The sequence below is a fragment of the Heterocephalus glaber genome, unplaced genomic scaffold (genome assembly GCF_053883595.1).
Source record: "Heterocephalus glaber isolate CG9 unplaced genomic scaffold, H.glaber_assembly_v1.0 deba00001553, whole genome shotgun sequence".
NCBI lineage: Eukaryota > Metazoa > Chordata > Mammalia > Rodentia > Bathyergidae > Heterocephalus > Heterocephalus glaber.
Window position 1 is genome coordinate 9,045,799 of NW_028258344.1, and position 288,358 is coordinate 9,334,156.

At 36.0% G+C, this 288,358-nt stretch overlaps 1 protein-coding gene and 2 pseudogenes across 10 annotated transcripts; 2 read left to right on the forward strand and 1 right to left on the reverse strand.

Moving 5' to 3' along the window:
* Positions 1 to 8,280: 8,280 nt before the first annotated feature.
* On the reverse strand, positions 8,281 to 197,908 carry Cyp7b1 (cytochrome P450 family 7 subfamily B member 1). 9 transcript variants are annotated; one of them, XM_087190397.1, is made up of 8 exons: positions 197,070 to 197,891; positions 196,772 to 196,852; positions 196,076 to 196,354; positions 36,337 to 36,473; positions 28,253 to 28,843; positions 27,587 to 27,793; positions 17,617 to 17,792; positions 8,281 to 9,868 (listed from the first exon to the last, which is right to left on the reverse strand). In XM_087190397.1, the coding sequence occupies exons 3-8, from the start codon at positions 196,156 to 196,158 to the stop codon at positions 9,581 to 9,583; spliced, it is 1,482 nt and encodes a 493-aa protein (XP_087046523.1). In that variant the 5' UTR covers positions 196,159 to 196,354; positions 196,772 to 196,852; positions 197,070 to 197,891; the 3' UTR covers positions 8,281 to 9,580. The 9 variants fall into 9 exon arrangements, with proteins under 9 accessions (XP_087046523.1, XP_087046519.1, XP_087046525.1 ...); XM_087190393.1 differs by adding an exon at positions 172,235 to 172,408 and having other exon boundaries at positions 196,076 to 197,894; XM_087190399.1 differs by adding an exon at positions 156,252 to 156,340 and having other exon boundaries at positions 196,076 to 197,893.
* A 24,648-nt stretch (positions 197,909 to 222,556) lies between these two features.
* On the forward strand, positions 222,557 to 223,991 carry LOC101702038 (rRNA-processing protein FCF1 homolog pseudogene; annotated as a pseudogene).
* Positions 223,992 to 243,857: 19,866 nt separating this feature from the next.
* LOC101721205 (small nuclear ribonucleoprotein Sm D2 pseudogene) lies at positions 243,858 to 260,557 on the forward strand (annotated as a pseudogene). The gene is made up of 3 exons (XR_015442712.1): positions 243,858 to 243,912; positions 246,700 to 246,752; positions 257,779 to 260,557. The product of XR_015442712.1 is annotated as a small nuclear ribonucleoprotein Sm D2 pseudogene (transcript).
* The last annotated feature ends 27,801 nt before the right edge of the window (positions 260,558 to 288,358 follow it).

Sequence of the window (288,358 nt, forward strand, 5' to 3'; positions counted from 1 at the left end):
AGATATTTATAAAACTTTAAACATACTTGTTAGTTCTTAGAATACGGAATCAATTATTTCATTGAAATAATTAAAAATAAAAGATAAAAGCTTTCGTTAATGTTTGAGTTATTGGTCAGGTGATAATGACATACATTTTATGTTAACTACAATGGCTAGTTCTTAGTTCTTAGAAATAAAAGTTATCTAGAAGTAAGTATCTTTTGCAAGCAAAAAATTCTGACTGGTACATGCTTTATATCCACAAAATTTAAATCTGACTCAACGATGAATCATTAGGTAGTAATACCTTTACTTGTTATTTCCATTCCTCTAGTTTCTCCTATAAGCACAAATTGCTGTAAGAGACATAAAATGCTTCATGATTCTATCTCTAAACAGTTATTTTCTGTGTAGTTTGCAATATATCATGTCTCTTCTTATAAAAATCAATATTTAGAAATCAAGAACATTATATATACTTCAAATAACTAATAAAAATATAAAATACTCCAAAAATCTAGCATAACCATCAAGTATATTTTTATCCAGCTCTATCCTAACCAATGAACATTATTACTTACATGATCCTAATTCCAGAAATTTCTGCAAGTTTTTATTTACTTTGTAAATGTCTTAGTAAAACTGAAAGCAAAGATAGTTATTTCATAGAACATCTACTTAAAGGGCAATTTACCTTAGTTGGTAAATAAATAGTGTGAACTATCTACTTCAAACACAGAGAAACACCTTCTAACAGAGGTTAGCTTCTGCTGCCTTCTCCCAGGAACACCTGGCAGCCTTCTCACAGAGTCTAAGGGGAGTTCCTATAAAATGTCAGTCATCAAGTATTTTTAGAAAAGCTAATTGTCCCAGTGAAATATGTATGTGGTTACTAAAAGATTCACATTTCATTTTCATCAACAGCATTCTGTATTATATGCTTTGTTTACAATTTGCATTTCAGTTTTATGAATGAATAGAATACTGTCCAAAAATTACTCAGCCTTTTTCATTGTCTATGGTAAAATGAAGAAAGCTGCAGAAGACAAAGTCTACATCCAGTGAAATTCTCTCTCTCCTATTTCCTGTGGCTCTTATACATCTCTTTCTGCACAGAATAATAGTGATGATTAAGACTTGTAGCTCAGCCAGATTGGCTGGCTTAAAATATACAAACTTAATGAATATTTCTTGCATCTACTTTTACTTCACACATAAACAACTAAGTTAAAACATACTGAAAAATATTCTGAATATAATAATTAATACTTCTAGGAAAAGCATAAGAAAATAAGAATATATGTATACGAGAGGAAGGGACTGAGAAGTATGAGTATTCAGGCAGCAAAATCATTTTCCAAATAATTCCTATTTGTAATCAAGTCTTCTGTCACCCAATTTATTTATAGCAGGGAAATAATGAAACAATTATTCATTTGTGCTGTCAAAGTTGATTTATTGAATTTTGTTGTAAATAAAGAACATTAAATATTATATTTTCAAAATACTTGCATTTCTTAACACATTTAAAAAAATAATTTGCTTAATCATAGATTCATAATTGTCATTTTTTTAAAAATCAAAAGATAACAGTAGACAAATATATCAGACAATAGTTTTTTTATAATTTACAACACTTTTCTGTCTAAAAAATAATCAATGACAAATTATCCCCGATTTAAAATTGCTAATTATCACTTATTTAAAATTGTGCATTTGTATTTTTCATGAACCAAATTTAACTTACTCTAGAAAACAGTATTAACAAAATAAACATTTAAACTAAAAAGTTCAGTGATCCCTTAATGATTACTGATATGAAGTAGACTAATTAAGAATTGTTTTAGATGAATACTATAGAATTTTATGAGATTGCTTATTATAATTTAAAATAATGCTACAGGGAATATAATTGTGGCATATAATCTTTTTTTCCTAACTAAGTATGTGATTATGAACATCTAATAACATGGTGCAAGTAAATATAATATTTTGCAACTTAGCAAATTTAATAGGTTAAAATAAGGCACATTACTCCAAAAAAGGGCACATTACAAGGATTCTTCTTTATATAATTATTGCCATTCTTTTATACTAAAGTCTAGATTTGGCTAAACATTGTGCCTTGATTTTCAAAGGGTTTTAAAATATCAATTTTAGCCAGGATTTAGCTCAGTGGCACTGCACCTGCCTTGCAAGCACAAGGTCCTGAGTTTGATCCCTGGTACCAAAAAACAAATCAAACAAAAACAAAACAAAAAACATGCTGAACAGAAATGTTACTCAAATTATTCTCTCTGAAAAAATATGCACAAGTAACCATGTAAATTTTGAGCATGGAAACTCCTTTTCTTCCCTATATGATTCAAAACTTGATACAGCGGAGGAGATATAATGAAATTTTCTAGAAAGGCAAAAATAAGATAGATAAGAGTTCCCATATAGGTTGCTTATCAACTTGTCTTATTTATTGATAAATGGCTTTTAAAAAATTCCATCAGCGTGTCTATTTAGCTTCCACTAACTGATCAGAAGCATTGTTACTATTACTCATTGATATAAAATAATACCTTGGTTATTTTTTCCTTTAATTCAAAAATTAGGCAAAGCTGTAGGAATAAAAAGATGAGACATATGGTGGAGAAAATGGTGGAGCTTCTTTAACAAACAGAGCTGGGAAAACTAGTTATCTACATGTAGAACAATGAATCTAAACCCCTACTTGTACCCTGTACTAAAATCAAATCAAAATAGATCAAGACCTAGATATAAAACAGAAACACTTAGTCTGCTGGAAGATAAAATAGGTAAAATTTTGAAGAGATAGGCATAGGCAAGGACTTTATGAACAGAACCTTAATGGCACAAGAAATAACACCAAGAATCAACAAATTGGATTTTATCTCATTAAAAAGCTTTTCACAGCAAAGGAAACAATCAATAGAGAAAAGAGACAACCTACAGAATGGGAATTTTTTTTTTTTGCCAACTACTCAGGCAGTAGACTAATATCGAGACTATATAATGATCTAAAAAAGTTAGATCCCCCAAAATAAAAGACCCAATCAAATAATGAGCAATTGAAATGAGTGGAAGTTTAAGAAAAAGAAGAACAAATTGCCAAAAGATGAATGAAAAAGTGTTTGGCACATTTGGCCATTAGAGAAATGCAAATCAAAACAACACTGAGATCCTATCTTACTCCAAAAAGAAAGATTACCATCAAAAACTCAAAAAACAACAAATATTAAATAAGTTGTAGGGAAAAAGAACTCTTCCACATTGCTGGTAAGAAAATAGATCAGGATAAGCACTATTGAAATTAGTATGGAGATTCCTAAGAAAACTCAAAAATAGAGATTTCTTTTGACCCAGGTATACCTCTTCTGTGTATGTGCTTGAAAGAGTTAAAGGCATTACATTACAATGATATATGATTCTCATGTTTACAGCAGCACAACTCATAATAGTTAAATCTTGGAAATAACTTTTATGTCCATCATCAAATAAATGGCTAAAGAAACAATTTACAGCAAAAGCAAGGACCCGAGTTCAATCCCAGGTACCAAAAAAAAAAGAAACAATTTATAAAATGAAGTACTACTTAGCCACAAAGAAGGACAAATTTGAGTCATTTGTAGAAAAATAGATGCACTTTGAGACCAAAATACTAAATGAAATAAGCAAGACACAAAAGGTTCAATATCACACGGTTTCTCTTATATGAGAAATCCAAAGAATAAATAATATAAAGAGCAAAACATGATAGGAAACAGAAAGACAGTTTGTACAGATGGGATGTGCGGAGAAGTGGCTCTGTGGAGATGGGATGGATTGGAGGAAAATGGAAAGTAAAAAGCATAAAGATGCCATATATATTTACTAATTCCTCATGATGAATGTACTTATTATGTATTGCAAACACTCTAATAAAAGAGGTTTCCATATGGAGCAGTTTTTTAGAATTCTAGAGCTTCAATGATTGGTTTTGGTTATTTTTGTTATATTATCATATAAGTGTATATATGTGATTACATTTGGTAATTTATCATTATAGAACACTATTTTGAAATGTCTGATGGATGATTTAGAAATAGTGCTAAATCAGAATTTAAAGAGATAAATTTATTACTTACAACTACACTCACAATAAATTAGTTGTATGTGTGTTTTTTCCCTAATAAATTGTGTCTTCTTGAAGGGACGAATAACGCAGTGCATAGTATCATATCTAGAATAGAGAAAATGCTTGATTAATGTTTGGTTGAATAAATTAATAGTGAATTAACTACTGACTCTGAAATTATTCTCTTTAAAGTACATAAGAATAATTTCAAACGTATATAATAATTTAAATATCTCTTTAAACTTTCCAATTGTATGTTGCTTTGTATTTTCAAGTTCACATGTGTAACTATTTTTATTTAATTATAACAGATGTCAGAAAGGCCTTATTATTTTTATTTTGCAAATGAGCACAATGAAGCACTGAGAAGCAAAGTGACTTGATGATAACAAACCAGTTATGTCACAGGTAGAATCCATGTCTTTTTACTTAATTCTTCATGATTTTTTCTTCTAATCACAAACACTAGATTCGATAAGGCTCTCATTTTGTCTTGGTTCTACTGTCAACTTCATTTATGTAATATTTTCTCCACCATTTCATACTTATTTTCTATTCTAAATTCATATACATACTTCTAATTGTATATTGAATAGAAGTCAGAATACAATTTTTCATGTGTTCTTTCTGCTGTGACATCATGAAAGTGTACTATGCAGTTGAATTTAAGAGAATAGAGGTTTCTGCTTCAGGCAATGTAGGGAATAGATGTCCTAGAACAAAGTGAAGGAATTATGCTTCTGAGGGGCAGGAGGTGAGCCTAAGGCTCATGATGGGAACAAGAGTGTGTGTGCACACGCATGCGTGGGATCCAAAACCCTGGTGCACAGCCAAGAACTTGCAGAGCCGACAGACTTACCAGGTGGACTTGAAAGAAACTTTGCTCCACAGAGCCAGGTTGGAGATTCAGGGTCTTTGCCTGCCTCAGCCTTGTCTCTGAGTGGGACAAACAAGCATGCCTCCTGTATATTCCTATCGATGACGTGCATTCTGCCTGTGTTATGGGTTAGAGCTGGATGTCCCCCCAAAGCCTCATGGGCTCATAGTGGGGCTTTTGGGAGGTGACTGGATCATGGGTGTGTGATACTGGATCATGGGTGTGTGATACTGAATAGATCGACTGATGAGTCTATGGCTTTATTGTAACGTTGGGGGGTAAAGTCTGATGGGAAGAGACAAGTTACTGAGAGCATGGACTGCCTGGGTGTATAGATCCTTCCTCCTTCCTTGCTGGCACTCTGTTTCCTGCCTGCCTTGCTCTTACTCCTCTGCCATGTTCCTCTGCCATGCTGCTTTGCCAGCCAATTATGGACTGAAACCTCTACAAACTGTAAGCTAAAATAAACTACTTCTTTAACTTGAGAGTGTCAGGTATTTTATCCCAGCAATGAGAAAGTAACTAAGACAACTTGATCTAGGAATGAATTTCACAATACCTACATAATGATCATTCTCCCTCTCTATGGTCATGTTGAAAATTTCATATGACAACTTTGATAACCTCAGTAGTCAGACAAAAGGAAATTCCATCTGGAAGAATGAACTTTTAACCCAGGTCTTAAAAAAGCTTCTAGAGATGAAATTCCAAGGAATGTGGGCTCAAAAATCAAACTATTCCAAGAAAAGTTAAAGGAAAAAAAATACAATAGCAACAACAACAAAACAAAACTATGGAATCAGATTCACAAAACACCAAAGAATTAGAAATACTAGCTACAGAATACACAGTATGTCTTCCTATTGAGGGTCTGATGAGGAAACAAGATATAAAAAATGACAAAAAATGAAGAACAAATGAGAATTGTCAAAATGAAAGTGGTAATCACTGAACTTAGCCAGCTCAAGTAAATGGAAAACTAAAAGGCTGACAACTGGAGGCTGGCATCCTGACTCAGTTATCTGTGCAGACCCCACACAAGAGAGAGCATCAGATGTCTTTGAGACTAGAACATAATAAATTTAGAAAGTCTTAGAGTGATCTGGAACAGGACAGGTATCTACCTGTTGATTAAGAAAGGATCAACATGCAGAAGATGATGAAGATGAAGAGGTAGACTTTACAGAAGAAGAAAATTAATTTTAAGTTAATTTCTACATGTCCATTTTCATCCTAAATGACTTGAAAACTTTATACTCACTTGATAAGGAAAACCTCAAAACAAAATCCTACCATAAATGCAAAAATAAAGGAAATTTATGAAGACTGGCACAGACTAAATGTGTGTGTGTGTGTGTGTGTGTGTGTGTGTGTGAGGTAGGGGTAACTGGAGACAGGGTTTATGGTAGCCCAGGCTGAGGCTGGCTGGGCACCATAGTGGGAGGCTGGGAGGGGTTTTAAAGTTCTGCCTTGGGCCTCACCCCAACAGTAACTGCCCCACTGACATAGTGTATATCACTGGGTGAGCACAGCATTAAAACACAGCAAGTGGACATCAAAAAACTAAATGTGTATGAAACAACATGCAGTAGCTTTAAAGACCTAAAGCTTAATAAGAAAACTGAGAAAAATACGATTTATGGATAATATATTTATGTAAATTAAAAACATGCGCTCAAAATAATCACATATGTGTTATAAAAACATACAGATAAAAAGGTACACATCAACTAGGAGTTAGGGATAAAATAAAATAAGTAAATAAAGTCAGAAGGGGCTTGTTTGGGCCAACTATAATTGCCCACATAAAGCATGTAAGAAAAATGGTTACCTGAGATTAAAATTAATAAGGAAGAAACAAACTCAATGGAGGCTTTAAAGAGCAGATTAGATATACTATCCTAAAAGAAACTGGGAGACAAATCTAAAAAAATTACTCTGAATTTAAGTTAGACATAAAAACTATGAGGAGAAAATGCCACACGACGTGGAGTATACAGTGAGAAGATCTAATGTAGAGTCTGAGAGAGGTAATATTCAAAGAGAGAATGGCTAAGAATATTCCATACTTGACTTTTTCTCAAATTTAAGAACCAGCACATGACATGCAATGCAAGCATGATCAACAGAAACAAGAACATCAAAGACAAAATGGACATATAAAAATAGAAGCAGCAGACTACATACTGAATAATTAAGCTGGCTGACTGCTAACCACTCAATAATAAGAATGGAAACATTAAGAACATGAAATATCTTCAAAGAGCTAGGAGGTCATATCCATGAACCTAGACTTGTGCACCCAGCAAAACCACCTTTTAAGAATGAGGACCAGATGGAGGAAGGGGAAAGGGAATGAGAAAATAAATTAAGATGTGTTTTGTACATGTACCAACTACCCACAAGGAATACAAACATTATGTATTAATACAGAAAATGATCTGAAAAAAATCCAAATAGAAAAGAGAAAAACAAAGGAAGAGGACACTCAGTAATCTCACTATTGGTTTTTACCCAACAGACCTGAGGTCAGTTTTCTGAAGGACATCTGCACTGTCATGTTCACTGAAGCACTATTTACAAGTCAAGTTAAGGAATTAATCTAAATTCCCATTTACAGGTGAATGTATAAAGACAATGTGACAGCTGTATACAATGGAGTACCATTCAGCCTTTAAAAAGAAATTAATTCTGTTATTTGCAACCTGGATGGAGAGAACATTATGCTAAATGAAATAAAACTAGACACAGAAAGACAAATTCCACATGTTCTCACTCATCCAAAATAATCAAGCTTATAGAAGCAGAAAGCAGGATGGAAGGTATAGAGGCTAGAGCATAGAAAAGATGAGGAGATGATGGTCAAAAGCTATTAAATCTCTGTTAAAAGGAATAAATTTTCTTTATCTTTTTTAAAAATTTGAGTTCTATGGCAAAGCATGATAAAGGTAATCAACAGTACTCTACTGTATGTTTCAAAATTGCTAAGACATTTTACCTGTTTTTATGACAAAAAATGATAAGTATTTGATGTGATGGATATGTTATCTGGCTTGATTCAATAATTACACATTGTATTCATAATCATAACAATGTTATACCCCATAAACTTATATGATTATAAATTTTAAAAAGTAAAAATAATGAGGGTGGAAGTAAAGCACTTTTAATCATCAAATGAATTCTGTAACAGAATTCTTACAAGCAGACCTTCATAATGGAGCATTCAAAGCAAGTACTTCAATAAGGCAAAAAAAATCCTAGAATATATTAACTACAATAAATATTTTCAATATTGTTTTAAAAATCAACTTTTATTCGTGTATATAATTAATACAGAATGGTGAGGTACACGTATTTAACATGTCTTGGTCATTTTTAATCCCCTTATCTCCCTCTCCCTTCCTTTTCTCCTCTCTGTGATCCTCATCCCCATTTCTAAAGGTCTACCTTCTAGTTTCTCGTCATCTCTAACTATAAATCAATTTCTTTAAAAAAAAACCTAATAAATTTCTGAACTATCAGAATTTTCAGTTGATGCCTCTGAATTAACTGGGCTTAATTACCTGCCTTGTCTATTTACATATTGTAACAATATTTACATTAAATGTCAATCCTTGGTGATCCATATAAGAAATTTCATCATGTCATATGAAATTTTACTGCATTACACAATGCTACAATTAAAAAATGATACACAAATAAACTCTAAATCCAAAAGGTGAGATTTCAAGAACAAATACTGCTATCTAATATCTTGACTTTTATAAGTGAAAGAATTTAGTAAAAGGTTCAGTGTAATACTGGCATAACGCTTATATTTTATATTACAGCATATTTTATGCTACAGTCAAAGGTTTCAACATTTGCTCCTATAATAAAGCTAATACTAATGTCAAGATCAATTGCTGAATATATACTAGGTTTTGGGTTTTCTTATACATTGAATCTTATCAATATCTAAAGTGAACATGAGAGGTGTTATATAACATAAAATTTCATTCTATTGAGCCATAGTATACAAAGTAATAAAGAGCATGTATGGATGACTAAATAATGGAATGAAGTTGTAATTAATCTACTGCAAAACTCATTTAATACACACACTGGCAATACACTCTAAGGGAACATTTTCATCCAGTACACTTCATGGAAATTTAATTTCCTTCTTCTCTGAGAATTTGAAATTTGTTAGACTCTGTCTCTTTCCAGCACAATTTTCCAAAAGTACATAAAATGTACTTATATATATGACAGAAGAATTTGAATGACTTTTAAAAATCCCTCAGTACCAAATTTATTGCTGTGAAGGTAAATTTATTATAACAAGTGAAAATGACAATAAGTAGAACTCCCCCCCAAAAACCTTTTTGAATTTATCATCATGAAGTTGATTTGATGTCTATTTTTATGCTACCATCCTGTTTTGTTTTATGATAGGCTTTGTGACCAAGTACAAACTGAACCTGATCTTAGATAAACTATTAACTGGAACTTTAAATATAGCAATTACATTTGCAGAATTAAAAACTAATAGAGGAGTTTAACATATTTAGATTCATTTTGATGGGTCTCTTTCTTTCCTTTTAGCTTCTCTAAGATTTTGGTTTATATCTAAATAAAATATCAGAGTTTGGATGCTGAATACCAAAAAACGATCGTGTGTATTTTAGTTTTATAGACTTGTTTTCAATTAGTTCTAAGTCAAAATAAGTTAATAATACAAGCAACAATAGTTTAATTTCCATAACTGCCAAAAATCGGCCTGGACATTTGTTGGCCCCAAATCCAAAAGGTATTAGATAAAATTTCAGCTTTTTCCCTCTTTTGTAAAAAGTGGTTTTCTTCTTACCATCTTCCATAAAACGATCAAATCTAAATTCCTGTAAGGAAGAATAGACAATGTTAGTATTAAAATTTCACATGCTAGTTCTCCTGCCTTAAAAGCTCTTTTTGATCAGATGCTGGAAAAGAAACCTTGATTATTTACAAATCATGTATAAACTTTCAAAAAACTCAAATGCTACTAGGAAATTACTTCCCCATAGCCAAGTGAAACCCCCAAACCTATACGACTCCTCTTCCCTTTTCCTACTCCCCTCCTAAGGTCTCATTTGGCTTTCTGTTGTTATCACAGAATACCAGAGACTAGATGAACCAAAGAGGTTCGTCCGGGAGTATGGTGCTGCTTCATCTTATGATGGAAAGTGGAAGGGCAAGTAGGTGCATTTGGAAGAAGGAAACTCTGAAGAGTGGCCTTACTTGATAATAACCCTCTCTTGTTTTAGTTAATCCACTTCCAAGAGAGTGGGAAGTCACAGAAAAAAGGAGAACGGCCTTAATCTCTCCTACTGATCTAATTACCCCTTGAAGGCCCTGCCTCCCAACATGGTCAAAATGACAATCAAATTTCAACATGGATCTTGACATATCAGCCCTTGCTACACCAATTTTGGGTAGGGGGATCCAGTGGTGCTGCCACTGTTATTACAGGATGATAACTCCTAGGAGCTACAGGAGCTGCCTACCTATGGATCATTAATTTGCTTTTCGTTTAAGCCCTTTACAACCACCTACTGATGGATGAAGACCACAAGTTTAAGATTGTGTATGTTTAGATTAAATGAACATAAAATATAAGATTCAGATAAGGCATTAGAGAGAACTTATACCACAAAATGAAATTTGCTTGCTTTTTGATGTTGAAAAGGATTTATTATATGAAATTTCTATTCCAGTGAACTCTCTTTGAGTTAAATCTAGGGTAGCAAGTATTTCTGGTATATTTTCACAAATAAATTATATTACTTGCTTCAGAAAATTATGAGACTGGTTATCTAAGGTGTTTGCCCTGCCATCTTAATTTTGCCACAGTGGCAAAGGTCATGTTCAACTCTCACTTAAGTTTCTTAGAGGGGACTGAGTGACCTTAATTCAGCCCATGGTGAATTAAACCATTGATTAAATTAATGCTCATGGCTCACATGAAAACGACCATGTATTTCCCGTAGTTGGTGCTCATTAGCATTAGATCTGCTCAGCACACAACTTTGCTATAAACCATATGAAAACAGTGCAAATAAGTAGGTCAGAGCCAAAGCATTTCAGTTATGGTGAAAACTTTAAAATACATGAATAAATTCTGAATCTATCAAAAATGATCTCATTTTCTCACTCAGTCCCAGTATTGTTAATGTCGGTGAATCATTTCCTCTAGTAGCATTGGTTTTACCCTCACATACCTAGAATACTTATTTTGATAAATATTTGAGTTTAGAAAAGCTGCAATTTTCAAGGTGATGCAATGATAATGGGAAAATTAATCTGCATTTTGGTAACTATTTTGTTTTCTGAAAAATTAGTACTTTGAGCCCTTTACAACATAAATGTATTTTACCACAGTTATGGAAGTATTCAAGGAGTATTTAACCAGTGCTAAACAAAAACTATCTGTTCATCCTACAGTAAGGGATGAGGACACCCTCTGTTCACAAGCACTCCTCTGGAGAAGGGGTTACTAAGAGGAGCTCAGATCTGGTGAGTTTCTGTTACTGGGGCCCAGAAGGCTTGCCTAAGCTTAGTCCTGATACCTCCTCCTTTTCTCTCCCAACCTAATCAGATCAGCACTTTCCCCAAGTGCTCTCTCTGGCTAGGCCAAACCAGTTTAAGTGAACTTAGCTGTGAAATGATTTGTCACACAAAGTCACATGATAGTTTAAGCCAGAAAATGAAAAGGAAAACAGCGGGGGTTTGGATTTCATAGGGTCCTCATAACATAAATAAGCCAGCACCTTTCATGGCTTTTAGGCTGTCTTCTGAGAGGCACAGTGGTGAACACATAATGCCCACTTTCTATTTAACTTCCCCATAATAAACATTTTAAACATTCTATTTTGCCATTTATTTTGTGAAACTAAAAGGGAAATGACCAACATCTTTTGCTTTGTGACCATCATAACATGGAAAGAAATACATTTTTACCAAATATATTTTCAGCTTTTTCATTGCCCAGGCCTACAGAACCTGAACAGGTTCTTACTAATCACTATTAGTAAGGGCCTATGGCCTCCACAAGGAATTTTGTTTGGTTTTAGCCAAAAAAGGAAAGGGATATTATAATCTCACTGCTGAGATTTGGGGGCCATAGTGATGCAAAACAAGGCATCAAGAAGCTCAGGATGATTAATTTGGATCCACTTAAACTCAGGATTCATCCTGCTGACTTAAGTCCTTTGTAGTGAAGGACTATAATAAGCTCGACACTTTACAATTAAAGAGGGTCAATTAAATGAATGAGAACAAAGAAATCATAAGAGGGTGTAAGACACTGAAATTCTCCATTGCTCTTCAAACTGATTCTCCAGCATCATTCTTCTGCATGAGATTTCTATGTACCTATCCTGGTAATCACATTGTTCTGGCCTCTGGTTTAGGGTAGGGTGTATGAACCAATCAGAATGGTACTATAAAAGAAAAGTCTGTGGGCACATCTAGGAGACATTCTTTCCTCATGAAGAAAGAAAAGTAAAAATAAGTGGTTTGTTATGCTTCCTCCTCTAGACCTCGTGTATATATGGTGTCTGGAATTGGTGTAGCTATGCTGCCACTAGAGTGAAGATGAAGGTAACCCATAGGACCTGCAGCACCAAGAAATCCCAGAAGATTGAAGCTGGCATACTGTCTTATTTATCGCTGTGTTTTCAAATCCTCCAACAGAATGCTATTTTCACAGTAGAAGTTCCATATATATATTTATTGAATTAATGAATAAATACATGAGAGTGAAGAAACATACATATTAAATGAAAAATAAACATGTAGAGAATGAGAAGTTCATGAATATTTAGTGTTTACAAATAGTAGAAATGCTATAATCTTGAAGCACTTGAAATGAAAATTGAGTGAAGGATATATTTTTCAGAATAGAGGACAATTTTTGGTATATGTGACAGAGGAAGAGTGTATAACATCCTGGTCTGTGTTTTCCAAATATTATTAGTTTAGTTCAGCTAGCATGGTTCTGGTGAGGCAAGTGACACATGATATTATCCACTCAGGTCATAATTTGGATAAAGGAATCTGAGTTAGACAAAGGATATAACTTCCTAATAATGAACAAAATCTGTCAGTGTTTAGAATGGATGACTAAAAGGCTGCATTGCTGCACCTGGTTTACAGCTCTCCTGGGGCAAAATGACAAAATACAGAAGTCCCTTTTTATCTTCATGAGGTGGGTTCAAATCAGTCATGAGCTGCAGCTGGCTAGTACCAGCCTCTGAGAACTTGTGCACATCTCTTCATAATGCTATGCCCAGGGTCTTCCTCTTGGTAATGTGCAATCCACCAAGCATTATAGTATTTATACCATGAAAATTCAGAAATGATACAAGTTGGGGCTTTTCAAAGCTCTTATTTCCCAGGGCACTGGTTTCAATATGGTTGGTAGGAAGTACCAATTTACTGGTGTGGAAGAAACCCTCAACACATGAAGCATCTGGCTATGAGAAAATAGTCATGTGATAAGACTGAATCACTATACCAGTGATGGCAAATCTTTAGAGCTTTCAATGATACAAACAGCCTGCTGAAGCACATGTGCCATAGGTTGGCCACCACTGCCCTATCCTGTAGGCTCTTATGGATAGAGACCTTTTTATTTCTGTGTCACCCATTATGCCTGTCAAATTACTTTTGGGACAGTAGCTGCTCCGTATATGTTTGTTTCCTTGAAGTCTAGGTTTGACACCAGGTCTATTCCTGTTTGAGATACAAACAAAAATTTATTTGTAATTACTGGTCTATTAAGAATAGTGATAATAAAATAATACCATAATCTCCTACAGTTGTTTAGAATTTTTAAAAGGACTTTCAAATTCACTTATTTTATTATTCCTACAACTCTGATAGGACACAACTGCATGAAGCTAAACAAGAACTTTCAACTTCAGAGCTTTTAAGAGGATACTCCAAAAGGTTTGTAATTTCACTGTATTTCCTTGAGCTTATGAGGCTGCATGGTGATGATAAAGCAGTGCCACTTTAAATGTCTGCTGTTTCTTGCCTGCATACCAATAATGTCACCAGGACTCTGATTAGCCCTTAGCACTTCTGGATGTAGGAGAATGAATCAGCTGGTTTGGTCTTCTCCACAGCTCCAATTCTGGCCACTCCGGCCACTGTACTTTGACAGAAAATAAATCATTACCATTACTTCTGTCTATTTGATACCCAGGTCCATGCATTCTGGTAATAATATCTGTAAATCTGGGGAAGCCCTCAAAAAATTTAAAAAACTATACACTCCTAGCTATTCAATAGGTTATCTAGATTTTATGAATAGCATATATACTTCTAAAAAGAAGAAGGAAGAGTTGAGATGGGTTTTTTCTTTTTCTCTAACTCTCATTGTAAATTTCACTTATCAATATGTTTTTCCACATTGGCAAGAGCCACCTGACTGCTTAATGTTACAATAAATTTAGCAATCAATATTTGGCAAAAGGATAATCTGTAACACAGAAATTTCATGTTGGTAATTTATAGGCCAAATTAGATATTAAAACGTCTGCTGTTTATCTCATGTTATTTTAAACTTTATTGTTAAAAATTTTTTTAAATTCAAAACTTTACCCATCTGTTTCTTAAGTTCTTTTAAAAAATTCAAAATGACCAAAGGAAGTTCAAAAGCTGAGGGCTATTTCTGAAGCATCCAATGGTCTCATTTAAATACCTTCTGGGGTCTCTTTCCACATAGCTCTTACTATCCGTAATAATATTACTATATTCATACAAAATCCACTTTATTTGACCTATTACAGCAATATTTGAATTGCGTGAACTGTGCTGATTTAAAGTTTTAACTGGCGTATTTTCACTTGCAGTATATTTATCCATCCTCGCATCCTTTTATGTATTCAATTCACAGGGATAGATTCCTGTAAGGGGGGCACTGAAGTACTAGGGTATTCACTATAACAAAGGTATACACATATCTCAGGGTGGAAAAAGACAAATTCTTAGGAATGAGGTGGGAATCAGGGAAAACATCAAAGATGAGGTGACTAAGGTGATTATTGTGCAGAACTTGGAGTTTGCTGGATAAGGAAGGAGGGACATTTCAGGGATAGATAAATAAGGAGAGAAATTTCAGGAATAGAAAGATGTGGATGCAAAGTCCCTAAAATGTGAAGGATGACTTCTTGTTTTGGAATGCAGTCTTCTAGAGTTGTGGAACTCAGATATGCTAAAACCATCCCCCTGTGTATTAGCAGGAAACACATTCTGCTAAGACTATTCTCTATGTTCTCCAAAAACAGCTATACCTATATTTAGAGTTAGTGTTCTTCATTTTTTGGTCCAACAGCTATTGTTTTGTTTTTTTTCTGCATCTAAGGCCTGGTTTTCATGCAAGTTTATAGAATACAAAAGGCTGGTAGAGATGAATATGAGTCCCTGTTGAGCTCCTAGGCCAATGCTCTCCGCAACAAATGGCTCCCAGTGGGATTTTCCAGAATTTTCTTTTCCTCTTTTCTATAAGCATACGATAGTTTGGGTTGGCTGTTATATGAGTATCAGCAGCATCTACTTATCAATATCTTATGTTTTCAAGAACCAAAGGATTTAAGGGATAAACCTATATGGATTAGAGTGGTAGGTCAATACTTAGTAAATGTTTACAGACTAAATGATGACAGTTGGACAAATTATATAAAAGTGTTTTTTAACTATATCTTTTTTTCTATGCCAGGGATTATCAATATTCCACAATTAATTTCAAGAGCACAATACCAAGGCAAAAAAATTAGCTAATTAATTTTTACATTAGCCAGGCACAAATTGGTTAGTGTTAAATCTAGAAAATAATAAAGCATTCATCAGTTCAAGTTAGACTTACTCTAGTGATGCTAAGTGTCCAGAATATTGCAATTTTTGTTCTACTAATTTACTGAGGCACATCTTTCTGACTGCTATAAAGATTGGTTGATTTATTATGCAAAGTTTGGGCACTGCCATTTTGTAATCGACACGAAAGAGTAAATTTAAACACTTCCAATTTTTATCTTTGGTTTTTAAATTTCTGAAGTTCTAAATGAAGATCTTCTCTATCATGGTGGTGGAGTGACATGGGAACTAGTGACATAGACAGTGGTAACCTGGTAAAATCTGAGTACTTGTTGATAACTTTAATGTTGATTTCACTTTCATGACATGATTAGTAAACCTAAAGAATAGTGGAACAATCACAATGTAAATAGTAGAAATTTAATAAAAACTGTAGGTAGAAATAAAACTTTTTAAATTTAACATTATTTTTAGATATGAAGTCTTCATTTGCCTTATGCTAAGGCAAATGTCTACTTTGTCTACTTTGAGTGGAATATATTTTTGATATTTACAAATATGGAGGTAAAACTTGTGGTCTGTAGAATTTTCATTCAGTAATACTCTGTGTCCTATATGCGATCGTCATTCATAAAACGCCTCTCTTTCTGAAATGCATAGAAAACACATTCATTTCCCCATAACAAGTTATTTTCTGTTGCCAATGAAATAAATGCAATTTATGTTATTATATCTGGCTTGTTCTCTTATTCATTTGAAAATTCAATAATAATTGTAGTTCATATGAGCTACAAAACATCTAACTTAGAAACTGGGTTTAAAAGTGGTCAAAAAGGGCACAGAAGTTTTCTTTTGTAAAAAGGCACTGTATATTCAAAGACTGCTGCAACAACATCACTTCACGAGAGGATGGGCAGAATATGACTGCACTCAATTTGCATGCAGGTGGTGAGTCTCTGAAGTGGTATTAAGGGATGAACCAGGGTGGATTAATTTCCAGTCTTTGATATTCATTAACTCTAGCTTCAGAAAAAAAAAGAAAAAAAAAAACAAGGAGATGACACAATTACCCTCAGAGTTTTACCCGTGAGCAGCAGCTTTACAATCTCAAGTTCATAATGGCATACTAATTGATGAGGAAGGGGTGCATACCTTTAGTGAAAAAGTACTTGGGCTTAACTATAGCAACAACGTTATTTGACTTTGGGAGAATCAACTCCACTTTGAAAATACTTAGTAAAATAGTTACTTATTTTCCGTGCCATCTCTCAATGGCTAGCCATCCCAAATAAACCTTGGTGCTAAAAGTATTGCTGGTCAGGGTAAAATTATCAGTTTATTTGAATCAAATAGTGTTTAGACTTATCACAGTATTTCTATTTCAGTAGATGCATTTCAAGATGGATTCTTACAAAATACTTCAGAAAAAGAGGAAAACTTAAGCTTGACATGGTGGCACATACTTGTAATCTTGGCATTATGAGGGGCTGAGGCAGGAAGATCATAAATTTAAGCCCAGTCTGGGAAACTTAGCAATTTAATGAGACCCTGTCTCCAAAAAAAAGTGGGGAATGTAGCTCAGTGCAAAGGTCTTGGGATCATTCACCTATACTGACAAACAACAACCAGAACAGAGGTAAACTTTCTGATCAGAAGGAATAACAGAAATTACCAAATGTCTTTTTGAATGAGGTAGCAAGAGGAAAAGAGAGCAGTTATAAAGAAGAGGAATGTGCTGATCATGTCTAAGAATTAGCAATGACCAGTAATTGGCTGGATGCTTATTTACCTCTGGAGATTCAAAGACTTCAGGATCACCATGTATGGCTGGAGGAAAGATGGCTACCAAGTCTCCCTTTCGCAGACAGCAGTCACCAGTATCTGAACTGAGAATAAAATCCTCTTCAACAAAACGAATAGTGCTTGAATATGAGGACAGTCGAAGAGCCTCAAAAATGATGCTTTCTGAAAGAAACAAACAGTAACTCACTGAAATACGACTGCTTGTGAAAAGTACTCTCAGTTGGGCCTTAAAGCTCATTACTAATAGCCTTAATTGAAAAGGAAACCATTTCTTATCACATCCACTGAGCCCCAAGAGGGAGCTGATGTTGGCTGTGGGTGGCAAGGTGAGGAATAGGTAGCCTGACCCCAACACAACTTGGGAGTATTTCACAGGTAGGAGGCAGCACAGCAGCGCTGTGCTGGGGGGAGATAGCCACTGATTATGATTTTTAGAAGAGAAAATGATCTGCAAGAGAGAAATACTGTGTTAAGGGTACACCTATTGGAAAGTAAAACTATACTCCACTTACAGTTCACTGCTGGTGGATTATTTCAGCAGCCTTCAGACAGGGTTAGCCATTTAATAACCACTTAGGCAGTTAATAGTAAAGTAATTGTAGTAGTGCTTTCTGAGACAGCTTAGCACTTAATTTCTTTTATGCTGGCTGTAAATAAAGTGTAAATCAGCATTTGCTGGAAAAATTTCAAAAGAAAAATACGTCTATACGATTCAGAAAAAAAGATTTTCTGCAGCATGCAGGGAGAATAACAGCTACCATCATATCCTAGAAGATTCCAGAAGCTGAATGTCCTTGCTTTCCCAGTGGCCTTCACCTTTTGCTCCTAGCAGGACAGATTTTTATGGCTAATTTCCGGCAATTTATCCTGGCAGTTTGAGGAGGAATTCCTTTGGGAATAATATGCATAATTTGCATAAATCATTCTGATAGCATGCATATCAGCGTGTAGCTCCTGTCTAGGTCTGCATCTCTCCCTTCATAATCAAAACTGACTATGTTTCCACCAGCGTGAATGGGTCGTAGAATATAAAGCTTGATTCTTTCTAATCAGCAATGTGAAAAAGAGCTCCAAATGGAGCTTCCTTCTCCCTCTCACATGATAATGAAATGGTTGTGTTTATGACTTGCAATTTAGAAATCACACACACACACACACACACACACACACACACACAAAGAGCCAGGTTTGGAAGTATTTAGCAAAATTGTGACACACCTAGTACCCTATTATTAGATTATTAAAGGCAGGTCCATCAGTGAAGGCTCGCATCCCACAAAAAGTAAAAAGAAATGTTATTTCAGTAAATTTTAAGTCTATGCACAGCTTGCATAGGGATATGAAGTTGCTTTGGGTGCCTTCTCCCAGGTTTTTCCTTAAGCATGCATTTGTCTAAAGAAATGAGGCTGCGGTCAGCTCTGTGTGGGGAGTGCAGTGATTCAATGTGACGTACAGTGAGGCTGTGCATATTCTCTTGGACTGACTTCATTATTATAATCAGGCAGAGTCAAATCGGTTTGCTGATGATGAGGCCAGAAAAGAAGTTTGGTTTTGGAACATGGACTCTACTGCAGATAGCCACAAGGCACCTGACACAATGGATTTCAATTGGCAGAACACCAACAACCAACATTTCTATGGTGAAAAGCAAGGGTCGGCTTCCCATGTACTGCTGCCCGACCTGCTGGACCAAGAACAGCATTGCATCATTTTCGCTTGCGGTACGAAGTGGTAGATGACATATGTAGCAGAGCTGTTCACCCAACAAGTCCAGTAGAGGTGTGGGAAGAAAAAATACAAAAGCAAAATAATGATGGGGTAGCTGGTGCAACAGGGCAGGCACTTACCAGTCTGAATAATGGTCACACCCCATTGCCCGATGTGCTCTTGGGGAGCATAGCAGCTTGCAGCCACCACAGTATCACAAATGACAACCGGGCAAGCATACCTTAGGCAGAAGTTAATCACAATAATGGAGCTCAAAGTGTGGCTCAGCAGTCAGATCGTAAGTGACAAATCTGTTTTACCTTCCAGTACCAGTTATGTGTGCAAGACGAGACTGGCTCTAGCTCAGAGTGATCATGCCGATAATCATTAGATGACAAAAGTAATGAGCTGCGTTATTATCAACGATGGAGAGTCAAGCCTATGGTATCCTGCAGTTCAACATACAGACACAAAAGCCAGCAGCTTTCCAACACCCTCAGTATGAATTCGAGCAGAGATATACATTGAGAAGAATGACAACTGTACAATAAAAAAACCCCATTGCAGCCTCTACTTGTCGTTGTCATAGTTGAGCAGACACCAGCCAATGCCACTGACAGACCAGCTGGGCCCTGGGAGGACGTCCATGCTACACCAGGAGGTACAGTAAATTATCCTGCACGGTAGAGCAACATCTGTTTCTGTGCTAGTGCCGAACAAACAAGGCAATTTAAAACATACCAAGGGATAACCAAGCAACAAATGAACATGACCCTCATTTTTTTCCCCCTTCTCACACATGAAGTGCTAAACTTCATTGTGCAAGCATTCCGTGAAAGAGAAGCCAGGTTTTTATTTGATAAGGTGTTGTCAGAGAGATTTTACATATTTCCAAAACGGAAAGAAAAAGCTTATAGTATTGTTATTCTTAGAATCATCCCCTTTCTATCTTCATTTCTTTTATACCAAAGCTAGCACTCAGTTCTCAATTCGCTCTAGAATTAAAAAAAAACCTTTCCATACACTTATAAATATTCAGTCTTTAAACCTAATTTGCTATACTTAGTTCACATGCCTTCAAGCATTTGTCTTCCAATTTCCACTGAATAAATGCGTACTAATGAGAACTAGAGCAAGCTGCTGAGGCAAAGCTGGGTGACTTGGGTCTGGCCTGCCACCAGCTTGTGATAGGCGGGCAAATTGAGTTAAAATGAAAAGTCTTGTCAGCTGAAATTCAACATGGTAGCCAAACAGCAAGCTGTCAATCATCCAGCCAAAACAAGGGACTACAGGTAATAAAAGGTCATTGTGAATCATTAGTGCATTGGCTTTCATATGGAAGTTAATTTTAATTAAACATGATCTCTATCTGTAAATGTTTTATATAAATTATTGTGCATAATGGATTGTTAATTTATACCAGCATTTAGCAGGTAATAGGATGCTTTAATTATTAGAAAGCATTGTAGAAAAGTGGTTATCAAGAATGCAAATATTTTGGGGATAAAATTTACACCAGGCACTACAAGGTGTCAACAATCACAACTGTGACTGAGATAAGACTGGCTGTGTTCGATTATAAGCTGGTTTACTGACTAGTATCCATAAGGTAACTGGATCACAAAATCCTGCATTGAACTCACAATTCTGAACTGTACTACCTTTTTCATCTACCTATGGTAGATATAGTTCTCTTTTCAGAATATAAAACTATTCTGATTAAGCGAAGAGCTGGGGAATTTCTACATAGATGCTTTACAATATAACTGGAAGAAAATGGCAAATGAAAGGAAATGCTGGTAGAAAAAGGCGCACACATTTTTTCTGCAGACCTCTGATCTTGATTCTGGCTGCAATAATTGACAGATGATTCTCATTTGCAGATTTAAAGTGCTAAAGCAGAACATGGCAATCAATAATGCATATTACAAGCAAACATAAGCACATCCGGGTTTCTTCCTCACACTTAAGCCATGTCTATATATGTGGAATGAATGTACTGTGACATGGCCAGGCTGTTAATTTGGGTCATCTTAATGACTGGTGCAGGCTGGCATGCTTTCCGATTAGCCATGGTGATCAGGGATGGCCAGAGTAAAATGAACACCATGCCCTGCCACAGTCACTTGGGCTGAACACTTGGGTAGAAGAGATAAGGGAAAGAGAAAAAGGAGGATGGAGTTGAAGATGGTGTGATCTGAAAGGTATGATGAAATGGAGTGAGGGTCACTATGTATATGTGTGTATGTCTTTACATAACTACCTTCTAAACAGATGAAAAGGTATATAAGAAATTGTGACACTCATATAATTTGAAGCAAAATCACAACTTTTTAGCTCAACAACTGTATATTTGAATAAAGTCAGAAATAAATCTGGATTAGTCTACCTTCACACTGCATTGGAGACACAGGATTTAGCTTACTACCAAGGTATATACATGTAAATTCAACAGTCATGTGGTCAACAAACATTTGTGAAGGTTCTGTTCTGCTAAGAACACTGGGCCACTCCTGTTACTGAGAAAAGGGAACACCACAGATAGATGCAACCTTCACACACACAACAATCTAGGTAGTTCACAGCTGGAAGGTACATTAAAAACAAAAATGTTCCCAAAAGCCTATAGCAGCTATTGTACAATTTCTTTTTTCAATTGATAAATAAAAATCATATATATTTATGGTATATAGTCTTTTGAAATACATAGTACATATGTACACATTATAGAATGGCTCAGTCTAATTAACATATGCATCACCTTACATATTTACCAGTTATTTGCTATGAGAACTTCTAAAATCTCTTCTCTAAACAATTTGATATTGCTTAATTTTGAATAGGATAACTCCAATGAGCATTCTGAAAGCCCATTTTAGTAGAATATTATTTTTCAGGTAGTGGTAGAATTTCCTTCCCTTTAATTTTCACACTTTATAAAACAGACAGGCAAAAAAAAAAGCCTAGTATTTTTTCCATATAACAGGCCTTTAAAAATATGTAAAGACAACTATCATGCCACTTTCTAGTCATGTGTCAGAGATGATATACTCTTCAGTCTTCTGACATGCTGGATGAATTCAATTAGTCAGCATGCCTTTTAAAATGTGGCAGGATTCATTTCAGTTGGAAAATTGCAGAGGAACTCTCATTTTCCCGTGTCCTAGGCACCATACACCTATTAATGCTTCCCGGGAGCCTATGAGGAAAATATACATATATATATTTTTGGTACCGGGGATCGAACTTGGGTTCTTGAGCTTGCACAGCAGGCGGCGAAACCACTGAGCTAAATCCCCGGCCCCAAGGAAAATATTTTTTAATACTATCTCCACTGATTTGTTTTCACGTGATATCCCAGAGGCTATCAGCAGTCCTGGGTACACCTATTAGAGTTGCCTGGGATTGTCAGGAAAATAAATGCTCCATCTGAGCCCAATAGAGTCAGAACAACCACCTTAACTTAAAACCTTTAAATTAACTTAAAACATTGACCATAAATTGGAATTACCTCGGGAGCTTTTAAAACCATCAGCCTTCACTCTAAAATAATGAAAGCAGTATCTCTGGGGGATGGACCAGAGATAACTTTTTTTTTTTTTTAAAGGTCCCAGAGGATTCCAATGAGGAATCAAGGCTGAGAGACACTGCTTAAATTAGTTTCTGCTATGCTAAAAGTCTCATCTTTTGCAGCTGATTTTCAGACCTAACTACAATAATTTGCTACTTTTCTTTGCATTAAAGTTCCCTTTCAATCCTTTCAGTTTCTGTTCCCATCACTCATTATCCTACCAAACCCTCTTGGCTTTGTTTTAAAATGAGAATTTGATGAACATCCAAATCTGTATTTTTCACTTTTTTACTGATGTTCCCTTATATCACATCTAACAATCTCAAATGCCTACAAGCCTAAGTTTCTGAGTTTCTAATGTACCCTTTGATGGAAAATGCCTCCCCCCACCTCCTGTTAGATGCTCTTAACATGAAGTAGAGTTTATGCCTTCTCTAATTTAGAAAGGACTTTGGTAAACTTCAGAATTGTCTGAATTATGTACTTTTAACTTTCAAGTATACAATTCTTTTATAACATTGAACCTTTTCAAAATAATGACCAAATTTATGACAAACATACCACATAGATATAAAATAAAGGAAACTGTGTAAGGGGTATATGGGAATTCTCTCTACTATCTTTGTAACTGTCCTGTAAAACTATTCTAAAACTGTTTATTTTTATTTCAAAACATACCCTCAAGAGTCTAATGTGAACTCTAGCCCTATTCAACTCCAGCCCTCACATTCAAACCCTGCTACAATTGAGAATCAGTGATACATATCTTGCAAAAAGTATTGGCCAAGCTCTCGGATGCATTTCTAGAGCAATTCTACCTGAGATTACAGTGGTTATGTCAAGCACTGGTCAGGCAGACCTGGCATCAATATCTGGGTCTACTATGAACTATCTAATCTTAAAACGTGAGGTGATTAGTTAATCTTTCTGCAGCTTGTTAATCATTAAAGGAAAACAATGATACTAAGAATGAGTTATTTAGCACCTGAGAATTTTCTCATCTGTAAAATAATGACAAAATAATAGCAGGCACAGTTGCTCAGAGTATCTTGGGAAAGATCACATGAAATAATATAAGTATATAAAATTTCTTTGAAATATTGAAATCATTAATATATTTAACATGGACTATATCTAAAGATTACTATTGTTTGTTGTTAATGGACCTTTATATTTTCCAACTGATTATAAGCAATGGGCTAAAATATTTAACAGAATTTTGGTAATCACTGAAAGCTTATAATTCTAGAGTTATAACTTTTGATCTTTTCCTTTAAAAAAAAGTATTAGGTATTTTGTCCAGCTCTAGTTTCATGGGGCTTTCTAGTATTCCAATATCCTTCAATTAGATTGTCTGTAACTTTGCTCTATTTCAGGGTGTATAATTGAACAAACTCGGTGTCTACAATTTTACTTGAGCTATCCAGAAGTTATAATCTACTTTGGCTTATGTTCTTATTAGAGTTATGTTTGCTTTTTTCCTGAGTGATGGAGAAAAACAGCATCCCTGTGGGTCATGGTAGTTAAATATGATGCCAGCTGGGATCAAAAATAATTGAAAAGGAAGAGAACAATATAAGATTAATAGTGATATTATAAAAGTTAAATATCATTTTGATGATAACAATAGGTAGTATTTATTGAGTCTACACTGTGTGCCATTATATAGTTGTTTATGCATGTTATTCAGGTAAGCTGTAATAAGTAGTATTCATTGAAACTATTTGCTATCAATTGGTAAAATTTTAATTTTGAGAGCTTCACTATCCTTTCATTAACATTTTTCTTTTCTCTCTGGATTACTTTTTTTCCTTTTCTTTGTCCTAATCTGTATTTGAAACCTGAAGTTCTAAATTCTACCTCCAGTTCAACTTTTCCTTTGTGAAAAAAACTGAAAAATTCTCACTTTTGTCACCGAGTTTCTTAAACTTCCATTCCATCAGCAGTTTTTCCTATTGAGATTTTGACAACAAGTCACAGTGATCTGAACCACATTGTATTTAAATTATTTTCAATTCTACTTAAAATTACTTGTAGAGCTTTTTACTAAATAATAATAGATACAAGATTATCGTGAGGTTATAATCAGTGTAATCTTTAATAATATACATAAATATAAAAATAAAATATTGTATTTTTTGTCTAAAAGAAAATAAAATCATTTTATAGAGAATCTCAAAGGGTATTGGAAAAAAGCACAAACTAACCTCTCACAACAGATGATTTTAAAAAATTACTTAAACAGGCTATGCCATTCTAACTTCCCTTCTCTATAGTGCTTTATAAAGTATGCTGACATGCAAAATCTCTGACAAAAGAACAATCTCCTTTGTTGTACTAATGTCAAAATACTCTTTGTTGGTTAAAAAAATGCAAGATCCATTTCATTATGGAATATTTTTTCTTTTTTTTCTTTTTGGTACTGGGGCTCGAACTCAGGAACTTGGCTTGCAAGGCACTGAACCACTGAGCTAAATCTCCAGCTCTGGAATATTTTTTCTTAAAATAAAAGTTCAAGATACACTTTCAATAAAAACTGTGTTTTAAATACATAGAGTCTTTCCTTAAGGAGACAAAAAGGGTAAATGCACACACTTATACCATGTGACCCACTGTAAATACTTAGTTGTTTCATCTTACCTTTGTGCTTACAATTTATGCTCTTTGGAGATAGGGAAACACTGTGACTGAGCTACAACTAACAGCAGAAGTTGTCTGTTATGTAACTGATTACAATTCTTTTTCTAATTTGATAAAAACTATCACATGAAAGAAAAAGAAATACACAGTTTTCCAGAAGATAGCCTCATCATTTTAAATTCTCATAAACAACAATGCTGGTCTCTGCTGGTGACAGAGGTCATGATGAGTCTTGTAGGTTGCTGAAGGCACTGCCTTAGCAAGTGGAGCTCAACTCACTTGGGATTTTTATTGTTGTTACTCATTGGTTGATGAGAGGACAGTTACAAATTTAAGGACAACAACAAAAAGGAATGATCCAAGAATGAAACCCCTCGGTTCAGCTTATGGATTTCAATGAACTCAAATTGTTGGCCTAGAATCTGCCATTTTTTCAGGTCAAGTAAATTCAAACATTTCTACTTTAATACCACACTTTAAAAACAATTTTTTCTTTCAATGACACGGAGTTGCTAGTAGAGTTGATAAATTTCAAATAAATTCTAGTAATAATTATGTACAAAATACAAACACATATTCATTGAAGTTTATTTGCATTGCTTCTCAGTATGCATCATTTTATTCATAAAATGCAATGGAAATTCTGTGGCTATATGGAGAATGCCATTTATATCTTCATAAAAACTACCAAAAAATATATCAAAGTAGAAGCAACTACATAAAATTTGTTAGAAATTTTGTGTATTTGCTCCCTGAATATCCTGCAAAGAAAAATAAAATAATGTTTGTATTAGAACACTGTTAAGATTATTTTCTTTTTCAAGCAAATACAAAATTCCTTTGATAATACATATGACACCAAACCACAAGGTGACGTATTTTTCCTAGCCTTGGCCAGTATAGGGCATCCTTTCCTTTATTGTCTCTAATTGGTCTTAGTCTGAACAGTGGGAACAACCTCTATTACACTGGGGCCCTTGTCGGTTCCAACCATTACCAAGACCAGGAAAGTCTTTGCTCTCAGACACTGCCATCAAAGCACCTAGAATGTATTTATAAATAAGAAATTGAGGTCAACACAGGGTAAAATACTAGCCTAGATTGTCAAGGTGGGAGCTAAAATAGATATATAAGCATTTCTTCCTGCATTTGTCCAAAGGAACTAGGAATATTGTATCCTAAAAAGTACCACAGGATGAAATGTAAATACGGAGGGAATAGAGATTAACTCATTGACGTAACATTTAACCTAAAAGGTACATAATGAAAAGGCTTCTCAAAACCAGTAAAGGTGAATGCAATCTGCTGCAATCAAGAGTTCATGTCACAGGCATACAGGCTTATGTAGAAATTTTTAAAAAGCTTGGTCTTTTTAAATTCAAAAGTATTTGAAATAGTGAACCGGCTATCTCACGAGTCAGGGAATATGTTATAAAGTATCAATATTCTACACGGAGCAGTTTGTCATTGGCCTTTTTCTCCCTTCTTCCTATCCTTCCTTTTCTTCTTGAGTGCATTCAAATCATGAATTTCCAGTGGAAAGCATTTTTTACTACATTTTTAAGAACCATATACTCCAAGCTATACAAAACATACTAATCTCTGCCTAAAAATACAGACAGCATTTTAAGGAAGAATGAATACATTTTGCACACAAGTTGCCTCTCTGAAATACTTTGCTTGTGCCTCAAATCCTTTGCTTGTCAAGATAGTGCAGCAATGTTTGGAAAGCATTAGCACACCAACAGATGCTCAGAATCAAATGACTTAATAGGCATAAACTATTTTTTTTAAATAATTGCAAAGCTTTGGTTTAGCCTTTTGCATACCTTGCATCGTTAATTACCTAGGCCTTAATGTTTACATGCAATGAGAGTATCTACAGCTATAAACTACATAATTTATAATTGATGTAAATGGGTGTTATTATGTCAATTAGGCAGCTGTGTCCTCCACCTCTTGGTAAACAGCTATGAGTGATAAACTGAGTTTGCAGAGAGGTACCTTCTTTTCTTCACAACAGATAAAAATAAATTACCTAGGCAGACCAAGCTGTCCAACTGTTCTCTGGTGAGGTGGATGGAAATTCCAGACCCTTTCTTTTGACCTGTTGACTGCAGCAAATGGTCAATTTCGTCATGCAGTGCGTCCACAGCTTCTGGGTGCCGGAGAACATAATACATGGCCCAGAACATAACTGGAATAGTATTTGCGATAGAGGCCCAGAGAAGGGCAAAATGATGTGCTGGGAGAAAATAAGTGAAAAGGAAGATTAATAGCATTTATTACACTGATTAGATTTGCAGTGTGCTAATTAAAAGATGTTAGGACACAGACCCAGCCAAGGATCAGTGCATGCTAATGAGAACCAATAGGCTTCTGAAGTCTAATTTTCTGCTTAATGAGAATAGTTTAAAATGTAATGTGTATGGGGGGGCAGGAAAGTGGGGGATGAGATAAGAGGAGTAATGCTGCTTAGTTATACTCTTTCTCATTATCATCATTAAGTATCTTGTTTTACCACCTCAGCAAAAAAAAAAAAAAATCAATTATCAGAGAGGGTTTTTTTCAGAGTAAAACATTTTATCATTAGCCAATTAGAAAGAGCATAAAAAATTTCAAGGTCGCCATTTTGTCTTTTTATTTCAAAGGTCTACTGTAAATTATTTTATTTTAGGTAAGTAATAATTCAGAAGTTTCTTACCTCCTATATCAAGGTCCTTGAGCCCATAGTATTTCTCCAGAATATCTTGCCTCTTTTGAACAATTTCTGATGTTCCTGGTATCTTAGCTAATTTTTCTGGTGTCATGCATTTTATAAGTTTCTCCCGTATAGATTTGACATCTTGTAGAAGCTCAATGGGTATGTCAGACATCAAGTAGGGGAATTTGTTATCAAATTTTAAAATATTATCTCTTAGCTCACTGATAAACTTTTTTCTTTCACCAGCAGGAACTTTTCCATATATTGTTGTAAATGTGATTTCAAATACTATTGAGCAGCAAAATGTTAACATTTGTGCTGTGTTCCAATTTGTGGTTTTTAATAGCTGGAGCTCAAACATTTGTTTTATATTTTGTAACATGTCTTCCAGAATTATATCCAATGATTTGCCTTGCAAAAGTTGATAGGCACCATGAAGTTCATGGATTAGGTCCTCATAGTTTTCCACAATCTTGATGGAGAATACTTTCACTGATAATTTTTGAGTAAGTCTTTGAAAACTTAATTTTTTGTGATATTTAGCCAATAACTGATACTGGAAAGGGTCCAGAATAAATGTTATGTACTTGCCTAAAAAAAGGAAAGAATATGAGTTTATTCGGTAGCAGAGCAAACATATGCATACCTTAAATTTTGCATTGAACTCTCATACTCCTGGCTCAGCCTCCCAAGTGTGTACCACCAAGCCCCACTGAAAATATTTTAATTAAAATTAGAAAGATTCCATTAACTAAGACACAAAGTTTAATAAAAATCCATTTCATTCAAAGGGCCACTACATATTTCATTTGAAAATAGAAGATGGTGTAAAAAGCTCTAGAAGCTTGAAGGTAAATATCCTGAAGTTTCAAATGACCTTTTCGGTATGATAGTTTATACTCCCAATGTTGATTTTTACTAAATTACTCAAACATTTTAAATATCCTTTAAATAGTCTCATAATGTCTTTATGTAAGCATTTATCATTTTCTCCCAGAAAACAATAAAACAAATTAGTAAGATGTCATAACACTGCTTTTCATTTATACTTGATAAAGAAAGAGCTTTTATGTATTTGGTATCATCTTAGCCTTGGTCAAATATAATAATTTTACCTCAAGTAAATGACAATGCCCTCACAAATAAGTAAATATCTAGTTCACAAATAAGCATCTAATTCAAAACTACAAAAATAAAATCACAAATGCCAGTATTTCATTTTTATAGATGAGAAAATAGTGGTTCGAGGAGATTTAGGAACATGTTCAAGGTCACACACTGAATTGTAACTTAAACAGGATTTTAATCTAGAACCTATTAGTTCATCCATTCATTTACTGAACAGTGACTGAAATTCACATGGTTGGATATTTTTTCCTTGAGATATGAAGATGAAGAAATCATTGGGTCATGATAGATAGTGACACAGCATAGGTAAGTCAAAACAGAAGGCATGCAGAAGTGGAACTGGCTTCAGCCTGCCTGGAGTTGTCAGAAAGGGTTCCTTGAGATGATGACTTTTATCTTTTTTATATACTACTGTTGCCAAAACTAGGATACTTGTTGAAAATACAGATTCCTCCAAGATTTTGATTCATCATGCTTGAAGGTAAAGCTTACAAGTCTATTACTGACAAGATCCTCAAGTGAGTCTCAGTAGGAGGCACCCTTGAGGAACATAATTATACTGTCTGTCTCTCAGACAAGATCAGGTGCATTCAGAGTAGTATGGCCATAGACACTATGTCTGTCTCTCAACAGTGCCAAGGACCTTGGAGAGTTCTAAGCTCCACACAGGCTTTTAACAGTTAAGAAAGCTGAGCAAAGTGGATAGAGAACAACCAAGACCAAGTCTGCACAAGAAGTTTCTCCCCACACACTATGATTTTCTTCACATAGTGCTGGTTTCTTCTCACTGGAGTGCTGTTTTAATTCACTGCAACTAGAAATATTTTGCAGATAGTACCCAATAATGGAATTTAATAAATCTTTCCTTTTCAAAAACACGTAGGAAGGTTAAATGATCTCAAAAGGCTCATCTCTCTCTCTCTCCTGTCTCTTTTTTGTTAGAGAACATTTTATTTGTTATATATGGTAACTCAAATGGCATCACAAAAATTCAATTTGCCATAATTTATTTAGGGTAAAGTTTTTGAATAACTTTCAACCAACTCCTAGAAATAGGATAAATATTTTTGCTTTAGATCTTTAAAATATGGTTAAAGATTTTAATGTACATATTTTGTGGTTTGCTTTTCAAAAATGAATCATATGACTTGAATTTTACCCTATTTTCCCTTGATTCATTTAATTATGTAAACCAATGTAGGAATGAGGATATGGCTGAAAGGGCTACTCAATCTGGTCTGACAACAAAGATATCTTCTACAAAGTAAACTGGATAACTATCTATCTATCCTATCCACTCTGGGGAGGACAAAATGGACTCAACCGGATTTGGACATACTTTCTGACACCTGCTTTACTATCAGAGCTTAATTAAATAAAATTGGCAATATCTGGCTGATAAATAATTTAAGGAAAGAAGTCAATTTTCTCATTTTTCAGAAGATACAATTTTAGGCCAAGCTGTCCATTTTCACAGGTGGTGAGTCATACTTTTCTCCTTTCATTAAATGAAAAGATTTTGCTAACTATTCTAGGGTTATTTTAAATGATTCCTTAAAACTCAGAGAATTAAAAACCATTTACCTGTAAAACATATAATCTTTACAGAATATTTTGAAATTTTTCCTACCAGTTTTCTATATTCAACTAAATCTAAGTGGGAGGACAAAAATCTATGCAGACTGGAGGTAGAGGCTGGATGTATGTTAGTCTTTGTTTTCTCCATAATTCAAAAGAAATATATGCATTCTTTGACTCTACTTTCTGCCTTCTCCCTTCCTTCCATATAAAGAAAATGCAAAATTCATTTCAAAGAAAAGAACATGTTGAATGTGGGAAAATTGTTTCAGGTGTTTACCAGAGTTATTCATATATTTCTTAAAAGCAGTTGTTTTTCTAGGTTTTTAAAAATAAATCATTACTGATTAATTTTGAGCTATTTGCAGATAAAATTCTTAATTCTTATTCTTCTCAAACTCTTTTCACTCTAGAATTTGTATTTTCTCTTTCTAGTTCTCATTTTAATTTTCTTCAACATCAAGACTCTGCATTCTACCTTCCATCTTTCTGACTGAGGTGTGGATTGCTTTAGAAGTACATGTTTTGATTTTCCAGATTTTACTGTTCAAGTGGGTTTGGAAGTACTAATAACCCTGGAGATGTTAGCTGGCTTTCCAACTTTTAATCTTCAGTATAAACAATTTAAGCTAAGTTTTCCAAAATTAATATTAATTTAAACCATCTGTCCACCATCTGCTAATGTGAGATGCAAAACCAGAGTTTCTTTGTGATCTTAACCAGACAGTTAGGAAAACACATATACATTCACAAAAGGAATTTAAATTTTCTAACAAAGGGAATCTGAAAAGTTATGTTATAGGCCATGTATTCTTAGAGTAAAATTAACTTTTGCTCCAGTGTGACTTTATGTAAATGACTGCCATGAGTGAATAGGCATGTGGCCTCGTTCAGAAAGATCACAAAGTAGAAACAGTATCCTCTGCTATGTTTTCAGAAAAGAAGATAATATTGTCAGTAGTTAGTATGCAATATTTATTTAAAGAATTTCAGAGTTTGCATTTGTCTAAAACATGGATGTCAAATGTGGCCCATGTCTGCAAAAATACAATATAAAATCACTTTTTAAACAGTAAATTTGAAAAGGGGTAAAAATTTAATGTCTTTCTTTTCTATTATTTTATTCTCTTCCTTTTTAGGGAGCTGACCAAGCCCTCTAAGTTATTAATTCTAGCATTTCTGTATAATCTGTACATATTTATTTACTAACTCAATAGCCTTTTCCCTTCTATCAGAATTGCTTCTTTAGGAAAGTGAAGCTACATGATTTGAAGTATGTTGATGAATGTATTTTTTTTAAATCTAGCTATTAACCCTGATGTCTTGCACACATACACAAAGTTTGACATCTGAATCATTAAAAATTAACTTTGGTGTTTTACGTCTGATATTTGGTGCTATATAGGGACCTAGCCATAAAAATTCAGGACAACTATTTGCTTGGGATAGAAACACCCAGCCAATAAATATGAGACAAATTTTAATCTTAAAGAATTTTTCCATAATTATAAGCTTTCTATCTCTTGTGTTTAAAAATCTCAACCTGAAAGTATTAGTTGTGAGAATGGAATATGAGCCAACTTTTTATTTTATAAGGATGACCACCTTTATGTAGCCCCTTCTTATTAGGGAGATTTCACTAGCTGTTGACAATGATGTACAGTAGAACTTCGCTGGGGTGACATCTAGGGAAAATGATTCTGAGGCACCACCACACAAAACCAATTAGAGAACTATTTTCTGAGACAGGTCACGAGTTTACGTGGTTTCTCATGAAAAGATGTATCTTTTAATTTCTTTATTAAGATGACATTTGTGTCCCTTGAGACATTTTAGGGTGACAATCATTTGTTCATTCTGCAAGAATATACATTTGCTGAAATCACATCATGGACAAGGGTGGAAGACTTTGTTCTTCATTTCTAAATGAGTTTCTTTGGAATCTGATCATTAGAACCATGTACATTAACAGGATTTCTTGGCAGGAATTTATTCGAACTGCAGTAAAAACAGAAAGGAAAGCAGTAGTACTTATTCAATTGTGGTTGTCTATTATTGAGTTCAAATATGTAACTATGGTTAAATTCTTTAGACATTATAAATTCAGAAAGCCTCTCAGAATTTAAGATTAACATATCAAATGTAAGCCAAAAAAATCACAATTTTTTTAAAGTGAATAAAGTTATTCAAATCTACCACAAATTTCTGCCAAGTCATCATAGGTAATTTTTGCATAATGTAACTAAAAAGGAAAAGTTGAAAGTTTCAATAATTTTTGTACCTACTCATTAGAAACATAAGCTTATTATTATTATCATCATTATTATTATTATCATTTTTGGTACCGGGGATCAAACTTGGGACCTTGTGCTTGCGAGGCAGGCGCCAAAATAAGCTTAATTTTTTTTTTAAGTAAAAGTGATTTTTTAAAAAAAGAGAATATAGGTTTTCACCATGAGGCCAAAAGTTCACTTAGAAAAGAAACACCAATTTTGTCCTTTATATATACCATAGTATTTCATCAGCTCTAAGGTACTGGGAATTTTTTCATGAAACATTTATTGTGAATCAATTAGTGCTGAGATCTGAACTAAATGTTGGTAATACAGGAGCTAACAGAATAATGACAAGTGAATGAGCAATAAATTCACAATGTATTAAATGTTCTGAGAACAGTAATAGAAGGAGTAAGGAGTAAGGATCCCGAAGAAGAGGCATCAAATGTTTTAGAGGGGAGGAAAAGATTTGAGGAAGAAGTAATACATGACCATGGCTGCAAAAGATAAATTCTATCAATCAGGTGAGAACAGCATGCTAGAATAAAGAACAGCCAGAGACACAAAGGCTATGGTTTATGAGGAGGAAATTCTAACAATGTGGCATATTAACAGTACATTAAGCACAAGGCCAACAGCAGCAAAGAACATGGACGGAGAGTGGATCTCGCGAGACTAGATCTCGGGGAGCCTTACGCGATTACATTTTACATTACAGTTCCTTTTTTTCAAAGATGCACATTTTTTTCCATTTTAATTTTTCTGAAATTAGAGTGCATGTAGTTCTTAGAAGCAATTTGCAGATGCCAGGCAAAAAAGTAAATTGTGATAAAACTAATACTGCTTGTCCATGGGGCAGCTCTACCACGTCCACGAGTTAATCCAATTGGATTATTTTTAACTCAAATATTACATTAAAATGGTAGCTCTGAATTTAAGTCACAGTATGTACAAAAGGTTGCCTTTGACTCTAGGCAAAGTATAGGTAGAAAACTTTACTGCCTCTCTGACAATAGAACATAAAAGTCCCAAACTAGTCGGAGGAAGATAGAAGGCGCTGAGCTAAGAAAGACTTATCCATAAAGATGTCCTAGATAAGCACTGCTCAGTCAATCAAGGAACCAGAAGAGTCAGTTTTAAGAGAGTTATAATGCAATAGGATAGGTCAGGAAGAAACAAGAGATCATCAGGAGTATCAAAAGTAGGTAGAGAAATCTTTTTAGGCAAACCTGCAGATGATCTCAGTAAGTCAAAGGGTGGTTGTGATTAGAGCTCTAGGGATGAGTAACTAGAGACAGTAAATGTAGGCAAAATATCTAGATGCAAAAGAGAAAACTAAAAAAAAAAGAAAAGAAAGATAACCAGAAGACTGTAAGAGAAACATAAGTTTGCTTATAAATTAAGGATACAGACCCTCTGAAAGAAAAATACTAGAGACACTTATAATATGTGAAGAACTTGGATTATCATGCCTGAAAGAGGCAGGGATAAAGGGGAACACATAAATAAAGGAGGACAGATAAATGGACTACCTTGAACATGTGTTGAGAAGATAGTAAGGATAGTTGTGAAATGTAGATACATGCAGTAGAAATATGGGGATGAGAGGGAGAATAGATCTGATGTTATCAACTGTCTAATGAAAGAAAGAGTAAACAGTTTTATCAGAGTCCAGTAAGAGCTGGGGGCTGAACAGGCTTCTGCCTGCCTTCTCATTGGTAATAACCAACCTGAAGTCGGAGAGCAAACAAATGTGTGTAAATCTGTGGAGCTCAGCCTTCAGGATACAGACTAAAAATTAAAATTAAAAAAGGGAATTGCTAGCCCCAGTGATAACTTGTATGAAAGAATGTGTGCAAAAATGGCCACAATCACTGCCTTTGGTCTCTTGATGTGAGCTCCTGTGCACTGTGACTCTGGCCCCACTCTAGGAAGGGGCTGAGTTAATTTTCCTAGCCTTGATTTTGGGCTCCACTGTGACTTGCTCTAACTAATAGAATATGGTGGAAGTTAGGGTTTACAACTCGGAGCCTAGGCCATAAGAAAACTTGCAGCTTTTCCTTTTGCCTTTTGGAGTTACTAACTCCCAAATGAAGAAGTTTCCTGGAAGAGGAAAAAGGATGTGGACAGGGAAGACAGACCATCAAGATAAGGCCGTCTTGGAGTCTCTATCCCCACCGGCAGTCAGGTGACTCAAGCCACACCAGTGATTACACCAGAAATCAGAAGAATACAAAAGAAGGAAGAGTTGTTACTTCCAACCATTAAATTCAGGGGAGATTTGTCATGCAGCGATAGATAACTGATACAGCGAGATAACTGGCATCTCAAAAGAGGTCCAGTTAAAAACATTTCAGGTTCTTCTCTCAGTCCTATGATATAATCATGTTATTTGGTAGAGTAAATATTTTTATGGAAATTTAAATCACAATAAACATTTCAAAATAGAGAAAATCATTCCAGACCAGTGTTTGCTAGGGGCTCAGAGGTGGGAAAAGAAGAATGAGTAGGTGGAGCACAGAGATTTTAGGATAGTGAAATCACTGCATATGGTATCGTAATGGTGGGGACATGACATTATGCATTTGTGAAAACTGAAAGGAAAACACAAAAAGTAGATTGCAATATAAAAATGGACTTTAAACAATGTGTCGATATTGGCGTATTAGTTATAATAGGTGGGTCACACTGATGCAATGTTAACAATTAGGGAAACTGTGATGAGGGAAGAGAAGGTGTATATGGAAACTCTGAGCTATCTGCTAAATTTCCTGTAAACCTAAAACTGCTCTACAAATAAAAGCTCACTAAAAATACAGTCTAGTTCTTTTTAAGCCCTTCTTAAATCCAAGCCAAATTTAAAAAGATGACAAATGACTGCAAGAGACTGGGGTTTTTTTAGGTACCACCAAGAGGATTCTATTATTTGTTTTTTCATGTGATGATTACTGGACTCAAAAACATGGTATGCTTTTGCATCAGCTCTGCAAATAAGACAATGTTATAAGAATATGCTGTTCTGCCTATAGAAAAATATAAAGACATTAATGAATAAGTGAGAAACTGTGACATGTGTAAATCACTCATTGAAGTGCTTCTTACCCCCAAGAAGAACAGTGAATATGTCACCATACTGCTTCTGCAGAGTTCTTATGAAACCTAAAGGATCTTTTTGGAACTTCATGGTCATTCCAAAATAAGGAAGCCAGCCTTTTATCAATGGTGGTTCACCAGGTCGCCTATAAAAAAAAAGAATGAAAAGGAGAAATCAAATTACTATCTTAATACCCATATTTGTCCACTCTAGAAGTAGGTTGCATGAATAGAACAGCTTCTTTCAATTCTCTTCTTTAACGGTTCTTATAGAGTCACAGAAGATTTATGAGCTTCTTATATTAAAGATTTATACACTCATGTATGGATGGCTGTGGAGGAAGCAGTTTAATTCACAACTTTTGCTGAGCAACTTTTGAGAAACTTTGGTTCAAGGCTTGAATGGCTGCTTGACAGTTAAGTTGTAACATGCTTTATTTCTTTTTTTATGTGCATTTTCTCATCACTATAAGTAGTCAACTGTAGACCAGGAAGTCCATGGCTAATGGCATCTCCAGGAAGTTAACTCACCTGTTTGAATAATTTTATGCAATTGGTCAATCTGGTATAATGCTGATAAATATCAAATGGTCAGATGCCTGTTTTTCTTGGTCTTTCACAATTCATGTTATAAGTGCTGCCTGATAAATTTAGTCAATAGAACCCAAACCTAGTTTGGAGTAACATTTGTGATTGCCTACTATGAGCTTGGTGAGCTGTTAAGGACTAGGACTAATCTAAGATCTAGTTAAGCTGCTTGTTGAAAATCATGTAAGCAACATATTTCAATTATTGGTTATTTTATTTTACATTAGCTCAATCAAACTAACCCCACCTCATTTTAAATCCAAACTTATGCATAGGGATTTATATTTTTCCACAAATGTAGATTATGAATTTTTTTAGTTTGAAGAAATCTTCAATTATATTGTTATACATCAGGGCTTTTGGGGGATGATGCATTATGGGTTTTGAAGTTTTTCAAGCCACTTATTTATTTAATTATTTATTTATTGTGTGATTTTTGTGGAATTTTTCACTGATGTTATTTAGCAAAGATCTTGCAATTATATGGCGCCTTTGGAGTTTTAGTGTAATATTTCATTTTTGCAGGGAAGAGATCTCAGGATGAAGACGTCAACAAATCTGCAGTCATGCAACTGCATAAAGAGAAGCTGAGCACCGGGATCCAAATCCTGAAGCACCACAGCTCCACTCTGAAGCTCCTGGGAACATGAGTCAGTCAACCTATGAACTTCGTAAAAAGTAAAAAGTAAAAAAAAAAAATTAAATCAAAGCAGCTCCTGGCCAGAACTGACAGACACATGCAGTAAAACATACCACCCGTGGAATCTGAGAGCTCTTGCTGTGCTCTGGGTGTTAGATGTCTGATAGCAGTTGCCAAAGTATACAGCTCTTCATTATCAGATGTCAATTAGACTGGAGTTGCATAATCAGAAGAGGGACAATTAATAAATCTTGAAAAATATTTCATGCTCTTGAGAACAATGAAAACCTCAAAATTATTTTCATGAGTTATATATTTTGGTATAGTCTTTTACGATGGTTTTAGTTGAAACTATAAATGAGCAAGATTACTTGTTAAATTTTACTAAAAATGTCACTTTTTATATAAAGCATCTCTTAAAATGCCATGAATTACAAAACAAGTTTCTTGTTTTTTGATCTATGATTCTAAAACCTTGTATTTCAAAATTTTTTCCTAGTCATTTATTTGGTGTACTCAATCTGATTTAAAGTAAAAAACAAAACAAACAAACAAAAGCCATTTTTATCCTAGAAGGGATTACAACAAATATTCAAAAGAACTCTGATTCTCTAGTCCATCTGTGAGATGACATACGACATGCAAACCATTTTGATTAATCACAAGATATTACTAGCTCAGATCTAATCAAAGATCAAGATTATGATCATGTCAGCATGGACTTTTATGTATCTGGATTAACTCTACAGAAGCTTTTATTTTCCTACAACTCAACATCATAGAATTAAATTAAAAAATAAACATCAGATCTTTCAGGGGGAACAAATTAAAACAAAATCAATCAGAGTGTGACAGAAATCAGATTTTGTTTTTTCTTTTAGAAGATAATATATCTTAATGGTAATTTGTAAATTATATGGTGCTGTTTACATAGAAATAAAACAAGAAACATGGCATACAATTAAGATCTTATACTTCATACTTTTTCTTATCATTTTCTTGAATATAGTCTTTAACAAAAGACTTGCTTTTTGAAAAATTAAAAGAAAATCAAGAAAATATTTATAATAGTTGATTTTATATCCAAAGATTAAACAAGAAGAGAACCCACTTACGACTGCAGAGTAGGATCCACGTATTGTAAACTATCACAGCCCACATGCTATCCATCCACGCCTCTTTCAAATCTGAAGTTGGTCTAGCTCACAAAATTTCTTTTCAAACTATTAATACTTTTCTTTGGTCCACATTAGCTAATGTGTTTGGTTTAATGTTGCATTGTGACAAAAATTTAGAAGGGTTTTTGGGTCATTTAATTTAATTTAATACAACTAATGCCATTCTCTATGTTGTTATTTGATCCAAATCGGTATTCTTCACGGGGCTTCCCCAGAGAAAGAAGATGGGACTCTGAAATCTACAATAATATTAATGTTCAGAGTGAGGGAAGCATATTAGGAAGCCATTTTATTGTTATGAAGATGAGAAGGTCATCATTTCTTACAGCTGTGTTTATTTTGGCAGCAGTAGGCTTAAGACTATTAAACGCCATGTCACAACTGTGCATTGTTTCAGGAAAAAATGTGCTAGTTCAACTTATGACCCATTCAAGATGGATAACAGAAATTTGTCTTCATCAATATATTTGTAAAAATTATTTAGGGAGGAAAATCATTGCCATAATGATCCAAAAAGTCCTGTTAACACATGTTACAGTGCAAACACTGCTATTTGTCTTCCTCATGTTCAATGACTTTGAAAATGAAATATTCAATGCCCATTGCTGAATGAGAATATAGTGTGTGTTGGGGATGATCAAATTCCAAAGTTTGAAAAAAGTAGCTCCTAAAATAAGGATTGGTATTTGAAAAAAATTTACAGTTCATACCCTTTCTTCATCTCAGTTAAATAATGCACACTTTCTCAGATCTTCTCACTAGTATTTAAAGGACTACAAGGACACATGAAAGAAATGATACATATTAGATCTTACAAATGTTTCCAGAGATTAAAATCAAGTTATATATATATGCACCATTGCATAAATACTTAGAATTTCTTCCACATACATGAAAGGACACATCTTAAAATTTATGAAAAATATCAAGTAAGTCTAAATTATATGGAATATAAATTTGGATATCTGGAAATAAATACTGAAGAATATTGGAAATAAATATTGAAGGAGAATCTAAAAACACAGAATGAATATTAAATATAAAAAGCTGTTTAATACATGCCCCTTTAGTTAAAAAGAAGGACAGTGACAGTTAAAAGAGTAGACCAACACCAAATACTTGGTTTCTTACAATATTTGAGATTCATCTTTATGCAGCATCTACACTGAAATTTGTAGGTGTTATGGGTGAGATCTGAAATGTGTCTGGAAGGCAACTCGATAATGGGGGTGCTATAATCCACTGATGAATCCATAGATGAATGTGCTCTTAGGAGGTGGGGCGTGGTTGGAAGAGGCACTTTACTGGGGGTGTAAACTGGAAGGGTGTATCTGCCTCCCTGGCTCCTCCCTTTTTTCTTCTGCTTCTTGGCTGCTATGAGGGGGCATTTTTTCCTCTACCCAGGTCTTTCCACCATGCTTTTTCTGCAGGTATTAGGTATTGTGTCTCAGCAACAATGATAGTGACTAAAAACAAAAAACAAAAAACAATGATGGTGACTAAGATAGTTGGTTAAAAAACTTGGCTAATAACTGTTGCACATTACTCTTATACATTGAAAACCAAGTGCTACCCACAACAATCTATGTTTATTTAAATAATTTAATCATTTCCTTTATTCCTCCAATCATTCTAGGCTAAATGTCTAGAGCACTACATTTTCCTAAGTAGTGAGCAATCTTTAGACATGCACACCAATTCATTAAACATAAAATTATGTACCGATTAAAAGTCTTTAAAGGCATTGTTATTACTATGTCTTTACTACTTACTACTATCTATAACACTATATTAACAATTTACTGATTTTCTTAATCAATGAAGATTTCTCTATGTGCATGGTTAGAATTTCAGAAACTATACAACTGATATACATTTCAGTATCTGATTGCAATATTGACCGTTTGAGCAAACTTTGTTACTGAGGAAGGCATTTTTGAAGCTGCTTTGTTTTACCTTTCCTTGACCTACTTTGGAAGCAACTTCACTGGAAAATTAAATTTACCTCATAGTGTCTCTTAGAACTGAATTCTTTGAATACCCACTATTTCTGGACTCTGATGTGGGCATAAGCCTACCTAAAAATGCTCCAACAACTTTTAATAATCATGCTTTTCTAGATAAAGGGGACAAGGGATCTCACTGCAAAGATATAGATGGGAGATCCCAAAGAAAGAGAAGTAGATGGAAGGTATGGCACACTGTTAGGATACAAGCAGCTTCAACAGTCTCATGAGAGGTGAGGTGGTGCCAAGGAAGCATGGACCATAATGCAATTCTTTGGATATAAAAGAGGTGGGAGTTACAACCAGCTGAGGACACCTTAGGTAATTGATGCAAATATGCCAATCTATGCCCAAAAACCTAGCCAAGGAGACACCTCGGGGAAGCCAGAAAAGATCAGTTTGTACATCTGCAAATAGGACATACCAGAAAGAAAAGGGAAAAGGAATTTTAAATTTTACTTGATGTGTATAAAAAAGATTATGTTTTAAACTAGAAGAGACTCAATGTTTCATTGGAAACATTCAGTATTTTCTGCTATTGCTAAAAATATAGGTTTATGTGAAATTTCAGTTATGGAGAAATAAAGTTACATTTCCTTAGCATCTGACTCATACTGGGAAATTTTAAATCTGGTATACTAGGTAGATGCTCAGTATCTTCACCTGTGAAAATAGTAATGCCACCCCTAAAGGTATATCATTTGGATTGAGATAGCTAGTACACAGAGAAAGATGAGATTTTCCTGCTTCTTATGTATTGTAAACAGATGCATGTAACTGGGTGTGCTCACCCTTTTGCTGACTGAAGTGTTTCAGTTGTCAAACCTTTCTGCTTGGCTATATCTTTCATGGAGTTACATGAGTTTGAAGCACCTTTCTACTCTTTGAATCATTGGCTAAATGAAATTGTTACAGGCTCGGATACACAAACTGATTCCTTCAGATAAGCAGGCAAAAAGACACTGCAAAAAATTGGGACTTCTCAGGAAAAGAACTACCTTTGTTTATTTCCACTTTTTTCCTTTTCTCATAGTTTTTCCTTTCCCTCTTTTCCTTTCCCCTTCCCCTCCCTTCACTCCTTCATCTTTGGACCTTTTTTCCTATTTCAAATTATCAATTATTCATTTTAATCATTTTAACCCTTGTTTACACTATCAGTTTCTCATACTAGTGAAACTATTCGGTATTTACACATGTGTGTCCTATTTATTTCTCTTAAGAGTATGGCCTCGATATGCATCCATTTAGCTATAAATGACTCTAGTTTTTCATTCTTTATGGCTGAGTAGTACTCCATTTTATAAAAAAAACACATTTTCTTTATCCAGTTTCCAGTTAATGGGCACTTGGGCTGCTTCCAAGCTTTAGCTATTACAAACTGTGCTGCTATGAATGTGGGTGCACATTTATCACTGTGGTATGATTCTTTTAATTCTCTGGGGAAGATACTCAGCAGGGGAATAGCTGGGTCAAATGGGACCTCTAGTCCTAGTTCTTTGAGTTATCTCCATACTGACTTCCACAGTGGTTGCACCAGTCTGCACTCCTACCAGCAATGGAGAAGGGTTCCTTTCTCCCCACACCCCTGCCAGCATTTATTATTTGTTGATTTCTTGATAGCAGCCATTCTTTCTGGGGTGAGGTGGAATCTCAGGGTTTTTTCATCTGCATCTCTCAAATGACGAGTGATGTTGAACATTTTTTCATATATTTGTTTGCTGCTTTTACTTCGTTGTCTGAGAAATGCCTGTTCATTTCAGATGCCCATCTTTGAATTTGGGTGGTCTAATTTTTTTCAATTCTTCATATATTCTAGATAGTAGTCCTTTGTCTGAGGTACAGCTGCTTAAAATTTTTTCCCATATTGTAGGTTGTCTCTTAGCTCTGTTGGAGGTTTCTTTTTGCAGTGCAGAAGCTTTTTAATAAGATGAGATCCCAGTTGTTGATTCTTTGTGCTAGTTCCCATGCTACTGAGGTTTTGTTCATGAAGTCTTTTCCTATGCCAATGTCTTCAAGAGTTCTACCTAATTTATCTTCCAGAAAGTTTAGTGTTTCTGTCTTAATATTTATATCTTTAATCCACTTCGATCTTAGTTTAGTGCATGGTGATAGGTATGGGTCTAGTTTCAATCTTTGGCAAGTTGAAATCCAGTTTTTCCAGCACCATTTATTAAAGAGGCTATCTTTCCTCCAGTGAGGGTGTTTGGCTCCTTTGTCAAAGATGAGGTGGCTGAGCATGTCTGGAGTTGTTTCTGCATCTTCTAATCTATTTCACTGATCCTCAGGTCTATTCCTTTTCCAGTACCATGCTGATTTTATCACAGTACCTTTGTAGTATAGTTTCAAGTTGGGGATTGTGATACCCCCAGCCATGTCTCTGTTGCTTAGAATTGCTTTAGCTATTCTAGGTCTCTTCTTGTTCCAAGTGAATTTTTGGATTGTTTTCTCTAGTTCTGTGAAGTATATTGTTGGAATTTCAGTTGGCATTGCATTGAATCTATATAGTAGTTTTGGAAGTATGGCCATTTTCACTATATTGGTTCTTCCTACCCAGGAGCAAGGGATGTCTTTCCATTTTCTTGTATCCTCTTCGATCTCTTTTTGCAGGGTGCTGTAGTTTTCAGCGTAGAGGTCTTTCGCTTCCTTTGTTAGGTTGATTCCTAGATATTTCATTTTTTTTGGATGCTATTGTAAAAGGAATTGTTTCCCTAATTTCTCTCTCAGTGAGTCTGTTATTTGTGTACAAGAAGGCTATTATTTTTTGAGTGTTGACTTTGTATCCAGCTACTCTACTGAATCTGTCAATTAAGTCTAGAAGTCTTCTGGTGGAGTTTTTTGGGTCTTCTATGTGAAGTGTCATATCATCAGCAAATAATGACAGTTTAACTTCTTCTTTCCTATCTTTATTCCTTTTATTTCTTTCTCTTTTCTAATTGCTGTGGCAAGAACTACCTTTGTTTAGAAGCACAACTTCATTGATGTGTTTGATTTTTGTGACAAGGTGGTTTTGGAAAGTTTTGGTCTAAGAGATAACAAGATTGCTCTGCATAAGTGAATAGGAATTTGGATGGAAAAAAAAAAGAGGAGAGTGAGGGGAAGTCCAGGGGACTAGCAGTGAGCTGGCAGTCTCTGAGGACAAGGACCTTAGTAATGGAACTTATAGGAGCAGAAATGACCAAACTTCAACTCTAATATGTTCTGAGAATTCAACAGAATATTTAGCTCATCAGAATCTTGGAGGTAGGAGAAGGGTCCTTGGTCCTCACACTCCATGTAGGTTAGAAATTTCAGACATATTTATTTAAAATATTTGTATAAATAAATGTCTATAGAAATCAAAGGGTACAATGATGTCAGTATTTGGAGAACTGAGTAGAAGTGAAGAGCTGCTGAAATAGATGAGAGGAATGCCAAACAAGATCTGTCTTCTTATAACTCTTTGAATTGAGAAGCCCTACTTTGAGACCTTGAAAATTACAGATTGTTTGAGAAAGAAAATAAAAATTTAGACACTTTTACAGAGTCTGATTTTACTGTTCTAGTTGTGTATTAATTATTAAGCAATCATAAACCATTCACTTAAGGGAAATGGAAAAAAACCTCCCATACACTCTCAGTTTGAGACTTCCAGTTTCTGGCCTAACATGTAAGGATGGTGAGGGACATCACTTCCATCTTCACAAGAAAAAAACCTAAACAAGCTGAAAGTAAAGAACTGTTAGCTCCATCACAGAATTGATGTCATAGAATGAACTGTCACCCTGAAAACAAGAAGCAGGTGAATACAGGGAATCATAGCTTACTGGGGACTGAAGCTGCTGCTGGTGCCATAAGCTAGTGCAAGTATTTAAAAGGTAATTGACTTACTCTTGAAGATTAGCAAGGAATATCATGAGAAGGGGAAAAAAATCTCCCGGAGGCCCACCCTTCTGGAGACCTTCACAGTGCTTACACAAAGAGAAATAGATATTAATAGGAATATATTTAGTAAAGAAACTTAATTAAATAAAATAATCTTCCATAGCAGAAAGTACCAGGGCCAGATGGTCTCATTGCTGAGTTCTATTAAACATTTAAGGAGGAAATGGAACCATATCTCTACAATCTACTCCAGATAATAGACACGATGTCTAACACCAAGACCAAAGCCATCACAAAAAGGAAAAATTACAGACCAAAAAAAGAGATAAAAATCCTCAACAAAATAATAGTCAATTGAATTCAACAATATATAAAAAGAAGTATGTACCATGAGGAAGCGGAATTTTATTCCAGGTATTCAAGGGTGGCTCAACATTCAAAAGTCATTTAATGCAATTCAATAACTCAAGAGACTAAAGAAAAAAATCATCTAATCATATCAATGGAGAAAAAAGTATGACAAAATCCAACACTCATTTATCTTCTACCACTTGCAAAAATCAACTGAAAATGGGGGAAAAAAAGGTTTAAACTTAAGTCCCCAAACCTTAAAGGTCCTAGAAAAGCACATAAGGAGAAAGTTTTTTGACACTGTATTGGCAGTGGTTTTATGGTTATAACACCAAAACCATGAGCGGCAGAAACAAAAATAAATAAGTGGGACTACAGTAAACTGAAAAGATTCTGCACAACAAAAAGGAAGAAAATCAACAGAGTGAAAAAGCCACCTATACAAGGAGAGGAGATATTTGCAAACCATATATCTGATAAGTGGTTAATATTTAAAATATAAAATATGTAAGAAACTCCTATAAATCAATAGTAAAAATCTAATAACTTGATTAAAATATAGGCTACGAACTTGAAAAGCTATTTCTCCAAAGAAGATATACAAATAGCCAGGAAGTATTTGAAGAAATGTTCAAAATTAGTAATTATCATGAAAATACAAATTAAAACCATAATGAGACATCACCTCACCTTGTCAGGAAGGCTATTATGAAAACAAGTGCTGGTGAGTATGTGGAAAAAGTGGAACCTTTGTATGTTGTTGTTAGGAATGCAAAATGGTACAGCTGCTATGGAAACAATATGAGGTTTTTCAAAAATTTAAAAATATTCAATTACAATATGATCCAAAAATCCTACTTCTGAACATTTATCCAAAACAAATCAGAATCTGGAAGAGAAATTAGCACTCCTATGTTTATTTCAAGGTTATTTACAATAGTCAAAATATGTAAACCACTTAATTAGGTATCGACAGATTAATAAAGAAAATGTATGCATGGAGGAACACTGAGTCTTTAAGAAGAATATTCTGCAATATGATGTAACATGGGTAAACCTTGAGAGCATTGTGGTAAGTTAAATAAGTCAGTTACACAAAGACAAATTCCATTTATATGATATCTGAAATAGGCAAATTCATAGAATAAAAGCAAATGATGATATTAAGTGGTTAACATCATATTGAGCCCTCTCGGAGCTTTAAAAAAAAAAGGGAATTGGCTATTTATGTGCAGACCTTAGGAGATCTACTTTTAAGGAGATATTATTATAGCTTTAAACCAGAAACAAAAATGTTCCCAAAATATCTTATAGGTCTTAGTTTTTAATAAGGTAACTCCTAACAGCTATAATCCATGTAAACAAAAGCTCTTTGGACTTCTCAGTAATTTTTTAAAAATAAATGATCTAGAAACAAAACAGTGAGAAGAAAAAAACCCCCACTATGGATCAGGCTTATCCTAGGTGGGTCTATTTCTCTCTCTGACCTCATATGGAGCTATTTTTACATAATTCTGAGGACTGATATGAATCCCTGGTTGGGCTGAGGTTTACCTTTCTAGCTCAGGATGCTGGTTTTCATGACCTGGGAGACTTAAGACCAATGTTAAGTATCTTCCTTTAAATCGTGGAGTTTTTGTATTTATTAACTTTTTTTCACTTTTTCTTTATTCTTTTAAAATATTTTTCCATTTATTCATTTTATTTTCATTTCTTCTTTCTCATTTTCTTTTTTCTAAATCTTTCTGTATTTTTTCTCTTTTCTTATTTTTTTCTCATTTTTGCCTTTTCTAAATAGTTTATTAGCTTTCATTTTCTAAATAGTTTATTGCTTTCATTCTTGTTTGGTATTATGTTTTTATTTCATTATACAGGTCAGTTTTTCTGATGGACTTTGAAAGTGATTTTCTTTTGAGATGATTTGGATCAAGTTTATCAATTTTAAGCTGACTAGGATATATCATGTTTTCTAAGCCCAGCAGTAAGTGCACCATGCCGGTCTTTACCATGTGGGATGAAGAAGAGACTCACATTGCCAAAACCTGGCTACTTGGGATTACTGGGAAACACACTTTCATGAGGGTGAAGGTGGCCCAGCACATACTGACCTGGAATGAGTTGGATGTGAGTAGACCTACCAAGGACAGAGTCTAGACACTATTCCGCAAAATCAAATTATTACCCAGCACTGCAAAATTATTTGAAATAATGGAAACTGAAGTAACACTTTACTGTGTCATAGAGTATACAAGTAAAAGAGAGCCGTTCAATTACTGAGTAGGTCACAGGAGTGTAAAAAAAGAGAGACTCAAGGCAAAGTCTACCAGATGGTGTCCTCTGTATAATACTGCCACTAGGAGGCTACTGTCTACAGGGACCTAAAAGAAAACCTGCTCTTTAATGCTGTCAAGAGTATCAAGGTTGCAGACTTTAGCTTCAGTAATGAATCTACCTTTGGCGACAAGCTTGATACCTTGTGTCACATGCTTTTTGCTGCTGCCTGAGAATTCTTTGTGGACAGAAGAGCTGGCCCTGCATCAGATGTGTGGACTGGGGTCATCTCATATATCTTGGAGGGCTATCCCTACTTTTTGATGGGCAAAATTTATAAAGGCTGAGGGAGTGGTGTTGAGGGGGATACAGCACAATCTCTTCTACTTGTCCATGGAGTACAAAATCCTGTCCTCAAAACTGCTCGCCCTCACCCCTAGTAAGAGAGGCACGTTAAAGCAAAAACACAAAACTTCCCTGGATGAGTATAGCTCACGAAGATGAAGAACTTGAGCCACTGTCTGACTGCAAAGATCCTGGTGCGCTGACTGAAGGGGTGGGAAGAAGAACTGATACGCCATGAAGGTTGTAAAGATTGTCCAGCCTGAGTCCATATTAGCAGGCAGAGAAACCTTAGAGTGCTGCATTACAGACACCTTACAGAGTCCATCAACATTTACTTTTCTGAGAAATCTGTTTACAATATAATTTTAAGTACATAAAGCAGTAATTAATCACAGGAAAAACAACATAATATTATGTTCCTTCAACAATATGGGAATATGAGCGCAAAGAGAAAGGTCTTGCGCACTTTACCTCAAGATGTTAATGGTTATGATTTCTGAGTGGTGAGATTAAGGGGCTTTAGACATTGGTATCTTCCAGTTTCCACACGACATGGTCATAATGATTTTGAAGAACAGTTGACTATTTTATAAAATGACTCTCCACTTAGATATTGTCTCATGATTAGATTGAGGTTGTAACATTTTGGAAAAGATTCTTACAAAAGTGATTTGCCTTTTTCAGTACAATGTTGATTTATATTATAAAGACACACTAGTTTAGTTTTAAAATGAAATCCATGGACAGAGGTTTTGTCTTCAGAAAAGTACTGATGGAAATAAAATGCACTCCAGGGATGAATCAAAGGCTGATTCTAGAGACCAGCTCAACATTTCTAAGGCAGGTGAGTATAGAATCAGCCTAAAATTTGCAATAAGGACAAGCAGAACCCTCCAATGTGCACTCTGAGAATAAGGAGTAGATACTAGGGGTCAGATGCTGTAACTTTAGAAACTCTGGACACATAGCGCTGCTCAGGAATACCCTATTCCTTTCAGCAGGGCCCAGGGGACAGGGTAAGAGCAGGAAAAGTTGGTTTCTCTGATAACCATGAGAGGGAGTGATGCTCTTCAAGCTAGGGCCCACTGTTGCACAATGACAACTGAAGTTCCTGATTGTCTCTTCAACACTGCACTCAGAGGAAGAAACCTGTGAGTCTGATCACAGAGTCTCTATTCCCTTCCAAAGCCCTAGAGCATCTCACTGGTACAGATAGAAAACAAGTTAATTTCCCTCCTTGTATATGATAAATAATATATTCTTTAGGATCCTCAATTCATATGTTGAACATAAATGATCCACTTAATGTTTGCTTACTGCAAGAATCAGAACTACTATAATCTTTTTTTTAGGATGAACACTAATCCAACTCTGTTTAGAAAAATTATGCAATTCATTACCATAAGTAATCTCTATTGTACCCTGTGCTTAACCTTCATTTCTTTCCAATCCTATAATCTTGCAAATCCACCGGTAGTATGTGATCAGCATCTGGTGTTCACACAACCTCTGCCTCACAATAAATATATGAAAAATCCCTGGATAAAAAAGACAGTGTGTAGGCTATTATGATTTGAATCTTTGCTCTTTGATGACTTGTGTAGCATCTAGAAAGGTCTATGACAGCAAATAAGGTCTTTACTCTGGAAAGGTTTTGGCTGCATCAGGAAGGCATTTGATTTCAATCTTGACTGAATTTCCCAGTAGCAAAGATATTCAGCGTTTAAGTACTTCTGATCAGAGGATTAAATGTAATGACAATGTAAAAGCAAGCAAATCTGAATGGTCACAAATTTCTCCATTACAGGCATGGAATCAGAGCAAAACCAATACGAACATGACTAAATATATCTTCACACCTCAGAGCATAAATCGTCAAGCCATACGCCTACATCTTAAGCCATCAGTTCATCTATGGAATTTTGTGATCCAAATAAAGCTTTGTCTGTGGAATGTGTAAACTCAATTTCATTTGCAGATTATACTAATGCCTTGATCAAGTGAGTGACTTGCAGATACTTTTTAAGATAAATACCCCAAATCCCAAAGTAGCCACGAAAAATGTAGAATTCACACAGAAAAGTGCATTACAGATCTCTGTCCTTCTCCTCTTCCCTCTTCTCCCCTCATCCTCCCCTGCCTCCCCCTTCTTTGTCTTCTCCCCCTGCTCTCCTTCCCACCCCCTCTCCCTCCATCTTTTATGCTAAGACTGATGCCCAGATTCATACCATGGAAAAAATGTTAAGGTATATAGTTTCAAAAATATCATTTAAAACTTAGTTGATTCACAAGCAAGGAGACAATGAATGATCACACAATTGGAATACATTTCTTTATCAACTTGACCCTAGCTATTATTTATCATCCTTTTCCTGTGCATTACAATCCAATCCAATAGCCTCCTGATTAGTCTCATCACGATGAACCAGGACACTGGGGGCACAATGTGTGGCCCAGAGCCCAAGCTCTGTCAAATGCTAGCTTGGTGACTAATTTGCTTATTTTTGCTTCTGTTTTCTTATCTGTAAGGTGGACACATTACTGTACTTTCCTTATGTGAGAATTATATATGTTAATAAATTTAAAAAGCAAGGCAATGACTTGTACATGATAGACACTTTGTTATTATTAGCATCATCATCATCCTTGGCAACAGTAGCATTATTATTATTATTTCAACACTACTAGCTGGGATCATTTGAAGCAACAGGTCTAATCACAGCTTTGACTTATTTTTTAAACATTTTTCAATACAGTACAAGTTTTTAAGATCTTTTTTCATTTGCTTGAACACTTCCTTTATTTGCCTAATTTAGATTTTACTTTGGGGCTGCCATTTATGATTTGCTGATCAGGGATGAGGCACCAGAATCACCTGGTACTTTGAAAGAAATGATAATGCTTCTGACTTTGTATTCTCTGAATGAACACATTTCAATGGAAACAGAAGTGGCTCAGAAAAGCACTAGATCTTAGGAAAAAGCCAGTCAAAAATGTTTAAATGGCCTAGACAATTCTAAAGGAGGGAAATCAATTCATAACTGAAGGTTATTTCAAGTCCTTAATAAAAATAGAAAAACCATGCAACTGAATTTATAATTTCTGAGATGATCACTTATTAATTTACTTTACAGATAGGATTTGATTGGATTCCATGGAAAAGATATCAATTCTATTAACTCATCATTTCTTAACATTAGATTACATCATTTGATTTTGAAATATTTAATTAAAATTAGAATCCACAGTTTGTGGAAACTAAATTATAACAACACTAGCCCAGAAATTCTTGGTAATGACAATACAGAGATCAATGCCAATGATGTAGAAATGGATAGTCTGGTTATCAAATGGCATTTCATCAACTCAAGTCAATGAAAACATAAAATTCCCAGTGCTGCAGGACAGCACTAAAATTATCAAATGCAGCTTATTGGAACCATAAGTAAGGCAACCCAAAGGTACTCTGGGTTGCTAAGGGGAGAAGCTAATGAAAAGTATGAAGACCATTTGCTTTATAATGTGGTACGTCACAATCATATTTTAATACTAGATAAAATGTTAGCATAATAAAAGCTAAGAATATCTTTTCATTTCCCATACGCACTGAGAAAGGCAAAATTTGATCTTGTCAAAAGTTAGAGAGCTTTTGCAGAGATTAACACCTAACTTTGATGATTTTAAGTCACTGCATAAAACTATGGTTCCTTTAGAAAATCCACCATCATCAGTATTGGAACATGGAACACAAAAGGCATGGCATTCTATTTAAACACAAATAACTGAGGATTTCCAATTGAAAAAGTCTATTGGAGGTGACTTCTGATATAGTTTAAACATAATTCTTGCAGTGTCCTTTGGTCATGCTCTTCTGTCTTACTTGCACCTCCCTCTTTTTTGCAATATCAATTTTTATGTATGCCATTGTAATCATGTAGTATTGTTCAATTGGTCTTTGTGTTTGCCTTGTTTCCTAAGCACCAACTACTAAGTTATCATCAATGTCTTTCAGTCTTTTCAAAATTCTCAATATGGTCATATATATGATCCTGCAATTTTAATATAGCACCTCCCATTTTCAATCTTCCCTCCCTTCTCCTTCCCTCCCTCCCTTCCTGCTTTTCTTTCTTCTTTCCTATCTTTTTTTTTTTCAGTACTGGAGATTGAACACAGGGTCATCACACTAAGCTACATCTCCAGTCTTTTTTTATTTTTTATTTTGAGTCTCACTAAGTCCCTAAATTGCTCAGGCTGGGCCGGAACTTGGGAGCCTCCTGCCTGGGCCTCCCAGAGTGCTGAGATTACAGGTGTGTGCCACCACATCTGGCTCCCACCATTCCCCCTTTTGCTTCATTTAAGGAGAGAATTTCTTGACTTTATCCATTTCAGAAGTTATTTTATTCTATATTTATATTTCTAATTTCTAACAGTGCTTTTGTGTCCTCCGATTATGTCTTATAAAAATGACATTCTGTTCTCATTGTTTTTTTTTTTTTTTTTTTTGGTACAGAGATCAAACTCGGGACCTTGCGCTTGCGAGGCAGGCTGCACACCACCGCTGCTAAATCCCCAGCCCTCTGTTCTTGTTTTGGAATGACATTTTTACTCGTATTTCTACGATTAGAAAATTTAACTCTTTAGGACTTTTAGGACTTTTTTCTTCTGTTTCCTAAATTGTCTATTTTCTCCAAGTCTTTGGTTTTTTTTCTGTTTTTTGTTACATCTACTTCCTTTCATGATGGAAACTTTCCCTCATGTCTCATAATCATTAGCTTCCTTTCACATTTGAAGGAGGGCTCACTCTGTGTGTGTTGATGGGTCTGGCTGACTTTTTGATATGATAGTTGGAAGGTGACCTAGTCATTTGGATGAGCTAACTTTCTTTCTCAGTTACACGGATAAGGCTATATATTTTAATTTTATTTCACTTTGGGGATTTTAGGACTAGAACATGTTATACAAATATGTGCAAATATATTTTCTACAAAGAGTTAAATAAATCAATTTTGAATTTATCTTAATTATGATTTTTTGGAGATTACTGCCAAAGTCTTTTGAAGTAATATTGGTTGATAAAAAAATTTTAAGTTTATTTATGGAAATAAGGACAGATAGAAACTGTGAGAGAATTTTGGCTTTCAAAGTCAGGAAGAGGGAAAGATGATGAACTTAACACTTAAGGTGTCTGTTACAATTTTAGGATAATGAAGAACTTTATTTCACAGTGTTGCCCCTCACATTATTCCAACACTCCTGTAAGTGCTGCTAGCTTGTCTCAGGGACTGGATGGATTAGGAAAAACTGACAGGTAGAAACCAGAGTAAAGTAATATATATATATATATATATATATATATATATATATATATATGAATTTTTAACATATGTGTGCATGTGGATGCATGTGCATTTTAAACTGACCTGGAAAAAGTGATGTCCAAATCAATAATTTATTAATTCTCCCCACAGACCACTCCTCACAAGGCAGATGTCTAACTCACAGTAGGATAGAAAGGGAAATCCAGGGAGTCCAGAGGCTCTCTTCTCCTAGTTCCTCAGATACTTCTTCACATCTCAGAAATAGCTGCATTTTGACAGACATTTATACATCTACATAAAGCGTTTTTGTTTTTGTCCATAACAGTAGAGAACAGACTAAGAAAACAAAGAGCATGTTAGATTTGTAAAGGTCCGTGATATCATTTTGAGAGTTTACAGGTAAGCCCTCAAAAGAGTGGTTTAGTGATTATTAATGAACATTTAAAAATCCATTTTGCTTCTTTCCAAGAATTAAAGATACATCTTATTTTCACAGGGGTTATTTCAAAGTTTGAATGTGAAAGAAACAAGCAGTTTATTTGTATTTAAATATGTCAATGCTAAAGGCAGGGAAGTCTCCTGAAATTTAGAGTTAATATACAGGGAAGCCTCACAGTCCTATAATAACAGATAAGCAATATGCAATGAACAAAACATTAAGACAATATGCAAATGGTTAACAGATCCATGAAAGGATATTCAACTTCTGTAGTCTTTAGAGAAATTCAAATTAGAAACTGAAATGAAATTCTACCACACACTCACTACAATGGTTAAAATATAAAAAGAATGACTGTTCCAAGTGCTGCCAAGGATGAGGAGGAACTGGACCTCTCAGACACTGCTGGCAGAAATATAAAACAGTATAATCACATTAAAGGAGTTCAGTAGCTTCTTATAATGTTCAACATACATAAAATAATGTAATACTGTTTATGGTCCACTAATTCCACCCCAAGATAATTCTACCCAAGAAAAACAAAAACATATGTCCACACAAAGATCTGTATGTGAATGTGATTAGGGGCATTAACCATAATAGCAAAAAGCTGGAAATAATTCAAATGCTTATCACCTAGTGAATGAGTGCAAAATGTAGTACATCTATATGATGAACTATTATTCAGCAATAAAAAATGAATAAATAGCAAGTCATGCATACATAACCTGACAATATCAAGTCAACAATTTGATAATCTTCATAATTGTATTCATATAAAATTTCTACAAAAGATGAAAATAGAGGCAGGAGGCAGATCAGTGCTTCCTTTAGACATAAGGAAGGGAGAGACTAAATGCAAACAGGCATAAGGAAAATTTGGTGGATGATGGAAATGTTCTAAATTGGATTGTGATGATAGTTGCACAACTCTATCAATTCAAATGCATCTAATTAAGGCCAGGAATGGTGGTACAGGCCTGTAATCGCAACAACCGGGAGGCTGAGGCAGGAGAATACCTGAGAGTTCAAGGCCAACCTGGGCTACATAGTGAGTCCAAAGCCAGCCTCAAGTACATGGTGAGATCCCATTTCAATCCCCCCAAGTAAACAAACAAACAAACAAATAGATAATAAGATCCATTTAATAATACACTTAAAATGGATGACTATCATGGTAGGTAAATATCTCAATAAACCTGAAGAAAACATGAGGAACATTCTATGATTAATTTCATATTCAATGGTCAGATGTTTCTAAATGAGATAAATTACTCAAAATACTATTTAAATTTCTATTATTGGGTAAAAAAAAAAAGCAAGGATCAATCCCTAGAGCTTAAACATTACAGATGGTGTTAGCAAAATGTCTATATATTGTACTAATTTTAGATACTGCTGGCAATTTTTGTTATCATTTTTATATATGAAGAAGCATTTTTATTTTCCTATTTCCCAAGCAAAACTCTGTTCATCACTGATTCTGCAGAACAACATATATGACTTCTGCAAAATTCCATAAGTAGAACAAGGTCCTCAAACTGGATGAGACTTGGGAGATTTATCTAGCTCATTCTGTGATTCACAAGCAAGGAAACATAATCAGAGAAGTAAAATAAATCGCCCACAGTTACACAGCAACAAAGCAACAGAAAAGCTCAGGGGTAGGGCTTCTAACTCAAAATCTGATGAGCGTTTTCTCCACACCACACTATCCAAGGAAAGACAGGTACATGTCATGGTTAAGGGAGTCAACTTTCTGAAACTGGATTTTTTTCCCCTCTTTTCTGGTACGTTTTGCACTTGCAGTGAGCCCACAGGTGATAATCCTTTAAAGTAAATAAACATAAGATGTTATCTCCCATTGGGCAACTTCTGTTTGTGGCTAAATGAGCCAAGCTGAAGATACGCTTCAAATAAAAGACTCAGCTGGAATAACACAGCAAAGAGGCTGCTTAGCTTGAAAAGGAGTCTGGCACATAGCCACTGTGATTCATAAACTATAATGTAATAAACTTGTATGAACAAAAATCTAATTTCCATATTCAACACTAGTTACCTGAATGAGCCATATGAGAGTTAATTTTTGGAAACAACATTAATTCTCTAGAAACAAAATGAGCCACTCCATACTAGACAGAATATGGCAGCTAAAGGGTATTTAAATCTTACATTCCATCTATATATTTTCTCCACCTCTAGATTCCAAGAGGTATGTCTAGAAACTTTTAAATTGCATTTTAGTCTAGTTCAATATCTATTGTTTTACTCACATTTGTTGATAAAAATATACATGCAAATAATTAGGTATGTGAAAGAAAAGAAAATGAGGTTATCTGAGTCTCAGAAAATTTCAAAATCTATTATCACCCACTCTAAGAGCTGCATTTTTTGTAGAAAAGTGACAAAGACTTGATTTATGGCACCAAAGTTGTTAGAAAGTAGAAATAATAAATATTTACTCAAAAGATCCAGGTGAAGTAATTCTTACTAAAATCTTTATAAAGCAAGAAACATGAGGATTTGATATTGCTTCCACATATATGTTAAAGAAACTAGTTTAAGAGTTGGGATAGACTGTAAAAGGGTTCCAAATACTGACTATTACTGCCTGAAGGGGCATTATTCCTCAGTGCCTTAGGGATACACAAATAATGCCAAGCATAGCAATGTTACTTTCCTTGACCAATGAACAGTGAGCAAAGATACATGGCACTTCTCAGCATAAGTTTGATATGCCACCACACGCTTCTCCCTCTCTTCCAATTGCCACAAGTCAAAAAAATGTCCCACATGGAAGATTCTTGTGCTAGCCAACAATGGCTGATGAAAGAGCCAAGGGTTTTGTTTTGGGTAATAAGCTGCTGCTTGGTTTCTTGTATACCTACACTGATTACAAAATAAAAGTATCGCTATATATACTCATTATTCTAAACCAATGTTTTATAAATTTTGGTACAATGTGTACATTATGATATAACAAGTATATGTTTAGATAGATTAATCTGTAGACATAAAAAACTACAAGAATCAATACTTAACTTTTACTATGTTGATGTACTCTGATGTTTTCTCTTCTACTTTATTTTTTAATCTTTGTTGGAACAAACTAAATTAATTTTAAGTCTTTAATTTTTGATCAGTCTCTGAGTTAACATAGGTCCATAAATCTGTTTTTTTAATGTATATCCAGTCTTGATATTCCCTTGCCAAAGAAATGTTGTTACCTAACAGAAATAAAATAATATTTAATATACCTATATTAGTCACGTTCAAGATACTAGGACAAAATACCTGACACCAGCAACTTAAAGGAGGAGAAGTTCATTTTTGGCTCACAGTTTCAGGGGATTCAGTATATGCATGCTTGGCTAGCTCCAATGTAGAAATGACATGGTAGAGGGACATGGCAGAAGAAAGCTATTTAGGCTATGGCAGCCACCAAGAAGAGAAGGGAGGAGCTAGGGTCAAGAATACGCCCTTCCAAGTCACACTTGAAGTGATCTACTGCCTTCAACCAGGCCTTACTTCCTAATAGCATCAATCCACTGATGAGTATAGTGCCTCCATGATACAAATATGTTCCAAAAGCCACATCTCTGAACATATGAGATTTCTGAGGGACATTCTAGATCTAAACCACAACTATAACTGCCCTGATTGTGCATAATTATATTCAAATCCCCACAAGAAGGTGCAACTCTCACAATGGTGAATTCACCATTCTGCAGGATTTTCTCACATCCTTTCTCAATATATGTCATTAACATTTTATTTAGTTTGGTGTTTGTTAAGTGATGTGTTACAGTCCCTTGTTCATTATTATCTCTGCACCTCCATAAAGCAAAAATTTAAAATTCTAGTTAAAAAAAAATATCTAGGTCATTGTACTTTACCATAACATTTGTAGCAACTGGACAAATTTGTATAATTATCTTTTCTTATAATCATAATATTCATATTCAAAGGAGGCTATATTAAAGGTAATTTAAGGAGAATCATGGAGATAAATTTCCTACATGTGATCTAGAAGATGCTAGACAATATTTCTCAATATTTAGGTTCTCAGAATGCATATTGAATATCTGATAAATGAGAGATAAAATAGTAAACTGACCAGTAGATTCTGCATACTAGCACCATCAATTACCCGCCACAGAAAGTGATGTTTTAAAAATATAAGTGATGCCTTATCATAGCCAATAACAATTAACATCAGTCTTCCACATCCAAATGCTCTAAATTCTGTGCATTTTAAAAATTGTGGTTAAAAAATATGTAGTACATTTACTATCTTAATCATTTCTAAATGTGTCGTGTGAGAGTGCTAAGTACATTCACATTACTGCACAAGAGATCTCTATTTTAATGTTCTTCATCTTGACCACTGAAACTCTATACCAAAGAAACACTAATCTCCCTCCTGTTTTCCCCCTAGCAGCTCTTGGACATCACCTTTCTACTCTCTATGATTTTGACTGCTTCAGGTACTTCATATGAGTATAGTCATGCAGTATTTGTCCTTTTGTGACTGACTTATTTTGCTTATCATAATGTTTTCAAGATTCATCTAAATTGTGGTATATTACAAAATTTCCTACTTTTAAAGGCTGAATAATACTCTTTCATACATATGTACAAACCTTTTCTTTATCCATTCACAGATGGACATCTGGGTTACTCCCCCTTTTTAACTATCATGAATAATGTTGCAATGGATATAGAAGTGCACATATCTCTTCAAGATACTGCTTTACATTCTTTTGGATACAGGCCACCAATTGAAGTTGCTGTATCATATTGATAGAGGGGGAACAGATGCAACTCCTAAACTTACTAGATATCTGAAACTCAAGTTCATGTTTTCTAAAATCGAAGAATGAATTCTAGGAACAACAGAGGTTAAGAGTAGGAAAAATTTATTGGGAGAAAGCGTGTCTAAGAGAGACAGAAAGAGGACTAGAAAATGGATTGCTCACCCACCCTGTTTTTCAAAGGTGTTTTACTCAGCAACACCATGAGGTGAGGCAGGGTCAAGGTGGGACAAAACTATTAGACCCAATGGAAAATTACATGGTGGGCATGAGGTGGAACAAAACCATGACCAACCAATAAGATTACAAATATAGTCAACCAGGTAATATTGATTAAATGGGGATCAAATGGGAAAACAAGTCACGTACAAGGAATTTCTCCATTTAGAATATCAATTACAGCTATTCATCTCTAGCAGTACCTCTTTTCTTTTTCTTTTTTTTTTTTTTTTGGTACCAGGAATTGAACTCAGGACCTTGCCCTGCAGGCAGAGGCACCACTGAGCTAAATCCCCAGGTCCCTCTTTTCTTTTTTTATAAACTTAACCTCTTTTCTAATGCTAACCAGTAAATATGCCTCAATTGTTCTCCATGTTGGCTCCTTGATTGTTCTCCATTTTGGCTTCTGGCTCCTTAAGGGCCGGCCCTGTTTAACTGCCTACAAGGTATCTAATTAATTTATCTAACTACAATGATATGATAGTTTCATTTATTTTTTTGAGCATCCTCCATATTGTTTTCCCTAAGAGCTAGATCATTTTACATTCCCACCAACAGTGTGCAAGCATTTCAATTCCTTTGCATCTTTACCTCTTACCATTATCTGGCTTTTTGGTAGTGGCCATCCTGATAGGTATGAGGTGATACAGTTTTGTGGTTTAATTTAAATTCTCCTAATTATTATTAGTGGTACTGCACACATTTTTATGCACTTGTTGCCCATTTGTATTTATTCTTTAGAGAAATATGTATTAATTAAAGTTCTTTGCATATTTTTAATTGGGTTATTTGTCTAATGTTCTTTCTGCTGGATTATAAAAGTTCCTTATATGTTCTGTATGTTAATTTTTTTTCAGATATTGGGTTTTCAATTTTTTTCCATTCAGTAGATTGCTCAACAGGTTTAACTCTTTTGATTATTTCCTATCATGTTTGTGTTAGTCAGCTTTTCTGTTTCTGGGACACAATACCTGACACAGTTTAAAGGAGGAGAGATCTAATTTGGCTCACAGTTTCAGGGGATTCAGACCATGGTCACTTGGTTCCAAAGGAGAAACATTGTGGCAGAAGGATGTGCAGAGCAAAACTGTTCAGTTCATGGCAGTCCAGAGGTAGAGAACAGTAGCAGAGGAAGGGGTGAGAGACCCAAATATAGTTCCAAAGGTAACACCACTATTGTAGATTCGTAAGTTAACTAGATTATCTTATAGGTAGTTTGACAGGGCTACCCTCAAGGCACCAGCCCTCAAGAAGCCAACACAGCCACATCAAGGAGCCAACATGGAGAACAATTAAGACACATTTACTGGTAAGGATTATGAAAAGGAAAAGAGGTACTACTTCCCTAGAGATAGACTGCAGTGATGATATTCTAAATGGGAAATTCCTTGTATGTGACTTGTTTTCCCATTTGATCCCCATTTAATCAATATTACCTGGATAACTGTACTTGTAATGTTATTGGTTGGTCATGGTTTTGTCCTACCTCATGCCCACCTTGTAATTTTCCACTGGGTTTTATAGTTTTGTCTTACTTTGTACCCACCTCACCTCATGGCTTTGCTGTATAAAACATCTTTGAAAAGTGGGGTGGACGGGAAACCCACTTTCCGGTTCCCCTTCTGTCTCTCTTAGACAGACGCTTTTTTTCTCTCAAAAGATTTTTCCTACTCTTAACGTCTGTTGTTCCCAGAATTCATTTTTCAATTTTAGAGATCACGAATTTGCATTTCGGTTACCTACCACGTTTGGGCATTATATCTCTTCCCCTATATCACCACCATGACTCACCTGGGTACATCCTGAAGTATGCTTTCCTAATCCCCTAAGAGCTCCCAAGCCAATCAAGTTGACACAGTAAAACTTAACCACCACAATCTTAAATTTTAGGTATGATGCAGTCCCATATGTCTTTCCTTTATTTTGTTACTTGTCCTTGTATATATTTTTAAAGCAAAATTACCTAACAGTTTATTACATTTGAAAATAAACAAGGCATAAGTTTGCAGAGACTTCTCCATAATAATGCTAACTCTGAGAAGAAAGATACATATGGGATTATCTGTATGAGTCAAGTTTATTTAGCCTGTGTAACTGTCCTTTAACACAAAATAAATCCAATAAGTATATAGATGTATTAATACAAACAACCTTACTGTCTTAAAAATTAGAAACAAGGCATATACTACTCTATGAAAATGTTTAATTCTTTAAAACATACATAAAATCATTTTCTAAAATAACCCTGGCAAGGAATTTTAACAGTTTAAAAACAGGTATGAAATTTTTAAAAACTTGGACATCACAGAAACTTAAAATTCAACAATGCAAACTAAGAGCAACAGAAATTTTTCTACATTTGAGATTCTCATTTCCTTTCACCCTTATTCTAGAGTGTGCCCGGGAATGCCTCCATTGAACATGAGGGCTTGGGCTCAAAAGAAATCAGTGGCCTGGGGACCTTTCCACAGTTGTCATTGGGTATATAAAGTGTGATTACAAAGGCTTATTTCCTATTTTAAAATGAGGTAAGAAGCTATGTTTGAGCTGAGGAAGAACAGAGTAACAGATCCGTTGTGTGTTCTGACCACCTGACTCTGGGAAAATTTTACTTGGGGAATGCTTTCAGTGGTTGGCTAATGTTACCAAAGACACTTGATGCTTCTGGAATGGCTTCTCTCATAGGACTGGGTTGATGTAACTCACCCCTCTGTTATGCAGCTAGTGGGGCAGCCAGCAGATTGAGAGACCGGTTCCTCCAAGACCACCCTGCTGTGATGCCTGATACACAGAGCCAGATTAACACTGCACTACTTCCACAAAATAAAGTGGTATGGGTTAAAGATAAAATCTGGGGGAGGTGGAGTTAAGACCCTGGAATTTAAAGTAAATGTTGCAAATGCTTCCTTAGTAATTGTGCAGATCAGGAGCACAGGATCTGGATTTGACTCCTGGTTTCTACTCCACGTGTCATTTTCAGATCGATTTCCCTCTGGGTCTGGCACAGCTACAGACTATTGCTCCCCCTTCTATACTGCTCCTTAATGGCCAATTGATAGTATTTGGAGTTGGGGCCTTTGGCAATTGATTAGTTGAACAAACTTATTGTCTTTTTAAACAAAACCCCAAAGAGCTGCTTTTGCCCTCTGCCTTGCTGTGAAGCCACATCCTGAAATTACGTATACGCGAAAGAAACATAAATCTTGACTTCTTGACTCATAGCCTTTGATCTTTCCAAATTACTTTCCAAATTTCAGCCATTCACAGACTGGCAAAATTTTTAGCCATATCTATGAAACACCTGATCACATATTTCTTAGTATCTTTTTAAAACTGTCTCATTCCTTTTAGATAAATCGCTATCATAAAAAAGAAAAACAAAACACTGTTACTAAATTTTAGCTAGATATTCTAGTCTGCTGAAAGCTCCAAGCTCAAGGCCTACTCTTTTGGTTAGAAGGAAGATTAGCAAGTGCTATAGAAGTGTACACTTGGTCCTGAACTTACTGAAACTTTAAAGCAAATTGCAAAGGTTCTAACATGCTCACAAGATGATTCAGCACTGATTGTCCACCCCAAATCACCTACAGACCACAGAGGGAGCTCCACACATTGGGAAAAGCTGTTAATGCTGCTCTGACTCCTGGAAAAGGGCCCTGAAAGAGTAAACATCACTTGGGTGTAGGACGGAAGATTCTGTTCTCCAAGACACCAGGAAAACGTCTCATTCACCACAGGATTCCCAATATTTTACACAGAATGAAGTGGTCCAAATGAGTCCCACTATCAAAGAAAAAACCATTTTTAAACACAAGAATTAACTAATGAGACCTAGGAGAGAAAAGCCCAGTTGTCTAAACCTCTCATAGCATGCTTGTTTTTGTTTCTGTGTTCTACTTACTGATGTTAAAAAGTATGTTTACTTGATGCTGTTGGCTTTGTAATAATGTGATGTCATGACTACCATGGGATTGGGGAAATCAGTTTTGTTTAATGGATTTTAAACCACCATTACCACATTAATCTTTAATTGAAAATTTCTCAAAACTACAAGGAAAACATAAACTATGAGAACACAGCCTGGTAGCTAAGGATTTGCTGTCAGCTATACTCCTGGGCCTGTAAAAAGGTAAACTGACCTTATGCCTTGGTGCTCATTGCTAGGAAAAATTCTGCTTACAAAGGATTGGCTTTTATAAAAAAAGCTATGTAAAAAGCAAACAAACACCATGAGATTCATCACATCAAGCATTAATGGCAGAAAGAAGCAGATAAAATAAGGATCTGAATAATTTTTGGCAAAATGTTAGAGTACATTTCCATAACCTTAACAGATTTGCCTTTTTCATTTGTGAGGTCTGGAGCTGAAACTGGTTCTCTAGAAAGAGGGCTCTTGGTTTTAGTAATTTCTAGTATAAAATGCTATAGCCAATGAACATCTGTTTTCTCTTGGGAGAAAAACTTTAATAGTGGAGGGTGGTAGCAGTAAGCCCTCTCCAACTTCGCCAGGAAGAGGTGATTTCTCTTGGGAGTTCTGCTGACATTGTTTCAAATCTCTATTATATGTATTACCCAATTTAAAAATTTCATGTTATCTGGAAGATATTTGCACCAGGCCCTGACCTCCTTTTTGGAAAGGATCAATTTTTTCATTTAAAATATCCGCACTCATCATATTATCAGGCATGAGTGGGGCTCCAAAATGTACGTTAAAGAAAGAAAGCATTAAAAATTTAAATTTGGTTTTAAAAATCTGTATCTAGGGCCAGGGATTTAGCTCAGTGGTTCTGCTGCTTGCCTTGCAAGTGCAAGGACCTGACTTCAATGCCTGGTACCGGTACCAAAAAAAAAAAAAAATTCTGTATCCACTGTAGAAACATTATAGAATCAAGATGAGCAAAACATGTAACCTGTAATCCAGTCACCCCAAAGTAGATATTATTAACATCCAATGTACATCCTTTTGTACTAATATACAGATAGTTTTTGCTTTGCATCATAGTGTGGAGCTATAAAATTGACTGCATATGGACTGGGGATGGCAATGCTTGCCTAGAATGTGTGAAGCCCTGGGTTCAATCCCATGCACCATAAAGAGGAGGAGAGGGATGGAAGGGAAGGGAAAGAGTGTGTGTGAGAGAGAGGACTGTGCAAACAAAATTTCAAAGTAATCAGCCTTGGTCTGAGCTGCTATAACAAAATACAGTAAACTAGGTGGTTTATAAACAGCAGAAAATAATTTCTCATAATTCTCATATTTCTGGAGATATGTGCAGATCAAAGAGTCTGATGAGGGCCCACTTTTGGCTCATGCATGGTGCCTTCTAGCTGTGTCCATACATGGTAGAAAAGGCACGAGATTTCTTTTTATAACAGTACTAACTCTGTTCATGAGGGCTCTATGCCAATACCTGGACACCTCCCAAAGGTCCTTCCTCCTAATAACATCACCTTAAGGGTTAGGATTTAGACATATCCATTTTGGGGGACAGAAACATTCAGATGCTAGCATGACCTTATTAACCAATGGAAAAATTACAATTACTCTATGATGTTTTGAAATTTATTTTCAAAGCATTAAAATCTCACTTACTGTTAGCTATTAGTATATACAGAAATGAAAAAAAGTAAAATCAGTATTTATTTAGTAGACTGTAGTTTAAAACATTAGAAATAATGAGAAATTATTTTTTAAATAAACACTCATCAACAGTACTGAGCACAGTGTTTGCTTTCTTCTTTTCTTATAATTTATGATATGGAGCGAGTATCTTATCTATGATTTTAAGCTGCTACACTTCTGTCTAGGTTTGGATCAGCTTCCAGCATTTTATCCTTTGCACTTTCAACATGAAATATCTCAGAGTTTCTTTGATGTGAAGTAATCTGTTGTAATGTCCCCTGGGAGATGTTTATCCTTTTCATCACAAGCATTTTGCTAATTTGAGTTAAAGCATTCATCTCACTAAGCTCTTCTGGTCACACATCTAGTCTCTCCAGTGACAGCAGTGTCAACATTCCCGTGCTCACATGCTTCTCCTATATCTATTTGTGTTAGATTTGAATCTCACTTTTAGCACTGTCACTTTTTCTTTCTGTGCTACAATTTCATCTTTTCTGGTCAACTCCCTCGCTCAAGGGCCAGTTTGTCACATAGCATTATTACTAGGACACAAAGAGGAGACAGCTACACACATGCACAAACCAAATCACAACTGTGCAGTGACTGATCACAGAGAAACCTGGGAGAAAGTGATTGGTTATTGACCATGGTGTACAGCTCTTATTGACATAGTGATTTCTGGACTGAAGATCTAGCAATAATGTTTATGCTTTATTTTTCACAGTAATATACTATGTGACTGATATTTGAATTATTATTAGGAAAGTGGAATAATTTCATTGAACAGTGGTAACTGAAAATTTCTGCATTACAAAGCCATGTAAATGATTGCCTGTAATAAAAACTATTTGTTATATATATTCACCTTGATGTTTATTTTAATATTGTGCTATTATATGTATATTTCAATGATTTGGTCCTCTAATTTTACAGTATTTCATAATTATCTTTCCATACCAGTAAATGTGTAATTACAGTATTCTTTAAAATGGGCTGTGCAGTATATCACTAGATGAGTACAGAGTTGTTGTAGTGATTTAAGCAATACTAAATATGTGTGTATACGTATACTTTTGTTTGTACATAGTATTCAAATGTTTGTTATTATTATTTATCAATTACTTAGCAGATTTCCTATTGAGAGACACCTAAGATGATTCTTAAGTCTTAATGAAACATTATGATGACTGTCCTTGTATATAGATCACAGTATACTTGCAGTGGTTGTTTTAAAAGTTTAACATATACTTACTCATACTCAGAATAGGATTTTTAGATCATGTCTTTTTCTGAGTAAGAAGTAATACCTGGGGTAGAAGAAAAAGTCGGAGCTCAAACTCTGCATTTCAGAGTTGAGATACTATGCATGGGAGAGCCTGGTAGAGATATCAAATAGGCAGCAGTAAAGGAGCATCCTGAGTTTATTGGAAATATAGGGGCTTGTTGGGTACCAGTGCACAGAGGTGAGAATTAAAGTACTGAAGTGTATGAGATCCACTCAAGGAGAGCCAACAGTAAAAGATTAAGGATAAAATCCAAGGCAAAAGCCAATATTGAAAAAATAATAATATTAAAGATAATAAACACAATTTAAACACAATAATAAGCACAATTTAAAAACTAACACTGAGTACTTATTGTGAGCCAGGGAGTCTATCAGCACTTTGCATACATTATGTCAATGAATCCTCAAGAAACCATTTACTATATGAGGGAGGTAGTTTTTATTATTGTAGCTTTTTTGCAGATGAGAAAATGGAGGTTTATAAAAGTTAACTTGAACATAGCCACTTAACTAAACATGGCATAGGCAGGAATTTCATATACTGATATATATACATACTCATATTCCCAGGATCTAAAGTTTTAGTATTCTGTATTAGTTATCATTGTTATGTAACAAATTATCCCTAAACTGAGAGTTTAAATCCATAAACATTTTATTATCTTACAATTTCTATGTTCAGGAACACAACCAATAGAACTATACTCAAGTGTTGCTTGAGGCTGTGGTCTCATTCAAAGGCTCAGTGGAGTGGGGTTGCTGCAGACCTTGATCTTTTGCCAAGTGGGCTTTCTGCAGGGATGCCCAAAACATCCGAGTTGATTTCCTCAGAGTGAGTGACAAGGAGTGAAGCCGTAGTCATTTTGCTACCTAATCTTGGAAGGTCCACTCTGTCATTCTGCTGTCTTCTACTGATTAGACACAAGTCAAAGAGGCCAACGCATGCTCAAGGGGAGGGGAGCAAAGGAGGCATGACTAGCAGGAGGCAAGGACCACTAGGAGCCATTTGAGCACCATCTACCACCATTCTGAAAGGCATCATCTTGGCTAGGCAGGACTGACTCAGGAACTGGCAGTGGGTACCTGCACGTTATGGATCAATACTTTGGAGTCTGAAACATCATTCTTGTTCTTGGCTTTGTTATAAGGACAGAGGCTAACTTGGAAAATGTGATGAGAAATTTCACAAAACTTATCAGTGAAAGGTTGAAAAAACTTTGGAATTTTCAGACGATTGAGGGAAACTTAATACAGGTCTCCAAATGTGAAAAAAAACCCATGTACAATGTTTTGCAGTTCTTCAACTTAACTGATAGTAAAACACTGTCACCATAAACTGCAATTTGCAAGATTTCAGAGAAGCTTGAAAGATAAAATCCTTGGTGGGAACTTCTGTTAATACAGGAATAGGAGGTTACCACAATGTGCATGCATTCCCAACAGACTAAAGAGTGTGATGATGGCCCTTGTTGAACACGAAGAGTTGTGTCAAATGTCCTAAGTGTCTTCTAGATTCAAATGCTGACAAAATTAAACAGAACATTGTAAATGTTGGTAATGAGACAGCCAAATCTGCCACAGAGGCCAATTTAGTCTCCTTGAAAGTTGGTGTCTATTACCTTAAAAACTCTGGGATGATTTATTGCCACTGGTTTGCAAGTAAGCCAGTTTTCATTTTCTTTCTTTTTCTGTTTGAGATTCAGAGATGATTTGAATTGTATTTCCATTATAATGGAATTGGAGCAGTTGATCCCAGCTATATCCAGATGGTTTGTGTTGCTTAGGCTGATTTTTGTTAAACTGTTTAATATTGTTAATAATCCTTTTAATACATTTAAATTTGTATGGAGGGTAAAGGGGAACAGAGCTGGTGCAGATTGGAAATCACAGCTCCTGCAGGATTTCTGTTGATTTGTCAAATCTGACTGTAGTTTCTAGCATTTGTTCCAATTTTGTTGAACTCATGGTCACCTCCCCTACAAGCTGTGACACTCAGCTACAATGGTTCACTAATAGAGATATTTAGGGAATGTGGACCCGTCTGTCCTGGAAGGGTATGCCTTTAATATGAAGTGCATACTTTAGAAAAAATAAATTTAACTGTAGCCCATAAGTCTATACAGAAAAAGCATTCTGTGAAGGAAAGAAAACCAATAGCAAGATTCTCCTCTATATACAACGGATTCTATGATTGTCAAATCTCATTCATTTATTTAGAGACAAGGCCTTGCTATGTTTCCCAGGCTAGTCATAAATTTCTAGGCTCAAATAGTCCTCCTGCCTCAGCCTCTTGGTATAATGATAGATTATTACTGGGTTAGGCACAGTGATAAATTCTTTTCATGATTTCTTTTAACCTGCATGATGATGTAAGATGAGTTCTCTTGTTGTCTCCATTTTATAGATGAGCAAACTAAAGCTCAGAGAGTTTATGCAATTTTTATAAGGCATAAACCAATTCTATCCTTTCCATTTGTTATGGTTTGAATATAGGTTTGAGGGTGTGTCCCAGAGATTCCTGTGCAGAAAGCTTGGTCTCCAGTGTGGCAATAATGAGGTGGTGGAAGTTAAGAAGTGGGGCCTAGTGCAAGGCAATCAGCTCCATCCTCAGAAGAGGTAATGCACTTCTCTTGTGACCCCATTTAATTCTTGTGACAATGAATCATTACAAAAAGAGTGATCCTGGTCCCTGAATATCTATGGATTCCTGTCTGACCATGTGAGCTCTTCTGCATATACTTCTACCAATGTGACGCTACCCACCATACCATCCTCACCACAGGTAAATCAGATGGGTCTGTCTAATCTTGAACTTTCAGCCTCCAAAACTGAACTTTAAAGAAAACTCTTTATTCTATAAAGTAACCAGCTTATTTTGGAATAGCAAGAGAAAATGGACAAATACCCTATTCACCCAAAATATAAAAGCAAATTATGCCACTTTGCTGCTTAAAAACAATTACTGGCTCCTTGAACCAAACAAAAAAGCACAAATTCCTTAGGAAGATATTTAGTATGTTGGCCAGCTTTCCTTTCGTTGGGACAAAATACCTGACACTTATACCTTAAAGGAAGAGAAGTTTACTTTGGCTCACAGTTTCAGAGGGTTCAGTCCATGTTTAGTTGGCCCACGGTAGAAGGGCATGGTTGAGCAGAGCCGCTAACTTTATGGAAGTAAGGAACCAGAGCACAGAGCAACAGCCAGAAAGTTAGGGGCCACAAACCAGATAGAGTTCCCAACATCATGCCCCAAAATGACAAATACTTCATCTTTGCTAATTTTTTAAATAGTTAAGAGGAGGCTGATACTTCACTTCATAAACAAAATTTATTTATAATAGTGTGGAATCATATGTTAATTCATTTTGTTCTACTATTAGTGAAGATCTACTGATGTGTCTTAAATTTATCTATTTTCCCAGCTTTTAGCACAGGGTTTGACAATGTTTAAATGCTAAAAAAAAAAGCAGCTATATGAATGAATGAATGAATGAATGGGTGAACAAATGGAGGCTTCACTCAGGAGTTTTGAGAGATGGACTCAACCACAGTCATTTCTGAATAAGACTATAAAGCTCCTAAAATATGACCTACCATGATTCACTTCTCTTTGCTATTTCTGGAGAGGACCTCCTTGATCTACACATCATTTTTATAAAGAGGCATTAAATAGTCAACCAACACTTCTAGTTCCTGAAAGTTGCAGATACCAAGGAAATATTTTTCTAGGTCATTCCTACAGAATCCTTCAAATTCTAGCGTGCTTGCTCCCCTCTCCCTTTCTCTCTCCCTCCCTCACTCCTTCCCTTTCCCTCTTGCTCCCCATTCCCTCTCCCCCCACCCTTTCTTCTATCCTCTATCAACCTGTAACCAAACTTCAAATGACACATAGTCCTGTTTAATAGTCAGGAAAAGGAAAGAAAGAGATGGCATTGGTTTTACTTTTCATCCTTTCTCTGAGGATCAACACTTTCATTTCTGTCTTTTCAAATCTGGCATCTCCATGCATCTCTCTTGCCTATCTCCCACCACTCAAAATTCCCTCCTATATTGCCCAACACTCACCACCCGGCAGCAACGCTGTCCCCAGTCACGGTCCTCTCCAGCAAGATTGGAGAGTTTCTAGATCCATCCAGGCCGGGATGGAAAAGAGCTGCCGGGACTGCTTCCCATTTCTGTCCTCAAATCACACACACAATCCCTGCCTGAGGTCAGCAAGCGATGTGAGTATGCATGTGTGTGCACACGAACATGTGTGCACTGAGGAATCCAAGGCAAGATTTGAGAACAGACCCATCTATTTGAGATCTGACTCATCCAGCCAACATGAGTTCACTACTTTTTTATGCCACATCGTACATATTTACACACACATACATGCATACTGCTACTGTTTCTGGATCAATTTAATAATACTAGCTATTATTTCTAGAGCCCATTTATGTCAGATACTGTGCTAAGTGCTCCAAATAGATTATCTCATCTTTACAGCCACCCTGTGAAGCAGATTTTATTACCCTCTCTTACAGAAAGAAGGAAAGAAATCAAGACTAAGGAGAAGCAAAAAACTTGTCTTTCCTTAGGCAACGGGGAAACTAGAATTTGTATAGGTCTTCACAGCATAAGAGTTTGGGGTTCAGCTGCCTGACCTGCAGGCTTCACATATCTAAAGCCTCGCCTTGCCCTAGATTGTTATCCAAGTTTCGCTGGCTTTTGATTGATGAGTGCAGAGATGTTAAGAAATGCACTTACAAAGATCTGTGAGACCTGACAGGACAGGGCTCTGCGCTCAGCTTTATTCTCTATGAGAGAAGTACATACCTTTGCTGCACCTTTGCTTTGCCTATAAATTCTTGCCTGTCCTAAGGGCACTGAAGTATAAGAAATATGGAGACAGAATATAGAGTTGAAATACCAATCAAATAATGGCATAATTAGTTTGTCCTAAGGAACCTAAGCCAACTGCAATTTGGCTTGGTTGTGCATAGAATTACAATTTGTCTCTGCCAGTCACATTAGCATCATCATAAAAGAAGCTCTCAGACCGTGGCTGGCCAGTGAATTAAAACCCAGCAACTTATATAATTATTTCCTATGTGTAATATACGAAAATGGTGCTAATCCATGACTGCCAGTGAGATGCACATTAGTATTTATCAATCCATTCAGCAGGCATTTATTTAGTGCCTACTGTTTACTAAGTACTGGGGCAGCTTCTGGGTGCAGTACCCACATGAAAAGCTATGATTTGCCCAACTGTAGGAGTCATCCTCAAGAAAGGGTGAAATGATTAAGGGGAGATTATGGCTCTATGAGGTATAAAATATTCTCTTGTTTTGGAGATTAGAGATCGTGTTCTTATGAAGTGCTCTGGAAAGGCTTTACAGGGGAGATGTTTTACAGGCAATAAAAGAGTAGGGTTTCAAAAGGCAAAAATGCTGGAGAAAGGAATTCTAAAAAAAGAGAATGCCAATATTTAATATCATGCATTATAAGAAAACTCAGTTTGGACAAATTATTTTAATTCAGCTAACCTGCTTTATCTTTAGGCTTACTTCAAAAATTTTAACACAAACTTTAAAAAATTTTTTATGACTGCCTAGTTAGTGCCAACACAGAGATACTATACTTCCAGTAGCAGAAAAGTTAACATATTCTTTCTGTAATACATTTTCTCTAAGAAAAATTTTAAATTTAATTGACATATGAAACAAAAATTGTGTGTACTAGTTGGGTACCATTTACTATTTCAATACATGTATACAAGGTATAATGTTTAAATATGTATCTCTTCAAACATTTATCATTTTTTCTTTTATCTTTAAAAGAAATTCTGCAGTACTGGGGATTGAATCCAGGGCCTTTCCACTGAGCTGTGTCCCCAGTCAGCCTCCCCTGGCCTTCTGAGACAAGGTCTCTGTAAATCCCTAAGTTGCCTACGTTGGACTGCAACTTGTGATCCTCCTGCCTTAGCCTCCCAGGATACCTGATCACTGCCAGCCACTTAGCATTTCTTTATGGTGAAAACACCCAAATTTATATTTTCTAGCTAAACAATTTTTAATGCTCTGTTTAAAATGATTTTTTCTTGGTGCTGAGGATGGAATTAAGGGCTTTGTGCATAGTAATCACATGTTTGTCCTAACACTGCCCTAAAATCACTTTGTGAATACTGAAAGAAAAATGAATTGAAACATATACACCACAATGCTAAATTAATTGTAATTGTATATTGTAATTGTTGTATATTGGAACTATGGTCAATTTTCGTTTTCTTTTTTGTGCTTTTCTGAGTTTTTCACCTTTTCAGTAATAAAGATACATTTCTTCCATAACAAATAAAAACCACAAAATTATTCTAAATGTCCCTTTAATGATATATTTTAGAGAAAGAGTCAGAATGAGTAATTCAGCTCACACATTTAAGAAATATTTGAGTCTCACTAATTGTCCCTGTCATTATGGAAAGAGAGGTAAGCCAAAGAATCATTACATAGTCTGCAGTCTATTGAGGAAAAATAAATCAAATGACCTACATACATTTAAAAATGCAGAATTACAACTGGAGAGAAAGAAATGAACAGGATTCTGTGCTGTGAGAGAGGATAACAGGAACACATAATCAACTGAGTGACAGGAAGTTTAGAGAGAAGAGGTCAGATCCCAGGGGTTAGTCAGGGGTGGGGCTGAGAAGAGCATCCTTGGTCAGGGGAACACATAGGTGACCTAGGGTGGGTGGCAGGCAGCTCTGCCCAGGAATAACACATGACTGGAACACCTGAGGGAGGGTGCCTTTGAGGAGAGAAATTTGAGGAATCAGGCAGGGTAAGGGCAGGGGTTCCAGATCCCATCAGAACTTTGTAGGCTCTGTTACATAGCTGACAGCAAACTTGTTCTCAGGAATAAGTAGTACAGGAGGCAGGCCTGGGGGAAAACGAGGTAGAGAGCCCCGTGCCCTGGTCAGTTGGACTTCGGATGAATCCCAGGTTTGCCTTTTGTGAAAAGTCCGGTGGCCTTGGAGAAGGATAGTGCAGCCTCCCAATCCTCCTCTCTTTAATTCATCTGTGAAATGAAATGAAACCCAATGTGGACCTAATTGTGAGGGTTAAGTGAGATAAGATACTTGAAGGACAGTGCCTTAAACACAGTAATCAATCTAGAAACTACTAATGATTTTTATCAATTTGGACATTAAAAATCCTTTTTCATATTCTTGAAAAACACTAAGAGAATAGATAAAAGTGTTCTGCCCGCAAAAATGGTAACTACTGAAGGTCATGTACACATTAATTAGCTAGATTTAGTCCTTGCACAATGTATATATAAACTTCTACACATCCTGCTGTGCATAATAAATGCCTACATCTTATATATCAATGGAAAATAAACAAATAAATGTAAACAAATCTTTGCCATTACTTCTTTCTAGAAATGAAAGCAAAAGTAATATGCATTAGTTTTTAAAAATGATTATTCACTACACAACTAAGAGGCACAAGGAAGTTCTTGTTTTAGGGCATAAGTTTTTTATGAAAAAGGAAAAACTTGTATAAATATAACATATACACCTAAACACACATGCACATGCATATCATTTTTCTCTTTTATAACACTGTTTTAGGTTTGCATCACTAACTGTACTTGAGCTAAACAAATAAACTTTACATCTCCAGTTGAATCTACTTTTTCATGTGATCCCAAATGCATTTTAGGAAGGATATAACCCACAAGGTCTGTCTTCCTGAGGAAATGCGAAAGGCAGGATCAAAACTGGACACAGGAGAATGTGTTTGAGTTCTGCAGAATGGTTAGGTTTTGGTGACATTAGCTTAAAACATTTAATGAAGATGAATGAGGAGAGCATACTAGAGCATTAAACCAAGAGAAAAATTGTCTAGTAGCCAATCCAGTCACTTATTTGTTTGGAGTTTCAATAATATTGAGTATCACTATTATTTAACATCATGATTAGTTGGTTTGTTACAGCCTTGCTGGGCTTTTTAAAAAATTATGCACAGGACCAAACAATACTGTTGGCTATTAAAAAAAAAAGTTCTGGGGCCAGGGATTTAGCTCAGTAGTTTCGCGGCCTGCTGTGCAAGTGCAAGGACCCAAGTTCAATCCCCGGTACCAAAAAAAAAAAAAAGGTTCTGTTTCTGGGTGTGGTGGCGCATGCCTGTAATCCCAGCACTTGGGAGGCTGAGGCAGGAGGATCACTGTGAGTCTGAGGCCAACCTAGGTGACATAGTGAGTTCGAAGCCAGTCTGAACTGCATAAGGAGACCCTGTCTCAAAAAACCAAAAATAAAATAAATAAATAAATAAATAAATAAGTTCTATTAAGGTAGCATACCTTTTTTTAATCTGGGAAAGTCAAGTGAAATATATTCTCCTAACATAGTAACTTGTTCTATATTAAAGGTCTTTTCAGCTTTACAGACACGTTTCATTCCCATATTGTTACTAGCTTCTCCTTCAAATTCAAAGTTACCAGGTTGTTGGAGAAAGAAGCCACTTTTTCACATTATCAGAGCAATTCACCAAATTGCTTTGAAAGATAGTTTTCTTAATTAAATATAGCTATTTCTTCTCAAAGATGGTAAAACCTTTGAATGACCAGGTTAATAGAAAAAAAAGAAAAAGAAAAGCTATCACTATGTACCAAATTATGCTACTGGAATTCTAGTTTTGAAAGAATCAAACAAAAAGTATTTCACATAATAATGGAGTAATTTGAAATTGGGGCAGAATTACTCATTCCTTCAGGGACTATGTCTACTATGTTAACCCTCTTATGGTAGAAAATGTGCTACTACTAGGAACACCATAGTGTAAACCAGGGGCTGGAAAGATTGATTTGTTGATATTTGGAACACAAAGAAGACCCTAAAAAGCCATCAGTGTCCTAATACTCCTAAGAAACAAATGTTTTAGGATGTGGCGACAATAGTGACCTTTAAAGATCTTCAGGCCTTGAAACAAGTAGGGAAGATAATTCTTACCTGATCCTTTTGTGTTAAAGCACACTGCAATAATTTATTAGTTTACTCATCAAATGACATGGGATAAAACCCATCTTTAATTTTCATTAAAGGGACAACTTTCCATCAGAAACTGAAGTTAGGGGGAGTGTGTGTGTGTGTGTGTGTGTGTGTGTGTGTGTGTGTTTATTTGGTACTGGGGATTAAACCCAGGACCTTCTCATTGCATTACATCCCCAACCCTCCCTCTCTTTTAGTTTTTATTTTGAGACAGGATCTCACTAAGTCACTAAGGTTTCTTATATGTACTTACAAAATATCTGTGATAGAAGAAATCACTGTTTTCCTTCCATAAAGCAAGATGGGAAAAATGCGTATTTAGTTCTTTTCTCACATAAAGAAGTGTTTGATTTATAGCACTACATCAACAGCTACAAATATTAAATATAACATTACACATAGTAGGTGACTTTGTAACTTCATTTCGTTAAGAATTTAGTGACATCATCCTCTTGAAAGAGTCATATCAGATTCTCTGTACATCTCTGAACTCGAATGCTATAGATAATTGCTTAATTTTCCAGAGTGAAGAGAACTCATACAGCACAGGAGTAGTTTGAGGGAGTGATTCTTTTTCTTTTCTTTTCCCAAGCAATACCAGCCTTCCTGTCAACGGCAGTGTTTGAGATGTTTGAGCCTTTACCTTTGATGAATACATGATGTGTCAAGTTGTATGGGCTTACAGATTCATCACTCTCCAAATTTATAGGGATGTATGCAGTGTGATTTGATAAATTGTTTTGTTTTGCTTTTCATCACTCACGTGATATTGGAAGGACGCTCCCTATATATCTTAGGCATCATCTATCAAAAATAAGGCTTTGGGGAGAACAAATAAAATGCAGTAAAAACTTGTTGAACTGATAACTATATAATATGAATGTGTCATCTCTGAATATGAAGGGCCACTATATGAGGCTCATATTTTATGTTTTTTAGCAATTTTACATATCTGTATCCCTGTGGTTTAAACTGTATTTTGGTTCAAATGTTTGCAAATCTTCCCAAATGTCTTTGGGAAAGAGAGTACTATAAATTAAAGTGGTTATTAATCTTACTAAATCTATTCCTTTTTACTGGCATTTACTTAGGAGTTCCATGCCTTCTTATGATGGATTGGTTTGGAAACTTACTCTATAAACTGGTGCACAAAATAAGAAGCTAGAAGAACTTGATATTTGGTTTGGTTTTGTTTTAAAAGGAAAACAATATCTACTAAACTGACAAGTAAATTGTCAAAAATGTTTTAAAAAATTCTGGGACTTCATAATTTCAAGATCTGGCAATTTAAATCAAGGTAGAAATAATTAAAATTAAAATTTTATTTATACTTTATCATGAGAACCACAAGTTTCCTCTAATTAATAAAATATTCTCTATCTAAAGTGACTAAGGAATATGAGCCCATGAAAATATGTTTGAATATCAGAAGAAAATTGCTTTAAGGACTAAATTTCTTATCAAAAATGCAGTGTTGCCGGGGATTTAGCTCAGTGGTTCTGCTGCCTGCCTCACAAGCGCAAGGATCCGAGTTTGATCCCCGGTACCAAAAACAAAACAAAACAACAAAGAAATGCAAAGCATAAACTGGGTGCAGGCCTTTAATTCCAGCACTCTGGAATACCACGGCAGGAGGATCACAAGTTGGAGCCTATCCTGGGCAACTTAGCAAGACTGTTTCAAAAAAAAATATTTTTTTAAAGGATTTGGGAATACAGTTCAGTTTGAAGGTTCTGGGTTCAGTGCTCAGTACTGTAAACAAACAAAGCCACCACAACAAAATAAAGCATAATAGTAACTCTGCTAAGCAGATTCCATGGTTAAAATATTCACACTTTTTCCAGACCTTAGTTTACCTTCAACATTACAAATAATGACACACCTACCTTGCCACTATACAACGCTTAGATGAATGAGAATGAGAGGAAATAAACTGAAAAAACAAAATATGTCAAATTTGCCCTTCTGAAAGAAGACATTTGAAAGTTTGATAATTCCCAGGACTATTGATGCATAGGGCAAATAGGATTTCCCATATGTTTATCAATACTGTTCAGCTCTCAATAAAGATCAGGTATATCACTCTGATTTACTGTCAAATGGAAAAGGTATAGAATAATAACTATAATATAATCCAATTTATGTAAATGTCTCACCCGTCATTTACATATAAAATAAACGCAAAAGTGAAGATTTGGAAAGTTTCACATTCTCCCAATAGACCTTGGGTCGGGTGGGGAACAGGGGAAGTGGGTGGCAGGTGAAGGAGCCTTTCACTTTTTACTTTAGATGCAACTGGACTGACTAAACTTCAAAATGTCTTGTATTTTTATGTAATTACTATTTTCTAAATCATAGATTTAGAAAAACCTGTGAATGAATGACCTCATTCACAATTTTTCATAGAATTTCAAAGCAGGCAAAGGTATCATTCTATTCCCTTAAATTTATGGTTTGTAAACTATTTGGAGTAGGTAATGAAGTCTTCAGACAGGTATGCACTGGCATGCATGGGTGTATGCACATGCACACACACACACACACACACACACATCCCTGCCTACTCTAATCTCCAGCTTTGCTTTACTCTGTTGCACAAATTATATTTAAATATAATTCTGGGGCTTAAAGATATTGAAGGGCTCTACCAGCTCCATTTTGAATTCTGAGCTATCTCTACAATGAAGGTGTGATTGGCTCAAGGTCATACCCTACTGACTGAGCACCTAATGTCTCTGTAACATCAGGGTTCTTTCATCCCAGGAGCACATCCTCTCACATGAAAGTCAAATGCAGCCAGTAGCAGCACCAAAGTCATGAGAACACATTTTCCACATGCTTATATTTATTTTTAATATCATATGTATGTGCAATCACTTAATCTCTTCCAGGTTCCTTAGGAAGGATAATGATTGTTTTGGGAGTGGTGGCACATGCCTAGAATCCCAGCTACTTGGGAGGCTGAGGCAGGAGAATCCAAATTTCAAGCCCGACCCAGGCAACTTAGCAAGACACTACTTCAAAATAAGAAGGGCTAAAGAAGCAGTTCAGTGGTACAATGCCCCCGATTGAATCCCCAGTAGCACCACTAACACCCCCCAAAGCAAACAGAAAAATCCCAAATGTTCATAACATTTGGTAGTTATGTAAGTATACAAAATAAGAACAAAGTATATTTCCTTGGAACTGATATTCTCCTACCTAGCGGGAAACTAAAAATTTCTTTAGAATACCACTAATAAAAAAATATATATATAGTGAGTGACAAGTCTGTGCAGAAAATAAAGCAAGAAAAATATGACTGCACAAGGCTGGTGAGCTTCATTTAGACTGGTCAGGGAAGGCTTCTTTGATGCGGTGACATTCAAGCAGATACAGGAGTTGACATTCTCATTACTGTCTTTGTTCCTCCCATAGATCTTATATAAAGTAATTTACATAGTATGAGCTTAATAAATTATTTGGAATAAATTAATAATATGATCGTAAGGAAAACTAGCCATTCTAATTTTAGGTAACTAAGAAACAAGCCAAGTTTAAGACCTTAATGAGAAAAATCTTTCTTCCAAGCTGAAATTATACCAACCTGGAGCTGGAGGCTTTTCTTTCTAACATGATTAATGAATGGAGGTGACTGATTAAGTCGTTTTAAGTATGCAGTAGTTTTAACCTGCAGTAATTTGAAAACAGTATAGACATGACACAGTTGGCAAAACAAGCACAAAGCAGAACAAGTATCTCTTTCTGACCCTAATCTGTTCCTTTTCTATCTCCTTTTTGTCCTTTCCTTCAAAACACAAATGCCCCTTTCACTCTAAATATACAAGACTTGATAGGTTACTCTTTAGGAAGAAAAGATCCTGTATCTCATTTTTTGGTCTATGCTTCCTACTATATGTCCAATCATGTTTACTACCTTTATTTCTGAATGATGTATGTGTGTGGGGTGTGGTCAAGAGAAAACTGAGATTCCTTCAAACTTGAGCCTGAAATGACTTATCATCTAAGAGCTGAGACTCTTATCCATAAGGGCCAAGATGGGGCAGTGAGAAACAGATCTGCCTCTCAAGGAATGCTGACTTGCAACTTATGTTTTTTGGCACATGTAAGCTGACTTCTGGCTCTGAGGGTATGCATATGTTATAGCTAAACACTAGCTGTGAATGAAAGCAAGGGTTACCATCAATCAGTGAGTTCCCACCAGTTTGTTTCTTGGACTGCAAGTGTTCAAGTGATATGAATTGTTGTTTAACCTTGCTTAAAAAACTTACTCTTAAAAAACTGGCCAGGCATGGTGGCACATACCTGTAAACCCAGCACTTAAGGGGTTGATGTAAGAGGATTGCGAGTTCTACATCAACTTGGGCTACACAGGGGAAACCCTCTGAAAAAATAAAACAACAAAAAAATTTACTCTGCTCAGCTGGGTTTCATGAATATCAAGTATGAACAGAGTAGTATTGTTCAAGGTTAAGAAAGAGACTAAAAGAGCAAATGAGGCATAATGGTAAAATCACACCATCAACTTTAGAAGCTCTACATAAGAAAGCCAGACTCAAAGCCATCGCTAGTTAGATCTCCAGAGAAATCATCCTTGTCCTTCACCAGCTCACATCTCAATGCCTTGACAAAACAAACCCATGTGAAGCCATTTTGTAACCAGCTACTGGGAATGATGGAGAACGGGCCAGGGTAAGGTTCTAGTCTCCTCAAAGGTTCAAAGTGTGTTGCTAGTTAAGATACCATGTTTCTAAACAGTGGTTCCACCCAAGTCATGAAAGATTAACTGATTGAGTGAGGTCTGTGCTCTTGGCTCTTTTGCTTACTGTTACTCTGGGACCTCTTCCTGACTTTGTTGGGATGCAAAAAACATGACCAGAGCGTAAGACTCCAAACAGAGCGGTGGTTTGCAGTTTCCAAGCAAACTCTTGTAGGCAGTAGCTGTGGACCAGAATAAGGAGTGTGCAGAGAGGTGCTACTAAAGACTTAATACATTTGCTCAGGGAAATAAAATACATTACCCAACAGGCTTGATGAGGATTTTTAGCACAGCAGGGCTGTGTGTTAATGCGGGCTCATAGGCAAAAGATTTGAACATTTTTTTTTTTTGGTACCGGGGATCAAACTTGGGACCTTGTGCTTGTGAGGCAGGCGGTGGCACCACTGAGCTAAATCCCCGGCCCTTGAAAATTATTTTACCAAAGCAGGGAAGGGGAAGGGCCATGTTAAGAAAAGATAATGTTCATTTAGGGACCAAAATACTAGGTGTTTAGAAAAATAATGGACCACAGAGAAAACTGTCACTCTCATCCTCACTCTCATAATTTCAATGAAGCTCAAAGAGAACACATTTCACCTGAAGACCCACTTTCTCCTCCCAGGGACAGATGCTTCTATTCTTCAGGTGGAAGCTACCCAAGCTAACCAATAGATTCTTCATAGAAAACCATTTCTTCAGAGGCTTCCCTATGCCATGATATTATAACAATAAACCATTTATAAATGAAATCCCATTTTTTCACACTTTGTGTGTCAACCAGCTGTGATCCCAGGTAAGCTACATATGTAACAGTAATAGCGCTAATGGTAGACACCATATAGAGAGATGCCAATATGCTAAGTATTGTGGTAGGAATATATAGGCAATGGTTGATGGAAAGATGTATTAGGGAATATAGAAATTGGGTTTTTCTGTGAATTCAACACTCTTGATAACTCACTATATGTACAGCACTCTAGGTGGCACTATGTACCTCCTGCTGCACCAATCGTACATAACATACCTCGAAGACTCAAGCTCTCAACCTAGCCTTCTAGTTTGCTTGTCTTTGGACTTTTTGTATCTTTTGTGGGCACTAATATCTCTGACAAGTTTTATGGGACTGTGATTTTCTTTCTGATTTTCTCTCACTTTGTTTGGAGATGAATTTGTTTGGACAACTCTGTTCTGCACAATGCATATTCTCTCCTCTAATCCTAAATCACGATCAAATTTACCCTGGCCTTCAACTGTTCAGGAAGTAACATGTCTTGGCCATGTCTTGATATGAACTTGATTTCACAGAGTTTCCCATCATCTCCGACCTCACTTGGCTCTTTCTCCATGAATGACTTCCTGCTGTGCACAAGGTGTCTCATTTAGGCCTGTAGGTATGCTCCCTAGGTTTGAATTTGGGCCCTCGTCTTCCATATAGCTGCTGCCTGAGTACCACAGTCATTTCCTGGGAGCAAATCCCAACAATAAATGTTTGAATTTCTACAATTCTTCCTATTATAAGTCAGATGTAGGAGGGAAGGCAGAAAGCATAACTCAAACAAACCAGTATTTTGAACAGAATTATGACCTGCAGGTAATTTATGATTCTAGTAATTGTTTGTTCTTTTCTACACTGAATGAGATATTAACCACCATTGAGTCTTTAGCTATAATAAACAGGCAAACAAAGTAACAGTGGAAACAGGCCCTTGATTAAAAATCTATGCCCTGAAAACCTGCAAATTAGATCATCAGAGGAGGTGCACTAGAGGTTCTTAGCAAACATAGCCACTACCACAGACCTCTCAGAACATACAAGGCCACAGGTCTGTAGCATCTGTGATAAGTAATGACTAGAAAAGCACAAAATCATGCTTTAAAATTGCGATGATAGCTGATAGCCGCCTATCACCTCAGAAACAATATAAAATGTCTGGTCCTGGAAAGCGCCAAACAGCTAACTTGACTGCTCTTTTTCACTTTTTCCCTCTGGTTTCCCCTCTGGAACTGAGCAAGGTTTTAGTACCTTGTTGACAGAGCCAAGAACTGAATGATCGACACTAATGGGATTTTTAATCTTCAATCTAATTAACTTTGTTAAAATTAAGGCTTACCAAGAAGAATCAGCACAAAGAAATTAATTAAAGCAACGGAATTTTTGCTGGATTTAACAGCTGAGTACTGACCATATAACGTACACAGAGACCAATATTTTAAATTCATTCCCATTTTTCTTTTGTTGCCTTGGTGTTTCTATTTTCAAGGCAGCCTATGTTCTCAATACTGAGAGTGCACATTTTTGATTTGGCATTTAGCATAGGCCACGCTGTACGCTCTGGAGGGGGATTTCCTTGTCAAGGCCACTGCACCCTTGACCTTGTTGAACTTGGATTGCTGGCGCCTAGCAAGGTGTCTGGCATATGGCAAGTGTTTGGTATGTGTTTATTGAAAGAATGAATGCATAAAAGAGCAAATAGAGATAACTAAATAAGTAGTGACATAAAAATTATAGCTTCTTTTCCTTACCTTGTAGTTATTACACAAAAGATGTTTACATCTTGTAGTGCACAGAAATATTTTTCAGAGAAACCTACTTTTGATCATACCCATGACCAATTAAAATTCATGTCTTCCCGAAACCTGAAGTGCTATGAATGAAAACTAAAGAAATACTTTGGTTTTGCATCATAGAGAAATGGAATCTTTTGAATGAATCATCTTGGTACAGCTGAACTCTCACAAAATGTTCTGCATAGCAATATTTATAAATTTTATCACAAATTTCCCTGACTCAGTATAATTGCATGATTACAATTTAAAGATTTTTGTAATTGCTAAAGGGTCATAATCTTTTTGGGAGGTCTATACATTTTTGTTTGTATTTGTACATGTTTGCAGTACACAGTGATTACATTCATCATGGGAAGTTGGCATATATACATAATATTGAATAATAATTATTAAATGAGATAATATAAAACAAATATACTTTCATACCATCAAGATTCACAGGGATGGTCATCTGTAATCTTTTTAATTCCATCAAACTTGACATTTTGGGCCATTTTACATCTGTCTTCATCTCAAACTCTCAGTCAAATCATACCTCTAAGTAAATAAATAAGAGTGGTAATTCATGAAGTTCACCAGGGTTTATATGGGGAGAGAGGGGAGCAGGATTCTTCTTGGAGTAGGAAGGGAATGTAGGTAACTTCAAAGGGCAATACTGTAGAGCCCTGTAGGATATGCAGGGATTTAGGTGGTGAAGGAGGGGAACGAGAAAAATAGTGATTCAGGAAAAGAGAGTCATGGGCTGGGGATTTACCTCAGTGGTGCCGTGCCTGCCTCACAAGTGCAAGGTCCTGAGTTTGATGCCCAGTACCGAAAAAAAAAAAAAAAAAAGAAAGTCAGCATAAAGCATTGAGGCAGAAGCTGGTTAGGGGTCTGTGGCGAGTAGAAGAGAAGGCAGGAAGTGCATTCTGGAAACAAGCTAGAAAGATCTGGACGAGAATGGAAGAGGAAGTCATTAAAGGATTATTATTAAGGGCAGAACTAAGTATTTAAGAAGCATTCTGTCACCAGGGTGAAAAATAAGCTCAAGTGAAGAAAGACCTGAGCACTATAGGGGAGAAGACACAGGAAGGCCCATTATAAGTCACTACAGGGAGACTGCACAGAGCAGATGGGGCTGTGGATTCTGTGAGGAGCATCTCACCAGCAACCTGATGTGACCTGGTACCCACCCAAAAGACGACTCAGACTCCAGTCCTAGGTACTCAGTCCATTTTGGGCCTTCACAGTGGTTTGGCTTTTCTGGGACATCTCACAGAACATGAGTCTCCTGTCCTCCAGGGCTGCACAGAGGCCCCATTGCTTGAGGCTGTCCCACAACCCAACTTGCCTCTCGGACTGAGTGTCTCTGTCTACTGCGGCTGACAGCCTGCTACCTAGCCCTCCTAATTCCTTCCTAGACCTTCCAGATCCAGGCCTTGACCCGGTAAATCTAGCTGATTCCCGGGTCACAACTATTTCTCTCTGGGCCCATTTCACTTCACACAGCCTGGGTTTATAAAACATGACATCTGTGACCCTTACTTCCAGCTTAACTCTAGAATCAGTGATTCCTAGCTTCTACACTGAGAAACTCTCATTCAGTGCCTCTGGCATGAGACAAGCATGGGTAGTTGTTACAGTTCTCCAGGTGACCCTAATATATGCATTGAGAACCACTATCTGACATCTTGCCCCATCTTTAAGAGGGTGCCAACAGCCGAAACTACGTATTTCCAGTTACTGTAAGTGTTTCATTGTCCTTTGTTTCAGTCAGTCCTGATTTCCCAAAGCTCTTAGCTGGTGACAGCAATATTATATTCCAACCTCTCTTGAAGACCCACAGGTAGAAATATACATAAGCATGCCTTCACTCTTCAGTTTGCTGCCTGTCATTTGTTAACAACCAAAGCCAAGCAAATACACCGTATCATAATAAAGCTAAACCTGGCAAACAAGCAAAGGAAACATGATTTGAAGAATCAATATTATTAAAGGCAAAGAGAAATAGGGAAGCACAGTACTCCAGAAACCTTTTAGAGTTTTCAATGATACAAACAGCCCACTGCAGCATATGTGCCATAGGTTTGCCACCATTGATCTAGATCGCTTCTGGGAAAGTCCACAAAATACCCCTAACATCTGCCTGAGGAAACCCTGATTCCTCTGTCAGGTAGGCCTAGGTCCACAGGTAGAAGAAGCAGAGGTCAAGTGAGATGGCTGACCAAGGGAGAATAGTGGATATGGTCCACCGCGAGTTTAGCCAATGAGGTGGGCAATATGTGCAAAGAATGAAAAGATATGAGGAAGCTATGCAAAGTCAGTTTATTATCCACATGTACCACCAATTTCAAGTAATATTAGGGACAGAACTCTCTACATCATAAACAATTTGTATTGGCCTCAAATCCAAACAATTGTTGGGATAGTACAGATTAGAAACATAATTCTTATATTTCCTTTTATAAACACTATTTTGCAAGGAAGTTAAATTTGGGGAACCAACGTTTATACAGTTGGGCCTCCTGACACAGCTGTGCTCAGTTACTGGCATTCATTTGAAGAGAAAATACTATTTGAAAAAAAGTAAACTCATTTACAATGTAATATATTTCTCCTAATGCAACTGTTTCCCATAACCCTTGGTTTGGATAGTCAATTCTAAATAAATATGATCACTTGAGGATTGCAATGGTAAGGAAAGAGAACTTGTGTTACAATACTGTACATTCTGTACAAACTCCTGGAATTTTTACTTAAGTTTAAACCTAAGAACAATGAAACAATGCAAACTGCAGGTTGAATCATTTTTGTTTGGCAAATGCAAATTTTAGTTCATGCCTGACAAATTTTACTGACTTTAAATGATATCCGTAAAATGTACAATCTTCCTTATTAATTTTAAAATTTAAAAATACTAAGAGAATATTTATTACTGATTATCACATAATAATCTCCAAATGATTCTGTCACAACTAAAGAAGACTAAAAATCTGCTCTGGGTGTTAAATACAACAGTTACAACACTGGAACACAGGTGCAGGAAAATGGGGAGGGTAAGAGTAAGTAAAAGCATAGCATTCCTTAGAGTATGCACTTGAAATCTCTAGTAATACTTTTAGGGTTACCCATAATATCACATAGCTAGGTCCTGACCAAGGGCCAATTCATTGTTCTTGCTGAGGTTTATAAAATATATGACTTGTTTATATAGCTCTAAGGCCCTTAAAGATCTATGATCCTGAGTACTATTCCACATAGGTCTTTGGTTTGATCCGAATCCTAACCTTTTAGTTTGATCAGAATCATGCAGTTTCTTAAGGATAAACTTAGATCTTCTCAAGAACAAGGACTGGCTGTTTTATTTCCTCCCTGCTCTATCCTGTTGCAGTGCACGGACCAGCTTATGTTCAAACAGTATGAAAAACCAAATGAATAGATTGTAAACACAACAAAGTTCTTTTAGCATGTTAACTGGTAGCTTTCTTAAAAGTTATGTAATTATTCTTTGCTTGTTTTCAGTTTATGTAGACCCTTTTATCACCTATTCACTGATAAATATTATTGTGTGGTAACACAATTTTAAGCACTGGGGTATCATCAGTGAATGGGACAAAATGTTTGAGTCTCAGGAGTAAAGAACTTCCTGATGGCTGGACAGTGTGACATGGTATCTCAACCAGGAGAAGCACATCCATGTGCACCTGCTTATACTTGTTAAAGTAACCTTGCCACTATTCAGGAAATACAAACTAAATGGGATTCTCCAATAAATCACACTCAGTTCCCTGGGTTTTATACAGTGTGAGACCATGCAATGCAAAACCTTTGAAGAACCTATTCAGACACCAATCTTTGAACTGAAATTTTGTCCTAACACATAACCAGGTCAGACACATCGGGTCTCAACTCTGATCTTGTATATTCTCATTAAATTTATTACCTGGCACACAGTGGGCTCTCAATAAATATTTATTAAATGAATTAATCATGTAATACTATAATAACCCCATTGTGGTATATTAACAATTCATAAAATTCTCAGTAATATATTTTCTATGGTACCTTGATTTCTCTTGCACTCTTAATTCAGTTTTAAGTGATCATTTGTTCCTGTTTTCCTTGAGTAGTGGGCAGCATTAAAACACTGCTTTTCCCCCCCAAGCTTTCAATTTAAATATGCTCACAGAAATCCCTATTAATTCCATTCCAAGTATTTGCACAGAAGTGATCCACCAGGGCTGTCTGCTAATGATGCATCTGTCATTTTATTGACACCCTAAACAGCTTTATTCTCTTTTCTAATTAAGAGACAAAACTGGTATTGTCAGCTGATGAACGGACATTTGGGGGCTTTTGTTCTAATGTAAAAGGCAACACATTGTGATGCTAAAACAAAAACTCAGGAATGTTAACAAAAAGCCCACTAGACAAAATTTATTTACAAGTATATTTTGAATTAAGCTTATTATCAGCCTAATAGGCATACAATATTTTGGGGGAAAATATACACTCTGACAAAATATATTCAAAACAAAAAAGTAGTGCTTCCTACCTAACTACCCATTAGATTCAGAACAAAGTCTCACATACTCTTCAGATAAACAAAAGTCCTAAGAAAAAAACTAAACCATTTTAAGCTGATCAGAATGAAGTGCTGTAATATAAGTTGTCATAGAGGACCTCACAGTATTTAAATAACATAGTATTTAAATAAGAACTATAAGTTCTTACAGTAAAATACACAAAAAGATAAATAGCTCATTTAAAGGCTTACAAAAAGTAACGATTTCCTAGTCATTATATTAGCTAATTCCCAAGGAAATGACAATTACGTACAAGTACAGAACTAACAGATCACCAGAATGTTCTCAAGCAACTGAGGACAGGCTATAAAAGCTATATCACCATCACATTAAAAATCTAATCTAAAATCATTGCATGTCAGAAAATTAAGTATTCATCAAAATATTCCCAAAGGTTATATGCTCAAAGGAATGCATAAGAAGTAACCACATTTCTTGATTTTTTTTTTACATAAAAATGTATCTTAGGGTCTACATTTTAAAATAAAGTGTAAAATGTGATCTGCCAAATAAAATAGTTGTTATAAACCATCACATTTCCTTTCATACAGTTTTTGATAGTTAAACCGTTTTTATTATTGTAGTATCCAAATTATCACATTGTTTTTTTGTGGTTCTCTCTAAAGTTTCAAAAAAACTCTATAGAGAGATTTCTTATGGCTAAGCCATAATTCCAGCTAATTCTTCTGTTTCTACCATCTTTTCTGCATATTTTTGCTCTGGTTTGGCACTCTGCTTTCATACCCTTGCTGTCTACCTAAAATCTCTCTCTGCTTGAAGGACCCAAGCTTCAGTCCTAAACTCCCACCTTTAAATGTTGTTTTCACTGCCCATTTAATGGTAATTTGTCTTTGTAGCACTTAAAATCAGGGACTGTCTTGGTTACTTTTATCATTGCTGAGACAAAATACCCATCACCCACAAGTGAAGGGAGGAAAGTTTTATTTAGCTCACAATTTGTAGGGGTTTCAGTTCATAATCGACTCGCTCTAAGGCAGGTGGCATGGCAGACAGGCATAGCAAGGAGAAACAGTTCATGGCAGGCAGAACATTGCAAAGAAACAAGGGGTAACCACAACTTTTTCTATCCCTTATATCTTATCCAGGCTACTTAAGGCGGTAGCACTTACACCTTTAATCCTAGTGCCCTTGATCCTAGCATTGTACCATGAATCAATTCCAGCATCACACACTCTAGACCCACCCACCTATAGGTGGGAAAAATTCCCACCTGTGACCGCATGAGGCTTTGGTGGGTGGGGGGGTGTCTAAACACAAGCCAGGGACTATGGGTGAAACCTACTACACATGTAGTCCATGGCTATGCTCAAATTTCTACTTATTGAGAAGCAGATATTGGGTATGAGTGAATATCATTTCATCGGCCGTGAAGTCTGCAGGAACCAAGGCTGAGAATGTATTGCTGCTCTAAGCCTCTAAATAAGTTAGCCATTGATCTTCCACTTAAGGGAAATATACACTCTCCTTCCAGTCACTAATTTAGCAGATTTCTTTTAGCATCAATTCCTTAACCCTGAAAAGTCATTAAAATAAATAAAATACCTATCAGATAAAAATAAACCTCTCCTTGTGACAACACAACCAACATATTAGTTACAAATCAAGCCTGGCTTATCTGTCATGATGCCAAGGGCACTCAGGGAATATTTAGTAGACATTCTGTCCACCATCCTCAGAGGAGATGCCATGAGCTACCTGACCCACAACATTGGTCCAGGATGAGCATCTCACCCACACTGAGCAAAACTGAGTCTATTTTCTGGAATACCTTGGACAATCCAAGAATGAAGTACATGTGGCAAGATTTACAGTCAATATGTGGTCACACAGCTGCTGCTAGAGATGATCATTCTATTTGTAGAAAAACAGAGAAGAATAATTCTTTGAGGTAAAGAATATAAGTGATTGCAGTGTGGGCACTGGTAGTTGATATTTTAGAAGAGAATGATCCATATGTGATGAGGAGTGTACAGGCCTTTCACATCTCAAGCAATCAGTACTCTTGCAGAATTTGAGAAAATGCTTTTATTAAAGAGAGAGAGAAAAATTGTTGTATCAGTTTCTGAAAAGCAAAGTGGCATACCAGAAACAGAGTGGAAGATGCTTAAGAATATATTTGGCTATATTATACATCAGGTCCTGTATGTTCTGAGTTTTATAACCTTTCTGTTGAAATTAAACTTCATTAAGATATTCAAAATTAGGATGCTTATTTGATAGTAAAACTATTTTTCACATTCATATACTCATCCATTCACTCATTAAACGGTCAGTTTGAAGGATAAAACATTGACCCAAAACAGTTTGACTCCGAGACTTAGTAATACACCTGACTTGTAGAAGCTGATAAGGATTTCTATCAGCACTACTTGACTGGTCAGTGATGGGCTGATTCACAGGGAACAGGAGGAAAGCCCTTTGAGAAAGGAAGTAGTCCAAGGCTATAAATATATGTTTAAAAATAAGCGAACATCTCTTAAATTTGAGCTGGAGCCCCACACACTGACCAAGTGTGTGCATAAGTTTTGTGCATAAGTAGAAACAAATTGTACACATACTTTTGTGCTTTTGAAAATATTTTTTTGTCTATCAGTGATACCTGATTCTTAAAAAACCATGCGGGCAAAAGACAACTCAGTGAATAGCAGAGATGGTTCAGTTTTGCTTTTTGTTTTAAATATAAATTATTATACGTTTTTCAAAATTGTTTTTCTTGCTTACTACTTTCTAATTCTACTTTGTAAGACCTCATTTAATGAGAAAAAGAAACACTTTTCCTGTGAATTTTTGTTGTAGTAGATTTCAGTCTCCATTAGAAAAATGAACCCTTATTTTCCCAGCCTTTATATGACCTTCCTCTTAAACCTTTTTTTGGAAGAGTGCTGAGATGAAACCCAGGATCCCATGCATGCTAGGCAAACCCTCTACCACTGAGCTATGCCCTCAGCCATTAACTGTTTTCTTCCATCACATCTTTATTTTTTTTCTCCAGTGCTGTCCATGCCTACTTTAGTCCACCTAAGCAAATGGGCCTTTCTTTCAAATACACTTTTATTTACCTGATATATTCCATTGGCTTTCCCCACTGATCAGTCCCATTAGTCTATTATCTTCTCTTGGGAGGGTAATGTGCAGATTCCTGCCCACCCATAAGATAAGGACAGTTCCAATATTTCTACTTTACATAGATCAAAAATATAAAGTCAGATCTTCTGCATCCTGTAAGACCAGGCAAAATGAAAGTGTCTATGACTTTAATGAATTCATATGAATCCACTACACGGACCCTCTGACAATTAAAAACAGAAAATAAGGGCGGTGACAGTTACTAATGACAAATTTCAGACAATTTAGCCAGAAATGTGGTTCTACTGAAATACCTAATATGGCAACAGATCCTGACCATTACAGGCTTTTCACTTTTCCTTAGCTTCTGAGATTGAAATTAAAATTTCAAACAATATTTAACAATGTTGTATTTACGAGAAAGTACAGAATATGTGTATGTTTTTGTGTTGTAATCATTCCTCCATTCCCATTTTCTATAGCAATCTCAGTCCCAATGTTGTACTACCCAGGTTTGCGCTGTTAACAGTTCTTTCTTAGATGACTTTCCTTGTTGGCTCAGAGGCCACATCCTCTCCACAATCAATCAATCAATCAATGGAAATATAATGCAGTCTTGCTCTGCATATTCATGCTTCAGCCCATAATGGATTACATATATGTTGATGTTCCTTGAGATTGTATCACCTAGTGGTATAGTAGTCATCTTAATTCATGTAAATACACTCCTGGGTACTTGCACAATCCCCAAATCCCCTCCTGACACATTTTTCAGAATGAATACCTGCCAGAAACAATGCATGATTTTATCTTTCTGTTCCTGGAGCTTGCCAGCCAAGCTCCTTTGCATTTGCAGGTTATTCTGCTGGAATGTTCTTCCAGACACAATTGTTCACTTCATTTCTCACTATCCAAATGTTACCTACCCAGAAAAACTTCCAAACTTCCTATCCACATACTCCTCTTTTTCCTGATAGAGGGTCTCAGGAGAGTTGTTTCCAGGTTCTTGGCATCCAGACAAAGGTTTCAGGTTCATAGTGCCTAGGTTGACTGGGATGAGGATGTGACATCTGTGCCAATAAGCAGAATACACAAAAGGAGTAACAAGACTAAGATTTATAAAAGCAGGGTGGGCTTAGGCTAGTGAGATGAGCTCATAGCCCTTATAGGGGCAGGAACTGGATCTCTCAAGGTCCTTGGATAATGGGAAGATCCATAGGTAGGGATTGACACGTCATAGTCCAATGGGATATCTGACTTGGCTCACAGTAAGAGGGGGAGTTTTTGATCATACAAGGCTTTCAGAGGAGGTATGATGGTGTCCAAAGCCCACAGAGGGATGGTGTCTACGATGCAAATAAGGTTGGGCACAGATCAGGGTTGTGTACTTTTAACCTTGCCCCTGCCTGGGGATCTTGTGGAGACAGAGTGACTGGTACTTACTGGGTTTGGGATATTTTGGCATAGTTGTCTTTTCTCTGCCTGGTTTCTCTATTCCTTGCCCATGTATTTCAGTTTTTTACTCATCCTTGATCTACCTCCTACCTCACCCTCACCATCACCCTTTCTCCTTTTATCCTGTTACAGATAATAGGTGCCTCTGCTTACAGGATAGACTACGACTGGTCCTCTAGAAGGTGAGTCCCAAAAAATGAGCATGGGTGAGACTATGTAATATAAGAGGGGCAACAGAGCACAGTCGTTTAAAGCAAAAGGTACAGAACCATATTGCTTTCCTAGCCATGTGACATGGAGCAAGCTTTTACTTCTTTGTGCCTCAGCTTTCTCATCTGTAAATTGGAGATGATAGCAATATTGACTATTGGTTGTTTATCAAGATTATTAATAGATTTTCTAAGCAGCAGAAATTATGCTAATTTATTTATGTGATACAGATGTTCTAAGTAGGTTTATTTCAAAAATCTGTATGGTTGCAATTGGCATTCAAACTTTTTTTTAGGATTAAGCGATGATCTTACTCAAAAGTACAAATGCCACATTCCCAAGGAGTTGCCAGGAGGTGCAAAAAATGTATTCAACAAACTTTAGGCAGTGGACTGAATTAATGTCACCTCAATTTTTATCTCCTAGGTAATTTAGAAATGCACAATTACAAACAAAATTAATCCTAGACATTCTCCTCCAAAAAAGTAGTAAAAATGACCAATAAGTACACAAAATGTCCAATATCACTAGGTATTATGCCAATGCAAATCAATCCCATAAAGAGACAACATTCTTCACTCTCTAGGATGGCTAATATCAATAGCAATGATAATGACAATGGCAACTGCTGGCCAACATGTGGAGAAATAAGAGCTCATTTACAGTGCTGGTGGGAACACCAGTGAAAAATAACGAGGCAGATCCTCAAAAATTTAAACAAAGAAGTACCAAATGACTGAGTATTTTCACCTCTAGATATGCACCCACAGAAAAGAAAATATAAATCCATACAAAAACTGGTACATAAAAGTTCCTATCAGCATTATTTACAACAGCCCAAAGTGAAAACAGTCCAGATGTGCATAACCTGATGAATAAATAAACAAAATGTGGTATATTCAAACAACTGAATATTATTCAGCCATAAAAAAAGAAATGAAGTATTGGTACACACTAAAACATGGATGGACAGCTGTTGAAAATGTTATGCTAAGTGAAAGAAGAGAGACACAAAAGGTCACATATTGTGTAATTTCATTCATATAAAATGTCCAGAATAGGTAAATCCATACAGAAAGAAAACAGATTTGTAGTTTTCTAGCCATGAGGGGAGGGACAAATGAGAAATGAATGCTAACAGGGTTTCTTTTTGAAGTGATGAAAATGCTGCATAATTTGATAGTGGCGATGGTTGCACAGTGCTGTGAATATACTAGGAATTGTACAATTTAAAAGAGTAAATTTTATAGTGTGTGAACTATATTACAATTAAAATTATTTTAAAATGTCCCAAGAAAAACAAAAGAAAAAATATGATAGCCTCGAAAACCATGTGGCATATAATGGGTGTTGCTCTCAAACATGTAAATGTTTCTTTTAAAAATTATTCCTTGGATAATTGAAAGTCTCTGCAAGTATTTCTTGTGTGTGTAACTCTATTTAGCTGGGAAAACAGCTCCACCTGCTTTCAATATGGTGAAAGGAGTAATAAATCTGAACAGTCTTACTCACTGAAGACATTTTCTCTAGATGTAGTATTTCTTGTGTTCCCATGGGAGTAACTACGGTTGTCTACAAGATTCTCTCTGGTCTGGTGCAGGGACTGACTCAAGTCAGTTGCACGGGGAAGGAAATAAGCTGGCTCAGCAAGCACTGATAGTGCACTGCAAGGCACATCTCCTAGATCTGGGGGGTCCTCTCACCCTCTATAACCATACACACTAGTACACTTAGTAATAATACTACTTAGACATTTGTCCTCTGCTTTCAGTCCTGGTAGTTACCATTATATTCATTTCCTGGCTCCTTGACAGCCCTGGTGACAATACAAATAGTTGTTCATAAAACCCAATATTCAAACTGGATTTTCGTACCTGGGAAGGCCCTGCAGGAGTCCTGCAGGCCACTCCCACTCTTCCATCTCCCTCACATGTCTGAACAACGTTTTAGAGGGTTGGATGGCCATAGAGACTTCATTAATACACAAAAACACTCAAAATTAGCTTTTGAATGTTTTCACTTCAAGCCATTTGTTCCATTTTCTCTCCTTCCCTTCTTTTTATATTCATTTAATTTTTTAGCAATGAGAACTTATTTAATGTACACTGAGTGTCAGGCATAATGGTAGGTGTTAAAGATGCAATGAATGAGCTTCTGTGATTTCTACTAGCTTCAGCTGGCATAGGGTTGACCCTGGGAGACCCAGAAGTCAAGCAATGATTTTTGCTCATTGATCTTCCTATACAAAATCTTTATTGAGAAGAGCAGAGCTGCCCCCAGCGCAGAGGAGGTAAACATTCTAGGCCACCATATCACATCCACCAAAGCTGAGGAGGTGAGCCACGCAGGCTCCAGGAGCACACATCCCTCCCCCCACCCCCATTGAAATGAGAAGACAAGTAAACAGGTCTCAAAAACAGACTTCCAGATCACCTAAAGTAACCCCAAAAAGAAAAGAGATGGAACATTCTGATACCCAACCACCAGGACTCCCTGAACTGGCAATAAAAGAGGATCTGCAAAAAATGAAAACAGAAATAATTTCTCAGATGTCAGCAGAGAGTGTACCCATAGTGCAAGACATGATTAATAAATCTAGAGAGGACACAGATAAAAAAATTGGAGGAGCTGAGGAACATGATGAAATCCCAACATAGGAAACAAATGGAATCCATAAAACAGATCCAAACAGATTTCCAGGAGAATAAAAACTCCACTGAAAGTTTACACAGTAGAATGAGCCAATGTGAGAACAGAATTTCAGATATAGAAGATAAGATTGCAATTAGTGACCAGGAAAAGAAAAATTGCTTTAAAATAGTAAGGGACCACAAGAAATCAATCCAGCAGCTGCTAGATGATGCAAAGCAGAATAACATAAGACTGACTGGAGTCAATGAACAAGCAGGAAAGAGTGCAGATGACATAAAAAAACTGTTCACAGAAGTGATGGCAGAAAACTTCCCAAGCAGGGGAAAAGAACTTGACATACACATAAGTGAGGCATATAGGACTCCAAATAGCCTTCATCAAAAAAAAATCTGTACATAGGCATATAATAGTTAAGATTCCAGAAACCCAACAGAAGAACAAAATTCTATAAGCAGTTAGAGAAAAGAAACAAATCACATACAAAGGAAAGCCCATCAGAATCACAGCAGACTTCTCAATGCAAACACTCAAGGCAAGAAGAGCTTAGAGTGACATATTTCAAGCCATAAAGGAAAAGACCCTCCAACCCAGACTGATGAACCCTGAAAAGCTATTTTTCAAAATTGATGGAGAAATAAGATACTTTCATGACAAAGAGCACCTTAGGAACCTCATGAATACCAAACCAGCACTCTAAAAATTTTTAGATAATATCCTAGGAAAAGAAAATGAGGATCACAACCCCAGGAAGCCCAAGAATGAGTCCGTTGGGCACAACAAGAAATTAAATGCAAAGGGGGAAAATCCAACACAAAGAAAAAGTCATGACAATAATGAGTCAATATGTATCAGTTATACACATCAATGTTAATGGGCTCAATTTACCAATCCAAAGAAACAGACTGGCAGAATGGGTCAAGAAGCAAGATCCAACAATATGCTGCATACAAGAAACACACTTAATTCAAAAAGAAACTCATAGACTGAAAGTTACAGGGTAGAAAACAATACCCCATGCAACAGGAACCCAAAAAAAAAGCAGAAGTCACTATCCTCTTTGCAGATCAAGTGGATTTCAAACCAACACTGATTAAGAGAGACAAAGATGTACACTACATCCTTATAAAGGGAACAATCCAAGAGGAAGAGATGACAATCATAAATATCTGTGCACCAAATACTAGTGCACCTAACTATATAAAACAAATACTAATGGACATGAAAAATCAAATAAGCACTAATACAGTAGTAGTAGGGTACCTCAACACCCCACTCTAACAAACAGATACATGAACTGGAACAAAAATAAGCAACGAATATGAGAACACAATCAAACTTTTGAACAAATGAGCTTAATGGATGTTTACAGAGTGTTCCACCCCACAAAATCAGAATACACTTTCTTCTCAGCTGCACATGTGTCATTCTCCAAAATAGATCACATACTTGCTCGTAGAACACGTTTAAGTAAGTGCAAAAGAACTGAAGTTATCCCCTATATATCAGACCATAGTGCGAAGAAATTGCAGATCAGTAGCAAAAGAAACTGCAAGACTTTAATAAACACACGGAAATTGAACAACACACTTCTGAATAACCAGTGGGTCACAGAGGAAATTAAAGAAGAAATCAGGCAGTTCCTACAAATAAGTTACAATGAAAATACAACATATCAGAATCTATGGGACACAATGAAAGCTGTCTTACGAGGGAAATTCATAGCAATGAAAACTCATATTAGGAAAACAGAGCAAGCCCAATTAAACAACATGATGCTGAACCTCAAGCTTCTAGAAAAAGAAGAGCAGGATAAACCCAAAGTTCCTGAATTTGATCCCCAGTACCAAAAATAAATAAATAAATAAATAAATAAATAAATAGATAGATAGATAGATAGATAGATAGATAAAAAATAATGAACAGAGACAGAAGTTGTATAATTTTTTTTGGAGAACAGAGCTAATCTCATTTGCAGCCCAATACGAAGTCAAGAAGGTGTAAGACCCCTGTAATTTGTAACTTCTTCCTAGACCTGCTTAGAAAATGCTAGTTAAAGCAAATAAAATGAATTATTCTTCACCAATCTGAAGGAATAATCTACATTTCAAATAATATATATGTTTGAGCCACGATTGAAGAAATATGTGAGACTTGCTTTATTTAAAATATATAAACTATATCTTGAAAAGTGAAAAAATATTTCAACCAAGCTTATGCTTTACCTTTAACTTATTCTCCTGTTCACTCCACTGTGGGAAGTGGATAGAAATATTCCCCAGGCATTCGCTCTCTGCCAGGACATTTTTGTGGCTTAAACATGCACATAGGCAATTAGTTTTATGCCTTCCAGTAAGAAATGGAACCAAATACTGTATCACTAAAGGACTGCACATGTGTCGCCATGCATGGAATTCACCAATCCACCCTCCTCCTTGACTGATGAACAACCCTGTGCTGTGACCATTCTGGATGGGAACTACTCCGAGAGAAACAGTCGGGGCAGAGAGAGTTTCATAGTACCAGTACTGAGAGTTCTATCAATAGTTTAAAATAATTTCAACATTCTGTAACAACACCCATGGCTTCTAATAAGTTTCAAAAAACCGAAATTGACATATAAACATTCATCAAAGGTGTATATACCAAAATGTTTAAATTTTCTCATTTATCAACATAATAAATTCCACCATTAAGTAATATACTATAGGGGCATTAAGCTGGCTTAGTGACCACTTAAAGGCTCCGAAATAAAGGGCAGAAGCCAAATGGACACCCATCACCTCCTGTCCTAACTCCACTCCACTATCAAACACACAGACTTTCAGAAAAGCAGGGATCCCACTGCACGCAATATATATAATATATCAACACACATGATGATGGTCGTAAAGGTAGAATGTGAATGGCCTCCAAAGTCCTTTTCAACACTAATGCACTAGGTTTGTTTCTGCTTACCACTGCATCCACAGTGCCCTGAGACATAGTAGGTATTTCAGTGGTACAGAAAGCACCTTCCATTTCAGAGCACCCTGAGGAACTAACAAGTCTACTGCAAGCACCAGGTCAACATTCATGAGATCATCAGAGTACTGAGGCTGGATAGGTCTTGACTGTTCACCAATGTAACCTTCTGCCTCTGACTTGATCAAGTTCAAAGACACCAGATGAGGGAAAATTCTCCTGAAGCCATTTCCACATTCTGAATTATAATCACCTGCATTTTAATGAGAGCATGGACCCAGATTTTTATTTTATTTATTTATTTGCGTCTGTCTACCTGCACCAAACACTGAACCTGGTACATGATAACTGCTTAATAAATGTTAGAATGAGGTAAGAATGAGGGAATAAGGTTTCCATAATTCTTCCAAACTGTTCTAAAGCCACAAGTGACTCTTCCAGGGACTATGCAGATTTTTTCAGTTTACTAGGATGAAAACTATTTTTCCATTTCAATTTCCAGAACTCTATATTTGAAGTCAAACTGTTCAAATCTGTCTCCTTAGAGACTAAAGGTTCTGCCAAGTGTCACAGCATGGCGACCACCTGCTTCTTTGCTCTCAGGGCAATGACCTTGTGATCTCATTTGCAGTCACTGTCTTCCAGAAGAAGCTTGTTATGATCTTATGTGCTGCATAACCAGAATGATAGGGTATTGTCATGCAGAAATTGCAGGCCCAGCCATAGCTGTAGGGAAATAGCTGAATGTCAGGCATTGGAGATATGTGTGCACTCATGTGAATGTGCCTGTACACGTGAATGTATGTACATGTGTGCCTCTATGTGTTTGCATGTGTATATGTTTACACGTCAGTTGTATGCATGTTCATATGAGATGGTAAGAAACAGTGGGGCTTAGCACTGAGCCTTCTGAGGCAGGACTCACTCTTATCCAGACCTGCAAGCTGAGAGCCACACTGCTAAATGTTCCTGGGCAAGTAAAGCTACACCTGGAAGACAGTATTTAAATGATTTTTCACCATCTTTTCTTAAAGTAGATTTTACTGGACACATTTTAGGTTAATCATCTACCTTTTAAAGTACGGATAAAAATAACCATGTACTTAAAGTTATAGGTGGACTGGTAGTGAGGTAAGAAAGGGACATAAACACACAAACACACACATGTGTGATACATATATATACATATGTATATATATGCCATCAATTCACAATAGATTTACAATGTACACTTTAAGAAAAATGAAGCCTCATGCCACAAACACATGTACACACATATACACAAACATGGACATATATGTGTGGATGTATAACATGCCTTGATAGTTTCTTAAAACCCATTGACTAGTTAACTTGATCTTCCCAGCAAATAATCTTATGAGGAAAACAGAGAAATCAGACTTCCCATTTTAAGAAAAGAAAACTGAGGTCTAAAGTGATTTGGCGAAGGCCATATGGCTAATAAATAAGGACAATATGATAACTGGGTCTCTTGATTCCCAGACCAATGCGTTTGTTTAACTAATCTGTCCTCAATATGTGTTGAGGCTTGAACAACAAAATTACCATCAGCTCTATTTCAAAAGGGCAGCTAAAAAAAAAAGAAAAAAAAAGAAAAGAAAAACAAGACAATGTGTTCATTCTATTCTTTTTAACTAAGTCCAATTTACTTCTTCATTTCTGCCCCAAATATTTAAGGAAAGAAATAATGTAATGTATTGAACCTTTTGTAGTGTTAAGTGTCTAGAAAATATCATCTGCAGCAAACTTAATTATATTCTTAGGGCCAAACATTTGAAACCTTATTTTTATTAAAACAAAACTATCAATTCTGCCTTGCAATGTTTTAGATCGCTTTTACTGTTTACACCAATCCTATGTTCAGCTCAGAAAAAAAGGCTTTCAAATACTCCCTTGCACACAACAATGGAGAAAAATGAGGCAGTTCTACTACAGATGGAATTTTGCACTAGCCCAAAAGGCCTAACAGGCTACATGTCCTTTATCTGAATAGTTTGGAACAAAAAGTATTTCAGATTTCTCACTTTTATGTGTTTTTGAATATTTGTACTTACATAACAAGATTCACTTATATTTCACATTATATAACTATATTTATATCTATTTCCTGAAGGTAAATTTTTACAGTATTTGTAGTTTTGATTTGGATCAATCACATGAGATCAAGTTTGGAGTTTTACACGTGGTGTACAAAATTTTAATATTTGGAAGAACTTTAAATTTCAAAGTTTCAGATTAGGGATGTTCTTTCTGTATTCTCTGACTGGATCACTAGGAAGGTGGGGAACTGTAGGGAAAATGAGAATGTTATATTGGGCCAGAGACACTCAAAGGGCCAGACTGTGTGCTGGTCTACAATGAGACATGAGAAAGAGGGAGTGTTTAGAAACTCATGCAGCATTTTCAGACTAATTTTATGTCTGTTGAATATAATAATAAAAATTAGATAATAATAACAAATGTTGGTAGGGCTGTGGGGAAAGAGGAACCCTGCTCCACTGTTGGCAGGAATGTCGACTGGTGCAACCACTGTGGAAATCAGTATGGAGATACCTCAAACAACTAGGACTGGAAGTCCCATTTGACCCAGCTATTTTCCTGCTGGGAATCTTCCCCAAAGAATTAAAAGAATCATACCACAGCGATATATGTGGACCCATGTTCATAGCGACACAGTTTGTAATAGCCAAAACTTGGAAACAGCCTAAATGCCCATCAACTGGAGACTGGATAAAGAAAAGGTGATTTTTTTTTTTATATAAAATAGAGTACTACTCAGCCATAAAGAAGGAGAAATTAGAGACATAGCTAAATGGATGCACATTGAGGCCATACTCTTAAGTGAAATAAATAGGACACACATGTGTAAATACCAAATAGTTTCTCTGGTGTGAGAAACTGAAAGTGTAAATAAAGACTAAATGTATAACAGATAGTGTGAAATAGGAAGAAAAGGGGCACAGGGGAAGGGGAAGTGGGAGGGGTAGGGGAAAGGAAAGAAGGGAATGGAATTCATATGAGAAAATGAAAAAAATGGAAGCAAAGTCTACATAAATAGGGAGGGATGGAGGGGCTGAAGAGAGGGCAGGGGAATGGGGAAGAAATGGGCACCATGTTATGTAAAAGTACAAATTTGCAATGATGAATGTCATTATATTGTATACCTAAAATGTACCAATAAAATTAATTTTAAAATTATTTTTATTTAATTTTTCTAGTGTTTTACTTTATTGTATTGTAAAGAAGTGTTAATCCACAACAAATTGGAAAAGAACTGGTCTGTCACCACAGGTAGTTTGAGAAGCTCTGTGCTTTGTCACTTTATAGGCCTTTCTGAGTCAGGTTTTATTTGGGAGGAACATATTGAGTTTCTAGAATTTCAAAGATAACCAGTATCTAAATACAGTACCCGAAGTTAAATACAAATATGATATGTACTAGACATTGAGAGTTTTGATTACTCATCATTTCGTGATCCTCTGGCTGATTTCTGAGCACAAGGGTAATGAGAAACAATCTAGAAATGGATGAAATCTAACATCAATAGTATGCGGAGTACAACATTAAAGCAAAACCAAGGGCCCTTTTGAAAAACAGAAATTTAAAAACTTTGAGCTCTTTGATTACATGTTGTTGACTGGGAACCAGACACCCTGAGAAGGGATTGGCTTTCCTTGCCCTTCCTCGGCTTCCTGAGGGATGAGGTGAAAGAGCAGGTGTTTCCAGTTCAGTTCCTCATTTATAAAGCGGCTCTGTGAAAACACATGCACACAAAAACACTTGTTTGGCAGCCTCAGAAGAGGCTCTGAGGGATGCTGGACATAAGATCCAATTACCCTCTCATCCCAGAGGAGGTGCTAGCAGGTCAGGTGTAATGCACATCAGTAGGTCAGGATGCTAGAAGCCAGGGCACCTGCACCTGCTGCCTGGGGAAGTGAGGGTGAAGGAGGAAGAGACTCTCATCCAGGTTAGACACAATCCCTAAAATTGAAGCGAGCAGGTCATCACTACTTCACGTTCTTTAATTCTTCATATTCTTTCCATGTGCTAAGTTGCTGTCACTTTAAGAAGCATTTTAAGTTTTCATCTGCTTTTCAAAGCTTCATAGTTTCTTAAAGAACAAAATAAACTACGGTGACACATTTCTTTCTTTTTTAAAATAGTGGGCTGATGAAATTAAATTTGACCATCATGGCATTCTTTATGTATATGACATGGCCAACAGACAATAGAAACGTTTATCAACACTTTCAAACAGCCGGTTTCCTGTTCTGTTGGGTTCTTTCCGCGTTCAAAACAATGTAGACTCCCTCTAGTGGCCCAATGTAAATTCACTAGTTTGACAAAAAAAGGTCATCTTTTTACAAGCGGGCTGTATTTAAAGGAAAATAAAAATTTTTTGATGCACAAATTTTATAATGTTTCAAATGAAACAATTATACGTAAACCTGAGAAAATGTAAAGTGTAGATTCTATTCTATTATTTAATATCTGGTAAATATGATAGTTATAATCTTTACAATTTATTCAACACTAATTCATTATTCTGCATTTTTAATGCTAAATGTTCAGAACAAAGAGGAACCATTACCAAATTTTATTATTATTAATTAGTAATTACTACTTAGAGTGATTAATTATTAAAAATAATAATTACTCTATGATTTTTCTTTACAAACACTAACACTCATTTGGGGGGGCCATATTTCCTGCTTAAAGGAGATAATATATGTGGAATCTCTATAAACTTCAAAGTAAAACACATTATATATTAACTATTTTACTATTTAATCCTCAGACCTTCTTTTTCAGATGAAAAATAAAACCCTGAGCCAGAAAGCTCAAATGAATTGCTCATAACCCCTGACTTAGTAGAAAAGGTAAGGAGAAGCCACTACCCTGGCATGCAGTCTTTTTGAACTATATATAATTGAGAAGGGTCCTAGTTTTTCAGCTTTCTTCCTTTAAGTATGAATATGGGCATGACTCATGACTGAAAGTATGCAGACCCACATGAGAGAGGGAAGAATTTAAAAATTAATAATTACAAAAATAGATGCAGATTTCTGGTCCTAATGCTCTCCTAGTTACTGTGGACCTCATAGGTGAACTCTTTGAGTTACTTGTACATTTCTGAGATTTTTGTGAAGACTGATACCCCATTAGTAAAATTACTCTAAAAATTGCGATAAAGTGTACAAAAACAAGTTCTTGTTTTACTTAAACCACTCAGAAAAATAAAAATTTTATCGACAGCTTTAATTTCCTGGAGGGTGTAGAAAAATAGAAGGAAACTGCCAAATTTTTTGGAAAGTGAATGAAAATAGAAGAAAATAACAAATTTTCTCCCCAAGCATGTACTGACCACAAGGTTCTGTGCTAGGTACTGGAGAATGCATTACAACTTCCAAGAGTTTTGACATTTGATTTGAACTAGAATTAAAATCTGTTATAATCTTAGCTGTGAGCTATCTTAATTATGCTCACACATAAATACAGTAATGGGTTGCCAGTTGTTGGGGAAGGCTAAACACATTCTGAATCATTGAATTTTAAGCCCCTCTTACCAATGCAGATTGTAAACTCTGAGAATAACAGTGACTGTCCACTTCTACGTGACCAGTGGCTAGGGTGCCAATAGATGCAGAGTAGGCATTCCCTACATATTTGCTGACTTTGAATTCCAGATTGGACATATTAGTAAAAATCCACCTGGAGGGAAGAGGGCTGAAGGAATGAAGAGGAAATGAGTTCATAAGAACGCTTTGGTGCCTTATCTAGGAGCTGCACATCTCCTGCGTATGTTTTCCTTGAAAACAGGCTTCCTGACCAACTGTTACTGGAGAAGACATTCTGTTGTGCTTCACTTCCCAGCTGGGTAAAACTTCACCAATGCTCATCTAGAGGGTTTGTAGCATCCCGAAACTGTCCTATATATTCCAAGTTGGTGGACATCTCAGCCACTAATAGAAATATCAAAATAGCACATAAGAGATATCATCATGGAGTCTTTGCAGTCAACAAAAGATAAACAAAAATTAAAAACAGTTGGTGTTTCTCACTTTTTATTCTTTAAATGCTGACCATACGGGACAAGATGAGGCTCACTGAGACTAGATATTTTCATATATTAGACTTTCTGATTGTGACAGTAGTTTTGAAAATCAAGAGTAGAATAACCTCAGCCCACAACCCTGTGTCAAATAGGATGCTTCATTTAAAAAGTAAGAAGGGCAAAAAAATCACCCATAAAAATCCCACCAGTTTTCCAATGTCCCATGCTTTTGAAAAAAAATTTTTTTAAATTCTAAGACATGATGGGCGATGGAAGCTTCTTTTTACTGTCAGAGAGATCAAAGAGAGGTTGAGACAGAATCCATAACAGATGCTGTCCAGTGACAAACCTGAAAGAAACAGACAGTGGGGCCAGATGTTGGAGTGACCTTAGGTCTGCAGAGCACATTGGCGTGGTGTTGATTTAGATGGTTGTTGGCAGAAGCTTTAGCTCCAACAGCAGGGAGAAAAAACTAAACTATGGAATTCTTTCCTACTTTTTCCCTTCACTAGAAAATCCAAAACCACTTGTCAATCGCACTGATGGCTGTCAAAGTAGTTGAGTTCACCACACAGCCCTGCCAGTAGGTATCACATCAAAAGGGAGTGAGCTGAATGAACAAGAACATCTTCAGGCTGTGCCATTTTGCATCCCATTCAACTTCAACAGCTGTTTCTCAAGTGAATACAGACACAAAATAATTATATGAAAAGAACAACATAGTCAGCCAGTGAAATAATGTTCATTTTTATTACATGGTCATTGATAGAGAAGGTAACCAGGAAAGATGTGGACATGTCTAAAACCTAAATGGCCTGTCAACAGGTATAATGAGCATTCAGTGAAAGTTCTCTTATATGGAGCTCTGAACTCCGAACTCTGAAGACAGCATGAGAAAAGTAGTTTTCATCAAGCAGAATGTCTCAAATCAGTACTGCAGTCACAAAGAGGAATGGATAATGGTATGTTACAGTTTTAAAGACTCCTATTCCATATATTATTATTCCCATTACTCAAAAGGAATTTAAAACATTTTTCTAATGACCCCAGTGTTGTCAATATCATAAAGTCTCATAAACAAGGCAAAATTCCTCTCATCTTAGGTTGCAATAAAATTTAAATCTTAGCCACTATACAATGCCAAAATGTAGAACATAAATAGAGGCTTGCTTTTGAATATTAGATATGATTGAAGACCGCACAGTTGTTCTGACGCTTTTAGACAGTTTGTCACTTTACCTGGAGAAATATACACTGCTTATTCTGAATTACTGCTGATGTCCAGCACTTGTCAAAACCTCTCTCTGTCAAGGCCTTCACAAAGAGTTGCAAAGTGACAGATCAGGATGTCTGAGTTGATGGAGCCTCAGGAAAAATGGAACAGATAGAAAATTCATAACTTTAAACTACATCAAAGTGACTTCTGTCAACATCATGTCAAAAGAACTGTTCATTTTTAGAGGTTTTTTTTAAATTACATAAACACTTTTTTGAGTATGAGCTAAGTGTAATGAAAAAATTTTCTTGGTGTACAGTATGATCATTCAAATATTCCAAAAATATACTTTAGATCATCCAGGAATAAGGAAAATTCTAATAGTAGATACTGTCTGCCAGTTAAAACCAATGACATTCAAGAGAGAATTATGAAGACACTATCTGCCTAAAATAGGATGAACCATCTGGCTATGATGGAAAAAAAGTATATATTTTTTGATACACATCAAATTTCTACAACTGCATTACTCTTTATTCTTCTACAATGATTATTTATTTATTCTGTTTAGTGTATCAATTATAAAACACCAGTGCTATGTTCCTAAAATATCTGGCATCATTTTAATTTCAAAAAAATCAATGGAAAACTCTTATAATGCATAATTCTTTTAAATTATTGCTTTCATAAGGAAGTAAAAAATAAATGGCTTATGATATGCAGTACTGCATACGTAGGACTACTCCATAGTCACATTCAAAGAGTCATTCATGGAATGAAAAATGAGTTGCATGAATCCAGAAATGATCAATCTCTGACTTTAATTTTCAATACTTTCAGGGAAGATGGTGGCGCTGATTCCTAGAACCCAGGCAACTGGAATCCCACTGCTCATAGGCCACAGAGATGAACAGACATGTCCTCATGAGGACAAGACTTTGGACTCTGCTGTGCGTGTATATATGGAGCAGACAGTGAGGAGAATTCATACAATCCACCACACATGCATACATGCATACACCACAGGCAGAACTACATACAGACACACACACACACACACACACACACACACACACACCCCTGAAAGAAGAATCTAATGTGGGCAACTTCCACAGTCACTGTAACTGTCCCTAACATGGTAACACTGTCAGGCACACCATCCCATGGATCTTTCCTTTAGCTGTGACTGAGCAATTTTGGCATCACTCTTTAACAACTGATATCACAAAGACCACTCATAATCTCAAGAATAGTGACCACTGATGTGGTGCACTTGTCCAGTGGCACAAAAAGTCCATGATCTGTGACAGGTAAAGGTTCCTTACCATCAGTATAACCACCTCTGACTTTGATGAGAGCATGTTTGAAAACAGTCTCACTGCCTTATGTCTATATTGTATAGGATGTATCATCTATTACAGAAGTAGGACAAGATCATCATTTCTTCTTATAGGCAGAACTCAATATATTTTGTGTTCTACTTGTGCAAAGATGTTTATTACCTGTAAGTATACAAAAGTATGGGGGCTCCATAGCAGCCATGATTGGTAATAAGCCTCTTTTTCTCATTTACATTGATAGCAAGCATTAGTGAAGATATATGCATTTCATTTCATGGTTGAGAAAGAACAAAGTATATGTATATGTGATAGCAGTGGGTGGTTAATGAAATGGTCTGACAAACATAAGCTAATACATAATCATACCAGAATGTGACGGGAACACCTGTTCTTGCCTCGCAGACTTCCAATTCTGAAGGAAAAGTTACCATTCTCAAGAACTAAAGACACTACTATTTAGACATCAATATGCTCCAAGGAAATTTTAGTCACTTTTTTGTTGTTGTTGTTGCTGCTGCAATCACTAAAGGGTGGCTATTTTAATGATATCAAATCTCTTTTGCTCGTGTCCTAAGAGTAATGAAAACTTCACACATGCATGAAGCTCCAGTAATTATTTTAAACTGCCTTCTGTTGTCCCCCTGAGGAACACGGTGGTATTTGTTTGATGCAGTTTAATTAGTGTCAGGGTAATTAATGCTATGCTATCTACATGAGATCAAAACCCTTTCTTTGTAACACTCTGGTAACTAAGAACTAAGAAAAGAAAGCGTTTTGAAAATGTCGAGGCACAGTGTTAACCTAGGTTCACCACTGAACCGAGTTGCTCATGTCTCCCCCATGCCTCACCCTCATGCCAATTCCAGCCTCTCTCAGGACAAGATCAGTCCTATAATGTGCTGGAACCACACTGCCAGGCAGAAGACCCGATGGCTGCTATGGAATTAAATTTTTTTTATGGGTATAATCAAATTAACTAAAACATTCACAGTCACCAGGCACCTTTTGCTACAGTTTAATCTTTTAATAATGAAATACTAAACTTTTTCACTGACAGAGAAGTAGAGTGCCTTATAAGCAGGGTGTGATATTACCATGTGCTGATTTATTTTTTTCAAATAAAGAATCATTTGGTTTAATGAATGAATGTGGTTCTGCTTAAATGCCTGAATAAAATTTGCATTTAATTGTAGGTATAGACAGTCTCTCTGTTTGACAATAATGTTAAAAAGAGGAAAAAGCAGAGATAGGCAAATAGAGAAGTTAAATACACAAAAATTCCAGACACACACATAATGTACACCACCATAAATCCTTTTTAACTGTTTCTTTGGTAATAAGCAACGGCAGTATAAATCTCCCAACACACAAACTCAAGATGATCACAGGCTTAAGGAAATAGCTTCAGTTATCTTGACTGGATAAATTATTATATCCTCACGGTTATTCCAGTTTCTAATAAAGCACTGTAGGTAACAAACAAAAATAAAAAGATCAACCATTCTCTTTTATTTTATAACAGATGAAATTACAGGCTGCATGGGATCAACACAATGGTACTGGATTTATTTTTATTCTCAAAAATACACCATGCAATATTCATTTTGGAACATGACTGGTGCTTTAACACAATGAGAGGACTAGCATTCGACTGATAATATTTTTATGGTAAAGAGAGGTTTAATGGCACATATCTAAAAAATAAACATGACTGGTTTTAAGTCAAACCAAATGGATTTAGCCCATTGCATAGGCATACTAAGCATGAAAATAACCTCTGCATGGCCTAAGAAACAAACAAAGGAAAACACCTCTACAGGGTTCACATGCTAAATCTTTAGTAGTTATGAAATTGTGTCAGCATCCATCAGTGGTTGAAATTAAGGTTCATGTTATAAAATGAAAATTTTCTAGCTTAGGCTGGTGGCATATTACAACCTAAGAGGGCTTTTGTAAAATGCATCTTCTTGAGGTCATTCATTACTGAATGCCTCCTGGGATCAGCTGACTAGCAAAATATGTTTTTTCACATCTTTGGTTCGGCTTCCCGTGACTTAGTTGTTTATCAATTAAAGTGATAAATACAAGTGACTTTGATAACCCTAGAAACACATTATGCAGTAAAGTAACCTCCAAGAACCCTGCAATAAGAACTGCGTGCAAAGTTCAACAACTGTGAAGGAACTATTAAAGAGGACACACAAACAAGTGACCTTGACTGACAAGCGCACTTCATTCCAGCAATAAACAGCAGTGGTGCTGATAACTGTTCATTGGCGCAGAGAGTAATTACCTATCTGTCAGCCTTGCTGGTGTGTGCGAAATAGTATAAATGAAACATACATAATGTACGGCAATAATATCGGGCATGCAGAACCTAATGTATTATCACCATTCTCAGGGCCCAGGTTTATGTGGCTGCCACCACTGAGTAAATGCCTTCTAGCCATGATAATTTCATTCTAATCTCTGTTCCATATTATAATTTTCATAGCTAAAAGATACTAAGGAGCAATACGTTTCAATCAAGGACTAAATAGAACACAACCTGTAACTGGGTATTTTAGACACCTATATATTTTTTCTTTCAAAAAATTTAGTCAATTTATGAAGCGACTGGAATAAGCTGTAAATTTATGGGTGACGAACCCTGTCTGTGCCAATGTCACCATGTCTAAAAGTGCTAGTAAAGGGCTTCCAAAAAAGATTGTCAGCTTTGTGTCTCATTTCTTTCCACAATAAGACAACTCTATCTTTTTAAATGCTCCTAGTCTGTTCCGAAATAAAAAAAATAAAATAAAAGATAGTTCCTATTCAAAAGAAGAAAAACAATCTCATTTCTATCTGGACTTGCTTGAATTTCTTAACTACACAACAGAATCACAGGGTAACCTTGTGCACCAAGATACTCCACTCTTCTTATAAAACTGTCTGGTTCATGCATGCTTTTTAAAAATGCAAATGCAATAATATGACACCTTTAAATCATATTTAAGACTATACAAAAGAAACCAAGAAAATATAAGTGGCAGCTAGGCCATCATGACCAGCCCTTTCCTGGAGGATGAAGCATTAGAAACTCTCCCAGTTAAGAGGATGAGCAAGAGAAAGCAGTGCATACCAAACCACATAACAGAAACAGTTGTTGGCCACCAAGATCTATCACTCAGAAGGGGAGAAAATGCATGAATATTTAGAAAACAAATTGGCACTTTGATTGTTTTAATCCATTCTTATTTTTACAACATGAGAGGATAGTTTTGGAAACTTTTGATTAGTATGAACTGATAACTAAGGCAGTCCATTCTTTTCTTTAAAAAAAGCATTTTAACTGGTTGCCCAATGTCACTTGTCAAAATCATAGATATGAGTGATTTTGACTGAAGAATGACTTCTTCATTCTTTAGATTTTTGTTTACAGGTTTGTTGAAGTGGTTCTTCTCAAGTAATAATCATGAGCAATAAATAATGTCCTGATAGATTAGGCAAGCCAGAGATACACACAGCTCAAGTTTTTCTGGTGTTATTTTTTTTTTTTTTGCTTTCTTCACTGTTCTTTCTATATTTTGGTCAGAAGAAAAAACAGGAAGAAAAGAAAGCAAACAAGAAAGAGAGAAAAGGGGGGAGAAAGGGAGAGAGGGAGGGGTGGAGGGAAGGAGGGACAGAGGGATGGAGAGAGAAAGAGAGAAAAGGAAAGAAACAAAGAAAGGAAGGAAGAAAGAAAGGGAGACAAGGAGGAAAAAAGATCCAAAAAGCCTCACATTAAGTTGCTAGGGATCTGATGTGTTAGCTCTCAAAGACACACTTGTATTTTTTAAAAGGGGTAGGCTGGCGAGAATCTTTGACATGAAGAAATAAAAATTTTACTTTTTAGTTCCGCAGATTGTGACATTAAGAAGCTTATCCATTCCAATTCTGTATCAGCCACCTTCATTGCAAGACCAGCCTAACACAGAAAGGATTTTAACCCAATTCCAAGTCATTCATCCAAAACCAGAATTTCAGGATATTCTATCAAAAGGCAGTATCTGATAACAAGACACAACTCCATCAACTCAGTGAGTTCTCGCTTGATTTATATAATATTACTTACTTGAGTAGCATTTGTCGTTTTTATATATACTATTACATATGTTTGACATACAGGTTTTAGTATATGTGCTGCCAAAGCAGGTTTAAGAATATCATATTTACCAAAACACTGAAAATCTTCAGGAAGTGGTATAGTTCTATTTTACTGATTCTGAGAATAACAGTACAATTTTTACATTTTAGCCTTTTGAAATAGCTTCTTATACTCTCTTAAAGCTAGGTGGTAAGATCAAGATTGTTCCAGTATTAGTGCATCTATGATTTAACTCTTGTATTTGAGGAAATACAATATTTTATCCTACTCTGGTTTTGAAGAATACCTGTTGCATGTTTATTTTAGAATGGTCCTGGTCACAAGTACATATTAATACAATGTTAAAAAAAACATGTATTTTATACCGATATCTAGATTATGTCTATGTGACACAAAATATCTAGTTAACGAGTTAATTTAATAGGGAAAATTACTTAGTTCTGCTGATTATATTACCACCATAAGAACTGAGCATTAGATGTACTGAGACGTTTATCTATGTGGCCTAACCAATAACTAAGTATGGTATATTTATCAATATTTTGAAACCTATGTATGAGGCAGAAAACCAAGGGTATCTCATTTATTTCCAGGTCCTTCAAAGGAACAAAGACCTCCTCCATCCAGCTGAGAAACACTGCCATAGGGCTCAGTGTGTCTGGTGAGGTGTGTCGTGTCACTCTGGTGCATTGAGGTGGTAAAAACAGCAAAGATCAGAGGAAAATGAAATCTGCATAGTTCAAAACAATGAGGAGTAGGAGGGGAGCTCACTTTTTTAATAATTTTCTCAAATAACCTGAAGGATATTTATGTACAATATGATTAGAATTCAAGTTCTTTATTGCCTCCTAATGCACCAGAAAATTGCTATTGCATTTCATAGTCCTTCTCAGCACCTAAAACATCACTCTTTTTAATGATATGTGTTAAATGAGTGGACAAGGGAATGAATAGTGTTCTCTAAATAAGATTAATTATTTTATAAAAGTATGTCTTAATTTGATTTTTTTAATTTATATATTAATTGGTACATTTTAGGTATACAATACATTTACATTTATCATTGGATGTTTGCACCTGAACATGATGTATCTTAGTTCTTATTTTTTTCCCCATTACCTGTGTGTCCTTCACCCCCACCACCCTGGATTAAAGAGCTAAATATCAAGACAGAAATAGTAAACTTGCTGGAAGACAAGTTAGGTAGAACTCTCAATGATATTGGCATAGGAAAAGACTTTATGAACAAAACTTCAGTAGCACGGGAGCTAATACAAAGAATCAACAACTGGGATCTCATTTTATTAAAAAGCTTCTTCACTGCAAGAGAAACTACCAACAGAACTTAATTTGATGTTTTAAAGTCCATGCCCCCCCAAAATCTCAAAATATTAAGCTCAAAGCACTCTCTTCATCATGTTCTTTGGTGTGATAAGATTATTTGGGAGAGCGAAATGATAACATTATTTAGAATTGATGGTTTTGCAGTTAAAATATACTTTTAAATTAGAAATTAACTTTTAATATATAGCTGGGTGATGATAATACTGAGGTATGTATAGTTGCCTTCTTATAGGCAATATACTTGATTAATTTTGAACACTTTAAGAGTGAAAGATTAATTAAGAATTTCATTCAGTACAGGCCATCTTTCTTTTCCAATTAACTTCCTTTAAAGCCATCATAACTGTTTTAATAATTGCACTGAAAAATGCTAGAAAGTATCAAGGCAATACAGTGATTCAGTGAGGACAATAAAATTTAGAAACATGGCACTTTAATATCTGGCACATTTAACACTGTGTTGTATATATGAGCCCTCTGCAATCCAACAGGTTGTTATGACCCAGCAAGTGTAAACGGAGCCTTATTTTTTTTAATTTTGCTAAGTACTACTTTTATTAAACATCCATTTAGAAATATTCTGCTAGGAAAAGAAAACAGCATTAAAAACTCTTTAATTGGATGCCATTAGATTTCAAGCTCATGATACCACATGTGCAAGTTGTCAGAGTCAAATGGAATCTCTTACATCAATTCTAACAAAAAGAAAATTAATACGTTACGAGGTTAGGGCTCTTGTACCCAACTGCCCAATAATATAAACTCTTCACAAAATCTTGGTCAGAACCTCAAACTGAACAAAGGCCACCACAACATGACAAAAAAATATATGCTGCAAGAGATTCTCTTCCACAATTTTCGATTTAATCTTGAACTGACCCCACCCTTGTCATTGATCCTTGTAGTCAAGGATTATTATTTCAAAATATCTTATGTAATCCTCCTTATTTTGTCTTTAAAATTTTACACTGGCTCAGCATCTGTAAATGCATCCACAGTTCACGTTGCAGTGTTCTGTTGTTCTCAAATAAGAACTGAGATTCTTTGGAGAATCTCAGTCATTGTTTTTAGATCAACACATTTCTCTTTGAAAACATATTTGATAGAATATTCTTTGATACAAGTTTTTGTAGCTAGAAGATAACAAAATTTAGGTGCTCTTCTTATATCCTTAATCTAGGACGATCACTATTCCCAAAACAATCTTTCTTTCCATATGCTACTTGAGAAATTGTTAATAATTTAAGCACATACTTTCTCATTATTCTAATTTTGGTAATCAAGACGCTAATTACAATGAATAGAAAGAGTTTTCAAAAGTGTAACAATTTTAAAAGCTTCCTTCACTTACCTGGTATTTTTTGGTTTTTTGCTTTTGTACTGGGGATTGAACTGGGGACCTTGCACTTGCCAGGCTGGCACAGTGCCACTGAGCTACATCACTGGCCCCTTATCTGGTTTCTGATATGCAGACTACAGCTAGAAATCTTTGTCACTTCAAGACAATAGAAAATTTTCTTGTTCTAAGTTAGGGTTCTGGTATTCTTAGGGACTGGATGTAATCTAATTAGGTTTATTATGTTCCCTGATTTAAAAATTATGGTGAAATAATACAATTGATATTTACCATATAATTGACATTTCTTTCAAGAGAAACTGTTCGGAATCACCACCAAGAACAGGAATACTTGAGTCATACCTTTCTAAGATTCTCAAATCAACCAATATCTTTGAATCTCATCTGTAAGGTAGCACGATAATGGTACTGGCTCACTGCCACATAGGGACCTCTCAAATATTAAGGGCAAAGACTCTTGTTAGTTTAAAATGTTTTTCCTTAAAAGCAAAATGAAAAAGGACGTTAGATTCCTATCAAAAAGAGAAGCAGAATTGTGAAGTGCATTATAACTGAACAATTCATCCACTTAATGCCATCTAATATGTCACATGATCAGAATTTGTGTTAGAAACTTTGAATGATTTGACTTTAAACAATAACACAGTAGGATGCATTTAGAATCTACACCTGAAGTTGGAAGATGTACACTGGGCAGTGGAGGAAGGGAGAGAGGTAGAGAAGAACCACGCTGGGAATCACAAGTGCTAGCTACATAATTCTAATCTTTAGTTTTTGTTGGTCTTTTGAAATATCAGAATATGGGAGCATGGGCTAAGGCAGAAAAAAGCAAAAGACATGGCCTTTCCTTTTATGCTGTGCTGTGGGTCAGTGTGCCTCACATTAAGTCATTTGGATGGACCAACCAATGTTGGACAACTGAGTATCACTTTTGAATCCAAATATTATTTTATTTAAATATTTTGCTAAAATCATAAGACTTTTCTTTGGTACTTCGTAAAACTTAATAATCACTGTTTTGTTGTACATGAAATCCTATAAGAAAGAAGGCCCCTATTAAAACCCGCAATTATATAAGTAAAATATTTTTTAAGTATAGCATCAGCATCAGAAGTATTAAGCAGCCTAGACAGTTCAGATTGTTGCTCTATGTGCAGTGAAATCCTCCCATTTAACCACTGATGATGAGTACTGAGGGATTTGCAGAAGAACATGCCAGGTGAAACACAATATAATAAAATGATGAGACACTTAACAAAGATTACAGAGAGGACAATGTAAGAACAAACAAAAATTTGGAAATAAAGTTAAAAAGGCTAAAATATTTTGTGATCATTGCAAAACATTTAAAAGATACCTCCACATTGATCATGATGAGTTCAGCCAGGATTTCTGACAACAATTCCATATATTCACATTTAATACTATAATGACTTTTTAAACTTATTTTCTGAATATTTTACTAGAAAGTCATAATATTTTGGAATATTGATTTAAAATATTCTTAGCAGTGTGGACAGAACAGTGTGGCTGTAGGCAGATCCAGCCAGGGCCCGGCCCCGAGCCCTAGTGGGCTGGGCATACAAGTCCAAGCCAAAGGCCCCTCCAGTAAAGATCTGCACAGGTCCACAAGCATCAGCCAGAGTCCTGCCCTGATACCATCAGTAAGTGTGCGCAGATCCCGGCAAACAGTCATGTGGAACAGAGTTGTGCAGCGGAAGGCAGATTCAGCCAGGGCCCACCCTGACAACAGCCTCTTGGGCAAATAGGCCCAAGCCAAAGGCTCACCCCCAAAAGACCTGCAGAGGTACACAAACAACACCCAGAGGATCGCTCCCATGCCATTGGTAAGTGTGTGGATACCCTAGCCAGAAGCCTGTTCAGACACCAGAGATTGGGGTGCACCAGAGATTAGGGTGCCCCCAGCCAGAGACACTACTAGGTACCATCCCAAGTGTGCACAGGCCCCAGATAGAAGGCCACTCAAACGACAGGTCAGCTCAAGGATCCAGAAGGCAACCATTCTGAACCCAGGAATTGGTGCACTGGTGAGCAGCAGAGAAAAGGCTGCTCGCTGGCTTGCTAAGAATTGAAGACCACTGCGTGAGCAAAAAGTTGCCTCAACAAAGGCACAGCAGGCTGCATCTGTTGAAATGAGAGCACATGTAAACAACTCTCAAAACTAGACTTGCAGATCACCTAAGGCAACCCCAAATGGAAACAAAATGGAACAACCACCTGGACTCCCTGAACTGGCAACAAAAGAGGATCTGGAAAAAATGAAATCAGAAATAATTTCTCAGATAATAGCAGAGATTGTGCCCACAATGCAAGACATGATTAATAAATCTAGAGAGGACACAGATTAAAGAAAATCATAGAGGAACTGAGGAACATGATGGAATCCCAACATACAAAAAAATAGAATCCATAAAACAGATGCAAACAGAATTCCAGGAGATTAAAAAGTCCATTGAAAGTTTACGCAGCAGAATGAGCCAATGTGAGGATAGAATTTCAGATATAGAAGATAGGATAGCAATTAGTGACCAGGGAAAAAAAATTTTCTTAAAATTAGTAAGGGAAAAAGAAAAATCAGTCCAGCAGCTGCTAGACAATGCAAAGAAGAATAACATAAGATTGATTGGAGTCAGTGAAGAAACAGGAGAGAGGGAAGACGACATAAAAAGGTGTTCACAGACGTAACGGCAGAAAATTTCACAGCTAGGGGAAAAGAACTTGACATACAGATACATGAGGCATATGGGACTCCACACAGCCATGATCAAAAAAATCTACACATAGACATATAATAGTTAAGATTCTAGAAACCCAACAGAAGAAAAAAATTCTAAAAGCAGTTAGAGAAAAGAAACAAATTACATACAAAGGAAAGCCCAGCAGAATCACAGCAGACTTCTCAGTACAAACCCTGAAGGCAAGAAGAGTCTGGATTGAAATATTTCAAGCCTTAAAGGAAAACAATCTCCAACCCAGAATGATGCACCTTGCAAAACTATCTTTCAAAATTGATGGAGAAATAAGATACTTTCATGACAAAGAGCATCTTGGGAACTTCATGAATACCAAACCAGCACTCCAAAAAATTATAAACAATACCCTACGAAAATACAATGAGTATAACAAGCGCAGCAGAATGAATCCATTGGGCACAACATGAAATTAAATGCAAAGGGTGAGAATCTAGCACAAAGAAAAAGTCATGACAAGGATAAGTCGATACATATTAGTTATAACCATCAATGTTAATGTTCTCAATTTACCAATCAAAAGAAACAGATTGGCAGAATGGGTCAAGAAGCAAGATCCAACAATGTGCTGCATACAAGAAGCACAGTTAATTCAAAAAGAAACTCATAGACTGAAAATTAAAGGGTAGGAAAAAAAACCTCACGTGACAGGAACCCGAAAAAAAGCAGGAGTAGTTATCCTCTTTGCAGATCAAGTGGATTTCAAACCAACATTGATTAAGAGAGACAAAGAAGGACACTACATCCTTGTAAAGGGAACAATCCAAGAGGAAGAGATGACAATCATAAATATATATTCATGTCAAATGCTGGTGTGCCCCACTATATAAAACAAATACTAACAGACTTGAAAAATCAAATAAGCACTAATACAATAATAGTGGGGGAACTCAATACCACGCTGTCCCACATAGATAGAACAACTAGACAAAAAATAAACAATAAAATACTAAAACTCAATCAAACTCTTAAACAAATGTACAGAACATATGTTTACAGTGTTCCACACCACAAAATCAGAATACACATTCTTTTCAGCTGCAAATGGGTTGTTCTCAAAATAGACCACATTCTCACTCATATAACATGTTTAAGTAAGTGCAAAGGAATTAATGTTATTCCCTGTATATTATCAGACCATAGTGCAATGAAATTGGAGATCAATAGCAAAAGAAACTGCAAGAATTTCATCAACACATGGAAATTGAACAACACATTTCTGAATAACCAATGGGTCACAGAGGAAATTAAAGAAGAAATCAGTCAGTTTCTACAATTAAATGACAATGACAATACAACATATTGGAATCCATGGCACACAATGAAAGTAAACTTATGAGGGAAAATCATAGCAATGAATACTCATATTAGGAAAACAGAGTGAGTTCAATTAAATAACCTGATGCTGAACCTCAAGCTTCTAGGAAAAGAAGAGCAGGACAAACCCAAAGCTCATACAAGGGAGAAAATAATAAAGATCAGAGCAGAAGTCAATGTAATGGAGACTAAGAGAAGGATACAAAAAATCAACGAAGCAAAGAGTTGCTTCTCCAAAAGAGTAAACAAAATTGACAAACCCTTAGCCAACCTTATCAGCAAAAGGAAAGAAAAGGCTCAAATCCATGCAATTAGGAATGAAAAGAGTAAAATTATAATGGACCCAGCAGGAATCCAGAGGATCATCAATACCTACTTTGAGAACCTCAACACCAATTAGATGGAAAACACAGAAGAAATGGACAGATTCCTAGATACATATGAATTACTAAAGTTGAAAAATGAAGACCTAAAAATTCTAACCAACCCAATATCAATCAATGAATTGAAAACATAACTAAAACCTTACCAATGAAGAAAAGCCCACATCCCTATGTCTTCACTGCTGAATTCTACATGACCTTTAGAGAGGAACTACTGCCATTACTGTTTAAACTCTTCAATGAAATTAAAAGGGAAGCAATACTCCCAAATTCATTCCTGGAAGCAAGCATCACCATGATTCCCAAAGCAGAGAAAGACCCAACCAAAAAAGAGAACTATAGGCCAATCTCACTAATGATCACAGATGCAAAAAATCCTCAATAAGCTCCTGGCAAACAGAATACAGAAGATCATCAAGAAGATCATACACCCTAACAAAGTGGGATTCATCCCAGGGATGCAGGGATGGTTCAACAAATGCAAATCAATCAATGTAATATACTATATTAATAGAGCCAAGACAAAAACCATATGATCATCTCAATAGACGCAGAAAAAGCATTTGACAAAAACCAACAAACAATTATGATAAAAAACCTACAGAAAATTTGAATAGACTGTCTGTATCTCAATCTCATAAAAGCCATCAATGAAAAACCAACAGCCAATATAATACTAAATAATCAAAAACTGAAATCCTTCACACTAAAATCAGGAACAAGACGAGGATGTCCATTATCATCACTCCTGTTCAATCCACTGTTGGAAACATTAGCCACAGCAATTAGATAAGAGAAAGACATAAAAGGAATAAAGATCGGAAACAAATAAGTTAAATTGTCATTTTTTGCAGATGACAAGATATTCTATAGAGAAGACCCCAAGAACTCCACCAAAAGTCTTCTAGACATAATAACCAAATTCAGTAGAGTAGCTGGTTACAAGGTCAACACACAAAATTTAACAGCTTTCCTGTACATGAACAACAGACTCACTGAAAGAGGAACTGGAGCAACAATTCCCTTCACAATAGCATCCAAAAAAATTAAATACCTAGAAATCAACCTAACAAAAGTAATCAAAGACCTCTACTCTGAAAACTATAGCACTCTGAAAAAAAGAGATCGAAGATGTCAGAAAATGGACAGACATCCCTTGCTCCTGGGTAGGAAGAATCAACAGTGAAAATGGCCATACTTCCAAAACTGTTATAAAGATTCAATGCAATCCCAAATGAAATCCCAGTAGCATACTTCCTAGACCTTCAGAAAACAATCCAAAAATTCATTTGGAACAAGCAGAGACCTAGAATTAAAAAAGCAATTCTAGGCAATAAGGACAAGGTAGGGGGTATCACAATCCCCAACTTGAAACTATAGTACAAAGCTAGTGTGATAATAACAGCATAGTACTGGCAAAGAAACAGATCTGAGGACCAGTGGAACAGATTAGAAGGTGCAGAAACAACACCAGACACACTCAGCCATCTCATCTTTGATAAAGGAGCTAAACACCCTCACTGGAGGAAAGATAGCCCCTTTAATAAATGGTGCTGGAATAATTGGGTTTCAACTTGCCAAAGATTAAAACTAGACCTATATCTCTCATCTTGCACTAAACTAAAATTGAAATTGATTAAAGTTCTAAATGTTAAAATAGAAACACTAAACCTGTTGGAAGAGAGGTTAGGTAGAACTCTTGAAGACACTGGCATAGGAAATGATTTTATGAACAAAACCTCAGTTGCCCACGAACTAGCACAAACAATCAACAAGTGAGATTTCTTCTTATTAAAAAGCTTCTGCACAGCAAGAGAAACCATCAACAGTGTGAAGACACAACCCACAATGTGGGAAAAAATTTTTGCCTGCTCTTCCTCAGACAAAGGTCTACTATTTAGAACATATAAAGAACTGAAAAAAAATCAGACCTCCTAAAGTTAAAGACCCAATCCAAAAATATGCATCTGAAATGAACAGACATTAGACAAAGAAGTAGAAATAGCAAATAAACATATGAAAAAATGTTCAACATAATTGTTCATTTGAGAGATGCAAATGAAAATAATGCTGAGATTCCACCTTACCCCCGAAAGAATGGCTGCTATCATGAAATCAACCAATAACAAATGCTGGCGGGGCTGTGGGAAAAAAAGAATCCTGTTCCACTGCTGGTGGGAGTGTAGACTGGTGCAAGCACTGTGGAAATCAGTATGGAGATACCTCAAAGAACTAGGACTGGAAATCCCATTTGACCCAGCTATTCCCCTGCTGGTCATCTTCCCAAAATACTTAAAAGAATCACACCACAGTGATATATGTGCACCCATGTTTATTGCAGCACAGTTTGTAATAGCTAAAACTTGGAAACAGCCCAAATGCCCATCAATGGGAGACCGGATAAAGAAAATGTGTTGTTTTTTAAAAAATAAAATGGAGTACTACTCAGCCATAAAGAATGAGAAATGAGAGACATTTATAGGTAAATGGATGCACATTGAGGCAATACCCTTAAGTGAAATAAATAGGACACACATGTATAAATATCGAATAGTTTCTCTGGTGTGAGAAACTGAAAGTGTAAATAAGGACTAAAAGGTATAATAGATAATGTGAAATCGGAAGAAAAGGGGCAAAGGGGAAGGAAAGTGGGAGGGCTAGGGGAAAGGAAAGAAGGGAAAGGAAAAAAATATGAAAAAAGGAAAAAAGGAAACAAAGTCTTTTAAATAGGGAGGGGTGGAGGGGTTGATGGGAGGACAGGGGAATGGGGAAAAAATAAGAACCAAGATAGATTATGTAAAGGTACAAATTTCTAATGATGAATGTGTAATGATGATATATATTTTATATCTAAAATGTACTAATAAAATTAATTTAAAAATAAAATATTCTGCATTGTTGAATAAATAAATGTATACAATACATGTATTCTATTCTATCTAATGTTCCAATACTGAAATTCCTGTTTATTAGAATCAGAGTTACAGATGGCAAAGATCATAGTAAAATATATTTACATACACTTGTCCTTCACTAAAGCCTGAAGACATTTGTGAATGTGTGTGTGTGTGTATGTTAGAAAGGAATGTCCTTTCCACTGGTTTGTTGTATCTAGATGGGGAAATTTCCCCTATATAACACAAACATCTCTCTCTTTAGCCCCAACTTGCCTCCTTGTGCTGCCCTCCAAAGAAGCCATGCTGACTTATCTAACTGTGGCCACAATGAGCTAGCATGCACTGCTCCAATAAATGAGCTAATCCTCAAAAAGAAGCAATAGAGATTATTTTCTTCCTCCCTACTAGCTCTAGACCAGTGGACACTGGGATGCTCCTTGAAAGGTTTGTGTACTCCGATATATATCTACATCATTGCTATTTTAAATGTAAGTGTATTAGTACAATAGTGAGTATTTTTAAGAAAGTAAATTTCTAGAATTTAAAAAGTTATTCACAAAAATTTTGAATATTTTCTATGATTATTATACTGATTGTGCATTTTACAAAGAGTGAAATAGATCTCATACTAAAAGTATGCTATCTTCGAGCTCAGGTGTGATGGAACCATAATTTTTATTACAAGCATAAGAAAAAGCTTGGGGGCTGGGGCTATAGCTCAGTGGTGGTGTACTTGCCTAATACTTAAGTTCCATCACTAGGCTCTGGTTTGATTCCCAGCACTACAAAAAAAGAGAGGGAGAGGGCATAAATGCTATAAACAATGTATAGCCTTTTCAAAAGACAAAACTGAAAAATATCAACTTTAAAAGTATTTTCAGAAACTCTAAAAACTGTCAAAACTAATGTACAAGACAGCAAAGGATATGATTTCCGAATTAAGTTTACTATGTTGATATTTACATCTCATAAGCTATTTCATCTCACATTTCACCATATGGGGCTGCTGATTTTATTCTGGTTTCATAACAGATAATGCTAAACTGCAGTACTTGGTTGATTTTTTTCCTGTAGATTGCATCAAGTACAGTTCAATCATATAGCCCTTGGGTTCAGGTCATTAGAACAGCTATTGTTCAAGCAGCCAACCACGTCAGTAGATTTAATCCCAGTGACTGCACTGGTCTCACATTCACCCTCTGATTTTAGAATCCCTCCCCTCCTCATCTATCAGTTGTTACCAGCTAAGTCTTGGGAAAATATAGATCTGACCAAGTCACTCCTCCTGTCTGAACCTCTCAAGGCTCACCATGGTACAAATAAAATCCAAATTCTTTAGAGAAGCATCTGAGGTCCTCTGCTATTTGCCTCCAAATTACAACTGTCTTTTAATATCTGTGGGGGATAATTCCAGGACCCTCACCTCAGATACCCAAAGCTTTGGATGCTCAAGTCCCTTACATAAAATTTTGCATCAAAACCATGCATAATACCCAATACAGCACAAATGCTATATAAATAGTTTTTATTGCATAGTTTAGGAAACAATGACAAGAACAGAATTTGTACATGTTCAGTATGGATGCAATCTTTAAAAATATTTTCAGTACTGGTTGTTTGAAATCTCGGATGCAAAAGCTGAAGATATGGGAAACTGACTGCATTTTTGAAACACTCTTCCCTGAAATCCAGTTAGACTGATCTGACCTCCATTCCCTGAACTTGTCTTGAATATTCTCTTTTCTCTTCCTTTGTTCATATTATTGTCTTTGTTTTGACATTGTTTTCACCCTGCTCATTTTGTAAGGCTAAGTGAATGAAGCAAAGCATCTCTTTCATTTGCTCATCCGTTAATCATTCCTGGAGTATACAGAGTTCAAGCAGCTCTTAAGTACCAGGCAGTAGATTAGGTTCTCTCTTACACCTTTCTTATAGTCCCACTCCCTCCAGCCTTGGAAGCAATCTTTTTTTCTCCCCACATTCTGCTAGCACTTTATACCTCAGCAAGAACACTTACTGTTTGGAGATTTTAAGATCTGCTTCACAGGATACAAGGGAGGGCAATAGGGAGTGGCTATGATCAAAATATATTACACACATTGAAACTCAATATTTTGTGAAATTAAGACACTAATAATAAAAAAGGAAAAATTAAAAAATTTGGCCAGAAATTTTAAATAAATATTTACTTATGCTAAAAAAAAAAAGAAAAGAAAGCTTCGTAAATCACTGTTCGTTCCTGCTGGTAGCACCTGGCACACAATGCTAACTCAGTAAACTGCGAATGGATAAACCAATAGTTAAGTAACAAAGCACTTTGTAAAATATTGATAATATACACACATATATTCTTAATGTATACAAATATATAATGTATATCTTAATTTATATATTTCTACAAATATATAATATGTGAAGCACCTTATAAAAGTGATAAAATATCTTTCAAGATAAGCTTCATATTTAAAATTACATATAACACAAAAGCAACCTAATTAAAAAAATATCTTTGCAGTACTTTAAAATAGAGAAACTGCAAAATCTTAAAGAACAAAACTATATATACTTTTTCCATCATCATAACAATATTTTACCTACTGCTATGGCTTATATTTAGATGTTCCCCAAGAGCTTCACACACTCCTAAGTATAAGTGAGGCTTTTGGAAGTAGATTGTGGGGTGCTACAGTGTACTTGCTATGAGGATGCGGGGTCTGATGGGAAGAGGCAGTTCACCGGGAGCACACCATGGAAGGCGTATCTCTCTTTGTGCCCCTCTCTTCACTCTCTGATTCCTGGCTGCCAAGAGGTAGCAGCTTTTCCTCTGCCATGCCCCTGTGCCATGCCATTCTGCCTTGGAGCCAGCTGACTGAAATGTGAACCGAAATAAACCTCTTCTTTAAATTGCAGGTGTCAGGTATTTTGGTGCCAGTGAGAAGGAAAGTGACTAAGACATCTACCATCCTAAGAAACTACACATATAGAATTAAATACCTAGCAAATTGCCCATTTCTGTTCTATGTTTCTAGAAGTGGGAAGGGAAACTCACTCACTGGGACGGGACAGGGGTAGTGAGTTTCACTTTTAAATCTTTGGAAGTTTAATCCGCCAGAAGAAGATTTCCTAGAGACGTTAGGAAGCCTTAACGCCAATAATGTTGGTCATATTTTTCTATCGGCTCCATAGAAAAAGGTCTGCAACAACTTTTGGAACAGTGGAATCACTGCAAAGTAATCCCCTATTTTTACACAATTTACAGCTGAGTGAAAATTACTTCACAGCTGCATGGTAAACCGCTCGGCGTCTCTCCTGTTTGGCGGCCCCACTGCCCAGAAGCGGTCACTGCGGAGTACCCCAGCACCACTACTCTGTAGGAAGGGACAAATGGTGGGAATACAAACAGGGTGAATGCCAAGGGAAGGCCATCTGCCCAGGGTTGGTTTTGTCATCCGTCATTTTCTGCAATAAGTCCCTCCCTTCGAGAAAGAAGTCAAGGCCTTTCAGAAAAGACCTCCAGGTGCATCTGCAGTGACCGCTTCTAATCTAGTCTCTGTCTCAACATTGACTTAGCTCTTTGGAAAATGAGTCAAGTAGGCATTTACCTTTCAGGCAGGCAGAGATACTGAGAAGGCACTCTTGGGAAGGCTATTTTAAATTCTAAATATTCTTAAATATGCCTTCCTTCTAGAAAACACGGTAGAATTTGATTTGAATATTCCAAATAAGGCTTTCTCAGAAAGCCAGATACTCACTCATCAAATCAACAATGCTAATTGCAATTTACAATGTGCAATGTTGCATGTGCTAATAGTCTTATTATAGCATTTTCAATAAAGCAGATTAAAAATTATTTCTGTCTTGGTGACTATGTCTCATTTTCATAAATATTTTAAAAATGATTGTTGGCCAATCTTTACTTTCCTGTGTTATTATTACCCTTCACATCACATGGTTCTATCAAAGATTACGAAGAGGTAAGTTAAGAACAGAGCCTCTAACACAGCACCATCACCTGGTGACAATTAAGGAAATCAGTGCTTGAAGCAGCATCCACTAAGGCAGCAGCAATAGTAGTTCAACCTGACTTTTTCTTTGCAATTAAGAATCTTCTTGAACTATATAACCTAAAACTTTAAAAATGAGAATTCAATTTATGTCTACAAAAACAGTATGAAAAGACAGATGTATAAATATATCAACAATACTTTAAAAAGAAAACATTTATCTGGAACTAGCCATTATCAACAGCATTTCTGGATTGCAGAAAACAAACCAGCCTGCCTACAGTCAAGTTTTCTGCCATTAACTCAGTGCTAGACTCATCATATCACTTTAAAAGTGGAAGTTAAATATAGAATCTTCATTTTAAAATATATTTTATATGTTATCATCACTTGACTTAGTGGTTTGAATTTGCATTTTGAAAAGACTTTGTTTTGTTCATGACAGTAGCTCCAGCTCTAGAATTGGCACATTAGAGTCAATCCTTACATTTGTTAGATAAATTCTTGAATTTTTATAAAGTGGACACATTTTTATCTTCATTTATAATTATATGTGAATATATAGTCTCATTTATATTTTCTCCCCTTTTATATATACATACATATTTTTTCTGTTCTTATATGTACATATGTCTTACAATGCAGAAATTTGTCCAATTAGTTTTCTTAAACACCATAAGGCCAAAAGAGAATATCAAAGTGAAAATAAAATCTGATATGAATGTATTTGAGTTGAACATTTACACATAGACATGAGAAAGTTAAGACACCAACAAATTATTCAGCAGTTCCCACAGAATGCTTGATAATGTATTGTTTATAATGATGTTTTTTCCAGACCTATAAGCTCCTTGAAGATTTTTATTCATCTTTATTTATCATATAAGAGAAATTCAATAAGCTATTAGTTGAATGAATGGATAAAGAGCTAATTAATAATTTCATTTTAATAAGGGGCTTAAAACAGATTGTAAGTGCAGTATATATGTCTTGACAAAAATCGCCTGTTTCTAGACTCATCCTCGCAAAGCTTAAAAACAAATTTCAGACAAATCATACTGATATCAAGAAGCTCGACTGTATCCCAAAACAAAGTGTAGTACTATTGAAAGGAATGTGATGAAATCCAGCATGCAAAAATATAAAATTCTCAATATCTAGAATGCAATAAAAACCTGTCATGCATGCAAAGAAGCATGGAAATACAGAAAAAATAAAACAACTTGTTAATAAAAGCAAATTCCAAAAATGAGAATGGAATTAGCTAACAAGGATGTTAAAAATAGAACTTCTCTAAATGTTTTCAACTTATTCTAGAATATAGAAGAAAATATGAACTTGAAAAAAGTGAGATATAAAAAACAGAAATTTTTAAAAATGAAAAATAAAATATCTAATGTAAACCACACTGGATGAGATTACCAGCTGATTAGATTAGGTAGTATGGAAAAATCGGTCAATGTGAAGAAATAGTAATAAAAATTAATCAAAAGAAAGAAAAAGAAATAAATGACTTAAAATAAATAAGAATCACAACAACCAGTGGGACAAAGTAAAGAATCTAAGCAACACAAATATTTGGAACCCGCAAAGGAGATAAGGAAACAAAAGAAGTTTTCAAAGAATAATTAAGTTTTCTCAAATGTGACCAAAATTATAAAATATATGTAGTTATACGTAAAATTATCTCTTTGCATTATGCTTAGAATACAGGTTGCATTTTGGACATGTAAAAATTCAGCAACATAATTTAATAATTGAAACACCTACCTTATGCCACACCCTATTCTAAACACTTTTTACCATGGTAATGACATACTAAATTCCTAACAAAATCAATGGATAAGGTCTCTTATTACCCTGATTCATAGACAAACATGCTGATTACCAGAAAGATTAAGTGATGGTGTGCAAAACTGACCAGTGCCAAAGTAGAACCAAGACTCAAACCCATGTAGTTTGGCTTCAGCATACTCACTTTTAACCATTATGCCACATGCCTTCTCTACTATCTGTGTAGTGAACATTAACACTTAAAACCTTGAGCTAGAAATGGTCATCTTTATGCTAAACATGATTTTAAAACCGCATAATTTAGTTGTAGTCTTAATAAAGAATCTCAATTTACTCCTCATCATTCAGGATGGCAATAAATGTGGGAAAGTTCATGAACAAACTGGCAAAAAGATGAAGAAAAAGTTAACATTCAAATCAACATAAAACACCACTGAGCCATAAACTACTGCAATAAGAAAACTGTATGTATGTGGAAGAATGTGCCTGTGATTTTCTAAAGGCACATTTCAAAAGAAAACCTAGAAGCATGAAAATACCAGAGTCGTCAGCAACTTGACTCCTTTTATTTGCAATCGGAGGGTTCTTGCTGACACATGAAGCCCTGCTGCCTTTTGTCACATATGTGCTTCCCCTGCAAATTGTCAGTGACTTGTCAGAACTGATCAGGAAGTCTAAGGTCATTCCTCAGTGATGGACAGGTCTGGACATGACAGCATCCCATTTCGGGTTCTATGTCACATACCGTATGAAAATTGATGTCCCTGTCACTTGATTCTCAGGAAAAATGGCTGCACACAATGACAGTAAGTTAAAAAAATAATCAATGGTATGATTTCAACATTTAATTATATTTTAAACAATTATTTAGTCTAATGGTGCAGAGAGAAAGAATGTTGTGAAAATGTGTAAGATTCCTTCTATGTTATGCATGAAACTGCCATGTACCTTGTTTGGAAATTAAACTACCAAACAACTAAGTCTAGTAATAAGACACTTCTGTAAATTACCTGACATCCTGATGGCTCCAACCAATAAATTCCAAGTGAAAATCCGGAATGTTGTATCTTTCTAAGGTGTCTATCTTGAAATTTGGTAGAAATTAGGATTTGCGTTATCGAGATACCTCAAAGAACTAGGATTAGAGGTCCCATTTGACCCCACTATTCCCCTGCTGGTATCTTCCCATAAGAATTAAAAGAATCTTACCACAGTCATATATGTGCACCCATGTTCATAGTGGCTCAGTTCGTACTAGCTAAAGCTTGGAAACAGCCCAAATGACCATCAACTGTAAACTGGATAAAGAAGATGTGGTTTTTTTAATAAAATGGAGTATTACTCAGCCATAAAGAATGAGAAACTAGAGTCATTTATAGCTAAATGGATGGATATTGAGGCCACACTCTTAAGTGAAATAAAGAGGACACACGTGTTAATACCGAATAGTTTCTCTAGTGTGAGAAACTGAAAGTGTAAATAAGGGTTAAAATGATTAAAACGAATAATTGATAATTTGAAATAGGAAGAAAGGTCAAAAGGGGTAGGAGTGGTAGGAGGGGAAGGGGAAGGAAAGAAAGGAAAAGGAAAAACTATGAGAAAAGAAAAAAAATGGAAATGAAGTCTATGTAAATAGGGAAGGGTGGAGGGGGTGAAGGACGCACAAGTAATGAGGAAAAAATAAGAACCAAGATACATCATGTACAGGTAGAAGCACCCAATGATAAATGTAAACGCATTGTATACCTAAAATGTACCAATAAAAGAATTTAAGAATAAAAAATAAATAAATCTCGATTTTTTAAAACAGTGGGCATCTTACTATATTAGTCCTTTCTCAGTCAGTGTTACTTTCCACTGCTTGGCTACTAGTAGTCAACTGGGATCTGAAAATATTAAATGTAAAATTCCAGAAATAATTTGTAAGTTTTAAATTGTGCCTGGTTGTGATTAGCATGATGAAATCTCATGCCAATGCATTCTTTTCCAACTGGGACACGAATCATCCCTTTGTCTCTATGTCTACACTGTCTATCCTACCCATCTGCCTATTCATCACTAAGTGGCTCCCTTGGTAATCACAATGCTTATGTTCTAGGAACACTTCTGCAGTAGTCTAAGACTACATAACAGTGCATATGTCATTTACTTCACTTTTCTCCATCATGCAGGCATTGTACGACTTCACATCATCACAAAAAGGGGGAATGCAATAAGATATCATGATAGAGAGATACTCACAACTATCATTAGAGTAATTGGTAGAATTATTCTGTTATTAATTTACTTTAAATATTTTATACAGTAAGCTTTATTATAAATTTATACATATTGACAAAAATTAGTATGTATAATATTCAGTATTATTCATGGTCTCAGGCATCCTCTAGAGGTCTTGAAATTTATCTTTCATGGATAAGGGAGAACTACTGATTTAAATTATCCTTTCTAGAAAAGAAAAATTCTTATAAGTTTTTTGATAATATTTTTAAGTTGTCTGACATCACTGAGATGTATTGAAGGTTTATAAAATAATTTGGGGGAAGATGGAAAATTACTAACTGTAAACATAGGTCTAAACTATTTAATGTGTTGCTCAAAGAGGTGAAGGGACACAGAAGTAAGGACAGAACATCAAAGAGATTCCATGCTGTTACTGCTAAGAATCATGTAAAATTTTCCAATAATTTTGAGAATGAAACATTTGAGACATTTGAACATTTGAGAATGCTGTGAAAATTCTCCAACTCTTCAATGACTTGTTAGCTCTTTATCATTTGTGAGAGCCATTAGAATGTGATTAATGAAGAAAAATCGAATAATTCCTTTAAATCCTATTTATCTATTCTACTTTTAGGAAGTCTGCAAGCATAAAACAACATATATAGAACCAAAACAGACCACCATGTCTATTCTGATGCACAGTTTTAAGAGTCTGTCCTCTTTAGAAAAAGGAATTTAAAATAAAATTCTCTAGCAAATCATTGTATTGTAATCATACTAGCAAATCATAATACTAACATAGATTTAGGCAATAATTAAAAATACATTATTTAAATTTATTAATATAAACATGGCTATAAATTACTATGTAGACACAAAGTCCACATAATACACCCTTAATTACCATGGTTATATAAGAGTATTTAAGGTACAAGTGAGGCCATTTATGCACTATATGTTGGTTTATTGAGTACACAGAATTTCAAAAGCCTAGATAAAGTATAAATCACTGATTTCTGGAAGTTGTCATGATGTTTTAGTCTGTAGATACGTAAGATTTCCTGCATATAAAACAGACCTCCATTATATAGCAATATCTGAGAGTGCTTTTGGCTTTTTCTTACTGGAAATTCAAGATGAGAGTTATTAACTACCTCTGTTTACTGTTAGTCCAAGGGTAAGGATCTCTGTCCTCCTCACAGGCAGGGAGTCCAGTAGTCAAGGGGACATGCTACTTCAGCCCCTCTACCTTTGTGCTCACAGTCCAGATGCTCAGAAGTGGAAATCTCTGCCTCAACAATGGGGAAACCACTTCCAGGGTATATACAGTCCTCCTTAGTGGGCCTGTCTTGCAAATATCCATCATGCAACTATGATGTTTCCCTCTAGGTCTGAGATAAGCCAATGGCAGTTGTTTGGGGTGGAAGCTTGATGGAGGTTCCTGGGGCCAGAGTAGTTTATTCTAGGCTTGCTAGAGAAAAGAGAATTGTAGAATGGCAAATGCAGTATGTGGGCTATGGACTGAATTTGTATCTGTGCCCCACAATTGTTACCAGAGTACTAGACCAGAGGCCCAACTCTTAGGGTCCCAACAAATCAAGCCCAGTCATTCACCTCAATGATGCTAATGGTGAAAAGCAGGAAAGGAACTTTAATCATATATCTATACTGGGAAGACAAGGGGGCCAGAGTTTCCAGCCCAGCCTTTGTGGGTACTGACATGCACTCTCAGATCATACAGACAAGGGCATCAAAAGCATGCACAGTCACACTCTTGGGCAAATAGTGGTCTAGTTGAACATGATCTCAGAATTGGTCAGTTGGGGCCTTGTGTATATAGCATCTTGAAAAGAAAGTTGCAAGAAAGTTACTATAGTATGTGGGGCCTAGCGGGGGTAGTTCTGACTCATCATAAAATGTACATCAATCAGACCTGGTGTTCTTGGAATCCCAGGTTATGGCCATATAGAATGACTCAGAGCTAAAGAAACAGATAGAAAATGGAGGCAGAGATGCCTCCTAGTTTTTGTCCTGATTTTAGTTACTATTGGATGTGAGCAGGTCCAAGCAAAGAGTCAGTGTTTTTCCTAAAGTAGTCTCTAAGATCTTATTACACAATTATCAGAAGCACAGTTTCCTCAGGGTAACCAGAAAGGTAAATATGAGGTACATTCTCTCAAGGGCCTAACAAGCATTCTGGGGCAAGGCAAACATGAGTGAATTTATCTATTCAAGGTTATCAAGGTGCCATCTGTTCTGCTACAACAATCATGATTTAAACTATCTTGGCTTGTAGTGGAGTCTAAAATGTGGTTAGTGTAAAATTTGGAGTTCAGACTAGAGTCAGTTTTTATGGAACTTCATCTGATGACAATGGTTTTGACAGATTTTAGGATTACTATGGGTAAACAACTGACCATGTCCACTATCTTCCAAAAATAAATCAAGTGAGATTTATAAGAATAAACATTTTAGGAGATCATATGGATGTCATTCAAGATGGTTGGTTCTTTAAATAACACTGCAAAATCTTTCTCCCCTGCACACATTCAAATTATCAATTACTCAAATATATTAAACTGATAATTCTAAAATTTATATCATGAAGATTCCCAGAAAGGAAAGCACAAACTACAGTACCTCCTCTTAAGCCACACTTTCATGTTAAATCAAAAATGAGTACAGTGGATTCACATATCATTAAGTTAACTGTCTATCAAAATATTTACAAGGGCCGGGGATTTAGCTCAGTGGTTTCGCTGCCTGCTGTCCAAGCGCAAGGACCCGAGTTTGATCCCCGGTACAAAAAAAAAAAAGATATTTACAGTGTTTATTTCTGAAAAGGAGTCTAGAATTTTAAAAGCCAAATTGAGTTTATCTGCTGGCTGGGACAGATTGCTGCTTGTCTAAGTGACTTAGTTTGTTTGACAGAGCTACATGCTGCCTTTGGGTTCACAAGTCCTTCAAAACCAAAGATCTATGCTAATGGAAACCTTTTCAGCATAAAGGACCCAACAATCAGAGTTAAAGTTTTATTTATTGGCTTTGAGGATCTACTTCTGTTATCAACCATAAGGGCCCATACACTTCATCAACTCCTAACAATAGCCGCAAGCTTGGACAATCTGTCTTGTGTCTTCATTGGGTAAGACTTCAATGGAACAGCCTGGATTAAAGAGCAGTCCACGCATAAAATGGAAACTCATTAAAATAAACTTTCTCAAAAGGAGAAACTTCAGTTCCAATTGAATTGCACTGTTTTTATTTCAAAGATGAAAGGCCCATTACCCAGCCATACATTCATGTGCTCTTGGTCTAAGTGCTTTCTATTTGATGACTTTAACTTTAGGTCCCTTCCCATGTCTTTTTGGAGGGTTTAGAAACATAATAGGAATTCAGCCCTTATTGAGCCTGATTGGAACATAGTATCTGTGAACCTCTTAATAATACTTCAGACCTTTATAGTGTAATTTGCAATGGTGTCCCTTTTGTCTGCCTTACTGGCCTTTAATCTAAGGCACAATACATCCACTTTACATTTATTTGCAGAAAAACACTGAATAGCTAAGGATTTTTTAATGCGTCCATCAGAAAAAGCAGTTTTTAAAAACGTACAGGTATAGTCATTTACATAACAGAATGTCAAGCTGAATGAATAAAAGAACGGTGTTAAAGACAGTTGTCACTTGTTTATACATGAAAACTGACTTGCAGCTTTGAGCCTGAAAACTTCACCTTGAACTTATTTTGAGGGCTATATTAGTGAAAGGAACAACCCAATAAAATGAAAAAGTCAAGAGACTTGGAAAAATCTCCATTATGTGAAAATATAAAAGAGTAATATAACTAGTATTAGCTGAAGCAAATAATAGTATTCTCAGCTTTAATTTTATATGAATGACCATTAAGTGAAATGAACCACAATCATGGTTAGATACACAGAATATTTAGAGAAAATGTTAATACTCATAGCAATGCAAAAACATCCACCTAATGGTTATATACACATGCCATCAAAAGGAAATTAACCTCTTTAAGATTGGCTATGTGGTTATGTAACTTTAGTTCATACATCTCTGAGACCAAAATGTATGTCATGCACACATTTTAAAAGACATTAAACAAGTATAAATCTCTCGTGTCAAAAATATTCCTTTAAATTATGCAATTATAAAATTATATGTGGATATATTTTAAGTTTTATCATAGTTAATAACTAACATAATGGTCTCTGTATAATGAAAATGATATATAATTTTCAGCAGAGTTTGCTAAAAGCTTCTCAATTATATTTTGAATTTAATCTATTTGTAAATTACTTCCAAATGTTATTTTTCTTTATGGAAAAATTAGAAACTGAATACATAAATAAAATAATACATAAATAAAACATGAAAATTTCAAACATTACAAAGTCACACATAATCACCAATGACACACTACAGAAAAACATCTAATTCTTACTAAATTTTTTACCTGTAAAAATCAATCTCACTTTTCTTACTTATTTTTAAAAATGAAATGTAAAATAAAACACTAACATTAATCTTAACCAAAAAGCAAACAAAGAATCAAAACTATCTTTACTGAAACTGCAAATAATTCTGTTATTCACCAAGTTACACAATTAGCTCCAGTACAAGACAAACATCCATCGAGGCTGGTAGAGAGCAGTTAAATGAATCCTTGGCTTCATCTAGCCAGGTTCACATAGTTCAGTTTTTTGCCATTTCTGGGTTTTTTTAGTACCTTAATTTCTCTATTTTACTTAACTTATTTTGCACTTATCATATGTATGCTATTACCTGGAACTATAAATATATTAATATGAATGAACCAAATTAACAATAAGCAAAAATCTCTCAGGGAAAACTAAATATCTCTATCTTATTTTAAGCAAAACCAACATAAAATGTGTTTAAATGATGATTAAAAAGTTATTATTTGTAATACATAGTATTACCAATAGGACTTCTGCAGCAGCTAGGTCTACTACTGAAACTTACAGTTTTAACAATGTATATTACTTAGAACTGTCCTGGCCTACATCTAATTTACAAAGTAATACTTCATATAATAAAAAACATTGAAAATGTAGGTTTCATATGTATGAAAACATTTGTAGTATTGTCATAGTCATTATTATGATAGCATATGTGGCATATATATATATATATATATATGGCATTATCTCTTGCAAATGTTTTCATTTATTGATCTATTCAGATAAGCCTACAGAATTATATTGCTCCACCAAGAATATCAGTTCATAAAAATATGATTTTTGTTAATAAGAAGCTGTTCATGCCTAAAAGCTTATGAATTTTACATTAACTATAAGTCACTTATAGATTTTAAAAAACAGCGGAAGCATAAATGCTTTCTTATCAGAAATTTGAGCTACAGAAGTTCAGAAACCATGATTGCTTTCTCATTTCATGGGGTTGGCCAAAGTTGCCATATAGCATACCATTGCTTTAAAATGATCCCTCTGTAAGTCTTGTTTCCTGAATATGAAGTTCCTTTTTCATCTTAAGCAGCACAGCTAGTGTATAATCACAATGGAAAACTATTGCAAGCCATGGCCTCTGTAGGGTACCTTTGCAAACTGCAAACAAGAACAGAAGAAATCTGTGGAGTCTGTGCTTCCCAGAGTTTCTATGGCCCTTTAGAGAAGTTTCACAAAACACACTCAGTATTGAAAATATATGACTGTGAATACTAACCACAAAAATCATTTTAAATTCAAATAAATTTTATTTCAATTTAAACAAACCACATAAAACAAAGTATTAGATGATAAATAGCTTTTCAAATTTGGACACAAGAACATTATCTACTAAGGAAAACCTATCATAGTTGTAATGCTTTTACTTTTGCATTGAAATGACTGAGTATCACAAAACGAAATAAGACAATAGATTTCCCTTTCAACATGCACATCATAGTTGGAAGTGATATGTGTAATTTTCACTTTTATGAGTTTATCTCCTGATGCTCTCCCAGAAAAACTGGAATCCCATAGTAGCAAATTTAACAACAGCAAACAGATGACTGAAAGCGTATAAAGTGGTTTGGGGGGGTAGTGCTTTCTTAAGTTTTTATTTTTGCCTTCTTTTTCTTTCTGCCTTAATCTTCTCATTTGGTTTAGAAACATAAGGCCTCATTCACTTCATTTAAGCCTCACAATGACTGGAAGCCTGATCAATCTGTCTTGTGTCTTCTTAGGGTGAAACCGCAATTGAGCGGAAGCAACAGATGAACAAAGCCCACATTCAAATCTGTAGCTCATTAAAATAACGTTAAAATAGAGTAAAATCTCAATTGTAAGTGAATTGTAGTTGGCTTTTTTCCTGCTAAATATATTTGATTAATAAACTATACAATCATTAGCCTTGAATCAATGATCTTTAAAGTAAATTTAAATAAATGTCTCCTTTTCAAAAATTGAAGGATTTGAAAATCATTTTGGAAATAGACTTTCAACATAGCACTATATGACATAACTTTGCAGCATGCTCCAATGACACATTCCATCAAGACAATTATTCAGAGAGACGCTAGAGAACTTATGGTTCTGCCATATCCTAGATGGAATCAGTATTAGTCAATGGGACTCTTACAGCCCTACATTCTTATAATTATATAATGACACATTATAGAGAGTATTTCTATACATAAGGAGTCAAATTTAATTTAATAAGCTGTATAGAAATTTGCCATCCAAATGCCTTATATGCAAAAATTTTGGAATTTTTATGAATTTTAAGTGGGCAAAAGTTCCATAGGAACATGCATAAGTAAAGCTACTGTCTCCGGCAACTTATTTTCCAATTGATGCTTGGATTTCAGTCTGCACCTAATTCAAGGCTGAAAAGTTTGTAAACACATTCAAGTAAGAATTAGAGTTTCTGAATGTCAGATTTTAGTTGGAACTCATATGCCTTTTTTCCTCCATTATTTATTTGGGACTGAACCCAGACACACTCTACCATATATATATATATATATATATATATATATATATATATATATATATGACAGGATCTTGTTAATTAGCCCAGGATAGACTTGAACTTGAAAGCCTCTTGCCTCAATCTCTAGAGTAGCTGGAATTACAGGCATGTACCATGCCTGGTCCTTGTCACCATTCTTATGTTTGATGGTGTAATAGTTTGGACCTTAAATGTTCCCCAAAAGCCCATTAGTTAAAGGCTAGCCTATGGCACTATTAAGAGGAGGAGTCTAAAGGAGGGAAGTTTGGTTACTGGCGGAATGACCTCACCAAAGATATTGGGACTTGAGCCCTTCTTTTCTCTTTCTTTTCCTTCCTGGCTCCATTATATGCTCCTTACTGTGATAAACTCTGCTGTCACAGGCCAAAAGTAACATGGCCAAGTGACCATGATTCAAAACAAACCTTTCCTAAGTTGATCATCTCAGGTATTTTGTCACAGCCTCAGAAAGCTGGCTAATCGATGGTTCTTGATAAATGGCATACTCACATGTCTTAGATATTAGGCAATCTAGAGATTTATTAAAATAAAAGTACTTTTAAATATGGAAGCCTCATTCCAGGAAATCATTTCCTTAGAAATAAAATCATGAAAATGAAAGTATGTCAAACCAAAAATATTTAGAACAGAACTGTTTCTTGGCCCTAAAAAAGAAAGAAACAACAAGGTTGAATCAAACAAACAAACAAAACACCCTTGAAAATAAAGCAGAAAAACTGTGGACCATCTACACTATGGAATAGTAAATAAGCTTTAAAGAGTGTGGTAGAACTATACCAGTTCACTAGAAAATTTTTCCATGATGTATTCATGAATGAAAAGTAAAATGATAGACAACACATTTTTTTAAAAGAATGAGCAACAGCAAAATCCCTATACACAAGTGTGGACACACATTCTGATTATATGTTTATGAAGAAGGATTTGACAGGCCATGTAACAGGGTGCATGCAAGAGCACAGAAAGAGGAGGGGCAGGGGGAAGTAGGGGATGGAAGTCAAAGCTTGGCTGGTAACCAAAAGAATTATTTGTTTTCAAAGGTCCTCATATTATTCTGTAGTATCTGATTTTATAATGAGTATATAATAATTTTATAATAAAATTTAAAAAATAAATCTATTTTCATAAATTATAAAAGGAAAAGAGATAGTTGAGAAGCAAGTCTGTTGGGAATTTTCCAGATCATGCAGGGCTTTGCAGATCAATTCTCATCTCTTCTATCTGCTTGCTTTATAATTTCTGGGAAACCTTTGAATTTCACTAAACTTCTACGTTCTACCTCTGTGCTAAATGAGATAATGAAGTGGGCATAAAATAAAATCATGTCTTTAAAGACCTACACCATAAATGTCTTTTCCTCTTTCCTGTCCTTGCTGACAGGGAGCTAGAGTCAGGAAGGCTCTCAGATATACACAGAACTGCAGGGCTTGATCCTGCCAAGTCCAAGAAAGGAACAGCAATAAAGACAGAAAGAAAAGAAGGGACAAAGGAAGTTAACGAGAGAAGGGGCAGAGGAATGACACACTTCTTAATTATATTCTTGGTGATAAGATTAAAAAAGTTACTATGCATCTGAGTTAGAGATTAGTAGTCATTTTTTAATCTCATTACCAAAAAGATAGCTAAGTCCCTGATGGATCCAACTCTGGGTTTTGATGATCTACCTGGGTCAAGTCCCCACCAAAAGCCCACTCCCCCTTCAACAGGGGAAGCACACAGGCTCTGCCCACCATCACTATCCAGAATCCTTTGCGCAGGGGTCAGAAATGTCAGAATAAACACAAACGAAGCAGACTGTGTGTTTCATGGATATCTGGTTCCCTGGTGAGGATCTAACTGGCATGTTTTAATTAAACTGGCCCAGTAGAGTTTAATTAAGGTGTTGTCTTCTTGAGATGAAACTAAAGAAAAATAGCTTTTATGGAACAAGCATATAGGATAAGAAGTCATTTTCTTTCAGCATTGTAATATTTTAAAAATATTTAAAACCTTCTCTATTGGTTCTCTTATTCCCAAACCTTTCCTACTTTGTACTAACAAATTTGTTTTAGAAGTGATTTTAAAATGATGCATAGGCAAAATCAATAAAGTTACAAGTATCTGAGAAATTACAGAGACTGAATATGTATCGTGGAGGGATCAGAAAGTCCTTCATTTTAATTCAATGAAATAGTCAGTATAAAAAATATGTACCAAGTTTCCCCTTATCCACAGAGGATGCTTTCTAAGGCCTCCGCTGGGTGCCTAAAGCTACAGACTGTACTGAATCCTGTGTATACTGTGATTATTTCATATACATATCTACATCATTGCAATTTAACTAGGCACAGTAAGAGATAAAAAAATGATGACTAATAATACACTAGGACAATTTCAATATAATACACCGTAACAAAAAAGAACTCAGAATAGTATACAACTTAAAACTTGCCAGTTATTTACTTCTAGAATTTTCCACTTAATATTTTTGGACTGGAGTTGACTATGGTTAATTGAAACAACAGAAAGTAAAGCCATAGATAATGGATGACCGATGAATTAATGACCCAGTAATGATATAAATTCCAAAAGCTAGTATGAATACCATGGAAAAATTCACTAGGTTAAAAATTCTTTTTTTTTTTTTTAGGCACCAGGGATCAAACTTGGGACCTTGTGCTTGTGAGGCAGGCACCGGAAACACTGAGCTAAACCCCCAGCCCAAAAATTCTTATTTTGGAAATAGAAGTGACTTACAGAAAGAATCCCAGGCTTCGGCTTAGGCACCTCTGTTTTCCAGCTCTGCATCTCTGAATAAGTTGCTTAACCTCTCTCAACAGCTGCCTAATTTGTAAGGTTGTATGCTATATCTCACTGGACTATGGTGAAAATTCAGTGGTAGAATGAAGGCAAGAAATCTATGTGAACTCTTTGGCAACCTTCAAAAGCAAGGAAGTGTCACTGTCACTTGGGTCAAAGAAATCATAAATATTTAAATATAGTTGTCTTTTGGAGAGCCATTATACAGGAACAGATAAAAGAACCTGAGGCTTTAGAGTCACACAGATGTTCCCGTGTATTTTAAAGCAGCCAGTTACAAACTAGCTGTATTTCCATGATATAAATGTAATGTAAGTTTATACCTAGCCTGTGTTTAATTTAATATGGCATATCCATTCATTTGTTCATTTGCCTATTCAATAACCATTTTTTTGCATCTACAGTCTCTAAATAGGAGAAATAATATTCATCTCTACTACCCTGAGGAGCAATGAGCTAATGTATTTAGCTCCTGACCTACATGATCAATAAATAGGTTTTATTTGTTTTATGAAGAAAGAAATGAAGAAGGATTTCCAATATGGCTAATCTGATTTTTTCTTTAACTTGATAAATTAGAAAAGATATGAAATATTCTCATTGGATTTTTTCTGTGTGTTTAAGTAACTTATGATCATTCTACACTAGACAATGCTGAATCCCCCATTCTTTACCATTTCTGCAAGAACCCCAATCCTTGAATCTGTAGTCTACTTCTTTTGCTGGCCCAATTACTCACTCCTGCAGTTCTTGGGAGAATAACAATCAAGCTGTTGAAGCCACTTTTCTATGAGTATAGAAAGTAGGAAGAAACTAAGGGCCTAGGATCCTTTTCACTCTCCGGGAGTGACAACCAATGATTATGGAATGAAGAAGCATAAACCTTCAATGCACAGACATACAACTCATATTCCTGAATTCTATTGCAGAATTAGGTTGAAGCCCACCCTCTGGAAAATTCTGCCTTAGATGTATCACACCCTTTTCTCCACTGTCTCTTCCTCCTTTGCTGCTGCTCCCTTAAATTTTACTCTGCTATTCCACTTGTGAAGAACCCAATAAGACCCAATACGCAATGACAAATCTCTTATAACTTACTTAAATTGAGGACTTAAATTTTTATACTTCCTTAAGAAGTAAGTATAATTCACCCATTGTCTTTGTTGATTAGGTTTCTAAATGACATAATTCTAAGCATTCGCCATTTTCATTGAATTATTAATCTAGAACACCTAGGTCCTTTTTTTTTTTTTTTTTGGTACCGGGGATCGAACTTGGGTCTCTGTGCTTGCGGGGCAGGCAGTGGAACTACTGAGCTAAATTACCAGTCCATTAATCTAAAACAAAGTTTTGCTGTTCTCTTGAGATCTTTTAATGTATGTACAGCCAAGAAATCAATTTTCATGATAATTTTTATGAATTAGGTCTTCACTGAATATACACATTGATCATAATAGCAGATAATACAAAGGACCTGAGTTCTTGAAAAGAATAATTATCACGAAGATTCTAACATCAAAGTCACTACTTCTTTCTTCTAAACTGAAAAGGGCTATAGGGAACAGCTGACCAAGTAGAAATCTTCAGGCAAAGATTATGCTAATATGCTTGCCCACAAAACCAAAGAAAGTTAGTCCAGAAAGACCAGTGAGAACAGTTTATGGTCTTTTTAGGCTGAAAAACTTAAAACTGATATTCAAGGTTCACAGCCAGGGCAAATGTGCTTTGCCAATTCAGTTCTAACACAAAATTCCAAAGGTATCTTCCATTTCAAAACACAGGAAATTAAGCAAAGAAGATAATGCTTTCATCATACTGAGTCCAACCTTTGAAGGAGCATGGTTAATTTGAAATGTATCTGAATATTTAACCAAACTATAGAGCAAGAACATTTAAATTAACCTCTTTCATTATCATTATTATCTCTTCATCCTCTCATTCGCCACCACAATGGAGAAGTTATGCTTGCCACTCATTTGGACAATAGGGTCCTAAGTCTTGGGTTTAGCATGCAGTACCTGCTGTGGTACATATTCTTCTGTTAATGAGCATGCATAACTCTTAGTCCCTAAGGAACTGTCTCTGCACATAAAAGGATACATAATTTTTATCATGCCAGAAAGAAGTAAATACAGCTCATTGAGTTTTCTATGGGAGGATTTAGAGAACTTAATTATCATTCACTGCCAGTATCTCCAGGCACTAGGCTGGTTCTTTCCTCACGTTTAAGTTTTTATATTATACAACCAAGTTACCAAGTATATTGTTAGTATTTGGTGAAAGCACATGTAAGATCCAACGGGTAATTCCAGTAGCAAGAGCTTATAGCTCTTCTCACGAGGACATGTCTCAGGTTATTGGAGCCACTTGGCTGCATGCAGTGAACAGAAATGCAAGGTCATCGACTGATCTTCATCATACTCTGTCAGCCTCTTGCCTCTTGCCTCTATTGGGAAAAGCTCATAAATCACATTTGCAATAATTGATGTGCTAAAGGACTTCCCCATATACATTAAAATTTTAAGCTATTTTACTTTTTCCCTGGGATTGGGGATTGATCTTGATATGGGGTAACTTGTCTTTTCTATTTCTTGATAAATCACCACTTTCTTTTCTAAACACATATAAAGACAAATCACAGTCCCTATTGAAAAGACTCTAGATTTTGAGCCAGAGGAATTTAGGGAAATTGAACAGTTTACTAAGCTTAATGAGAAAAATAGTGTGTCAAAAAAGGATGAAGATGTTCCTGAGGAAAGGACAAAAATGTTATAAGAAAGGAACTGTGAAATATTTCATTATATTGAAAGCACAAAGGATAAAATTTTGGAATCAGATCCAACTTTAGAAATTGGTTTCTGCAAAGGAAAAAGAAATGGGAAAGAATTTTCAGGACAATAGTCTTTCTAGATCAGTGCTATTTACTCATTTCTTGATTTTTATTTGTACTTGTCCAAAGTGTATGGCTAAGAGAGTTATAGTATTTCTCACTTTCTCATTGAGAAAATGCTTTCTCCCTTTTTTAAAAATTAATTTAGTTGACACATTTTAGGCATACAATATAATGACATTCATCATTGGAAATGTGCACCTTTACATGATCTCTCTTCCTTCTTATTTTTTCCCCATTCCTCTGCCCTCCCTTCAACCCCTCCATCCCTCCCTACTAACAAAGACTTTGTTTTCATTTTTTCATTTTCTCATATTAATTCCATTCCCTTCTTTCTTTTCCCTTACCCCTCCAACTTGACTTCCCACTCCCCTTTGCCCCTTTTCTTTCTATTTCACGTTATCTATTATACCTTTTAGTCCTTATTTACACTTTCAGGTTCTCACACCAGAGAAACTATTCAGTAATTACATGTGCATCCTATTTATTTCACTTAAGACTATCTCCTGAAGGTGCATCCATTTAGCTATAAATGTCTCTAATTTCTCATTTTTTATGGCTGAGTAGTACTCCATTTAATGAAAAAAACCCCACATTTTCTTTATTCAGTCTCCAGCTGATGGGCAATTGGGCTATTTCCAAGTTTTAGCTATTAAAATTGTGCTGCTATGAACATGGGTGCACATTTATCACTGTGGTATGATTCTTTTAATTCTTTAGGGAAGAAATCCAGCAGGGGAATAGCTGGGTCAAATGGGAAGATTTCCAGTCCTACTTCTTTAAGGAATCTCCATACTGATTTCCACAGTGGTTGCACCAGTCTACACTCCCGCCAACAGTGGAGCAGTGTTCCTCTTTCCCCAAAGCCCTGCCAGCATTTATTACTGGTTGATTTCATGATAGAAGCCATTCTCTCTGGGGTGAGGTGGAATCTCACTGTTGTTTTTATTTGCATCTCTTGAATGATCAGTGATGTTGAACATTTTTTCATATGTTTATTTGCTATTAGTACTTCTTTGTCTGAGAAATGTCTGTTCATTTCAGATGCCCATTTTTGGATTTGGTCATTAAATTTCGGAGGTTGGATTTTTTAAGTTCTTTATAGATTCTAGATAGTAGACCTTTGTCTGAGTAATAGCAGGTGAAAATATTTTCACACATTGTGGCTTGTCTCTTCACATTGTTGGTGGTTTCTCTTGCTGTGCAGAAGCTTTTTAATAAGAAGAGATCTCACTTGTTGATTGTTTGTGCTACTTCACAGGCAACTGAGGTTTTTTTCATGAAATCTTTTTGTACACCAATATCTTCAAGAGTTCTACCTAACCTCTATTCCAGCCAGTTCAGCATTTGTGTTTTAATATTTACATCTTTAATCCATTCTGATTTTAGTTTAATGCATGGTGAAAGATATAGGTCTAGTTTTAATCTTTGGCAACTTGAAACCCAATTTTTCCAGGAACATTTATTAAAGAGGCTATCTTTCCTCCAGTGAGGGTAATTGGCTCCTTTGTCAAAGATGAGATGGCTCAGTGTGTCTGTTCTGCAACTTCTAATCTGTTCCCCTGGTCCTCAGGTCTCTTTGCCAGTACCATGCTGTTTGTATCACAGTAGTTTTGTAGTATAGTTTCAAGTTGGGTATTGCGATAATCCCTACCTTGTCCTTATTGAGTAGAATTGGTTTTGCTATTCTACGTCTCTTCTTTTTGCAAATGAATTTTGGGATTGTTCTCTGAAGGTCCGAGAAGCACGCTACTGGGATTTCAATTGGGATTGCATTGAATCTATATAGCAGTTTTGGAAATATGGCCATTTTCACTATGTTGATTCTTCCTACCCAGAAGCAAGGAATGTCTTTCCATTTTCTGATATCATCTTCAATCTCTGTTTTCAGAGTGCTATAATTTTCTGAGAAGAGGTCGTTTATTTCTTTTGTTAGGTTGGTTGCTAAGTATTTCAGTTTTTTGGATGCTATTGTGAAAGGAATTGTTTGTCCTATTACTCTCTCAGTGAGTCTGTTGTTCGTGTACAGGAACGGTATTGATTTTTGTCTGTTGACCTTGTATCCAGCAAATTTACTGAATTGGGTTACTAAGTCTAGAAAACTGTTGGTGGAGTTCTTGGGGTCTTCTATATAGAGTATCATGTCATCTGCAAATAAAGACAATTTGACTTCTTCATTTCCTATATTTATTATTTCTATTTCTTTCTTTGTCTAATTGCTGTGGCGCATGTTTCCAAAACTATATTGAACAAGAGTGGTGATAGTGGACATCCTTGTCTTGTTCCTGATTTTAGTGTGAAGGATTTCAGTTTTGGACCATTTAGTATGATATTGGCTGTTGGTTTTTCATAGATGGCTTTTATCAGATTGAGGTAGAGATTGTCTGTTCCAATTTTTTTCTAGGGTTTTTATCATAAATGTGTGTTGGATTTTGTCAAATGCTTTTTCTGTATCTATTGAGAGGACGATATGGTTTATTTCCTTGGCTCTATTGATATAGTATATTACATTTATTTATTTCTGTGTGTTGAACCATCCTTCCTGCATCCCTGGGATGAAGCCCCCTTGATCAGGGTGTATGATCTTCTTGATGATCTTCTGCATTCTGTTTGCCCTTATCTTATTAAGGATTTTTGCATCTATGTTCATTATTGAGATTGGCCTACAGTTCTCTTTTTCAGTTGGGTCCCTCTCTGCTTTGGGGACCAAGGTGATGTTTGCTTCCAGGAATGAATTTGGGAGTATTGCTTCCCTTTCATTTTTTTTTTTTTTGGTTAAATTCTTTTATTGGTACATTGTAGGTATACAACACAATTACATTTCTCATTTTGAATTGTACCTTTACATAATGAATCTTGGTTCTTATTTTTTCCCCATTCCTAGCCCTCCCTTCGACCTCTCCACCCTTCCCTATTTACAAAGACTTTATTTCCATTTTTTCCATTTCTCAGGATTTTTCCTTTCCTTCTTTTCCTTTCCCCTGCCCCTCCCACTACCCCTACACCTTTGGACCTTTTCTTCCTATTTTGCACTATCGATTATTCATTCTAATCATTGGTACATTTTAGGTATACAATATAATGACATTCATCATTGGAAATTTGCACCTTTACATAGTCTCTCTTGGTTCTTATTTTTCACCCTTGCCCAGTGCTCCCTTCAACCCCTCCATTCCTATTTACAAAGATTTTCTTCCCATTTTTCCATTTTCTCATATTAATCCCATTCCCTTCTATCCTTTCACCTAGCCCTCCCACTTCCTTCCCCTTTGCCCCTTTTCTTCCTATTTCACATTACCTATTATACATTTTAGTCCTTATTTACACTTTCAGTTTCTCACACCAGAGAAACTATTCCGTACTTATACAAGTGTGTCCTACTTATTTCACTTAAGAGTATCACCTCAATGTGCATCCACTTAGCTATAAATGTCTCTAATTTCTCATTTTTTATGGCTAAGTAGTACTCCATTGTATAAAAAAACCACATTTTCTTTATCCAATCTCCAGTTGATGGGCATTTGGGCTGTTTTGAAGTTTTAGCTATCACAAACTGTGCTGCTATGAACATGGGCACACATATATCACTGTGGTATGATTCTTTTAATTCTTTGGGGAAGATCCCCAGCAGTGGAATAGCAGGGTCAAATGGGACTTCCAGTCCTAGTTCTTTGAGGTATCTCCATACTGATTTCCACAGTGCTTGCACCAGTCTACACTCCCACCAGCAGTGGAGCAGGGTTCCTCTTTCCCTACAGCCCGACCAGCATTTCTCATTGGTGGATTTCATGATAGCAGCCATTCTTTCTGGAGTGACGGGGAATCTCAGCATCGTTTTCATTTGCATCTCTCAAAAGACCATTGATGTTGAACATTTTTTCATGTACTGATTTGCTAGTTCTACTTCTTTGTCTGAGAAATGTCTGTTCATTTCAGATGCCCATTTTCAGATTGGGTCTTTAAATTTGGGAGGTCTAATCTTTTTAAGTTCTTTATAGATTCAAGATAGTAGACCTTTGTCTGAAGAAGACCAGGTGAAGATTTTTTCCCACATTGTGGGTTGTCTCTTCATACCTGGTGGTTTCTCTTGCTGTGCAGAAGCTTTTTAATAAGAAGAGATCCCACTTGTTGATTGTTTGTGCTAGTTCATGGGCAACTGAGATTTTGTTCATAAAATCTTTTCCTACACCGATGTCTTCAAGTCTTCTACCTAACCTCTGTTCCAACTGGTTCAGAGTTTCTATTTTAATATTTAGATCTTTAATCCAATTTGATTTCAGTGTAGTGCATGGTGAGAGATATAGGTCTAGTTTTAATCTTTGGCAAGTTGAAACCCAATTATTCCAGCACCATTTATTAAAGGGGCTATCTTTCCTCCAGTGAGGGTGTTTGGCTCCTTTATCGAAGATGAGATGGCTGAGTGTGTCTGGCGTTGTTTCTGCATCTTCTAATTTGTTCCACTGGTCCTCAGATCTGTTTCTTTGCCCATACCATGCTATTTTTATCACAGTAGCTTTGTAGTAGAGTTGCAGGTTGGGGATTGTGATACCACCTGCCATGTCTCTGTTACCTAGAATTGCTTTTGATATTCTGGATCTCATCTTGTTCCAAATGAATTTTTGGATTGTTTTCTCAAGGTCCATGAAGTATGCTGCTGGGATCTCAATTGGAATTGCATTAAATCTATATAGCAGTTTTGGAAGTATGGCCATTTTCACTATATTAATCTTTCCTACCCAGGAGTAGGGGATGTCTGTCCATTTTCTGATATCATCTTCAATCTCTCTTTTCAGTTTGCCATAGTTTTCAAAGAAGAGGTCTTTGATTTCTTTCATTAGGTTGATTCCTTGGTATTTCAGTTTTTCAGATGCTATTGTGAAAGGAATTATTTGCCCTATTTCTCTCTCAGTGACTCTGTCATTTGTGTAGATGAAAGCTATTGATTTTTGTGTGTGGACCTTGTAACCAGCTAGTTGACTGAATTTGGTTATTAAGTCAGAAGACTTTTGCTGGAGTTCTGGGGTCTTCTATGTAGAGTATCATGTCATCTGCAAATAATGACACTTTGACTTCTTCATTTCCTATATTTATTCCTTTCATTTCTTTCTCTTGTCTAATTGCCATGGCTAATGTTTCCTGAACTATATTGAAAAAGAGTGTTGATAGTGGACATCCTTGTCTTGTTCCTGATTTTAGTATGAAGGATTTCAGTTTTGGACCATTTAGTATGATATTGGCTTTTGGTTTTTCACAGATGGCTTTCATCAGTTTGAGGTAGAGACCATCTATTCCAATTTTTTGTAGGGTTTTTATCATAAATGCATGTTGGATTTTGTCAAATGCTTTTTCTGCATCTATGGAGATAATCATATGGTTTTTGTCCTTGGATACATTGATATAGAGTATTACATTTATTAATTTGCATATATTGAAAGATCCCTGCATCCATGGGATGAATCCCACTTGATCAGGGTGTATGATCTTCTTGATGATCTTCTGTATTCTGTTTGCCAATGTCTTATTAAGGACTTTTGCATCTATGTTCATTAGTGAGATTGGCCTATAGTTCTCCTTTTCAGTTGGGTCTTTCTCTGCTTTGGAGATCAAGGTGATGCTTGCTTCCAGGAATGAATTTGGGAGTATTGCTTCTCTTTCAACTTCATTGAAGAGTTTAAACAGTAGTAGCAGCAGTTTCTCTCTAAATGTCTTGTAGGATTCAGCTGTGAAGCCATCAGGGCCCAGGATTTTCTTAGTTGAGAAGTTTTCAATTACATTTTCAATTTCATTGGTTGATACTGGGTTGTTCAGAATTTTTAGGTCTTCTTCGTTCAACTTTGGTAATTCATATGTATCTAGGAATCTGTCCATTTCTTTTGTGTTGTCCATCTTATTGGCACATAGGTTCTGGAAGTAGGTATTGATGATCCTCAGGATTTCTGCTGCCTCTGTTGTAATTTCACCCTTTTCAATCCTAATTGCATGGATTTGGACCTTTTCTTTCCTTTTTCTGATAAGGTTGGCTAAGGGTTTGTCAATTTTGTTGATTCTTTCGAAGAACCCACTCTTGGCTTCATTGATTTTTTGTATCGTTCTCTTAGTCTCCACTGCATTGATTTCTCCTCTGATCTTTATAATTTCCTCCCTTGTATGAGCACTGGGGTTGTCCTGCTCTTCTTTTTCTAGAAGCTTGAGGTTAAGCATCAGATTGTTTAATTGAGCTCGTTCTGTTTTCCTAATATGTGGATTCACTGCTATGAATTTCTCTTGTTAGACTTTCATTGTGTCCCATAGACTCTGCTATAGGGTACTGTCATTGTCATTTAATTGAAGGAACTGTCTGATTTCTTCTTTAATTTCCTATGTGACCCCTTGGTTATTCAGAAATGTGTTGTTCCATTTCCACATGTTTATGAAATTTTTCCAGTTTCTTTTGCTATGGATCTCCAATTTCATTGCACTATGGTCTGATAATATACAGGGGATAACTTCAATTCCTTTGCATTTACTTAAACATGTTCTATGTGTGAGTATGTGGTCTATTTTGGAGAATGACCCATGTGCAGCTGAGAAGAATGTGTATTCTGATTTTGTGGGGTGGAAGACTCTGTAAACACCTGTTAAATTCATTTGTTCAAAAGACTTTGATTGAGTTCTAGTATTTCATTACTTATTTTTTGTCTAGTTGATCTATCTATTTGTGACAGTGGGGTGTTGAGGTCCCCCACTACAATTGTATTAGTGCATATGTGACTTTTCATGTCCGTTAGTATTTGTTTTATATAGTTGGGCACACTAGTGTTTGGTGCATAGATATTTATGATTATCATCTCTTCCTGATGGATTATTCCCTTTACAAGGATGTAGTGTCCTTCTTTGTCTCTCTTAATCAGTGTTGGTTTGAAATCTACTTGATCTGCAAAGAGGATAGCTATGCTTGCTTTTTTTGGGGTTCCTGTCCCATGGAGTATTGTTTCCCACCCTTTAACTTTCAGTCTATGAGTTTCATTTAGAATCAAGTGTGTTTCTTGTGTGCTGCATATTTTTGGATTTTGCTTCTTGACCCAGTCCGCCAGTCTATTTCTTTTGATTGGTTAGTTGAGACCATTAACATTGATGGTTATAACTGAAATGTAATGACTTGTCATGGACATGACTTTTTCTTTTTGTTGGGTTCTCCCCCTTTACATTTAATTTCTTGTCATGCCAGATGGGTTCATTCTGCTTTGCTTCCTGGGGTTGTGATCCTCAATGTCTGTTCCTAGTATATTGTGTAAAATTTTTTGGAGTGCTGGATTGGTATCCAAGAAGTTCCTAAGGTGCTCTTTGTCATGAAAGTATCTTATTTCTCCATCAATTTTGAAAGATAGTTTTGCCGGGTACATCAATCTGGGTTGGAGGCTGTTTGCTTTTAGGGCTTGGAATATGTCACTCCAAGCTCTTCTTGCCTTGATGGTTTGTGTTGAGAAGTCTGCTGTGATTCTGATGGGCTTTCCTTTGTATGTGATTTGTTTCTTTTCTCTCACTGCTTGGAGAACTTTGTTCTTCTGTTGAGTTTCTGGAATCTTTACAATTATATGCCTATGTGTAGATGTTTTTTGATCAAGGCTATTTGGAGTCCTACATGCCTCACTTACTCATATGTCAAGCTCTTTTCCCCTGCTTGGGAAGTTTTCTGCCATTATTTCTGTGAAGAGTTTTTTTATGTCATCTCCACTGTCTCCTGTTTCTTCATTGACTCCAATCAGTCTTATGTTATTCTTCTTTGCATCATCTAGATGCTGCTGAATTGATTTCTCATGTTCCCTTATAATTTTGAAGCAATTTTTCTTTTCCTGGTCACTAATTGCAATCTTATCTTCTATATCTGAAATTCTGTCCTCACATTGGCTCATACTGCTGTGTAGACTTTCAGTGGAGTTTTTCATCTCCTGGAAATCTATTTTGCATCAGTTTTTTGGATTCCATTTGTTTCCTATGTTAGAATTCCATCATGTTCCTCAGCTCCTCTCTAGATTTATTAATCATATCTTGTACTAGGAGCACAATTTCTCCTGTTATCTGAGAAATTTTTTCTGATTTTTTCCAGATCCCCTTTTGTTGCCAGTTGAGTGGGTCCAGGTGGTTCAGTATCAGTGTTCCATCTCATTTCCCTTTGGGGTTGCTGTAGGTGATCTGGAAGTCTGGTTTTGAACTTATTTACATGTTTTCTCATTTTGACTGGGGGCGCTGTTGGCGCCTGCACGGATTACCTCCTCTGAGCTGGGAGAGGTGGGACAGGGGCTGGGAGCTGTGGTAGGGATGGTGGCCCAAAAGCCCTTTCCTCTGGGCCGGGAGTGGCGGGAGGGATGGTGGCTGGGAAGCCCCTTCCTCTGGGCCAGGGGCAGCAGGACAGAAGGTGGCCCAAAAGCCCTTTCCTCTGGGCTGAGAGCAGTGAGAGGGATGGTGGCTGGGAAGTCCCTTCCTCTGGACCAGGAGCAGTGGGATGCCAGCTCAGATGCCCCTACCTCTGGGCCGGGAGCGGCGGGACTCAGTACCATGATCTGGTGGTCCGGTGTCCTCTGTGTCTTTGTAGTGTGGAACCATGTGGCTGTACAGAGGAGCCGGGGGGGTGGGGTGTCCAGTGGATTGTTGCCGGGGCGTGGGCTGATTCAGCATTTTCCGGGTGACTTGTGACCTCGGTAGGGAGTGTGTAGACCTGCTTCCCTTTCAATTTCATTTTAGAGTTTAAATAGTAGTGGCAGTAGTTACTCTCTAAATGTCTTTTAGAATTCAGCAGTGAAACATCAGGACCCAGGCTTTTCTTAGTTGGTAAATTTTTAATTATATTTTCAATTTCATTGATTGATATTGGGTTGTTTAGAATTTTTAGGTCTTCTTTGTTCAACTATGGTCATTCATACCTATCTAGGAATCTTTCCATTTCTTCTGTGTTTTCCATCTAATTGGTGTAGAGGTTCTGGAAGTAGGTATTGATGATCCTCTGGATTTCTCCTGGGTCTTTTAAGTACATCTTTTTCATTCCTAATTGCATGGATTTGAGGCTTTTTTCCCTTTTTTCTGATAACCTTGGCTAAGAGTTTGTCAATTTTGTTTATTCTTTCAAAGAACCAACTCTTGGCTTCATTGATTTTTTATATTGTTCTCTTAAGTCTGCATTGCTTTGATTCCAGCTCTGATCATTATAATTTCCTCCCTTGTATGAGTTTTGGGTTTGTCCTGCTCTTCTTTTTTTAGAAGCTTGAGGTTTAGCATCAGGTTGTTTAATTGAGCTTTCTTTTTTTCCTAATATTAGTATTTACTAGTGAGCACAATGACCTGAGTTCAATCCCTGGTACCCCCCCCCCAAAAAAAAAAAAAAAATATATATATATATATATATTAGTATGTACTGCTATGAATTTCCCTAATGAGACTACTTTCATTGTGTCCCATAGATTCCAATATGTTGTACTGTCATTGTCACTTAATTGTAGGAACTGTCTGATTTCTTTAATTTTCTCTGTGACCCATTGGTTATTCAGTAGTGCGTTGTTCAATTTCCATGTGTTTATGAAAGTCTTGTGGTTTCTTTTGCTACTGATCTCCAATTTCATTGCATTATGGTCTGATAATATACAGGATATAATGTCTCTTCCTTTGTACTTACTTAACCATGTTCTATGAGCGAGTGTGGGTTCTATTTTGGAGAACAACTCATGTGCATCTGACAGCAATGTCTATTCTGATTTTGTGGGGTGGAACACTCTGGAAACATCTGTTAAGTTCATTTTTTCAAGACTTTGATTGAGTTCTAGCATTTCATCATTTATTTTTTGTCTAGTTCATCTATCTATGTGTGACAGTGTGGTATTTAGGTCCCCCACTACTATTGTATTAGTGCTTGTTTCATTTTTCATGTCTGTTAGTATTTGTTTTATATATTTGGGCTCACTAGTACTTGGTGCATACATATTTATGATTGTCATCTCTTTCTCTTGGATTGTTTCCTTTACAAGGATGAAGTGTCCTTCTTTGTGTCTCTTACTCAGTGTTGGTTTGAAATCCACTTGATGTGCAAAGTGGATAGCTACTCCTGCTTTTTTTCAGGTTCCTGTCACATGGAGTATTGTTTTCCACCCTTTAACTTTCAGTCTATGTGTTTCCTTTTGAATTAAGTGTGTTTCTTTTATGTAGCATATTGTTGGATCTTGCTTCTTCACCCATTATGCCAGTCTATTTCTTTTGATTGGTGAATTGAGACCATTAACATTGATGGCTATAACTGACACGTATTGTCTTATTCTCATCATGATTTTTTCTTTGTGTTGGATTCTCCCCCTTTGCATTTAATTTCTTATCCTGCTCAATGGATTCATTCTGCTGGGCTTCCTGGGGTTGTGATCCTCATTGTCTTTTCCTAGGATATTGTCTAAAATTTTTTGGAGTGCTGGTTTGGTATTCATGAAGTTCCTAACATGCTCTTTGTCATGAAAGTATCTTATTTCTCCACCCATTTTGAAAGACAGTTTTGCAGTTTACATCAATCTGGGTTGGAGGCTGTTTTCCATTAGGCCTTGCAATACATCACTCGTAGCTCTTCTTGCCTTGAGTGTTTGTGTTGAGAAGTCTGCTGTGATTCTGATGGGCTTTCCTGTATGTGATGTTTCTTTTCTCTAACTGCTTGTAGAATTTTGTTCTTCTGTTGGGTTTCTGGAATCTTAACAATTATATGCTTATGTGTAGATTTTTTTTGATTAAGGCTATTTGGAGTCCTGTATGCCTCACTTATCTATATGCCAAGTTCTTTTCCCCTGCTTGGGAAGTTTTCTGCCATCACTTCTGTGAACTGTTTTTTATGTCATCTGCACTCTCTCCTGTTTCTTCTTTGACTCCAATCAGTCTTATGTAATTCTTCTTTGCATCATCTAACAGCTGCTGGACTGATTTCTCATGGTCCCTTAGTGTTTGAAAGAAAGTTTTCTTCTCCTGGTCACTAACTGCAATCTTATCTTCTATATCTGAAATTCTGTCCTCACATTGGCTCGTTTTGCTGTGCAAACTTTCAGTGGAGTTTTTAATCTCCTGGAAATCTGTTTGCATCTGTTTTATGGATTCCATTTGTTTCCTGTGTTGAGATTCCATCAATTGCTCAACTTCTCTATTTTTTTTCTGTGTCCTCTCCAGATTCATTAATCATGTCTTGCACTATGGACACAATCTCTGTTGTTATCCAAGAAATTATTTTTGTTTTCATTCTTTTCACATCCTCTTTTGTTACCAGTTCAGGGAGACCAGGTGGTAGAGTATCAGATTGTTTCATCTTGTTTCCCTTTGAGGTTGCTTTAAGTGATCTGGAAGTCTGGTTTTGAGACTTCTTTGCATGTATTCTCATTTCAAGGGGTTGGGGGGGGGGCTGTGTGCTGCTGGTGCCCGTGCAGCTCACCTTCTTGGCACTGGGGTGGCTCTGCTCCTCAGCACTGGTGACAGTGGAATGGTGGCCCAGAAGTCTCCTCCTTGGTGCTGGGGCAGCTGTGGTTCTTTCTAATCTTATCTCACTGAATCTCTTCTATAAAAATTCCCTGTATTCACAATATCTGTAAATTTATCTTAAATTGAATATACTATTAGGGACTATTATATTGCAATCTTAAAATATGCTTCTTTGGGAAAATGATTACTTTGAGCTGATTATTTTGAAAAACTGTAGTCATGGGAGAAGCTCAATAAATACAGTAGAATTACCCATTTGTAAAGGAAATTTATTTTATAACAAAAACCTCCATTTCTAAGCTTGTCTTCTCTTCACTAGAAAAAGAAAGATTAGGTTTAATCACTAGAGACTCATCAATGGAGAAGACATTGACATAAATGTATTTAACAAACATTATCACTTTGCTTTTCCTGGTCACCTCCCCATTACTGGGCTCCCCAGCCTACTTCTTTCCTTGAATATCATATTCAATGAAGAAAATCAAAGAAAAAACCTTGAAAGAAAACAGAGGGAAAGAAAAGGAGGACCACAAATAAGAGTTATAGCAGAATTATCTTAATTGAAGGTAAAGTGGACTGAAATATTGAAAGACTTGCAAGGAAAAATATCCCCTTAGAGCTTGATATCTACCAAAACTATCCTTTAAAAGTAAAGAAAATGTCTTCGTTAGTTTTTCCTCATTAATGAGACAAAATGCCTGATACTCAAAATTAAAAGGGGAAAGGTTTATTTAGCCCACAGTTTGTAGAGGTTTCAGTCCATAATCGCCTGGCTGCAAGGCAGGATGGCATGGCAGAGGGGCATCACAGAGGAGAAACAGTCCATGGCAAGCAGGCAGGAGACAGCAAAGCAGCAAGCAGCAGCAAGTGACAAGCAACAACCACAGTAACCCTCTTTCTGTTTCATATTTTACCCAGGCTACTCACCCTAGGGGTTGAGTAGCAGCTCTACATGAGGCTTTGGGGGACATCTACATACAACCCATAAGGTTAGATATAAAGATTTTCTTAGACAAAAGAGAGAGAGAGTGAGATCACCACCAGTCAACAGGCCCTGAAAGTAGTGTTAATTTCTTTAGGAACAAGGAAAGTAATAAAGATGAAAAACAAATATGGAAACAAAACAAAAAACTGACTCTAGATAAAGAATACTGAAAAAGAAAAAGCAATTAAAATAACCATTCTTCTCAAGCTCACAAGGAATATTCACCAAGATGAGCCACATAATGAGCTAAAAAACAGACCTTAACAAATTCTTAAAAGTTGTACTGTGCTCCCAATCACAACAGAATTAACTAGAAATCACTGAAAGAAAGAAAACTTGAAGATCCTCATATATTTGAGAAATAATACATTTATAGATAGTATGTGAATCAAGAGATAAGTTCTGAAAAAATTACAAATATTTTAAACTAAATGAAAATAAAAATAAAATTTACCAAAATTTAGAGGATGAAATAAAAGTAGTACTTACAGAAAAATTGTAGCATTAAATTCATATATCATAAAAGGAGAAAGAATTTTAATCAAACTGATACTCCATCTCAGGAAATTAAGAAAAGATGACCAATTTAAACAAGCAAGCAAAATTTATAGCAGAAATGAATACGAAATAGAAAAAAATGGAAAAAATCAATAAAACCAAAAGCTGACACACTGAAAATATCAATAAAGCTGTTAAGCTTTTAGACAAGCTAACCAGATATATACCAAAAAGAAAAAAAGAAAGAAAGAACATAAGAAAAAAGAAGAGAGAGAACAATTGAACAGTATTAGAAGTGAAAAAAAGGTCATCATTTATAGATCTATGCACATTCAGGGATTTATACACTATAGAAATACTATGAAAAACTCCATTTCCACAACTATGATAATTTAGACTAAATAAACCAATTCTTTGAATGACAGACAAAAACTACCAAAACTAGTAAAAGGGGAACTAGATAGACCTATATTCAATAAAATCCAATCAATAGCTAATAAATTTCCAAAAACCAAGCCCAAATATTATCATTAGTGAATTTTTTCAATCAATTAATAATGAATGATATTGATTCTCCACAATTTCTTCAAGAGCACCTCAATTCATTCTATGAGACCAGCATTACTCTAATATCCAAACCAGGTAAAGAAATTAAAAGAAAATGATAGGCCAATATATCTGATAAACATACATGCATAAAGCTTCAACAAAATATTAGCAAGTCAAATCCAACAATGTATAAATATAATTATCCATCATGACCAACTCAGATTCATTCCAGATATGCAAGTCTGGTTGAGTATTTGAAAATAAATTAATGAAATCCATTATACCAGCAGACTACAAAAAGCAAAAATCATATGGTGATATGAACTTATGGAGAAAAAATATTTGAGAAAATCCGACATCCATCATGATAAAAACTCAGGAGACTATGATGAAGGACTTCAACTTGATAAAGAACATCTATAAAAACTATATATTTGACATAATGTTTAGTAGTGAAAGACTGGATGCTTTCTGCAAAAGATAGAGAATGAAAGTTTGTCCCTCTCACTACTCCCTTACAAAATCATGTTGGAAATCCTAGTCAGTTAATAACTCCATAAAATAAAATAAATGTATACAGCATGGGAGATAAAGAGAAGAAAGAATAAATATATCATTGCAGATGACATGACTCTATCTAGAAATCTAGAGAATGGTACAAAACCTCGACCAAGTGATCAATTATAGCAAGTTCACAAGATAAAAGGTCAGTAAACAAAAATTCTTTAGTTTTTTATAAACCAGCAATAAAAATTGGAGTTTTATTTAAAAAACACAATACAATTGATAACAGCATCATCGAATGAAAGACTTGACATAAATCTAATGAAGTATGTACACAGAAAACTGCAAAATTTTGATAAAAAGAGATCAAAGATTCATTCTCATCAATTAGAAGATTCAATATTATTAAAATATAACTTCTCTCCAACTTGACCTATAGATGTAATACAATCAGAATTCCACCAAGTTATTTTATAGTTATCAATAAAGAGATTAAAATAAACATCCTAAATTTCTTATTTGATTAACTGATCAATGGGTTACATTATGCTTATGTAAGATCTATGATCATAAAAAAATAGAATATTATGTGTTCAACTAGTTTAAATTATAGTTCTGACAAATATTTTATTACAACAGAAATTGTAATCTGTTCTATGTCAATTAAAATAAAATATCTAAGATCTTTAGTTGTTTTAAATTCTGAAAAAAATTATAGTGAGTTAGTGGATAATCTTTCATTACTTGGATATTACTAAGAATAGTAAAATACTAACCTATTAATCCCAAGCATTAAGCATGTATCTTTTTTCCTATCCTTATATCTGTGAAGTAGCTTTGCCGAGATTTATATTAATGACTATATTAACATTTGACACGTTAAGAATGTGTAAAATGCTAATCTACTGCTTAAGGAGGTCATATTGTGTGTATTCATTGACTTTGTTATTCTGCTAAACTGTTTGAATATTGACAGTTATTTCTGAGACATAACAAGTTACTTTAGTGCTCCCCACCATGATAAGCTGCGTTACCACAGACCCAAAGCAATAATGGCCAAATGACCATGAATTGAAAGCTCTGAAACCATAAGCTAAAAATCAATCTTTCCTCCTTTTAAGTCAATTTTCTTAGGTATTTTGTTACAGCAAGGGAAATCTGACTACCACAACCTCTAAACACCATAGTCAGATTAATATGGCCTTTAATACCTCATGATGAGATTAAGCATCATCTTGAATGTTGGTGGTAAAAACTATTTTAAAATCATAGCAACTTTCTAGGATATGTGAACAGATATCAATTTTACTGTTTTCTCAGCTTCAACTTCTAATCACTCCCTGGATTCACATAGCCAAGCTTAATTAAAAAAAAAAAAACAGTGAATGAGATTGCCTTTGAATACTGACATATCTTTCATAGTAATCAGTTTGGAATAGTAAATTATTTCTTTCCCTATAAAGAAGTTAGACTTCTCTATGAACACATTCAGTTATTAAAAATAAGGTTATCAATTTCCTAAATAATTTATTTTATAATATTTAACTTCTTTCCTTATTTATTTCTTTAAATTCTTCCTGTTAGTATCCTTTGGAGAAATTTAAACAGCTGACCGTGTTATTGAAGTTTACATACCTGAGGATCAATACATGTGGAATTTTTCTAATAAATTTAGTCATAGGAAGAAAATTATCAAAACTGAGCCATTAATATGTAATATTAACTAACAAAAGTTTTTGTTAGTTGACTTTTTTATTAATCAGGATTAAAAATTAGTCTTTTTTTTTCATTTTTGCTGAAATTTTGTCTAAATGACATTGATAGACTACTTGGTTGAAACAGGGGAAAATAGAGATAAAGAAAAAGTCTTTAGACTCCATAGGGATGAGGTCAAAACCAAGTTTCCCAGTTATTAATTGTTGGACCCTTGGCAGAACTTGACCTCTTTCAGTCTTCATTCCTGTTTCTGTACTAAAATGCAAAAACCTACCACAAAATATTATTCTGAGGATTAAAGAAACACAAAATGAATTATAACACAGTCTCCACATACTGTATTAATTTGGTAGGGATTACCATAACAAAAGACTACAGATTGTTTGGCTTAAATAACAAAAATTCATTTGCTCACAGTTCTGAGGCTATAAGATCAAGCAAGTTTTGTTTCTTCTTATATTTCTTCCTTGGTTTACAGGTTGTTTCTTTCTTGTGGCCATCCTTCTGTGGGCACACATAAGTAGAGAGTCCTTATGGGAGTATCCAAATTTGCTTTTTTATAGGACACCAGTCAGATTTCTCATTAAGTTCATCCATATGACCTCAATTAACATTAATAATTTCTATGAAGGCCTTATCTTAATATGGTCACATTCTAGGTGCACAGGTTATGGATTTAACATATAAATTTTAGAGTAACATAATGTAACTCATAAAACATACCAATATATTTTTCATTTTATTTGTTTGGAGCAGAAAAGTATTTCTTTCCATATAAAGAAGTTGAGCTTCCCCATGGGTACATAATAAGTCTAATAATAAATAGCTATTGTCAGTATAGAATTATGAGCATTGTACAATTATTCTTTGGGGGCTAATATGTCCTTATGGCACCTCAGGTCATTATTCTGAAGTTGCTTACAATAGTTATCATTTCATCTGCATAGCATGGGAAATTTAATCCAATGTTCATTCATACTAGGAATATAACAGAATTGCTTTCTGGAATAAATCCTTCATATTGTTTATTCTTTTCATTGTGATCATTCTCATTATGCTAAAAGTAGAAGGAAAATACAAGCACAATCAAATGCATGTTAGAAGAATGAAATTATCTTCTATATTTATTAATTTTATGCATGAAATATATAAGAAGTTTGATCCAATGGAGTTATTTATAGGTATTTAACAGCAATTACATGAAACAAAATCATCCACATATTTCAGTCAATTCAAGTAAAAATCAAAGATGTAATGGAAAAGTAGCTTTTAGCTTTTTTCTTTCACTACATAGGTCTGCCAACCTAGTGATGCACTGAATTTGCTAAGGTAAAATGCTTCACAGGTCCTTCCCCACATCATAGTCACAATGACACCAAAATAACTGAATGTATGTGAGTGAAGCAGGGTAGGCTGTTCAGAAATAGTGAGCAACACTTTAGTTAGTGATGGAATCTGTGGATAAATAATTTTTTTATTTTCTTAAGAAACTACCAGTCTTATCCAAGCCCCTCGATTTAACAATGAAAGTAGGCTTGCAAATATTTGTGTTGTGTCTTTTATTTTACATATATTTCTAAAATCTATGAATCATCATGTAACCCTGTTTTGTTTTGTTTTTAATTTCACTACAATAGAAAGCAAAATTCCATCCACAGCCAAATATCTCTACTTGAGGGACTTTTCATTATTTTAAACTGAACTACTGAGGACTGAAAGTCACTAGGCTATAGATGCTTTTATTCTCTAGTAAAATTAATTTTAAATATATTTTTATTAGGGTTTCATAATATAATAACAGTAAGTTTAAGTGTAGTGATACCATGACTAAAATTAAATGTATTCATGTGTTATAACTGGCTGATCACACAAATAATTATTAAATATAAACACATATGCTTTTGTAGATTTGTTGGAGAGATTCGTTAATTGCTTAATGAAAGATATCTTTCAGATACTAATTCCTTCATTTAGTTCAACAGATTAAATTTTATATGAAGAGATATTATCATGCACGCAATGAAGTGACAAGGACAACCAAAAAGCTTAAATGTTAATGGGTAAAATATAATGTTCAAGTTATTTTTAAAAGTGAAACAGTATAATTTTCATTTTGAGTGCTTCCCTTTGCTTTCTGCATAGACAAAAATGTCCTTTTTAATATTCATGCAGATATTGCAATATCAGGATTGTTTCTACATTTATTTCGAGTTGTAGAAAAATTATGAAACTTTAAACAGTGTGTGAAAAATTCCAGATAGGTTAAAATTGTGTGTTTTTCAATTTTCAGAATTAGTCAGGACTTCACATTTGAAACCAAAGAAATCACTTTTTTTTTGCTATACTTTTAAGTCATTAATTTTATGGAAATTTTACAATTATAGTTTGCAGAAAGCTTTCATAGAATGGCTCTGCCACCATAGAGTTAATGTTGACAATTATTTTTGTGTGTGAAAGAAAATTACCACTAATACCAACAGACCTGTGACTTCATTCCCCCCAGTCCCCTTAAACTGTAGTTCAATCTGGTATAATCTTTTTTCTTCCCCAGTAGGGTGCAGAGAGCCCTCTAGCTTCCAAGCCTGTTTCCTACTGAGGTACATATTGGCCAGCATACAGCTGCTCAGAGCAACTATTTGCATCTACAATGGGGTCATCCCACCACGTTCTTTTCAGATCAATATGATTGGTACAAACAATAGTTTGATTTTGATTGCTCTATAGTACGCTTGGGTAGAGCCTCTGAATGCAAGTGAATTGCTTAGAAACAATGGGCTGGTTCATCAGCCAAAGCGTCCCTTTGCAAACAGCTGCCTCTGCCACACTCACCCCGACAACGTCCAGGAAAACAGATGGTTTCAGCATTCATGGCCAGTTTAGAGAAAGCCCCTGAGTCAAGCATTCAATGCATGTTTTTTAATCTACTTGATATTAAGGGGTATTTCTCTCCACTAAAAATTCCAAACACATTTAAATTCTCCTGCTAGATTTAAATTGAATTAAAAAGGAAGAAGTAGTTATTTTGGAGATGAGAATAAAATCTATTTTAAATCATTATAGCCAGGTCTTTTGTTAGAACAGCAGTGTAGACCCTCACGTATGATAGATGTAGTAATTTTACAACACAAAGAGGTAAATAGTAATGCATCATAGGTCCCTGAACACTGATCTCCCAAGCTTCTCTTGTCTACTTAAAGGTAGACCTTTAAGATTACTTTTTAAAAAAAGTATTTTTCTCCTGCTTTTGTTTTATCACAAGAAAAATCAGTCCAGGGAATTGTAGGGGGAATAATGCAAGAGGCACTGTCATTCCTGTATGCTATAATCTCTCATTTCTAGAAGATATTAAGATTTATTTTGCATTTGGCTTGCTGCAATGCCTGTGAAAACTCTAATATTGATCTACTATACATTTGTATAGTAAGTATTAAGAGCAAGAAATTTTTACCTGGTAGTCAGGAGAAATATTTTAATTTCAAAGATAAATTAGTAGAAACAAGTAAGTAAATGAGCTATAATTGTTCTAATTAAGTTGCTCATTAGTATGAGTTAAAATACAGATTTTTGCAAAAGGATCCCAAAGTAATTAAATATTACATATTTTTCTAAATACCCCTTGTTTATATCATAACTCTCTAAAGGCACAGAAGAGATTAAATGGACATTTTGACGTAATTTTGTTAGTAACTACCTTCTATGGATAATCTTTAATCCTAATCTCCTCATCTTCATTCATAAACCCACAACATTTTACTTAATATATACCCTTATTTTATTTTATTTTATTTTATTTTTATTTTTTGGTACCAGGGATCGAACTCGGGTCCTTGCGCTTGTGCAGCAGGCAACAAAACCACTGAGCTAAATCCCCTGCCCACTATATACCCTTATTTTAGAAAAGATTTTATTCTGATAACCTGAAGATTAAATAAGCTTATAAAAATAAATTCTGTTATTGATTTTCTCATAAATTACTATTATAAATTAATATAAAATCAATATTAGTCTATTCATAAAATTATAAATTGTAAATTAAACATTTATTATAAATATTTGTGTGACATAAATATGAACTAAATATATTTGTTTTAAATGTATACATTTTACAGTATAAGATAAACATGAATTTTAATATTCTATTTATATTATAAATATATATTACATGCTACATAAAATGCAATATATAGTATACTATATATAAATTATATTCTATTACCATTAATGATCTATAAAGTTAAGATAATAATTTCACTCTGTTATTAGCTGAAATAAAAGCACTAAAAGGCCTAGTTGTTCTTTATTATTATTATCATTGTCATCATTATCATTACAAGAGTAATAAAGAAATATAGAGCAGGAAGAAGTGTGAATTCACTCAACAGGTCAAGCTGAAAACTTGCCAGGGGAAGAACCGAGGTCATGGCCTGGCCCACAAACTTACACAACACTTGGAAGCAGCTCCTCACAATTTCAGGATCCATGCTTGACCTCCTCACCAAACTCTTCCTTTGGGAATCAGGAGATGATTTTTCAGGTCTGCCAAGCACCACCAGTGTTGATGCGGTTCTCACTTTTGTTTCCTCAACTCCTCGATGCTGTCTAGTATAACAGCTGAGCTTGCCAGTCTCAGTTAACCTCCTTCAGGGACCTCTGCCCAAGATGGAAGCACCTGTTTGAGGCCCTCTGATGAGAGTGAGCAACAAAGCAGGAGAAGGGATTTTTCAACCTCAGAGTTCACAGACCCTGCCATATCTGCCACCTTCTAATGCAAATGCTCCTCCTTTCTCTAAATTCACATTTCACCTATTGCCCAATATTTTTCCTTCCTTCCCTTTCCTTCTAAGAGTGATCTGTCCTTGCCATATCTCCTTCTTTGCCTCCTTCTACACCGAACTAAAACTGTGATCCAATTAATTGCTCAGGATCCAATTCTCTCTCTCCCTTCCCTTCCTTCCTTTTCTTTCCTTCCTTCCTTCCTTCACTCCCTCCTTCCTCTTTTTCTTTCCTTTTCTTTCTTCCTTCCTTTTTCTTTTCCTTCCTTCCTTCCTCCCCTCCCTCCCTTCATTTCTCTCTCTCTTCCTTCTCTTACATCTCCTACTCTTCTTTCTCCTTCTTTTCTCTCTGATACTAGAGATCAAATAGAAGTACTCTACCACTAAGCTACATCCCTATCCCTTTTTATTTTTTGAGACTAACTTGTCTGGCCTTCCACTTGCCATCCTCATTCTTCAGTCTGTCCAATAGCTGGTGTTACAGCTGTGCACCACCATGCCCAGTCTCTTTTCTTATTTGACTTTGCTGAAGAATTTTTTAAGCTCCTGACTGCAGTGCACTCCCCCCATTCATTAATCTGCCTCAGGAGATTGGGGATCCAATGAAACATTTATTGAAATACATCCTACTTCTCAAGACACCTCCCACAATCTGTCTTAGCTTTCTGACTACTTTCCCAGTCACACTCACAAATTTACTATCCTCTGTTACCCAGTGAAATGTGTTCTTCAAGGTTCTATTGCTTATTTGTTCCCAGTCCACACACCCTCATTATCTGACCATTCATTCAAGAAAACTCCTAATATACATCTCCAAAGTTTATCTGTGCCTAAGACTTTAACTAATTGTGATCTCCAAACTGACATCCTTCATTCCTGCATAAATTCTGGCAAGCAATTACTGTGCACCAGGCTCATTCATTTACTGACGAATGCAGTACAGTACAGGGTCCAATTTAATAGAGGCTTCTGTGTAGTCTGGCAGAAAGATCACTACAGAGACAATGACAATACCAAATTACAGGCGTTCCTTGTTAAACGACTGAGCTAAAGCTAAGTTGTTACATGAATTGGGCGCTAAATGAGGAATTGTATATACTATGTATATTACAATAGTCAGAGCAAAGAAATGGTCAAAGGAATAGTCCAACTTGATGATTTTGCTTTCGTTTGCATAACTCTTTACATGTAGTGTCATAATGTGTGACAGGACATAAAGTTACTGCATAGTACAATCAGCAAAAATTACAATACTGTATAAACAAGGTGTACTGTACAAAAAAAGTCATTGAGGCTCTATAAACAAAATGTATGAAACTATACTCCCTCTCAAAAAAGGCCATCATAAGTCCAAGCAGTTGGTTGTAAGTTGGAACAGTGCACCTGGGACATAATTCCAGTCATTAAACATGTAAGTTTTTAAAGGAGGAATACCTGTATGCAGAAATGGAGGCATTGAAAAGGTTAACCTATCTTACACAAAGTATTTAGATTTTACATGTATAAAATCAGAGGAGAGACATCTTCCAACTCTAGAAAGGGGGCAAAACCCAGATTCCAAGGGGGCAGTGAGGAAAGGTATGGTACATTAAGCCAGACAAATGATGATGGCAAACTGGATTTAAGGGATAGGCAGTGTTTAGAAAGAAATAAGTTTTGTAGGGTAGATTTGATGACTTAGTTTTTGAGCCTTGAAGCTAAATACTCCTAGAAGCTGGACAGGATACATGCAGTCAGGCATATTCATGTGGTTGTTTTATAATTCTGATGATAGCAGTTTATAACTTCCTGGATATAAAAATCTGTTTCCTGCACCAGGCCAACAGTTTTCAGTACTTTTATACCTCCATACTATCTATATATTTAGTCAACTTCCATCAAAATATTTCTTATTATAAGAAAGATGGAAAGGAGTGAAGAATGAAGTTCAAAACCTCTAAAGATATGTGTAGAAAGGGAGTTGAAAATCCTCTACTACATGAAGTGTTTCATGACAGCAAGAGAGGTGTCTTAAATTTTATTTACTTGAGATATGGCATAGAGTCTGGCACAAAACTAGGTGTTCAATGCCTGAATAACCAAGTAGATGAATAAATGAATACTAAAATAACCATTAGTTTTCAGGCATATGTAAGAATTCTTCAGGAAAAAAGGCCCAGCTCTCCCCTCAGTCTGACATTCTCTTTATCCAGGAGTGGAGTGGAGTGATAGGAGGCAAGATATGAGCATGAAACTAAGGCCATGACTCCAGACCCTGAGAGACATGAAGTTTCGGGACTAGAAGGATCTGCCACCTTTATTTCACTTCATAGGTGGCAATTTAGAAATCCAAGTTGCCTAATCCAGCAAGGCAATGCAACAGGATCTACCTCACTGACCTGAGTCCAAGGGTCTTTTTTCTTCAATACTTCACATCCCCAAAACTTTCACAAGGCTTAAAACATTTAGATGTTACAAATGATCCCAACTTAAGAACACATTTGAAGTACAAAAGAATGAATTTAACCACCACTGCTTTCTAAGGAAAAAATTAAGTAAAAAAGATACTGGCTCCATCTGTTGGCTTAGCTTCGTCTGCTGCTCACCTTTTTCCAAGTATATTAATAGCCCTAAGCAATTTTTTTTTTTGCTTAAATTCTTTTATTGGTACATTTTAGGTATACAATACGTTTACATTTATCATTGGGTGCTTGTACATATACATGATGTATCTTGGTTCTTATTTTTTTCCCCACTACCTGTGCGTCCGTCACTCCCTCCACTCTTCCTTATTTACATAGACTTTGTTTCCATTTTTTTCTTTTCTCATAATTTTTCCTTTCCCTTCTTTGCTTTCCCCTTCTGCTCCCACTTCCCCTACCCCTTTGGACCTTTTCTTTCTATTTCAAATGATCAATTATTCATTTTAATTGTTTTAATCCTTATTTACATTTTCAGTTTCTCACACTAGAGAAACTATTCGGTATTTACACATGTGTGTTCTTTTTATTTCACTATCCTTCTATCTACCTATCCCTCCCTCCCCAACCCTTCTAACTCCCCATCCCAAAGTTGCTATATTGAAGAGTTTATTCACTATAAACATATGTTGGGTTGGTCCTCAATTTTGATTTAATTCACACAGTTAAAGGTGATAGATTAACAACTGCCCTAAGCAATTTTTAATAATTAGTTTTGTTCTTTTACTATCTTCAGACAAATGATTGCCTAAATCTTGAGTTTAGTAGGAGAAGGAAGCAAACCTGTTTGGATTATTATTAAGGGAAATGTAGAATGATTCAATAACTTAAAACACACTTGACCTTGCTTTTCTCTCTACCCCTGGTTTCTATCCACTTCTAGAGAAAATTCTACTTTCTGACTTTTGTTCTTGTCTGGGTCCCCCAATTTCACTAGAATAAAGGTTATTTACACACTGCTGCTACACTCTAGCACCATCATGGGGACCTGCATTCTGACATCTCTGATGCCACCTGACCATTTGTGCACTTCTTGACCCTCCTTATAGCATGTCAGCGTAACACCCATGCCAGCTGCTCCACCTTGCTACCTCTCCTCAACTTCCCACTAATTCCCTGCTGAAGAGACCCTTCCCTCTCCAATTCTGTCCCCACCAGATCTCTCTTTTTTTTTTCTGATTCCTTGGTTGTTTCCTATGACCATATTTTTAAAAATTCATTCTGAAAATATAAGCTATTTTAAAATGTAGAAGTAATATATTTTTATTGTCAACAGTTTATGAAATAGAGGTGAGGAACAGAAGAAAATAAACGTCATCTGTCATCTTACCGCTCGGTGTTAACCACTGGTGGTATATCCATTACGTCTTCTTCATAAACCCACATAATTCGTATATACACAATTAGAGTTTTACCCCTCCATGACATAATACAACACTGTAAATCTTTTTACTTAACAATATGGTATAAACATTTTTTTGTCATTAAATATTCTTATATAATATATTTTAATGGACGAATATAATTGCATTTTAGGGACGTATCACAGTCTCTGTTAGCAACCTTTATTATTAGTTGTTATTTAGTTAATTTGTTTTCACTATTATAATAAATGTTGCAATATAGAGTATGCACATAAAGAAATGCAATAACCATATATAAATAAATTTTTAAGCACCTCTATGATTACTTTCCAAAGATAAATTACTGGAATTGAAATTCCTTAGTCAAATGACATGTATGCTTTTAAGGCTTTTAATGCATATAAGAAAACTGTCTTTCATCAAAATAGAAGTAATATACAAGAGCAGTATATGAGAGTACTTACTGCTAGTCAAATTCCCTTTTATTTCTGCCTCAAAAATTAGGGCATCCTAACAACTACCAAGATTGGGTTTTGTTTGAATCTAGTCTATAAATGTAGGGATATTTTTTCATCTTTCTGATCTTTTAACATCTCTGATTTTTCAACTTCTCTGGTGTGAAAGAGCACAGTAGTACACAGGCACACAATCATTCACAATAAAAGTTCATTTTCTCCCTTCCTTATGTCACATTCCAGCCCACATGTAAATGATGTTCGCCACCCTGTTTTGTTATTTATCTTTTTATGTGTATGTTTTTGCTGGGGTTAAAAAAAAAAACTACATCATGATCTGTTTTCCAGGGGTGTACTGTGATGAAAAGCCAGGTCACCTATAGAATTAGAAAGCAGTATCACTCATTGCCAGCAGATGCCACTACCTAATCCATGTTATATACCAAAAAAGAAAGAAAGGAAATAAAAAGTTTAAGTATGAGGCCCGGGTCCTGAAAGCAAACTAATGGTAGTTAGATCACAAGTGGTGCACATCTGAAATTATATGAAACATTTTATAGTGAAAATTTAGTTATTAAAAAGGGTATATACTTTAGAATATATATCATAATTAAATGTCTTCTCCAATTTTCTGTTAAAATTATGCACGTGTATTATAGACATATATAATATATATGTACAATATATATACATATATTTAAATCCTAAAGCTCTCCTGAGAGGTTTCTAATTATAATCATGAGCTTCTCTCCAATGTATCTCTGCCACCTACTGCGTTCTAATGACTTTAAAACATGCTAGTAATGAGGAGAAACATATGGGATATTATGTATAGCTGAGGTAGGTGGTAAGAGATACCAAATGAGACTCAAGTAGAGAATATTTTTCCTAATGTTCTCTGTGTGAAATTACATACTAGAGTATTTGAAAGGAAACTGCAAAACCTTATGTTTTCTACAATATATGTAAATCTTTCTCTACATATGTCTGTGTGCATATATATATATATATATATATATATCTGAAACACTGACTCCTTGGTACAAATGTACATACATAATTCTTGTTATCACTTGTTGCAGTGTATGAAGAAATTATAATCCAAAGACCTTCGACACTTTAAAGCTATCCAGCAATGACTTGTTACTCAACAGTTTGACGTAGATTTTCCACTCAGAGATAATGAAAGTTCTGGCTAATTCCCCAAGCATATACTATTTCCATTACATATTAAAATGATGATAAGAAAATCGAGAGGAAGTACAGCTAGCACACACAAAAGATTAACAATCTGAACAAGTTAAAAGACAGTACAAAAATAAGGTCCAAGTTGAATTACTAAGATCATCTGGCATTTGAAATGTTATTTTCTTTTAAAGGTTTAAAGAAAAGACTTTTATTTAGAACGTATCTAAATTTAACAGTTTTGTCTCAATAGTTACATCTTCTTAATAAATGAAACTGATGAACTCAGATTTGGAAAGACTAACAGAAATTTCAAGTAAGAGTATTAATAGTAATTTTTCAAGAGGAAAAATAACACCCAACACCCGCTATCTAGGTTTGTTCTTGATTTCAAATATATTAGTGATATATGCCATGGTTTAAATCTAGAATGAACCCTACAGTCGCATATGTTTACAGGCAGGCCTTTCAGAGATGACTGTACCGTGAGGGCTCTAACTTCATCAGTGGATTAATCCAATGATGATATCATATTCTGATGACATTTTGAGGTGATGGAAACAGGAAGCAGAGCCTAGCTGGAGGGAGCAGGTCCTAGAGGTGTAACTTCGGGGACTATATCTACTTTCCAGGCCCTTCCTCTTTGGCTCTCTCCCTCTGTCCTATTTCTGGTTGCCTTGAGGTGAAAAGCTTTCCTCTGCCATACCCTTCTTTCCTACTCTAAATTGCTTTTCTCAGGTATTTGGCTTTGCAGTGCAAAGCAACTAATACGAATACACAATATTTGTTTTCCTTGTTGAAATCTGAAACATTAAACTAATATTTAGTGTCACATCAGTTCTCATTGCTTTGCAAACAAACAGCTTCCTCTCTATATTACCAATTATACCCGAGATTTATTTGAAACCCAAATATCTATCCCTGAAGTTCACATGGAGGAAAAGTAACGCATTCCATGCAGAAAATGAGTCAGACCTTTTGCGTTGACATTTGCTCATTTATTCAGAAGCTGTGAATAGGTGCCAGACAACCTAGTCGACACTTCAGTGGTTAAAGACTCTTGCATTCACAACGCTTATATTGTGGTTTATATACAGACAGAAACCAATACACAAACTCATGCTCCAGAAAACTCCAAGCTGGGGTAAATCTTAAAACAAAATGAAATGAATTCATTCCACAGAGTAAGAAGATAGATAGCTTGAGAAAGGGTGGTGAGCAGAGGAGGTGACATTTAAGCTGCTCTGTAGATGCCAAGTTTGAGCCAATGCTGAAAATGTGTGGGCCAAATTCCAGTCAAAGGAGAAGCCAACCAGGTTATCCAAAGAACAAAGAGCCCACTATGCCACTTCTCTGTATACAGAGAAGGTAAAAAAGTCAGAAGTGGTCCAAGTGAAGATACTTGTTCTCTTCTGAGAGGAACAGGAAGCTGTGAAGAGTCTGATATAGGAGTAGCACATATAATTTGATTTCCTGTCCAAAAATGTATAGGGTATCTTGAATGTTTTTAGTATTGGAATACTTGTGCACACTTGATGCATCACATTTTGCTGGTTTTTGAGAGCTATAAAAGGCCCAGCATTTGGGAATGTTTCATCATTGGAGTTGTTTTACCTAACAGCAATATGAAATACTCAAAAAGATAATCTAAATCAAATTAAATTAAATTTAAAACTTATGTTTAAGTGTTTAAAATAACTGACTAATGGACAGGGGTTAAGTCAGTCCTGAAGGATTAGAAGTGAGTTCAGCAAATAAGCATTAAGGAGACCTGGAATCGGGCAAAACCATGGGGAAAAAGACTGTAAAGAGAGAAGCAAGCAATTGTTAGGGTCAGTGGGGATGGAAGTACAGATATACATATCTAGTATGCTCAACAATCACTGGACTTAAAGACAACCCCCTGTGGAGTTTTAAATGGAGGAGTGGAGTGTTCACATTCCAGGGGGAGTAAGACATTCAGAGAAAGCTAAAGAAAGGATGACAGAGATGAAACAGACCTGAGGATTGAGTGTTGGGCTAGTCTGTATTTATGCAGAGGATTTTTAGAATCAAAGAGGAGTCACAAAGGCAGCATTATGGAAACCAGAGAAGAGTTTAGAGGACACTGAGAAATGAGAAATCCCTCTGGTTTTGATGATAACAAATTCCACCTGCAACTCTAGGGAATGGAGAGTTGGTAAGATGGACAGGGAGAAGCAAGGGGAACTCCCCAAATCAACATGATAAGTTCATGGAACACCTGGGATTTGGTCTCAGAGTCATGTTTCCCTCATAGTAGGCAGGCAATGAGGTGTATACATGTGTGTTTATGTACATGTCATGTCTTAACATAAATTATATGTTTTAGCAAAGATGATTACTTTTTGCTATGTTTTCACAGCAATGATGACTTTTTGCTTTAGTGGAGGCAAGCTAGCCCGTCCTGAAAGATTCCATGTACATGCTTCACGTAATTAGTAAATGAGCATTTGGTTTCTTCCACTTTATTTATAACATCACTTCACTTTCCACTGTTTCCCTTTTACCCTCTCCCATTGTCCTATTATCTCTTTTTTGTCTGGTTTCTTTTTCTATAAACCAGACCTGGCAAATTTTTTTTTCTGTAAGGAGGTAGATACCAGATCGTCTCAGTTTTAAGGACCAATAAGCAAAAGCACTATGTAGATATTTATACAAAAGAAGAAAAAGTTTCAACATACAGCCCATTAATGAAACTTAAAATTAATAACTGACTAAACATCTGTATGCTGTGATACATAGTTAATTATTAGATCTGAAATTTATAAAATGAAGAGAATGGAAAAGGAAGAGTATTGGCGTTCCACGTAGGTGAAGTTCAAAGTTAGTGTTCTAAATCAATAAATTAGTTACAAACACTTACCTGTAAAATTCATTCCTTGATCACACACCAAAAAGAGGCATAGGAGGTAGTTTTTGACTCACAGGTTGCAGCTGGCTGGCCCCTGTTCTAAATAATCCCATTATTCACTCACCCCATGTGCTTTGTACCTGGAGGTCTCATAACAAGCAAGGAGGGAAAGAATGTCTGGCTTCCATGATAGTGCTCATAGTCTGTATTTCCCTTCATGCCAAAATTTTCCTTTTTTTTGTTCTACTACTGTGTCCTTCTGTAATGAAACACACACTCTTCCTGGCTGTGATGTGTAGGTAATTTGGGTTTTGTGTCCAAGGGAATAATTTTAGTATTTAAGAAGAGCCCTGTCCTTTACAAATAGATCTGGGAATGTCTTTCACTAGAACACTTATATGTACTGTTTATTATAGAGTATATGTAAAATATTCACAAAACCTGTGCACTTTGTAACCCTAACACTGTAGAACAGACTTCATTATATATTTTTTTCTGAAAAATTCATATCTATTCTCCCATTTTCATTACAATCTCCTGAGTATTTTCTTATTATCATATAGGCTATTATAAATTATAAATATATAATGACACATGGTATTCCAGTAGTTGCAAGCATCGCAAAAAATACTTGATAAAGTACTACTGAGACACATCTTTTAATTTCACAATTAGATATAAATCTCAACGTGTAAATATACACTTGAGGAAGAACATATACTGACTTAAGATCCTTCACACTAAGGTCAACATAAATGTCCAACCACTTTTTAAGCTCAGGGTTTGTTTTGGAAACAGAACTTCTAATACTGGGATAGAATGAAGAGCGATCACAGAGCAGAGGAAGGAAATGCAGAGAAGGAGCTGCCAGCCTTGCATTCCGCTGTTCTGTGGCAAACAGACTCTGCTAAGCACAAGGAAACAAACAGTGAAACCATATCTCTAGCATCTCAGAGTCTCCTGCAGTGTAGCCTCTGTATCTTAAATTATAGCTTGGAAGGGGCCTTAGAAATCATGAAATCTACACTATTATTTCATAAATGAGAACACTGAGTGCCAGAGAAGTTGACTAGAATTTTCTTTGTAACTTTAGACATGCTATTTAATCCCTTTTCCCTCATTACTAGAAGAAATGTGGCCTTCCAGCAGTTGTGGGAAAAATAGTGTAATTTCTAAGAACTTTCAACTTTAGTTTTTGCTTACATAAACAGTTTAAAGATTCATGAGCTCAGAAATTCAGCTCTGAGTCAGAGGGGATTTCCAGCCCTTACTGTGAGACCCCCCCCCCCAGGTCTTCAGTTGACTCACTTGATGATGTTGATAAGCCCAACTACCAGAAGTGAGTTCATTTCAGAGTTCCTGGGGGCAAAGCTCAAGTACTCACTAAACTAAAGCCAATCCCTCTGTCTTTGCCAAACAGCCAATAGAATAGAAAAAACATAGATTTAAGAATTAGCTGGAGGTTAGTTTGGATTTCAGTTCAACTGCTCTGTGGGCATGGCCATAGGCAGTTAAGAGTGTGTCCTTCTGTGAGAGCAAAAGAATTATACCTATTTCATTAGTGTATTAAGAAGGAGTGAGATCATGGGCTGAGACATTCAATAAAATATGATTGTTAATGCCCAATGTGCTTATGTACTTATAGACTGATAATTTATGAGCCCAACTTACTAATAAAAGAATGATGGGAGAGAAACTCCAGAAGTTAAGACTAGATGCCATTAGTACTGTCCTAGCATACCTGTAGCCTTGTACACATGGTTCACATGTACCAGGGTCATGGAGTTCATCAGGCCCATGGGAGTTAAGGAGATCAGCAATAGCCAATGTCCTGTAGGCTCCTCCCCTCCATCAAGATATCCATAGTCCCAAAATTCACATCACCATCACTAAGCTAACCAAGTTCAGTGCAGGCTTGTATCAGCTTCACTTAGGTGCAAGTTGACAGTACTTTACTTCTAATCTGTATTGCTGGCTTCTTGCTTTTTACTCTTTCATTTCTTTGATGCTAAAACAGAAGATACCACTCCCTTCCAAATTCCTGAACACACAGACATGTGCCATCCAGTAGTTTGAAGGTGTTAACATCCACAAAACTATCTCCATCCAGTTCAACATGGGAACCTGTATATAAATGCTTCTTCCCCTGTGATCCTTCCACATGGGCAGTTCTCACACTTGTTTCATGAAGTTTCTCAAAGGGTCATACCAGACAGTACCAGTAGGTGCCACCTCTATTAAACATGCTTGTGTTGGCTTTCCCTCCATCCTCACCTTTTGCTACTGCTCCCTAGAGTCACATTCCAATTAAGCTTTTAGACTATACACAGCCTGTCTCAGGTACTTTTTTCCAGGAGGATACAGGATAAGACACTGCCTATACCTATGGTTACCTAGAAGGATAGTTTGTAGAGAGGAAAGGGACATTAGAGAGAGTTCACTTCAAGGATGAGACATTTCTGTGAAAAAGGTCACTAACTGAATGAGATGGTCTTTCCTAGGGATTCTAGACAAAGTCTTGGAATTCTTCTCACACTGCTGTAGACAATCTTGTAAACTGATAGAGGCTGATCCTAGAGACAGAATTTATTGGTTACCTTGGGTCTAACAGACAGGATGCAAATCTCAGTTATTAGCTATGTGGCCTTCAAACACCTTTCCAAACTTTTCTGAACCTTAATTTTCTCATCTATGAAATAGGAATAATTTGTTTCACATTATTATTAGGTATATTTAATATTCTTAAATTATTTATTTATTGAATGTTTAATAATATAATATACCAAAACACCTAGCAAGATATTGAGTACATAGTAAATTCTCAATGAACATAATTCTATTCTCCCTTTCTTTTATTTTAAAATGAAAACATCAAGAAAAAGTGACAACAGTCAGTGTGTACACTTGGTAATTTAACATCGCCAGATTTTACATCTGTAAAAATGATATAATAGTGCATATCTCATTGCTCACTAAGGATCAAATGAAATGATGAATAAACCATAGTAATGTTTTCAATAGTAAATTAGGATTACTGTTGTATTTCAAATGAAAAATTCTACGCCCAAGACTAAGAAATCAATGTCACCTGGATGGTAAAATACAGAGCCCTCAGGTTCTATTCCTTCTATCAAACTGCCCCATTTGGGACTTTAGACAATCTGACCACCATCATCAGGGTGACAAGCCCAGGAAGGGTCTGTTGATAAACAAGTGGCAACCCAGCTCACCAAGCATATGGGGTCCTGCTGCACAGTGGGAAGGAGAATGAGTTAGGTAAATAATTCTTACTGTGGTCTTTCCAGTCCAGTCAGCTCTTGAACCCAAAGACAGAGGAAGAAAATGACCACAGAAATTTGGATTTGCTGGCACTCACAAGTATAAAAGATGTATTCAGGAATATCACAAACCAGGTAGTATATCAGAGTAGAAACATCATGGTGGATAGTACAGCTGCAAAGATGCCTACAGAACAAAATGCAAGAGGTCATTAATCTGCTCATTTCATAGTTAACAAATCCTCCCTCTAAACCAAAATCAAACTTCTAAGTAATTCTGCTATTACTTTTCTCACTTTTAATAGACTGGATGCTGTTTTTGATCACTAATCTCTATATATCTAAAATTCTACACAATTTTGTAAAAATAATTTCCAGGGTATTTCCTCTACTAACTGCATAAGAAATGTATAAGAAAATTAAGAATGGCCACCAAGAGTGAACAATTGTGTGTAGAACTGTAAAACTAGCAAATAAAGAAGCTGGTACATAAATTATTTATAAGAAAATATATGGAAACATGATCAGATCGTAATATGAGTATCGGATGTTAGACTTTTATGAAAATGGAATTCAGACCTGGAATAGATCTTAGAGACTATGAAATATAAAATTCCTTACATCATGCCCAAGGCACAAGGGTATTGAGGCTCCAAATAGTTAAATCATTTGCATTTTAGATAAATACCTAATTAGCGAGAAAGATATTGCTGGTTAAAAATCCAAGGATTTTTTTAACAGTAAGCTCCAAATATTCTTTCCACTTTTCATAGTTGTATATCATGAGAAATATGAATTATTTTGGGAAAAAACAGAAAAATTTCCACAAGAGTTCACAATACTAAGTTTTTATGCTCAAGAGAGGACCAATATTTCCAAGAATATTTCATAATTTTAAAAACAAATAGTTAAGTGACGTTTTTACAGTTATAATTCATAATAAACATTACTGTAACATAAAAATAGAATTATAGGCCAATGAAACCCATACATATATATAATTAACTAAATCTTAAAATAAAAAGTAGCAAAACAACACACACATAAACACAAACACACAATGGGGAAAACAGAGTCTCTAATAAACAGAACTGGTAAAACTGGTTATCTACACACAAAAGAATGAAACTAGACTGTTATTTTATACTGTCCAAGAAATCAACTCAAAATGGATTAAAGAGTTGAACATAAAGCCTATGAGTACAGAACATTTACAGGAAAGAATAGAGCATCCGGACATTGAGCTTGGCAATGATTTTTCAAATACAACACCAAAAACACAGCAAAAAAAAGCAAAATTAAAACAAGTGAAATTACATAGAATTAAAATGCTTCTGAACAGCAAAAGAAACATTCAACAAAATAAAAGCCAACCTACATAACAAGAGAAAGAAAACATCTGATATATATATTAATGAATGAATGATAGGGAGTTAATATTCAAAATACATAAGGACAATAACTCAATTACAGTAAGAAAAAAGCCTGCATAACTCAGTTTAAAAAACAGGCAAATGACTTCAATAGACATTTATATCAACAACATAAAAACAGCCAACAAAAATATGAAAAGGTGCCAAAAATCATCAGTCACCAGGGAAATGTAAATCAAAACCATGATGAGATATCACCTCCCACCTGTTATGATAGCTACTATCAAGAAAAAAGTTAGCAAGGGATGGCAAATATGTACAGAATATGGATCTCTTGTATACCGCTGGAGAGGATGTAAACCAGTATAGCTTCTGTGGGAACAAGTATGGAGCTTCCTCAAAAAGTTGAAAGACAACTACCATCTGCGCAAACCTACTTCTGACTATATGCCCAAAGGAAATGAAACCAGTACCTTGAAGTGATATCTGTACTCCAGTGTTCACTGCAGCACTACTAACAATAGAGAGGATGTGAAAACATACAATATTATTCATTCTTTAAAAGTCTTGCTATTTAAGACAACATAAATGCACTTGGAAGATATCATGCTAAATGAAATAAGGCAGCTACAAAAAGACAATATTGCAAGATATCACTTATATGTGGACTCCAAAAAGTGGAATTTGGAGGAACAGAGAGTAGAATGGTAATGGCTATGGCTGGAAAGTAGGGAAATAAGAAAGTATCAGTCAGAGTGTACAAACTTTCAAATGTAAGATTAAACTAAAGATCTAATGTATATCTTGTTAGCTATAGTTAATAATAATGTATTGTATACTTAAAATGTATTAAGCATAGATCTTAAATATTCATGGTTACCATGTAAGGTGATAGACATATACATTAACTTGGGTGTGGCAAGTATTACACAAGTGTATTTACATCATATATACACAAGTGTATTTATATACATGTAGTTTTTATGGGTCAATCATGTCTTAGTAAAGTTGGGAAGGGGAATTCCTTAAAAGACCAGTTATTTTCTCAAAAGGACTGAAAATATTTAAATCTAGTTTTATTAAGTAAAGACTTGTCAGTTGGGTAGAAAAGACTTGAAATTATCCAACCAAAAGAAAAAAACAACAGTCTAATTAAAACCAAAAAAGAGTAGTGAATACATTCTTTGGAAAATATGCCTGTTCCCTTCTGACCCCCTAAAGCCCCACTTATTGGCATGTGTTTTATAACAGAATGCACATAAACCAGAATATATTTAGGTTTGTCTATTTCTAGTCACACAAGTTTTATTTCCTAAAGAAGACTTCAAATTACTATTTTAGTTTGTTCCCCAAAATTTCAGGACTCCATATGGTTGAAGAAGTAGTCCCACCTTCCTCACAAGACCTTGTGTGAACTGTGTACAGTCCTGTCTTCAAACCCTACACTCCTATGCATATTTCACAGTGAGGAGAAATGCAGGGCTTGTAAGAGAAGGAAGAAATAAGAAAGACGTAAGAGAAGGAAAAAATAAGAGACACGCATGTTCCAAAGTTGAGATTCTGAACTGTCTTCCACATTTTCAAATTTGAAAATTTTCTTTAGTTTGCTAAAATTCTTATAAATGATAGCACAGAACATACACATTCAGCTTATGGGAAGTCATACAGTATGGTAGTTATCTTAATTAGAGTTCAAAATCCTACCATAGTAGGGTTATATAAAAAAATAATAGTTACAATTTTATCTTATTCAAAATAATTATTTATCAAGCTTGTAAGTTTTAAAAAGGAATCCTGAAGATGTATTAAAATTATTTTAAATGTTATATAAAAATAAGCCTAACTGTTAATGAGTGATCATACTGATTTTTCTTGCTTGTCTCCAGTTAAAGATTTAATGATCAATTTTACCTATATGAACCAAACAAATGCCCACACACTCTTGAATTTCTATAACACTGATAATAATTTACATGTAAGGAAATTACCACTGTGAATTATTAAGACTTAAGTGAGAGTAGTTTAAGAAAATAAAATAAATATAGGTAACAAAACATGTTTCTTCACAAAGTTTTCATGCATTTAAGCACTGGTTAAATGATGCAATAATCCAGTGCTATCAACTGGTATAGTACAAATCTACTCAGATTCAAAGCATATATTTAATATTTCATAACTTTAGAGAGGGAACCATTTTTCATGGCCATTATTCATAAAAGTACAAATCCATCCAATCATCTTTTAGGTAATTATTTTATGCATTAATCTTGTGAACAAAATTAATTAAAATACCCTATAATATTTTTCCTTTCAAAATATCATCTCTATATATTTGATCATTCATTGTTATAACTATAGATGAATATTAGTTCTTTAGAAATTTTTTAACTAGCAGACAGTCATAGGCAAGCACACATTCGCAACACATTAAAAACTAAAAACAGGAAGTAAATGAAGAGATATTTATATTTTCAAGGAACAATTCTTTCTAATTTGCTTTTCAGATATATTTCCAAAATTTAATTTATTGAAAATTGCCTTTTGTATTTTTTTCTATAATTTTTCCAAGACAGGCTACTTTTTTTTCCATTAAGTTTATTGGTACATTTTAGGTATACAATAGTTACATTCATTGTTGGGATCTTGTACCTTTACATGATGTATCTTGGTTCTTATTTTTTTCCCATTTCCCTGCCCTACCTTCATCCCGTCCTCCCTTCCATATTTATAGAGACTTTGTTTCCATTTTTTTCCTTTTCTCATATTTTTTCTTTTCCCTTCCCTTTCCCCCATCCTTCCCACTTCCCCTACTCCTTTAGACCTTTTCTTCCTATTTCACATTATCAATTATACCATTTGAACCTTATTTACACTTTTAGTTTTTCACACCAGAGAAACCACTTGATATTTACACGTGTGTCCTATTTATTTCACTTAAGAGTATGGCCTCAATGTGCATCCATTTAGCTATAAACGTTTCTAGTTTCTCATTCTTTATGGCTGAGTAGTGCTCCTTTTTATAGAAAAACCACATCTTTATCAGTCTCCTGTTGATGGGCATTTGGGGTGTTTCCAAGTTTTAGCTATGACAAACTGTGCCGCTATAAACATGGGTGCACATATATTGCTGTGGTATCATTACCTAGCAAAGGGAGAGCTGGGTCAAATGAGGCCTCTAATCCTAGTTTTTTGAGGTATCTCCATATTGATTTCTACAGTGGTTGAACCAGTCTGCACTTCCACCAAAAATGGAGAAGGGTTTCTTTTTCCCCACAGCCCCACCAACATTTGTTATTGGCTGATTTCATGATAGTAGCCATTCTTTCTGGGGTGAGATAGAATCTCAGTGTTGTTTTCATCTGCATCTCTCGAATGACCAGTGATGTTGAACATTTTTTCCTATATTTATGTGCTGCTTTTACTTCTTTGTCTGAGAAATATCTGTTCATTTCAGATGCCCATATTTGAATTTGATCTTTGAATTTGGGGGTCTGATTTTTTTGAGTTCTTCATATATTCTAGATAGTAGACCTCTGATGAACACCTGGTAAAAATTTTTTCCCACATTGTAGGTTGCAAGACAGGCTACTTTTTAAAGTCACATTTAATTTCATGATTGACCTACAATCAAATTGAGCTATTCACATTAAATATGAGAAAAAGCTTTCACTGAGAGGTTTTTATATTCTAAGGACGTAATATATACTATTTCATTTACTTTTTAGTTCAAAATCATGATAGTTCATATTGTCTTCAATATCTTTATGAGAAAACAGAGTAGTTAACTAATTTATCTAAGATTATATGTTGGTAGGTTGCCAAGCCTGAATTTAAATTTTTTCTGATTTTAGCCATAACCAAATTCCTCACTTAATCATCAAAAAAGATCAAGCCAAACCAAAACGAAGGCCTTAAAAAAGAATTACTTACCTTTGAGTGGATTTTCAATATAAACAGAAAACTATTTAAGATTCATCATATCAAATTACTGTCTAAACATATTTCTATAGATTACCTCATCATACATCTTTGCAACAAATTCTATCCATATTAAAATTTTAAATATTTGTTTAATGCTTGTGACCATCTTGTTTTATTATAAATTTTCTTCTGGGACAAATTATCATTAAATTGTCACAGTAATTAGTAGCACACAATTGAGCTAAGCAAAATAGGCACATTACACAGTTCAATACATTACTATTAAACCTAAAGTGAAAATTATTAGACTTTAACTCTTAGTGAGATCTACAGGAGGGGATGGTGTCTGTTCCTTGATTAAAAGAATTATGACAAACACAAATATTTGAATCTTCACTCCTCTCACCCTCAGCCAAGAGATTTTTGTAATTGGAGACAGCAATGAGGTTCAGTGAGAGACTATTGTGAAGGAAGGTGTAGGAGGAGCTCCTTGGCATATAAGCATGCCATTGAGCTACAAAGTGAAAAAAATTTAAATAAAATCTATGAGAGCTGAGAAACTTGTTACCTAATAATACTTCTGCATGTTCTCCCAGGGAGTCAAAGGTTCCAGTTTGTAGTCCAGTTTTCAAAAATATCTCCATTCCCATTAAATGTTAGTTGTTTATCTTTTCACAAAAGGAATTAAATAAATATTAATACTGGAATGTGCTCCATCCATTACATTTCACAGCCAGGTCATCTGGTAGTCTGTGGTTTGGCATCTACATTTTCTTTTCTTCTGTTCCTCCAAAGCAAAGTGATCTGCTCTCCACTCCCCCAAATGTTATCTTCATCTCTCCGTCTCCATGCTGTAGACCTCACCTCCACCTTTGTTCCTCACCTCCAGCTGGGCAACAGAACACAAATGAGAAGTTCTCTTCTCCCTAAAGACTAGGGTCCCTCATCCTTCAAGCACTTCGTCATGTCTTCTCAAAACAACACACCCAAAGATATGGCCAGCAAGTTCCAATGTTCTTATTATTCTTTTTTAACTTCATCTTTATTGTTTAGTATTCTCAACTGCTATTGTGTGTGTGTGTGTGAACAGAAGTCTTCACTTTACATCACAATGGAACCTTAAAACCCATATTGAGAACCAGTTTCATTGAGTAACAAAGAAGGACACGTAACACTTATGTGTGACTAACAGTGTTATGAATACATGTAGCACAATGGAGGGAGGCTAGGAGACCACTTCCCTCCACCCACTAGAGTTTGGCCAACATCCTAGTGTCAGTTATCCTTCCACTGTTACATGTAACTTAATCAGAGTGAACTCTGGAATAAAAATATTTGTTGAAAGCCCCTAACTCAAGATGACTCAACACCTTGTTAATCATTACTGTCAATTTTACCCAGAAACCCAGGCTGAAACACAACTCCTTTGAAATCTAAAAGCCTGATTTATCTACGTGCTTTATTTTCCCCCTGTTACTCTGGTACCACTTTTCTGGTCATCACATTTTTGGGGTTTGTTATTGTTGTTGTTGTTTTCTGGCTGGTACATTTCTGATCTGCTCTGAGCATATTTTCCTGTTATTGTCAAAAAATGTAGCTGCTTTTCTTTTACCATTGGATGTTTGCTTGAATTCTTCACTCACCATGCACAGTACCTGTGGTATCTATCTCATAGGCTCACTATAAAACCAAAAAAAAAAAAAAAGAACCTAACTCTAAGTCTCAAACAAAAATTGAGAAACTGAAACTGTTCTTTAAGCCATAGATTTAGAGGTATAATGGCTCTTACAGCTCCAGTACAAGACCGTCAATTTATAGATGTAGACTCTAAGGTACACAGAGGGTAAAGAACTTGTCTTGAATTTTACAGCAGGAAAATGGAAGAAAGACATAGCATAGCTCTGCTTACAAACATTTCCCACTATTCTACTGCTTGCTATAAATGCCTATTAAAGGGGGCATACTTTACACACTGATTGTTTAAGGAGCCTTAATTTGCAGTCAAGTATTTATCTACCATAAAGAATAAAACTGTTGAACCATAAACTCACTGAACATAATAAACATTAATCAATAACACAAATAAAAACTGTAGTGAGCTCAAGACTGACAGCTATATCTCAAAACTCACATGGTGCCCTGCACACCTAGATCACCAACCCATTATGGTGCTGAACCCATTGGTCTTAGGTTCCACAAGAAGCTGGTCCTAGGACTACAAAAATGATCCAGGAGAAATCTCAATACTTGTTTCTTCCCCCATAAATATCTCAGTAGCATTCAGAAATAACTCAAATAGTAACTCATCGTTTAGTTCAACAATTAAATAATGAACAGCATTTAAATAATTTGAAGCTACCACTGACAATCTTATCTGAGAGGATTTCAATCTATGGTTCTCAACCAGCTTGAAGTTTTGAAGACCAATTCCTCAGTCTTCATCAACTGAATCACAATCCCAGATTAGAGACATGGGCATCATGTAAAACATTGATATTCTTTAATAATAATTCTGTCCCACTGTGAGAAACACTTGTTTCTAGACTACAAGCTTTGATAAGTAGCTCCAAGCATTTTTTTTCTTTATATTTTCTGATCGAATTGGCAGAATTCTCCCAGGCTCAGGTAACAGAAACCTAACCTGTACTAACTCAGGCACAAAGGAGAATGTGCTGTAACTCAGGAGTGAAGCCGGCCTCAGGCATGAGCAGGAGTGTGTTGTTGATGGCCTGAGGAACTTAAATCCCTAACCCTAACCCTAACCCTAAACCTAACCCATTTGGTGTCCTTTCTTGCCCATTTTCCAGCCTACGTTCCATGACCAATTATCATAAATCACTCTGTGCCTCTCCCTCTTTCTCAGCTCTCTTGTTCCGCTTGCTTTACATGAGGCTCATAGACACAACCATAGTCCTATAAGCATGATGCTCTATCTTATCACACTTAGCCTGTGTGAAAATACACATAGAAAATAAACAATCTTGCCAAAGGTCTCACCTTCACTTAATGACAACAAACCTGGGGCAAAGCTCAATACTTTCTGACAATCAGATATTTGCCCACTCCTATCATTTGCCCACATGCCTGTTTCTCTCAAGATATGGCAAATGTTTACTAGCTATTTCTAGGACTATAACTTTTGTAACTTCAGGATCTTAGATAAATAGGACCTTTTTCTATTGAGCAGTTTTTAAAAAAATCTAGAGACTTTTAGGTCCCATGCTACCCTTCAGTCAATTACTTTGACCCAGAAGACATCATCTTGAGAAAGGAAAGCAGGTAAGCTTTCATGCAGATTGGGGAAGATGTGACATCGGAGAGAACTGTGCTGAGCTGCCAGATACCTCAATTTATTCCTGCTTACCTAACACAAATCATGAAAGTCGAATTGAATTTTAAATAATCAATGTACATGTATTAAATTGCTGAAGAGAACACTATGACAGAATGTCGCACAGACACTGCACATCCAACCTTTCTAACAAAGTCGTTCACCTCTGTTCCCAACTCAATCCTTAATTTAAAGCATAAATGTAAGAATCAACCACAGTCGTTCCCTCTTTCCTTCCCTCCTCCTACATCCAATCCAATACCAAATCCAATAGGTCCCACGCCTAAGAAGTTTTCCAAGCTAGCCCAACTATTCACATTAGTTTCTCTGTAACTTGTCTCTATCCTAATTTTGTCATACAATTATTGGCAACAACCTTGAATCACTTTGTTACTACAATTTTATTCCAGAAACCCCGGGAATATTGTGGAATCTAATCTGTACCTTTATTTATTTGCTAAGACCTCCAACTCACAAAATAAGTTAGAAAAATTACAGTGGTCATATTGTCCATAACCTAAAGACTCCACCCATCTCAACTGGGTTTCATTTTGAGGCCTCTTATTCTGAAAACATTAAGAGCTAAATTGTATGGCAATTCTCAAGATCACAATAAGAAAAGAGACAAGTTCCATATATAGATATGGAGAAATTCTGGTATAGAAAGAAAACACTAATATGAATCATCTTCTGTAAAATAAAAAAACTTCAAAGACTTGGCATTTGGATTCTTTCTCATTTTGTTCAAAATGTGTGTTCTTTTGACAAATTGTGGGTATTAAGGCCATGTATTATTGCCTGTAAATTTATCAGTTACAAGTGCTACGATGTATGTGGTCAAAAGTCTTTACCCTTCTTCAGTTGACTGATGATTTCATATGTTCTAGGAATATTTTTATTCTTTGGCATGATGCTCTATACCATATGGTACAACAAACTGACAAGCAAAAAGGGTAGCACTTGTTTGAAATATATACTCATATATATTTATTCATGTGTATGCATGCATATATACATATGTATACATGCATATACACTACATATATGGTGAAAGTATCGTGTACAAAGAAACAGAAGAGCAAAGTTACATGTTCTTTACAAAGTGTATTGCTGCCATTCTTTTCCCATGTGAAAAAGATCATTCAAAAATCCAAAACAAGATTAAAAGTTAACTATGGAATTGAAAACATTCAAAAGGCATATCAGTAACTACTACAGTTTGCTACATCAAGTAGCAAAGTATTTAACCTTGGCCCAAGCACCTGTTGGTGGGAGGTGATAATTCCTTCCATTAAATTTTATCCATTCAGAAAAAAAAAGTGTCTATAACACTTTCTCATTCAATACTTAATGTGCTTTTCTAAGTACAATAGTATCTGTAGCAATGACACATGCAGTGGCCAGCAAAATCTATTTAGGAAGGATCGTTTAAATGAGAAGCACTAAACTATCTTTCATTAATTCCAATAGATTGACAATACCTTTCCCTTTGGTTCCTTAAATATGGCTTTCCTTTGGAAAACAGTGATCTTGCACCAAATTTCACAAGTTTGGGGAAAGATTAAAGTGTGACTCTCAGCCTGTTTACAATACCTGTGTCCTAGTTCAAATTCCTGCATCATCTGTCCTGCTTTCTAGTGCATCTGAATGTAGAGCGGTCTAGACATTGACAACTCCAAGTTCTCTGCTGAGCCAGTAACGCATTGGATGCAAAAGCCAGTAAATAGGATAAGCAAAAGGAAATGCATATTTGACCATGTTCTCCAATAAGCATGGCTGTCATATAGTCTAGTGCAGCAGGGAGAGAGAAGAGCATTTTTAGTTGCTTTTTTTGAGATAATATATCCTTTTTAGAAATTGTATGTATATGCTCATATCTTAGTTATATTTATACTATAAATGCTTAAAAGTTGTATTCGATTTTAATATGTTCACTTTTCAACAAAGAGGAAGAAGATACATCAGAAAATTGCTAAGGAAAAAAACTATTAAGCAATTAGTCTTGAAGTCAAGCACTTTGAATGTGAACCCAAACTCTACTAACATGTTAGCTGTATGATGTTGGGAACATTATTTGAAATTTACTCCATAAAATGAAGAATGTTATTGTGAGACAGCATTCAATAAAATTCAATATAATAACAAGCATTTGCCACATGCCTGGTAGGCATATAGGAAATGCTTCAAAGTGTTGGTAGTCATTATTATAAGTCAAAAACAGTTCTATAGTGCTATATACTCAATATACAAACATAGATAAAGGAATCAACAATGATAATGTAGCTAACCCTAAAGTGATTATCATCTGAAGAAGTTAATCCCTTCACATCCCAGACCAAAAGGACAGCAATAAAAAAATACAATACCAGGACACTAAGTTCTCACTGGATGTGATCAAGCAGTAAGCCACTTGTCTGAGATACTACGGTTTATACATTCATCATTCTGAGGTGCAGTTAATAAACAACATTGCCTGTTCAAGGGCAACTTTGATTTTTCAACCAGAAAACTTGGTCTCTTTAACAGTTTATGAGCACTCATCCTACCATTATTTGTTTTAAGCATACTAAGGACCAAACATACATATGATTCTATGTAATTACCAAAAATAGCCCAGCCCTTTCACAAAGGGGGTCCACTTTGTTAAATAAACACACTATCTACACTATACAAATCCAGTACTTAAACCTGAAAGTTAGAGACATATTTTTTAACACTGAAATTTCAGAAGCAGGAATTGTAAGGGTTGACTATATTCCAGTTACTGTGTTTTCCATTAGGTTTATACTGAAGAATAATCATTGTACCAAGATATTCTCATTAATATTTATGATAGGTAAGCACCTACGTTTGAAATCCTCATTGTAAATTGAAGTATGAATAGAAAATTTCGTATGTATGACATTAGTGATCATTTTTGTATGAAATTTGAACATTTGATATCAATATTTAGAGCCTTAAAACACTCATATGGAAAATGATAATTATTTCACTAAACTGTTTGTTTATTCATTCATTCATATTTCTTCTTCATTCTTCTTACAAATATTCAGAGCAAGAAATTGTGATAGGTGCCGAATCAAGGAAAGTTTCTAAAGTTTTTATTAATATTAACTGTTTAGGATAAAGTTACAAGAAGTTATGGCAATGAATTTAAATTCTACTATGGTAACACTTTTGTTAAAAATTCTATTAATTTTTATATTAAGCAATTATAGAATTAATTAATCCTTTTCTATTTTCTATAGGCAAAAAAAAATCCCATCCCAAATAATTCTTTGTTTAAAAAGGCAAAGCCATAAAAATGAATATCTTAGCTATAAAAATGCATGATATAATTGATGTCACCTTCTCTTATTCAGCAAAATAGCTTTCTATAATTTTGTCCTTTGCCTTTCACAGAACAGTAACTTAGAGGAGTTTCAAGGGGATTTTACTTTGAATAAAGCAAAAACATTCTCCTCCAAGAAGTTGTTAATCTTTCCTCCACAGTGATGGCTCCCTCTGCTCAATTTTTGGGAAACCAGTGAGGTACAGCTGCTCTTCACTTAGGTTCCTCAAATCCTGAGTCTTTCCAGGGGCCTCCAGCTTCTGGGTAGCCTGCTGTAGCTGTGCACTAAAGTCTACATGAGAAGAATTCTCCTTACTAAATCACAACTAGCATCAATGACTATAGCCTGTGTCCTATTTTCAAAATCATTTTGAAGATCCATGGAGTTTCTAATACATAGAAAAACTCAAAACTTACTTGTGAATTCATGGGTAAGGATGAGAAACATCAATGTACAGTCCACAATAACCTGTGAAGCCTGGGACATAGTAGTGACTCTATACTACTCATTTCCATTTTACTTTACCTTTCTCTTAAAATCATCATACTGGGGTACAGCCAAATTTTGTTTTCAGGTTCTGCTTCATGGCTAAGGATGAGAAACATCAATGTGCAGTCCACAATAACCTGTGAAGCCTGGGACATAGTAGTGACTCTATACTACTCATTTCCATTTTACTTTACCTTTCTCTTAAAATCATCATACTGGGGTACAGCCAAATTTTGTTTTCAGGTTCTGCTTCATGGCTATGTTCTACTTCACAGGGTACTGCTTTCTCCAGAACAACCTCATTGTTAAGAAAGATGGAGCCATGGATGACTTCACTCACACAAACTGCTGGCTACAATCTGAATGTGTGTCTGCCTACAAAGCACATGTGGAAATCCTGCTCCCCAAGGAGACGTTATTAGGAAGTGGGATTTCTGGAGTAAATTTACATCACCAGGGCACAACTCTCATGAATGGAATAAGTATCTTGATGAAAGAGGCCCAAGTGAGCACTTTTGTTGCTTTTTCCATGTGAGGCACAGTGAGAGGACAGTCACATATGAAGAACCAGTCACCAGACTCCAATGAGCTGCGCTAAACATCCCATGAACCACTAAATGGTTACTTTCCATGACAAGGTCAATAGTAAAATGTTTGTTTTCCAGAGACATCATATTCCTTTACTGCATAATGGGAAGAGTCTCCTTAGAACCTTTGTTTTTTTTTTTAATATGCAAAATAAACCAGGTAAACAAGCCAGAAATTTGTTAAAAATGATAGCAAGACCAAACCAAATTCCAGATTTAATAAGTAAGGCACAGTGCACTAGTTAACTTCAGCATAGTCTTTAGCAGAACATGACTTTGCTCTTGGCTGTCTACATCTTTTTCCTATATTTTAATATGAGGAAAGGGGAAGAAAGAAGAAAATCTTCCATTAACGAGAGCAGCCTAGTTCTCATTCTGTAGGCAGCGGTAACAATGTGATGGATCTAAAGCACCACGGGTCTTGTTTGGGAGTAGTTAACTATGTTCAGCCCTCCAAATCCATGGATCTGCATCTGTGGATTCAGTCAACTGCTGACTGAAAAGACAGAAAAACTGCATGGGTACTGATTATATACAGTACAGTATTTTCTTCTGATTATGACCTAAACAACACAGTATAACAACTATATTGTAATTTAGAGATAATTTAAAGTATGCAGAAAATACTTCATTTTATAAAAGAGACTCAAGCTGAAGAGATTGTAGTATCCAAGGTGTTCTGGAAACAATATCCCATACTGAGAAATGACTGTACTTAAAAAGAGAAATAATGGCCGGGGATTTAGCTCAGTAGTTCTGCTGCCTGCCTCGAAAGCATAAGGTCCAGAGTTCAATCTCCAGTACAAAAAAAGGAGAAATAACTGACTTGGGTGAACAGTGATATCAACAAACCAACATTTCAAAGTAATTCATTATCTGTATAAACTTAATATCTTGTAAGATTAACTCAGAAAAGTCACTGAATCTACCTTAGTTAAAATAAATCTTAAAAGTACTTTAATCTTATTTGTTATTAATTAAAACAATTAAGGGTATGAGGATGTGTGTATTGAAGGATAAAGAGGAAAGGGAATCTATGTAACTTTTCTCTCCAAACAATAACTAGGAGAAAAAGTTCTTGGTTAGTGTCAAGGAAAACTTTTGTGTAAGCTAACCATTCTATAAGTTTTCAAATCCAGACTGCCTGACATGTTCTGGCATTCATGACTTTATCTTATGACCTCATCCACAAATGGTAAGATCATTTCTGCTTCTAAATAATGCTCTTCTCTGAGAAATGAGAGCTGAGCAGTAGTTCAGCACATCCATGTTAAAGAGTAGGAAGACGATAGAGTCAAGTCAGTGGGGTAGCACTTTACAGTTTCTCCATGACCTGGCTTTGAGACAGCTGGAAACAGCTACTCAGAGGAGAAAAATGAGAAGAGCTCTAAGCTTTAAGAAAGCAGTCACAGGAAACCTAAAAAATTATGGAAAAACAGAAAGACAGAATAGAAAAAAAGAACAGATTTACACACAGTTTCTGAGGGTGAAGGGAAGTGGATTCCTCAAGCACAAAATATGCCTGGAGAGAGCAGGCAGCTCCAATGATAACTAACAGACCAGAAAGTTCCATCTATAGAAGAAGTCCATGGTTATTGCAAGTTGTAAACCCACTTGGGAATTTACTCTGAAAGTGACTCCTCTTGCATGGCAGGATAGCTTTGGAGCAGTCCTTTGATGAGTTTATAGCTGAATGCACTGTTAGGAGGTGGGGCCTGGTTGAAGAGGTTTCACTGAAGGTGTGACCTGGGAGGACACACACTTGTTTCCAGATCTACCTTTTCTCTCTGCTTCCTGGCTGCCATAGGTTGGGCAGCTTTCCTTGATTATGCCCTTCCAATATGCCATTTCTGCCTTGTAGCCAGCTTATCATGGACTGCACCCTCTGAAACTGTGAGCCAAGTAAACCACTCCTCTATTACATTGAGGGTGTCAGGCATATTTCCCAGCAACAAGAAAACTGACTAATATAGTTAGTCACTAAAAAGACTCTCACATAAAAGTGGAAGAGGTAACCATCCCAACAGAAATACAAAGTTCAACATAGAAACAAAATAAGTATGAAAAAGCAAGGTAATGTGATTCATCCAAAGGTCCAAAACTTGTCTGTAACTGAATGTAATGACATCAAAATGGATGAAAGCCAAAGAATTCATAAAATTAATTTTTAAATGATCAATGACTTCAAAGAGGAAAGCTGAGTGAAGGAAGAAAGTCCAAGATATGAAGGAGCAATTCAACAAAGACATATCCTGAAGAAGAACCAAATAGAAATCCTAAAAATGAAAAATACAGTAAACTACATGAAAAACTCAGTGGGAAGTTTCACCAGTAGACAGGATCAAGTAGAAGACAGAATTTCAGAGCTTGAAGATATGACTGATAAATTATCACACTCAGACACTAATAAAAACTTACAAATTGACATACCACATATACAAGAATTCTGGGACATAGTTAAATTATGAATTTAACTATTAGTTAATTCGTAATTAACTTATGAATTTTAAGTGTATAATCAAGTGCTGAGGTTCAGACTAAAAGCACAGAAAATCTATTCAATAAAATAACAGAAAACTTCTCTAATCTTGGGAAAAATATGGACATCCAAGTACCAAGTAACCAAGGAGGTTATTTAGAACTCCAAGTTGGTATGGCCAGAACAGAACCTTCCTGTGGCAGTCAGGGAGGAGTATCAACTTAATTTGCTTTGATATTCACCTGGGAAGTTGATGGAGGACATTTCTGGGTGTGTGTGGATGAGTCATATGCCTTGCAGTCTGTGTCTGGTGCCCTGCCCCTTTTTGTCTGGCAATGTTCTCCTGTTATATACCTTGGTCATGATGAACTAAGTAGCTTTACCCTACCATGCCCTTCTACTGTGATATTCTTGACATAGAGCCAGCCAACAATGAACTAAAAGTCTCTGAAACAATAAGCCAAATTAAACCTCTCCATCTTTATGTGGTGGATGTTGGGTATGGTGTCCAAATGAAGAAAAGCTGACGAGTACTGAAAACTGGTGCCTCAGAATGGGGTTATTGCTGTGGCTATACCTGACCTTTTGAACAGGTTTTCAGGAGTGTGCAAAGGATGGGAAGTGATATGAATTAAAGAAGACCTAGAATCCTTTAAGAAGAGCCTGAGGGGTGATTCCAGTTGGAGCTCATAAGACTAGAATGCTAAGAGGAATACAGATAATAACTTTCAGGCTTAGGAGGTTTCCACTGGGAACAAAGATTCCACCAAGAGGTGGAATAAGGCCATGTGTGTTATGTCCTGACATAAAATTTGCCTACACTTTATCCATAATTGGAGACTGAAGGATACTCAGACTAAGAGCAGTGGACTAATTAATCTGGCTGATGAAATTTCAAAGCAGCCCAATATTCAGGTTGTGGCTTGGGTACTGCTAACTGCTTTTAGCCAGATGTGTAGTGTGAATTGGAGGCCAAAAGCAGATCAGAAAAAATTGAAAAGTTTAAATTTTGGCCCAAAATGAATCATATGTAAAGTTAGGGCCAAAGGTGGTGTTGTTGCTGAAGAGATTGGAACCATTAAAAAGCAAGCAAGTACTTCGTAAAAGGAAAAGATGCCTTGAGGATATCTTGGGAGATACCAAGTCTCCATCTAAATTGATTCCCTGGGATTCATTTCACCATGCTTAGCCAACCAGCCACTCCAGTACTTCTGCATTCATGGTTTGAGGGGGCCTGGCTATTGCATGCACTACTGGCAGATTGTGACATTGTTCATGTGATGCTGGTTTTAACAGCTTGCAGAATGTAAGAGCTGTAGAGTCAGACTTCAAAGGAAGGTCTTGGAGGCCAGACAATAAGCCCCTGAAAACGCAATGTGTGAAACTCTAAGAATGAAACTTAAGATGCAATGGAAACCCCAAGAAATCAGAGGTACCAAGAGCACAGAATATCTGCCAAAAACTGCTTCAGGATGTGAATAAAGCCAACCCAAGAGTGAAGATATGTGGGCAGCAACCCAAAAGGCCCTCCAAGCCCTTTGGTACTTTTATTTTATCACCATATGCCCCAGATGCTACACATGGAGCTACAAGGCTTCTCATTTACTTTGCTAGGGTCGTCTGCCTTTTGTCTGATTCTTTTCTATCCTTCATTCCTCCCTTTCAGAATCAGAATGTTTACCCTGTGCTATTGTACCTTGGAATTATGTAACTTGGGGTTTTTTGGTTTGTTTGATACAGAAATTACTGGCTAAGTTTGCTTTAATTCTTAGAAGAGACTTGGACTTGGACTTTTAAAAAAATGCTAGAACTGTTGAGACTGTGTGAAAGGATTATTATGTTCTCAGTTGCATGCAATATAGGTGTATTATGGAAAATGGAATTATGAAACTGCTATTTTCTTTAGAGATTAAGTGTGGTTTAAGGAGATATGTCTGGGTATGAAGTTTTCAAAGGGTTTCATTTGGTGGTTAGCGTGCAATGTCAACTTGATTTCCTTTGGAATTTGCCTGAGGGACTGGTGGAACCTATTGCTGGCTGTGCCTAGGTGGGTCATGGAGGCATGAATCCATGTCTGTTCCTTCACTTTTTCCTCTCTGGCAGTGATTCCCTGCACTGCTTCCTAGCTTATATGAACTCAGCAATTTTGCTATACTATGTCTTCCTGCTATGATGTTCCTGCCATGAAGCCAGTCCATACCAGACTAAAAGCTTCTGAAACTGTGAGCCAAATTAAACTTCTCTTCATTTAAACTGTAGGTACAGTTTTGTGTTCCAGCAACAAAAAAACTAATATATTTCCAATATCAAAGTTACCCTTCAAAATTGAAGGAGAAATAAAAGCCTTCAAATATAAGCACAGACTAGAAACATTCATGACCACTAAGCCAGTATAGAAGAAGATACTTAAAAGAATCTAATATAAAAATGAGGAAGATAGATGAGTCCCTGAGAATTAGAAAAGAACTAATCATTACAAAATGAGCAAAATGACAGGAATTAGTGCATAACCTTCCACAATAACTCTGAATTAAAACTTGAAAACAGCCCAATTGCCCATCAATTGGAAACTGGATAAAGAAGATGGTATGTTTCTTAAAATGGTATTTTTATATAAAATGGAGTACTACTCATCCATAAAGAATGAGAAACTAGAGACATTTATAGCTACATGGATGCACATTGAGGCCATATAGTTAAGTGAAATAAATAGGACACACATGTGTAAATGCCAAATAGTTTTTCTGGTGTGAGAAACTGAAAGTGTAAATAAGGATCAAAATGTATAATAGATAATGTGAAATAGGAAGAAAAAGTCCAAAGGGTAAGGGGAAATGAGAGGGGTAGGGGAAAGGAATTAATACAAGAAAAGGAAAAAATGGAAACAAAGTCTTTGTAAATAGGGAGGGGTGGAGGGGTTGAAGGGAGGGCAGGGGAACGGGGAAAAAAACAAGAACCAAGATACATAATGTAAAGGTACGAATTCCAGTGATAACTGTCATCATACTGTATACCTAAAATGTACCAATAGGATTAATGAATTAAAAAATGTACATCTCAGGGGACAACTGAAAGTAAATGTAGGTGGCACTGCAACAGGTTTGTGTGCTGACGCAGATGATCTGGGAGACAGGACTATATTAAGATGCAAATGGAAAGTGCAAGATTTCAGATACGTATTCCTTGCAAAGTCCAAAGGGAAGGGAGCAGTGCCCAGTGGAAGTATTGAGCCTTTAGATGGTGAAAACATTTCATCAAGAGTCACATGAGAAAAGATGTTAGAAGAGAGGGAGGTGGCGCTGCACCATATGGAATGGGGAAAGGAAAGCATTCCTCTCTGGCTTTAAGTACATTATTCTTTTTTTACAAAAGAAATATGTTTGTGGAAGGCAATTTAAAAATACTGGCATGCATTTAAAAAAGAAAAATAATTCACAAAATCATATCACCTAAATATAACCACTATTGAATGTCTGATATGGAATTTGATTTTTTTCAAAATGGTGACATTGCTTAAGTTAATCTAAAATCTCTCCAGACAACTAAATTTGAAAAAGTAGTCTCTGTTCACTAAAGGATGGGCAAAACAATCAGGTAATTGAAGGGTAGAAACCCTTAAAGAACAGATCAACATCGAAAGGGTCCATAGTAGACATTTTCTCAAGTAAAAAGCTACATACTTGAGGTGTCATAGTTTGGGGCAGAAAATCAAGGAGAGAAATCTTTTTAAAAAGAGGTAACAACTGCCCCAAATCTTCTTATCAACACCCTTCAAATTCTTTGCAAAGCTTGGAGTGTGCATTTGCAGGGAAGAGTACAAGGAGCCTGGTGGGGGGATTTGCTAGAAGACTGAGCAAAGACTTCAGCTGCTGTCCACCACTAGGGAGACAGCATTTCATGTTTGAATCTCATCTGCCTTACTCTGATTTGGCTACTCTAACAAAATATCACAAACAAGAGAAATTTATTTCTCATGGTTCTGAAAGCTGAGAAGTCCAAGATCAAGGCATCAGTAAATTCAGTCTAGTAAACACCTACTTTGTGTTTCACGGATGGCCATCCTTTTGCTGTCCTTACATAGCACCTCTTTAGATTATTATAACTTTGGTATGGAAAGGATTTCAAATTATGAATTCAGGAGGAACACAAATATTCAGACCATAGCATCGGCCAAACAGAGTCTTTGTAAATATCTGAAGCTTTCCAAGGGCTCACTTTGATAAAAGGTAAAACTACGCTTCAACAAGTTCAAGATAATTAGCCAGAAATGTATCCTCAAGCCAAAACCAAATCAATACTTCATAGGAAGTCAACAAAATCCAGATTTTAGATAAACAGATGGATAAACCAATGGACTGGTCTTATAAAATATTAGTGATATGCAGAGCACTTTGTACTCTCATATATAATTTCTAAAAGGATTAACTGTGGTAAAATTACTTTGGAAAAGTGGAAATTTTCTAGAGTGGTTGCAGGTAGAAAAGTCTTTATCCTATGACCCATTAATCTTCTCCTAGGTGCCATATATCTATATCTACATATCTATATCTGTATCTATGTATCTGCCTATCTCAGTAAATGGTATCACCATCTACTCTGACCACACAACAAAAAAAGAGAAAGATTTAAAGTCACTATTGATTTCTCTCTCCCTCACACACCATTAGCAAATCCTGATTCTAACCACTTCCCATCTACCCTAGGCTAAGTTACTGTCACGTCTCCTTAGGGTAATGCAATGGCTTCTGTGGGTGACCATCTCACCATAGGGAAAAAGAATTTCGAAAACAAAAAAAAAAAAGGTGAAAGGGGCCGAGTATGGTAGCATACATCTACAGTCCTAGCTACTTAGGAGACCGAGGCAGGATGATTACTTGTGCCTAGGAGTGCAGACCAGCCTGTACAACACAGAAAGACCCTGAGAAAGAAGGAGAGAAGAGATGGAAAGGAAAAGAGGAGAGGAGAGAGAAAGGGCGGGGAAGGGAGGAGAATGAAAGGAGGAAAGTAGGAAGGGGAAAATCAGAGCACTGCAGTCAAAAGAGGCAGAATCAATGAGAGGCAGTCAAAGTAAATGACCTTTGAGGTAGTTCTTACTTATTGTCTTTTCTATTTTACCAATTTTAGGGTTAATCTTGATTGTGAGCTTGACTGGACTGAGAAAGGCCTAGCAAATTAGAAAAGCGTTCTAAATATCTGTGGGCATTTCTATTAACAATTAGTTCATAAGGGTTCTAACTCCACCAATGGATTAATTTAATGATTAGATGATACTTTGATGGCATTATTGGAAAGTGATGGAAACAGAAAGTGGGATCTTATTAGGATGAGTGAATTTTGGAACACAATCTTGATAACCATATCATGTCTCCTGCTCCTTCCTCTGGCAAGCTTTTCCTCTCTCTGCTTCCTGGCTGCCATAAGTTGAGCAGCTCTGTTCTGCCACACTCTTTTGCCATGGTGTTCTGCCTTGCCACAGCCCTAAAGCAGCAGAACCAGCCAACAATAGACTGCAACACCTATGAAGCTAAGCCAAAATAAATCTCTCCTCCTCTAACTTGTTTACTTCAGGTATTTGGTTGCAGCAATAAAAAGCTGGCTAACCCAGAAACACTGAAATTTTTACTTTGGAACATCCAGGATTCCTATAACATGCTATATGACAAACTTTTCAGACATAATTGTTCAAGAGATAAGAATAGAATTAGAATGAAAATGTAGTTAATGTATGTATAACTTAAAATAAGTTGATTATGAGGAAATTTTTATCATGGCGGGATGTAACAGTGCTTTCTAAGCAAGGAAATATATCTTGAAACTCTTAAATACAAATTACAATAGTGAAAATGATTGCATCAGATATAAGAGTATAAAAATCCCTATCATTCAAGACCCATTAATGATGAAATAGAAAAATAATCAAAGAGAAAAATAAATATGTAATATAAGAAAAGAGAGCCCATTTTTTCCTTTGAAGATACCCAAATTCCCCCAGAAGTAAATACATGGAAATTGGGATTAAAATTTTTTTTATTTAGGTAACAGATTAACAAAATTAAAATGATTTATAATATCAGTATTACTATCATGTAAGGAAATAGGCACTTAGATCATTAATAGTAACATAAAATGAGACTTACAGAAGTTTAATATCAATTAAAATGTAGAGCACATATATACTTTGACAACTCCATGATCCTGCATAAATATTTCCCCAAGCACCCAAAGATATCCATGTGTTGGGGGGATTGTCATATCTCTGTACAATCATACAAATAACAATTTTTATAAACTACCATAGAAAGGTATCTAAAATTTATTGTAAAATACAAAATGCAAGTTGCAACACAGCTATTTTCCTACTACTTTTATTAACATATACTCAAACATATTAGTATTAGGATAAAAAAATATGTAAGACTATACAGGGGATTCCTAACCATGGTTTTACCCCTAGAGATGACATGAGACGAGCATTTTCCTGGAGCATTAGAGTAAATTATCCAAACTCAAGAAATGGTAACAATAAACTGATCCATACACTGAGACAAATGGAGTTATGGTTTATGTATGGAACTATATTGTATCAAACTTATCTAGAATATAAAGCCCTCTAGATTTGCATTAAATGGTATCTTCCTGGTATGAAGTATTTGACAACTGATGGCATGAATACCACTGCAAAATAATTTTCATTAATAAAGAGGAAGATCAACTTGTTCTCAGAATACTTAAGAAGAAAGCCTACTTTTCCATTTCGCCTTTTGGCCTGTACCTCCAACAAGTTCCCTATTCTCACCCTAATTATTTTCAATGATCCAGAATGCCCTAGCCAGCTTGTCTGTTTCTGCCCTGCATGTAAAGTGGGAGGAGAACAAACAGCCTTCTTGTCTACTATCTCTTTAAAGACACTCCTAAATATGAATATTAAGTGCAAACAGAGAAGAAGGTGGAACTCATACAGAATCAGGCAACGCTGAAGTTAAAGTGTCCTAATTATCTTCACTGTAAAGCAAAATGCACAGCCACTGGAGAAGAAAACCTGGGAAAGGGTATGCACATTCTAGAAAGCCCTCTGAAAACTCACATGAAAGGAAAAAAAATTACTTTTATCTACGTATTTATTCATAGGCATTCTAGAAATGTCCACAGATATTTATGAGTAATAAAATTGTCTTCCCCAAATCAAAAACAACTTATATCACACACATATAGATGTATATATTGATACATACCCTTATGCAAATATATATATATATATATATATATATATATATATATATATATGATTCCAGTTACACCCCCCCAAAAAAAAATTTATCTGCTTGGTGCTGAGGCAGGAGGATCACAAATTCGAGCCCAGCCTGTGCAACATAGTGGCTTAGAAAGGCTGTCTCAAAATAAAACAATTTTTGTAAAAAAACCTGGACGGGGGCTGGGGATTTAGTTCAGTGGTTCTGCCACCTGCCCTACAAGCTCAAGGACCGCAGTTCGATCCCTGGTACAAAAAAAAGAAAAAAAAGGTTGGAGATGTAGTTCAGTACTTAGGCCCTGTGTTCAATCCCTAGTGCCCCAGTAAATAAATAAATAAATACATACATAAATATTTTTTAAAGCCTGAAAACTGTGCTAGTACATACACAAAAAAAGGAAAAGAAAAGAAATTAAAGTAAAGAATTTTGTTTGAACATTTCTGGTTCTGTTTCCATGTTACAAGCCAAAAGAAGGGACACACTTCTGGATTGGGTTGTTAGTTATTTTCATCTTAATAAAAATAATAGCGCAAACGCATAAACACATACTACTAATTCATTTTCTACTCATAAAAAATCCTACAAGGCAAGTACTACTATTTCATTTCTCCAGATGAGGTACAGTCATGTAAACTGAGGCACAGACCAGCACCCCGAGTTACCGTCCAGACATGCACTTTAGGCTTTTTCCTGAAACATTCGCCTTAACTGAAAGAAATGTAAGAAAATTTTCCTCACGAAATGCTATTTGAATTCTAGGCCATAAAGCACCAACTCACAGTAACATGGCACAAAAACGTCTCTGTGCAAACGAAAGCCACGCGTCACAACGTAGGCAGCGAACCCAGGGAATTATTACAACCTATGCTGCAGCAGTTAATCGAATCCGGCCCCTAATCTTTAATATGCATGCGTAGGTAGGGGGAAGAAACAGGAGAAACCTTTGTTATTATACGCTCTCCCAAAGGACGCCAGGGGCTTGGAGCAAGCTCTGTGCGCGCTGCAAAGCGCGGAGGGGGCTCCCTTCTCCATCTGGAGGTGCGCGGCCTCGGGGCCAAGGCGCATGCGTGGCCAGAAGGCCTGGGGGCTTACCTGATGCGCCGGGCGCGCAGGCACAAAAGGAGGAGCAGCAGGCCTGCGACCAGAAGGAGGCTGGGGAGGCTGAAGGAGTCCATCTCTGAGGACTCCTCTCGCGCCGCCTGGTGCGCGCGAGGCCGTGGCGGGCAGCGCGGGGTCTTTCTGCGAGCGGCGTGGGCGGTGACTGCCGCCTCGGACGGACGGCGTCTCTGGGTTGCGTCCCTTGCTTCAGGCCGGAGACGCTCGCCAGCCTGCGTCGCCCGCCGACAGGAAGGCCTCCGCGGGTCCCCGAGGCTGAATTAAAGAGTTAGTGACTGAGTCCCCTCCCTCTCCCGCCGCCCGCCCGGACCCACGCGCGCCGCCTCTCTGCCGCTGCCTCCCACTAGGCAGCTTCTGGGAAACCGCTCCTTTGCTTCTCGGACCGCAAGGAAGCCCAAAGCGGAGGAACAGAGCGAGCAGTGCCCGGGAAGGAGCCGAAGGCCTGGAGGAGGGGGATTTCCCCCGAGTGAAAGTGAGCCCTCTGGTTTCCTCACCCTTTCTCTCGCGACCAGCGGGCGGGAGCAGGGACTGTGCTGTGCGCGGCCCTGCTGGTCGCGATGCTGCTGTGGAGCGGGCGATCTGGTCTCTTAGACAAGACCCACGGAGCCTAGGGGGTATTCGTCGGGGGATTCCACACCCACCCCCTCCGTCACTCACATCCTGAAGACTCACGGTTTTGTTGAGGGCTGTGTGCAAAGGTGTTAGCAGAAGCAGGGATACAGACGCCAGTGCTGTGATCTTTGAGAAGGTGCACTGTCCAGAAGGGGCCAACGGGTAAAACGAGGTTAGCCAAGTACCAAAAGCAACCCAAGGCCCACAAGCTGCACTAACAAAGAATGAGGGAGAAACGTTGAAATATTTTTTTCTTGAGTAATGACCATCACCATGTATTTCACACAATTACGTTCCTTCTCCAACTTGTGATGTAAGTATTAGTATTTCATAGAAAACATAAGGAGACCCAGGTTACCTAGGTTGTCCTGCTGGCTACTTGATAAGGATTACTCTTCTACACAAGGCGTGTTCGCAATCTTCTGCGTCCTTTCCAGCTCCACACTCTAATGAGCTATTGCAGTAGCTTCAGAACTGATCTCCAGGCCTCTGATCTTTCACCTTTCTAGTATGTTGGCCCCTAAACACAGAACTACGTTTACCCTGTCCCTTTTTGATAGTCGTAAATCTTCCACTTGCAATGAGAAGTGCTCCACACTGTGCTTCCGTGGTACAACTTCCCTGGCAAGTACAGGTCCATTGAGCCATGGGCCCCTACATTCAGCCTGTTCATACCTTTGTTTAGGATGTTCCCTCTGCCTACAGAATTGTCCTGTCTCCCCTACTTGCTGAAATTTTACCTACCTTGTACGGCCCAGTTCAAATTCCACTTTTTTCTAAAATTGTCCCAACTCTACTTTTGTAGTTAATCTTTCTGTCCCAACCTTTAAACACTCTATCGCTTTTCTTCCATCCATTTTTCTACTACATCTAAGTCGTTTTATCCTGATAGAAAAAGTGAATACTGTGGATTGTGAGACTGAACAACAGTTACTCCGTTTTGTAATAGGGCCCCAACTTGTCTGCTTCTGTTACGGATCACCAGGAGAGCATCAAGTTCCAGGAATGTACTTGTTGTGCCAGGAAGGTTTGTTAAGTGTGCCGTGTTCCGTCATGCTTACCCAACTCCATAACAGAACATGTTATCCTAAGAACAATCTGTAAAATCCCTCTCCTTCAGCACTTTGCTTTTGTATTTCTGCTTGCCAACTTCCCCCTAGCATCTCTTATAAAAGGACCTCAGGCTCTAAGCCTCTCGCCTCTCTAAGCTTGGTGCTTGGGGGTGCCATCTGGCCAGACTAATAAAGGTCTGTTTTAAGCTCACAACTTGTCCGGTGTGTTCCCTCCCGGGTGATCCTTGCTGTAGTCAGCTCCTCAGAGCAGTTGGTGAGATGCACGGTCTTACATGGATCACAAGAATTTTTTTAGCACATGTAAAGGTGTCCCAAATATTGCAGCTAGTATTATTTCTTGTATGTATAGAATTCCACTTTCACCAGAGGAGAGCCCCATGTTTTTATTTGCTGAATCTAATCCTAGCAAACCTAGCTTAATTTCAGCACAAAGATTCATTTGGCAAACAGCTGTGTCAACTATAAATTTCTAGCTGCCTGCCAGTTCCCTTCAGCCATCTTTCAACATTGGTCACCAACATCATAATGTTGTATACCTTGGGCATGCTAATTAGACCACAGTGTACAGTCAAACCTAGAGGAATTATCGTGGACTGACCCTTAAGATTTTGGAGTGTCCATATATGAAAATGTTTTCAGTATTAGGTGATAAATGGCCTAATCATATTCCTTCTCAGAAAATATTGATGGTGATGCACATAGAAGAAGAGATAGAGAAGCAAAACCAGAAGTACAAGCAGAGGGAGAGTAAAGGGAAAGGGTGGTCCATTGGAGGCTTTAAAGGGTGAGCCATGAATGCAAGGTCATACTCCAGAACCCCACTCCACCAGTCCAGGTGACCCTTATCTACTAGGTGGTTGGAGTGGTGCTATGGTTTGAATATGCTTCATCCCCAAGGGTTTGTGTGTTAGAGGCTTGCTGTTCAGTGTGGTGATAGACCCTTTAATGGGGTAGAGTTGGTTAGATTATTGGGTACACTTCCCTTAGCTCTGTAGGACGTGGTTAGTCTTTTTAAAAGCAAGTTGCTGGAAAAGAGCAAGGCTGATGCCTGAATTCCTCTCTGGCTTCCTATCTTGCTCTATGATTTCTCCCTTTCTCGTACATTCCTGCCATAAGGCCATCAACCAAGATGTGTTGCAGCCAAGAGGGCCATCATCAGAAACTGAAACAGTGAGGCTCCCCCATCCCCCAAACTGTGAGCTAAGTTAACCTGTTTTCTTTTTGAAGTATTTAGCCTCAGATATTTTGTAATAGCAATAAAAAATATGAATACAAATTGTTTGTTCTATCTCCTTTTTTCACACAGTGTTGGGGAATTAAACACAAGGATTCCCTCTGTTTTTATTCTTTTGTTGTTGTTATTATCTTTGTTTTGTTTTGTTTTTTTCTTCCAGTTGTAGTAATAGGATTTGAATTCTGTCCTGCCTTCACTCCAGACACAGTCAGACTCACCACCCCTCCACCTCCTCTATTGGTAGATTGTGGATATTGAGCCCAGGACTTTGCATGTTGTGAAGTCCTCTGCCATTGAGCTACACACCTGTCTTTTCAGGTAGTTTGAAATTCAACAAAATCTAAATGACTGTTTTACCATACATTTCAACATGGCATCCTAATTCTCCTGCTCAGAGTTCAAGTCAGGCTACTTTGTCAACAATTTTTATTAGATGCAAACTATGTGTCACTGTACCTAGTCCATTTGATGTATAAAAATGAATGCAAAGTTACTTTCTTCACAAACCTGGGATGAAGAGAACAAAGGGGTTTAATCTGAATTTAAAAAGCATGAGGTCATGGAGTGGCAATGGAGAAATTAAAGAACATGCACCCATATGACTTCAATCTTGTGAGTGCATGATATGCTGGGGAGAGCACAAATTAGAGGCGTCAGTTGTTGGGAAACATGAGAAAGTACCACTGAGAAATGCCAAAGTGGAATTCCATGCATTCTTTTCCCAATATTGTGAAGGCCCTAAAATAAGAATTGAGTGCTCAAGCCTAAAAGGTCCTATCAACTTTTGACCAAAAATATAGACTGAGTTTTGAATCATATCAAAGCACAATCTTCTCTAACTAAAAAGAATAACTCTTGTTATCTTTCTTCCTTTCCCATGAGTTCTGCAAATAACTTTGATTTCCTATCTCCTATTAGTATTGAGACTACCACTGGGCAAATTTGTGAAGGAGAAAAGTGGAAAGGAAAAAGTGACAAGAAGCAAAGAAGATGGGCTGTATGTGTTACATACATTGCTTTATCTAACCCTCTAAACAAACCTTGGGTGTAGGTAACCATTATTGTATGTTGATCATCCTTTATTTGAAATGATTGGAGCAAGATGTATTTTGGATTAGAGTTTTTTTCAGATTTTAGAATATTTGCATATACATAATGAGATATCCTGAGGCTTGGACCTATGTCTAAACACAGAATGCATTTAGGTTTTATATACACCTTATACACATAGCCTGAAATTTATACACTATTCTTAGTGAACCTACATTTTTACTGTGATTTGTCACACGAGCTCAGGTGTAGAGTTTTACACTTGTGAGGTCAATGCCAGTGCTCAGAATGTTTCAGATTTTCATAGTCATGATAGTCAACATGAATTATCTTTTACATAAAGGAAAACCAAGACGCAGAGTTTCAGGATATATGTGCTTATTTAGCTCCTGTTTCTGGCTTTGAGGTTGATGCTTTTTCATTACACCATCTTTCCTTCCTTCGATCTTTCACTAACCTTTTGCCTACCTGTTCAATCATTCTTGCATCTTTTCTCATGGGTTCAGTTTTTACTTGTGTTGTCCATAACTGAAGTACCTCACATGGACAGTGGATCTTCTGGTTCACAAGCTGACTTTTCTTGGCCTTTGGGTATCACTGAGGTTAGTCTGAGTTTTTCTATCTGCAAAAAAATGATATGAAACTTCCTTTCTTATAGATTTATGAAGATTTAATTGTGAAGAGTAACTATATAACAATGTAATGCCTTGAGATTCTCCCTTTTTTTCTCAGTTAAGCACCTTCTGCACCACTGGCATAGAGTGTAAGTATGAATGAGTTCATCAGAAATCCAACCCAACTTAGGGGGTTACTTTATTACTAATTACTTCCCACCAAATAAAATGTAAAACATGTTACAAGACTTTCCTGAAGGCTGCTATTCAGGCTGAGATAACAATAATCACATATACCAACACTGCCTGAGATTACTGTTTTATTTATTGCATCATAAACAGTGAGGCATTTTAGATGCAGGTATGAAACCTGACTAAAAATACTGCAAATTACAGTGTTTCTTCTTATTTTGTCATTCTTTACAATTTAAACAATTGTACTTATTTTCTCTTTAATTTGTTTTCCTTTCTCCTAGACAGGCAGTTTGAACTGTTAAACTTGTGCTCAGTTTGGTACAGGACACATATAGACATAACACGGAAAAACTTATTAAATAAAATGCCATTGAATAAGAAAATTGACCCCACAATAGGGAGTGTGGTTCCATTTAAATTTTTTTTATATAAAGTACAATTTTAGGTAAGACCTAAATATAATTATTTTGAAGCAGCTGTAAAAATGGTGGAACAGATGGTTTTGATTATTTTCAAGTAGAAGGAAAAGATTGGAGAGTTTGTAATTTCTTGTTTAACCATTTTGGCATTGCTTAAACACACTTAAGTTCTGAATTCTCTGGTTTATAAATTCAGAATTCCGTGCTAAATCTTCATTCATTCTCACTGTCTGACCCTACTTCCCACGCCAAATTTTGAGACTGTTTCTTTTTGCCTCTGACTCACACTGGCTTTTTCCAATATTTAATTTCTCAGCCCCCAATCCCAGATTTCTGAGGATTCCTTTTAATGAGGGCCATTTTCTTTGCCTCTACTCTCTAGCCATCTCTGTTCACTAAGGGAATATTTTATGGACTCCAGAGCATTTTCTTTTGGATTGGATCAGACTGGTTCCCTGAGAAGTGTCACTGAAATAACACACAGAGAAAGATTCCCTAAAGATTCATAGGTTTATTTGAGGACAGCAGACCATTTCAAGGGGAGTATTTATGGCATAATAAACTATGAAAATATTCAGAGGTTGAGGCAAGGGGATGTTTTCAAAGGCAAAATGAGGATGCTTACATAAGACATTTTCAACGTTAACTTCTGGCTACAAGGATTAATAACAAAGATTGCTCATTCAAGTATTACACAATTATTAGGCAAATGACCTATCAGAATTATTTTTTGTGTGTATGTATGTAAAGTTGTGGCAGCTTTTGTTTTAAATTGTAGTTCAGGCTTTTGTGCCTACATCTTATTATCAGACAATCATGCATAAGATCTTTCAAAATTTTTCAGGTTTATTTTTTAGTTAGGGCTTAACAAAAGCAACTCCATTTTAATTCTGACAGCTTTCGCAGTTACCACCCAAAATATCCTTTGCATGTTATGTTCCCTAGTCCTCTTAGGCCACATGGTGATAGGATATTTTCTTATTCTTCTCCCTGGCAAATTTCAGTGTCTCTTCCTTCAGTCTCTCTTTCCACTCTTCCTTCAGAATTTTCCTCTGTAAACGTCAACACCTCATGCCTTTGAAATGCAAGGTAACTCAGTTCATATCTTTTATTTAAGCAAACCATTGGTGTCTCCTATGCCAAATAGCTATCAAATTTTGTTCTGAATAATGTATGTGCAATTTTTTCAAAATATAATAACTACTAACAACAGAAATTTTAAATATTTTTAAAACTTGACATCCATCATCTTCTCCATGAATGTAAATTATTAAGGGGAAAATAGTGTTCTTATCTTTTCTTAAAGATCTTTTAATCACAGATGGTCAATCAGAACATATATAAATAGAGATGGTGACATGTGTCCCTTCTGCATTTATAGAGAGTTTTGTTTCTAGTTATGCTATATCTTTTCTTCTCTCGACTCTTCCCTCCTTTACTAGCTTCTTTATCTAGAAAAGTACAAGTACAAAGTCAAGCTTTTCAGAATTTCCTTTTCCTGCCTTTGGGTATTCAGTGACCTCAAAATTCCTTCATCCTTTCCCATCCATTCTCTTTGTTTTTGTTGCTTCTTTATTTAGGTCTGCGCCATCCTGGAAATCTCTTCCTTATCTAGATTTTAACCACCAGCCTCAGCAAAATCAAGCCCCCTAAAACACATTCCCCATGTAAAGACTACCAAAAACATAATGCTTTAAGAAACTTTCTAAACCTTGTGCAGATATTAAAGTGTATATTAGAATTGTACCCTCTAGTTTTCTTTTCATTGATATTTCAGTAATCAGAACTTTTTAAATTAAAAATCTGAAAATAAACAAATACTTCTTTTGACTTGATAAAGCATTTTCAAATATTATCATATTTGGCTATTTGGTAACCCAGGGAGCTGAATATTACCTTCATTTTACACAATACCCTTGTCATCCATAATAATAGGCACCATGTCTGTCTGTTTTTATTAATGTACACTCAGCACTTAACATAGTGCGTGGTATTTTGTATATTTACAATAAATACTTGTGGAATAAAAATTAGAAAATTAATTTTGAAAAGTGAAATGAATTTGATAATTACCCATTATGTGCTGATCACAAAATACCTAATACCCACAACTTAAAAGAAAAGAGGTGTATATTGGCTCATGATTATATTCCTTGGTTGGCTGCCTCAGAGGTAGAAATGGAATGGTGTAGGCCCAGGGTGGAGAAAACCTGCTTATGTCATGATAGCCAGGGAGCAGAGAGAGAGGGAAGGAGCTGGGGAGGGAGATACAGTATATACTTCCATTACCACAATGACTCACCTTTGCCAACCAAGCCCCATCTCCTAATAGTACATTCAGCTCTGAATTCATCAGTGGGTTAATCTGCAGGGGAATATAGAGTCCCCATGATCCCAATCATCTTCCACCTACCTATGAACTCATGAGACTTTTAAGGGATATTTTGTGGTAATTTTAGATATACATAATGATAACATTCATCTTAGGGAATTTGTACCTGCACATGATAGATCTTGCTTCTTGTTTTTTTATCCTATTCCCCTCCCCTCCCTTCAACTCCTCTTCCCCTCCTTATTTATACAAGCTCCGTTTCCATTTTTTTTCTTCTATTCACTTTTTTTCTTGCCCCTTCCTTCCCTCTCCTCCCTTGTTCTAGAAGATAGTTTTGATCCAAACCATAACACTTTGCAGTTTAACTTTTTTTCTAAAAGATACTTCTGGATCTTGAATAAGTAGTCGTAAAACTACTTTGGTTTTAATTTGAGGAAAGCATGTGAATACAGAGCTAACTTACAGGGGGCAAAAGGTAGACTAAGTTATTTCTGATAAATAGAAAGAATGAACAATAGGAACCCTGGGGGTGAGATACTGGAATTAATGTTACTGAGTTTTGTTTTATATTATTTCCCTAAAGAAATGATCTCTTTTAGAAAGTTTGCAGACATCCCAAAAGTCGCATGACAATATAACAGGAATAAATAGCAACCTTCTTTCTTAAGGCTCAGTAAGATATTTATTTTAGAACAAAGTCATCTCAATTGTAGTTACCAGGGTGTTACCTTCACAGCTTCTATTGTGTTTGCTGTAAGGATTTTTAAGTGTCTTGATGGAACAAAGGGATGGCCCTGCCATGAGTCAACTCAAATAGGAGATTTTGTGTCACATAAAATACATAAGTTTGTTCAGATGATAGTCGTTCAGATGATGGCCATGGTAGCAGAGATGGAGATTATAAAGTGAGAAAAAAAGTGGAGAGAAAAAAGGATACATTTTAGATTAGTAGCCATTTGTTTTTTTGTGTCTCTGCCTTTCTTTCCTCTCTGCCATTTTTATAATCTTGAAACAGAACCTTTGAAAGTGAAGGCTGTTGAAATAAAGAAAAAATAGTGATTTTTACCAAAAGTTTTCTACCCAAGCATTCACGTGTAACGTAAAAGGCAGTACAAGTATGTTTCCTATTCTATGAAACAACAGCCAAGGAGCCTTGGACTCAAGTGACCCAAGTCCAGAGGAGGAAGTAGAATGTAACCAAGTGATTTCAAGTAGCCTAAACTCGTGAAGCTAAATTCATGCTTAATCTTTCTGTCCATATCCTACTTTCCCTTTTAATTATACTCTCACCTTCTTGAAATACTTTCCTCTGTAGGCTTCTGAGAATGTCCTCTACATGCTCTGGTTGTTGCTTTGTCTCATAGTCTTCCTCCACATGGCTGCCCGGTGTCAAAAAGCTTGGCCTTAAGTGCTCTTATTAAACAGGTAAACATTGTTCTTTGAAAATTATCTCCAGGTCACAGTTCCTAAATATATTATCTCCACATTTCTCCGAGAGGTAGTATCATACAGATCACGTGTCTTTAAGTCCCCATGGTTGTTAACAAGCACCTTGAACTCAGCATGTAGAAGCTCAAGATTATAACCACAACACCCATCACGTCTGTTCCTTTTCCTAAGGCATTACCATCCATCCAGTTGCTCATTCCCAAAATTGAAGTCAACCTTGCCTCTAAGCAAATATCACTTAAAAAAAATATGTGTGTGTGTGTGTGTTAGACCTTTCAGTTTTTCACCCTCACAGCTGTCACTCTAGTCAAAGGTAGTGTCATTCGTCTCCACTTGGATGTCGTTAGATTTGCTCTCACTCCATTCATCCACACTACATTCTCCACACTATAACCTTTGTGTTTATTTTCAAAATGCAAATCGATTCATGTTTCTACAATATTTTAAATCCCTACAATGTGACATCACATTTTTGGGGGATAAAGTGTAAAATACTTAACATTTAAGCTTGCATGATCTTCAATGACTAGGCCCTAGCTTTATATCTCCATGCCAATGCTAAAGGAACCTTAATATTGACTACCATTTGATTTAGTGAAAGAGTCTATATTTTTCAGCCTTTTTACATAATCCTTCTTCCAGTAAAATTTCATATCCTTCCCACCTTGGACTACCAAATTTCTAAGTCTTCTTCTGAACAGAAGTGATTCCTGATTCCCTAGATGAGGTCAGTGACACTTAATCTTTGCCTACTTAGTGTTCTAAACTTCAGCTCCCTAGCACTTATAACATTATCATTAAATAATAACTCTTTGTAATCCATTGAATATCTCTCCCCTAGAATGTCAGCTTCTGAAATTAGCACCTCTGCTTGTCTAATGTATTACTATATCCTCACACAGGATCTTTCATATAGTTGGCAATTAATACAAATTTATTGGGCAGACAGATCAATTAATCATCAATCAATTCCAAATAAAATAAGTAGATAAATATATGAAGCCATTCAATATTTATTAATATTAATATTTATTAATCACTTATGTGCCAGTTACTGTTCTAAGGCCTTTTGTGCATTTTTCATTCAAATCTAACAATGAGCATGTGGGACAGATACTTTTATAATCTCTACAGTAATATAAACATGAAGGCACAGAATTTTTAGTAACTTTATAATCTCCATCTCTGCTACCATGGCCATTTTCTTACGAATCTATTGGTAAAAGACTGGAGTAGCTGAGGAAAGAGGCTGAAAATTAAGATCTTCTTGTGCTGTATTTACTTTTTTGTAGTAGTATCCTATAGAACAAAGATCATTTAGAGAGGACTATCTGTGTACCTCTTCACTAAACCTCCTTGTCAACAATCCTCTAACCATTTTTTTTTATATACACAACCATACAACTAAACTGTTAGGCACTACCCATGAAATAATGCGTATATGTACATCTGGCTGTCTCTTCTTCTAGGCAGAATAAGCCATTGGATATTTTGCCTAAAAGTTCTGCTTACTTGGAAAACTTCCCTTTGGAAGTATTCTTCAAAGTCTCCTTTGACTAAGGATACAGCACTGCAGGTGACCGTATCTGAGTGGTGCCAGCATACCATACAGCACTTTGAAAGGCACATTATTTTTTTTTCTTTTTATGTCAAGAGATCATATAAAATACTTATGGGTTGACAGAGAGAAAGTACTAAAATAATTGCAATCCTTTATAGTGTGAGCTACTTGTTCAACGACATTACCTATTCCTTTAGGATCTTTTTTTGAGGCTGATATGTAATAAATCTGCTCAATGAGGGAGTGCATCTGTATATACCTACCTTTGTGGCTTGGTGTACCTAGCCTAGTTCTTAATAGACAGTTCAGGTTGAATGGTAATTTAGTGACCATAGTATAGTTTTTTGTGTCCATTAGGACTCTGAGGTAAACCAAAAGTTGCCTCTCAGAGAATAGTTATATACAGAGAATGGCACTTTTCTGTAATTCACCTATATGGACCTTCCAGTGGGTCCATCAGCAGGTTCATTTTCTGTACACACTTTAGGTACTGTAAGATCTGCTGGGTCAAACGAATAAAGTATCAGAACCGTTTAAATAATTTTGAACTGTTCAGAGCCTTGTCTTGACCTGAACCCTATTCAAACTGTAAGCCTTTGAAGTTACTTAGTAAATAGGTTGAAACATTAAATATGTATGTTAATGCTACATATGAAATGTATATAAAGCATATATTGCTCCCCCCAATGAAAAGAGGCCTAGTAAGTGCTGGGCCTCTTTCTTAAGGTGGGAGAAGTCATGTACAACAATTTGATCTTCTTCAGTCCTGGCTCTTGGACCCCTAATATTTTCATTAAGGTGGCATACATGTGTCTCAAAGGATGTCCAAGAAAGTGTTATTTCTCCTTCATCAGGTCCGATCAGCATAATATTAATGTAGTGGGGGCAATTTGTTATCTTGTGGAATGAAGAAGTCATAAAAGATACCTTTTGACTGGATTATAATTATGACAGAGAGCTGAAGATTTGATATTGGTTTGACTGTAAATGTGTATTGCTGGCCATGTCACGTGAAAGCAAACTTCATTTACCAGATTAATAGCTGCAGTATGCTAGGGGATTTGTTGATGTGCTGAAATAGATAAACCACATCTGGAATGGCAGCTGCAATTCAAATCATCACCTTATCAATTTTATATTACTCCACTGTCGTTCTTTAGATCCATCTATCTTCTGCATAAGCTACATAAACAAATTAAATGGGGATATGGTAGAAATTACTACTCCTACATTCTTTATGTCCCTGATGAGGACTAATAGCAGCATTCCCCCTCTAAATATGCCATTACTTTTTGTTTATTACGTTGATCAGCAGAGGCAGTTCTGAAGATTTCTATTTAACTTTTCCCATCATAATAATCGTCTCTTCCTTAGTCAAGGAACCACAAGCCAATTGCTCAATATGTTTTTTCTGACCTTGCATTATGGAACAGAGGGCCTAACCACTGGTTGCATACCAGGAAATGCTGAGCCCATTGTGAGATAGACCTAACCCCAAGTGTACCAGTCTATTAATTCGTATAATAATCTAGTTATTTCCTTTTCACTAAAACACTCTGGGTTCCTTTGGAGAAGGCTAAGAAGACTATAGTATAAAATTTTTGCAGTATAGCAAAAATCCTTTTTTAGAGAACCTGGCCTTCCCATCTTTCAATAGAGTTTGGATCTGTTGAATGAGTCAAATAAAAAATGATAAAGTCACAATTTTATTGTAATTATTTATTGTAATTAAACCATTGTAATGGTTTAAGTCAAATTTTTATTGCTCAGATTTATAGCTTTTTCTCCTTATGTAAATGAAACAAGACTTTACTAGTTGTCCGTCTATTTTAGTTCTAAGGGCACCACAATTATTTTACCTAACTTTAAGAATTATACAGTGTTGTGCATGGATGCATTCTGATTCCCATTTGTCTGTGACTTATGCTGTTTCAGAAAGAATCCTAAATTTAATGATGTTAAACAGTAATCATTTTGAGTCAGGAATATAGAAAAGGGCATCAGGCATAATTTGTATCTGTTCTCCATGATGTCCAAGGCCTCATTTGGAATAACTAAATTCCAGAGCTGAGGGCTAGAATCACCTGGAGATTCTGTCACACATATGCCTGGTAATAGACATTGGTTATTTGCTGAGACCTCGCCCATATTTATATTCTTAATGTGACAAGGTCTTTCTCACAACATGATGACATCAGGGATATTAGAATAGTTATGAGGTGGTTTAGGACCTTAGTGACAGATATCCCAAGAAAACAGGACAAATGCTCTATTGTCTTTTTGGTTTAATCTTCAGAAGTCATGTAGCATCATAATTCCACCCACAGCCAAGGCAAAGGAACACAAACAAACAGAAGGGTATCTGCAAGTCATTCCCTACCAATCAGGGCTTCTGTCCCTGCTATTGAGTCCAGGAAACTTTTTTATACACACTCTACTTCCATCCCAGGGAGTGAATTTTGAGGACCCCATTTCTCATTGCCAGTCCTGATTTGCAGAAAATAGCCACTCTAGATCTTTTCAGGGATATTGATGCTACCCTTATGAATGCATTTCTCAAACTCACCAAAAAGAGAAGGTTTAGTGCACCTTCACAGGAGACAGCTAGGCAGTGAATGAGAATTTCTTAGTTGACAAAGCTATTTCAGCATTGTGGCTAAATCTTTACGTGTCTTTCTCTAGCAAGGGTTTGCAAACTATAGCCCAAAAGTCAGCTGCCTGCTTTTTTTTTTTTATGATACCAGTTAGTATTTTTTCCATTGTTTATTGGTACATTTTAGGCATACAATACACTTGCATTCATCATTGGGTACTGACATGATGTATCGTGGTTCTTATTTTTTCCCCATTTCCCTGCCCCTCCTTCAACCACTCCACCCCTCGCTATTTACAGAGACTTTATTTCCATTTTTTCCTGTTCTCATATTTTTTTTCCTTTCCCTTCCCCTACCCCTCCCACTTCCCCTAGCTCTTTAGACCTTTTATTCCTATTTCACATTATCAGTTATACATTTTGATCCTTATTTACACTTTCAGTTTCTCACACTAGAGAAACTATTCAGTATTTACACATGTGTGTCTTATTTGTTTCACTTAAGAGTATGGCCTCAATATGCATCCATTTCAGTTGCTTGGTTTTAAAAATTAGGTTTTGTTGGAACATAGCCACTCCTATTCTTTTATTTTTTTATTTAGGGATATTTTAGGTTAAAATGGTGGATTTAAATAATTGTAACACAGACTGCATGACCTGTAAACCTATTATAATTACTATATGGCCCTTTAAGGAATAAGTGTGTTGTTCAGACTGATGTCAGTGTATCAAAGAAATTGTTATACCTTACACTCATTCAGTAGAAGGCAATTTTAGGTCAAGAATTCAGCTAACCAAGTAACTGAAGCCACTCTCTTCTTCTTAAACTAGTATATCAAATACTTTGTCTCTGTCTAGTGCAGCCAATCAATAAATTATGTTCTTCCTACTGTAGATTTCTTTAACTTAATCCAATACTTATAGGATGCAGTCTCACATATTTTTCATCAAGGTTTTGTTAGTTAGAATTTAGCAAAATATTAAAAAAACAATTTAGCAGGGGGCTGGGGATTTAGCTCAGTGATTTCGCCGCCTGCTGTGCAAGCGCAAGGACCCAAGTTCGATCCCCGGCACCAAACAAAACCACAACAAAACAACATAAAAACAATTTAGCAAAATATAGCTTGGTGTACGTATAATTTATACATACTCAATAGCTGAGTATGGGTCACACTCAATAGCTAAGCCCCTGGAGCCCTTGAGATTTGGGTCTGTGTGTAGACCTAGGAGCAATGAGAAGTGATGGAAATAGGTTATAAGAAGGATCTGCAGCACTCCAAATATTTTAAAAAGGCTTTTACTTTGGAGAAAAGGAAACTAATCTCAAAAAAGAGAAAAAGTGTTGCTTTGACAAAGTAAATTGTATAGAATTTGGAGGTTCAAAGACCTCCGCTGTATCACAATTTGTTTATGTGCTCTCAAATTTCAGTCTTATTCTTGCTATTCAGAGTTTGGAGAGACACTTAAGAGTTGTGATCTGAGTTTGTATACCCTTCATTCACCACAGTATTAGATTGTGTGCACATGACTTTTTCCCTTTTCAGGTTCCCATTCCTGATGCTTGGTTTGCCTCCTTACTTCCTCTCTTTGTGTTATTTTGCCCCACCCTACATCCTGACTTTTGTACTAAATTATTCAGAGAGGAAATGAGGAAGGAAGGAAGGAAGGAAGGCAATAGGTACATGCATTTTTGTAAATTCTAACTGTTGTGATTCTGCAGCAGATAGATAAGCAGAAAGGAAACAGAGCTTGTCTTAGACTGTTATATGCCGCTATAACAGAATGTCGGAGACTGAGTAATTTATTTTTAAAAAGAAATTTATAGCTCTGGAGCTTGGGAAGTCCATAGTCAAGAGGCCTATGTCTGGTGAGGGTCTTTTTTATCCCATCATCCCATGGCAGAAAATAGAAAAACAATAGAACATGAAGGAGAGGGAGAAGGGAATGAATTCATCTTTTTGTGAGGAATCCATTCCCACAATAATGGCATTAATCTATTTATTAAGGCAGAGCCTTCATACTTAGTCACCTCTTAAGAAGTCTGACCACTGCACACTGTTGCATTTCAATGCATGACCTTTGCAGAACACAAACTGCAATAGATCTTTTCACTGAGTTCCTTACCTAGAAAAATTACACAAGAGCTTTTAATATATACTACTAACACAGTTTTGTTGTTTTCTCAGGATCTTCCTCAGGCTCAGTGATTTCTCTGACAATACTAAGGAAGATAGAAGATAGATGTCTCTAAAAGAAAATTCTCACTGCTCCTCACTAACTATACAAATATATCTGATTCAGAATATTTCAGCACAGGAAAGTATTCCATTTCTCATCTCTACTTTATTCAGAATAGAAAAATGTGCAAGGAAGACGAAGACAAATATCTTTTCAAAAGCTTGTATTTATTTTGTTAAAGAAAAATTCAGGCACTTGGATAAGAGTCAAGACACGTGGCACTTGCAACGCAGAGGCCTAGCTGGTGAGGACCCCCTGGGCATGCCCACCAGCTCAGCTGAGCGGGCACCTGCAACAAACACGCCCCATCCCCCATCTCTGGCCTCTTGGCTGTGCAGCTACTTGGATCCACACTACAGAAGCACAGGGGGGCATAAAGGCCATTGTTCTGAGCTGCAGAAGTGAACAACAGAGAGAGGGCCCCACTCAGGCTCCCTGATATAAACTGAAGCCACCTGGAAAACTGAAGATAATCTCTGCAATAAAGGCACACCAGACCACAGTGCTTAGTAAGTTGGAGGGATCATCACCTCCACCGGAACCTAGACTATCTTCAGGAGAAAGGCAGCTGGAACCTGCAGTAGAACTTTGAAGAGTTCAATGCTGCAGGAGGACAGAGAGCTCAACTTGGGACTTGCAGCCAGAAATTTGCCTGAATCTCAGAGGTCTGTGACTGGCTTACTGAGACTCATTGACTTATAACTGTACACTGCTGCCCATGTTGTCTGTTGTAACAGAAGAGACATACCCTGAAGGAGGCCCTTCATTTTTATCTTTTATTTGTTATTTTCAAAACTATCACTATTTTTTTTGTTCTTATTTTTACTTTTTCTTCTTTGCAACTCTTTTAAAATTTTTATTTTTCTCTTTTTTCTTTCTTTTTTCTTTTCTTTGTCTCTCTCTCTCTCTGCCTCACTTCCTTGCTGTCCCACATTGTTCATCTCCCTTTGTTTTCCTGTTCTGCTCCTAATTCATATTTCTTCTTTATCTTTCTTTTTTTCTCTTTGCTTCGCTTGCCTGTGCCCTCTGGCCTCACTGCTAACCTTCCCCTATCCTTCTAGTTACCTATTCCTCCCTCCCCAACTCCTTCTAACTCCCCATCACAAAGGGTAAAGTAATAGTAATATTGAAGAGTTTATTCACTATAAACATATGTTGTGTTGGTCCTTGATTTTGATTTAATTCACACAGTTAAAGGTGATAGACTAATAATTACCACAAATTGTCATTTTTTAAGAGGTACTTGATGCTATTGTGTTGCTGATTGTATCATTTGGGCTAAGGTGTTGTGATTAATCTAATCAGTTGTCCTTCATGGTACAGTGAAATGAGACAGCCTCAGAGCCATTAGAGACTCAAAACCTAAAGACCAGCTATATCTGGAGGCCACCTCTGAGAAGCAACCATTCCATAAGTGTTTAAATACATCAACAAAGATACTTACAATAAACAACTTCAAAATAACAACCCAGGAACTAAACCAAAGGCAGTATCAAAAACAAAAATGAGAAGACATCTAAGTAAGGCACAAACTCAGATTTCCACCCCACAAAAGGCAAATTCTGGGGGAAGTGAGGTAAAAAAGTCTGATAACCGACCAACTGGACAACCTGAACTGATAGCACAGGAAGTAAAAAATGGATGAATGATGCTCTAGAAAAATTCAAAACAGAAATAATCTCCCAGATAACTACAGAGAGGGTGAGCAGAGTGAAAGACATGATTAGAGGCTCTAGAACAGAAATAGATAAAATAGATGAACTCAGAAACATGCTGGAAGCCATGAATCCCCAGCATAAGAAAGAAATGGAATCCATGAAACAGATTCAAACAGATATTCAGGAGATTAAAAACTCTACTGCAGAGCAGATTAAGGGAATCTGAAGATAGAATATCAGATATAGAAGACAGGATTGGAGTGAAGGACCTTGAAAACAGAGATCTCTTCAACATAGTAAGGGACCATGAGAAATCAATCCCGAAGCTGCTAGATTATGCAAAGAAGAATAACATAAGACTGATAGGAGTCGACAAAAAAAGCAGGAGAAAGTACAATTAACATAAAAAAAACTGTTCACAGAAGTAACAGTAGAAAACTTCCCAGACAGAGGTTGACAATTGGACATACAGATAAGTGAGGTATATAGAACTCCAATTAGGCATGATCAAAAAATATCTACACCTAGATATCTAATAGTCAAGATCCCAGAAAGCCAACAGAAGAACAAAATCCTACAGGCAGTTTGAGAAAAGAAACAAATCACTTACAAAGGAAAGCCCATCAGAATCACAGCAGACTTCTCAACAAAAACCCTCAAATCAAGGAGAGCCTGGAGTGAAGTATTTCAAGCCCTAAAAGAAAATAACTTCCAACCTAAACTATTGTATCCTGCAAAATTATCTTTCAAAATCGATGGGGAAATTAGATATTTCCACGAAAAAGAACACCTGAGAAATTTCATGAACACCAAACCAGCACTTCAAAAATTCTAAACAATATCCTAGAAAAAGACAATGAAGGTCACAACTCCATGAGGCCCAACAGAGGGAAGCCACCAGACAAGGTAAGAAACTAAAGGGAAAGGGGGAATAAATAAGAAATAGATGAACCAACAACAGCAAAACATCATGAAAAGGATGAGTCAATATCTATCAATTATAACTCTCAATGTTAATGGCCTCAATTAAAAAAAATCAAAAGAAATAGACTGGCAGAATGGATTAAGAAACAAAATCTGGCAATATACTGTATACAAAAAACACACCTAACTCAAAAAGAAATTCATAGACTGAAAGTAAAAAAAATGGAAATCAGTTCTCCATGTGACAGGAACCCAGAAAAAAGCAGGGGAAGCAATCTTATTAGCAAAGCAGATTTCAAGCCAAGACTAATTAAGAGAGACAAAGATGGTCACTACATCCTTGTGAAGGGAACAATCCAAGAGGAAGAGATGACAATCCTAAATATATATGCACCAAATACAAATGCCCCCAACTATACAAAACAAATATTAATGGACATGAAAAACCAAATAAGCACTAATACAATTGTACTGGGGGACCTCAATACCCCACTATCACAAATAGACAGACCATCTAGACAAAAAATTGACAACAAAATTCTAGAACTGAACCAAGCTATTGAACAAATCGACTTAATAGATGTTTATTGAGGGTTCCACCCCACAAAATCAGAACACACATTCTTTTTGGCTGCACATGGGTCATTCTCTAAAATAGACCACATTTTAGCTCATAAGACATATCTAAGTAAATGTAAAAGAATAGAAGTTACCCCCTGTATATTATCAGACTATAGTGCAATAAAATTGGAGATCAATAACGTAAGAAGCCACAAAACACCCACAAACACATGGAAATTAAATAACACCCTCCTGAACAACCAATGGGTCCCAGAGGAAATTAAAGAAGAAATTAGACAGTTTCTAAAAGTAAAAGATAATGCTAGTACAACATACAGGAATTTATAGGACTCAAAGCAGTTCTATGTGGGAAATAAATAGCAGTGAATGTCCATATTAGGAAAACAGAGAGAACTCAGATAAATAACCTAATGTAGAACCTCAGCCTCCTAGAAAAAGAAGAGCATAACAAACCCAAAGTTCATACAAGAGAGGAAATTATAAAGATCAGAGCAGAAATCAATGCAATAGAGACTAAGAGAATGATACAAAAAATTAATGAATCAAAGAGTTTTTTATGAAAGAATAAATAAAATTGATAAACCTTTAGTCAACATTATCAAAAAAAGGAAAGAAAAGGCTCAAATCTATGCAATTAAGAACAAAAAAGGTGATATCACAACAGATCCAGCAGAAATCCAGAGGATCATTAATACCTACTTTGAGAATGTGTACTCTAATAAAATGGAAAACACAGAAGAAATGGACAGATTCTTAGACACATATGAACTACCAATGTTAATTGAAGAAGATATAGAAATTCTAAACACCCCAATTACAATGAGTGAAATTGAAATGTGGTAAAAACTTTACCAACAAAGAAAAGCCCAGGTCCTGATAGCTTCACTGCTGAATTCTACAAGACATTTAAAGAAGAACTATCTCCATTACTCTTTAAACTCATCCAGGAAATTAAAAGGGAAGCAAGGCTTCCAAATTCATTTCTGGAAGCAAGTGTTGCTTAATTCCAAAACCAGTGAAAGACTCAACCCAAAAAGAGAACTACAGGACAATCTCTCTAATGAACATTGATGCAAAAATTCTCAACAAGATACTAGCGAACAGAATACAAAGTTTCATCAAGAAGATCATACACCCTGACCAAGTCAGATTTATCCCAGGGATGCAAGGATGGTTCAACATTTGTAAATCACTAAATGTAATACACTATATTAACAGAGTCAAGGACAAAAACCATATGATCATCTCAATAGATGCAGAAAAGTCATTTGACAAAATCCAACACCCATTCATGATAAAATTCCTACAAAAAATTGGAATAGAATGTCTTTATCTCAACCTGATTAAGGCTATCTATGAAAAAACCAACAGCCAACATCATACTAAATGATCAAAACCTGAAAACTTTCACACTAAAATCAGGAACAAGACAAGGATGCCCACTATCACCACTCCTGTTCAATATAGTTCTGGAAACATTAGCCACAGCAATTAGAAAAGAGAAAGAAATAAAAGGAATAAAGATAGGAGAGGAAGAAGTTAAACTGTCACTATTTGCTGATGATATGATACTTTACATAGAAGACCAAAAACTTGGCCAAAAAACTTCTAGACCTAATTGACAGATTCAGTAGAGTAGCTGGATATAAGGTCAACACTCAAAAAAACCAATAGCCTTCTTATACATAAATAACAGACTCTCTCAGAGAGAAATTAGGGAAACAACTCCTTTTATAATAGCATCCAAAAAAAAAAGAGAAATATCTAGGAATCAATCTAACAAAGGAAGCAAAAGACCTCTACACTGAAAACTACAGCACTCTGAAAAAGGAGATTGAGGAGGACAAAAGAAAATGGAAAGACATCCCTTGTTCCTGGGTAGGAAAAACCAATATAGTGAAAATGGTCATACGTCCAAAACTACTATATAGATTTAATGCACTGCCAATTGAAATTCCAACAATATACCTCATAGAACTAGAGAAAACAATCCCAAAATTCATTTGGAACCAGAAGAGACCTAGAATAGCAAAAAGCAATTCTAGGCAACAGAGACATGGCTAAGGGTATCACAATCCCCAACTTGAAACTATTCTACAAAGCTACTGTGATAAAAACAGCATGGTACTGGCAAAGAAACAGACCCAAGGATCAGTGGAATAGATTAGAAGATGCAGAAACAACTTCAGACATACTCAGCTACCTCATCTTTGACAAATGAGCCAACCACCCTGATTGGAGGAAAGATAGCCTCTTTAATAAATGGTGTTGGAAAAACTGTATTTCAACCTGCCAAAGATTAAAACTAGAGGGGACAGGGATTTAGCTCAGTGGTTCCGCTACCTGCCTCAAAATTAGACCCATACCTATCACCATGCACTAAACTAAGATCCAAGTGTATTAAAGATCTAAATATTAAAACAGAAACACTAAACTTGCTGGAACATAAATTAGTAGAACTCTTGAAGACATTGGTATAAGAAAAGACTTTATGAACAAAACCTCAGTAGCATGGGAACTAACACAAAGAATCAACAACTGGGATCTCATCTTATTAAAAAGTTTCTTCACTGCAAGAGAAACCACCAACAGAGCTAAGAGACCACCTACAATTTGGGAAAAAAATTTTAACAGCTGTACCTCAGACAAAGGACTACTATCTAGACTATATAAGAATTGAAAAATATAAGACCCCCCTCAAATTCAAAGACCCAATTCAAAAATGGGCATCTGAAGTGAACAAACATTTCTCAGACAAAGAAGTACAAGTAGCTATTGAGCATATGAAAAAATGTCTACATCCCAGGTCATTCGAGAGATGCAGATGAAAACAACTCTGAGATTCTACCTCACCCCAGAAAGAATGGCTGCTATCAAGAAATCAACCAATAACAAATGCTGGCGGGGGTGTGGTGGGAAAGAAACCCTTCTCCATTGTTAGTGGGAGTGCAGACTGGTGCAACCACTGTGGAAAGTATGGTGATACCTCAAAGAAGTAGCACTAGACGTCCCATTTGACCCAACTATTCCCCTGCTGGGTATCTTCCCAAAAGAATTAAAAGAATCATACCATAACAATGTATGTGCACCCACGTTTATAGCGGCACAGTTTGTAATAGCTAAAGCTTGGAAACAGCCCAAGTGCCCATCAACTGGAAGCTGGATCAAGAAGATGTGGTTTTTTCATAAAATGGAGCACTACTCAGCCATAAAGAACGAGAAACTAGAGACATTTAAAGCTAAATGGATGCATATCGAGGCCATCCTTTTAAATGAAATAAATAGGACACACATGTGTAAATACTGAATAGTTTCTCTAGTGTGAGAAACTGAAAGTGTAAATTAGGATTAAAATGATTAAATTAATAATTAATAATTTGAAATAGGGAAAGATCTAAAGGTGTAGGGGTGGTGGGAGGGGAAGAAGAAAGGAAAGAAGGGAAAGGAAAAATTATGAGAAAAGAAAAAAAATGGAAATAAAATCTATGTAAATAGGGAAGGGTGGAGGGGGTGAAGGGTGCACAGCTAATGGGGAAAAAAATAAGAACCAAGATACATCATGTACAGTTACAATCACCCAATGATAAATGTAAGTGTATTGTATACTTAAAATGTACCAATAAAAGAATTTAAGGAAAAAAAAAGAGAGACACACATTGAAAAAAAAGACAAATGGAATTTGACCTTTGCTTTTGTGACATATTTAGCTGTGAGATGGAGAAGTGAGAAATGGAAACCAAAGTGAAGCCTTGAGCACAGCCCTAGTCACAGGAGAATCAAAAAGTAGAAGTTTCAACTATGAAAAAGGACTTTTATTAAATCTTTTACTTTTTACAAAGCTATAGGAACACATATCCAGTTTAGTAATCATTGCCATGGGCACTAAAAAATTAAAATAGCAATAAATATTAGTGAGTTGATTGCTGTGAAAAAAATAAAATAATTCTTGCAGATAATCCAATAATGTTCATAGGTTAGGTTGAGGTAAAGTATGTTTAAATGTCACCTATTAATAAGAATAAGTAAGAACTGAGTGTTAATTTCACTTTACTGCTGTAAGGTAGAGCAACATGTAGTAGGAGCCACAGCCATCATTTTTTGTCTTAATTTTTGCTTGTTTAAATCCAATTTCTCATATTAATATGCTCATCTCTATTTTATTTTTCAGGTGTTTATTAAAAATTACCTCAACTTTTCAGATTTAAGACATAAATTACTCTTTAAATTTCTAAGGCAGAATGTGTTATTCAGAGTTAGGATGCCCCTATTCACCTATAGAGTTTTATCATTTTGCAAACAGTTCAGTACCTACCAAGAATTAAGTACAGAGGCAGGCACAGCTCGTAATAGTGGGTGAAATTAGATATGGTGTCTGTATCCATGGAGATGCAGTCCAGATTCTTTTGACTGCAAGTAAAGAAACCATAACTCAAAAAACAAGAAAATAAGAACCACATGCAGGATAGGGAGGAGCTTGCCAAAGTGAAGATCAGATCCACAGTCTCTGTGGCTGTCAGTTGCAGCAAACTGAGGGTCCGCTTTTCGAGGAGACTCCATTTGTTCATGCATCCAAAGCTCTTTTCATAACTGGTTCTTTGCTCTATTTCAAATCTCTCCAAACATGTGTGTAATTGACGAAACAGTATATTTCCACATCTGAAAATGTACAGGTGACCCTAAAGAATAGCTCTGCCATAAACACAAGGAATGAAATTCTTTGAAGTGAAAAGTGTTTTTCTACTGGAAGACAGAGAGAAAGTCTATTGAGGGTAGGAATGTCTTCTGTAGTTTTCAAGCATGAACTTGTGTTCTGAGTCTAGTTCATCTTGTTATAAAAAAAGTCAACTTAATTTCTATTAGTTTAAAATTATAAACTCTGATCCAGTCCCTAAAATGTTGTTTCTCATCTGTTCTCTCTCTTCCTCTCTTCTTTCTCTCTCTCTCCTCTCCCCTCTCATGAAAGAGCCAGACATATTGGCCAACTTTCCATGAGAGAATCTGTAACCATAATCATCTTTGTATAACACTGATTTAAAAATCTTTGATGTTTATAATTATAATAATTAAAATAGAGCTGTAATTTTTAAAAAACATATATATTCATTTGCTTTATCATTCACATATAAATGCTATTCACATGGTGAAGTACATTGCTACTACAACACCTATACTTGCAACCCAAAAATATTTAGGGTAACTGTGGTGTTTAAAAGAAAGAGGATGCTCCAAGGGAAGACACTGCTTTCCTTTAATCACACTCTATAGTTATGCAATGTTTTATATTTTTCTATCTTTTTTGATTTAGTGTTCAGTTTTTATTTTGAGAGGTTTTTTTGTACCGTAAATAACCATTTTAGTCATTCTGACTAAATTAATTGTCAGTTCTGAGAAACCACAGCTATTGATCTATGCAGTCATCTCACAGTTTCAATATTTATCAATAAAGACAAATTTCAGATATTGAACCATTATTACATTCCTTAGTTTGAGACTCACATTTAAAACCATGTTTATTTTCTCCATTCTTGGCATCTTAGTATGTGTGTCCTACATCTGTTGATAGGAGACCAAATTTCCTTCAGGCTTGACTTTTAATTTCTTGTGACACACCTGTCCTGGTTTGCAGTCACAGGAGCAAGTCGTCAGGCCTCAGGCCAGTTGCCCTAAAATGTGCCTGTCCCTTGGGGTCAGCCACTCCTCCCAATGTGCATTTTGTCTCAGTTGTCCTCAAAAAACCATTCTTCTCTTGATTGTACTATAGAGGTTACTCTTTTCAGAAGACATTTTGACTCAGAATTCTCAGTTTTGTTTTTTAGGTTTTTGATAATGTAGTGCTAAAATTGGCTCATCTTTGAGCTTGGTTTTTTTCTGGTAAAATTTCTTGTGACAGGCTGAAAATAATTTTGAAATCAATCATTCCTGAAAACTAATGAACATTGGGAAGACATCCTCATTCAAAACATAAAGCAATTTAAAATATATCATATTTATACAAATACAAAGGAATTGAAATCTTTGAAATTCTGCTCTCTCAACCTCCTAAATGTAATTTGTAATATTTTTCATATTATTTAGACAATATTTTAATTTAGACCATCCTAAACACAGTCTTGAAGTTTGGTGAAAGCACCATCAATTCGCTTTCATGGGATATGGTTTGAAACAGACAAAAACTTTATTTAAAAAAAAATCTCATGATGATACAGAAGACAAGACTTCTAGGTTCTTGATGATTGCCATGAATTCTCTCTGCACACCAGAACTAAGAATGTATTGCTGGATATCACCTATCACTTAATGACATCATAGCCATGGTAACGTTATAGCACAAGGCATTACTCATGTGTTTATAACAGTACAGATGCAAACACACCTACTGCATTGCCAGTATTATAAAAAAATAGCAAAGGAATTATGGATAGTGCATAATACTTGATAATGACAACAAGTGACTTAGTTAAGTTGACCTATGCCATCTAGGTTAAGCTATCATGGTCCCACAATGGAGTATTTACCTAACAATGTATGTCTCAGAATGTATCTCCATTGTTAAGTGGCACAGGACTATATTCTAACAGGTTTGACTTATTTTATTTTTAATATATTTAAATTTTTATTAACATGTGTCAGATATATATTAATTAGGTACAGTGTGATTTTCATACATGCATTGATCAAATCCAACCATCTTTTTAAATGAAAAAATGATTGGATATTAATGTCTGCACTTTAATTTTCAAAGGGCATTAAGAAAGTAAGTCGTAATCAATGTGACTATTGACTACTTGGTTGTTGAGAAGATATTTCATTTGCCCTATGTACACTTTTCCCTTTTTCCACACTCTACCTTTGTTTTAATCTTAAAGAAAATTTATCCAAATTCTGTTTAGAGAAGAGCAATTGACCAGAGCTGATCAATGCACTGGGTGCCTGGAATAACCATTATCACCTGGAAGTCAGGCAGAGGCCAGAGTACTATTCCAGGCAGCACTGTAGAGACTAAACATAAGGTTTTTTTTACTATAAGTCAAAACTTACTGAAATTATGGTAATAAGTACTATCACTTAACAGAATTTTAAGTGACTTTTGTAATTTTTGTTCTTCATAACTGTTTTGCAGTTTTTGACTATCTTCAGTGAGCTAAAATACTTCTAAAAATAATTTTAAAAGTTTTTTGTTTTGTTTTTATTTTTGCAGTACAGGGGATCGAACTCAAGACCTTGCACTTGTGAGACAGGTGCAGTGTGACTGAGCTAAATCCTCAGCCCAGAAATTTTTAAAATTAAATATACATATATGGTAAATAGTTTAATTTTTCTCATATGATTTAAAAAGGGAAAAATATTTTAGGAAATGGCACCTTCAGAATAAGGACAAATAGAGGAAACATACCAAAATATTAACAGTGGCTGGTGGGATTTAAGGTGATTAAAATATATGTCATAGTTGACTATATTTTCCAAAATTTCTAATTTTAGCATGTGTTGAATTTATCATTAGAGCAAAAGATCCTTAAAAGCATTTCTGAGGCCCATCTGCATCTCTCAGTTTCTGGTTTTGCTTTTATCAAGTCTATTGTTCCTTTCCTTTTGCAGCGTAAGAACAGGTAAAAAGCTTGAATCTGTTACTATAGCATGTTGCTATACTAAAACAAAATGCAGAACAAAACTATGATTACAGACACCACTTAAGAAAATAGAAAAAAACCCATTTGTTTAAAGCTACTCATGCCGGGGAAAGATCTTGCCCGCCTGTTTATTCGTCCCCCTCCTGCACTGGAAGCACAATTCTCCCCCAAAGTCGAATTAAGTTCATATTAACAACTGGAAGTAGTTGCTATTTTTTATTTGAATAAAGTTAACCATTTTGTTTATTTTTCTTCCTAACACTTAACCACATCAGTTCACAGAAGCTCTAGTGACATGAGTGTAAGTTTGGAGTAGGCTGACCAATTTAGAGCATGGACTATTACAGGACGATAAAATAAATTTGGTTGTATCTCCACAGTGGAGGGGCTCTGGATGACTGAGAGTCACATAGTGTCCTCTAGGTAATAAAGGAAAGCGCCTGAAGGAATATAAGAGATTCATAGACTGAAGAAGTTAGATATTAGACAAACTTCATTGACTTAGTCTGCCAACTGGTATAGCCTGAGAGGCCGGAGGGATAGGTAAATTTATGGGTCCATCTGATGAGATCCCCCCAATACACAAAAGGTAGAAATAACCACCCCTCCAAAGTCTTTTATAGTCTGTTTGCTGGTATTTGAATTGTATCACTTAAAATTAACAAAAGTTTAATACAGGCTGAGTATTTCTTTCTTTCTTTTTCTTTTTTTTTTTTTTTTTTGGTACCGGGGATTGAGCTCGGTCACTTGCGCTTGCGCAGCAGGCAACGAAACCACTGAGCTAAATCCCCGGCCCCAGGCTGAGTATTTCTTAATTGAAACACTGGAGACCAGAAGTGTTTCAGATTTCAGATTATTTTGGATTTTAGAATATTTGCATATACATATTGAGATATCTTAGGAATGGGTCCCAAATCTAAGTAAGGACCCAGTTTTTGTTTCATATACACCTAATCCACATAGCCTGAAGGCAATTTTGTACAATATTTTTAAGGTGAAACTGTTTTTCAGTGCCCCTGCCCCTAAAAGATGTAAATCTTAGAGAGAGAATGAATAAACTGAGTTTGGGGAAGAAAGCAATGTGATCACGTGGCTGGAAGACACAGTGGAGGATTCCAGAAGAAATAGGAGTATGTGAGCACAGGGAAACGAAAGCAAGGAAATACACCACCGTGAAGAAAATACTTAGTCTCAGAGATGAGAGGCTCAAAGAAAAGGATAGATTAAAACCTAAAAAGAAAGAAAAGCAAGATCTTAGTGCTCTGAAGGAAAGAAAAGTCCCCCATGACCTTCCTGCTTAATTTTCCAATATAATACACAGCTGGGACCACTTTATCATATTCTGATTGATACCAACTTTATCAACTTTTCCATCAAAGTGAAATTGGACTTAGTACAAATGATCATGGACTGTCTGTATGCCAAGTGTATCCCTTGTATAACTGATTGTGTAATGGCTGAAACTGAGAAATTGGGACAGAAGTATCAGGCAGCTCTAAGGATGGCCAAAGATCCAAGATTTGAATCATTGCCTTGCACACATAGAGGGACCAATGCAGATGACTGCTTAATGTAGAGTAACTCAGCACAAGTGTTACATTGTGGCCATGGTTGGCCAGGACCTTACATGGAAAATCTGGAAGATCCCTGGAGTTCCTATCATGTAAATTTCTAGTTACAGATATGGCATCAATTGGATGCCAGGTGATTATGGAGCCCTTTGGTTCTAGTTCTTACATGACCAAGTTCCTCTGCCTTCTGCTGACCAACTTTCTGTTTGCAGTACATTGAACATGCTGTAGCATAAATTATCATTCACCCATTTGGTCTATTATCAGCTGAGTATGGTTAAATGCATTCACTTTTTGAGGCTTTTTGAAAATGGATAAAGAAAAAAAAAGACACAATGGAGAATCCTTAAAGAGATAAAGTCCAAATAACTAGAAAGCTGTGATAACTGATGCCTGACTCAGACTACTGAAGTTGAAAAATACATAATTACTGCCTGGTGGAGCAAGGGAGTGCTTTGGACTAGATGTAGATAGAAAATCTAATGTCTCCAGGGCTCTGGCAGGTGATGTAAATGTGTGGGTGAAGATCTGTGGTGTCTCACTTTCTCCCCTTCTCCCCTGTTCGTATGTCTGTTTCTCTCCTCTGTCCCCACTGACCTCTCCCCCACCTCAGTCTCTTGTTCTCCACCCCATCCACCATCAGCACTTAGATTCACTACCAGTTCTCTTAAGCCTTCTCCTATAACATCAAGGAAGTTTTTAGACATTCTTTTGTTCCTTTTTATTATTTCAGTTTTTTTATTTGTAATTACTTTACTTTTGAACAAAAGTGTTTTCTTCCTTAATTTCTGTTTATTTAGCTCTGGATTCTCTTTTATATCAATGTGTTGTTTTATCATCTCATTTTTGATTTCTTGCCTCATAGAATTCATGTAATTTCCCTGTGTCCTGAACTTGTGTATTATCTCTAAATGAATTTATATCAAAACAATTAACATGAGCAATTTTTTTCCAAGACTTACTTGTTCAAATAAGATAGGGAGTGTCTAAACTGTTATATAATATCATATATTTCCATAAATTAACAGACTTGCTTACATTTGTGTTTTATAAAGTAAAATAGACATTTGAAAGATTAAGTAAGAGATTCAGAATAGGTGGAGTGTACATCTTTATTAATTTTATCATTCAATTTTATACATCTTCATCCATCTTTCTTGGTCTTTTGCACAAAATTCCCTACCAGTATAGTACCTAATGGTCCTGAGCGGTAACGATTCTAGAATCCTATCATGTCAGCTATCATAGAGGACGACCAGTGTGGCAGCTAAAAGGCTGGGCATGCTAATGCTCCTTGTAATGACTTCAGTCTCCTTCGAATGGTGAAGCCCTAATATTTATTTGTTCTCAAGGTCATTGACTTAGTCCCCAACTTTTAAAACGTCACTACAAATACAGTGCTTGAAGTTTTTAAAAAGAAAGTTATAATATAATTACAAAAGTATGCTAATAACACTTATTAGAGAAAATAAGAGCTTGTGATTAAAAATAACTCTATCTACATTTTAAATGAATATATAATGTTTGTTTATATTTGTGAGTGTGTGGCTGTGTGTGTGTATACATAAACCTGGGAACTCCGACTTTTCTTCTATGATTATTCAGTGCATAGCACAATTTTGGACATATAGTCTCTTCTTTTCTCCCTCTGTACCCCTGTCTCATCCTTTCCTTTTCTAATTCTTCTCTCATGGTGGCCTGCTGTGGGAATAAACAAATGCTATTTTGAGGTTCTGAAATGCAAGTTTTAAATATAACTAAAATATCTAAATAGATATATACATAGATTTAAAAGTAAACTATCTGTGATTATTTTAGCCTCATATAATTCAGAAGAAATAATATAGAGACCCTCAGTATCCTTGGCCCTCAAGGTAGTATATTGCAAAATATAGTGTAATATCACAACCATTGACACTGATGGAGCCAAGATACAGAAGAAATCTATAGCTATGAGATTCGTATATTACCCTTGGATAGCCACACTCATTTTCCATCGGTCCCCAACCCCTTTCAACCCTGAACCGCCGGTCATTAGTTTGTCATTTCATTGTCTTTTAGTTCAGTATGTTTTTTACTTTTTCTGTGAGACTTACTCTTTGATCCATTAATTATTTACTGATGTGTTGTTCAGTTTCTGACTGTTTATGATTTTCGTTATCTTTTGTTATTGATTTCTTTAAATTTTTAAAATTGACATGAATGTACATATTTATAGGATACAGTGTATTGATTAGCTTTCTTTTGCTGTAAAAAAATACCTGAGAAATCAAGACCACCTTTCAGTACTGCTGCCAACACTGGGAGAGTCTTCAAATTATGAACATTCACGGGACATTTTAGACTTAGTGCTACAACGTAAGTATGGGATTTTAACACATGTATACAATGTATAATGATTGAATTGATAAATGCCATATCTATCTCCTCCAATATTTACCATTTCTTTGTATTGGGAACATTCAAAATGCTCTCTTCTAGCTATTTTAAAATATACAGTAAATTGTTGTTAACCATAATCACCTTACTTGCTATAGAACACAAGAACACATTCTTCCTATATCAGGTATACTTTTTCACTGGATAACTAACCTGTTTCTAGTTCTCCTTCCCCTAGCTTTCCCAGCCTCTACTAACTACTTTTCTATTCTCCTCTTCTGACATGAACTTGTGTAGTGTTCGCATATATGCTACTGATTTCTAATTTGATATTTTTTTGGCTTGAAAACACTCTATTTGATATAATTTTGAAAAATTTGAAGTTTGTTTTATGATCTAGGATATAGATCTGTTATAGACGTGTTAGTATACATCCATGGAACCTTGAAAAGTATGTATATGCTTCTGTTTACCGAGTGGAGCGTTCCACAAATGTTTATTAGATCATGTTTATTATCATGCTGAGTTCTTCTGTATCCTGTCTGGTACTCTGTCTAGGTATTCTGTCAATTGTTGAGTGAGAGATGTGTCAAAGTTTCCAACTATAATTGTGAATTTTCTGTTTCTCCTTTAGATCTGTTAGTTTTGTTTCACATACTTTATGATTCTGTTGTTTGATGCGTACACATTTAAGATTGTTGTGCTTCTTGGTGGATTGACTCTTGTCTATAATGTTCATGTCTCTTTGGTATTTTTTCCCCTGAAATCTACTTTACCTACTATTAATGCACCCATTCCTAGTCTCTGTCAATTAATGTTGATATGGTCTAGATTTACCTCTTTTTACTATTTGTTTGCCTACATTATCATATTTGAAATGACTATTTTATGGACAGCACATACTTGAATATTTTATCTTTTGTGTGTGAACCATTGTCATTGGCCACTGCCAAAATCTCTTTTAATTGATATATATATAAACCATTTACATTTGATTCATATATTAGGGTTCAAATATTTGTTTAGTTTTTGCTGCTTCTCTTTGTTTTCCACTGTTCTCTTCTCTTTTTCCTGTTTTCCCATCCTTAACTTGCACATATTTCACAATTTCATTTTAACTTATCCACAATAATTTTATTGGATCTCTTTGCACTTTTTTAGTGTCTGGTCTAGGTTTTATGCATACATAACTTAAAGTCGAAGTGGATAGTATGTTAAAAGAAAAATTCCATGGCCACTTAAATATAGTAGAATTTATGTGAGCAAAGAAACGCAGATTGAAAGAAAGTTCATTTAGATTCATGAATCAGGAAACTGCCAGAAACAGAGCAGGTTCTGAGATCTATAACCACCAAATATGATCCGATGGCATACTGCACAGCAAACAGAAGTGAGGTATCTTAGTTACTGTTCTCTCATTGCTGAGACAAAATACCTGACAGCCCAAGTTAAAGGGAAAAAAATTATTTAGCTCATAGTTTGTAGAGGTTGCAATTCATAATCAGCTGGCTCCAAGGCAGAGGGGCATTGCAGAGGAGAAACAGTTTGTGGCACCACACAGTAGCGAAAGCAACAAAGGAACCTTAACAGTGTTTTTCTGACCCTTTTATCTTATCCAGACTACTGGGATTAGGACGGTGCCAAATCAATCAGTGGACTGGTTCAGTAATCACATGCCCTAATCCCAGTATCACACACTCTAAATTCAGCCACCTCTGAAAAAGCTGCCTATGACCGCATGAGGCTTTAAGGGGACATCAAGACCTAAACCCTAACATGAGGTACACAGATATCTTAACTAATTACAGCTTAATTGGTTAGCTGGTTCCAGAACCTCTTACAGTTACTTAAAACTCAACTACTGTGATTAAGGTCCATATTGGTTTGGTCTGTTGGTACTTAGTATAAGAGCCTAGTCAAGTCAATGATTTTCCACAAATTTTATTTAGCAATTCATTATACAATGGCTACTTTTGTGTTGATTTATCGATTTAAGCATTACCTGAAAAGAAATCTTGAAAAGCAGTACTGTAGGGCATGTCTAAAAGGTGTTTCCAGAGTGGATTAGCATGTGAATCTAAGTGGACTAGGTGGTAAAGACCTGCCCTCAATGTAGACAGACACTGTCCAGTTGGCTGGCATCCTGGGGAGAATAAATAGAGAAGGTGAATTGATCTGATCTCCCCAACCTGAGAACATCTTCTGTCCTAGAGGCTGAGCATCTGGCTTCCTGCCTTTTGGACTGCAGAACTTACATTTGCAGTCTCTTAGTGTGCATTCAGACTTTTCTGCCCAAGCTAAGAGCTGAACCTTTAGCTTCCCTGGTTCTGAGGACTTCACACTTGGCCTAAGCCACACTGCTGGCCTCCCAGGGTTTCAGAATCTCACTTGGGACTTCTCAGTTGCCAAAATCATGTCAGTTAGTTTCCCTAATAAGTCCTCTTTTTTATTTCTCTTTAAACATCTTATTGATTGTGTCTCTCTAGACAACCTGAATAATACAGCAACTTTGAGTAAATGCAAAGTTTTACCTTCTTTTATTCCCCTTTATCCTTCACCATTGATACATTATTGTCTTATATATTTTATCTACATCCATTTAGAACCACATCAGAAAGCATTATACATTTTGTTTCAAACAACAGTCATGATTTTGAAGGAAAGTTTATTATATTTACCCACATTTTGGCATACTGTATTCTTCCTGATGTTCCAAATTTTCTTTTTTATAAATCCCTTTCTTTTTAGAGAACTTCCATTCTAGATACTTCTGGCCAATAAATTCCTTAACTTTTTTGTTCACCTAAGAGTTGACTTCCTCTTCATTTCTCAGAGACATTTTCCGTGGATGAATATTATCAGCTCAATATTATCAGCTATTTAGGAACTCATAATTCTAATATCTCCTTTGACATGATCTTAGCTTTCATTGATTGTCTTTTTCATTGAGTTTGAGATCTTGGTTTTTAGTATATGAATGATTTCTGATAGAAACGTGGACTTTTGGGGCAATACAAGACCCTGGTTTTACTTAAACTTTGTGTTTAACGTGCTTCCTTTGTCATTACTCCAGTGAAGAGTGCAAAGAACCCTCCCTTATATGCCACTTGAGGGCAGACACTTCATTTTCCCACTCGCTCTCCATTCACTTCTGAAAAACAGAGGCCACTTGCTACAGCTGGTGAGCACGGAGCCTTGGTCCCCTTTGGGTGCCCACTGGTTGAGGGGTGGGAGTGCCTTGTCACTGTTCTGCCATGCCCTCCACGGCACCACCCTACTGGGAACGGGGGAATCTTAGAGTAGTTTTCCTGATGCGGTCTTCCCAGTAGTTCAGGAAAGGAAGGGTCCATGACCTAAAGAGGACGAGCACTCTGGCTCCTTCCTCAGCCTTTTCTGACCCCGACTCCCTGGCAACATCCAGGCCCCTTGCTGGAGCCTGGCAGGAGTGCAGGCTCTCACTTTCCTCTCAGCCTTTGGTGGCGCGGGGATGGGCAGAGCCACAGTTTTCTGTGCTGTTCGTCGGTCGTGTTACTATTACATGAGAGTTTCATGCTTTTGCAATCTGCCTCTCTTCTGGTCCTTTGGCTAATGAGAGACAGATTTTATTTTAGGGTTTTTTACTCTATTTTTCCCATCTCTTCTTCCTTTCTCCTTTATCTCTCTCTCATCTCTCCCCTATCACTTTTCTTTCTTTCTCTCTCTCTCTCTCTCTCTCTCTCTCTCTCTCTCTCTAACTCTTCCTTCAAGAGATGGTATGATTTTTCAACTGCTGTCCTTAAATTTCAAACTCCAGGTTCATTGGCCCTCAGACTACGGGACTTGCAAAGCTGCCCTCTGGGGATTTCAGGCCTTTGGTCTTAGATTTAGGTTTCATCATTCCTTTCTCTGTTCTGAGGTTTTTGCTTTCTTTGTTTACCGCCACTTGTGCTGGACCCTTGTTGCTTCAGCTTGCAGATGGCCATAATGAAACTTTGGAACTTCTGTGATTATGCGAACCAGTCTAATAATTCCTCTCTTATACGTATATTCCATTTGTTCTCACTGGACCAATTTATACATAATTGTTTTATATATTATGCCTGGGTCTTTAGTTGTGTGTAGCAGCAAGAAGAGGAAAATGCATGGCTACTCCATTTTCCTGCAAATGGAAAGCTTCCCGTAAGATTTTACTTTCATTTTTTAAAAAAGTTTAAAATCCATTTCTTTTCATCATATTTATCTTATCAATAGTAAGTCCTTAAAAATACCAACTGTGTAGACTTCTTAATAATAGTACATTGAACTTGTTTGAACCCATGTACTTATTTAATAACCTATTATATAAATATTTTAATAAGCAAGGCATGTGCATACATGTTCACACGCAAACTCTACAGAGACATTTTTAAAGAATAACTAAGAAAGTTTTTCCCCTAATTGATTACAGTACTTGACATAGGTGTATTGTTGAACTGTATCTTGCTAGAATAAAACCATCTCTAAATTCAGGACCTTAAAAAGTTCACATAGAACTGTGTAGATTGACTGTATATTGGTTGGCCAAAGCTAATCTCCAGATTATATGCTTTCGTCTGCTGTTTGAGTTGCTGTTGAGAGCACATGTCTCTCCATTTCTTGCACCAGTAGCTCTTGGGATATGTGGACTGCTTCATGTGTCTCATTATGTAGGTCAACTTTTGAAAAAGTAGGCGCTATCTGAAGGCACATTCTTTCCATGAGAGATCATCAGCTCATCAAACCCCACAAGACATCCAAAGCCTGAGTGCATCTCGTTTACTAACATTTCGTTGGTGTAAAGAAATCACATGACCAAGCCCAATACTAGTGAGGCAGGGAAGTGTTTCCTGCATGCAGTGGGAAATAGGGAGTCGTGATTTACTAAACATTAACACAAAGTGTCACAGTCTCTTTTAATAACCTTGTCCCAGTGATGAAGGGGAAGAAAACTAGCTTGTATGCCACAAGCTCATAGGCACTCTACAAGTGATTCTGGGTCTTTTCATTTTTTTTACCTAGTTGTTTAAAATACAAATCCAGTCTCCTCATCTCAGCACCTAAACTAACCACTCACTGGCAATTTCCTAACCTTTCCTCTTATGTCTAGTCTCAAAACATCTTCTTCAAGTTTGGTTGCCTCTAGATGCTATTGTTCAGTGAAAGTGCTATTTTATTCTTACGTTTCTATGCATCCAAATAAAAAAAAGTTATCCTGATATTTCTTGGTGTGTATAAGAAGGTGTATGTGTTTAGTTGGCTGTTGACCATATAGCAGTTGTCTTTCAAAAGTTCTACTTTTTGCTTTAACTATTATGGAAATATGGTGATCAGTATGTTGTAACTGCTCTTTGAAGAATATGACACAATGCATTTATCCACGTTTGGGTTGAAAAGATTGGAAACATGAGGAAATACACTTTGTTTTGTGTGTATGTGTTTTGTTGGAATATTTTTATATGATGACAAAAATAATTTTTCTAGAATTCTTACATGAAAGTTTAATTACTTCTTGTATTCTTACATATTTCCTGTGTTATTCATTCAATTATAAATGTTTAAAGATTTTCTCTAATTTGAGGTGCTGTAGAGCTTACAACATCAAACAGTTTCAATAAAGCAGAAAACCTGGTATTTAACTCTACCTCTTGTTTATCCACATACTGACTGGAGTGAGATATTGCACTGTTATTTTCTGGATGGCTAAGGATATTGAGCATATTTTCATATATATGACCATTTGTATTCTATCAACAAATGATTTATCAGATCATTTGACCATTTAGTTGGATGACATTATTAAGTTGTTCAGGGGTTTTAGTTCTTTACCTATTCTGTATATTAATTCTGTCAGATGAATACCTGGCAAATATTTTCTCCCTTTTTGTACATTGGCTTATTGTTTCTATTGCTATGCAGAAGCTTTTTTATTGTGGAATAATTCCATTTGTCCATTTTTGCTTTTGTTTCTTGTGTCTTTTGGTTTATCCAGAAAATCATTGCATGTACCACTATCTTGGAAGGTCATTTCTGCTTCATTTATGAAGGATAGCATTGCTGGTATACTGGTATAATAATCTTTGTTGGAAGTTGTTGGAATCATTACCAACAGTACTCCCCTGGCCTATAGTGTTTCTGCTGAGAAATCTGTTGTTAGTTTAATTGGGGGAAACTGAAAATGTAACTTGGTATTTTTCTCTGGAAGTTTTAAAAATTCTTTCTTTCCCCTGTACTTTTGAAAGTTTGACGATAATGTGCTGTACCGAAGATCTTTCCTTGTAATGTCTGTTTAGGGTTGTATAAGCTTCCTATGCATAAATGTGTATAAGCTTCCTATGCATAAAATTCCCAAGATTTGGGAATTTTTCTGCTGTTGTTTGATTGAATAGGTTTTCTGTGTCCTTAATCTGTATTCCTTTCATGTATTTCAAATATGTGGATATTTGTTTATTTAATGGTGTCCAAAAGAATTCGTCACTTTTTTTCTTTTGTCTGGATGGGATTTTTTTTTTTTTTTTTTACTTTTTATCTGGTTGGGATACTTCAAGACTCATCTTAATTTTCATCTAGTCTTTATTCTCCTTGATCCATATTGTTGAAACTTTCAACTAATTTTTTACTCTGATTTACTGTGCTCTTAATTCCCAAGCTTTATTTTGTTTTTTTCGAAATTGTTCTTTGCTGCAATTCTCATTCAAACTCTATATTGTCTTCTTAATTTCATTCAACTGTTTATATCTATTCTCTTGGATCTCATTGATCTTTTTAATAATAATTCTTTGAAGTTCTGTATTAGACATTTCATCCATTTAGAATTTTAGCAGGAAACTCTACCACTTTTATAGGAAGAACTTCTTAGTAAGTAGGCTTTTACTTCTTGGGATATTAGTTTATTCTGCAATGTTGGCTTCATTTCTAGCTGAGCATTGTAGTGTCATTTCCCTACAGCTTTTTTGGCTGAGATTAGTAAATTTGGGTATAGTACATCCCATGCTAGATTCAGAGAGACCATCTCTCTTTGGGCCAAATAAGTGTGGGTACTCGGCAGCAGCTCAGGCTAGTGTGGAATAAGCAGCATTGTGAGGGTACACACTGTGTTGCTACTCCTACAACAGAAGCAGTGGTACCATCAGATGATGGGGGTCTCCTCAGGCACTGTTGAATTTGACTTACTTTTAAAAGTCTCTGGCACTGGCTGCACCAATACTGGTGAGGGGCCAAAAGCACTTTTCTTCCAACTACAGAGTGGTGTAGGCCCACGGACTTTATGAAAAGAAGTAGTTGCAGGCCACAGCATGCATGCTATGGCACTCTTATCCTGTCCTGACAGCAGTGCATGGTCAGAAAAGGTGTGAGGGCAACTCGCGGTGGGAACCACATGCATTTGTTATGGCAGCCATACATACTGTGTCCCTTTCTGCTTTTCTGCTGCTACTGTGGTAAAGGACCAGGATCTCAGAAGCTCTTTCACCATGAACACCCAGGGATGAAACAATGGTTGGGCATTGTTTTCTCCTGACCCCTTCAACTGAAATGTTCATGGAGGTGAGCAGTAGGAGGGCATAGCCCCAGCTGTGCAAAGTTCCTTTACCAACCTTGTTTGGCTATTTTTCCTCAAAGTTGAATGACATTTAGAGCCACCACATTGCTCAAGGCCACCTCAGCATGGCCTTGTGTCCAGGACAGCATGGGAGCACAGTGTTCTCTCCCAGCCTTATTAATGGTAGGTGCCTCGTACAGTGCAAACAGGAGGGATGGCAGGGACTGTGTGGACATTTGCTTTTAGTCCACTCATGCTTTTAGGCAGTGGTTTGTGTCCACTCATGACTGGCCATGCCCTTGGTCACAGAAGGCGAGCTCCCTGATCTTCTGTTCCTTGCAGGTGTAATCTCCATTCCCTTCTGTGTCATATCTCCTACAATGCAGGGCACCCATTAAGCACAAGTCACAGTCACTCTGCCGAGCCAAGTTTTGTTCTTGAGTCACCTACTCTGAGCCAGTGCAGGGGCATGTGTGTGAGGTTACAGAGATGGAAATGCAGTAGATGAGAGTTTCTGACTCCTCCAGCAGTCTGCATTATGACAGTAGTTCCTTTCTCAAAATGGCACCTGGCTATAGCACCTGGGTGTCAACCGGGCGATCTTGTAAAATCCTTTTGTAAAGCAAGGCTACCATAAAAATTTCAGGTTACTTATCTAGGTGAGCTGCAAACCCATAAATATTGTGAAAGTTTCCAATAGCTAAGATCACCAGTATCAGTGCTGATAATCAGCTTTTTCACCTTTACCCCTACAAAGGGAAATTCCCCTCCCCCAGGGTTGAAGCCAGGGTGGCAGATGCCAGGATATTTTGTTTCTCTTACTATGCTATTTCTTCAGTCTCTGAAGGCTCCACAATCTCTTACGATTTCCATTGTTCTCCCACAGTCACTCACATCAAAATGTAGCTATACACTCGTTCCATTGGTTCTTTCTGAAGGAAGAAGTGCGTGCTAGGTGCCTCTATTTTGACATCTTTACAAGTGTCAAGATGATAAATTTTAAATTCCTCTGGAATAGTTCAGTGCTCTCCCAATTTTTCAAATATACAAATTGAACTGAGGGGAAACTGCTAATTTTCTATATTTCTCTTTATGCTAAATTCTAATCTAAAACTGAGAACAAATAAAGGAGATCATTTAGACAGCTGGAGTAATTTCTTTTTTTGCAGTTCCATGGATTGGGTGAAGTTCATGGAGTGAGCTTCTTCAGATCTATTTCAGCAGTATTGAACCATATATTTCATTAAGAGTTCATTCAAGCCTGTAATCATTTCCCAGTTCAACATTACATTGAAGATTTACAGAGGTTTTTTTAAGTCCAGAATTAATCTTTTAATGATTAAAGAATGATTTTACTTCAAAAAAAAAAAAAAAAGAGTTCATTCAAGGGTGGAATTCCCAGGATCCATTTGTCTGGTCTTAAGCCTTGGTATCTCCTGTGTAATACACTCACAGCTCACAGTAAAAACAATTTTTTACTGTAAAGATGGAAGGCATTTCATAATTGTTCTTACCGACTTCAAAAACTTCTTTAAATTTTTGTTGCATGTGATTTAGCAGGCATCATCCTACTATCTTAAATATTCTTTTTTTTTTTTTTTTGGTACCAGGAATCAAACTCACAACCTTGGTGCCACTGAGCTAAATTCCTAGCCCCTATCTTAAGTATTCCTGAGAATAATAATCAAAGTCATAAATTAAAGATGTTTACTATATTATTGTAAATTCCAAATTTAAAAATACGATCATGATAGTGTATTTTATTGACATTTAATCAAAATATTTCAATTTTATTTTAGATTTTCTTACAATACACATATGAATATATATTATATATTCATTCATCATTATGAATATATAATATATATTCATGTATTATGAATATATATATATATATATATATATATTTGAGGGGTGGTCAAACATTTTCCTAGGATCTTATAATATCATAGACCTAATTCATACAAACTAGATAAAAGAGATCCCAGACCTGGCTCTTTAGGTATGTGTCCTTGGAGGATATACTTAATACATGTGAACCTGCCAGCCCTCATTGCTGTGTTGAATGGATTAATGCCTCATGCTTTTACAATATCAAAATTCACACATCTCTAGTTTACCTTCCAGTTCCCTGTGTGATAGGTAGAAAATACCCCCTCCCAAAATGTGTTCTCATCCTATATTCCCTGGAATCTCTGAATGTTATCTTTTATAGAAAAAAAGAACTTTGGAGATATAATTAAAATAAGGATCTCATGATGGAGAGGTTATGCTGGATTATCTAGGTATGTCCATTATAATCCCAAAGTTCCTTATAAGGGAAATAAGGATACAGGCAGGTCAGAAATAGATGTAATGACAAGAGCATAGGTCAGGTGACACCATTACTAGCTTTAAGGATGGAAGAGGGCCACAGCTAAGGCATGTAAGCGGCCTCTAGAAACTGGTAAAGGCAAAGAATGAATCCTCTTGGAAAGCCTCCAGAAGGATCTCAGTCTTGTTGACATCTTGATTTTGGTCCAGTGAGATTACTATAAAACAATAAATTTATATTGCTTTAATTCACCAGGATTGTGGTAATTTATTATATGGAAACAATATAATGGAAACAATAAAACAATGGAAAACTGATAGGGGTCTGTGTCATTTGTACCAGCAACATTCTCTTGTAATTCTAGGCATCCACCCCCCATCTTTATCAGCATCTTCTTCCCTATTGATCCCAGGCTTTGTGTGCTCTACCCTCAAATCTCTGAGGCCTGATTCTCCTATGAGTGCTTCCCACTTGCTGCCCTTTGTCATGCACAAGTTTCTTTTCCCCTTCTCCCTTTTACATAATGGCCTTTCCTTTTCTTCCCTTGACCTTTCTGAACAAAATATCTGTATCAAATACAATACAAAGAAGAAAGTTTTTTCTGCATGTAGTCTGTGGCTGGCAGCCTTTAAACCTGCCAGTTCAAACAATACCATCATCACCTCCTTGGAAATAAAATGGATGACCTGTAAAGCTGTATCTTTTGTTTGCTTGTTTGTTTATTTGTTTGGTTTTAGGTACTGGGGACCGAACTCGGGGCCCTGCGCTTTTGAAGCAGACAGCAAAACCACTGAGGTAAATCCCCAGCCCCTGTGAAGGTGTATCTTATTTGGCTTGGACCTTCTATTTCTCCCGACACAGCTGTATTTCTAGGTGAAAATCAAACTTGACAAGTCATGTCTTATCCACACTCTCCATCAGACCAATTGCTTTCTAATCTCTCACATGCATGAACCAGGGCAAACATTGACATGGTCCCCAATTTAGGTATGATAGAAAGGCTGGAGAAATTTTGAGAGACTGATACCACCATGAAGAAGGAAAGGGTCAATAGAAATGAAGGCCTAGGAGATGGCAGGCAAGAGACGAAGCAGAGAGCTTATTATGAAAATGCAAATTCTTGGAGGTTAGGTAGGATGAGAGAGGTCCAGGTCACATAGTAGGAAAGTTATATAGAGAACTAACAGAGGGGACAAAGGTTCCAATATCTGAGGCTGCAATGAAGCAAGATCAATTGGCTACAGTTAGTTATACATTGAAGGAGAGTTAAATTTTATTTTAGCCAATTTGCAATGGCCTCTTTCTCACACCTTTTGGTCAGTTGCACAAAATCTTTTCAATGTTTCTAAGTATCCCTAGTGCACCTTAGGATAAAAATACCTTTTTGTCCCAAGGTATTTTTCCATTTCTCCCTAAGATCTATCTTCATATGGTAAGAGTATTGCTAAGAATAAGATAGGAAATTGAACCCTTTGATAATAGATCAATAAAAACTCATCTCCATCTAGTGTACAAACGCTCTGAAACAACAGTTTGGAAGAGTGGTACACTCAGTGAGGTACAAACAATAAATCTTTACTTTTCTCCCATAGCTGCCTGCCACTGCACTGTTATAAATGTCCTTCAGGGTTGTAAATGGTATCTACCGCAAACTTGACAGCTTGTTTGTCACTTTTAGGCACACAAATTCCAATCCGGGTTAATCCAATTGAAACTTTTTATCTTATACCAATTTTTGTTTTCTGTTTTCCCATCTCCTCAGGGCCTACAAATTTCTGTTGAAGAGCACTAGCAGGAAAATGCAAGGCCAGTTCCTGGGTTGTCTTCTTCACTCCTTTCCTACTCTATACTAAATTCTCTACTCCCCAGTGCTGAGGCAGGAAAAGAGAAGAATATGCATCTGCAATTCTGGCAATGCACTATTCAATCTCTCATGGATGATACAGGTTAGCAATGCTGTCTGTAATGTTACTTTTTAAGTGTTAACCCTTTTCTGTGCATCCTCCCAGGGGACACTGGAGTAGGTCTTTCTGCTGCCTGGATCCTGAAGTAGAAGATGTATTCTGGGAGGACTCTGCCTTCCTAGCTCCCTTCCCTGGTAGTCTATCCTACAGATTTTCCTCCTGTATCTACCTCCCTAGATAACCAGCACTCTTAGATGGAGTGGAAGCTTCTAAATTAGCCTAAGTGTGGCCCTGTCGCCTACATCCACTGGACCAGTGAGAACCTCACACATACACCCATGCATAAGCTATTTAATTTTGCCGCTTTCCAGTCCTCTCCTTATCCCATCCCTTCCCTCTTAAACAATCAATAGTAGATCACTTAGAAGATGAGCCTTCCCTTGTCAAAGGTATTTCAAATCTCTATGAGTGATTTTCTTGAGGTTCCAGAGAAGAGAGGTAGAGAGGGGGAAATGGTCCTGGTAAATATTCTCTTCTTATCCCTCTGGTGCCTGGTGTTGAAAATAAGTCAGTTTGGTCAGGAATAAAACAGGAAAAGAGGGGTTCTCTAATTCTTTGATATTGGACTGTTGACCTCTTTGTTCTCAATCTTCAATATCATGCTCAAACAAAAAGCCCTTTCAATGTTCCATTACACGAAGATAGAGAAAGTTAAAGTAACTCATAGGTTAATCTCTCCAGAGCATAAACAGAGACATGGGATGTTTATAGTAGTTAATAGCCATGAAAGGAATGGTGAGAAGACATATTTTGTCAGAAGTACAGCCATGATCTAAGACCAACAAAACCTTGGCTGGCTCATGGAAAATTCTGGATTAGAGATTATCTTTCAGTGTTCCTCAGTGGGTCAAATTAGCCAGGCTTGCTTTCTACTCCTACTTCACACCATCACTATGTGTAAACTGTCTGGAAAGGCTGTGCCCTGGGTGAAGCTGAGGCAGACCTTGAAGAAGCTGAGAGCTGGCTCTCAGAGCTGTGCAGCAGGCCCCCCTTGAACGGGGTATGTGCGTGTGGGATGTCAGGATGGTACTTCTCCAAATCTGCCTGAAAAAGTAACTAAAATCTTGTTACCCTGCCCCCAATTTTGCTGATATGTATATAAAGAACCATAATGCAAAAGAATATTTACTAAGAATAATTACTAGAATTTTGACTTTCTATTTGTGGAAAAAAATATTCTTAAATTAAGCACAGTAAGAAATTTAGAAAGAGTGTACTAAGTCTGATTGAGTAAAAGCTTCCTTCAAACTTAAACTGAAAAAAATAAAGCCAGTCAAATTTCTGTAAAACAGACAAAGGTACTTGAATTTAAATAGATATATGGAGTCTTTTATGGAATATCTGAAAACATTCATTTTCCAATCTTCCAGGGCATAATTATCCATCATAAAAGTAAATTCAGTCTCACACACAATTCTTCCAGAAGTGTCCATTGGGGAATAAAAAGAGCATTTTTTTCAACTAAGTCAACTGAGTCATTCTTATCAACTGGAATGTAGATGCCTGCCAATGATGGTGGAGGAGAGGAGCATATAAGTACTGTTTGTTTATATTACATGTCTGATCCATGCAAAGGGATTTATGTGATTTGTGGAAGAACAGCAATTAATTTTTATATATTTCTTTCCTGGGATTCTCTCGCTTTCCACAAAGCACTAGATACCTAGGAGAGGAAGACTTCTCTGAACAAAGAAGTCTGAAATCTTTTCAAATTTATTTTTGAATCACAATCATTCTATGTTCATTTGACCAAATGTGCCTTTATGTGCTGTTTGAAAAAATGCTCATAGTATTACCTGTGTAAACACACTTTATACATTCTTGGATAAAGTAAATATACCTGAGATGTCTCTGGGGAATCTCTTTATTCTGATATTTGTTTTCTGAGCATCTCAAGTAACATTTTTTTTACTCAATAACTGATATTGGTCAAATTTTTAAAGAAAATGGCTATATTAGGGAAGGGAAAATGAAACAACATAGTTATGATTTATAGATGTCATATGCCTCAGGGAATGGGGTATGTATTAATTTGACAGATTAGTGGAAATAAATGAATGAAAATAGAAAAAGAAAAATGGCTGGCACACCTAGCTCAAAAGAGAACAACAAAACAAGCAAGTAGAAACTTAGTCTTTCTGAGGCTTCATTAAAAAGTGAACTCACTGGGTTTCGAGGTGGAAAGTTCTATGGCCAATTCTTATTTTCTTGAATATTGCAAATTGGATTTTCAAATAATGAAAAAATATAAAATAAAGTAGTCAGTAGAGAAATATTTAAAAATATGAGGGCATTTTGCATATATGAGTAGCTGAGTGTCATTTACCTTTCTGTGACTTAATTTATGGATAAGAAGTTGTATTTCTTGTGAGATAATGCATGTACACTGTGTAATACGATACACAGCATAGAATAAGAACTCAATAAATATAACTTTTTAATACTAAATGAAACCTCATTATCACATATGTAGAATATAAGGGTACTATGACTATATCCTATACCAAATAGGCAGAAAACCTAAAGCAGTAAGATTTTTCCTACGGTGAAATGGACAGTTTCCCACAGCATTGTTCTCTAAAAGCAATCCAATATTTACGTGCTGAATTTCCTACAATCTTGGGCTGAAGTGATATATATGATACAGATCAGTTGGCTGCTGATACGGTACCTCACAAGATAGCAGTTTGTTAGTGGGGTCTCTGGGTCTAGTTTTGTATGTTGAGAAATGTGATTTTATGTAGATCAGAATATACAAGTTTGCCTAGAATGGATTCACACTGAATAAAGTTACGAGAGATAGATATGTAAATGAAGATGCCAGTGTGTTAATTTGTCTTCCTAAGTACTGAAATACTTGACTTCTCCATTGAGAGATACTGAGCATGCACCGCAAGTGAGATTTGGGGAGAGGGGAGGAAAAGGCAGTAGACAGTGGGTGGCTTCGAGGGGTATGTACCTGAGATGGCGGAGTGTTATTAAAGTTTTTCTATACCAAAGTAGATCCAACTTTCTAATTAATGGACCATTTTTCCTTCAGGGATCATGGTCTTTCTCCTTTACTGAGGCTATACAAAAATTGCTACCTTTGGTGCTCTTTCAGAATTGCGTAGTTCACTTTTCTCTGGATATCATTATGTCAGACTGTGTTTTTCCAAGTGGAAGAAACAATCTCTTCATCCATGTGCTGCTCTTAAAAGTGCTTCATTAAAAGGCAGGGTCCATGTCTATTTCCTATTTAAATAACCCTTGGGTCTCCTCGAAAGGAATACAGCAGAATGGATACTGTGCTCGTTTCAGATGTAGCTTTTCATGGAATTGGAAGTTTCTGCTTCTTGATTCTTGGAATAGTCACTTTTAAGATGCTCAGAACCTCCCTATCATGGGATGTTGAATTGCAAACTCAGCCAAAAGCCATTGTCAACTATTAGCCCCACGGATGAGCTACCTTGGATGCCTAGCCCATCTTGGATGACTGGTAGCCCCAGCTTCTTTCTGACCACGAATCTGTGAGACTCCAATCAAGAACTGCCTGGCAGAGGCAGTCAAGTCAAAGAACTCTGAGGATAACAAATTGCTTTAGCCCACTAAGCTTGGGGATGGTATATTATGCAGAATGGATTCTAGAAACAATTATCTGCTGTCCCTCAATCCATCTTTTGTTTCAACTAGGTTAGGATAGCGAATAAAATTATTTTGTTTTCAGTAGTTCTTTGATTACCTTCACAAGCCCTCCTTATTCACTAATGTAATGAATATTTATGGCTATTCTATATCAGGTACTCTTCTAGAAGTGACAAATTCTTTTCCTTCATAGATCTTATATCTTATCTTGATGGAGAAGACAGACAATAAGCAATACAAATAATTTGTAAGATCAAGTAAGAAGAACAAGCAGAGAGTAAAATATGCAATTTTGAAAGATGAACAGTGTGCTGCTAGAGTAAGAATCTATTGAAGTGTTTTACACAGGAATGATGTCATCAAACTTACATATAATAGAATTATTGTGAGTATTGTTCTGAGAAAAAGCCACAAAGAAGAACCTGGGACACCAATAAGGAAGTTGTTACAGTGATTCAAGTGAAAGACGATGCTGGTATTAAACGTGTGGTATTTGATGAGTATCAGGAGTCTGGGGGTTGATGTTGTTCCACTTAAAAACTAATATGTTAAACTGTAACTATTTCATAGATTTTGGCAAAGGATATGAGACTCTTGAGTAAAGACAAAGGACTTTGTTACTCTTGGCACATGTTTGTATCAGTTACACTTGTCCTGAAATGTCCTTTGGGGGAAATATATGTATGCAACATCGTTGGTAGGCATGTGCTACAGCTGAAGAAGATTGAAGCTTAAGAAATCCATCATTTTGTAACAGTAGGACTAAGCAACCCTGCTCTTTGTCTTGGAGGGTCACATTGCTCCATCTCCTGAGGTTGCTCACTTCAAATATGATCCTGAGAAACGTCTTGTGTGAGAAGTGGTCGGGCCCTTTCATTCTTGGCTCACTTAAACATACAGGGACTCTCAGATGGATTGCCTGGCAGGTTGAAGTGAGAAGTAGTCAAATTTCATACACGATTTAAGGTACAGATTTCCCAGGTGCTTTTATTTGTGAGACTTTTTTCTAGCTAATTCAAGTTTTCATAAGCTTAATTTCTTTGAGGCCAATTTTATCTGTAAAAATTGGGAGTTCTTTGTATTTATTCCCAGTATATTAAATATACCCCATCCTACCCAACTCTAAGCTTGAAAATTCATATAGTCAAGATTCAACATGCTTGAAGATCATCAGGGGAAAGATTGAACCAAACATCTGAATATTTTGCCATACCTCAAATTTGCCAGCTCTTGAGATAATGCACTATATACTAAAGTCTACAAAAAGTTGAGTGTTTATCTATTACATTTTTCTCTAACTAAAGAAAGCACTGCTTTCTCTTTGTAATGTCTGCTAATTTTATCATCTACTTCTTAAAGATAACCATTTTCAAACTACATTTTTCTGCATGACCTAAAATGTCCAAATCTAAAAAGCAAAACAAATGAAAAACCCCAAAACAACAATAAAAAAACCAAACTCCTGTCTATTCAAACTGTAGAATCTTCCCACATTAATAGTGGCACCCAGAATTGACCAGGCTCGGGATTCTCTACCACTTCTGACATAACTAAAATTGCTTCCAACCAGTGTGTCAATTCCTTGGCTTGCAGGAATTCAAAGCCAACTTCATGATTTTTGCAAACTTTTAGAGGACAAAATCTATCCTAGTATCTTCAATTTCTTGGCTCATTTTGCCTCCGGTTATAATATTTAAGTGGCAGCCTTAAATTTAGCCTTTTGGTGTGCACAGCCATTATACAATCCTTTCTACAGACTATTTCTGAATTTTATTACAGATTACTGACCATGTTGGCAACAAAGGGAAAGGGTGAGCAGTTCCACTCTGAGAAAAAACTGCTAATTGTTCCTCAGCATACATTATATCTTCCCTTTAATAAGTCTCCACTCCACTCTTGCCCCACTTTAAAGAGTCTCTTGGTTCAGAAAACTATTTCTGTTCTTGAAGGAAATTCTGATGACAGCTGTTATGACAATATAAACTACACAAAAATTGGTATATATTATCCACTTATGAATATTAAACAAATACTTTCCTCTATTTAAAATATTTTACAAAGATAAAGTCTTATTTTTCTGTCTAAATCTAACTTCCAGAATGTGAAACCAAGCTACCTGACGCAATTCCAAACCATGGAATTTGACCAACTTTGTACACAAGCAAATTAAAGTTCTTGGGAGTTTTAGTTCCATTTTAACATCAAATAAGCTAATATTGATGCAGCCAATGTTGAGCTGGTACTAGGATCACAGCCTGGTGCCAGGTAAAAACATCACTAATCTTAACATGTTCTGTTTCATGGCTGCTTGAGTTCTTTGAAAACTGGAATTTTATGATTATTTTAGTGTGTGTGCTAGCTATTCAATGATGGGGTTGATGTATGTGGAAGAATGTAGCTTCAGAAACCAGATGTTCAAGGATCAAGTTTTAGTTACTATCTGTGTTATTTAATACTTAAGTGATCTTGGGCTAGTTGCTCAACCTACTCAGCCTCCAGTTGGAATAAAAGTCTATAAAAGGAGGACAATGATAATTTCTATCTCCTAGGGCCATTATGATGATTAAGTTAATATATGTCGGGTGCTCAGTGTGTTGTAAGAGCTACATAAATGTTAGCGATTCTCATTAAGAAACTTCACTGACCAGGGTTGATACAAACTGAAATTTCAGTTTATGCAGGCAGAGTCTGATGCATAATATCTCATCACCTCTGTAACTAATAATGCCGATTTATAAAAGTGACACATTCTATTATCCTAGACCTGAAATGCAATCTCTTTTGTCATAGAAAATTTTCTCTTACCCATACTTTTTTTTTTCTGGCAGATTCACCCACTGTAAATGAGTGAAAATTCTTAAGAAGACATCTGTTTTGTCTTATATGTTATGTATGTCTTCATACTCACAGCATGTATACTTTTGTTTTCTAGCCACAATTATAGCAGATAATATTATAGTCACATTTTACCCTGGATTAAGCATCTGGTGTCAACAGAAGAGACAAGGAAAATGTGATTGTACTGTCAGAGTTAATAATTCAGAAATATTAATCAGCTCTTATAATCATCTATAGTATATCACGCATAATTGGCTCTTGAGAATTTTTCTCCCTTGTGTCACTTAGTGAATTTTGTAACTAGCATTTTAACCAAACCAAATATTTATTTGAGTGCATGATTCTTACTACTTCTAATACTGCTTTTGTAGAAATTAGTTTTAAATACGTACTTAAGAAAAAAAAGCTTAACACCATCCTTACTGAGGTAGGTTGAATGTCAGCTTGGTGGTAAATGACTCACTACCCCAAAACAATGTTTTTACAGGTGAGATCATTGCAATATTTAAATATGAACTTTCAAAAGGGATATACACAGCAATCTCAGCATTTGAAGGAAGGTGTATTTTTATGTCCCTGTTTAAGTGGCCTTTGCCAGAGAGTTAACATGTTAGACAGGGCGATATCTAACCAGATGTCCAGATAGAAGGCAACTGCAGCCTTCTAAACCCCATTGCATGCAGAAATAAAATGAATATTTGAAGTTTAATAAGTTTCCAGACTTACAGCCCCCTTTTTGTTTAAAGTCAATTCTAACATTCAGCTTCTGAGTGTTGTATTCTGTGTTTCACAAAGTAATTTTCTTTATTTTGCAGAATTGCATTAACTTCTACTGCATTGTCACATTTTACTATGCATTAAGCATTTGGTATCAATAGACTAGACAACACAGAAAGCAGGATTATGCTGTCAGACTTAATACTTCAGAAATATTAACCAGCTTTCATAATTATCAGTTCTTTGTGTGTAATTGCTCCTTGATGTACATTTTGTACTTCTGTGTAACTCTCTGCATACCAGTATAAGATAAAAGTGCCTAATCTTTCATGCAGCTAACAGTTAATTTGGTTAAATGAAATCAATTCATCAGGTAGTAGTTCCTTGCTACCAAAACCTCCAAAAATTAAACACACATGTTCATAAACATTGGTACATACTCTACCAAATAGCTCTTTTAAAACATCACAACATAATACTGCACAGAGAAATGGATGAAGGAAACTATTCTGCCTTAAGCAAGGCTATTTTGCCTTTAGTAAACTTGAGAAAGTAGGCAAGTAAGCCATGCTCTAACCCTTGTCTGTGAAATTACTGTCTGGAGCTTGGGCTACTGAGACCACCAGTTTGAAACCTTTCACTTTCGTTTTTAATTAAAACATATTTGTTATCTACAGTGATTCTTTACCTGCACTACTGCAGGATTGTTTAAATCTGCTTCATATTGGGTCTCAGAAAGCTTAATTGCAGTTTAGACTACATGTCATTACTAGTGGAGGGCCAGTGTGCAGGTTCCTGGGCTGAACCAATAAACACTGGTCAGAAATTCTCCTTCCCATGACACCCTGACTTAAGCATTCCAAGTTGAAAGATACCTACTGTGTGGATCCTAGGCAAACACCTCCTTGAATATTTTATTAATTTATATTAACAATTTATATGCTCTTACTACTTCTTATTTTCTCCCTTTGCTCTCAAATGCATTTCTTGTGCATATCTGAGAGAAGCGACTCTTTATCTGTGTTAATTTTCTGCTATTTTTATGAAGTGGACTTCAAAACAATAGAGCAAACTTGCTAAACATAAAAGTGCTAAGTAGGAGCAAATATGCTTTGAATGATGAAGGAGATTTTCATATTAAAATCATTGACCTCAGTAATTCTCTTGTTATGTCCCCAAACTGTTCAAAACCCTTTTAATTGTATTCTGTTCCTTAACTATGTTTCAGACAGATAAAGTTTCCAGATATTTGAGCTCTAGCCAGGGGAGTTGGAATATTTCTAGGCAAGAATATCTTTTGTATGTTGAAGGAAAGATCTGGTGGGTGCATTTTCTAAGAGCAATTGTTTCAGTGAGTGACCTTAGAAGAGTTCTAGAATCATTGAGGGTGTGCCTGTCAGTCAAGGAAGCACATGTATGCTGTTAGAACAAATGCTGCTTCCTCTTTGAATTTTCAAGAGCGGGTTGCATAAACTAGTCTTTTCTTCTCTGTAATAGGGTTCTTCTTGAAAAGAGAAGTTTCCAGAACATAGAACATGTGGGTTTCAGAGGTAAGAATGACGAAATGGAAGATATTTATGACAAGCTCATTAATTTAACAATTATTAACTCTTAAAAAGAAGTGGGATTGTTTCACTAAAAAATTATTTGACCTCTTTAAGAATGTTTTCTAATTTGTAAAATGAACTACAGTAACAGATTTTCTGGGGAATTAGGTGAAGTATAAAAAGAACTGCACATGATATATAATCAGTGCTTTACTATTTATTGAATTATATTTATAGATTTCCCTATTTTCCTAGGAGTTATTGAATTTTTTTTGGTAAATTCTTTTATTGGTACATTTCAGGTATACAACACAATTACATTTCTCACTGGAAATGGTATCTTTACATAATGCACCTTGGTTCTTATTTTTTCCCCATTCTTAGCCCTCCCTTCACCCCCTCCACCCTTCTCTATTTACACAGACCTTATTTCCATTTTTTCCATTTCTCATCATTTTTCCTTTCCCTTCTTTCCTTTCCCCTGCCCCTCCCACTACCCCTACCCTTTTGGACTTTTTCTTCCTATTTCACATTTTCAATTATTCATTCTACTCATTGGTACATTTTAGGTATGCAATATAATGACATTCATCATTGGAAATTTGTACCTTTACATAATCTCTCTTAGTTCTTATTTTTCACCCTTGCCCAGCCCTCCCTTCAACCCCTCCATTCCTCCCTACTTACAAACATTTTGTTCCTATTTTTCCATTTTCTCATATTAATTACATTTCCTTCTATCCTTTCCCCTAGCCCTCCCACTTCCTTCCCCTATGCCCCTTTTCTTCCTATTTCACATTACCCATTATACATTTTAGTCCTTATTTATACTTTCAGTTTCTCACACCAGAGAAACTACTCCATAATTATACATGTGTGCCAGATTTATTTCACTTAAGAGTATTGCCTCAATGTGCATCCACTTAGCTATAAATGTCTCTAATTTCTCATTTTTGATGGGTGAGTAGTACTCCATTTTATAAAAAAACCACATTTTCTTTATCAAGTCTCCAGTTGATGGGCATTTGGGCTGTTTCCAAGTTTTAGCTATTACAAACTGCGCTGCTATGAACATGTGCGCACATATATCACTGTGGTATGATTCTTTTAATTCTTTGGGGAAGATCCCCAGCAGTGGAATAGCAGGGTCAAATGGGACTTCCAATCCTAGTTCTTTGAGGTTATCTCCATACTGATTTCCAAAGTGGTTGAACCAGTCTACACTCCCACCGGCAGTGGAGCAGGGTTCCTATTTTCCCACAGTCCCACCAGCATTTGTTATTGGTTGATTTCATGATAGCAGCCATTCTTTCTGGAGTGAGGGGGAATCTCAGTATTGTTTTCATTTGCATCTCTCGAATGACCAGTGATGTTCAACATTTTTTCATGTATTGATTTGCTAGTTCTACTTCTTTATCTGAGAAATGTCTGTTCATTTCAGATGCCCATTTTCAGATTGGGTCTTTAAATTTGAGAGGTCTGTACTTTTTAAGTTCTTTATAGTTTCGAGATAGTAGACCTTTGTCTGAGGAAAAGCAGGTGAAGAATTTTTCCCATATTGTGTGTTGTCTCTTCACACTGCTGGTGGTTTCTCTTGCTGTGCAGAAGCTTTTTAATAAAAAGAGATCCCACTTGTTGATTGTTTGTGCTAGTTCATGGACAACTGAGGTTTTGTTCATAAAATCTTTTCCTACACCGATATCTTCAAGAGTTCTACCTAACCTCTGTTCCAACTGGTTCAGCATTTCTATTTTAATATTTAGATCTTTAATCCATTTTGATTTTAGTTTAGTGCATGGTGAGAGGTATAAGTCTAGTATTAATCCTTGGCTAGTTGAAACCCAATTTTTCCAACACCATTTATTAAAGAGGCTATCTTTCCTCCAGTGAGGGTGTTTGGCTCCTTTATTGAAGATGAGATGGCTGAGTGTGTCTGGTATAGTTTCTGCATCTTCTAATCTGTTCCACTCATTCTCAGGTTTGTTTCTTTGCCAGTACCATGCTGTTTTTATCACAATAACTTTGTAGTATAGTTGCAGGTTGGGGATTGTGATACCCCCTGCCATATCTCTGTTACCTAGAATTGCTTTTGCTATTCTGGGTCTCTTCTTGTTCCAAATGAATTTTTGGATTGTTTTCTCATGGTTCATGAAGTATGCTGCTGGGATCTCAATTGGAATTGCATTAAATCTATATAGCAATTTTGGAAGTATGGCCATTTTCACTATATTAATCCTTCCTACCCAGGAGTAGGGGATGTCTGTCCATTTTCTGATATCATCTTCTATCCCTCTTTTCAGAGTGCTTCAGTTTTCAGAGAAGAGGTCTTTGATTTCTTTCATTAGGATGATTCCTAGGTATTTCAGTTTTTCGGATGCTATTGTGAAAGGAATTATTTGCCCTATTTCTCTCTCAGTGGGTCTGTCATTTATGTGGAGGAAAGCTATTGATTTTTGTGTGTTGACCTTGTAACCAGCTACTTAACTGAATTTGGTTATTAAGTCTCAAGGACTTTTGGTGGAGTTGTTGGGTCTTCTATATAGAGTATCATGTCATCTGCAAATAATGACAATTTGATTTCTTCATTTCCTATCTTTATTCCTTTTATTTCTTTCTCTTGTCTAATTTCTGTGGCTAATGTTTCCAGAACTATATTGAGCAGGAGTGGTGACAGTGGACATCCTTGTCTTGTTCCTGATTTTAATGTGAAGGACTTCTGTTTTTGACCATTTAGTATGATACTGGCTGTTGGTTTTTCATAGATGGTTTTTATCAGTTTGAGGTAGAGACCATCTATTCCAATTTTTTGTAGGGTTTTTATCATAAATGCATGTTGGATTTTGTCAAATGCTTTTTCTGCATCTATGGAGATAATCATATGGTTTTTGTCCTTAGCTCTACTGATATAGTGTATTGCATTGACTGATTTGTGTATGTTGAACTATCCCTGCATCCCTGGGATGAATCCCACTTGATCAGGGTGTATGATCTTCTTGATGATCTTCTGCATTCTATTTGCCAGTATCTTATTAAGGATTTTTGCATCTATGTTCATTAGTGAGATTGGCCTATAGTTCTCCTTTTCCGTTAGGTCTTTCTCTGCTTTGGGGATCAAGGTGATGCTTGCTTCCAGGAACGAATTTGGGAGTATTGCTTCCCTTTTAATTTCATTGAAGAGTTTAAATAGTAATGGCATTAGTTCCTCTCTAACTCTCTTGTAGAATTCAGCAGTAAATTCATCAGGACCTGGGATTTTCTTGGCAAATATTTAATTACATTTTCAATTCCATTGGTTGATATTGGGTTGTTTAAAATTTTTCAGTCTTCTTCATTCAACTTTGGTAATTCATATGTATCTAGGAATCTGTCCATTTCTTCTGTGTTATCCATCTTATTGTCATATAGGTTCTGGAACTAGGTATTGATGATCCTCTGGATTTCTGCTGGGTCTGCTGTAATTTCACCATTTTCATTCCTAATTGCATGGATTTGGGCCTTTTCTTTCCTTTTTCTGATAATGCTGACTAAGGATTTGTCAATTTTGTTGATTCTTGCAAAGAACCAATTCTTGACTTCATTGATTTTTTGTATCGTTCTCTTAGTCTCCATTACATTGATTTCTCCTCTGATCATTATAGTTTCCTCCTTTGTATGAGCTTTGGGGTTGTCCTGCTCTTCTCTTTCTAGAAGCTTGAGGTTCAGCATCAGGTTGTTTAATTGGGCTTGTTCTGTTTTCCTAATATGTGGATTCACTGCTATGAATTTTCCTCATAAGACTGCTTTCATTGTGTCCCATAGATTCCGATATGTTGTATTGTCATTGTCATTTAATTGAAGAAACTGTCTGATTTCTTCTTTAATTTCCTCTGTGACCCCTTGGTTATTCAGAAATGTGTTGTTCCATTTCCACATGTTTATGAAAGTTTTTGAGTTTCTTTTGCTATGGATCTCCAATTTCATTGCACTGTGGTCTGATAATATACAGGGGATAACTTCAATTCCTTTGCACTTACTTAAACAGGTTCTATGTGTGAGAATCTGGTCTATTTTGCAGAATGACCCATGTGCAGCTGAGAAGAATGTGTATTCTGATTTTGTTGGGTGGAAAACTCTGTGAACACCTGTTAAATTCATTTGTTCAAAAGACTTTGATTGAGTTCTAGTATATCATTACTTATTTTTAGTCTAGTTGATCTATCTATATGTGACAGTGGGGTGTTGAGGTCCCCCACTACAATTGTATTAGTGCATATATGACTTTTCATGTCTGTTAGTATTTGTTTTATATAGTTGGGCACACTAGTGTTTGGTGCATAGATATTTATGATTATCATCTCTTCCTGATGGATTATTCCCTTTACAAGGATGTAGTGTCCTTCTTTGTCTCTCTTAATCAGTGTTGGTTTGAAATCTACTTGATCTGCAAAGAGGATAGCTATGCTTGCTTTTTTTTGGGTTCCTGTCCCATGGAGTATTGTTTCCCACCCTTTAACTTTCAGTCTATGAGTTTCATTTAGAATCAAGTGTGTTTCTTGTGTGCTGCATATTTTTGGATTTTGCTTCTTGACCCAGTCCGCCAGTCTATTTCTTTTGATTGGTTAGTTGAGACCATTAACATTGATGGTTATAACTGAAACGTATTGGCTTGTTATGGCCATGACTTTTTCTTTTTGTTGGGTTCTCCCCCTTTACATTTAATTTCTTGTCATGCCAGATGGGTTCATTCTGCTTTGCTTCCTGGGGTTGTGATCCTCAATGTCTGTTCCTAGGATATTGTGTAAAATTTTTTGGAGTGCTGGATTGGTATTCACGAAGTTCCTAAGGTGTTCTTTGTCATGAAAGTATCTTATTTCTCCATCCATTTTGAAAGATAGTTTTGCAGGGTACATCAATCTGGGTTGGAGGCTGTTTTCTTTTAGGGCTTGGAATATGTCCCTCCAAGCTCTTCTTGCCTTGATGGTTTGTGTTGGGAAGTCTGCTGTGATTCTGATGGGCTTTCCTTTGTATGTGATTTGTTTCTTTTCTCTCACTGCTTGTAGAATTTTGTTCTTCTGTTGAGTTTCTGGAATCTTTACAATTATATGCCTATGTGTAGATTTTTTTTGATTCAGGCTATTTGGAGTCCTATATGCCTCACTTATCTGTATGTCAAGTTCTTTTCCCCTGCTTGGGAAGTTTCCTGCCATTACTTCTGCAAAGAGTTTTTTTTATGTCATCTGCACTCTCTCCTGTTTCTTCATTGACTCCAATCAGTCTTATGTTATCCTTTTTTGCATCGTCTAGCAGTTGCTGGATTTATTTCTCATGTTTCCTTATAATTTTGAAGCAATTTTTCTTTTCCTGGTCACTAGTTGCAATCTTATCTTCTATATCTGAAATTCTGTCCTCACATTGGCTCATTCTTCTGTGTAGACTTTCAATGGAGATTTTCATCTCCTGGAAATCTATTTGCATCTGTTTTGTGGATTCCATTTGTTTCTTATGTTGGGATTCCATCATGTTCCTCAGCTCCTCTCTAGATTTATTAATCATGTCTTGCACTAGGAGCACAATTTCTCCTGTTATCTGAGAAATTATTTCTGATTTCATTTTTTCCAGGTCCCCTTTTGTTGCCAGTTCAGTGGGTCCAGGTGGTTGAGTATCAGAGTGTTCCATCTCATTTCCCTTTGGGGTTGCTGTAGGTGATCTGGAAGTCTGTTTTTGAGACTTATTTACGTGTTTTCTCATTTTGACTGTAGGGGCAAGGGGGTGCTGTTGGCCCCAGTGTGGCTCACCTCCTCTGAGCTGGGAGAGATGTGACAGGGGCCAGGAGCATCAGTAGGGATGGTTGCCTGGAAGCCCCTTCCTCTGGGCCAGGGAGTTGAGGGACAGAAGGCAGCCCAAAAGCCCTTTCCTCTGGGCTGGGAGCAGCAGGAGGGATGGTGGCCGGGAAGCCCCTTCCTCTGAACCAGGAGCAGTGGGATTGCCTCTCAGAATCCCCCACCTCTGGGATGGGAGCGGCGGGAGTGTGCAGTTATTGAATATTAATGTCCAAATTAGTTTTAATTCTTTTTATGTTAATATGCTGTGAATAAATTAAATGACTAAGTATTCACTATATAATATGAGTACTGAGTTTGAAAGATTCATTTTCCTATTAACAAATTTTTTGCCTTTTATGGAAAGCAACTTGATCATAATGCAGAACAAATTTAATGTTTCTTCAAAGAATTTAGTCATCAGTGAAACATTTTAAGCCTTAAAAAATAAAATCAAATCTATTTGTTGTAAAATAAAATATTAAGATTTCATCATATCCAGTGTATAAATGGTAACAGAACTACTAAAAAAGAGAAACAAATCTGATACTTTATGTTTAAAGTACCTTTATTCCTGTTTCTGTTTCTCTCCCCCTTCTCTTTTCCCTCTTCTCCTTCCCCTCACACTCCCCACCATCTCCTACTGCCCTTTCCTCCTCCTCCTCTTCCTCCTCTTCTCCTTCTTCCTCTTCTTTTCCTTCTTTTCTTCTCCTTTCCTTCCCCTTCCCCTTCTCCTTGTTTTCTTCTCCTTTTCCTTCTTCTCCTTCTCTTTTTGCTCCTCCTCCCCCTCTTCCTCCTGCTACTGGTGCTTTGTCCTCCTCCTCTTCCTCTTCTTCTTCTCTTTCTCCTCCTCCTCTTCCTCCTTCTTCTCCTTCTCCCTCTCTTTGCCCTTCCCCCTCTGCTTCCCTTTCCCCTGCCCTTCTCCTCCCCCACCCTTCCCCTTCCTCTTCTGATACCCTCTAAGTTGAAAGATACCTATTGTGCTGATCCTATGCAAATATCTCCTTGAACATTTTATTAATTTCTATTTACATTTTATGTGCTTTTGCTGCTTCCTGTTTTCTTCCATTACTTTCAACTGCTTTCTTGTGCATGTCAATATATGAGAGGAGCAACTCGTTATCCCTGTTTTAATTTTCTGCTATTTCTTTGAGGTGGACTTTGAAAGAATACATCAAATTTGCCAAACAAAAGTGCTAAGTAGGAAACTCAGTTTGAAATATAGTAACATTTGCTATAAAGCAATAAAAGTTTCACCTGCTGTTTTCTTACTAGTTTAGCAACAATGAGACAAATCTAGACAACAGTAGTATTTATAGGTACATATTAAGGGATACTAGGGTGATAATCTATATGAAGTTATTTTTGAGACTGCTCAAAGTGTTCAATTTACTGATATACATATGAATTTCTAAGAAGTCATCGTATGCAATCATTCTCAAGCTTGAGTAACCTCAGAATTCTTTTTAAAAATTCGTCTCACAAGGTGAGTATTCCTACTAATTTGGGGAAAGCTAGAAGAAAAATGAACTCATCTTTGAATGTTAATTTAAGGTTCCACAAGATATACATTCATTCATTTGGTAAAGTATAGATTCAAAGATGGAATTTAGGCAACTGGGTAAACTTTGAAAATAATTTTAAAATAGCATTTAAATTTTAAGAACTGAAAGCCGTAGAAGTAGCAGAAGATTCTTAGACGAGTATACAATCCCAACACGCATCTCAATGAATGCATAGCCTCAATACCAGCCTCAATAATCAAGGAAATTAAAATATGGACTTATGAGACTGATAATCATAAAAAATTCTACATTCACACAGTCATAAAAGTTAATAAAAAATAGACATCCTTTTATACTCAAATTTCTGAAGTAAGAAGTCCATCTTGCTTGACCACATATTGGCCCAGGGGAACAGCTGTGTGAGATTAGAAGAGGAATGGAAACTCAGACCTTACCAGATCAGGAAGAATTTCAAGCATATGCAACAACAATCCACAGAATAGTACAAAAAAAACCCGTGGGCCCAGAATGTGGACATCTGGCCATTAAAAACCTACCACCTGTTCTGTCCCCTCCTGTATGATTTTGAAGCACATCTCAGGCATCAGCTCTTCTTTTCTGTAAGTATTTTAGAATGGATCTCTCCAATATAAAGGCTTTTAAAGTATAATCTCAAAATGATTCCCACCCTACAAATTAGCAGTAATTTTATATTATTAAATACCTGACAACATTCAAATTTTAAAAGATAACAGATGGGTTTTAGGAAACAGAAAAAAACAAATGCATATTACAGTACAGAAAATATGCAAACCTAATAGATAGGTCTCTAAAAATTCAAAAGACTGGTCATTCTACCTCCAGTAGCCAGTGAGCAGCTTTTCTCCCTGATCTTAGGTGTTGCCTTCACTTCAAGTTCTGTGGTCTCTGCTAACAGGAAGAGCCTTGGCATAGCTTTCCTTCCAAGGCCATTCTCAAAGGACAGCAAGGAGAAGATCTTTACCAACTTTATTTTCACATACTCAAAAAGCCAATTACTTTTTTCTCAGAACAAAAGAATGGCCTGTTCTCAAAGGTGTTTTATGCCATGCTTCAGTTAACTTGTCTGTGGTTGTGCCTATATTATTGATGGGACAAAGTTGGCACAGTGGTTGAGAGAATGGATTTGAATCTTTGCTTGGCCTCTTGCAACTGAAGTGGATTCGGGCAGGTTACATCATTTCTCTGAGCTTTCATTTTTTCTTCTACAAAATGAGATTGATAACATTTACCTTTCAGTTGTTGTAAGAATTAAACAAGATTTTGTACAAAAAAGAGGATGCCAGGAAAGGAAGAGGTTCCTGGACCCAGATGGTGAAACAGTGTGAAGATGACTGCCTGACATTTTGGTGGATGAATCAAAAAATGACAAGGATAATAATACTCTTTAAACTGAACATATGCCAATAAGCAAAAAATTCTAGCTGAGTGGCAGTTTGAACAAGAACTCTGATTCTACATGTAGAAAAAAGATACTTAATTTTTCATTAGCTTATTCAACAACTGTTCACCTTATTAACATTTCTCTAAATATGAAATAGATGCTAAAAGGGAAAATAGAAAATATTCAAAATAAAACACTAAGGCTCCCTTAAAAATATTACCTAGTTCTTTGAGGTATCTCCATACTGATTTCCACAGTAGTTGCACTAGTCTGCACTCCCACCAGAAATGGAGTAGTGTTCCTCTTTCCCCACAGCCCTGTCAGCATTTGTTATTGGTTGATTTCCCCTGCTGGGGATCTTCCCCAAAGGATTAAAAGAATCATACCACAGTGATATATGTGCACCCATGTTCATAGCAGCGCAGTTTGTAATAGCTAAAACTTGGAAGCAGCCCAAATGCCCATCAACTGGAGACTGGATAAAGAAAATGTGGGTTTTTTTAATAAAATGGACTTCTACTCAGCCATGAAAAATGAGAAATTAGAGACATTTATAGCTAAATGGATGCACACTGAGGCGATACCCTTAAGTGAAATAAATAGGCCACACATGTATAAATACCAAATAGTTTCTCTAGTATGAGAAACAAAGTGTAAATAAGGACTAAAAGGTATAATAGATAATGTGAAATAGGAAGAAAAGGGGCAAAGGGGAGGGGGAAGTGGGAGGGGTAGGGGAAAGGAAAGAAGGGAATGGAATTAACATGAGAAAATGAATAAATGGAAACAAAGTCTTTGTAAATAGGCTGGGAGGGAGAGGCTGAAGGGAGGGCTGGGCAAGGGTGAAAAATAAGAACCAAGAGAGACTATGTAAAGGTCCAAATTTCCAATGATGAATGTCATTCTATTGTATACCTAAAATGTACCAATAAAATAAAATTTAAAAAAATATATTACCTATATTTTTGCTTACTGATATAACTACTGAAGGTATTTTGGCAACCATTTTTTTTTCATTCTCTGCCTTTTTACCTCTCTGTGTTGGTGTCTGTATTAATCATCCAGAAGAAACCAGACAATGCTGGTGTTGGGACAAGTTAAAGAGATTTTCCTAAAAATATTTACAAAGGTATGGGGTAGTTGTAGAAAAACTAGAAAGAACAGTGCTTGTATCAGGAAGCCTCTTAAAATCTAGAGGTCTGAGAAGGAAAAAGAAGGGAGAGGTTTCTGGGCCCAGGTGGAGAAACGGTGTGAAGATGGTGGCCTGACTGGTGGAGGAGAGATTAGGGCAGACTGGCAATCACTTTCCATGGAAAGAGCTGAGAGAAGGAACTCTCACTCCCCTTTTCCCCACCTCCTCACCACCAATCGCCTGCTCCTTTTGAATTAACCTAGCCAAAGGCCAGAGTGTAAGACACTGGCTATCACCTTCCACACAGCTCTGTTGCCCTAGATGCAAAGCCAATGGGTGACTTTACAATATATTGAGAGACTAAGGATGCTTTTAAATTAGTGTTTTAATTTTGCATATTAGTGAGTTTGATTGGGATATTTCAGTTCATGAATACAGTGTGCATTGTTGGAATCCACTCTCCTTTTATCCACAGCACCCTCTCTTTTCCTGCTTCCCTACCTCTAGTAAACAGTATTCAATATTGAGGTCAATTTTTTCTTTAACTTTTCAAATATGAATGAGAACATGTGGTACTTTTTTTTCTGTGTCTGGCTGATTTCACTTTAAATAATATCCACCTGTTCTACTTATTTTATTGCAAATGATAGGTTTTATTTTTCTTTATGGTTGAACAATTCTCCATTGCATGCATATATATATATATATATATATATATATATATATATATATATAATTTTCTTTGTCCATTCGTCTGTTCATAGGCACCTATGCTGATTCCATATCTTAGCCATTATGAATGGGATGATAAATATAGATACATGTATGTTTTTGGTGTATTTATTTCATCTCCTTTGGATAGATACCCAGGAGTGGGATAGCTGGATCATAAGGATAATTCTGAGAGTGAGATGGAGTGAATTTCTAATAATGCCAAGAATTTCGGTACAATAAAGTAGAACTGTTGCAGATAAACTGGCCTATGTCATCACCCAAGGAGTATAGCCAAGAGCACATCTTGAGGGGAAATGGGATGGAAGATACAGTGCTCTCTCATACACACACTCACACCCTTATAATTTTATTCTAGGATACACATTTTATATAATTCTTTAAATTTAACAATATATTATAAATGTTTTCCTATATAACATGCTTTTTAAAAACACAGCTTCTGATGCTCAGAGAGTGAAGCAACACAGAGGAAACGGAGTAACTTGTGGGTGTAGCCACCACCATGAGCCTCCTCAACAAGCCGAAGAGTGAGATGACCCCAGAGGAGCTGCAGAAGTGGGAGGAGGAAGAATTTAACACAGGTTCACTCTCTGTGCTGACCCAGTCAGTCAAGAGCAACACCAGGTGCTCATCAACTGCCACAACAAGAAACTCCTGGGCTGCGCAAAGGCCTTTGACAGGGACTGCAACATGGTGCTGGAGAACATGAAGGAGATGTGGACTGAGGTCCCCAAGAGAGGCCAGGGCAAGAAGAAGTTCAAGCCAGTCAGAAAGGACCACTACATCTCCAAGATATTCCTGCATGGGGACTCAGTCATCATGGTGCTGCAGAACCCACTCATTGCTGGCAAGTAGGGGCCTCTGCCCTGCTGTCAGGACCTGCTCCCATCCTCTGAAGACCTGTCCTTTGTGATGTAGTGATAATAAAGTGCTGCGTTGTTTTTATTTTTTTTAATATAGCTCCTAATTACATGCAGTTACCCTATATTATGATCGTGTTGTAATTAATTTAAACATTCCTTCACTTTTGGATTTTTAAGTAATTTCTGATTTTCCCTTTATATTGTAATAGTAATAGTTACTACTGAACTCAAATTATTATGGATATCTCTAATTATTTAATACTTCTTGAACAACTACTATGTACTACTTACCAAAGACAAAGGGGGAGTCTCAACTTGACAGCCTGACCAGATTTAATTGCATTTTTGCCTCCCTTTCTGATTTTATTCCAGAAACTCTCCCCTTTGCTCACTTGTTCTGCCCCTCTGATTCCCCTCTGATTTCCCACTCTCTCCTATCTCACAGGCTGAGTACTTGCTGTACCCATTGCTAAGAATTCTTTCTTTTCATTGCTTTTTGGGGCTAGTTCCTTCTTGCCCTGTATGTCTAGCTCACATTCTCATTTCTTAGCCTTCAGATTAGCGTTCTCTAAATCCTCTTGCCCATGTGTTATTTTCCAAATACAATTTGTCAACTGATGAAATTGCCTTGTTGTGGCCTGCTTACTGTGCCCTATCCCATACTTTCATCTAAGCTAAATAAGAAAATCAGAGCTTGCCAGTTTTACTCTTGCTCCATCTTTCATATACAGAAGGGCACCAGGTCTTAGTGGTCAGTAACAATTTCTTCGTAAATGAATTTATGGTGGGTTTGCTGCTGAGGCCAGTGCTCGAGGAGCAAGTTATTTTGTTTCTATTCTTACAAATATGTAGGTCTTTTAGGGAATGAGTCCTTTAATTATGTAAGCTGTACTTCAGTGATACAAGCACAACACACATCTTTTTGTGAATGGTTCAGTTCATCCCATAGGAAGGCTAATAAACAGAAAACTATCCTCTTTTCGTTAGACTATTGGTTTATTATATTTTAAGTCATCTATTTAAGAATTAAACATTAATTAAGAAGCCAGGGTGACTTCTTCTAGGCACATTATGTGCTTTGGATCTGCATCTTGAGTTGATGCAATGTAGGTATAATCTTGAATGTCAACTTTTGATTTATGAGGAAGCTTTCAGTTTTAGAAACTTAGGGGGTTTTAGCATCTTTTACTCCCTTCGTTTTCCATAGAGAGTAGAACAGACAAGAGGCCAAAAGAAGAATGATTTTAAAACATCCTGAGTTGATTGTATATTATGCTTAATTTTCCTTAGTCAAAGAATAATGCAAAATGTTATTCTGAAAGTAAAAGCCTGTGAACATCCAGTGCACCATATTAATCACTTGCCCATTTACTTCCCAATTCTATGCAGATATTTGTGCATATGGATAGATAAGTATTAGGTAATATTTATCTAATTAGCAAATGTAATCAGAAAGGGATTTTAGTAAAACTATAACTCCAGAGAAAATTTTCAGCAACATGAAATGAAATGGACTTTTCCCCTCCTCTTATTTCAGCCAGAGACATGTTGAGTCACACTCATGCTTAGTTGTGTACTTTCTGTAATTCTTGTTAACTGATTGAGTCTCCAGTAAAATATGATGGAATATATAAATATGGAATGAACACTTTTAACCCTACATGGTTGTTGGTAAGGATATCTTCAGCTTTTGAAGGACAATGACTTTTAATGCAATTGCAGATAGTTGAAAAGTGTTTTGTTCATGCTTGGTCTTGCCCTGGGTGTTTACATCATTCTCAGATCCATTGTACATCTGGAGGATGGTGGTGGAGGCTGATGACATGTCTAAGACTCTTTTCTATATTTGTCTTTTACATAGCTTTTTCTTTTTATAAAGACCTGTGCAGATGTAACTGTAAAATCTTTATTCTAATGAGGGAGCTGAGAGCTTGGGAGAACCCACCTGGAAAATCTACTCCCTCTTTATGTATTTTTCTGGCTTTCTTTATAGAAAGCTCATCAAGTTTATAGGCTAAAGAGGAATTAAATGAAATAGAAAACTAAAAATGGGAAAAATTGTAATAAAAATATCTGTTGAGAAGGAAAGATTAAATAAAAATCTTTTAATAGGGCTCATTTCTTTATTGGGAATAGTCAATATAAAAAATCTGTGATCCACCTTTAAAGATAACTTCATGGTGAGATATATTTATCCTAGGTGTTTAGAAATTTTGCCTCAGCAACCATGGGACAGATTTCTTGTTCTTAATAAAAGGAATGAATGAAAGACCTATAGGGAAGTTACTGGTGTTTATAATCCACAGAACCGTGAAACTTGGGATTTAGTGGCTTTTCCTTGCTTAACTATAGGATGGGATATGTTCTTTTGTTGTGAATCTAAACTACAGGAAATCTGCAGTAAGAATTAAATTATCTATACCTTGCTTAGGAAAAAATGTAGTCATTAAGTGCTTAATAACTACTATATGATATATATTAGTATTATTATTGCTGTTAGCTATTTGTTAAAAAAATTTCCTGTGCTAGAAAGTGAAAGACATGAATATAATGACTTCCCCATCAGTTCTATATCTTCTTGGAGTTCAGTGTGAACTAGAGGTGTTTGTGTGTGTGTGTGTGTGTGTGTGTGTGTGTGTGTGTATGTGTTTTGGACCAGAGATCAAACTCAGGACCTTGTGCTTGTAAGGCAGGCACAGTGCCATTAACCTAGATTCCCAGCCCCTAGAGATTCTTAAAATAGATAGAATTCCATGGTGTACAGTAGGGAGTCCACAGATTTTATAGAGATTTTTGGCGGAGAAAATTTTTCCTCCAAATCTATGAGAAACTTTGAGTTATCTTTCTTTTTTTTCTGAAGAGAGGATTTCCAGCTTCATCAAATTAATATGGGGCCAATGATTCATGAAATTTAAGACCATTGGTCTACAAAGGTGATTTCATGACAGATTAGAGAGGTTCCTATGAACTTCCTTCTAGACTCAGGTAAAGTGAGAAACTGGTTATCCTCAGACACCAGAGAAACCTGGGGACTTTTCATATACCAAGTATTCATTTCCTACAAGATAATTTTTATTCCTGTGGAAATTTTATTTAGCAGCCAAAATTTCCTTCTCTTTTATTCTGTTGACAAAGAACGCTCATCTTTTACTCATTCTACTTCAACTCAAGTCATCAGTTTTTAAGCACAAAGGGTTTAGTTTCCTCTCAAAATCAACTAACTATTTGAGATTACTGCTACAGCAAACAGATTTTGTTAAACAGTATTGACCTCCTGGTAATACAAATTAATATCCTTCCCTTAAATAAAGTTAGACATTTTTGGTTTTAAAATTTTCCCATCATAAACAATAAGACGCTGTGCATCTTTAACAATGGAAAGTCCAATGCTGTCTGGCCTTTTCCTGGATTCCATCAGAACAAGCTTTGTCCAGGAGCCTGCAGGGAAAATGTGTGTTGAGCTCCCATTAGGGAGTGCAGGTAGCCACACTGGCATATCTGTCACCAAGGTGTCCTTTTTCTCACAGAAGTACCAAGCAGCTTTACAGTGGCCCAGCTTTAGGCTGTTATAGTTGTTTTTCATGTTATGTATGATGAATTGTGGCATAATAATATAACAACTGTTCAAAAAGCAAAGAACCCATAGTTACTACATTTAATTATCGTACAAAAACATGTACATTTTCTATATTAACAGTATTAATAGTACCTAATCTTTTTTTAAACTTATAAACTAGGATTGATAGTATTAATATTAAGAGTTTTAATAGTACTTAATATTAATATTAATAGTACCTAACCTTTTTAACAGTATTAATAGTACCGAATCTCTTTTAAACTTATAAATTAGCAAAAACTTTAAAAGAGGAATTGAACTATGTGAGAGAAGAAAATTATAGAGAAATGGTGAAATGAAAAACAAAATTTAGAAACATTTGTAATTTTAAAAAAGCAGCACCGGTAGTGGGGAAAAAATAAGAACCAAGATACATCATGTACAGGTACAAGCACCCAATGATAAATGTAAATGTATTGTATACCTAAAATGTACCAATAAAAGAATTTAAGCAACCCCCCCCCAAAAAAAAACAGCTTAATGAAAAAGGGAGAATTATTATTACACTTTCAATGGCAGGAAATGCTGTGGTGTTTTAAGGCAATCAGGGCTGGTTTCCAATCAAGGACTATAAAAACTTCAGTAACAATAATATTATTTGTTTGAACTGAAAATGGCCCTTATCAGATTTTCTAGGCAATAAATTGGCAAAAGCATTGTATATTCATAGAGTGAATTTCCTAAGACATCCTATGAGAACTTTTGTTAAATCCAGTGACATTATCAATTTTTAAAAGGCAAATAATTAAGTTATTCAGTGCAAATAAGAAACAGCTATCCAGTACATATGAAGACAAAATACATTATCTTAAAAAAAATTGGTTTAGAAAAGGAAGCTAATTAGATATTATAATTTTTTTTAGAATCTTAAGAGTGCAGTTTAAGAAACTAACAATTAAATAATGGGAAGTGTTTGCATTTACCATGAGTACTTTCATTTTTTCATTGTCTTAAGAAAATCCCCATCAGAAATTAGATACTTCCATGAAGAAGAACACCTGAGAAATTGCATTAACACCAAACCAGCACTCCAAACAATTCAAAACAATGTCCAAGGAAAAGACAATGAAGGTTACAACTCTATGAGGCCCAAAAAAAGGAAGCCACCAGTTAAGGCAAGAAACTAAAGAGAAAGGCAGAAAAAAAAATAAATAAAAGAGCCAACAACAGTAAAACATCATGACAAGGATGAGGCAATATCTATCAATTATAACCATCAATGTTAATGGCCTCAATTCAACAATCAAAAGAAATAGACTGGAAGAATGGGTTAAGAAGCAAAATCCAACAATATTCAGTATACAAGAAATCCACCTAAATTAAAAAGAAATTCATAGACTGAAAGTAAAAGGACAGAAAATAGTTCTCCACGTGACAGGAGCCCCCCCACCCCACCCCCCCAAAAAACCCAGGGGTAGCAATCTTATTTGAGGAAAAAGGACTTCAAAACTAGAGACAAAGATGAGAAATTAATTGAGAGGCAAAGATGGTTACTACAACCTTGTGAAGAGAGCAATTGAAGAGGAAGGGATGACAATCATGAATATACATGCACCAAATATGACTGCCCACAAATATACAAAACAAATATTAATGGACATGAAAAACCAAATAATCACTAATACAATTGTAATGGGGGATCTCAATACCCCACTATCACAAATAGACAGCTCATCTAGAAAAAAAGTCAACAATGAAATTTTAGAACTGAACCAGGCTATTGAACAAATGGACTTAATAGATGTTTACAGAGTGTTCCACCCCACAAAATCAGAATACACATTCTTTTTGGCTGCACAAAGGTCATTCCCCATGATAATTCATAGGACCTGTCTAAGCAAATGTAAAAGAATTGAAGTTACCTCGTGTATATTTTATTTATATATATATATATATATATATATATATATATATGACCATAGTGCAATAAAATTGGAGATCAATAACATAAGAAACCGCAAAACTTCCACAAACACATGGAAAATAAATAACACCCCCCTGAACAACCAATGGGTCATGGAGGAAATTAAAGAAGAAATTAGACAGTTTCTACAAGTAAAAGATAATGCCAGTACAACATACAAGAATCTATGGGACACAATGAAAGCAGTTCTAAGTGGGAAATTCATAGCAGTGAATGATCGAATTAGGAAAACAGAGAGAACTCAGATAAATAACCTAATGCAGAACCTCAAGCTCCTAGAAAAAGAAGAGCATAACAAACCCAAAGCTCTTACAAGAGAGGAAATTACAAAGATCAGAGCAAATATCAATGCAATGGAGACTAAGAGAACAATACAAAAAAATCAATGGAACTACCCATGTGCAGGTGAAAAGAATATGCATTCTGATTTTCTGGGGTAGAACACTCTGGAAACATTTCCTAAGTCCATTTGTTCAAGAGTTTGATTAAGTTCTAGTATTTCATTGTTAAATTTTTGTCTAGTTGATCTATTTGTGACCGTGTGGTAATGAGCTCCCCTACTACTGCTCTATTAGTGCTTATTTGTTTTTTTTATGTCCATTAGTATTTGTTTATATAGTTTTGTGCACCAGTATTTGGTGCACATATATTTATGATTGTTATCTCTTCCTCTTGGATTGCTCCCCTTACAAGAATGTAATGTCTATCTTTGTCTCTCTTAATTAGTCCTGGTTTGAAATCCACTTGATCTCCAAAGAGGATAGCTACTCCTGCTTTTTTTTTTTTCAGGTTCCTTTCACATGAAGTATTGTTCTCCACCCTTTAACTTTCAGTCTATGAGTTCCTTTTTGAATTAAATGTGTTTCTTGTATGCAGCATATCATTGGATCTTGCTTCTTGACTGATTCTGCCAGTCTATTTCTTTTGATTCGTGAATTGAGACCATTAACATTGATGGTTATAACTGATACATATTGACTTATCATTGTCATGACTGTTTCTTTCTCTTGGATTCTCCTCCTTTGCAATTAATGTCTTGTCATGCTCGATGCATTCATTGTGCTCAGCTTCCTGGGGTTTTGATTCTCATTGTCTTTTCCTAAGATACTGTTTAAAATTGTCTGGAACACTGGTTTGGTTTTCATGAATTTCCTCAGGTACTCTTTGTCATGAAAGTATCTTATTTCTCCATCAATTTTGAGATAGTTTTGCAGGGTACATCAGTCTGGGTTGAAAGTTGTTTTCTTTTAGGGCTTGAAATATTTCACTCCAGTTTCTTGCCTTGAGGGTTTGTCGTGAGAAGTCTGCTGTTATTCTGATGGGCTTTCCTTTCTATATGATTTGTTTCTTTTCTCTAACTGCTTGTAGAATTTTGTTCCTCTGTTGGCTTTCTGCAATATTAACTATTATAGGCCTATGTGTAGATTTTTTTTTGTTGTTCATGGCTAGTTGGAGTCCTGTATGCCTCACTTATCTGTATGTCAAGTTCTTTTCCCCTGCTTGGGAAGTTTTCTGCCATCACTTCTGTGAATAGTTTTTTATGTCATTTGCACTCTCTCCTGTTTCTCCGTTGACTCCGATCAGTCTTATGTTATTCTTTCCATCATCTAGCAGCTGCTGGATTGATTTCTCATGGTCCCTTACTTTTTTTTTTTGGTACCGGGGATTGAACTCAGGTCCTTGGGCTTGGGAGGCAGGCATCAGAGCCACTGAGCTAAACCCCCAGCCCGGTCCCTTACTATTTTAAAGCAATTTTTCTTTTCCTGGTCACTAATTGCAGTCTTATCTTCTATAGCTGAAATTCTGTCCTCACATTGGCTCATTCTGCAGTGTAAACTTTCAGTGGAGCTTTTAATCTGGAAATCTGTTTGCATCTGTTTTATGGATTCCATTTGTTTCTGATGTTGGGATTCCATCATGTTCCTCAGCTCCTCTCTATTTTTTTTTTAACTGTGTCCTCTCTAGACTTATTAATCATGGCTTGCAATGTGGGCACAATCTCTGCTGTTATCTGAGAAATTATTTCTGATTTCCTTGTTTCCAGATCATCTTTTGTTGTCAGTTTAGGGAGTCCATGTCATTGAGTATCAGATTTTTTCATCTCATTTCCTTTTGGAGTTCCTTTAGGTAATCTGGAAGTCTGGTTTTGAGACTTGCTTACATGCCTTCTCATTTCAATGGGGGATAGAAGGAGGGATATGTGTTACTGGAGCCTGCATGGTTTAACTCCTGGGCACTGGTTGTGGCTCTTCTCCTTGGTGCAGGGGCAGTGATACGGTGGCACAGAAGTTTCACCTCCTCTGTTCTGGGGGCAGCTCTGCTCCTCAGCACTGTGGCAACTATTGGTTATTAAGGACAGAGAGCGACAGAAAAAATTGGTGGAGAGATGAATGTTGTCCTCATAGCATTTATGGCCTTACATGTAAAGATCTACATGGAAATTTCATCATTAGGGTATAACTCAAGCAAGATAAAACACTCTTTTGTTTCCCTTGTGGTAATCTCCTCAATCCCAGACAGCCATCCTATGATTAACTTCCTGAATTAAAAAATAAGCTTTCAACTCATGGTACCTTTTAGCCATGTTATAAAGAAAAATAATCTCTTCTAATCCAATACATCTCAATTAAAAATGCCTGAAATGGACACATAGAAAGAGTAAACAAACTCTATAGACATCAATTCTTTCAAGTTTCAAAAAATGTGATGCTCTTACTTCTTGACTTAAATAAATCTTCTGGCTATAAAAAGCCTTGAAGAGGGATGCAGCATTCTTAGAATTGTTTTTAAATATGAATCAGTAAAGACCTTCTTACAGAAACCACTTAGTTATTATGCATTCATTGCCTCATATCAATTTATTTTTTAAATTAACAATTAGCTGCAATCAAAAGAAAGGATGAGAAATAAGAGACCATCTAAAATAACTCTTGCAGGTTTCTAGAATTTTGAAAAGAACTCTGGGAAATATTAATCATTAGCTCCTAACTGAAAAATAATCTTACTTTCTTGAATAAAAAGAAATCATAAATGATTATTTTAGGACAATTGATAGAGATGGAGAATAACCTTCTAAGGAGCTTCCCTTTTACCATCAATCAAGATTATGCAAAGGTTTGAGTATATTTACATTTTATTATTGACTACAACTAAGATTGATATGTGCCATTTGCTTTCTTTTCTTTTGTATTTTCAAACATACAGAAAATCCTCCAAATGTTCATCATGGAAATCATAAATCTTGAAAATAAAAGTAGATCTTACTAAGAATTATTTCAGGACAACCGGTATAACTGAGATATAACATTATCTATAGAGAACTTTGTACACCTTTCCTTCTGATTGTAACTGCAGAAAATGGTTCATAATTTCTTTCAAAAGTATTTTGATGGACTCAAAGGTTTTTTTCTGTAGTCTCTACTTGAAAGATTATACATATATATAATATATATACATATACATACATATATCACAGAACAGATTTGAGGAACTACGTAAGTTTTTATTAACATAGGCTGCTAAAGACAATTACAGCAAACATGTTCTTAAAGATTGACATGGCCACCTATTTACTATTCATTTATTCATCAGTCATTATGAAGAAATTGATGTATTTGGAAGGTGGTGATTAGCTGGGCTATATGGAGAATAGTTCATGGAAAGAAGTGAACACCTAGGAGGGGCCCTAATTTCTAGCATGGGGGTGAAAAAGAATTTGAAGATGGCTTCTTGAAGAAAAACTTAATGATGAATTTGCATCCACGTACACAGGTTAGGCAGTAAGAAAGGACATGTATGAAGATAGGCTGTAAACTGAGGAGGAAATGGGAGGAAGAAGAGTATACAAGCCCTGAAAACAGACTGATTAAAGAGACGTGAATGTAGTTTCATGTATCTGGGGCATTTGCCAATGAAGGAGAATGTAAACAGATTACAGATACTTAGGGATAGAGAAGGAGACCAATTTGAAGCCAGAGGCTTAAACTAGGCAAGAAATGATATAAATTAAAGAAAGAACCTGAAAATGCCAGACCATGGAGACACAGAAAACTTCCAAATTACATTACATAGTGTCTACTTTGGGCATAAACAAAAAGAATATTGGTTCCCAACTGTGGAGATCATTTAAATTACATAATTTTATCTGTTTATTCGAATGTATTCAGTTGCAATGGCAAGTGTTCCACTGTCAGAGTCCTGACCCCTACCTCTCACTCCCTCATGGTGGACAGAAGTTACATCCTCTCTATATCTGAGCAGATGCAAAGTGCCTCACAAGGGTCCTAACTCAAGTTATGAATAATCCAAGTTCACTGTTGTAGCAAGCTCATGCTTGTTTATTCTCTATCTCTGCCTCTATAGAGCATTTTAGAAGAAAAATGAATTTTACTGAAAAAAAAGTATTGTCATGGGGTACTTAAAACGCCATGGGAATTGGAAGCAGTACCATGATTATGACCTTATTCAGCACATGTTCTATGATTATGGGTGTGCTTTAGGAGTAGATATGGAAAATGTAGTATCAATCAGTTCCATGGATAAATGCTTCATTAGAAGCCCAGCATTATGTACAAATAAGAATTTTATGAGCTGGATGTAGTGGTGCATGCTTGTAATCCCAATACTCAGAAGGCTGAGGCAGGAGGATTGCCATGAATTTTAGGCTAGCCTGCGCTTCATAGTGAGTTGAAGGCTAGTTTGGACTACATAACAAGACTTTTTCTCAAAAAAAAAAAAAAAAGAATCTTACAAGTTGCAAACACTTCTCCTAGTGACAAACAGCCAAGGACACTGTCACAACTCAAATAGTAATTTCTCTCCCTTCTCCTCTTCCCCTCCCTGTCCTCTGATTTCAAATGGCTTTGAGGTCCTTCCTTTTCCTTTATCATATTGGCATTGTCGTCCACCTTCACCCTGTTATTGTCTCATTATATATAGTCAAAAGACAACTTGAAAAAATGTTTTTAATTCATCAAAATCATTAACTGCTAATGAGTGCTTTTAGACTAGATTTGTCACAGTGAGTTTGGCTTGAGCAATAAGGAAAGCAAATTATTTCTGAAATTTAAGCCTGATTTTTTCATGAGAAGTATGTATCTCTTTATACTTTAGTTAAAAGTTCACAGAGGAAAAGGCTTCCAGGTCAACTTACCACGGCTCCCAGCACAAAGGAGGAGGTTTCCAGGTCGATGGAGCATTGCTCCCAGTGCAGACGAGGAGCCTTCTAGGCCAAATGTGCCACCACTCCCAGCACAGAGGAGGAGGATATGGGCCAACATGCTACCACTCCCACTGCAGAGGAGGAGGCTTCCAGGCCAATGTACTACTGCTCCCAGCACAAAGGAGATGACCTGCATGGGCACCATCAGCACCCCTACCACTCTGAAATGAGAAAACACATGAACAAGCCTCAGAATCAGACATCCAGATCATCTGCAGCAACCCAAAAGGGAAATGAGATGGAACAATCTGATATTCAGCTACCTAGACTCCCTGAACTGGCAACAAAAGATGATATGGAAACAATGAAATCAGAAATAATTTCTCAGACAACAGTAGAGACTGTGCCCATAGTGCAAGACATGATTAATAAGTCTAGAGAGGAGCTGAGGAACATGATGGAATCCCAAAATAGGAAACAAATGGAATCCATAAAATAGATGCAAACAGATTTCCAGGAGATTAAAAACTCCACTGAAAGTCTATGCAGCAGAATGAGCCAATGTGAGGGCAGTATTTCAGATATAGAAAATAAGATTGCAGTTAGTGACCAAGAGAAGAAAAATTTCTTTGAAATTGTAAGGGACCATGAGAAATCAATCCAGCAGCTGCTAGATGATGCAAAGAACAATAACATAAGACTGATCAGAGTCAATGAAGAAACAGGAGAGAGTGAAGATGATATTAAAGAAGCTCTTCACAGAAGTGATGGCAGAAAACTTCTCAAGTAGGAGGAAAGAACTTGACATGCAGATAAGTGAGGCATATAGAACTCCAAATAGCCTTGATAAAAAAATCTACACATAGGCCTATAATAGATAATATTCCAGAATCCGAATAGAAGAACAGAATTCTACAAGCAGTTAGAGAAAAGAAACAAATCACATAGAAAGGAAAGCCCATCAGAGTCACAGCAGACTTCTCAAGGCAAGAAGAGCTTAGAGTGACCTATTTCAAGCCCTAAAGGAAAACAGCCCCCAATTCAGATAGATGTGCCCTGCAAAACTATCTTTCAGAATTGATGGAGAAATAAGATATTCTCATGACAAAGAGTACCTTAGGAACTTCATGAATACCAAACCAGCACTCCAAAATACATTAGACAATATCCTAGGAAAAGACAATGAGGATCACAACTCCAGGAAGCCCAGGAAAATGAATCCATTGGGCACAACATGAAATTAAACGCAAACGGGGAGAATGCAACAAAAAGAAAAGTCATGACAACAAGTTAATACATATCAGTTATAACCATCAATGTTAATGGTTTCAATTTACCAATCAAAAGAAAAAGACTGGCAAAATGGGTCAAGAAGCAAGATCCAACAATATGCTGCATACAAGAAAGACAGAAAAGTTATAGAATGGAAAACAATATGCCATGTGACAGGCACCTGAAAAAAAGCAGGAGTAGCTGTCCTTTTTGCAGATCAAGTGGATTCCAAACCAACACTGATAAAGAGAGACAAAGGAGGACACTACATCCTTATAAAGGGAACAATCCAACAGAAAGAGATGACAACCATAAATATCTATTCACCAAGCACTGGTGTGCCCAACTATACAAAACAATTACTAACAGACATGAAAAATCTTATAAGCACTAATACAATAGAACTGGAGGACCTCAATACACCACTGTCACAAATAGGTCAACTGGACAAAAAACAAGCAACAAAATACTAGAACTCAATCAAACGCTTGAGCAAATGAACTTAACAGATGTTTACAGAGTGTTCCACCTCACAAAATCAGAATACACATTCTTTTCAGCTGCACAAGGGTCCTTCTCCAAAATAGACCACATACTCACTCATAGAATGTGATTAAGTAAGGTGAAAGTAATTGAAGTTATCCCTTGTATATTATGAGACCCTAGTGTGATGAAATTGGAGATCAATAGCAAAAGAAACTGCAAAAATTTCATAAATACATGGAAAGGGAACAACACACCTCTGAATAACCGATGGGTAAAAGAGGAAATTAAAGAAGAAATCAGACAGTTCCTACAATTAAATGACAATGATAATACAACATATCAGAATCTATGGGATGCAAGGAAAGCAGTCTTATGAGGGAAATTCATAGCAGTGAATACTCATATTAGGAAAACAGAACGAGCCCAATTAAACAACCTGATGCTGAACCTCAAGCTTCTAGAAAAAGAAGAGCAGGACAACCCCAAAGTTCATATAAGGGAGGAAATTATAAAGATCAGAGGAGAAATCAATGCAATGGAGACTAAGAGAATGATACAAAAAAACCAATGAAGCTAAGTGTTGGTTCTTCGAAAGAAAAAACAAAATTGACAAACCCTAAGCCAACCTTATCAGAAAAAGGAAAGAAAAGGCCCAAATCCATGCAATTAGGAATGAAAAGGATGAAATTACAACAGATCCAGCAGAAATCCAAAGGATCATAAAAACCTACATGGAGAACCTATAAGCCAATAAGATGGAAAACACAAAAGAAATGGACAGACTCTTAGATACATATGAATAACCACAAAGTTGAATGAAGAAGACCTAAAAATTCTAAATAACTCAATATCACTCAATGAAGTTGAAAAAGTAATTACAAACTTACCAACTAAGAAAAGCCTGGGTCCTGATGGCTTCACTGCTGAATTCCACAAAACATTTAGAGAGGAACTACTCCCACTACTGTTTAAACTGTTTAATGAAATTGAAATGGAAGCAATACTCCCGAATTCATTCCTGGAAGCAAGCATCACATTGATCACCAAAGCAGAGAATGTCCCAATTGAAAAAGTAAACTATAGGCCAATCTCACTAATAAACATAGATGCAAAAATCCTTAATAAGATAATGGCAAATAGAATGCAGAAGATCATGAAGAAGATCATACATCCTGACCAAGTGAAATTCATCCCAGGGATGCAGGGGTGGTTCATCATATGCAAATCAATCAATGTAATACACTATGTCAATAGAACCAAGGACAAAAACCATATGATCATGTCAATAGATGCAGAAAAAGCATTTGACAAAATCCTACATGCATTTATGATAAAAACCCTACAAAAAATTGAAATAGATGGTCTCTACCTCAATCTGATAAAGTCATCTATGAAAAACCAACAGCCAGTATCATACTAAATGGTCAAAAAGTGAAATCCTTCCCACTAAAATCAGAAATAAGACAAGGATGTCCACTATCACCACTCCTGTTCAATATAGTTTTGGAAACATTAGCCACAGAAATTAGACAAGAGAAAGAAATATAAGGAATAAAGATAGGAAATGAAGAAGTCAAATTGTCATTATTTGCAGATGACATGATACTGTATATAGAAGACCCCAAGAACTCCACCGAAAGTCTTCTAGACTTAATGACCAAATTCAGTAGAGTAGCTGGATACAAGGTAAACATATAAAAATCAATAGCTTTCCTCTGCATGAACATCAGACTAACTGAGAGACAAACAGGATCAAACAATTCCTTTCACAATACCATCCAAAAACCTGAAATACCTAGGAGTCAACCTAACAAAAGAAATCAAAGACCTCTTCTCTGAATACTATAGGACAGTGAAAAGAGAGATTGAAGACAATATCAGAAAATGGAAAGACATCCCTTGCTCCTGGGTAGGAAGAATGAACAGTGAAAATGGCCATACTTCCAAAACTGCAATATAGATTCAATGCAATCCCAATTGAAATTCCAGCAGCATACTTCATGGACCTTGAGAAAACAATCCAAAAATTCATTTGGAACAAGAAAAGACCTAGAATAGCAAAAGCAGTTCTAAGCAACAGAGATATGGCTGGGAGAAACACAATCCAAAATTTGAAACTATACTACAAAGCTACTGTGATAAAAACAGCATGGTACTGGCAAAGAAACAGACCTGAGGACCAGCAGAACAAATTAGAAGATGCAGAAACAATGCCAGACACACTCAGCCCCCTCATCTTTGACAAAGGAGCCAAAAACCCTCACTGGAGGAAAAATAGCCCCTTTAATAAATGGTGCTGGAAAAAACGGGTTTCAACTTGCCAAAGATTAAAACTAGACCTATATCTCTCACCATGCACTAAACTAAAATCAAAATGGATTAAAGATCTAAATATTAAAACAGAAACACTGAACCTGCAGAAACAGAGTTTAGGTAGAACTCTTGAAGACATAGGTGTAGGAAAGGATTTTATGAACAAAACCTCAGTTGTCTGTGTACTAGCACAGACATTCAACAAGTGGGATCTCTTCTCATTAAAAACCTTCTGCAGTGTAAGAGAAAGCACCAAAAATGTGAAGAGAGAAGCCACAATGTGTGAAAATATTTTCACCTGCTGCTGCTCAGACAAAGGTCTACTATCTCAAATCTATAGAGAACTTAAAAAGATTAGCCCTCCCAAATTCAAAGTCCCAATCCAAAAATGGGCATCTGAAATGAACAGACATTTCTCAGAAAAAGAAGTACAAATAGTAATTGAGCATATGAAAAAATGTTCAACATCACTACTCATTTGAGAGATGCAAATGAAAACAACACTGAGATTCCACCTCATTCCAGAAAGAAAGGCTTGTATCATGAAATCAACCACTTGTGGTGGGAGTGTAGACTGGTTCAGCCTCTGTGGAAATCCGTATGTAGACACCTCAAAGAACTAAGACTGGGAGTCCCATTTGACCCAGCTATTCCCCTGCTGGATATCTTCCCCAAAGAAAGAAAAGAATCGTATCATAGTGATATATGTGCACCCATGTTGATAGCAGCACAGTTTGTAATAGCTAAAATTTGGAAGCAGCCCAAAAATATTGGATAAAGAAAATGTGTTTTTTTTCTGAAATGGAGTACTGCTCAGCCTTAAAAAATGAGAAATTAGAGACATTTATAGCTAAATGGATGCACATTGAGGTGATACTCTAAAGTGAAGTAAACAGGACACAAATGTAAATAACGAATCATTTCTCTAGTGTGAGAAACTGAAAGTGTAAATAAGGACTAAACGGTATAATAGATGATGCGATATATGAAGAAAAGGACAAAGAGGAAGGGGAAATGGGAGGGCTAGGGGAAAGGAAAGGAGGGAATGGATTTAATATGAGAAAATGAAAAATGGAAACAAAGTCTTTGTAAATAGGGAGGGATGGAAGGGTTAAAGGGAGGGCAGGGGAATGGGGAAAAAATAAGATCCAAGAGAGATTATGTAAAGATGCAAATTTCCAATAATGAATGTCATTATATTGTATACCTAAAGGGTGCCAATAAAATTAATTTAAAAAATTAAAAAATAGTAGTTTCGGGAATTAACTTAGTGGCACAGCTCCAGCCTTACAATTGCAAGGTTCTTAGTTCAATCCACGGTACAAAAAACAAAAAACAAAAAACAAATAATTGAGCCACAGTAGAAAAAAACTCCTCCTCAAGCCCTGGGTATTCTCTCTGTCAACTTGGCTCATGTAGTACCACTCTGTCTCTTCATGTAGCCCTGCACCTGAAGAGGAATGAGGGTCGTTACTGATTTTATAAATTCTCTGAGCTGTAATCCACATACTCTTCCTTAATTACCATAGCATTATCATTCCTGTCTACAGCCTTATATCTGAGAACTGTTCGCTCCTTAGAACCCCTACCGAAGCATCAAGCCTAGCCTCTATGCTTTTCCTTAATCATGGCCCCACTGATCAAGTTGAATAGACCTGTTTTAGACACATGACTCTACCTGGGCCAATCTTTCTCCTTTCAATTTTGAATCAGAACACTATTGGTACTAAAAACTGAAGTCGCGTAAAGTCAGGGGTTTCACAGTTATCTCCTGCAGTCCACTGGCATGTCTGTTGAAGTGTTTTTGGCAAAGCGTACGCTCTGCTGCCAAGACCAGAGAGAGTCCCATGGCCTCAGAGAGACAAATAGAATGATTTTTATTTCTGTTTTCCAGCTCTAGGCTTGAATCCATTCTAAGATTTACTTACTTCTCCTGCCTTGGTTCCACTGGACACAGATATGTCACAGTTTCTATTTGGTATAAAATTATTTTGAGATGCGGGGAGCTAAAATTCATACTGACTCATTGTTGTACTTGTTAACAGAGCCAAATTTGTGAACAAATTTATCATTGATTACCATGTTCACTATCACCGTCACCATTCCTTTTTCCAAAAGTTACTTACAATATAAAACTATTTCTGAAAGAGATGAATGATTTGAATTTTATTGGCAAATGTTTCAGAGATACTTTGCTGATAACCAGTTGAAAGTGAAGTTCTTTGGATATAACTCAAAAGACAGATAACTTCGGCTTCAAGAAAAAGAGGAGGGCTCAGCTATCAATGAAGGGACCAAGGATGAACTTGGATAAATTCACATTTTGTCTGACTTATCTTTTTGTCTGGTGTTACCTTTTGAAAGATGAAATTCTACAAAGTAGAGTGTAACCAAGTTTAAGCATCGGTATGGCCTACGTATGCGAATAATCCATCTTATTTCTGTTTTATAGTTATGTGATTAACCCAGAGACAAATTTATAGATGGGAAAAAAGGCCAATCTAATAATTAGAGATGGTTATTTCTGAAAGGTTTTCAGGTGGGTTGTCCTGGAGTCTCTATGAAGAGCCCATTTTAGATCAACAGACTTCTTGCTTTCATTGAAAACGGAGTCAGAAGATTGAAGATGCTCCCCGATCCAGGGCTGTATAAGAGCTTCTTGGTGCTCTGGCCTCACAAAGTTTTGACTCAAGAAAATTTCTTAGTGTCTATCAACCATTAAAGAAATCCTTTAAAATTAGTACTTATATCCATGGGGCTAAGAAAAGAAATATTCTTTGTGTAATTGTTATGTACTATTGTAAAACATAAGCCTTTGGATAGGATTTTAGCAACAAACAGAACTAAATGTCCTCACTTTTGGAATGGAGAAAATTGGAAAACTGAGTTGTAATTCCAGTATTCGTTAGCATTATTTTTTACATATTTTTCATCCATGGCATGAGAGTATCAGTGTTAATAAACTACTTATATACTTCTAGGAATAAGTGTGGCATCCCGTGTAAGGATTTGAATACTGTGCCAACAGAGATAGAAATTTGAAAACCTACATAAATTTGAACAGATATTGAATACAAATTTGATGTGTTTCTTTAAGTTTTTCATAAAATAGTCTCAAGGCACAAATTTTATTTTTTTTTTATTTAAATTATAATGACTAACATAAGGAAACTAAGAGAAAAGTCAAATGATGAAGAGAAGGTTGTAACTTGAGAAGATGGTTGATATTCTGTTATTTTCTATTATGTCACTCATTACTTAGAGGCTACAAACCTGATTTGCTCCTGCCCATAGCTAACATGGATCAGCATTTTAACTGGATGGCTTACTTGCAAAATCATCTTATGGCATGACTTTCAGCACCAGTGTTGATCACAAAATACATTTCAATTGTTCTGCAAACAAACTTTCTTCTGATTAATAATTAAACAGAGGAACAGCTTGCAGTATATGCTTCGAACTAATTTTACTATATATAGTGGGAAATGACAAGCACATATGAAGATGTGACTGAAGCCTGGTAACATTTAAATATTCAGCTTTTCCTCTGTTACCTTGACTAGAGCAAAGTTGTTTCCCAAGGTAAAAACTAAGTGGTCTGCCGGCATATGGTCTAACCTCCATTTGAGTGCTAAAAGCTGGATACTGTTTTTGTGAAACAGATGTTGTTGAGTGCAGCAATGCACAACTGACTCTAGCTAACAGCTGGGAATCCTTCGTGACCCATATAGCGAGAAATAAACATGGTCCTATGCTTGGCAAAAGTGTAAGAAAGCAAATTTCCATTTGTTAAGAGCTTATCAAAATGAAGAATAAATGTTTTTAGCCATAAACTGATTTTATTCACCAGAGTAATCTTTCCAGCAGCTTATGTGATGGCCTCATAATATTACAGGCACCCTTTGCCAGATGAAAGCTGCAGTTGCACTGTCATATAGTACAGATGGAAAATAAACATCTGCCTCAATCAGGAGAGTAGACCAAGGACAAGGATGACGAATATTATCTGGCATGACTATCTTTGTGGGGAAGCATATAAATGCTACAGGACCAAAACCACTGGCATCGTCTGGTGTTGTCCTTATGTGGTTACTGACCATGAAGAGAGATGATTAGTATGCACTCTCCAAGGAGGAGCGCTGCAGATGCTCAGGATGCTATGATTCCAACTCTCCAGGATCTGCTTTGCTGTAGCCACACCATGCAAGTCTCAAAGCGATTCCATTTTATTTTTATTCATAGTTCGGCTGCATTTATTGTCCTCATAGTTTCTTGTCATTGGAAGTGACAAGTGAGGGGAGGAAGGAAAAAGAAGAGGAGCTAATTTGGAAAAGATAAAAAATCATTTTCATAATCACAGGAAAATGTCAACAAAGGCAACTCCAAATACGAATGATTTCCTTCACATGGGGACTAAACCCCAGCATTTAATTATGAAGTACTACATTTTAACTGCATGGTCCAACCTCACCTTTGGCAGCTCCTGAGTGGAATAATATATGCTTTAAGAGAAAGAAGCATGTGCACATCCATACATAGACACACACACACACACACACACACACACACACACACGTGCGCGCGCTGCTGTCCCTGCACTAAGTTGCTTTTGTCCTTATTGCAGCAAAATGATTCATGTGGCACAAATAACATGACAGATGTAGCTTTAAAAATTCAGTTTTATTGCAAGTATCTTTTTGACTGAACCTTCTTTCATTTTCTGGTATCTCTTGTGACCATATGGAGTTTAGATGGCAGTGAATTTCCTTCTACTAACTCAAACCCTTTTCTGCACCTGGGGACGATTTTGGACAAAGAAGTAAAGAAAATGGAAAAAGTAGAAGTAAAAAGAGACTTAATTACAGATTATATTACAAGCAAAAGTACATTTTCCTCTTTGTAGAAAAACACTTTCAGGACTACAGTTTTGCTAGAATTTTATTTTTAAGAGCAATGTGGTAGAGAATTCTATCAATGAATTTTGGTTATTACTTTCACTTCAGTGACAGAAAAGGAAATAAAAGAAACTTGCTGAGATTCTTAGAGTTCAGTTATCTAGTTGGAGCAATTATAACTTCTTTTTTATTTCAGATCTTAGAAGGAGATGAATTGTCAGACTTCAGCCTGTACATCAATTTATTGTTTCCTATGTATCAAGTACTGTACTTAGCTCTTTATACACACTAATGTTTAATATTCATAAAATCCTATGAATGAGATACCATTATTATTATCTCCATTTTACACAGGGGGGTTTTGAAACACAGAGAGATAGTTTGTCTAAAGTCACACAGCTTATAGTGGACTAGCATTTGAACTGAGGGGGTGACTTTATGCTCTAGATCACATTACTATGTATAGTCTAAGAAATTAAAGCTTGCTTGATAACAAATGTCAAGATATGTTGTTTTTAGTTACCTCATTAATATGAACTATACTTGCATGGTACTTAAAAAGATATTTAATTACTTTTACTATACTAGATTTTAGTTATTATACAAAAGTAATTTATGACCATTAAAAATAAAATAATACATACATTTACATAAAATTAAGTCTTCTCATCTCCCTTCAAATCAATTTTTCTAAAATGACAAATGTTATCAAGAATGAATTTCTCTTTCCTCTTTTTCTCATTAGACATTTTAATTGTGTATGTGTTGCAGAATTCCCAGAGACAGGAGAGACCAAATGGGAGTCAGGAAGATTTATTTAAGCTGTATATACTGGCTCAGTGGACTCTAGGTCTAAAATGGCTGAGCGTTGAACAAAGAGAAGTTTCAGCTTTTGTATATTTGGTCAAAGGGGGTGATTTTTCTAGTGACACAGCAAATGAGTTTACCAGAATAAGACAAAAGCAGACAGTTTTGTAACTTTTTCTTGAAAGAAGACTGCCTTATGAATCACATGAGAACACTGTCATAAACTTTGTTTACAAGATACAGTTGTTAACATTATCTGTACCAGAATAAGGACTTACAGACACAGGGCAGAGCGGGTGACCAAGTATGGGGGTGGGGAACTTCCTAAGGCTTGGAAGGACTTGTTTTTTTTTAAGTTTTGCTTCATATAGTTATAGGACACACATCGCTTCTCAGTCTTTTGGCTAAGATCAAGTGTAGTTATAGGTTATATATATAACCCCTAGTGACTCCCTGTCTTTTGCAGACAGAATAAAAGCTAAAATTTTGAAATGGTATACAACACCCTGCATAGGCCACCCCTTCATTATGGCTCATATCCAGTTACTACCAGCCAACATACATTCTTGCTTTCTTCATTGAATCTTAACCTCATTGGCCTTTTTATGCCCTTTGTAAAAGAAGTATTCAGCACATACAACCCTATCATTCCATCAGTCTAGGACAATCTTTTCTGTATGTCTATATGGATTTTGTTCTTAGTTCCATTGGGTACCTCTTCAAAATCCACCCTAACAAGCCTTCCTTGACTACTCTGTGTAAAATAGAAGTACTTTTATTCTACCCTGGAAATATTTCATTTCAAAGATTTAACATCATCTAATACATGTTCATTTACTGTTTCTCCCCACTATACTGCTAGCTCTGTGTAAGTAAAGATTTTCGCATTTTTTGATTTACTGCTCTTATCACAGATACTATGAACACTAGCTCCCATGACGTTCTTAAAAGTATTTGTTAAATAAATGCTTGTGTCCCTCATCAGGTTACATTCTATGGTTTCCTGGAACACAGGCATTTGTGCAGTGAGGTTCTAAACCTGTTTCCATGTTTAACTAAAAGTTGTACTGGAAAGATTCACCTCCACAAATCCAGGGATTTCTATTTTCAGCCCTGGTTAAGAATCTATATTCATTACTTTCCTGAAGAGACTTTATTTTGGAATTTCCCTGCCATGGGCCATGAGGCAGCCAGAATCCATCCCAGTAGGTCAGATCTGAGGGAGCAGAAGTTGATTATTTCTTTCCCTTGTGTAATTGATGACCTAGGATACAGCCAGCTTTGTTTACTAGGAAATGACAACCTTAATGAGATTATGAGAAGTTCCAAATTTGTCTAAGAGAAACATTAAATAACCCTTCAAATAAAGGTAGATTCTTTCAATTAAAAGAAAACTATATGGGTGCTGGAATTATAGTTCAGTAGTAGAATGCTTTCTGCATCCCCAGCACTGAGACAACAGCAACAACAAAAATCTTATTATCCACTACCTATGTGTGTGTGTGTGTGTATATATATATATATATATACACATTTTAAATTTAATATAATTGGGATTATAATTTATTTACTATTCTTTCCTCAACCTGCTTTCTTACTTACCAATCTGTGTCAATCTATTATTAACAATTTCTTTTGTCAGTACATGAAGAAGTTAATTTATTCTCGTTAACATTTGCATAGCTGCCATTTTAATTTTAAACTTTCCTATTGATTTCAATTTATAGTACTTTTAATATTGCTGCAGGGAACATCCTTGTACATACAGATTTAAACTGTTATTTCCAGAAGAAAGTATTAAAGTAGAATCTCTTCACTAAAATATGTGAACATTTCAAGCTTACTTTGTCAAATTATCTTCAGAAAACCATTTCAATTTATACTCATCAGTATTACAAATTATCTTCTAGTTTCCCAAATTTTCACCATCAATATGCATTTTTTGTTTAATCTTTCTGATCTAAGAGGAAAGATAGTTTTTATTTTGCATTTCTTTGATTAATGGTAAAGTTAAGCCCATTTGTTATTTTCATTATCCATTTGTATTTCTCCTATGAATTTTCATAATTTTCATTTATCTGATAAGAAAACATTAATTTGGAAATATTTTATGTATATATAGACAAGCCAGTTATTCAAATTATCTATGTGTTTATTTGTTGATCGTTCAACCTACAAAATTCTAGAAGAATTTTCAAAAGTGGCCCATTGTCACTGCAGCTTAGTTTATTTCTCATATATTTAACAGCTTTTGGTTTTTGTATTACTGAATACTCTTAGATATAAAAAAGTTTAGACTTTTATCATGCTTTTGATAGTTTTCAATTTCTTGGATGCATAATTTCTACTTAATCATTAAACTTCCTTGTTCCAAAATGTTATAAATTTTACAGTTTGTCTTTAGAAGCTACAGTTTTTCTAAGGTTTTTGGCTCAAATGAATCCTTTTCTTTGTATTTGCTATTTTTCATGTATTCTTTTTATTATCATGAAGAAGATTTCTCAAAAATGTACTTTCTTGTTTTCTGGATTTCTCTATTTTCCATTTTCGAACTCCTGTTCTTATCTAGTTCTTTGCAGCATTTCTATACAACTGCTAAAGTTATGTTTAATTAAAAAATAACAAAAGTCCAGGGATGTAGCTCAGCAGAGTAGGGCCTGCCTGGCAAGCGCTAGGCTCTGAGTTTGATTCTTGGCACCAAAAACAAAGAAAGAAAAAAAAACCAAAGGAAACATTTAAGCAAAGCAACAAATAACCTTCACCTCAATTTTTTCCTTAAACTTGAACACATTTCTGGTCCTCACTTTTATTTTTTGTCTTTTCACAATCAAGTTATATAAAAGTCTAAACCCACAGATTCATCATATTTATTTTTTCCATCCTTCTCCCTAAAGTCTGGACTCCTTACTGACCTCCCTGTGGAATCTGCTCAAGGAAAATATACCGGTTGTCACACTCAATGACTTCTTGTCGAGCCTTATATTATTTGATCTTTTTTCCATTTAACACCATTTAACTCTGTTGGGAAAATACTTTTATCCTTCAACTGTTATAAATACTCACTCTTTGGACTCCTTTGTTATTCATGTTTCCTTGGAATGCCCTTTACATACTCAAGTTTATCTGCATTTGTGGTTGCATCCGCCTTGTGTGGCTTATCCTGATTTCTGTATCCCAATATAAATTTCTCTCCTGAACTCCAGACATACAGCATGCTAGACAGTCTATGTCTTTAAAGAGCTGAGAGAACACATGTAAAACTGAATTCATCATCTTCTCTCTACTGTACTGATCTGGATTTCTAAATAGTAGCTGAATGTTTTTGCTATATCTATTAGATTATAGCTGGTTCCTTACTACCATATTAGAGATATTCAAATAGAAGAAGGCTGTGGCATTTTAGGGTCCATAGTTTCTCAGACCCTTAAAGAGGTCATCCTTCTATGTGGAAACTCTCTTCTGGAATTTCTTGTCTTTCTGAGGAATATGAAAGCAGAACAACAAAATGGAAAACTAATGTTTTGGACCAATATCAATCCCTGAGGGAAGTGACTGAGTGTTATTATAGATTGATACTTGGTTGAATGATAGGAGAAAAGAGATCAAAATTTGCCATCAATAATCCTAACTCTGAACTATTGGAAACCAAATAAATTCTTCTGCAAAATTGGAAATTTTTATGCAAAATATGGGTGACTATCAGACAAACAGGTTGAAAGTTTTAAAAATCTATTCATAATTTGTATTCATTTATATAATTTACTTTATCAAAGAAAAATTTTTATTGGGATATTTAACTTGTAGATATGCCAACTTTGTTATTTGGCATGAAAGAATATGTCATGCTTTTTGACCTTAGAGTTTCTGCTTCCTCCTTGAACACTGTTGATTCTTTTATTGAATGCCCTGAAAGGTTCTGCCAGTTTTAAACCCAAGAGGCTGGTACCCCATCTGTTTAACTGGAAACCATCTAATCCAAACAGACACTTCTCTTCTTAGGAGCTATTTCCAATGTTCCATTCTTTCTAGTTCTGACTACTTTTGGTCTCTTTCACTCATGTGTGATTTGATGGTCACATGAGTTTAGATAACTTGGCTGACCACCAGAAATTTGAGGTGCAGAGAGGTTCCACATTCACCAATGCATAGCTTTTGAGAGGTTTTGAATGGAGGCATATGAGATGGAGTAAGATAGAATAATTCTATGGAGATATGCCACTAATTCCCCCATATACATACTGCGCGGTCAGAAATTTGCTAAAGTATCATACAAGCTCTACAATTTTGGGCTGTGTCTACCATGAGTTATGCCTAGAAATCTAAGCTGCTCTTATGATTATCCTCTTACTTTTGTCAAACTGTTATTGCCTGAATCTTGAATGCTTCCCAAAGGCCCATGTGTTAAAGACTTGTTCTCCAGAGGAGCACTAGTGGGAAGTGGTAGGGCCTACTGAGATGCCACTGGGACATGCCCTTGAAGGGGATAGTGGGACTTCAGCCTCTTCTTCATCCTCTCCTTTCATGTCCTAGCCATAAGGTGAATAGTTTTGCTCCATCATATGTGCCTGCCAAGATGTGCTGTCCTTCCCCCACCTAAAAGCAACAAGCATGCTTGATCATAGACTAAAACCTCCAAAACTACAAGCCAAAATAACCCTTTTCTCTTTATAACATGATTTATCTCAGGTATTTTCTATAGTAACAGAAAGCTGACTACCCCACTAAATTTCATGGCCCCATCAATCTCAAAAATAGTTTTTAACCAACTCTGGTAGCTTTTATCAATGAGGAGAATTGACTTTATTAGATAGTAAACAGCCTACATAATAAAAGAATTAGGAAATATTAAGCATGAGTATATTGTCTATTTCCTTCCTCACACAGCCCTTTCTCTAGCTCACATACACAAACACAGCCAATAAAAATCAAGGTATTTCCAAACATATTAGTCATTCATCTATTCATTAATCTGCCAACAATGCAGCAGCTTTATATGCAAGGACTGTTTAGGCATTAAGCACACAATGGTAAATATAAATGAGGGTGGATGAATTGTCTCTGCACCCAAATATTTGCTTAAATTATAAAAACTATTTACCACCATGATTTGTACTATTTCATCTTATTTATTCTTAGATAAGAAACTAAAATAAGCAGTATAAAAATAGTAATCTTGCCTGGAAAGCAAATCCAAAATGGGTAGTTTTATAAAACAATTAAAGTATCGTTGCATATTGAAAATGAATAAAAGAATATAGCATAGCTTTTGAAGTATAGAGAGCAGTCAATAAATATATTTTCCACTATATTATTGCTATTAATATAAACCCTACTCTTCCGGCCCAGAGGAAAGGGCTTTTGGGCCGCCATCTGTCCCAACACTCCTGGCCCAGAGGTAGGGGCTTCTGAGCCACTGTCCCACTCCTCTGGGTCCAGAGGAAGGGGCTTCTAGGCCACCATCCAGCAAGGCACTCCCAGCCCAGAGGAAGGGGCTTCCCGGCCACCATTTGCCCCTCCAATCCCGGCCCAGAGGAAAGGGCTTTGAGCCTCCCTCTGTCCTGCCGCTCCTGGCCCAGAAGTAGGGGCTTCCAGGCCACTGTCCCTCATGCTGCTCCCAGCCCCTGTCCCCCCCTCCCAGCCCAAAGGAGGTGAGCCATTTGGGTGCCAACAGCACCCTCCCACACCCCCCACCCTTGGTCGAAAAGAGAAGACAGATAAATAATTCTCAAAACCAGACTTCCAGATCACCTGCAGCAACCCCAAAGGGAAATGAGATGGAAAACTCTGATACTCAACCACCTGGACCCACTGAACTGGGAACAAAAGGGGATCTGGAAAAAATGAAATCAGAAATAATTTCTCAGATAACAGGAGAAATTGTGCCCCTAGTGCAAGACATGATTAATAAATCTAGAGAGGAGCTCAGGAACATGATGGAATCTCAACATAGGAAACAAATGGAATCCATAAAACAGATGCAAATAGATTTCCAGGACATGAAAAACTCCATTGAAAGACTACACAGCAGAATGAGCCAATGTGAGGGCAGAATTTCAGATATAGAAGATAAGATTGCAATTAATGACCAGGAAAAGAAAAATTGCTTCAAAATTATAAGGGAACACAAGAAATCAATCCAGCAGCTGCTAGACAATGCAAAGAAGAATAACATAAGACTGACTGGAGTCAAAGAAGAAACAGGAGAGAGTGCAGATGACATAAAAACACTCTTCACAGAAGTAATGGCAGGAAACTTCCCAAGCAGGGGAAAAGAACTTGACATACAGATAAGTGAGGCATATAGGACTCCAAATAGCCTTGATCAAAAAAAATCTACATATAGGCATATAATAGTTAAGATTCAAGAAACTCAACAGAAGAACAAAGTTCTACAAGCAGTTAAAGAAACAAATCACATACAAAGGAAAGCCCATTAGAATAATAGCAGACTTCTCAACACAAACCATCAAGGCAAGAAGAGCTTGGAGTGACATATTCCAAGCCCTAAAAGAAAACAGCCTCCAACCCAGATTGATGTACCCTGCAAAATTATCTTTCAAAATTGATGGAGAAATAAGATACTTTCATGACAAAGAACACCTTAGGAACTTCGTGAATACCAAACCAGCACTCCAAAAATTTTTACACAATATCCTAGGAACAGACATTGAGGATCACAACCCCAGGAAGCAAAGCAGAATGAACCTATCTGGAAAGACAAGAAATTAAATGTAAAGGGGAAGAACCCAACACAAAGAAAAAGTCATGGCAATGACAAATCAATACTTTTCAGTTATAACCATCAGTGTTAATGGTCTCAACTCACCCATCAAAAGAAACAGACTGGCAGAATGAGTAAAGAAGCAAACTCTAACAATATGCTGCATACAAGAAACGCACTGAATTCAAAAGGAAACTCATAGACTGAAAGTTAAAGGGTGGAAAACAATATTCCACATGACACGAACCCAAAAAAAAGCAGGAGTAGCTATCCTCTTTGCAGATCAAGTAGATTTCAAACCAACACTGATTAAGAGAGACAAAGAAGGACACTACATCCTTGTAAAGGGAACAATCCATCAGGAAGAGATGACAATCATAAATATCTATGCACCAAACACTAGTGTGCCCAACTGTATAAAACAAATACTAACGGACATGAAAAGCCATATATGCACTAATACAATTGTAGTGGGGGACCTCAACACCCCACTGTCACAAATAGGTAGATCAACTAGACTAAAAATAAGTACTGAAATACAACTCTTGAACAAATGAACTTAACAGATGTTTGTGGAGAATTCCACCCCACAAAATCAGAATATACATTCTTCTCAGCTGCACATGGGTCATTCTCCAAAATAGACCACATACTCATGCATAGATCATGTTTAAGTAAGTGCAAAGGAAATGAAGTTATCCCCTGTATATTATCAGACCATAGTGCGATGAAATTGGAGATCCATAGCAAAAGAAACTGGAAAAATTTCATAAACACGTGGAAATTGAACAACACATTTCTGAATAACCAAGGGGTCACAGAGGAAATTAAAGAAGAAATCAGACAGTTCCTTCAATTAAATGACAATGACAATACAACATATCAGACTCTATGGGGCACAATGAAAGCAGTCTTACAACGGAAATTCATAGTAGTGAATACATATATTAGGAAAACGGAACGAGCCCAATTAAACAACCTGATGCTGAACTTCATGCTTCTAGAAAAAGAAGAGCAGGACAAACCTGAAACTCATACAAGGGAGTAAATTATAATGATCAGAGGAGAAGTCAATGTAATTGAGACTAAGAGAACGATACAATAAAATCAATGAAGCCAAGAGTTGGCTCTTCAAAAGAATCAACAAAATTGACAAACCCTTAGCCAACCTTATCAGAAAAAGGAAAGAAAAGGCCCAAATCCATGCAATTAGGGATGAAAAGGGTGAAATTACAATAGACCCAGCAGAAATCCAGAGGATCATCAATACCTACTTTCAGAACCTATACACCAATAAGATGGACAGCACAGAAGAAACAGACAGATTCCTAGATACATATGAATTACCAAAGTTGAACAAAGAAGACCTAAAAATTCTAAACAACCCAATGTCAACTAATGAAATTGAAAACGTAATAAAAAACTTCTCAACTAAGAAAAGCCTGGGCCCTGATGGCTTCATGGCTGAATTCTGCAAGATATTTAGAGAGGAACTACTCCCACTACTGTTTAAACCCTTCAGTGAAATTGAAAGGGAAGCAATACTCCCAAATTCATTCTTGGAAGCTAGCATCACCTTGATCCCCAAAGCAGAGAAAGACCTAACAGAAAAGGAGAACTATAGGCCAATCTCACTAATGAACATAGATGCAAAAATCCTTAATAAGATACTGGCAAACAGAATGCAGAAGATCATCAAGATCATACATCCTGACCAAGTGGAATTCATCCCAGGGATGCAGGGATGTTTCAACACACACAAATCAATCAATGTAATACACTGTATCAATAGAGCCAAGGACAAAAGCCATATGATTATCTCCATAGATACAGAAAAAGCATTTGACAAAATCCAACACGCATTTATGATAAAAACCCTCAAAAAATTGGAATAGGTCTCTACCTCAAACTGATAAAACCCATCTATGAAAAACCAAGAGCCAGTATCATACTAAATGGTCAAAAACTTAAATCCTTCACACTAAAATCAAGAACAAGTATTTCCACTATCAACACTCTTGTTCAATATAGTTTTGGAAACATTAGCTATGACAATTAGACATGAGAAAGAAATAGAAGAAATAAAGATAGGAAATGAAGAAGTCAAAATGTCATTATTTGCAGATGACATGATACTCTATATAGAAGACCTGAAGAACTCTGCCAAAAGTCTTCTAGACTTAATAACCAAATTCAGTCATGTAGTTGATTACAAGGCCAACACAGAAAAATCAATAGCTTTCCTCTACATGATAGACTCACTGAGAGAGAAATAGGGCAAAGAATTCCTTTCACAATAGCATCCAAAAAACAGAAATACCTAGGAATCAACCTAATGAAAGAAATCAAAGACCTCTTCTCTGGAAACTATAGCACTTTGAAAAGAAGGATTGAAGATGATATCAGAAAATGGACAGAGATCCCCTGCTCCTGGGTAGGAAGGATCAATATAGTGAAAATGGTCATATTTCCAACGCTGCTATATAGATTCAATGCAATTCCAATCGAGATCCCAGCAGCACACTTCACGGACCTTGAGAAAACAATGCAAAAATTCATTTGGAACAAGAAAAGACCCAAAATAGCAAAAGCAATTCTAGGTAACAGAGACATGGCAGGGGGTATCACAATTCCCATCATGCAAGTATACTACAAAACTACTGTAATAAAAACAGCATGGTACTGGCAAAGAAACAAACCTGAGGACCAGTGGAACAGATTAGAAGATGTAGAAACAACTCCAGACACACTCAGCCCCCTCATCATTGACAAAGGAGCCAAACACCCTCACTGGAGGAAAGATAGCCTCTTCAATAAATGATGCTGGAAAAATTGTCTTTCAACTTGCCAAAGATTAAAGCTAGACCTATATCTCTCACCATGCACTAAACTAAAATCGAAATGGTTTAAAGATCTAAAAATTAAAATAGAAACACTAAACCAGAAGGATCTTCAATC

Coding starts and splice junctions, on each gene's coding strand:
- Cyp7b1 (XM_087190393.1), bottom strand. CDS start 196,158: ATGGACTCCTTCAGCCTCCCCAGCCTCCTTCTGGTCGCAGGCCTGCTG. Junction 36,474..172,234: donor ACTGGACTGGAAAGACCACA/GTAAGAATTATT, acceptor TTTTTTTTATAG/GCGACCTGGTGAACCACCAT. Junction 9,869..17,616: donor AAGTCTTTGAATCTCCAGAG/GTAAATAAGCAT, acceptor TCTTCCTTACAG/GAATTTAGATTTGATCGTTT.